The sequence below is a fragment of the Chionomys nivalis genome, chromosome 21 (assembly GCF_950005125.1).
Source record: "Chionomys nivalis chromosome 21, mChiNiv1.1, whole genome shotgun sequence".
Taxonomy (NCBI): Eukaryota; Metazoa; Chordata; class Mammalia; order Rodentia; family Cricetidae; genus Chionomys; species Chionomys nivalis.
In genome coordinates, this window is record NC_080106.1 from 31,952,489 (window position 1) to 32,221,420 (window position 268,932).

The 268,932-nt window shown below is 45.9% G+C and overlaps 5 protein-coding genes and 1 pseudogene across 12 annotated transcripts; all 6 read right to left on the reverse strand.

Moving 5' to 3' along the window:
* Positions 1-16,395: 16,395 nt before the first annotated feature.
* On the reverse strand, positions 16,396-51,198 carry Slc12a3 (solute carrier family 12 member 3). 6 transcript variants are annotated; one of them, XM_057753636.1, is made up of 26 exons: positions 50,923-51,198; positions 49,947-50,090; positions 48,560-48,635; positions 46,834-46,929; positions 46,462-46,601; positions 46,034-46,144; positions 45,061-45,172; positions 44,728-44,858; positions 41,161-41,245; positions 40,381-40,535; positions 40,044-40,151; positions 39,597-39,720; positions 37,875-37,976; positions 36,849-37,004; positions 36,165-36,264; positions 35,220-35,331; positions 34,667-34,807; positions 32,545-32,651; positions 31,327-31,439; positions 30,287-30,314; positions 29,482-29,600; positions 27,899-28,010; positions 24,491-24,577; positions 23,764-23,899; positions 22,591-22,658; positions 16,396-16,581 (listed from the first exon to the last, which is right to left on the reverse strand). In XM_057753636.1, the coding sequence occupies exons 1-26, from the start codon at positions 51,196-51,198 to the stop codon at positions 16,440-16,442; spliced, it is 3,081 nt and encodes a 1,026-aa protein (XP_057609619.1). In that variant the 3' UTR covers positions 16,396-16,439. The 6 variants fall into 6 exon arrangements, with proteins under 6 accessions (XP_057609619.1, XP_057609617.1, XP_057609618.1 ...); XM_057753634.1 differs by having other exon boundaries at positions 29,482-29,583; positions 30,243-30,314; XM_057753635.1 differs by having other exon boundaries at positions 49,947-50,093.
* Positions 51,199-63,882: 12,684 nt separating this feature from the next.
* Nup93 (nucleoporin 93) lies at positions 63,883-163,262 on the reverse strand. Of its 3 annotated transcripts, XM_057753919.1 has the most exons (23): positions 163,128-163,262; positions 153,726-153,918; positions 144,478-144,595; positions 103,409-103,471; positions 95,245-95,373; positions 86,778-86,852; positions 84,409-84,498; positions 83,022-83,161; positions 79,765-79,897; positions 78,813-78,970; positions 77,326-77,491; positions 76,839-76,932; positions 75,219-75,410; positions 74,497-74,623; positions 74,304-74,376; positions 74,009-74,053; positions 72,631-72,747; positions 71,684-71,802; positions 70,954-71,071; positions 70,506-70,589; positions 66,114-66,242; positions 65,584-65,679; positions 63,883-64,133 (listed from the first exon to the last, which is right to left on the reverse strand). In XM_057753919.1, exons 2-23 carry the CDS (start codon positions 153,902-153,904, stop codon positions 64,128-64,130), a joined length of 2,451 nt encoding a protein of 816 aa, XP_057609902.1. In that variant the 5' UTR covers positions 153,905-153,918; positions 163,128-163,262; the 3' UTR covers positions 63,883-64,127. The 3 variants fall into 3 exon arrangements, with proteins under 3 accessions (XP_057609902.1, XP_057609901.1, XP_057609903.1); XM_057753918.1 differs by lacking the exon at positions 63,883-64,133 and having other exon boundaries at positions 65,420-65,679; XM_057753920.1 differs by lacking the exons at positions 63,883-64,133; positions 144,478-144,595; positions 153,726-153,918; positions 163,128-163,262 and adding an exon at positions 120,612-120,826 and having other exon boundaries at positions 65,420-65,679.
* Positions 163,263-190,760: 27,498 nt separating this feature from the next.
* On the reverse strand, positions 190,761-192,100 carry LOC130863976 (tubulin beta-2A chain-like; annotated as a pseudogene).
* Positions 192,101-203,899: 11,799 nt separating this feature from the next.
* Positions 203,900-205,101, reverse strand: LOC130863517 (metallothionein-1). The gene is made up of 3 exons (XM_057753564.1): positions 204,939-205,101; positions 204,365-204,430; positions 203,900-204,125 (listed from the first exon to the last, which is right to left on the reverse strand). Exons 1-3 carry the CDS (start codon positions 204,964-204,966, stop codon positions 204,034-204,036), a joined length of 186 nt encoding a protein of 61 aa, XP_057609547.1. The 5' UTR covers positions 204,967-205,101; the 3' UTR covers positions 203,900-204,033.
* An 8,383-nt stretch (positions 205,102-213,484) lies between these two features.
* Positions 213,485-214,277, reverse strand: LOC130863684 (metallothionein-2). The gene is made up of 3 exons (XM_057753882.1): positions 214,119-214,277; positions 213,825-213,890; positions 213,485-213,706 (listed from the first exon to the last, which is right to left on the reverse strand). The coding sequence occupies exons 1-3, from the start codon at positions 214,144-214,146 to the stop codon at positions 213,615-213,617; spliced, it is 186 nt and encodes a 61-aa protein (XP_057609865.1). The 5' UTR covers positions 214,147-214,277; the 3' UTR covers positions 213,485-213,614.
* Positions 214,278-236,804: 22,527 nt separating this feature from the next.
* LOC130863782 (metallothionein-4) lies at positions 236,805-238,745 on the reverse strand. The gene is made up of 3 exons (XM_057754064.1): positions 238,715-238,745; positions 237,410-237,475; positions 236,805-236,896 (listed from the first exon to the last, which is right to left on the reverse strand). The coding sequence occupies exons 1-3, from the start codon at positions 238,743-238,745 to the stop codon at positions 236,805-236,807; spliced, it is 189 nt and encodes a 62-aa protein (XP_057610047.1).
* Between the last annotated feature and the right edge of the window lie 30,187 nt (positions 238,746-268,932).

Genomic DNA, 268,932 nt, shown 5'->3' on the forward strand with positions numbered 1-268,932 from the left:
CCGTTTTTAGGCTAAGGATCGAGGTCAGGTGTGGTAGGGCCACATTAATCCCAGCACTCTAGAGGACAGCCTGTTCTACAGGGTGAGATACAGGACAGCCAGGGCTACACAACAGTGAAGCCCTGTCTCAAAAAACCAAAACAGAAAAGAAAGGGAGGAAGGAAGAAAGGAAAGAAGAATCTTTGAGGTCAATGGTGGTACAATGTTAATCCCAGCCCTCTGGAGACAGAAGCAGGCAGATCTTCAGAAACTGGAGGACAGCTGGGAGGGTTTTGTCTTCTTTAAAGACTGCAGCCAAGAGAGCATGTGATCTCTGCCACTGTGTGCCTCACAAAAGACTTAACACCCTCTTGTTTCTTAGAATTATTTTTTAAAGCTTTATTTCGGGCATGCATGTATCTGTGCATGTGTGTAACTGTGACTGCAGAGACCAGAAGAGTGTCACAGGGTCTCCTCTGTTACTCCCCACCTTTTCCTTTGAGACAGGGTCTCTCCCTGAACATGAGGCTCGTGTTTTCTCAGCAAGGCTGGAATCCAGCAAGCATCAGCAACCCTTGTGTCTCTCCACTGCTCAGAGTTGGAGTTCTGGACCTTTGCAAGGGACACTCATCTTGTGTGGGTGCTGGGATCTGAACTCTGATCCTTGTGATTTTGAAGAAGTTATCTTAATCTCTGAGCCATCTCTCCAGGCTCACCCTCTTAGGCTTCTTCATAAGCATTATAGTTTTATTCTGCACTGAGCCCCACAAATTATGTGCTTTTCCTACCTCTTCTGGATGGGAAAACATAACTGATTATGAGGCAGCAGGCTTGCTAGCTAGAAACTACCAGTGAGGTAAGAGCAGATAAGACAAGCAGATACCTTGGGGAGACAGATAACCAGACAAGAGATAAGGGGCTCTCACTGGCAAATGAAGACTGTCTTCTCGCCTTCAGGGACAAACCTTGGGGTCCCTAAGACATCTTGTCCATTTTCATTCAATACTACATGAGGAAAGGGTGGGCTGGGCATGCCCCTTTGATGATAACATGCTTGCCTAAAATGCATGAGGTTCTTGGTTTGATCGTAGGTGGTGGTGGGGGGCGGGGGTATGTGTATTGTTGACTTTGCCTTCCACTCTCCAAGGAGAAAAACACAGCCAATTTGTTTGTCTTGAATTATCTTTCTATGAAATAGCCCCCATTGAAGGACTTTGGTGATTTTGCTTATGTTTAGAAAAACACTGAATTTAGCTCAACAAATTGTCAAGGATAGGAAGATAAACACAATGTGACCCTGCTCTTCCCAGCCCCACAAATCTAAAGGGCAGCAGCAGTGGGGCAGTGATAACAAAAGGGAATGCAAACACCGCATACTTTTTGTTTTGAATGCAGGACTTGCCATGTAGTCCAGGCTGGCCTTGAACTTGTGATCCTTGAGTCTCAGCTTCTTAAGGTTTAAAAGTATGTGCCACCATCATTACCAGTGTATGCGTGCATGTGTGTGTTTTGCTTTTTTGGCTTTTTGAGGGGCCCACAACCCAGCTCCCAAATAAATCACGCACTGAGGTTTATTCTTGGTAATGAATGCCGAAACTTAGCTTGGCTTGTTTCTTGCCAGCTTTTCTTATGTTAACCTGTCTACCTTTATCTTCTGGGCTTTGATCTTTATTTCTGTATACCTTTACTTATTTCTCCATGGCTTGCTGTGTAGCTGGGTGGTTGGCCCCTGATGTCCTCCTTTCCTTGTTCTGTTCCTCTTTCTTTCTTTCCTTCCAGATTTCTCCTTCTATTTACTCTCTGCCTGCCAGTCCCACCTATCCTTGCTCCCGCCTTGCTATTGGCTGTTCATCTCTTTATTAGACCCTCAGTTGTTTTAGACAGGCAAAGAATCACAGCTTCTCAGAGTTAAACAAATGCAGCAGAAACAAAAGTCACACACCTTAAAATCATATTCCCTAACATTTCCCTTCTTTTTCTTTCTAAACAAAGTGAAGTTTTAGCTTTAACATAGTAAGACTGTACACAATAAGAACAATTATCAAGTAAAGATAGATCACAGTGTACTGAATTTCAGTTAATTTGTGTCTGTAAATTTAAGGAAATGACTCTATAATCTATCTTAGTAAATCCAAAATTTTATACCTAACTTACTTTCTGTCATATCTAAGGAAAACTGCAACTATAACTATCTAGTCTTCAACTCCATCAAAGAAGGATAGAAAAGTATTTAAATAAACAAAAAGTGCATTACAAACAACTTCCAAGACAACTTCCAAAAAACTCTAGAATTGACAGAGACATCTGACGACTTAAACAGTCACCCAGAGTTCCTTTGCAACATTGGGGCATCCATCTTCAGCCTACAGGCCCATAGTATCTGGCAAACTTTTCAATGAAACAGGAAATTTGAAAGATTGTCCCACCTATATTGGCAGTTTGTCAGTCACTTTCCTCTGTGTCCTGAAAAATGTCTGGTAGTTTCTTTTGTGAAGCAGAAACCCTGAAGGACCAACCTGTCTTGTTTTGGGCAAAGATTGCAGCAGTCACTTTCCTGTGGTTTCTGCCATGTCCAGTCTGCAGAGTACATAGTCATCAGTCAAAGGCTCAGTTTCTTTGCTCAGTGGCTAACCTTGCCACAAAGAAAACAAACTCCATAAGGAGTTTCTTCAAACCCTATCTTCTCTGAAAGTAAATTGGTGCTGCCAGAAGCAGATGTGTCTCACTGTCATGAAAAACTTTAAATTAACAAAACATTTTAAATACCATATCCTATAGGTCTTTGAAGGATTTCAAGACCATCCTATCTACCTAAAATCTATCTCTGTATGATCTAGAAAACATACCTAGCATAGCTAAAAATTTGATTGTTATAGATTGCTAACTGCTGACCTGTGTTTCTTGATTATCCTAAATAATTCTTAATAATAGTTTTCAAAAACTAGAATTTTACCATACTTTTTAAATGAACTGCATAGGTACAATACCTTAAACAAGAGAACATATATACAATATGTTGTAACAAAAATAACCTTAAATTGGTATCAATATACAAAATCCTTTAAACAAGAGTAAAAACATATATACAGTGTAACAAAATTGACTTTGAATTTGTACCTTATACCAAAATCCATGCCAATGTAAAATGTCTGAGGTTAATAGTTGTCTTTTTATCCTATATTCCCCTAAATATAACAAACCTCCATGACCCACAAAATAGTCAAAGACCACCTACACCCCCTATTCATTTGGGAAGGTAGATGTTGTCTTCTCTAGACTGCTTCCTGCTGAATGTGGGTGAAGTATTTTTAGGGTGCCAGAGAGGAAAATTTGAGATAATGGCCAAGTCCTGGGGAGACCTTTGTTGATAGATACCACCTGTCAAGTTTCAGGAGATCTCCCCTGATCAAACCAGAGCCATATCAAACTGGAATGACTCCACAGCCTCTTGTTTCCTGTGGAAACAAAAGCAAAACCTTCTCCAAAGTGTTTTTAACTTCTATTTAACAAATACATCTTTTAACTTTTTTAAACTTACGGCATTCTTAAAATACCTAGGCTGGTTTATTTCAACAATTCCGCTTCCAGTTCCAGGTCTCTTAGCAGCTGTCCTTTGCTTTTCAGCAACAAAAAATTCAAAATCGGCACAGGATCCAGACTCCCTGTGCTTCCCATCTTTACGTGACTTTTTTCTTTTACATTACTTTTACTGTCTCTTTAAAGAATTTACTTATTATTTTTAATCTATTTATTTCTATTTCTGCCTGTACCCATTTTCTTTCTTTCTTAAGCCTACATACACTGTAAAAACACACTGGAACCTGTTTAGAGGTTTGTTTTTTTTTTTTTCATCTGGACCTCTTTTACTGCATATCTTTTAACCTTTTTTGACCTCACCAGCTAACTTCAGACTGTTAAGCTACACCTGGATCCTCCTTGTGCTCTAGCAGCTGGCTCCGCCTACTCTCAGGTCAGGTCCTGAAAGCCAGACCCAAAGCTTGCAGGGAGGGAGGTTTGAGACCAGGAACTCTAGAATGCTGATGCTTGTGCTATGGCAGGCATTTTTACTTCATTTTTTGTTCCTACTTAACAAACTGGCTGCTCAAGGGCTCACCAGCAGGCACAAACTCTTAAAGGAGTCATATTCTTTTTTTCCAGCTTTCTCAGGCTCTAGATGGATATTCAAGCCTCACGTTGGAACACCAAAATATTGAGTGTTGTTTTTGTTCTTTTGGCTTTTTAAGGGACCCACCACCCAGCTCCCAAATAAATCACACACAGAGATTTATTCTTAGTTATGAATGCCCAGCCTTAGCTTGGCTTGTTTCTTGACAACTTTTCTTATGTTAACCTGTCTACCTTTGGCCTATCTTTCTCTATTTCTATATACCTTTCTTTACTTCTTTCTCTGTGGCTAGCCGAGTGGCTGGCCTCTGATGTCCTCTTCTTCTTGTTCTGTTGTTGTTTGCTATTCTTCTTTCTTCTTTCCATCCCAATGTCTCCTATTTATACTCTCTGCTCTGCCTGCTAGCCCTGCCTATCATTGTCCCTGCTGTTCAGTTCTTTATTAGACCATCAGGTGTTTTAGACAGGCAAAGAATCACAGCTTCACAGAGTTAAACAAATGCAGCATAAACAAAAATCATACACTTTAAAATATTCTACAACACCTCAGCTCATTTTGGAGGGGGTATGAGTTCACTGAGATGAGATAAAGAAGAGTGTGTCTGAATGAAAAGAATTTCTGCTGGATTTGGAAAACCTGGGAGTAAGGTTGTAACAACAAGCCTGCGTCAGAAAGGATGTGCTATGAGATTCACTTTATAGACATCCGCTTTGCACAGACTTATTCCACTTTCCCATTTCTGCTGTAGAGGAACACATAAATTTTATTAAAGAAAAAATTGTGTATTTTACTGCATTTATATGCAACTTCGGTTTAAAAGTGTACAGATTTTGCAAAGGACAGAGGAGTTAGGCATAGTGGCAACACTGAACTCAGGGGGCCTACACAGGATGCTAAGTGTAGGTCAGCCTGGGCTACATCATGAGACCCTGCGTGCTGCCCCCTACAGGGCAAGTATTTGTGAAACATCTAAGACCTACCAAGTAGGGCCTGATATATTCAACTGTATAGACATTCAAAGGCTCCACTGGCCAAGTGTGACAAACACAGGGTCTATTTTTAGATAGTAATAACAGCCATGCTACTATCAGTGAGAACAGGGATGGAACGGCGTCTCGGGACCAGCTCAGCAAAGACTTTGGTCCTCCTAGGACGTGTGAGCAGTTGGAAGTTTGGGGTACTAGGGATCAAAGCCATTACAGAGGGGGGCAGACTTGAGGGTGGAGCACCGTCCTTGTCAATGGAAGAAGAGAGTAACACCATAGGGGGAGGGGAGACCCTGCAAAAACAGAGGTAGGAGGAACAAGGCTTGACAGTTGAAGCCTGCCTTTCTCAGAAAAATTGTAAAGATAACCGCTGCGGTGCACAAGGGTTGGCAACACAGCACAGCCTCAGGACCACGCACGACCTCAGCATTCAGTCTCCCACCACCGCCTTAGGGAATATGGTGTTAGCATTCCCACCCTACAGCTAGGCAGACTGAAGCACTGAGAACGCCAGCAGCTCTTCTAAACTCGGGATTTCGCTAGGTCCGAGGTGTGACTGACATACACTGTGGCAAGTACATTTGCCTTTGTAACTCGTAGTCTCTGGTAACACAGAACATTCCGACCACACCCAAACTCCCCATTGTCCCTTCCCAGTCGACCTCTGGGTTCCTGCCACCTCTCCTATCAGTCACTATTGGTTGGTCTCTGGCTACTCCAGTTGATTATGTACCAATGAAATCATGCAGTCAGTGTTCCTCTGACTCGCCCCCCCACCCCGCCCCAGATGGCAGTTCAACTGGATCAAGGAAGAAAGTCAGAGAGCTGAGGAGAAACCCTTGTTTTTTGATGGTATCTATGCAAAGGAAAGGGCTGCGACCAGTTAGAATTCCACCACGGGGCTCTGCTATGATGTTCTCTCTGTGCTGAGACCATGGGGCTCTGCTATGACACTTGCTCTCTTTGGGCTGAGACCTAATTCTGGTTTATATTCTGAATATACATGAAAAGCACCAAGGAACCTAGAGCTGTCTCACTCACAGTCAGGTCAGAGACCGAGACGAGATCGTCACAAAACGAGAGCTGGAAGAAAATGACTGAGCATGCGCGTGCTTTATTTCAAACCATCTGGCGTCACAGGTTTGGTTGAACTTCTGCATTTCATTTTTGGAACTCTTGTTTTTATTTGGCTTCTAGAAATCCCCCAATTAATCCAACACCAAGATCTTTGCCTTTTACGGCCATTTCAGAGGCCAGCAGAGTCATATGCAAAAGCCATTTTCGTAGCCCAGGAAGAGGGTGTCAGGTTCCCTACTCTTGAAATCCATCTGTCCCGAGCCCTCCTGCCCACGCATAACTAGAGCATGTTTTTTGTCTCACCAGAAACTGCCCTTAACTTAACTGTGGCCAGTGCTAAGTAACTGTTCCACTTGAGAGAGAGGAAGTATGGCTCAGTGGTTAAAGGGCGTTTGCTGCTCCATCATGAGGACCAGGGTTCAAATCCCAGGACCCACATGAGGCAACTCACAAATGCCTGTAAAATAAGTATTAAGCCCCACCTACCTACCTTTGCACTGAGAGGTAGTTCAGACAGCAAAGGGCTAGCTAAGCAAGCATGAAGACCTGCATTGCTTCCCTAGCATCCATATCGCTAGCTAGGCATGGGGGCACACATAGAGTCCCAGCAGGGAAGCAGACACAGGCAGCTCCCTGGGTCTCGGTGGTCAGCCAGCATAACCTGATTGGAGAGTCCCAGACCCCAACAAGAGACCTTGCCTCAAAAAAATCAAGGTATGCAGCTCTTGAGGAATGATTCTGATGTTGGCCTCTGGCCTACACACACACACACACACACACACACACACACACACACACATGTCCCTAGACATAAATGAATACACACATGCTAAGCGGCCCCCAAAAGAACCCTCCACCCTTACATTATTTAAAAAGGTACCAAGTATTCCCTTAAAGTCAAACATAACATTGCCATCTGACCTAACAAATTTCACTCTTAGATTTACATCCAAAAAACTCAGAACAGTTTAGTTAAAGAAAAAAACAGGCTAATGAATATTCATGACAGCATGATTTCCAATAGCTCCCAAAGTGGAAACAACTTTTGTATCTGTCAGCTGCAGAGTGGGTGAAATGGGATCGGTCCACACAAGGCAACGCTAACCAGCCATCAGCGGGAGTGAACACCTGCTGTGACATGGGTGACCCTGGGGAACCGTGGAGTAAGACACAAAAAGGCACATGTCACATCTACTGATGGTGAAATATTCAGAATAGGCCAATCCCTAGACAGAGAGCAGATTGGTGGTTGCCAGGGAGTGGCGAGGGCCTCACCCTTCCAGGAATCCTTTTTAAGGATGATGAACCCCTTGAGCCCACTGGGAAGTAGTGGAAATGGGGAATTTTTCTTTTTCTTTTTTTTACCACAGTGGAAAAACAAGACGAAACTCCTCGGACTGTTCTGATGAACTTGAGTCCCCAACCGTTCCAGCGGAGGGAGGAAGACAGATTAAACAACAGCGGCCACCTAGCAGATGCCTATGGATTCCCCCTGCAGAGGACTGGATCACAGGGACTGGGGGCGGGGGCACAGTCTGCCTGATCAGACTGTCTGTCCCTCAGAGCAGCCACTGGCCCAGCTCAGGCTGCAGGAATGTCCAGGTCCAGGTTTATGGTTCTCCCTAGCTGCGTTCGTTTGGCTCCAGGACACATAAGCATCATGTGGACACTGCCTTCCAGCCAGTATCCAGGGAAGACGGTGAGCACCAACCCCAGGTAACCACAGAGTTGACTTTTCACCCTATCACACCGCCCATCCATCCCTTGTCTAAATATTTGGTTGCTGTTCAGCATTTTACTTTACATAGACAGAAAGTGCTGTGTGTCTTTTCCAGGGCCGCCTTTTCTGTACCCTATTGGAAGTTCGCACATTGGTCTCCTTCTCCCAACCCAGCAGAATCCTGTTTCCAGCTAGGACTGGAGCCCACTGATAGAACGTACGCTTTAGCGTGTGTGGTATGCACATACACAAGGAAGATACCTTACCTTCCTGAAGTGAGTTTCACACTAGACCCAGCACTTCAGCAAAGACTAGCTGGCCAGAAATAGCTCACACAGCCACCACTCTTGTTGAAATGGTAGGACCTCTCAGGCCGGGACTCCCCTCTTGCCATCGCAGCCCCAGCAAAGGCCTCTGCCTGCTTTTTCACTGCTGGTCTGGTCAGGGCAAGTTCTTTTTCTTTTCAGATCCTCGGGAATTATCCCTGGGTCTGGCTCTTCGTGAACAGGCTCAGCTTCCCTTCCTCTGTACCTTGCTGTTATGGTTTGGGTCATAAATGTCCCTCAAAGGGCTTATATAAAAAACTCGGTCATGTGCCATTCTGGGTGGTGCATCCTTTAGGATGTGGGGCCTAGTGAGAGGAAGTGGGGTCACTGGAGGTGTGACCCCCCTACTCAGTCTTCTTGGCTTCCCAGCTCTGCTGCACCACACTCCCCTCCACGTTTCTACCTCTCCGTAGGCCCAGAAGCAATGGGACCAAGTGACCATGGACTCAGATCTCTAAAACCGTGAGTCAAAACAAAACTTTCTCCTTTCTAAGTTCATTGTCTCAGGTGTTTTGTCGGTGATGAATGCTGACTGGGACATTTGAGCTCTTACCCTAAACCTCTCCACCTGAGCCAATCATGCTTTCCTTCAAGAAAAGACCCTTGAGCATTCGGCACTAAAGGAGGCACCACACACCTACACACCCTCCCTGTGGCCACCTCTCAGCTGGTGCTGTGTATCTTCCCCTGAAGGTTTACCTTCTACAGGTTTGCTCTATTAACCTCCAAGACCCTTTTCTAGGGACCCACTCATTTTCTCCCACAATGCGCTGCTCCGTTAGCATCTGCCCCCACCCCGACAAGTGAAATCCACTCATTGTTTATTTCCTCATTCACTGATTCACTGCACGAATATTTATTGAAAGTCTACCTGTGTGGGGGAAGTGAACGTGTGGAGACAAAAAGAAAAACAGAAGATACGGGTCAACTTCATATTCAAGTAAGCCAGCAATGGAGAGATTGGGGAAACTGAGGTAAAAACTCAAAAGAGCTTCTCCCTTCCCAGGGAACTGTCTGGGTTGCTGCTGTCTTAAGGAGTATATTAGTTAGGATGATGGTGGGCTCTGCTGCAGTAACAAACAGCCCACCAAGTGTTTGCGGTCTGTACAACATTGATTTCTCTTTTCCAAGTATTCTTACATTGATCAGGCAGCTCTCCAGGCCCCTTCAGGCTCCATGATCGAAGCAGCTCTCATCTTGTAGGTCCAGCTTAACCAGCAGCTTCCTGCTCACTGGAAAAGGTGAGGGCCAGAGAGCTGTGTGCTCTTGGTGTCCGATGCTGCGGTCCGGCAGTGGTGTGCTTTTTCTCAAAGTCCATTAACCGAGTAGGCCATGTGGCCCCACCCAACTGCCGCGGGACTGGAACAGTCTGGGGGAGCAAATAAATAGCCATTAAACTGTTGGTCTCTGTCCCAGAGTGGAACTGAGTTGTTGAAATCAGAATGGAGGGAGTCGAGATACAAGGGTGCAACAGAGGTGCTAAGAGGCTGGATCCCAGAAGATAAGGGGACTGGAGAGCCAAAAAGATGACTTTGGGAAAGGCAGAGGTGATGTGTGTAGTTCAAAGTCACAAAGCATCCAGGTCAGTCTTGAGGGACCTACCTGGTAGGGTTCCTGAATACCGCATAAGAAGGCAAATGTGAGGGCCACAATGATACACTCTCCAGCCACTCAACTGGCAAAGCGGGCATGGAAGACAGGCATTTCCATTCCTCAGTCCCCGCAGACCCGCCACCTCGCCAAACCATTCTCTGTAGGGCACCAAGGGAGCCCAGGCGAGCAGCACTATCTGTGCCTTCAGCAGGCAGCTGTGCTGTGGGCCTCCCCTGCCCTTCTTCTCCTTCTTTGAAGCCTCCTGAAGCAACTGGCTTCCTTGTCCTACCAGAACTCTTTGGGTTTTTGTTTTTAAAATTTACTAACCATTTACAAAATTTTAAGTATGTAGGACTGCCTGTGTGTGTGTGTGTGTGTGTGTGTATCATGGCATGCCTTGGGTGTCAAATCTCCTGAAACTGGAGTTATAGGCGGTTGTGTGAGTCCTGTGGAAGAGCAGCAAGCGCTCTTAACCACCGAGGCAATTCTCCAGCCTCTCTAAGGCTCTTCTTAAGGCTCCGGCGACTGCTGCCTCCCTTTCCCCTGCCTGCTGAATGGAGCCCTTTCCAGGGTCTGGCCTCTGCTCTCTGTTCCCCCATGTTCTCTCCTAATCTCATTTAAGATGTGACTTACCTGCCTGACCATGCTTTCGGAATCCTAAGCATGAGTGTATCTCTCGAGTCTGTTTCTGTTGACTGTTGTCAAGAGCTTCCAGCCAGTGGCGAAATGCCCTAAGCTTCCTCCAGAGCTCTTGGGTTATAGTTCTGACGGATCTGTTTGTGCTCACACATAAAATAGCTGGAATGGCTTCTCTTAACCGTCCATCTGATGCGATTAAGAATTACCTAAGAGACAAAGCTCTGGGCAGGTTCGAGGGTTTTCCAGAGATTTTTAACTGAAGCAGGAAGACCCACTAGGTGTGTGGGCAGCTCTCTTCCGTGGGTGGGCTAGGCTCCCAGATTAAGAATAAAGCAAGCCCCGGCATTTATCTCTCTGCTTCCTGACAAGGCTCCTGCTAACACAGCCTCCTGGCCACGATGGACTATACACTCAGATGGAGAGCCGAAATAAACATTGCCTTTCTTAGTTGTTTTTATCAGACATTTTGTCACATTGCTGAGAGAAGCAACCAATGCAAGAGCCCAGCCAAATCTGTGCAGTGCCCTGCCCCCATGCTCTATTCACGCCTGCATCCAGGCAATCCCCACTTCCACTTCTTCCTCCTGTGATCTGTGTCCTTCCTCTTCTCTCTTCCACCGGCCTTGCTTAGAAGTTAATTCCCCTCAGGTTCCCCAGGATCCTCCTGGATTTTCTCCCCACCTTCACCATGATCTGAAGATTGGCTTTACCCCTAGTGAGTTCCTCTGGGTTATCTGGAAGCTCACCCTTCCTCACTTTGCAAAGTTTAAGACAGGGTCTTTTCCGTATCATAGGCTGGTCTTGAACTCACAATCCTGCCACAGCCTCTGTTGGTATTACAGGCATACACTGTCAACCGAGTGACAGCGTTATACCTGGGGCCTGTACATGCTGGCCTTCTTATTCTCCCATGTGTACATTTCTCCTGCCCTAGGAAAACCGGTTAATTCTGGCTCTCCCAGTATGTCTAGAGTTGTTCTTTTGCTGGCCCTTGATCAAGTGTTTTTCTCCTGCTAGCACGCTCTTCCCAACCCCAGCTCCTTCTGTTGAATCCTACCCATCTTTCAAGACTTTGGGAGTAGGGGTTGAGACCAGGTCTCCTTCTATAGTCCTGGTTGGCTTTAAACTCTCGGCAATTCTCCTGCCTCAACCTCCCAAGAGCTGGGATTGCAACATGGGCTAACACACTCAGTTCTCCAAGGCTCTTTATGGTGTCATGTCCTCCACAGGGATTTGCTTGGCTTTGTTAGCAAAACGCTCCTGTATCTTTTGCTACCACAACATTTTCTTGGCAACTCTCAGAAGCACTTGCTTTTTATTTAACCCCTCAACACTGTCCTTTACCCAGAGGACTTCCATTGGCAGGCCTCCCAGCCAGTGGCTTTCTTTGTGTTTTCAGGAAGTGAATTGCTATGGTGTGTTTCAGGAAGCAGGGCCCTTCCTTGGCACACATGCCTTCAGTCACAAGATTAGACTCCCCGCAAGTTGGGTTATTAGCAGTCGGGCCAGTGTCTAGGCTTCCTCGCTTCCTTGCTCTGTGAACACTGCAGAAGCGCTCCTTGCTGCCTGCCTGAGTTGTGTGAGGTCAATCTGACTGCTTTGCATCTGCTGTAGGGGCTTCCCAGCCAGGTGGTGCTTCTGGAACATTCCACCAGTTCTCATTTCTGTGAAACCCATGTCAGCTTGACCACACTGGAGCAGTCAAGCAGGTGCCAGAACCAGAATGGGAATTTAGTTCTTAATGGGACTCTCCACGGGCTGATGAGGCCCAAAGCCTCGTACCAGGGAAGTGGCAGGTTTACAGGGTGGAGAGTGGACTGTACTTACTTCAAAGTCACAAGAAATCTGTCGGGGAGCTGAAGGAAGGTGCCACTAACTTGTCAAGGGGGAATTGAGAGCTACTTAGTGGAGCAGTGAACTAGGGGGAGGGGGAGGGGGAGCGGTCCGGGAAGCGGGGTAGTGAAAGCTCCTGCACCCGTGGCTAGAGCTGGAGTCGCCCTGAGCATCACCTCCCTATGGGAGCATCAAAACAAAAGCATCAACAAAAGCATTGATCAGGGACAATACCTCCTGGCTCTAAAATGAGGTAACTAGGGCTGGTGGGACGGCTCCATAGTTAAGAGCATGTATCGCTCTTCCAGAGGACCCAAGTTTGGTCCCCAACAGTCTTTATCAGGCAGCTAGTTTAAACTGTAACTCCAGTTTCCAGAGGACCCAAGTTTGGTCCCCAAGAGTCTTTATCAGGCAGCTAGTTTAAACTGTGACTCCAGTTCCGGGGATTCCACTCTAGCTTCTGATGATAACTGCACTCCTATGCAAATGCACACAGCACACAGCCATATACATTTGTTCACATAGTTAAAAATAACAATTAAAGTCTTTTTTAAAAATGTAATAATGTGAAGCATTTTGTTACCCAAAGGCAGAAAGAGTAATGTAGAAGGCACTGAACTCCCTTCTGCTGCAGCGTAACAGGGCACTGGGATGCTTTGGAGATCTGACCCAAAGCTCCAGAGCAGGGGAACGGGAAGAGGTGGGTGTGCAGGGGAGGTGGGGACTAAAGAATGTCTACCTATCCTCCACCTGCCCATCTCTGCTACCGCCATAGAAACTATGTGGTCAGCCATGCTGGGCCAGATCACATTCAGGTCAACTGTCTGGGGACACCTACTGTGGCCCAGTTCTCCCACTTTGTAAACAGGGGCCCAGAGAGGTGAAAGGTGCGCATTTGAGGTCACACAATGGAGACAATCAGAGACTCAGCTCCCAGCTCCCGGGTGGCCACTGCATCATGGATCCTTGTACCCAACCTCCCTTTCAGTTGAGGCAAGATCCCAAATGTTAGATAGTGTCCAAAGGCTGAGGCCTATGCGTTCCCCCATGGACTGAGTGCAAACAGATGTGGAAGAAGAAAGGAAAAGGAAACAGCTGTAAATGTTCGTACACAAACTGACCATCTGACCTCAAGGACCAAGACACAAGACAGGGTGAGAAGAAAACAAAACAAAAGCAAAACAAAACAATGCCTAATTTTCTTTTTCAAATCATTTCTCATAGTTGAAAAGCAGTAAGTTCCCAAACAAATAAGTTCTTAGTCATGGTTTTGGGCCTTGATGTTAAGGCAAACAAATCTTTTGGTGGGAGGGTGGCACACACCTGTAATTCCAGTATTCAGGAAGCTGAGACAGAAGGGAAGTCTCAAGCCCAGTCTGACGTATATAGTAAAACCTTGCCAAGAAAGAAAGAAAGAAAGAAAGATCCCATTCTTTCTAAAAATAGAACTTTTATTATTGTTAAACATTGTCTTAGGGTTTCTACAGCTGAGATAAAACACCATGACCAAAAAGCAAGCTGGGGAGGAAAGGTGTTATCCTTCATGGCGTGGGTGACTGGAGGCCTCGGTGGGTAGGAGACAGACAGGGGAACACAGAAAGAGGAAAGAGAGAGGGGAGACGTAGAGACTGCCTCTTCAGAAGAACAGACAGAGAGGAGAGAAAGCATGAGATCAGCTTGCCTAGGCAGGAAGGTGACAGGGAGATTGGGGGTGGGCGGAGCTTGTATCCTAATGGGACCGGTACCCAGATGACAGGGAAGGTCAGCAGAATAACAAAGGGCTCATTTAGCTTGTACTTCCATATTGTAGTCCATCTCTGAAGGAAGTCAGGACAGGAACTACACAGGACAACAACCTGGAGGCAGGAGCTGATGCAGAGACCATGGAGGCATGCTGCTTACTGGCTTGCTCAACCTGCTTTCTTATAGAACCCAGGACCACCAACCCAGGGATGGCACCTCCCACAACAAGGTGAGCCCTCCCCTATCCACCACTAATTAAGAAAATGCCCTACAGCAGGATCTTATGGAGGCATTTTCTCAGCTGAGGCTCCTCCTTTCAGATGTCTGAAGGGGGACACCATTTGTCAGAAACTTGTTTATCATGTAGTTCTAGAAAAGCCAACATGGCCTAGTGGTGCAGGGCTTTCTATTGAGCTGGGAATTGGTGTAGGGTCCATAGACAGCAGAACAGTGACATCCGCTAAGCCCTGCAGCCCCCATCTTGCTCAGCAAGCCCCTGACAACAGTGCTAACCTGAGAACAGTGGGGGTTTGTGAGAGCCTCAGACCGAAGTCCTTGCTTTTGAGTGAGAAGACCTCAAGGGGTTAGCTTTTGTGACCAAATGGCCTCCAATGACCTTGGAGGAAAATAGCCAAACCTGAGGATGTTCTACCCTGGTGCCTTCCTCAGTATTAGAGAAGCAGGTCCAGCCACATCCCCCAAACAACTCAACTTTCTGCCTCTGCCTGGCAAGAGCTCAAAGCCCACCGCATTACTTGGTGTCTCAACACGTGCTCCCGTGCCCTGCTCTCAACGTGTTCATGTTTGCCCCACTCTTAGACCACCGCTGCGACCACCGTTCTTCAGCTGCTGCTGCACACTCCATGGAGCTAAGTGTAAGCTCCCACCATTACCCTACCTCACCTTGACAACCTCCTCTCTCTCATCTGGGCGGTGGACCTCTCTGGCTCTGGGCTGGGTACCATCTCTTTCTTCCTTTCCTCCTCATCTTGCCATCTCTACGTCCCCTCTGCTTCCCCTTTTAGAACCTGTGCTCCCCACCCTGCCACTCCCACAGTACAACAGTCTTTCGCCAGGTTCCTTGTCTGTCTTTTTCAACACTCCTGGCACCCGGGGCAGGGACATATGCCGCATCCAGGCTCAGTCAGGGTCTCTACTACTGTGATAAACATCATAGCCAAAAGCAATTTAGGGAGAAAAGGTTTATTTCATCTTCCAGCTTACAGTTCATCGTGAAGTGAAATTAGGGCAGGAACTAAGGCAGATGCCATGGAGGAACATTTGACTTGCTCCCCGTGGCTTGCTCCGTTTACTTTCTTATACAACCCAGGTCCACTTCCTCAGTGATGGCAAGGCAACAGGGAGAGCTAGACCCTCCCACATCAATTGCTTCAAGGCCAAGCAGAGGGAGGCCTTTTGTCAATTGCAGTTTCTTCTTAGATGACCCTAGCTTGTGTCAAGTTGACAAAGCAAAATCCCAAACAACAGAGAAACTATCCAGCACGGGTCCTACGCACAACCTATGGAAAGTAAACCCATTTTCAAATCCTCGATCGCTGCCCATTTAGTGGGTACAAAAATCATCTGGTAGATTGCAACCAACCTCTAAAAGAAGCAGAATAGAGACCGGGTGGGGCAGCATAGTTGGTAGAGTACTTGCCTGGTATCCATAGGTTTGGTCCCTAGCACCACATAAAGCTCCAGGCATGTGCCTGGAATCTCAGCACTCTGGAGTAGTGGCAGGAGGATCAGAAGTTTGAATCTGTTCTTGGTTACGGGAGCAGGTTCAAGGCCAGCCTGGACTACCTGAGACTGTCAGAAGGAAGAAAGATTGGGGCAGAATACTGGAGGGCGCACCCTAGATTCAGAATACTGCTTTGCGATGCTTTAGGACAGTTGTTGGGAGTCTCCAGGAAAACCATAGAATGTACAATCAAAGAACCTTAATGACCCGGGGTTAAATAACCAGTGAGAACATCTAGGCGCTCTCAGTGAAAGGCATCAGAGTGAGGGCTGAAGAATTGTGCATTTCTGTGCAGGCTTTGTGCACAGGACCCTGTAGTCCCCGGAGCTCTGCACAGGTCCTCAGGGAAGGAGACAAGTTTGGGGACAGTCACTGGGTGGTCTGGAGAGACTGCCAAGAGCCAGTGCCGGGACTCAGTTTGCATACAAATCAAAGACAGCAATTCACTACTTGGTCAGCAAGAAAAAGCTTTTTAAAAAGAGAGAGAATCTTCTATAGACTTCCACAAAGCTTCAAGTCCCAGAAGGTGTGTCTGTCAGGACTCAGCCAGTTTGGAAACACAGCATCTTCTACAGAGGGACCAGCAGATGTGAGGACTCCGTAGGAAGCAGAACATGGAGCTAGCTTGTCTCCAGCTGGAGAGTTCTGACTCCACCCACACCCTCAGCTTTAGTCACTGGCAGTAGAAGGTGAGCACGTTTTCCTGGTTGCCTCGGATAAGGACGACCGGAGGTCTGAGGTCCTGGGACAGGGTCTCCAGCCAGGCCATGTACAGCGAACTGGGGCACTTCCCCTTCCTTCCGATGGGCAAGGTGCTGTAGGAGGAAGGGTGACAACAGAGGAATTACCCAGGGCTTCCCCGCCCACGCACTCCAGCCCATGGCTTATTTTCTGAATGGTTCATCAGCTTGCTGCTCCTTCATTGTTCCTTCCCACTCACATTAAGGCCCCCTGCTGTCCTTCACAGTGGCCCTCAGAATACCTGGAGCCACAAAGCATTCCTAAGCAGACCCATGGCCTGCACTTTCCCTATAACCACCCATCCAGTCCCCTCCAGCCCTTCCAACCTCAGACACAGTGATAAGCACCAAGCTTGCTCCTGCTTCAGGACCTTTGCACTGGACGCTCTAGACACTTGGTAAACATGCCAGCATGCCCAACTCTGGGTGGCTCCCTTGAATCATCCAGGTTTCTGCTTGAGGGCAGCTCCTCTGACTGACCACGCCTTTCCTGCCAATCCCCCATTTGACTGCTTTCATAGCCCTTCACGATCTTAAAGGCATCTCTAGTGGTGTTTCTTTGCTGTCTGTCTCCCCCGCTGGACCTGCAGGCAGGGTCCACCTGACCTCTTCCCTCTGTGCCTGGAATATTCCCTGAGACAGCCAGGTTCAGCAGGGTGTTTGCCGAGTGACAGAGGCCAGCCCACCGGGTCCTGAGCACCATGCCAGGCTGGCCTTTCCAGCCACACACCTTCCCAGAGCCATAGCGTGATGTGTTCATGTGCCGTGGCTGCACGTCCTGGCCCCACCCCCTGTCCCATGGAGGCTGTCAGGGCAACCATAACACAGCCTCACGCGACCCCTGATTGCACAACACCGTGCAAATAACAAGATGTCCTAGAAAGCTGTGCAGTCGTGTTTGGCTGTTTACACCAGAAAGTGACTTTTCTACCATCTTAATGATTCTAAAGATGCGCTGGGACTAAGTCCCAGTGCCTCCGGTTCAGCTTCTGGGAAATACAGGATCCCACAGAACCAGCTGTAGTGCATGAAGCTGGGACACCAGTGTTTTCATGGGACTTGGCAATCTGACAGCCCCTCCACAGGCACGATTTCACCCGAGCTTTAGCATAGCCTGCCAGTGGACAGGGCCCCGGCAGTACCCCAGGCCAGCTGGAGCAGCCAGCCAGGCAGATTTGCACTGGGGTTCAGAGTTCAGAATCTGACCCTCTAAAAGCTGCTTGAGCATTGGCTTTGCCGTGTCCTCGGCCACGTGGCTTTGGCAAAGTGCTCGACTGGCCTGAGCCTCAGAGTTCTCTAAAGTGACAGGTACTCCGCTTGTAGGCTGTTGGTGGGCATACACAGGGTGCAGGTGGTAGAGATGATCCTCCAGCCACGTCCCTAGATCTTTCTACCAGCTGCGCCTGCTTGCTACAACACTAAAAGCCTGTGACCATGAACTAAAATTCAGGGCCGAAACAACGGCAGGACAAGCTCTGCCCTATTTTAAAAAGCCAGGTCCTGAGGAGCGGGGAAGGGGCAAGCACATCATCTGTCCTACAAAGCCGCTGTCGTCTTCATTCGAGAGCATTTGTGATAGACAGTCCATGGAAAAGGCATAGAAGAGAAGAAAGGCAAAGTTTAGATGTCACAGGCACTCCTGAGGCCGAAGACACTGCCATCTGGGAAAGGCAGTATCATTTTTGGGAACCTAATTCACCAACTTTAAAGGCCACAGGGCACAGGTGCCTGCCAGTTCAGAGCCAGGAAACACTCGTAGTTCCTACAGTAAGCAAGAAGTTCCGTCCCTCAGTGGAGCCTGTGGCCCTGTCCCAGGGACAGCACCTTTAACTCACTCCAGCACCGGCATGCCACGCTGACTCTCGCCAGCAGGATATGCTCTCCCGAAACTGCTTATCTTTAGAGCAAAACTGGGAACAAAACAACTTCTGTTCAAAATTGCAGGGCAATGTTGGGTCAGCGCTAGAGTCAGAAGTGAAATCCACGAACAGAGCCACAGGAACAGGCTCTTAACCCAGCCGGAGGCTGTGGGGCTGGTGACTGTGCTGGCCAATGCCTGTGCCCGTGTAGCTATGCTCACGTGGGTGGAGCTGTGGGGGTGCTTTGTCAGACTGCCAGGCTCTGCCTCCAACCAGCGCTAGATTAGATGGCCAGTGCACCTGGTCCCAGAGAGGGACGTTGCTTGCTTGTTGTCCTTTGAATATCTGGTGACAGGGATCCTGAGCCCCTTCCCAGACCCCTTCTGGGAGAGACTGTACAATTGGAATTTCTAGGGTTCCCAGGTCTAATGAGGTCGACCTGACGTCAACTATACCTTGAGAAATCCAGGCTGGTCTCCAGCTTGGAGGGTTGTAACACATACCCACCCACACACAGCTTTTCTGTGCTCCCCAACGAGTGGGGCCCTGTGGGGTGACAGCTGCAGTTGCTGGCTAGGGTGGGGTGTGCGCAGGCGTCAAATCCAGGGTGACTGGACACACCATTGCTGCTCTAGGCTAATCCTGCCTGCCAAGCCTAGCTGGAGAGAGTTTGACTTCTCCTGAAGTTTGGGGGTAGAAAGGAATGGAAAGAAGAGGTGCTACTCAGGAAAATTTCTCATCATGGGGCCCCTGAGAGATACGTTCATTTTGCAGTCTTTTGTTGGGGGGGTGAGGTGAGGCGGGTTTTGAGACAGAGTTTCTCTGTGAAACAGTCCTGATTGTCCTGGAACTCACTCTGTAGACCAGGCTAGCCTTAAACTCACAGAAATCCGCCTGCCTCTGCCTCCAGAATGCTGGGATCAGAAGCGTGTGCCATCACCTCCCACTTAGATTCGTTTTAATAGCAAATAAACGTGGGGTCACAGCATGGTGAAAGAGAATCCTGAACCCTGCTTCAGAGGTCATTAGGGAAACCAAGGCTAGAGAGACACGGGCCTTCTTACCGAGGTTACACAGTGACTTAACAGTGGGTCGTAATTGCAAGCTTGTTTCTTTAAAGAGACTGCATTAGGGAAGCTGCAGTGTGTCCCACCCTTGCACCCAGGAGAGGCCACACCCCTGGTCCCCCACCTGGTTAGATGTCTTCGAGCCCGGGATAAAGCCACCTTCACCGCCTTGCCCTCTGACTCAAGCCACACCCTAGGCCCAACACTGCCTGGGAAACCTTCTCTGAGAGGTTCTGGTGATGAAGCAAGCCCCTTTCCTCAGCACTTTCTCAGCAGGAAAACATGATCTCCTGCAGGCCCTGGGAGGTGCTCAGACACAGTGGGTGTCACCAGACCACCGAAGTGTAGTCACACAGGGCCCTATGCTCAGAGGGCATGCACTTAGCTTAAGGCCTTGGTATCTCAGTCTTGACCCCTTTTCAATGTTGTAAGCCACACAGAAGGGCACTTTAAGATAGAGTTTAACTTGGTAACTTCCTGTGTTACCCCACTCATTGGCTAGCTGAGAGCTGAATACAGGGAGCCAGTCCTTGAGGAAAAGCTTGTGACACCCTAGTGTCCTCTGGGGTGGCCCAGGGAAGGACTGGCAACTTCTTGAGGTCTGATCTCTGTGCCTTGGTGCTAACTGTCTGAGATCTTGGCCACCACTCTACACAGAACAGCATGAATCACTAGGGACTCTGAATATCTTTCTGTCCTCGGACACATATGAAGTGACTCGCAGGAACAAAGTCAGCAAACCATTTGCTGTGATCTGAGTAGACAGAATCAGCTAAAATTCAACCTGTTGAAATGCTTCCTTCTGCCCTTAGAGGATGCTGGGCAAGAGGTTTAGGAGCTAGGGGTTTAGGGAGGTGATCAGGCCAAGAGGTTAGCACCTGCTTTAAAAAACAGCTCTAGAGAGTTCCGACAACGTGCAGACCCAGTGACAAGGGGTCTCGCAGTGACATGTGAGTCTATGACCAGAAGGCTGGCTGTACCAAATACCAAATTTGCTAGCACTTTGAGATTAGCCCTTCCATCCTCCGGAACTATAAGAAATGAACTCCTGTTGCTTGTAAGAGACCCGGATTGTAGAATTTGGTTACAGTTCTGAGTGAATGAAAGACATGATTCCTAAACCTTGGGTCAGTGAGTGTCTGGAACTACAGCTGGAATACTGTCCAAGAGACACACCCCTTGTCCCCACAGCCTGGCCTGGGACATACTCCAGTAGATTTCCCATTGCTCTAACCATTAGCTGCTGGCCAAACCCTGTGGTAGAAATAAAACACCATTGCTTTCCACACTGAGTAACCGGCTGGTGCCATCTGACCCCTACGGGCCTGCAGACAAGACTGAAGGGCCAGACCCTCCAGAAACGGGGTTCTGATGTCACGCTTATCATGACCCCACAGTGTTTGTCCTCAGCGTTCACCTGCCACCTTCTTGTTTATCTGCCAGAAGGCCTTGGCATTTTAGGTCTTTACCCATTTGCTATATTGAGCTTCTCAAAGGGGCACTTACATGGCCAAGGGGAACATTGCTGGTGTCTCCTGAAAAGGAAGCACTTCTCACTGAAGTAGAGACCCCATTTTCTCTTGTCACCCTAAGGGACCCCTTGGTACAGTCTCTTCCTGTGAATCCAATGTCAGATATAGATATGACCTATGAAATCTAGCGGGCAACCAGGTTGGGAATGCACCATTCTTAAGTCTCGGGCATTCTAAACCCAATATGGTGCTGAGTTTGAGGCCTCTCTGTAGTAGGTAAACAATCCTTGCTACAGCCTTACTGCTTGTCCTGGTTAGTTTTTGGTCAACTTGACACAAAGTAGAGTCAGTTTTTTGAGATCAGTGCAACTGAGAAAATGTCCTCAGCAGTGACATGTTTCATATGTTCATGGCCTGTGAAGTGTTTTCTTGATTAATAATTCATATGGGAGAACCTAGGCCTTGTGAGCAGTACCATCCCTGGGTGCTGTAAGAAAGGAGAGTGAGCAAGCAGTGAAGAGCAAGCCAGTAAGCAGCACTCCTCCATGGCCTCTGCTTCAGCTCCTGCCTCTAGGTTCCTGCTTTGAGTTCCTGTCTTGACATCCCTGGATGACAGCCTATAAACTGTAGGTTGAAATACACGTGTTCCCCCTCAACTTGCTTTTGGTCGTGGTGTTTATCACAGCAATAGAGGCGCGACTGTACTGTTCACGTCAGCAGATACAGGCTCGCTCTCTAGAGCAGATAACACTTGGCAGGTCTGCCAGGATGTTTAGACTCAGGTGCACCGAGAAGGATGCTGCTGAGAGCGCATGCGCCCATCACCTGTCCATAACAGTAGCCGTCTCATTATCAAGGAAGACTGACACTGGCCTTCCTCCTTGACACTCCTGCGGATAGTAAGGATAAGATCCCACGTGGCTCATATCAGAACATTCCTTGAAAAGAAGGCCACCTCTTGACATGTTCATTGTTGCTGACTGCCAGAGAGGCAGAGGTAGAACGATCCCTGGTCTGTGTTCCATCTGCATTTCAAAGCAAGTTCCATATGTTTGGCTAGGGACTTTATGCTCTTGTGTGGTAGAAGCCCCTGCAAATGACAGGTCCCATCCGAGCAGAGAGAGGACTTGGCCCCCAGCAAGCATAGGAAAAGCCTTAATAGAATCCACGTTACCCTAAGCTACAGGTACAGATGTCTTGGCTGGCCATGTTCTTGGAGAGATCAGAGTCACATGGAGGCCCCTCCTTGCCACTGTCCCCGTTCACTGGATCTGCCCTGGCTAACATTGGAGGGCAACGTGGACTGGGTTTGGGTCTGGGGGAACAGTGCTGCTGGAGCGGCCTCTGTTCCTGCTGTCCAGAAAGGACACTCAAATCATTGAGGAATGTCAAATAGCCAACGAGGGCAATTTCCAAACTAAGAGACACACTGGCTTCTGGGAGGAGCTGCCTCCATTTGCCAAGCCTGTCTGGCACAAAAAAGAGTAAACAAGGGACAGCAAGGAAGATCCACAATGCCTGGGACACGTGAGACCTGTGACCTGCCAGCTGACACTCAGACCAGCGCCAAGAGGCAGACATCGGACTGGCCATGTTTTCTGAGCACCCACCAAGTTGAATCTCCAGCATCCTGAGTCCCTTGGAGCTGCAGCCCACATCCCAACAGGCAAGCCAGATGTGACTTACAGGAGGATCAGCGCAGCATCCCGAGAGTAGTCCAGCAGAATCTCATTCAGCCTCACCTGCCGAAGGGACTGGAGCCAAGGAAACCAAGGTCACTTCCTACCTCCTCAACAGCACCCCACCCCCAGCTTGCCTGGAGGCAGAATTATGCCCTTAGACAATTCCTGACTCCTCAGTCCAGGAGAGCCTCCCTGAGCTTCAGAGTGCCCCTCTACGAAATAGGTGTGATCTTATCCTCCTCAGGGGATATAGACAAGATCAGATGAGCTAACTCTTGGCTCAGTGCTGGGCACACAGAAGACTAACTGGATGGCTTTTTTGGAGCAGGGGCAGGCTCCCAAGTGGCAGACTTTGAGAAGGCTTTCTTTAGACACTTTGCTTGTTCAGTACTTTGTAAAGAGCCAGCTGATTCCAGGCTGGGAACATCTCCAAAGTCCCCAGGTGTGGGGTGCTGGCTGGGGGACACACCTTAACCTATGGCCGTCTCAAGTCCCTCAGAAATGAAGTCAACTCCTGGGACCTAAAAGTAGATGGATACTCAGTGTGGGGAAAGGACCCAAGGCAAGTAAGCTAGCCAAGTCTGGGACTCTCATCATCTCACTGTGGACATCACGGATGCCCAGTTTTTTGTTGTGAGGGCTGCCCTGTGTGTTGTAGGGCATTTATCAGTTCCCCTGGTGTCTATGTAATATGTAATATCTGCCACACACATCCCTTGAGATGTGACTTTGAAAACTATCTCTAGATGGTTGACAAATGTCCCTACCTGGGGAAGAGTGGCAAATGGCCCCAGTTCAGGGCCCCTGACTTGAACTACTGAGAGACTAAGTAAGGTCTGCCCCTGGGTGCCTGGTCCTCCCATTTATTCATTCGACCTAAAAATGTCACTGTAGCCAATGTCAAAACAGCCTCCTCTCCGCTGTACACACAGTTCTGGAAGAAGGACCCCAATCCGCCAGTGGCCAGCACCGTTTACATAGCAGGAGGGCCAGTTTACCCCACCAAAAACAACATGGGGCTCCACAATGTCATGGCTCATTCCTGTCATGTGACCCAAGGACATTTCAGACATTGGGAAGGGAAAGCAGGGCAGGGCCTCGTGGGAAATCCAAAGCTCAGGACAGGGACACACAGCTGGGACCCCAGGCCCTGGTGAGTCCCTTCCTTGTCTTGCACCTTAATTCTGTTCTTGTTAATCTCCTCATCTGAGATCTTCCAGGGACAGTCCCTCCTCATCTCGGCGACAGTGGCCTCATCCTTGAAACCATCATTCAGGCGGAAGGGTGCAATCATGTCCTCGAACCTCTTGGTGCTGGGAAAGAAAGTGCAGGTAAGGCTGTGTGGCATGGCCTTGTTTCCAGGGGACAGGAACTTGGAGGAAGCGTAAGGTAGGGATACCACCCACAGGACATACTCCTCAGACCAAACCTACGCAACTCTGTCATTTTTATTAAATGACTTACATGTGGCCTCAACTCTTGACAGTTAGGTCTGACATTTGTCAAATTTTCGTATGTCCTCCACTGACCTGGTCCCTCCCCAAGTACTGCTAGCTACCCCACTGTCAACAAGAAAGACTGGACCCCATCCTCATTGAATTTCTGATCAGCTGAGCGATAATGAGCAAATAAACACAAATAAGCAGGTATCTGAGGAAGATAAGCCCCGAGTCCTCCGATAGGGAATAGCAGGCCTCTCTGCTAGCTGAAGGAAATGGGTCCTTCTGAAGCCAGCTGTGTATACAAGGCAGAAGGTGCTGGGTGGAGAAACAGTTGAATGTGCAAAGGTCCTTCCTGAGTCACAGTGTGAAAAGCGGCACAGGAGCCAGGGGGCTGGAAGAAGGGAGGAGCAAGCGGAGGGATCTACAGGGCCCGTGCTGGCCTTTCTGTCATACGGAACTCACTGCTCAGCCCGAGGCTTCTGATTGATGTCTGGAAGGATGTGAACTTCATGAAATCCCAGTCTGAACTTGCTCAAAAGAGAAATGATTCTGGAAGAGAGACGCAGAACTTAAAAACCGGTATCCATCCATTCTGATGTTTCTCACGCACCTGACGACGGGTAGCGCCGAACAGAACAGATGTGGCTAGCACAGGAGGCAAGGCGGCCAGGGAGCGAGAACCATGCATGGAGAAAGCCAGAGAGTGGCAAGCACTGTGGAAAAACATTTGACCAGAATTCTCTGAGGGTCTGCTGGTCAGGAAGAGTCTGGGATGCTGCTAGGTCTGGGCTCACACTTGGAGAAGTGAAGGTCAAACGAGGGGAAGATAGAGAGAGAAGCAGATGAGAGGTGGAAGACAAAGACAGCAACACACAAGAGTTAGGAAGAAAAACAGAAAGCTGCATGCTAGATGGCACCAAATCACCATCTAAAGGAGAAGCCCACTGTGGTCTATGCAGTCGGGAAAGACTTCACATCTGGTTGTCTGCTACATGGTTGGGAAGGTTGCTATAGGCCCAAGGAGCTGGAACAGGGCAACGTCCACATTGGAATCACCTGAGGATCTTACAGAACATACCTACGGGTCCCCAGCCCAGTGCTGGGTCAAAGCCCCTAAACAAAGCATGGGTGATGCCCCCAGGATGGGATGTGCCCGCTGAGCTGAGGCCTGCTGGACTCACCGGAGGAGGAAGTCAGTGAGCAAAGGTGGAAGATGAAATGACGGGGAATGCACAGAGCATCCTAGGAAGTAGGAGCTGAATGGTACAGGCTTGGGCCCCTGTGCCAAGACCCCTGATGGCTCTTGAACTTAGGAGTGAGACAAAATTGTTTTCTAAGATTAATTTTTTATTTATATGTATGTGTGTGTGTGTTTCTGTATGTGTATGCCAAGTGTGTAAGAATGTCCAAGAAGACCAGAAGATGTCACATCCCCTGGAGCTAAACTTATAGGGCAGTGTGAGTTGCCCATGTGGGTACTGGACTCCGACTTTGGTACTGTACAAAGTCAGGAAGTACTATAAATGGCTGAACCATCTCTCTAGCCCCCTTTTTCATTTGTTTGTTTGGTTGGTTTGAATTGTTTTTGTTTTTGTTTGTTTGGTTTGTTTTTTGAGACAGGGTTGTTTTGCTAGCCCTGGCTGTCCTAGAACCGGCTATGTAGACCAGGTTAGCTTCAAACCCAGAGATCCACCTGTCTCTGCCTCCCAAGTGCTGGAATTAAAGGCGTACTCAATTTGGTTTGCTTTTTTGAAACCAAGTCTCCTGTCGGTCAACCTGGCCTCCAACTCACTATATAGCTAAGGGAGACCTTGAACTTCTGACTCCCTGCCTCTGCCTCCCCAGCACTGACGATCACACTCTATGTATGCAGTATTGAGTATTACACTCAGGGCTTCACGCACACTCGGCAGACATAACCAGCCATGCCACATTCCCAGAAGTAGGGTTTGAAAAGCAGAGCTGTGGTAGCCTCATCCTGGAACACGTCAGGGGCCCAGGCCTGGGCATAGAGACAGCAGATACCTAGGCCCACTAAGTGGCAGTTGGGACAGAAGGGATTTTTTTTTTTTATAACTGCTGTAAGAGCCACAGGCTGTTACCTGAGGGAACCACCCTGAGCTGAGCCAACCTCACATTACCCAGCTGCCACCTAGAGCTGGGACAGGAAGCAAAGGCTTCTAGTCTGTTTATTCTTGAAGCATTCTGAAAGCCAGGTGCTGCTGTCCTCACCACTGCCCTTGGTCTTGCCAAAGAAAGATCTTTTGTTGGTAAAGTTCTCACTGCGTGTAGGGGGAGGAGGAGGGTGTGGCAGGGACAATACTGCTGGGTCTCCCAAACTCAGAGGGTGACTGGAAGAAAGGAGAAAGATGGAGCCCTGGAGTAGTAGAAGAAGCGATGCAGGTCAGGGGCCGCCTCCCGTCCTGTCCTCAGGGCAGCACTGTCCTGGCCTAGAGCCTGCACCAGGCTCTTTTATTGGGGCAAATTGCCCCGATTTGTCTGAGCTGGTCCCATTTTTGACCTTTAATCTTAATTTCCCTTGTTGGAAAGTCACCGTTGCCCAACTCCTCCCCTACAACTCCTGCCAACTGGACACCTCCACCTCCGCGACCACGCCCCCACGACCACGCCTCTGGGACCACGCCTCTCTGTGTACTTCTGTGTCTATTTCAGGCAAGTCACCTTCTGCCTGAATGCTGTGATTTGCATACCGTTTACCCCATGAACTCAGGTTAAAATTTAATCCTTGGGGGGGGGTGTGTGTGTGTGTGTGTGACCATGGAAACAGAATCAAGTTCTGGTGTTTATGGGCAGAACCTTTGGGACATGTTTAGGACTGGACCCGGTCATTGGTTGCATCTTATGATTGAACTGTGCTTTGGTGGCTTCATGAGAAAGAGGGAAACACACACACACACTGCCTGTATCTTGGTAATGTCCTATGTCACCATAACCTCAGGTCTCTGCCAGTAAGAAGGCCATCACAAGATGCAGGCCTTAAACAGAACCTCTGGGACCATGAGCAAAAGGAAACCTCTTTTCCTCAAGAGACAGAGGGCCACAGGAGCTGTGTGACAGCCATCTAAAAAGGGCTAAATAAGACACGCTTCAGAAGCAAACTCTATCTTCTAATTAGACAGAAGACAGCACTTGTTGCCAGGAAGAGGTAACAATGAAAACCCATATAAACGCATCAGAGTCACCAAATTCTGCCATTCTTGGCATGGTCTGCCAAGCCAGTGAGCTAGGCCTGCTCTGTTTGCTTAGACAGGACAAATGAGTTCAAGAATAAGCCAGCTTTACACCAAGATCTCTGGCCAAATCAGCCAGAGACCTGAGAGGGAATTAAAATCACTTCTCACCAAGAGCTTTGGTGGGGTTTTTGTTGTTAGTGTTGTTTTGTTTTTCTGATCATTTGCAACTGCTCCTGGCCTCTTAGGTTACCTCGTGTCTCTCTGGGAACCTGCATCCCTGTTTGGGGGACTGTGTCAGAAAGGTTCGAAATACATAAATAAAAAATAAAATTAAAAAGAAAGGTCGTAGTCTCGCTTCACTTACCTCCATCCTGCCTCTCACATGACTCTGTCCTCGGAGAGCCTCGTGATTCCAGCACTTACCACCTGTTCCTATCATAGCGAACACCAGGGCACCTGGGTCATCTTAGGGGGAGACAGGAAGCCAGCACTTTGGAAATGGAGAGAGCTCCTGCCTGAGCCCCGGGCACCATTGCTATGGGCTGGAGAGAGCTGACCTGGGCTTTGGGACAATCTCAGGGCCACCCAGGGACACAGGTGGGTACAGGGACAGGGAGTCAGGCAGCTTCAGGGAGTCAAGATGGCAGATCTGTTCAGCCCCATGGTCCCCACTTACGCCTTTCTCTCTTCGTCCATCCTGTTGATCTGGCCACCAACAAACACCCGGATCTTGCATTTGCCCCATCTCCTCTTGCGGTGCAGGAGATAGGGGATAAGGAGGGTGAGGCCTGGCAGGGACAATCCCAGGAGGCAAGAGGGACTGACTCAGGACACAGCCCTCTGTGTGTTTCCACTCCACACTACCACGGCAAAACCCTCCCTCTGGACCTTAGTTGTGAAGAAACTCACAGACTAAACTGGCTTTGGTGCTCAGTGGGCTGTGGTTTATTTGGCTAATTGGCTAATGCAGGAGTTTGGGCTTTTTCTTTGCTTTTTTTCCCCGCTATGTAGCCTTGGCTGTCCTGGAACTCATTCTGTAGACCAGGCTGGCCTTGAACTCAAATCTGCCTGCCTCTGTCTCCCAGTCATTTGGCCTTTTTGAGACAAGGTATTATTATGTAGCTGAGGCCAACTTTGAACTCTTGATCCTCCTGCCTCTACCTCCCCAGTGCTTGGATTGTAGGTATGTGACACCATGCCCCCAGCCAATGAGGTGGTTTTAAACAAGCAAACTGGCACTGAGCACTTGGCATGTGAGGTAGGGGTGGGGAGGTTGCACGTGACCATCAAGATGGTCCTCACTTATTTCCTGAAAACTGAACAGCTGACCAAAGTGTACGAGCCATCCGCCCCTGTCATTCCTCCACACCCAGTCAAGGCCCTCCACCGTGCATCAGCGTATGCTCCTCTGTGCCTCTGTTTCCTTTTTCAGAGAGAAAGACTGCATTGGGCTAGCCCACAAGAGCACTTGCTGCCAGGCACGGATTCACACAGCCCAGCTTGCGTAGGTATCAGGGAGCTACACAGTTACTCCTGGATATCCACAGGGGATTTGGCTCCAGGACATTCCTTCAGATGCCCATACCTGCAGGGGCCACACTACTTCTCCAGTAAGGTGTGGGATCTGTGTGGAGCCTACACATGGCCTTGCATTTCCCTTAGGTCATTTCCTGTCACACCTACCACAGGGCATGTACCATGGAAATTGCTCCTGGGTTTTATTGTGGAGGAAATGGTGCCAGGAAAATTAGTTTGTATATGATTGACACAGACTGTTTTTTCTTCAGTATTTTGATCTACAACAGGACGGGACTGATGTGGAACCCACAAACACAGATGGCTGATATATTCAGTTAGGGCATGGCTGTGGTCTCTTCCTGACTCTATCAAAGGTAGAATCATTAAAGTGTGGAATTTGTGTTTTAAGATCAGGACAGGGCCGGGAGGTGGTGGCGCACTCCTTTAATCCCAGCACTTGGGAGGCAGAGGCAGGCAGATCTCTGTGAGTTCGAGGCCAGCCTGGTCTACAAGAGCTATTTCCAGGACAGGCACCAAAGCTACAGAGAAACCCTGTCTCAAAACATCGGGAAAAAAAAAAAAAAAAAAGATCAGGACAGCTATGACCTATGTCCACTTTTCTGGCTTCTGGGTCCCACCAGAGACCTCAGCAAACACAGCCTAGAAGGGCAGGTCAGAAGACCCAGAGACCTGGAGGACAGAGAGTCCCAGAGGACAGGGATAAGTCTGAGAGGACCTGACCTCCATCATCAAACAGCCAGTAGATGTCGATGGTCTTCTTGCCTTGCTCCGACTGGAAGATGGTGCTTGTCTGCTCCTCCTGTACCAATGCCTCTGGGGCTGCTGAAGAAGGGGCGGGTCTGAGAAGAGTCCACAGGCTCACTGCCAGGACCTGCCTGAAAACAGCCAGCTTTCCCAATGAGGTGGGCTGGCCATTGTCACCAAGGTGGGTGTGCAGTGGCCGAGACATCCTGCAGGACTGGCCAGACATCACTAATGTCCTTTCCCATGCTTCTTAGAGTGAGCCCCTTCCAGGCTCCCAGCTCCACTCTCCTGGACCCTGAGGACGCAGGGTGACTGTTATTTAGGAGCATGCAATCTTCTCTGCAGCAACCCTGTTCAGACGGAGCCTGCCCTTTTTTGTGCTCCTCTTCTCCCCCTCACAAAGGCAGGACCCCCCTGCACCTACTGCCAGTTCCCCCCATCCCAGGTGTCCCTGAAAGAAGGGAACAGCATGCTACTCCTCTCTGTGTATGGCATTTAAACATGACTGGGCAGAGGGGACTTTGCAAGAGGTGAAACTTCAGCCCACAGCCCCGGAGCCATGACTGGGTTGGTCATCTTCAACAGGAACCCAAAACCCACAGCAACCCGACCTCAGTTTTTAGGACACCACTGTCACGAGAGACGGCCATTTACTTTTGGCCCAGTTCCCAGATGACCTGACACGAGCAACCCCAAAGTCCAAGAGTACCCCGATCTTCTGAGTGGGGGGAGCTGACCCGTGCCAGACACAGAGAGATGGCCTAGTGCCGCTGCCACTGACTCCCTGCCTTCCTCTGCTGGGTCAAACACTTTTAACCGCAAAAATGGGGACAGCTGAGAAGGCGCTTCTGCCTGGGGATGCTGGGGTCCTCACCCCATGGAGCTCCCCAAACACTAAAGAAAGTCCCTCCATCCCTCCCCAGGGTAACTGGCTGCTGCCTGCTTCCCTTTGTCCTGAATCCCGCCCTGCCTGCCCCCAGGCCTGCTGTTTTGACTTCCTCTTGCTCCTCCACAAGACAGACCACTGGCTGGTGGAGGGTGCCCCCCCTGTGAGTCACTCTTCCCTCAGCTCCACTCTCCTCAGCAACAGGCAGGCCAGTCCTCAGACAGGCCTCTGAGCAACCAGCATCCATTTCCTCAGGATACTTTTACATCCACCATGATAAGCATCTGCTTTGTCCCCAGAGGCAGCACCCTGGGTGGGGAGGGGCTTTGTGTGTCCCCTGCCTACAGTAGTCACAGCATCTTGGTTGCTGACTTTGTCACAGTGGCTGCATAAATATTTATTGTTTAGAGGCTATGGGCAGGCATGTCCTTGGCCCCTGGTGACAATGCCCTGCCTGCAAAGAACAGAGTCCTGCTGGTGTGTCTGCCAGGCCTCACCTCTCTTGGTCTTCCCCACATCTAACCATCACTGATTCAGACTCTCCACATCAGGGACAACTTCCAGATACATTCCTATTCAGAGCCCCAAGGACAGACTTGAGATCTTGAGATGGTCCAGTGCCCATGGCCTTTAAGTATTTTCCTTGTGGTGTTTCTATGTGGGCAGGCGCTTCCTCTTTGCCTTTTTCTCTCTCCGATCCTATTTACCCACGTGGTTATCTGAGCCTCACTGCACGCAGGAAGTTCTAGTTTCCCCGTCTGCGCCTAACTGGAAGCATGACCTTGACCTGGTCACTTCCCCATTCTGGGCCTCAGTTCCCTTTGGAAACCTCAGGCTCCAAAGCACCATTAAGGACTGGCTATCTACAAGTCAGTGGTCTCACTAATTCTTCCCTTTCTTCCTCGCACGGCTTAGAAGGGTCGTCAGGTTTTGACAGGGGCTGATGGGATGTAGTGAGTACTCACTGTGCATCTGCATCACCTCGGAGACGTTGAGCCCCTCACGCATCCTCAGGACACACACGCCGTAGTTGAAGTCAAAGGCATCGCTGGAAAAGAGATGTGGGGTCAAGCCGCTGGCCCTGTGACATGGCTCCCCATGTCTAGTGTTGGTCTGTGGGCCTCAGTTTCCCTGTGTGTATAGTATACAGGCAGAACTGGAGAGTCATCTGTGACACTCCTGGGGAAACCGAGTTGGGCCCTGCTTCATGTCACGCCCGTTCCTTTCCACCAGTTGATTTTGTAAACTTCTCTGCCACAGTAGTGGGGCTTGGGGACTCTAACCTCCACTTCACACAGAAAAACCTGTCCTGTGTCAGATGGTAAGCAACCAAGTAGCTAGCACTAGGACTATATGGCCGGGACTATAAGCCAATGGATAGGTGTGCCCATAGGAATGGCCTCTCTCACGTGACAATACCAAGGCCTCCCTGAGAGTCTGGCCCACCCAGCTAAGCTCCCTCATTAGACTCCTTCAGTTGCACATCTCTGGACACTGGAGCAGCAAGGAGCCTGGGGACCAGATTTTCTACCCTGTGTCATAATTGGGTCAAGGAGTTGGACTGACAGCTGAGTCACATAGTGGGTTAGCAGCACCCCGGATGTAGGTTCCAGGGCCTTAAGGCTCAGCCTTGTGTTTGTTTGGATGGTACTCTCCCTCTGTGTGGTACAGTGCTGGAAAGGCATTCCTCACACCTGCAAAGGAAAGAGCTGGCGGGGCTGCGGCTTAGAGTCAATCCTGAAACTTCGGGCACTGTCCTTGGGCCTAGTTCCTCACCTCAGCTACCAGCCCACCTGAGAGCAACTGTGAGCCTTCAAGGATGTTTGCTTAACAACCACCCTTTGCAGCTACCCTGGGAAGCTGAGCATCCCAGCAACCCTGGGCCTGAATTCTGAGGGGTACAACTGTCCAGAGCTTTCTCCAGCTTGTCCCAGTCCCCACTGCTCCCCAGAGTCCCACACCCGGTCCACCCAACTCTTCGTGTTGCCTGCTGACTTCAGTGTCTGTGAAGGCCAAGGGTAGACACTGGTTCCACCTCAGCCTTCATCAAGTGACGCGGGTGTCTATACAGCCACTACTCTGCTTCCCCAGGCCCAGGGAGCCCCAGGGGCCCGAGGCAACAGCTCCCAGACTGCACCTTCGAGCTCACTCACTGCAGGATGCCAATGTAGTCCTCTATGGTGGCTGGGTGAGCAGACTGCCAATTTTTCTTGAATCCAAGCACCAGAATGTTGGGCTTCATTCTTCCCAGCCCTGAGGCCTGTCGGGTAGGGGTGGAGAGTCAATCAGAAGATGGAATGGTATTCAAGCCTTGGGATCAGTAGGGGCTCTGTGCTGTGGCAAATGACCAGGGTGGGGCTCATGCTCATCCCAGCCACCCCTGCCGCCCATGCTTCAGGGGCTCAGGGTTTAGTCCATCCAGAAAGTGTGCCAAGTTAGAGGACTCTCAGGCTACCTGATCTATATATCCTCTCTCTCCCCTCCCTCTCTCTTTTCCTCCCTCCCCCTATCCAGTCTCTGTCTCAGTGTGTGAGGATTATAGGAGTTCACATCCTAACAGGCTCTTTCTCCCCCTCCCACCCCACCCCCCATCCCACCCAGATTCTTTAAAACATTTGGAGTGAAATCAATACAACAAATTGACCATTTTAGAGTAGGCTATGGTGGCTCATGCCTTTAACACCCAACACTAGAGAGGCAGAGACAGATAGATCTCTATGAGTTTGAGGCTCGCCTGGAGGTCTACATAGACAGTTCCAGTTAGCCAGGGCTACACGGTGAGACCCTGTCTCCAAAAGAAATTTATCATTTAAAATTATACAATTCAAAACAAATAAATGCAAATCCATATATCTATATATAGATATCAAGCTGGGCATGGTATACAAGCCTCTAGTCCCAGCTACCAGGAGGCTGAGGCAGACAAGGGTTTGCTCAGTGGTAGAGCACTTGTTTAGCACTGTACCTGGTTCCCCAAGTACCACTACCCTATCACCCCCACTCCCAACCCCCAAAAGCTAAGGCAGGAGGACCTTTGCCTTTGCGTGAGCCTGAGGAAACAGGTTCATCAGGAATGTGGGTCAGAAGTTTGTGTGCTCTGCATAGCAATTATTTGTCTCAAACTAAACAGAAACCCACAGAACCGAATAAGGAGGAGGAGGAAGAAGGAAGAGGAGGAGGAGGAAGAAGGAAGAGGAGGAGGAGGAAGAGGAAGAGGAAGAGGAAGAGGAAGAAGAAGAAGAAGAAGAAGAAGAAGAAGAAGAAGAAGAAGAAGAAGAAGAAGAAGAAGAAGAAGGGCAAGTGTGCACTTCACTATGTCATTGTCTCTATCTACTTCTAAAATCTAAAGTGTTCTCTGAACCTGTCCTCAAAAGAGACCTCACACATTTTTGTGTGTGTTTTTTTTTCATGTTGAGAGACAGTTAACACCATTGAAAAGGATGCTCAGATGCTCCACACAGAAATGTGGAGCAGTAAACCCATTGCCCGGTGGAACATTAATCTGAGAGATGGTTACACACCGCTGTGTGTGTCCACATGCACACACATGACACTTTATGGTTATACACTGGTGTGAGTCCACATACACAAACATGTCCCTTTATGGTTACACACTGCTGTGTGTGTCCACATACACAAACGTGTCCCTTTACGGTTGCACACCACTGTGTAGATCCATATATACACACATGACACTTTATGGTTACACACCACTGTGTGGGTCCACATACACAAACGTGTCCCTTTATGGTTTTCAATTATACTAAATGTAAGTTATATCTGACAAATTAAAGGGAGGAAGGGTTCAAGTCACATGGGCCTGTACTTCTAGCTACCTAGGAGGGTGAAACAGCAAGATTGCAAGCCCCAACCAGCTTGGGCTGCAGAGTGAGTTCAAGACCAGCCTGGACAGTTTAGTGAGCCTCAGTCTCAAACACTATCTTTTAAGCAAAAAGGGCTCTGGGGATAGAGTTCAATGGTAGAGCTACTACCTAATATGCATTGAGACCCTGGACCCAATCCCAGTACTGCAAAAAACTAAAACTAAACTAAATTTAACTAAAATGAAATAAAACAAAACAGAAACCAGATCTGGGTAAAGCCACAGAGTCCCCACAGGTTCCCAGGGGTCCTGGGCATTCTTGAACCAGCAGAGCTTGAGACAAGCAAGTGGGGGACTCCGGCTGCAGCCATTGAAGCTTAAACTAGACTCGAACGTCCTGCCTTGCCAGCTGCCTCTCTAAATAAGTCCTGTAGGAAGCCTGGCCAGGGCACCTGCATAAGAGCCTGGACCCCACTTCGGAGGTCCTCAGCAATGACATCGGAGTAGAAGGCTTTGATCTTCCTCTTGTTCAGCCACTTGGTGTGCCCACTGGCCATGTGCTGCAGCTCGGGCACTCTCTGCTTTCGGGGTCCCTGTGGGTGAGGGACAGGTGGTATCAGGGCCTGACTCAGGCTTTCTCCTGTCCTAGAGGCTCCCCTGAGACTCAGAAGCGCCTAGAGGTGTTCTTGGTTAGAGTAGGGGGCGGGGAAGGAAAAGAGGAAGGGAAACTAGAGGAAGTGACTCTTGGGTAAAGGTAAAGCCAGCCTCAGCTACACAGTGAACTTGAACCAGCCTGGGCTTCACAAGACTATGTCCTGAAAGAGGGGCCTGGCCAGACTTGCTGGCTCCACTTGCCCTGCCCCTCCTGTCCCTTGGCAGACATTAATCCAGGTCCAGTCCCCTGTCCCCTGTCTCCCCCATCCCCGTCTCACTCCCAACTCTAAACCAGGGTACCAATGTCCCTCCCAACCCTCACCACCCCTCACCCCCACCCCAAACACTCACAATGAGCACATGGCCACAGATCATCAGACTTAGGTTCTGGGTAAATGTGCTCACAAAGTCCACCAGCGCCGGGCGGAAGTTGGGGGGTCCCGTGAGCACCAGGCACTGGGGGCTAGGAAAAGAGGGGACATGGCATGAGGCATCAGGAGAGAGCCCTTAGGGCTTTCATGCTAAAGGTAGGTGCCCCTGCACTCCTGAATCCTGATGGCCCAGGGTGAGACTGTGTGCACCGGGAACACATTTTTCCCAGCTGTGACTCAAGGGGTCTTTCAGGTGTTTTTGACGTCATGAGACTAAGTCTCCTTGTCCTTCTTGCTCAGGCCATCAGACTCGGCAACCATCAGACTTCCTTTGCCCTGCTAAGCCCAGCGTGGCAAAAGCAGAGTAGAGATGAGTCACAAGGAAGCCATTGTTGACAAACTCACTGTACCTTGGCCAGAAGCCTGAACCTTTGTGTTGAGAGGCAACACAGGCCTGCCATTAAGCAGCCCTGCCAATCACAGCCAGACTCGATGGTTCATTTACCAGCTGGGCAAACAGGGATAGTTAACATCTCCAAACCTCGTTTGTCCTTGCCTGTGTCTAAGGTCTCCAAGGTTTGTCATGAGTGTCTGGGTCACAGGAGGTACGGCATGAATAAATAGGATTATAGTACGGTCAAGTGGGAGGAAGATGAACAACCCCCGTCGCCATTGGATAACCAGGCTGATCACTGCTGGCATCCCAGGATTGTGTCATGGGAATTGCACCAAGTGACCCTGACGGCAGAGCGGCTTCCACTGTGGAAACAGAGACACGAGGACCTCTTCCTTTCTTTGTCCCTATCAGGTAGTGCCAAGCCTAGCTGTCCAGTGGTCATCTCGGGGCTCCTACCATCCTGGATCTACCAGAGCAGAGGAACACAGCTAGCTCCCGCCTCCCAGGAGGCCCAGAAGCCTTGCTCACCGGTAGTTTTTGATGTGGTCTTCCACCTCATTGAGGCCCATGTTGTAGCTCAGGGCGAGGTTGTAGGAGTGAGCCTGCACCGAGGAGCCCCAGTTCACCTCTGAGGGCAGAAAGGAGACAGCAAGACTCAAAACTGCAGGAAGCAACCAGCCAGATGGGGGACAAGGGAATGTCTACCTTTCTTAGGCCCAGAGCATGTTAGGAGCAAGGCCACAGACAGATGGACAGCTGGCAGCTCTATCTATTACATGCAGGTCTAGAGTCAAGTGCCTCATGTGGTCCCCTGGTTCAAGGTTGTAGCAAAGTCTTAAACTCCCACTCAAAAATGGTCCTCCAAGAGGACCCAAAAGGCCAGGCTCAGATGTAGAGTTCCAGGGTTATCTCCCTCAGACCGAAGTCAGCTACATGCAGGTAGACCATCTTTCTCAGTGCCCACCCTCACACAGCCCCCCTTGGCCACCCTGGCCTGGATGGACATACTAGCAGGTAAGCCCCTCTAGGAATCTGACAGGGGTCTGGCCTCTAGTGGGCATGTTCCTTTGAGCCCCTGGCTCAGGAAGGCTCAGGTGGAGGCCAGCCCAAGTCCCATTTAAGGGCAAGGCTCCAGCTGGGATGAGGGACCGGCCTGGCTGCACGGCTGCCCAGGTAGGGAGCTGAGCCCCCCGGGGAACCACGGCCACACACCTGGCTTCTTGTAGATCACATAGAGCAGGAGAAAGAGGACGACGCCGATGGCAATGAGAGCCGCCCACCAGGTAAGCAGGAACATGATGACCACTGAGATCACTGCCCCGAACAGCGCTGCCCACTTGCTGTAGTATTGGAAGGAGGGTCTCCATCCTGGGCAGGGGTAAGGTCAGTGCATCTGCCGTGCTCAGGGCCTTCTCCTTCCCAGAGCTGCAGCCACGCCCATGCTGCCGTCCTGGCCTGTACCCACTAGCCGGGAATTCCTAGAGCCCCCACCAGTCTTGACTCCAGGGGTGGGCTGGGGAGGCTCCAGAGTGAACCACAGTCTGGCCTGCAGGGCATTTGTTTCACCATGGTGGCAAGCTATACCAGGAAGGGAACAACTGGCCCTGGCCAAACATAGCCCCAACATCAGCAACAGTACCAGCTCCCAAAGGTTCTGTGGAGCCCAGGGAATTAAGAAGATGGAGGGAGGCTTGAGTCTGGCTGACTTTGTGCCAGGTTAGGGCTACCGCTAGTGAGCATTATACCATGGCACATGTCTGAGTGTGCCGGGCACATTGCGGTCTGTATGGGAAGTGTTGGATTAACAGGCCCGTTGAAGATCTGGGAGTCACTAGCCAAACTCTTCCTCTATGCTCTTTACTGCCATTTGCTAGACGGCTTTAGTAACAGCCCAGAAATCTGTGAAATTTAATGGCTACAGTCTGAACAGCGCCCCCTAGAGGTGAGCCGTGAACAAATGCCTGCACCTTCTGGGACTGGGAAATTCATCCCTTTCTGGGGAATCAGGCTTCTGACTTGGAAGAAACTGGCGAAGAGTGGAACTAAAAAAATTTCCGTGGCCTGTAAAGGATGCACTGTGTTTGGCAAAGGATGGCTGGCTTTGTTGGGGGTACAGACATTTCCTTCATGTAGTTTTAAATTAAGGTTGCTTTGGTCAGCTCACCTGCATCCCCTACCCTCCCGTCCCCCCCCCCGCCCCTCTGCACCTCTTTCTGTGGTGGGGGAGAGTCTGCTTACCTGGTGAGTTGGTGATGGAGGCGTGGAAGCAGCTGAAGTTGATGAGGGCATAGGAGCAGAGGAAGAAGTTGGATATGATGGGGGCAATGGTGTTGAGCTCAGCTTCAAAAACCCAGGGAGAGAGGGGCAGCATGTTGGGCTCCACCACAGGAGCTGACTGGCACCTAAGCCCGTAGGGTAGCCCCTGGCACAGCCAGGCCTTGCTACTCAGTCAGCTCAACTTTCTCATCTGGGCAGCGAGTCCTTTCCCCATGAAGTTTAAAGGGTCAGCGTCTTAGGGAACCGAGGGAACTGGCAAGATCACTCAGCTGGTAAAGATCCTTGCCGCCAAGCTGGCCTGAGTTAGAGCTTTGGAACCCATGGGGTGGAAGGAGGGAACCCCTGTAAGTCGTCTACTGACCCTCACATATGCCCCCTCCCAAGATAGCAGATGTAATAAAAAATCTTTAGAAGAAGGAAGAAGGCAGTGGGGACAGACTCTGCCAGGCTACTGACCAAGGGCAGTGACTATGATACTTTTGGACCACAAATTAATATAAGGAATACATTTGTCAAGGTGAGCCAGGACCCCTGAGAGTGGTCTCAGCCTTCCTAATGCTGCAACCCTTTAAGACAGTTCCTCATGCTGTGGGGACTGCCAGCAGAACATTCTTTCATCGCTACTTCGTAACTCTGATTTTGCTACAGCCAGTGGCTACTTTGTAACTCTGATTTTGCTACAGCCAGTTGACTAGACTTCTCTGTCCCCTGGGAGAGAAACCTCTTCATACATGCGGGATCTAGTGTCTAGAATCTTCCCTTGGGTGGCAGCAACCAGACTATTAGGGCAAATCTTATGGGTGGGTGCCTGATGGAGCCAGCCTGAGCAGCAGGGATCTGGCTGTAGTAGGAAGGTGTCTTTGAGTGGGGCCTCCACAGCCTCTATGCCCCCACTTCTGCATAGGGAGTGGGGCAGCGGATGGCATGTCGTGGTGTCGTCACTTTTCCCCCTTCAACGAATTGTTTCCTTGGCTGAGTTAGCCAGGCTATGTTGGGTATGTGTATCTGTGGGAGTTGTGCTGCCACACACAGGCTGGCTTTCTGCGCATCTGTGGCTCACGAGCTATGCACTCTTGCCCCCTACTCTACAGATGAGCAAACTGTGACTCAGAGAAATGACTTATCCACAGCCACACAGCAGGTACGGGGCAAAGCCAGCGGACGCCAGTCAACCTAACTGTTATCTGGGCACTTTCTCCTGGGGTGAGTCCTGAGGCTGGGTGAGAGGCTGGCTGGCTTTGTCTAATTTATGCATCTGCAAAGGTTTGGTTGAACTAGCCAGTTATATCCGCTTGGCTCATCTCCACAGCTATCCTGGGGGTGGGATGATGTCCCAGCTGTCAGGACACTGGAATGCAGAGGCAAGAAAGGCAGAGAAGGTCCCCTCTAACTGTATAATGGCCCACTACCTGGAGTAGCTTCATGGCCACCCTCTCTGGAGGTGGGAAAGGATCACAAGGCTTTTCCAAAGGCCCTCCAGGCAGGCCTTTCACCCACTCAAGAGTTACTCAGTGGAGCTGGGATGTGCCTTGGTGGTAAAGCAAGCGTTCAGTATGTGCATGGCCCTAGTTAGTTCCATTCCCACCACCAATCAAGTGCTATTCACAGAGTGCCCAGTGACACCAAGGTTAATAGGAGCGAATCCTAGAACCTTCACAGAAGCCTGGGGAAGGAGCCTCTTACCAATGATTATGAAGGCCACCGCGATGATGTACGCCAGCAGGTAGCCACGCACAGGCTCCTTGTTCTTGCCATAGCCTTTGCCAAAGAAGCCAATCAGTGGGTACAGCTGGTCTTGGCAAAGGCACTGTGGACAGTATATCACACTCAAGCCCTGGCTGGGACCTGTCCCGTTCCCCTTCCCTGGGCCACCTGCGCTCCTGACGTGGTGTGGCCCACTCTCTGACCTCTGCAGGTTTCTATTGGTGGGAACCGGGAAAAACCCAGCCGTCTCCTCACCTGGAGACAGGGCTGTTTCCTTTAAGAGTTTGCTAGCCTGTCCCTTTCCCTCTACCCAGATCTATATCACATGACACCCTGAGGCTTCACAGCAGCCTAGGAATCTGTCTACTCGGTGTTCGCCAGTCGTCCTAACCCGCTACTCCCAGGGGCCTCTTTCTGTAGCCTTACCTGGAAGACTTTGGCAGCAGAGACAAGACATGCCAAGGCAGAGGACAGGGTGGCCCCAAAGATACCGGCTGTGATCAGGGGTGCGAAGGCGGACACCATGCTCATGGTCTGTGGGAATGGTAGGAGGCTGACCTAGAAACCCTACTGTGTACCCCTTCCCCGCAGCAGGCTGTGGTCCTGACATCGAACACCCAGCAGGGACCCGAGACCTACTCATAGGCAGGAGGTAGGGACGAGAGCCCTACCTGGGCAGGAAGCCCTTCCCCAAGACTGGGCAATAACTTCCCGCAGTCTCCTCTAGCCTCGAGTGTCCTTCAGCCAGGCCCACCACTTGTACCTGGTAGTAGTTAATGAGGCCATAGCGGCAGCTGTGCCGCTGGGCGCAGTCGGTGAAGTTCCAGCCGTAGCCGCAGGCCAGCCCTTCGCAGGTGCCTGGGCCTGGAGTCACTGTGTCATTCAGGTCCCCAGAGGCATCTCTCACCACACAGGAGCCTGAGAGGAAAAAGGTGTGGGTTGAGGGGTGTGTGTGTGTGTGTGTGTGCTTGTGTGTGCATGTGTGTCTTTTCTTCCCTTCTGTCCTTTGCTTTACCCTCCTCTTTCATCCCCCAAGGCCAGCCACCTCTGCCAAGGAGGAGACACTGTGAACAGGCCAGCTCCTACTTTATCCCGTGACAGTATTAATGGCAGCGGCAAGCATGGATGTCTTTTGTTGTACCTGACAATCTGAGCAAGGCAGTTCTCTTGTTGTTGTTGCCCCCTCTAAACCCAGGTAGGGACGTGCCCAATGTCCTTAAAGCAGAGACCTGGCTCTTGAGCCCCTGGTGCCTATAGAAAAGACCAAGTCCCCTGGCCACCTGTGCAGCTTGCCTCAGAGGTGAGTGCTGGAAGCAAGAGCACCTCACGACTCAAGGAGGTTGTTTCCCTGGTCTGGCTTCCCTCACCATGAAGGCGCTCTGTCACTGTAGAGGGGACAGAAGCCCCAGGACCAGGGCTCAAGGGCCTCGCTGCCTAGCTCCCTCTGTTAGAAGCCAGCCCCACACAGCAGCCCCCTTCAGCCTTACTACAGAGCAGGTCCTCTTTTCTCTTTCCCACCATCCGTGCTCTGCTGGCTACTCACCAATGGTAGCCGAGATGGCAAGGTAGGAGATGGTGGTCCAGAAAATGGCCATGAGTGTTCCCTTGGGGATGGCTACAGCCGGGTCCTGTGGGAAGGCATGGTATTGTCAGTCATCCTGGGGCATTCCTTTGGGCCTCGGTGCCTTGGCAGAAGCCAGGGTGGGCAACAGAACCTAAGCTTGGGCCCTTAGAACCTGTCGAGTCCTGGAAGAAGAGGGCCCATGACTGAGGACCAACAAGACAGCCATCACCCCGTGGCCCCAGGGTTGAAACGGATAAAGACGTGAAACCTCATCGGCTCAATATCCAACCCGCAGGGGACCCTTGGCAAGGTTCACTGTGGGTCCGGGAGGAGCAGGGAGACCTGTGCCTGGTTCTCCACCTCAGGCTCATCTGTGAGCAGCGGCAGGAGTCAGCTACAGCTGGAAATTGATGAATCATTCAGCCAGCCCTGGACCGTGTTCACCTCACTGAGTCATGGGAAATCACCACTAGCTGATTAATGTGTCTGGCTCTCCAGCAATAAGGAGACAGAAGACATGCTCCAAACATTCTCCTGCTCCAAGAAAGAGACTTTTCCCAGTAATAATGACACTTCTTACCCCCCACCCCTACACCATCCACCCCCACACAGGTCATAGCCTCCTCCTAGGCACTTTCTCCAACTGAACGTCTTTTGAGACGGCCTATGCAATCCCACCCAGCTAGTGAGGAAGCACGGGGAGCAGGGTGTGAGGAGGGCACAACCTCTGGAGCCCGCCCTCACTGCTGACCCACACTCCCACAGCCTGACTCCAGGAGCTGGAACCTGAGCGGTGGCACAGGCTACTTTTCTACAGTAGTCTGTGGAGAGGCAATAACTGCTCCCCCCCCCGGGAGACACAGACCCCACCCACGGGGAAGGTCACGTCTGCCACGAACTAATTGTCTGCAAACCTCCCCAATAGATAGGTCGCTATGTGGGGTGGGTGGGGAGGCAGGCGAGCTGGCGAGAACGAGAGCAGAGGCCCAGAGTGGAAGGAAGCTGCAGTGTGCAGAGATTTGAATTGGTTGGGGTCTCTGTCAGGGGATCCTATGATCCTTACTAGTAGAAGGTACCCTCCGCTGGAGACCCCACCAGACCCCGGCTTGCCTGTACATGTGTCCTTATCTGTCCTTTCTTCATTCCCTCCCTGCCCCTAGTCATGGTATCAGGAGCCAAGCAGAGCTGGTCCTGGTACAAGCTGGGTTAGAGTGAGCCGCAAGTGATGACTGGTGTCGTATTAGAAGAGGAAGGGACAGAGATGTCACCCATCACTAGACTGACGCAGACTAAAATGGCAAGCTCTGGTTCAGGGTGGCCTTGTCAGGATCCCACAGCTAGGACCAAGCTAGGAAGGACTCATCCTCAGACCTTTAGAGGGTATAGTCATGTCGTCAGTACCTTCACTGAGGTTTCCAGTCTTCTGTGCTGGGAGAGGGCCCTGGTTTGTGGGACTTCGTAGCCATAGGAGGAGCACCTAGCCCTCAGCCTCCACTTGCCATCCCTGTCTTGGTCAGACATCCGGAGGCTGGCTCACAAGTCAGGCCCACCCCTTCCTAGCTGTGGGCTCTGGGAGAGACCCTTCAACACCTTGGAGACTCAGTTTCCCCATCTATGTAGCAAGGGCTCATAAACGGAAAGCATAGATGGGGAGCATGTCCTGCAAACCACATGCCTGGCCAGCGCAGCCATGTGGTACAGGCACGAGCACACAAGCTCAGATCTCCACACAGAGCTTGGTACAGCAGCGCTCATCTGTGATCCTAGGACTCCCAAGGCCAGATAGGAGGTAGGGCCAGGAGAATCTCCAGCTCCTGAGCCAGCTAGCCTTGTGTGTGCAAGGGTGGGCAGCTAGCCCTGCGTGTGCAAGGGTGGGCAGCTAGCCCCACGTGTGCAAGGGTGGGCAATGAATAAACCCTGTCTCCAGCAGGTTGGAGAGAAAGAGCAACACTCAAGGGCATGCTCTGAATACATTACATGCACCTTGTATGTGCACGTTTAAGCTTACACATGTGAGTGCATGCACACACACACATGCACACACTTCATATACATATAAGATACGTGAAGGTTCATAAAATGGGGTCACCGGTACAGCTCAGTGGTAGAAGTGCTTGTACAGACCTAATGATATGAGTTGGAGTCCCAGACCTCATGATGGAGAAGGAGAACAAATCCTCGCAAGTTATCCCCTGACCTCTGCATGTGTGCTGTGGCATGTACACACTTGCACTCATGTGTGCACACCTCCCACATACGAACATACACACAGTGATAATTTTAAGCATAAATAGCTGTTTAATCAATAGCTCTCAAGTCTACAAGCTTCTATTGCAAGGCTCCTCGCAGTTGTGAGGCGATGGCCAGCCCCTGACCTCTCTATGCTTGGCGTGCTGAGACGATGGCCAGCTCCCCACGTGAGCAGTCCCTGTTCTAAGCCAGCTCTCTGCATCTACCCCTGATCTACTAGTCTAACAGCTGGGGAAACTGAGGCTTACAAAGACTCCCCGGAGTCTCATGGGGGAGCTCTGCTGCTGAGTTCAAACCCACAGGAAGGGCAGAGCCGTGTTCAAAGGTCAACTTAAGGCCTAAGGACAGAGGACAGAACAAAGGTGCCACCCCATCCTGATCTGAGAGACATGCTGGCTCTGATACTGAATAAATGGGGACGCAGGTTTGGTGACAGTGACAGTTAATGGGGCTTTAGAGGATTCAGGCTGTCTAAACACAGACCAGGCCTAAGGATGACCTGCGGGTAGGCACCCCTGAGGAGGGTAGGTACTTCCAAGGGTAGGCACCCCAGGCATCTTGCAGCCGCTCTCGTGAGGACAGTGGGATAAGCAAGCATTCTGGTCCCCTGGCCTCACTGGGAGATCCAGGCCTAGCCAGCTGGGCAGGCTGCTTTCTCTGTTGTCTTCAAGAACAACTGTGCTTACTTGCTCTTGGTTTTGGTTTGGTTTTTGGTCAGACTGGCTCTGAATTCATTGTGTAGGCAAGAATAATCTTCAATTTTCCTGATCCTCCTGCCTCAGCTTTAGGAAGGCTGGGATTCTGGGCCTGAGTCACCATGCCTCACTTGCCCAGTTCTTAATTCTGTGAGAAGCATGACTTGGGGAATACCTCCAAGGAGAAGGAGACCAAGGTCAGAGTCAGCTCTGAGTTGCAAAAGCCCTCCCATTGTCTCAATGCACAGCTCTTTGCTCTGCCGCTTTAAGTTCACTTTGCCGTCATTCAGTCAACAAACACACTGAATGCCTAGCTTGTGTCTGACTCTAAGCAGGAAATGGAGACAGACACTGGCTGACACCTTACACTGGGAACACACCGTGCAGGATGGAAGACCTGGGAAAGCTGTTGCAGGAGAGATTTGCAAGGGGCACAGAACTTTGCAGAGTAACAAGAACAGGACATACTAGGTCTCTTAGTTAAAGGCCTGTCATGAGTAAATTAGTCTTCAGGGCAGAGCTGGGGTCCTGGGAATGATGGCAGGGTTCAGGGATGCATGTCCTCTGTGGTACCGGACAGTAAGGATGGGGCTCCGCTCACCTTTAGGTCCCCGGAGATATTGGCTCCTGCCAGAATGCCCGTGGCCGAAGGGAAGAAGATGGAGAACATCCCAAAGAAGCTGCCATCAATGCCTCTCCAGTCAGGCACTAAGTTCTGAACAAAAATGTCCCCTGGAAAACCAATGCCCAAGTCAGAGCCACCCAGAGGGTTTGGTCACCTAGCTGGGCCCCGTCGAACCAGCAATCGGCTCCCCAAAGACTCTGGCCCTGGGAGAAGAAGATCCCAGCCCCTTGCGTCCATTTAATGAGTCAGATGCACAGACCAACTGTCCCCATCCACAGAACCACTGTCAGGGCTCCTGACCTCACATACCGTGGTAGCTGTAGAAGCCTTTGGAGGCCTTGTCTTCAGATGCTGGGATCAGTGTCCCCACCAGATAGTTGGCAAAGGAGACCATGATGACAAGAAAGAATAGCACCTGGGCCTGGAGAAAAGGACACTGAAGGTCAGATGCTCCGGCCTTCAGGGGCCTGCCACGGCCCCTCATTCTAATCACAAAACTATTTCTTCATCTCAGTCAGACAGTGAAGCGTCAGGGACATGGCAGTGAGCAGGATAGTCTGAGATTAGAAACAGGCTATGGTGGGATCAGGCTAGGGGGCCTGGAGCAGCATCTCCCAGCTGCAGACACTCAGAAGGGTGAGTTAACCACAGAACAACCTGAGCCAGGAGGCCAGTAAGCAACACGGAGAAGAGAAACATCAGGCTCACACCCCTCCCAGACTGAAGGCTCCCTTCTGGTCCATCCTGCTGGCTGTAACCCAGCAATTCTTCTCATGTATGAAACTGCTGACGTTTGGCTGGATACATGGACACAGGAGTTAGCAGGATCGAAGAGCACATTTTCCTGCCTCCCTTGCAGCTACGTACAGCTACAAGGCCAGGTTCTGGCCAATGGGTGTGAGCAGGAGTGATATGTTCAACTTCTGGCTTGAGCCTAAAAGTATGGGGCAGGGAGTTCCTTCCTTTTCCTTTTGCCCTTCCCCTTCCCTCTGCCTGGATCACAGACAGGATGGTGGTAGCCAGCGTGGACCAGACAACTAAGGGCCACACTCAGGGATGGAGAGGTCACAGGATGGAAGGAATCTGCATGCCTCTCCCCACCGCTGTGGAAACCAGCAGGCTGGCCCTACGCCACACTCTTTGGATGGTTACAGGAGACAGAACGAGGTCTGTCTCGGGGTCTATTTGTCCTAGCAGCAACACTGCAGTCCTAGCTGATACACTAAGAAGGGGCAAAGCCAGACCCAGACCCATCCTCTCATGCCCATCACATCCTCCTCACCTTGGACTCCCACTCCATTCCAGCCAGCGAGATGGCCAGCAGCACGGTGACAGTGACCACGCCGATGATACGGATGTCGTTGATGGGGTCTACAATGGGTGTGCCATACTCCTGGGGGGAGCAGGCGAGTGTCTGTCCTGTCTTCACCGGTACTCCTCCAGACCCCCCCCCCCCGCCCGACTTTACTTAGAGCATACCATTAGATGATGTTCCCTACCCCAAGGGCTACTGCATGGGCCTGGACAACATGAATCCTAAAAGGGGTCTTATGGGCATGGTCTGTAGTTAATGAGAATTTTATTGTCACCCAAAGTGATCAGACATAACTTTGGTCAATGGTAGGTAGGATTAGGCAGGAGAAGGAAGACCTGGTCCACTGTGAGAAGCAGTATGGGGAAGCTCCCTCTGCCCCAGGCCTGGCCCCTCACCTGAAGCAGATCCCGGACGGTCTCCGCAAAGCCCACAGTGTGCATGGCCGTACCCACAGCATTGGCAAAGGCGAAGATGAGGCCAATGGAGCCCCCCAGCTCTGGGCCCAGACTCCGGGAGATAAGGAAGTAGGTGCCACCTAGCAGGGTCAGAGCAGGGAGCCAGAGAAAGAACAGTGTGCTGCAAGGGGCAGGCAGGACCAAGGGCCACAGGGCAGGCAACTGAGACCATCTTGAGAAGGAGAAAGCTCCCACAAGGTCCCATCTGGAGCCATGTGGGCATTATGGGGTACACCCGGGGTGAGGTGGCAGCTCAGAGATCCAGAGCAAAAGCAGAGAGTCCAAGTGAAGATTACTCCAGAGAGAACGCACCTGACTTGACCTTGCCATTCGTGGAGATGGCCGAGATGGAAAGGCCTGTGATGGATGTCACCATGACCGACAGCAGGATGATGAGCCAGGTGAGCACTGTGTGGGGGAGAATGCGAACACCCCAAAACTCAATGAACACATTTCTCAGGTGAGACTCCCTGGAGAAACCCGAGTCAGCCCCCCAGGTTCCCATGTGACCCGAGTCCCTTTCCTTCTGAGCCTGAGAAAACAATGGGTCTCAGCCAAAGGCTGAGGTGCAGCCTTGTCACCCCAGCATTTGGAGGTGGAGAGTTCAAAACCAGCCTGGGCAATACAGAGAAAGACCCTGTGTCAAAACAGAAACAAGGAGCTGCGCCTGGCAATACATCTTTAATCCCAGTACTCAGGAGGCAGAAGCAGGCAGTTCTCTAGGAAATCTAAGTCAGCCTGGTCTATAGAGAGAGTTCTAGAACAACCAAGTTTACATAGAAAGACCCTGCTTCAAACAACAACCCCCTTACAAAAACCCCCAAATCAAAAACAGTAGTAACACCTGGGTGTGGTGGCGCACACCTTTAATCCCAGCTCTCAGGAGGCAGAGGCAGGCGGATCTCTGTGAATTTGAGGCCAGCCTGGTCTACTGAGCAAGTTCTAGGACAGCTAGGGGTACACAGAGAAACCTTGTCTCAGAAAACAACAAACAAACAAACAAAATAGTAATAAGGACTGGGATGTAGCTAGGTTGGGAGTCCTGGGTTCAAGTCCTAGCGCCACGTAACCCAGGTCTGATGGCACACACTTTTAATCCTAGCACTTGGGATGTGGCAGCTAGAAATCTAAGGTTCTCCTTAGTTATGTTCTGAGTTTGAGACCTGGGATATACATGACTTCTGTCTCAAAATGAAAACCAAGAGCTACGGCAGCTGGGAGGTGGTAGCTAAGCACTCAGTAAGCACAAACCCTCCACAACCCAGACAAAAATCCTAGGTATGGTGGCATGCATCTGTGAGCGCAGTATTGGGAGGGATCCTGGGCTTGCCGACCAGCCTACCTAATGAGTGGGATCCGCACCAACGAAAGACCCGTCCCAAAGGAGGGGGGTGGTTCCTGAGGTGGACGCCTGAGGTTATTCTCTGGCATCTGCACATTCAAATACAAACATGTGTGTGTGTGCGCGTGCACATGCGTGCGCGTGCCTGCGCACTTCCCCAGATGAAGTTAAAGCGGGTCTATCTACCTCCTGAGCTAAGTGGGAAGTTCATGCACCAATGTGTGAATAATGTCCAGGCATGGAAGGGAAGGTATCCACCTTTGTCAACAAAAATCAAAGCAAAATAGTTGCCAGCATCTTTAGGTAGCAAAGGCCGTTCTCCTGAGCCTTGTACACTCAATGGCTCTATAAGGCAGGTACAATTATCCGACCCACTTTTCTCAGGAGAGTGTTAGGAACCTCCACAAGGCTACCTAGCTTGTACCAGCATCTGAACCCGGGTCTTCTAGAATCCCAGTTCCGAGCACAAATACTCTGAGACAGGCGTTGGCTCAGTGGGATCGAGAGACACACCAAGGAGCCCTGAAACTGGTGACTCTACAGTCAATGGTCTCTCCAGCCCCACCCTCCCCTGTGGCTGCTGCCATCTGAGAGTGTGCTGGGAAGGAGAAGGCCTAGCCCGCTGTCTCTACAACCCCAGGGGCCTTGCCCAGGAACTCAAGTGCTTTTCTTTCTCCTCCAGGACGCGGCACTCACCAATGCCCGCCTGCGCCGTGATCCAGGGGAGCCGCAGGTAGAGGATCACACCCCAGATGTTGAGCATGCATCGGATCTGGGAGGGAGGTGGGGTGACAAGTTTCCTGAGATGCCTAAGGTCAAAACCTCAAGGGCTTGTTCCCAGGCCCCGGGGACACCTGATACATCTGTTGCTTTCCATACCATAGGATGAGGCTGCCTGGCTTGGGAGCCGGAGGGGAGGACCAGTTTACATCCCACCTCCTCCCCCCTGCCATGGAGGCCTTGAATGGGCTTCAGCCTTCCCATCATTCACCCTGTTCCAAGCCCAAGACCCTATGTCTGCCAGGTCCTAGCCATTGCCTTGGGCAGCTATCGGGCCAGGGCATGGTATACTGGAAGTGTTGGCAACGACCCACATGGAGTAGAAGTCAAAGCCCAGATTGTTCCCATATAGAAGACATAGCCCCAGGCCATCACTGGGGCTGAAATTCTGAGTTGGAGGGCCTGCTGCGGACTTTGGCTCTGCCAAGTACTAGGGCCAGGTAGGGGCATGTTTCCTTCACACATGAGGTTTCTGGGGTTCTTGTCTGATGAGATGAAAACCAGGACGTGCCTGGTTCAACCCTGGCTGTGAACCCCCACGGGTGAACGAAAGCTCTGGTTCTGAGGGAGAAACGATCACAGTGGGTTTGCGGATTTAGGATCAGAAGTTTGCCTCCTGCCTCCCAGGGCAGGGTTGAAGCTCTCTCCGACGGTTCATCCCATCCCCTTCATAGAACGCTGTAGAGTCTTTCAAAGTCAAGGTCACCTGATTCTTTACCGTCTGCAAACACGCCTCCGTTAGGATGCACCCTGGGTTGTGTCCCGGGCATGGTCGTGAGTTGTGGAGGGGAGTGTAGATGTGTGTGTTCGTGCTGCCCTCTGGTGGCCCCATGGGGGAATTTCTTCTAATAACTCCCTAGCAGGCGTTGATCCAAGAATTTTCACAGCTATAAACTAATTTAATGCTCAATTTTACAGGTGAGGAAACTGAGACAGGGAGTGGCTAAGAAGCCTTTCTAAGGCTACGAGATTAGTGAGTATCTAAGCAGAGATCTTCCTAGGGTTGGATCTTGGCCAAGAGCACACAAGAAGTTTGGGAAGCCTTCACCAAGCACAACTGTGAGGTCACTGTGTTTCTTCTCTCAGTCCCTAGTCCTGGCAGTGTCCTCCTAAACAGACTGTGGGTGCTTCCTCTTCTCACTTTTGCTCCTGGAATGCCGTCACCACCATCACCATGGGGAAACAGAGGCCCAAACTGAGCCCACCTAACCTGCCCACCAGGATCTGAGAGTCAAAGCTGGGGCTGAATGGGGCTCTACCCCCACCCTTTCTTGGCATCAAGTTCCAGTCCACACCCACTCACCATCACCCCCTTGACCCAGCCGAAGCGCACAGGCTCCCCAGAGCTTTTCTCATTGTTGGTGCCGGCTTCATCCTCCACAAGTCCATCAGTCAGCTCCCGGCCTGGCCGTCCATCAAAGGCCAGAGCATGCAGGTGGCTGCCCTCCTGCTAGGGAAGACCAGCAGAAGTCAGGAAATGGGAGTTGGGGGCTGGGTGTCTGTGTTCAGCCCTGCCCCACTTTGCCACACAGGAAGTCCCTGGACAGCGTCCTAGACACAATGTTGCTTGAAGCTAGGAAAGACACCAAAGAGGGCTAGCTGAGCCTTCAGAGGGCTCCTCCCCCTCTAGGGCCAAGGGCTGGGAACTGACAAGTTCTCAGTCTGAGAAGGGAGACAGATTATTTGACCCTTGGGAGGTGAAGCGGTTTGACTCAGGTCACACCCTGGGTCTCTGGTACAGATGGACTTGAACCCAGGCCGCTACCCCAGCATGACAGGTCTGGTTTGTACCCCTGGGGCTGCAGCCCACACTGGGGCCTTCTGCCCTTTCTTCCCGGCGCCTCATCTCAGCATCCCTGCTTCAATGGGGGGTCTTGTTCGGCCCCTCCAGAGGGCTGTTCTGAGGCAGAGAGTTAAGCGAGTCACTGTCAATGAGGAAGTGAGGTCACAGGGTTTTGGGTTGAGCAGCTTCCCAGAGAGCAGAGCCAGCAGGCTGACATCTGAGCGGGCCTACCATGCTCCCCTCTCACCGTCTCTCCCAGGGGCGTGCAACTGCATTTGCATGAGCAGTCACGCTATCTTTGGGTCACCAGTGCCTGGGCCATGAGGATTACGTGTGCTCTGAGCTTCATGACACTGCCGTCCCCTAGTTCATTTGAATATCTTGATCCTGGAGGAAGATTCCTAGCCATCTTCCCAACACAGATGACAGAACGTGTTGGGTAATCAGAACAGAGTCACACAGCTGGGAAGCGGCCAGTCTCCCAACTGGTACTTACCTTGAGGAACGAATGCAGGTCAGCCAGGGTGGGCCGCACCTTCCGGGGCTCGCCCGGCAGAGCACTGTTAGCGTAGTGTTCATAGGCAGGCACCACGTCGATAGTGTTGTAACCGAAGGTGCGCATGTACAAGGTGCTGCCGTGTGTCAGGTGGCTGGGGTGGCTGCTGTCACCGGCGGCCGGTGGGGGCTCGTCGCCCCCCAGCAGGGTGCTGATGGTGAAGCGCCCGCTACACAGAGCATCTCCTGGCATCTCTGTGGCAGGTAGCTCCGCCATGACGACTCTGGGTATCAAGGGTGGGCAAGGACACCAAGGGTGGCTTTATAGGCTGGGCAGAAGGCGGGAGCTTGTCCCAGACTGCCCATGGCTGGTGAGCAGGGTCTCTGCCAGGGGTGGGAGGCGGAGCAGAGCCAACTGCTGTCCTGCCCCCATTTATTTGATCATTGACACGGGGGAGGGGTACTTAGGAGTAGGAGGGCTGGGCTAGCTGCGTTCAGAGGCAGCTCTTCTGAGTCTAGGGTAATAGAGGGTCTGCAGCTAGGCCCCAGGAAGCAGCAGTCAGGAGAAAGGACCCGGAGAAGGCCTGCTACAAGTGCCCGCATTACAGCCCTCTCACGGGGCCACAGCGTATCTCTTCCTTTTTATTTACTAGTTTGAGTGAATGTCATTTCACTCAAATTTAATAATGCATATTAAAAGGAAGTCTATCTTCTGATCTCTGTCTCTCAGTGTCTTTCCTGATACATCTCAATATATACAAGCCATTATGATTATGGCTTACAGGAGTGTATGAGTGGCCTCAGACCAGACCTGCAGTCACTTCTTGGCTGACAAACCCTGAGGGCTTGGTGCTAGCCACCAGCCTCCAGGGCAGACAGTGTCACGCCTGAGCTACACATCCACAGGCTTGGCCTGTGAGTTGTGGTTCACAGAGCCCAACTGAGCCTTCCCTCCCTGGAGCCACGGAGCACTCCCATGGAGCAGGCGGCTGGTCACTGAAGGGACACTGGGTTTTGAAACATGAATTAGTGGACACTTGATGTGTTCTACAGAAACAATGGCCATGCGGCTGCGAGGGCTCTCAGAGTTGGTTCCTACGCTGACGGCCCCACCTATGTTGTCTTTTCCCCCAAGAGGCTGGGTGTTTAAGGACCGACGGATATGAGGCATAAAAGCCTGGCATCCTGCCCTGCCTCAGGGTTTCCCTGGATCATCTGAGGCTTAGGGTCTACACCACAGCCTGCTTCCCTCTGCCCTCCCAGACAGGCCCTGAACGCTCACTTCGCAGTCTGTTTCTGTGGTAAGGCAACCCAGCCCCTTTCAAGAACCCAAGAAGACCGTGCATGTTTACTGCCGCTTTATTCACAATAGCAAAGAATTGAAATAAATACATGAATAACACAAATTATATATATATACATATATATGCACAAATTGTGGGTGTGCACGTGTGCGCACGCATGCTACTCAGCTCTAAAGAAAAAGATGAAGTTAAAAGTTTTCCAGGAAAAGGGATGGTCTTAGAATGAATATTAGGTGAGATCCACAAGCTCAGAAAGAAACAACTCATTTCCCACGTGGCATCTAGACAAAAATAAATGTCCGTGTATAGACAGAAGTGTTTGTGGGTACAGTATAGCAGGAAGAAAGAACAAGAAAAGCTACATATTGATGAGGAAGGACTGAATGCAAGTAATGACACGAGATATGATATGGGGGGAAGCTAATGTTTTTCTCCTTCTAACCCTGCCACAGAGGTTTTTGGTTTGGGTGGAGAATAAGTGCAAAAAATATACTCGATACTAAAGGTGTAAATGCAATATGAAGTTTCCCAGCTTCCGTTTCTAACTGTGTAGTTCATTACGCTGTATCAACTTCTGGTATGGTTAATTTTGGTGTGTCATGTTTTTTTTTTATTTATTTGCAAGAATTTATTTTGGTTTTGGGGGACAGGGTTTCACTGGGTAGCCCTGGAACTCACTCTGTAGACCAGGCTGGCCCTGAACTCAGAGATCTGCCTGCCTCTGCCTCCCAAGTGCTGGGATTAGAGGTTTGCACCTCCACCATTTGGTTGCAAGATTTTTTTTTATAATAAAGTTTATAAAATAAAACATTAAAACTAAGATTGGAGACCTCTTGTCACCGTCCAACAGGCCTTTGCCAGTGCCACCCCCACTGTGTGTGGTGGTGGGAGCCAGGGACTTGGAGAAGCCATGCGTCTGCTCATAGCAGGGCAGGGTTCGCTGAAAGTGACACCTAGAAACAGCCCAGCCCATCTATGAGGTGAGCTGACCGCTATAGGAGTGGCCCCTGGAGAAGGGACAAGGTGTGGACAGCTGGGGAGGGCTCCTTGGAGGAGGCCTTTTAACTGCCTTGTTCCTCCTGAAGGCCTGGGATGAGCTGAAGGCCAGAAGGCTGCTGTCTACTCACACACTGGGGCTCCGCTTAGGCCCAGCTCGGGCTCCAGTATCTTCCAGAGGAAACTGGAGGGAGGGAGGAAGGGAGGCATTCCCACTCCCTCCCACGGGGCCCTGCCTCTCAGAGCCTACCCATGGCCCCTAGAGGACCTGCCCAAGGCATCCAGATCCTGGGACCTCCAAGAGGAAGTGAGCACTAGCTGGTGGATGCTTTCAGGAGGCCCCGCTGGCCCCTGCCAGAGGGACCAGAGGGACCAGGACAGGCATGTCCAGCTGGAGGGCCAGTAGAGACTGCTGAGGCCAGTTAGAGCCCAAACTATCACAGAGTCACCCAATGAGCTTGGAAAGGTTTTCAGACCTCAGTCCTCTTATTTGTGGACGGGCATGTCTTGGAATGGAAGTCACAAAGCGACCTTGCCCTATTGTTCAGAGACAACCTCAGGCAACTGGAGTAGTGGACAGGTGCCCAATAAATGCCTGTTGGTTGTACAGTCCATGAACGAAGGTGACTAGAACCAAGGAGGGCTAACCCAGGAGGGCAAATCCTGACTGGAAGGATTACCCTTGAGAGGGGCATACAAGGGCGCTTTGGGAGTTCCCACAGCACAGATCATGCCTCTACTGGGCATTAGCAGTGAGGAGAGGAAAACATACAAAGGTGGACATATGTGTCCTTTTTCCCTGCCGGCTCCCAGCAGGGTTGAAGGTTTGAAGTAAGGATTCAGGCCAAGGCCCCCTCCAGGTTCATTTTCTACCTTCTTGGCAGGGAGGTGAGATTGTGAAGCCTCCCCCACCTTCTCCCAACAGGTCCACTGCCCTTGGGGCAGATCTTATCCTCTGTTTTTAAACTTCCAGCTACCTGGCAAAAATCACAGCCACCCAACATCCCCACATCTTTCTAACACTGCGTGCCCTGGCAGCTGTGGAAAATATCTGATAAAGATCTTGGGGCAGAAAGGGCCAGGACTAGTTTCCAGCCAGGGGTAAGAGGCTGTGAAATTGCTGAGTGACCTTGGCTTATCCTTTCTTCCTTTCTCCAAAGCACCTGTATCAGCTGGAAGGGGTGTGAGGCTGTTTCCAGAACCTTCTGCCCCAGCGTTCTTTCTGGAGTAGGCAAGGCTTGTGGCAGCTGGGTTGCAGTCCATCTGATAAACCTGGGAGGGGTTCCTCCTGATAGGGAGATAGCACTGGGCCACATGGTCTCTCCCTTCCTGCATTCTGCTTCTGAGAGGACATAGGACCCCCTACTCTGAGCACAGATCTGGGATTGGGCCTTAAGGAGTTTCCATTCTGTTTGCTTTTGGGGTGCTTTTAAGCAAGTTTCCCCACTGGGTGAGCCTCAGCTACTACAGCTCCAAGGTACCTGTTCCAGGGTCAGCCAGATCCCTCCTGCCTAGCCTCAGCCTGGCTCTCAGGGGGAATGGGGGCAGCCAAGGAGCAGAGAGACTCAAGGAATCAGAAAAAAAATCCTCACTGCAGGGGCTGAACCACGAGGACAGGAGGGCAGACCCCCAACTCAGGCCTGTTATCTCCAGGGCCACAGAGGGCCACCAGCAGAAGAGGGGATCCCACAGGAGATGGGAGCAGAGAGGAATAGTGGGTAGGAAAGGGGAAGGAGGTTGATGGGTTGGACGAACAGGCAAGCAATGGTGGGAATCCAGACTGCAAGGGATGTTTCTCCATTCCACCACATTTATTAGATAACTACCAAATACTATTTTCTGGGCTGAGCAAGCTCCCCTTCCCCAAACAAGACACAGCCCTGCCCGCTGGGGGCTCACATTCTAGAGAGGGAGAGACAGATAATAAACACATGAACAATTGTCAGAATACACCTGAAGAATGTGCTATGCAGAAAATAAAGCTTTTTCTTAGGTCTCTGAGGATGAAACCCTCGACCACCCATACGTGAGCAGGATCTGCAAGAGGTGGGGAGTTGGGCAGGAAGAGAACAGAGGCCCCAGAACAAAGCGCAAAGTGCAGCTTGGGCTTCCAACAGAGCAGGGAGGTCTGGGTGTTAGGACTAAGCAGACAAGGTGTGTCCCTGGAAGAGGGAACTCGGGCCTCAAAGACCATCTTACAAGTTATAACTTATTATATGATGATGGTCAGATTTGGACTTGCCATAGATCACATTGGTGGTTGTGAAGAATGGACTAAGGGAGACCAGACAGGGGTTTCTTCAATATGCAGGGGTTGGTGGCCAGGCCTGGAAGGAACTTTAGGGTGGTAAGAAGATAGGTGTCCTGCAGACAGAGATGGCAGCATTAGCATCTCTGTGGAGTTGTACGAGGCCAGGTTTGGTTTTTTTTTTTTTTGGGGGGGGGGCAGGCAGTGACAGGAGAGCTCCATGGGAGAATATGTTCCTGGGTAGGATGCCAGGATAAGGAGCTGATTTTGTTCTGGGTGTCTTGGTGCCAGGAGCAGTGATATGGTGCACATCAAATCTAAAGGAGGGAGCCTGGGAAGGGCAAGCGGGTGCCTTGGCATGGTTAGACAAGAACGGGGGAGCAGCTCAATTCTGAGCCACAGGCCCACCTGGTTCCCTCCTGCTGCCCGTGGATTAGAGCCGCTCGGGAATGCTGAGGTCACACTCAGAGCCTCCGTGGGCTTGGCAGAGTAGGGAGAGGGCAGACATTGGCATTTGTCTAAAGCTGCTCAGGTGACGATGAGGAGCTGTATGACCGAGATGCTATGGACTGTTGAACATCACCTTTCACAGTCAGTTACCACAAGCTACCCTGTCCCCAAGTTCCTGTGTCCTGTGGTCCCGCGAGGCTTTCCTGGAGAGGATGGATAGGATGCAACCCTGGTGTCGTGAAATAGCCGGGTAAGAGGATGCGCTGCTCGTCGGCCTGATTCACAACACCAGCTGCAGCAACCTACCAGAACCGGGAGGCTTCCTTCTGAGGGCGTGGCTTCCTCCTGGGGCCGTGGCTCCTCCCATTCAGAGACTGTAGAAAACCCACGCAAACATCATCCCTGGCCAGGAGTTGCCCTGGGCCAGGACCAAGTAGAAGCCTAGGGCTGCCAAACATGAAGCTGGATCCCTGCCCACTAGGGGCTCACAGACTCGATGACTCCACTGAAGGGAGACAGATCCAAATCCTACCCAGTATAGGAGCAGGGAAGGCACAGCGGTACCAGGACCATGGCAGCCCTGGGAAGTCAGAAACAGGGCTGAGCCAGTGGCATTCCCTTGGAGCCTTGCACAGCACATGGCCATGCCTGCTGTATCCTGGTCCTAGACAGCATTAGCACAGCCGGGCACTAACATACCTTGAAGCTATGGCCAGCTGATGCAAAAGGGAAATGTGTAGACCCTAAGACATCTGCATGCTTAAAGAAAGGACTCCAGATTATTTCTTGGCCTTTTGGCTAAGACCAAGGGTAGGAAGGACCCCTGGCTGTTTGGCCACCATTCACCCCACAGGTCTCCACAGGTCTAGGCAATGCACGAGACTTAATGCAGGACAAAGTATGGCTAGTGTCCTCAGACGGGTGATGTTCAGGATCCAAAGTTGTGAGTTACAATTTAGACATAAAAGCATAAATTCTTGGATAAAATATTACATGGGTTCAGAAAATGGGGGGCTTCCTCTGGTTGGGGCAAGGATGCTATAAGGTGTTTGTAATATCTCAAACAAAGAAAAGAGAGATAATCATTTAAGCTTGGTGCTTTGTGGCAGCCAAGGCAAAAAGTTGACTCCTGAATAGAGATGGCTATCTGGTGAGACCGAGATTTCATTTTTCTATTTCCTGCTTCACAAAACACTAAGTCCCCACCAACCCTTTAACCTTCCATTCAGGTTTAGCTGCACTTTTCAATGCAGGACTGGTCTGAGCTCAGTCCTGCTGCAGCTACACAAACTGAAGGAGCAATCCTTCTAAGAATTCAGGTTTCCAGTAACAGGTAAATTCCTCCAACCCACTGACTGCCAGGAAACCAATGAATCAGCCACTGTTTGCTTCCCTTACATCTAAACTTTCATTTTAAAAACATCTTTGACCTTCTAACTTTCTGGGAACCCCACTCCCAGCCCTGGAGGGGAGGCATGGTCATTCTGTCTCAATCTGAATCCAACCGTACATTTACGCAACAGTTTTTGTTGTTTTGTTAACACGGTTTCAAACTGGGTATGGGGCCCATGCCTATAATTCAGACTCTGGGAGGTAGAAGCCAGAGGATCAGGAGCTCAAGGCTAAACTTAGCTACTCAGGGAGTTCAGGCCAGCCTAGACCACCTCCCCCCAAAACAAACAAACAAACAGACAAAAAAAAACCACAGGGTTTTACTGTGTAGCTCATGATGGCCTTTTTTGTTTTATTTATTAGGGCAGTATTGAACTCGTGGTCCTCCCGCCTCCATCTTCTAAGTGCTAGATTTACAGGTGTGTATCGCCAGGTTCAATTTAATTACTTTTTTCCTTATTTTTGGGACAGTCTTGCAATATAACCATTGCTAGCCTGGTAACTGCTATGTAGCCCAAGTTAGTCTCAAACTTGCAGCAATTCTCCTGCCTCAAGCTCCCAAGTACTGGGATTATAGGCATGTGTCACTATACCTAGCTTAATGGTCTCGAGATTTTGGGATCTAGACACCTATGACCTGCTACTGCAACAGGGACCATGCAAACAACCTCAGAGCATCTTTTAAAAGCCCAGTTCCTCTTTAGCTGTAAGCTATGCCGGTCCTGGAGCCACAGAGGGAATAGAAGGATGAGAGAAGCAAGCCTGGTCCATGCCACATATACATACTTTTGAGACTTGGGTGTCTGACTGACAGACACAGAGAACCTTCCATCTGTGAGCTGACCATCAGAGCAGGGCTTTAGAAGACATTCACAGAGCTCTGCAAACAGAGTTTTGTGTTTTTCTAGATTCAGTTCTTCAGTTATTATGTAAAACAGGTGTGAGAAAACCAGCTCCTTGGCTAATCTGATTAGTTAAAGGTATGCTTTCTGGGGAGCAGCTACTTCGATGGTTGGCTGTGGGCAAATGCAGGAAAAGGTGTTTGAGACTCCGAGTAGAGGCCAGAGTTGGCTGTGTTTGCTCACAGGTGAGAGGCTGGATGTAAAAACAGAAAACACTCAAGAGAATTCTAGGAGTGCCATGCGTGGTGTTCACATGACACCGAAGTGCCCTGCCCATCTCCTAGAGCTCTCCTACTGGTGGCCTCCGGCACCAGGGGACCTGCTGAGGACACCTGAGACCAGGCTGCAGAGCTGGGTGCTGGACCCACACTGGTCCCCTCAGCGTTTGGATTTCCAGCAGGACGCTGTTTAAGACTGCCTGGAACAAGCCTGGGCTCTTACCCCAGAGAGCTTGGACTTCATATGGCAGGCACTGAAATGGGCATTGAAGGGTCCCAGCCAAGGCTCAAAAAGGCAGGAGCAGGTGGACATCACCAAGGGGTACCTTGGGTTTGGGGCTAGGGATTCAGCCCAAATTGTCAGATGTCCTTCATCTGCGATATCCTGAAAATGTGACTTCAACTCCTCCACTCCCCACATGGCTCTTCCCATCTGATGCCATTTGAAAAACTATGTGGATGGACTGCCTTGACCATGGCGGGGACACCATGCAAAGTGACCAAATGGGCCTAGGCATGGTGTATTTTTCCTAGTCAGGCTGAATTTTCACTTCTTTGTTACAGCTCAGAGGTTCTTTGAACAAACTGCGCCCTGGAGCTTAAGGGGCTTCTTTACCACGCCCTGCTGTCAGTCAGAATGGTGCTTCCTGATCCTGCAGAGGAAAATCAACCGAGGAACAGCTGAAAACTAGCAGTCAGTGTCTAGCCCCTCCGGGCCACTGGAGCAGATTGCAGCAGTTCAGTTCTGCAGGTCAGGTGTCAGCAGGGCTGGGGGCTGCTGGGCAGGAGGTGTGGCCTTGCAGCCCAGAAACTGGTTCTTCCTGCTAAAGGAATGCTGATTTATAAGTTTTTGAAAATATCCTTTATGCTGTAGGTGGCTTTTAAAGATGTCTTCTCTTCTGGTTAGATACTGAAGATACACACTGGCCACTAGGTCTCTGCCTAGACACACTGCCTCAGCAGTTGTGTGGTCTCTTTACTCTCTGCCTCATGGGCCACCATCCAGGTCCCCACATACCCCTTAAACAAGACAGGAACCCTGTGACCTCTGGCAGGTTCTCCACTCACCTTAGTCCCTTGGCTGCTGCTGCTTCAAGCACAGGAAACATGACCACGTGGATGGCAACACTGGACCATGAGAAGAGGGAGCAGGCCAACAGAGCCCTGGTGCTGCCTAAGCTGGCCAGAAGGGCACTCATCTTGTTTGCCTCTGTGGGTCACATACAGAGAGCTCCTCCATCCCCAGTTTCTGGGAGACCTGCCTTCCATCTTCCTCTTTTGGAGGACAATCCTGGGACTGAACCTATGGCCTTGTGGGTAGCAGGCAGGCACTTACCACCATGATACCCAACTCAGTCCTTTTCTGTTTTGAGACAGGGTTTCAGGACTTAATTGCCCAGGATAGCCTTCAGCCTGCAATCCTCCTGCCTGAGTATCTGAGATTATAGGTATGCAGCCCCATGCCCATCTTCATCCTTTTGTGTATCTTCTCTTGTGGCATTTCTTGGCCTATTTCATTAGTGTTTGGATGTATACATTCAGTTCCCCAGAAACCAGGGCTGTTTTCACAAACTGAGAGACTCATCAATCAGGAGACTCACCTGCAGGAGACCTCTCACTGCTCTTAACCCCTAAGAGGGCAGTGACTCTGGTTTAGAACCATGTCCCAGGAAAGGGGACACAGTGTAAGCTGAGTCAATTGTCTGGCCTTAGGCAGGCCCTCAAACATTTGCGAATTACATTATCCAATTAGCAGCCACTGAAAACAAACAGGAACCACCAGCTGAAGTTATCAGTAACTGTCCTCCAAGAGCAAAACTGATTAGCTTTGACCTAATTTTGTGTCTTGGAATAGAAGAAACAGAAGAAAAGGCAACCCTGATGTGGGCTACTTACTCTACCTGAACCCTTATGAAACCTTGTTGTGAAGGGCTAACTAAACCACACAGGGAAACCCCTATCACCTTTGCGAGCCACCTACATGGAGCAGGAAGAGGGACCCTAGCTGACTTTTACCTGATTAGGGTCTCCTGAGTGACAGTTCCAGGTAGCTGAGTCACTTGAGTTAACTGATACTTCCTAGTATCTGAGGGCAAGGGAGCTGGTACCTCTGCCCTCCCCGGAGCAAGCTGTCTCACAGGGAGTGATTCCCAAGTAGAGAGGAACTTCACCCAGCTTCCAGCTCTTCCGAGAGAGTTCTGCTGCTCTCCCACACAGCAGCTTTGGCATGTCCAAGTCTAGGGATCTGCTCTCTAGAGTGCCTCACCCAACTCCAGCAAGAAGTCTCAAATCCCTCATGGGAAGTCTATGCTTTCAAATGTGAATGGCTGCAGTTGCTACCAAAGGGCCACACATCACACACCCATTCTTAGAAAGTTTTTGGTTTGCTTTAAAGTTTTCTAAAAAACCCAGTGAGCCCAATTGCATGAGAGCTCATGGAAGGATCCCATTCCAAGTGAGGGAGGGACAGAGATGGTGAGGAGGATGTCCCAGGCTGGCATGGCTGGAGAAAGGGACCTGTGGGGAACTGAGAGGAGCTTCCAGACAATCTCCAGGGCAATGGGGACAGTTTTCAATCATGCTGCTACAAAGCTTCCTAGGCTCTGGGCCTTTCTTTCCAGCACCAGTCGATGTGTTTCCAAGGGTTTCTATTGCTGAAACCTGGCCATTTCCAGGGAACAGCTGTGGTGACATTCATATTTTTACTTATTTATTTTTTAATAAAAACAAGGTCTTAATTAGTTGGCCTAGAACTGAATTCAAGTAATCCTCCTGTGTCTGCTTTCCAAGTCTCCATGAAAAAGCTATCAAGAGATAGCTCCAGTAGCAGTTCTGACTCTACCCACCTCACCAAGGTCCCTTCGAAGGCCACAGCCTTGCCAGCCTGGTTCCAGGAGGTGCTCTGAGCTCAGAGGACATCAGGAAACCTTTACAAGGGGTGTGAGAGCACTGGTCCAGGGAACGACTCCGGGATCAACAGTCTGCCTCCAAGGGCCCCAGCAAAGAACAGGTTGAAACTTCTGGGGAACCCTCAGGCTGAGCTCAGGTCATCTCATTTGGGCCCCAAAGAAAGACATGACCACCCTGTACTGCTGGCCATTTGCACATCTCCAGGACGAATACCAGAGCCCAGATCTTGACAGCATCCTTCCTGGTTAGAAGCATAGCAGGTACTGGCAAGAAACACCTGTCCCCTGGTCAGGCCCAGCCTTTCCTGCTATCAGCTGAGATAAAGGCAGCCCTCACTATTGCCTCCCCAGTGCTTTTCAATGACGGTCCCAAACAAAGGCTCCCAGATCCTGAAAGCCACGTGATGGCCTTGTACCAAAATGCTGTTTACTGCCTACCACACCTCAGTCTGAATCTGATCTTCCCCATTAATGACTTCGGATCCTATACTTACAGAAGGAGGTTGCTGTGCCTTGAAGAGACCCAGAGATTAAGAACCAGGTAGGCCTTGGGAGCCTTCCACACCAGGAGTACAGAAGGAACTCCCTTACCTGTCACCTTCTGAGGAGCCCCAGCTAAGGAGCTCCCACTCCACTGAAGAACTGAACAAAGGGAGCCCATGGCACACTGGGAGAACATTTACTGGATGGACACAGGGGTGGAGGTGAAGGAAGCATCCTGAACAGAGCAAACACAGAAGTTACTGCATGGAAAGGAACACATGACACATGCACTGACTCTCCCATCATTCCCTCTCCCCACAAACCACAAGAGTGACCTCAGAAAAGCTAAGAAGAAAGAAAGGAAGGAAACCAGTTATGCCACCGACTGACGCAGAGAATCTGCCCACCGCATTCCCAACATAAGCTACTCATCAGTGAGAAGTAACTGTAGTTTGCCTCTTCCCCCTTCTAGCATACACAGCATTCGAAGCCCCGATGGAAAACACCTGGGAGGCGACAGGAGGCCACCAACTGTCCCATTTGGCCAGCCTGCCTGAACTCCGGCTACTGCCTCCTCATCTTGTTGCCGTTTCTGCTACTGCAGAAGCGCAAGTCATCCAAGTGGCTGCGGAGCTCCTGGCCTGCGCCAGGCACTCTGCCTCCAACAGTGAGCGCCAGCAGATTGCCAAGCCAAAGGCACTGCAGACACTCAACTGACCCTATAATTTGCTCATTGTTTATCTTCAACCCAGAAGTGACTCAGTGTTCACTTGCTAAATCTGTTCCCAATGAAGGGGGTCACGCAACCTTTTACCACTAAAAGCCTGGCTATGCTAGGTCTTCCGGGGCCAGCAGAGGGCTACAATACAATCACACTGAGGCCAGATGCCCCATCTAGAGTTGTGACAACCCCCTTCCGGCTGCAACAAGTCAATGAAAATCAGAAGCAAATGTTTTTACCTGCCTCACACCCGAGAAACCCGTGTTCAAGGGCAAAGGCAGTCAGAAACAAAGCATGCCAGAGCAATGCTAGGTCTCTCTGCCCACACCACCCCTAAGTGTGCAACAGTCCTCCCTAGCAGAGGCTCAGTCCACCCTGTAGCCAGTCGGTTGGCAGGCTCAGGCGACATGCCAGTCTGGAGGCTATTTCTAGCACAGTATTCAGCAAGCTCCAAGCATAAATGGCAAGGATAGAATGGACTCATGGGAATTTGGCAAGTGACATGAAATACCCAACGAACTAAACTAGATACAAAGGCTCTGACGCCCAAGGAAAAAGACGGGTGTGGAGATCTAGCCTAGGGCGGCAGAAGTTGGCACAACCAGCTAAATCAGCCTTGGGAGTTTGAACCAGGAACTATAACAGGCAAGGCTGAAACCCAAAGCAAGAACAGACCCAGCTTTGTTATTCTAATCAGCCAATGCTGGGCACTGTGGAAGGACCCTTAATTCTTTACTTAAAATATCCTCAACCCTAGGGCTTAAAGTGACAGGGCAAAAGCATCACGGCAGCACAGATCTTTCCAGCTCGAGTCTGAGTTTACACGCGGCAAAAGTGGGGTCTGCCTTCTGCCTCCAGTGAAATGACACTTCCGGCCCTCCAGTGGACACCCCTCTCCCCAGCTCAGAAGTCACAAAATCAGAAGACATGCTCAAAGAGGGGTCCTCAATTCCATGTCATTGTCCCATTGAAGTCACCTAACTACTTTGGAGGAGGGGGAGAAAAAAAAACAAAGGAAAAGAACAGGGAAAATCAAATCTCCAGGCCCTGAAAAGGTGCTGAGCAGTCAGTACCTCCCTGTGAGGCTCCAGGAGTTAGTTATGAGATACTGAAACAGCCTCTACAAAGCACCCTTGCTTTTGTTCAAGATTGGAGTTTCAGCCCTGAAAGACGAGACTCCAAGAGCCATTTTCTCCTAATTTCTCTAGGTAAACTATGAAAGCACAGACCACGCACCAGGAAAGGGTTTATTCTCTGAACCAACGAGTGCAGGGCTGTCACCCAGTCATGAAGCATTAGACATGTATGACTCCTGGACACAGGGTAATGCCATGCCTTGCAAACTCAGGGTGTTCTTAGTTCCACACAGGCCCAGCATGCCACATGCAGTCATGGAATCACTTTACAGAGCAAGCACTGGGATTTGCTTGTAGGAGGCTTAACCCTTCTGGTACAGTTGTCTCGTTCTTCCACAAAGGTCTCCCCATACTACGCCACTACCTGAGCTGCTGTTTTTCCTTCCTGTTGGCTTTAGGCCTCATCTGGTTTCTGACAGGGCATGTGTGCTGTTCTCCTACATGCAGTCAGCACTGCATAAAACAAGGACAAATTCAGTTAACTCAGATGGGGTAAAGAAGAGACAAGCAACAGAGGTCACAATCAACTCCAGTTTTCTCAAATTATGGAGAAGGAACCAATTTAAGAAATAAAGACAAGATGTGCTATCAAAGTCTAGAGAGCTCCCATCACAGCACTGTGAAAACAAACCATGTCAAATCTTGGTGTGCATGAGCAAGACGGATCTTGCTTAGCTAAACCTCCTACGGGCGGGCTTGCCTTCTCAGACTTCAAAGGAAAGGTCAGTTTTGGGTCCCACCTACAAGATGAGACCAGGGAAGGAAGACAGAATATGACCAGAGGGCCCTTTATGCATCATGAAATCCATGTCCTTTCCCAAAGGAGAAGATGTGGGAGTGACTCTCCGTTCATAAGAGATTTTCCCCTAGGAGCCCGTGGGAAAGGGTTCAAGAGTGTTCAACATCCTGAAGAGCAGACCCTGCCCAACTGGCTCACTCAGGAGCAAATGCTCATTTTGATCTTTCTAGTTTAGGGCTCTGGGTGTGGAGAGAGAAGCAGGGTCAGCAACAGATGACAACTATTGTTCAGGGACCAAATACCCAGACTGCAGATGCCAAAATATTTCTGAATGTCAGACATGCAGAAGGAGCCCATGAGCTTGCCTTCATGAGTGCTGAAGCGGATCCCCAAGTAGAACTGCCTGGCAAGGGAGAGCGGCTTAAACATTCTCTGAGAAGGGACTGAAGTCATCCATCAGCTCTCTGCAGAGCAGAGCAGTGGATAGGCTCCCCTAGTCTCCCCTTGAGCTGGGTACTCACACTGTTTCTATTCAGCGGTACCAAGCCCACGCTTTGAACCCTCTGGGATCTGTGGAACAGCAGACCCATCAGCTGGAATTCTGGCTGAAAAACGAGGGGTTGTCTGGGGACACCTGACCTCAAAGGCTACTCAGCAGGACAGCAGCACAGCACTCCACCCACAGACTGTCTATGACCCAAGGCTGATGTCACACTCAGCTAGCCTTGGGAAAATGCATTGTGACTCTGCTTCTATGGACTACAGTATCTGAGTGAATGCGACTCCAAAGGCTTTGATTCCTTGCTCACGATGAATAATTTTTTTAATCATTTAAAGTCATATTAGCCAAATTACAGACACCTATGTTACTTCTCCTTCTCTGGGTCAAAACTATTGCCAACATTTCCCGAATAAACACACACACACACACCCCAAAACAAAACAAAAAATCCAAAATTTTAAAAGAAAAAAAAGGAAAGAAAAAAATGTTTAAAAGAAATACAAATCAAAGAAATTTATTGGTACTGACAAAAATACATAATACAAAAAACAAAACACAATACAACAGAAACAAAACTGGGAAGCCCACCCCAGTGACTAATATACTGATAGTGTACAGGCAGCCCCAGACCCCATCCAACACAGCACTTAATTCATGAGGACCTCCATCTGCACCAGCCTGGCATTGGTGTCCCCAGATGTCCGATAGGGTATCATTCCAGCAAAGGTAATCAGAGCTCTGGCTTGACTTCGGAGTTGCTGAGAGAAAAGATCAAGACAAGAAAGCTGGTTAACTGTCAATCCAGAGTGATGCACTGAGAACCACCATAGCCTCTTCTACGCTGTATACGCAGTGTCAGGAATGCCTTAGCCTTCACTGTCACATTCCACAGGGTGTCAGAGCTCTCAACTGAGCAAAGGCTACTTGCTCTGTCAGAGAGCTGTCTCAGCCCAACACACTGTAAGGAACCAATCACAAATTATCATTTTGTTTGACTTCCAGCCCACTCCTCCCCCTAGTTTGAGAAAAGCAGTGATCCCACCACTTGAAGCTTTCTCCAAGAGCTTCCTGTATAAGATTTATACTAGTGCTAGGTCCCAAAGGAAGAAGGGTTGGGATCATGTGGTCTAAGGGGGGTAGGCAATTGCAAACCAGCAAAATGATTCTCAGCAATGTTTCTCAGGGATCTTACAGAGTCACGGTCTTCGATGACTCGCTGGGGCCTGGATGCTGAAGATGGACTTGTTCCCTTGAGCCTCTTAAACTGTGTGAACAGGATGTTCATGGTGGCGAGAAGTACTTCTGAGAGGTTGTGCCGGATCTACAGAGAGAAAAACACCTGGAATAAGTGAAAGGGACCAGTCCCCAGAGGGAGCAGTAAGTGGAGGGACCATAGCCTCTGCCTGGTCATGCTACGTCCGATAGCTGCGGATGAACAACTACAGCCACCAAAAGGGAGCTAGCAGCACTGTGATGTCAAGAGTGGCATCAAATTCTTGGAGTTGCTACTCACTGGCCACTGACCCTTTAAAACGCAGCTTTCTGGGCCATTCCGCCAGCGTGAACTCTGGCTATGGAGCATTTCAGGGCCCGGGAGTTTGTGTGCCCACTCGGGGTGGGGAGGAAAAGTTGCTGAGACCATGCCCACGGCTCAGCGCTCCCTGCCTAGGCAGGCAGCAGGATCAGATCTACTAGGCATGCACAAGTAGGAGAGCATGGCAAATTCCTGCCACCATACACAGAGATATTTCCAGGCCGCGCAGTGCACTGCATGGTGGATTTAGCTTTTACTATAAGAAAAAAAAAAAAAAGGTTTAAATGCTGCATGGTGCTACCCAGAGTTTAAGTGGTGAGGACGGCTCCCACCTGGCAGTCCTAGAGCTGAGGTGAACTACCTCCACCATATTTAAAGCCTGAGAGAGGCGGAGCCAGCACCCAGGGCCACTGAGACCAAGCTGCTTAGCATTTTAAGAAACGCTTCTGATCAGTACATAATTACAGATAACACAATAAGGACAGATTCAGACATAAAAGAACTCTAAATGGGTCACAGTGTTAGATAAATGTACGCAGGCTTGGGAGAGAGAAGAAAAAGTACATAGAGTTGGAAAAGAAGTAGTTTTTTAAAAAAAGTCTTTAAAGAGACAGAGTACAGATAATCATAGATTAAAGGGAGTAAAGAAAAATGAGCCATGTAAGATGAAAAATTCACAGACAGTCTGGATTATGTGTATATTATTGTGTTTTCTTTGACTTTTTTGACTGTGAAGGAGCTAAGTACAGAGAGACATTTCACTGTATGGGCTGCTAAGCTAAACCAGCATGTATATTATAAAAGTATCTTGACTTCAGAATTTGGGTCTAAGAACAAGTTGCTTGGGAAAAGCAACTTTTGTTTTCACAGAAGATGAGAACCTGAGGATTGCTTCCAGGCAAATATAAGGTTTCATGGACCAAGGCCTCCTGAAAGGTCGCCGTGAACACCCTCAAAAAATTACTTCGCCCAGCTGCTGACTGAGATGAACTTAGCACACAGGATACACCATAAAAGACCCGATTAACAGCACCCCCAATCAGCAGGAAGCTGATTTGAATAAATCTACACCCATATTCCCAAATATTGCTTATAATTGTTTACATTTAAAGGGGGATATGCTATAGAAATGTATCATTTGCTTTGGTATGGATCTTGGTTTACTGATACAAATTTAAGGTCAATTTTGTTGTATGTGTATTTCTGATCTTGATTAAGATATTGTGATTGTGTAGCTCATTTAAAAATGTAATGTATAATTAAGAAATATAGGTTAATAGTCATCTATAATAGTCAAGCTTGTAGTCATGTTAGATTTTCTAGATATACAGACATATATTTCAGTTAGATAGAAATTCTTCAAATTTTTCAAAGACTACAAAATATGGCATTTAAAATGTTTTAAGAACTTAGGACTTTTCATGACGGTGAGACATGTCTGCTCCTGGCAGCACCAATTACTTCAAGAGGAAGATGGGCATCGAAGAAGCTCCTTAGCCATTTGGGCAAAAAACTGCTCTTGCCTGGGCTGCTTCACCAGACATGCAGTATCCACAGAGAAATGACTGCTGAACTTGCCTAAAAGTCCTTTGGGGTTCATAGAAGAGTATGCGAGACATTCTGCAGGACACAGAAGTGACTAAACTGTCTTTGAAATTTCCTGCTTCATGGAGAAGTCTGCTGGATACTATGGGCCTGTAGGCTGAAGATGGATGCCCCAACGATACAGAAGAACTTTGGGTGACTGTCTAGGCAGTGAGATATCTGTCTAGTTTTGGAAGTTGTTTAAAATGCACTTCCTGTACTTAGGTAATATTATATCCTTCTGGAGTCTTTGATGGAGTTGAAGAATTTATAGTTATAGTTTTCCTTCATTATGATAAAAGATAAAATAAATAGAAATATTGTAACTGTAACTCTTGCTTGATACCTGTTAAATGTAAATTTACTATGTTAAAGTTAAAACCTTCCTTTTTATTTAAACAGAAAAGGGGAGGGAGGTGATGTGGGAGTCCCGTGTGTTGCCTGTATTGGTTAATGAATAAAGAAACTGCCTTGGCCTGATAGGGCAGAACTTAGGTAGGCGGAGAAGACAGAACTGAATTCTGGGAGGAAGAAAGCAGAGTCAGAGAGAAGCTATGGATCTTCTGCCTGAGACAGATGGGCCAGTAAGCCACTGCCATGTGGTGATACACAGATTAATAGAAATGGGTTAAATTAAGATGTAAGAATTAGCCAATAAGAAACTACAGCTAGTTGGGCGGTGGTGGCGTACGCCTTTAATCCCAGCACTCGGGAGGCAGAGGTAGGCGGATCTCTGTGAGTTCGAGACCAGCCTGGTCTACAAGAGCTAGTTCCAGGACAGGCTCCAAAACCACAGAGAAACCCTGTCTCGAAAAACCAAAAAAAAAGAAACTACAGCTAATGGGCCAAGCAGTAATTTAATTAATACAGTTTCTGTGTGGTTATTTCGGGGCTAAGCTAGCCGGGTGGCCAGGACGACAAGCGGCCCTCTTCTCCAACAGACCCTACTCCCTTACGATACACGATACCTTTAGTGGGGCAGCATGCCCAAAGCTCAGGCACCAACTCCAAGCATGGTGGCTCTGCTGGTCAGCATAACAAGATTGAAAGTATCTGTATCTAGTATTAGAGGGTAAGGGATGCATATGGTTCCCCAGTTCCTCACAACTCCCCATTGCTTCAGGTCTGTCTCCATTGGTCCTTCCTTGGGAAGCCTAACAGGACAGAGCTTAGTATTGACTTTAACTCATGAAGCAACAAACCTTGTATATAGGAGGGTAAGAAATAACAAAGGAAGGATGGCTAATAGCAGAACCCTCCCTGTGTGAAGTGAAAGATGACAGAGGACGATTTCTGAGCTTATGTGTCATGGTCCCAACAGTCACGTCTTCCTCATGTGGAGAAGGTAGCCCAGGCAGCCGTGTCCAGAGTACAGTATCTATGTTCTAAAGAAAATTCTTACCTGAGTGTACATGGAATGCTCAGGGGAAGACCATGCTATAGCCCCAGCAGGGTAAATAGAACCTTGTGGGGCATGGCCTGGATGCTCAGAGATTTAAAGCTCTCTCAGTGGTTCCATACGTAGCCCAGCAGAGCACCTTGAGCTAGATGGTAACAAACTTGAAGCCCTGGAGAGGCAGTGACCTAGGGTTTCTGGGGTGATAACAGTCCATGGTCATTTGCTTCTTTAGAAAAAATTACATACTGTATTTACACGCGTGTGGGTATACATGCTTGTGTATGTAGTGTGTATGTGTTGAAACTGGAGGTTAACATTAGTTTTTTTTTTTACCTTTTGAGAAAGTATCTCTCAGGAAACCTGAAGCCCAGCATTTTGGCCAGCAACCTGACTCCCACCCCCAGTGCTAGGGTTATAGATACATGCTGCTATGGCTAACTTTTGCATACTCTACTGTTAGGTAGGTACTGGTCATCCAAGCTCAGGTCCTCACACTTGTACATCAAACACTTTATCTACCGAGCCATTCGCCCCCAACCTCCAGCTTTTTGTTTTAATGAACCTAATAACTCTGAGAGTTCTAGTTATGATAGCCATCTAGACTAGATTTTTCTAGAACGGGTTCAATTTCAGCTCTCTGGTGTTCTATGAGTTCATACAATGTGTTCTTCGAGAAACAGGGTTCTGGTTGACCTGTGAGTCTGGATGAATTCTCCTACTGTCTGTGTACGTGAGATGACATTTTAATACTTAAGTATATCCACAGGGTGCATGACGTATACCCCATGTCTCCCAGGTCTGTCTCAGTATGAGATGACATTTTAATACTGAAGTATATCCACAGGGTGCATGACGTATACCTCATGTCCCCCAGGTCTGTCTCAGTATATAAAGTGTAGGGCAACTGAAGAAGACACCTATCATCATCTGAGGGTCTCCACACGCACCCACATATGTGCCCATATACATGGGAACATACAAAAACACACATCACACACACAATTAAAAAAATTGAGCTTTCAGTTTTGGAAGGGAGGGAAACAATTCTGTAATGAATAAAGACTCACTTCATCACTGAAGTTTCTGAAGGCAGCCACCCTTTCTTCTACACTTTCCTGGTTCAGAGGCACCAGTTTCAAGCGGTCAATGATCTGTTTAAAAGAAAACATCACCAAGCCCATATGACACAGCATCAGAGTCGTATCATCCCCCAAAGGTAACAGTCAGCTGGTGCAAAAAAGGCTTTTAACAGAAAATGCACTCTTCATGTACAGAAAAGTTTTGGCCCTAACTTACTAACTGAATTTTTGTTGTCATTTTCAGACCCAATTCTAAAATTCAGAAACCCCCACTTCTTTCAGAAGCCCGTGTCTAGATTAGAGGGGAGAGGAAAGAAGCAAAGCGAGTGGGGCATCTGGGCACAGCATCTTCACATCCTGGGCTCACACTTGTCCTCCGCACGTGACAGGCACGGTGGTGATACCCTGCACTTCAAAGCTCCTTGCAGAAACTCACGTCAAAAGCTCTGTCAACATGACCACTGTGATACTCGTCAAAAAACGTTATCAAGTCCAAGAGGAGGTAGAATGTAGAGTCCACAAACTTATTTGCACTTATTCCCTGAGCCCTGTACCTGAAAGACAAAAAAGAGGGTCGCTGAGGGAAGCAGTGGTGGAGCATGGATGGCCACAGAATCCTAACCTCGGGACAGCATTTCAAACGCATCAACCTCCTAAGCTCTCTGGATGACGGGCACTAGGGAGAGGTGAACAGTGTTCACTTCTGACGTTGTAAAGGGCTGAGTAATGTAGATTTGGCAATACTCTAACTCACATTCTGAGTGAAGCATGCTTCTCTAGTGTCTACCAGTAACTCTGCAGCCAAGTCTTTAGGAAGGAGATGAGGACTCCATGTGTTAAGTTAAGCGAAGACCAATGCTGGGAATTACTGCCTAAGTGGAGAGGCCTCACTTGCCAAAGGTTTGTATACGCGTGTGTTGCTGCAGGAAAGCATCTCAAATCAAGTCTCCTCTGGAGTTAAGCTGGTTACAGTCTGAGAACTCAGTGACTGGGGAGGAAAGTGGATTCTCCAACAGTGCTCACAAAACCCCTAAGATCACAGGGTGTTGTAGAAGAAGGTGCATTAGGTTAACCTCTGTGAAGCTGTCTGCCAGTACCTAGTGAAGCTGAACATGCAGCAGCGTGGCACAGTGACCTGTGACCAGGCCCACTGGCCCTGGCCTTACCGCTCAGCAATGGAGAGGGCCATGTTCTTCAGTCTTTCCTTGTTGGACTGTGGGGCACTGATCTGTGGAACCACAGGGCTCAGGAGTTTGTTCATCAGCTCCAACACCTTGTCAGCGTTCTGTTTGAGTTTTTAAGATTAAGAAAACAATCAACAAAAGAACAAATTAAATAAGCAAAATAAAAACAGCAACTTTCTGGGGTGATAAATGGATCTGCTCTATGTACTGAGACTGGAGACAGCCAAGGACAGTCCATCTAATGGACTCCACCTGCATATTCTCCTATTATAATTGGGTCCTAATTATACCCCAATCACAGCATTTTTAAATTAGAAAAATCTTCCTTTACTTAAAGAAGATTTATTTTTATGTGTGTGTGTCTTGTCTACACATATGTATATGCACCATGTTGCATATGCCTGTTGCCTACAGAGGCCAGAAAGGGCATCAGATTATCTGCAACTGGTAGTTTATGGATGGTTGTGAGCCACCAAGTGGATTCTGGGACCCAACCTGGATTTTCAAGAAGAGTAACACGTGCTTTTAACCAGTGAGCGACTGCTCCAGTCCTAGGAAACCTGCCTTTTTAGGTCACCTAAATTATCAGCAGTCATCACATATTCTTAGGAAATGCTTTTAACCCAGGCTCTTGGACTACACACTGTTGGCTACTGTAGAAGGCTACTACAGGAAACCACGGTGGCTTTGACAATGTCTGTAGGAAAGCCTTTCAGTATGTTATCTTCTTTGGTCAGAGATACCTTTGGGGCAATAAAACGTCTGTAAAAAGGGAATTTTACCCCAACTGAACCATTAACACGCTAGAAACAGTACTCCAGCAGGGACAGTGATAAACAAGATAGCGCTGAAGCTTGAGCATTAATGCTAAGAGGCCGGCGGAGCTATCAGCACAGAGAAGAGAAGACGCATGAAAGGGGCATGTTTACCTTGGCAAGGTCATAAAGCTTGGCTGCTTCTTCAAATAGTCCTTTATTTTCTGCCACAGAAGCAACTTTGTTGATAATTGGCTTTGTGTCATTGGTAAACTTATCAATGACTCCAGGCTGAGAAGACAAATTATCAAGGGGGAGGAAGAGACTCATCACCCAACAACAACTGTGACAAAGAAGCACTTGAACTGGAAGTGCTTGCCCTACTCAACACGTTTTCATCTGCCAGACTCAGGCTCTCCTGAAGACAAACCCCAACCAAGACCATGGAAAGAAAGATGGGGCACATTTAATGGAAGCACTGTGGAGCTGGCTATGGCATATTTGTGGCTTCTGAAAGACTTTCTAAAATGTCTGAGAGTAGGTAAAATTATTAGTGATTCTTAATCAGGAAGTTATGAGAAAGTTATTTTCAAGACTTTCAATTTGCTTTCTAAGATAGATACTAAAGCAGACACGAAGAGGTGGTGAATACTTTGAAAAAAAGTCTCCATCACCATCCAACAGCAGGCATGTGATCAGGAGAGTCTGAGGCCCCAGGATAGGGAGGGGCTATGGACTACTCAACACCTGTGCTTATCCAGGCTAATGCTCCACTGGGGCTGGACCAAGTTGGGGTGATTTGCCCTGGATCAATAAAATATATATGTTCAGATTCCAGTTGTGTGGTACTGAAGAAAACAATTAATTAACCTTTTATTTCTGCTTTCTCACTTGGGAAACAGAAGATACTGGTCCTCACTTTGTTGATGATTGTCGTAACCGAGTAAGAGAGTGCCCACAAAACACTTGGCACAATGCCCAAGAAGATGGACTACCATCATCGGGACCATCAGGCCTCTCACGTGGGCTGCAGGCCCAACCATGCAATCTTACAAAGAGAAGTGAGTGCCTGCGGGGCACAAAGGGAAAGCCAGGTGAGGCCTGAGCTCTGACACGGGCTTCTGCCCTTCTGTTACGGTACCCAAGGCATGGCAAGTCCCTGAGAACTGTTTAGGACCCTGGGAAACGGCATTTCCAGGGTTGGCAGGGAGTTCTGAGTCCTTAGGAATTGGTCTTGAGAGAGGTGAGTGCATTTCTAACTTTTCCATCTGGAGAGAGCAGGCATAGCAATCAACCTACTTTTCTTCATGTTTTCTGAGTCAAAAATGGCAAAAATTTAGCCATTTCAGCTTTTAAAAAATGGCAGGCATGCTTTGAACATATGAAAAAGCTAATCACTAATCACAAATTTATAAACTTTAAAGCAAAGAAAAATGTGTATAAAGCCAAGTCTGTTGGCTGGGCTGTAATTTCATCTTTGTTAAAATGACTGTGTCCAATGTGAATCCTACAGTGTAAATCGTCCTCTGTAGTTAGGGGCACATTAACCCACCTTTCTGCTTCCGTCGTTCTCTAGTTTCCCAAGGATCATATCAAACTATGGAGGAAAAGATTTATTTAGCTTACTGATCAAGGAAATAAACATAACACACAATTCCTTAGGGAAAAACATGGAGGACAAGGGGCACAAACTAGACCACAGTGAGACTGGGATCAGTACTGTCACTGTTAGAAACCAAGGAAAGCTCCACCCACCTCTAACTCTAGGCCATGCACAACATACTCAAGAAGCACCGCATGAGAACACATTGAAAACTCCCGCCAGAGCGAGCAGAAAGCTGACCTACCTCTCGACTTTCTATCACAAGCTCACTCACACAGCGCAGAAACATGTTTTCTCCTTGACTGTCTTTCTCGTCCCTACAAAAGCACAGGGACAGCTTGGGTGGGTTGTGGTATGGACTCAAAGAGTCTCTTAGAGTCGTTCTCAGAATGGAGAAATAAAAGGGAGCCAAGTAAAAAGGCAGAAGCAGGTTTCACCTGAGGAAGTAAAAGTACTGGAGCGCTTCCCTTGGATCCGTGGACTCAAACTTGCGGGTGTAGAGCATGAGCAGACGCACGAAGTTCAGCCGTCGCATGCAGGGAGGGTCACCAGGCTCGTGGCTGACTGCACATGAGAACAGAAGGGCTCACATTCCTACAGCTCCTCTGAGCCCCAGAACCCACGGAAGCTGGATGTGCAGGGCTAGAAGTGTGCATTTCTGCAGCCCACTCACTCCACATTTCCCAATGGGAACTCACCACTGTCATTCACTTTCCTCTGTACAGACAGTAGAGGAAAATGTCTCCCATGATGAATGATGGCCTTTACAGGAAATGTCTTAGTACCTGACCATCATGGTTCATATACTGACCCACTAAGGACCCACTCACTCACATCTGCCTGACTCTCTACCTGCCTCTCCCACCTGGGTAGGCTAGCTAGAGTTTCCAAAGTCTTTAAAATCAAATCCCAAGTGGGCATGATATTCGTGACTCTTGGAAGACTTTGTCTGGCACAAACCTAGTGCCTGGCATCACCCTTTAACATTCCAGGAAATGCTGAGGGGTTAAAAACAAGCACTTGTAACACTAATATAAAAGCTCAATGGCTACAATGCTCTAAAATGACCCAATCCTGAGGGTTTGCCGTTCCACAGCCACTATGACCAATGGGAAGATGTGCTCTGCACACCACTACCAGCTAAGAACTAAATACTCACGGAGCTGAGCACTCTGCCCTGAGGATTTTAAAAGCAGCTTTAGCTCAAACAGCACCAGGGCAACATGGACAGCATGGCAGCGCAGCCGCTCCATACGGAAGAGAAAGGCAATGGCAGCCTCAAACTGCGCAGTCAGGAACAGCACTTGGAAGTAGAGGAAGGGCTGCTGGTTCACTGTGAAGTGGGACTCACCTGGAGGAGAGGAGATGAAATCAACTCAGAAGGAAGCTGCCACCAGTGATGAAACCCTGGGTATCTACTGGTCTTATTGGGTGGGAAGAAAATACCAACATGGTCTTAAACTAGCTGAAGCAACTCCGGACACAGTAAACTACATGAAATATGACTGGAACCAGGCAAGGTGGCACATGTCTCTAATATTTTAAGTGATAGCAATAGAAAGGTGAATCTCTCTGAGTTTAAGATCAGTTTGGTCTACAAAATGAGTTCTAGGACAGCCAAAGGGATACCTTGACTTAAACAAAATAAAAAAAAAAAGACCCAGTTCCTCTACTTTCTCTAGGCCTCACTACATGACTGGCAAGCAGCAGTCCTGTTGTAAGATTTAAGCTGTTTGCACTGAAGGCGTTTGAATTCTCCAAAGTGAGTTTGTCTTCAGTATGAACAGACATGGAAACCAGACACTGAATGAAGTGTACTTGATTCACAGAACTCTGAACTCAGCAGCACTAGCTGTAGCTGCTGATCCTTTACTTCCCAGAGCTGCTCACCAATGAGGTCAAAGGGAAAAGCTACAGGTCTCTCCTTTGTAGCCAGATATGACCACTAGGCAAGACCTAAGGGAGCAACGACTAAGGCCTCATTCACATCCCTCCCAAGCAAGAACTAGAAAAAGTTTATAGTCGCCGGGCGATGGTGGCGCACACCTTTAATCCCAGCACTTGGGAGGCAGAGGTAGGCGGATCTCTGTGAGTTCGAGACCAGCCTGGTCTACAAGAGCTAGTTCCAGGACAGGCTCCAAAGCCACAGAGAAATCCTGTCTCGAAAAACCAAAAAAAGAAAAAAAAAAAGAAAGAAAAAAGAAAAAGTTTATAGTCTATGACCATGGAAGCCATAGATTTTTTTTCCCCTATTTTTTCTTTTGGTGGTGCCAGAGATGGATCAATCTGAAGGCTTCTGGAATATCAGTAAGTACTTCACTAAGGAGCTACAGTCCCAGACCTTTTAATTCTTATTCTGAGACAAAAATCTCTCTAAATTGCTTCACTCTGAAGCCCACGCTGGCCTTGAACTCATGATCTTTCTGCCTCAGTCTCCCAAGTATTGTATACAGGTGATACATATTTTTTCTTTTCTTTTCTTTTTTTTTTCCTCGAGACAGGGTTTCTCTGTAGTTTTGAAGAGCCTGTCCTGGAATGAGCTTTTGTAAACCAGTAGACCAGGCTGGCCTTGAACTCACAGAGATTCGCCTGCCTCTGCCTCCTGAGTGCTCGGATTAAAGGTGTGCACCACTGCCCAACTAATACATATTTCTTAATGCATAAGTCTCTGTTTGATTGAAAATGGTCAAACTCAATGGAGGAGTTTATGTGTGAAGGACTTCCCCACAGGTGAGCCATGTGTCCAATAAGGAGAGAAGGTGACTGTCCAGGATCTTACCATAGTCTTCTAGCAGCTGTTTCTGGAATTGTGAGAGAGTGAGTCTGTCTTGTGGCGAGCTGGTGCCGTCATCATCAAAACACACCTGGTTCAACTAGATCCCCAAAGGAAACACACACACATTGGTACAAACTACATCTGCAGCCATATGTCCAGCTGTGACTGTCCAGCAGCCATGCTCCGTATGAGGTGGAGGTTGCATGAGACCCTGGGGCTGGGTTGTAGCTCCATGGTAGAGCATGCCTGAGGCCTGTATTCTATCCCTAACAATGCATAAGGGAAGGGGAAAGGGGGAAGGAGAAAGGGGGAAGAGGAGAGGGAAGGAAAGAAGAAAGCTAACTGTGTAGACAATAATGGGAATTGTACAATAGAAAGCAGGCTGACAGACAGAAATTCCATGGTCCTGTCCTGATAGGCACACAAACATCATGCATTAAGCAGGTAAAGAGACTGAAGAACGTGAGTTAGCAAGTGAAGCTGTGCCTACTTTTAACCATAGGTAGTCCTCAGTCTTGTCTGCTACTTCGCTCTGATTGTCGGTGATGTCGCATCTGCCAATGATACAGTACACAGCACGCTTATAGGGGTCTGTGTTGTTCCTGAGGGCTCTGCGGTAGTGAAGCCGGAGCTTGTTTTCAGTAGCTGGAGACAATCTGAAGACACAGAGACACAGACTCAGCAAACATCCTCAAAGGCCAAGTAAAAGCATCCATGTAACAGGAAGCTCTCCATCAATGACCACAGGTCCTGTATGCCTCTATCACCTGACTTGTAACTACCAGCACCATGTTCTTTGGCCCATCAGCTTTTCTCCAGTCCTAAGACTTCCGGAGGAAGGTCAGAAATGCTAGAGATCATTATTCCACTAGAGCATCCCTCAAGTAGTGACAGAGTGGGTTCTTCCCTTAATTGTACTGTTGTCAAATGTATGTCTGAATGCACATCTGTGTACAGTAGACTGTAGAGGCCAGACTCAACCTTTCATGCCATTCTTTAGGTGGTGTCTTTTATATAGTATCTCTCAATGGTCTGGACCTTGCCAATTAGTCTACGATGACTGGTCACAGTCCCAGAAATCCTTAACCCTTCTTTCTTCGCCTTCCCAGTGCTGGGATCACAAGCATGTGCTATCATGCCTAACAAGGGTTCTGGGAATTAAACTCAGGCTTGCACAGCAAGCACTTAACCTACTAAAATAGCTCACCAACCTCTTCCTCCAACTGTCTTCATCCCTTGGCCTCCACATTCCCTTATTCACATGGGCTACTTGCACCAAAATCTTTGGCTCAGGATCTTCTGCTGAGCTGGATGTGGTGACCAAACATGAGGCTCTATACACACTCTGCAGCAAATGCTCTCCTTCTGAGTGGAGACAACCTTCTAACACGGCAGTATTAGCACTTGAATATTTGCTTTCCACAGGTGCCACTGGAGCACTGTATTTCTTCCATGCTTGTGCATAAATACAAACTGGATTTGAATGGAACGTGTGTCAATTCTCAAAATCTCAAGATCTCAATTCTCAAAATCTCAAGAAAACTGCTGTTCAGCTGCTCCTTAGTTCAGGAGAGCATTTCAAAACCTCAACAAACACTATATGCTGACTTCAAGATAATCAAATTCTAGCTCTAACTTTTGAGTTATGAAGTGTATAGCATATAATTCCACAAGGACTGAACAAAGAACATTGTGTTTAACAAAGTGACTATAACACAAAAAGGCTCATTTTATTTCAGTTATTTGTATTAACTTTGGTTTTTGGAGATAAGGGTTCACAATGTAGTCTAGGCTGACTTTGAACTCAACCTGATGCTTCAGTCTCCTGAGTACTAGAATTATAAGTACATGCCAACCCTCTCAGCTAAAATGTTCTATTTTATAAAGCAACCTTAACTTAGAGTATATCCTAAGCACAGTCCTCCACGGACAGGAAATTTCCTGAATATACCCTGCAGGCAGAGCATAGCAGTGTACCTTCTATCCTTGCTATTCATGTACTCCTGGAACCAGGTTTTAAATTCCCCCAGCTGGTGCTGGGCTCGACTGACAACTTGTGATGCAGCAAGCAGGTCTCCACAGCGCATGCAGTAATAAATTAACGCCCAGACAGGATGGCCTTCTACCTCTCCATCCTAAAAGACAAAAAACCAGTCAGTCAAATAAATGCTAATCAACCACATTTGATGTGCTGATGATAAACTAAAGCACTTAATTCTCACCATAACCCATGAGTTAAGAGCCACGGACAACATCCTACTCCCTGTATTTTGCAAACACTAATTTGTCCAAAGAAATCTGGAAGAGCAATGTAGTGCGTATCTGGAGTTAATCTGAAGTGAACAGAGCCCATCTGACCCACAACACCCACGCTTTCTGACAGATCCCTTGCTTTGTCTCTCATACCCACATGTAAGTTTCTAAGAGTTCTTAGAGCTCAACTTTTAAAACTCACCTAGGACCTGACACTGCTTCCCTTTCCTGCCTTTTTACTCAGGATTCCTGCATGACTAGTTTTCAATGGGTCCCTGGGTAACAGCCCCACCTGCTCATCTCTGGCCTCTTTACCATGCAGAATCCTCCCCTCACCCCGCTATCTATCTATCTATCTATCTATCTATCTATCTATCTATCTATCTATCTATCTATCTATCTATCTCTATCTATCTATCTATCTATCTATCTATCTATCTATCTATCTATCTATCTATTGACAGGGTTTCTCTGTGTAGCTTTGGAGCCTGTCCTGGACCTAACTGTAGACCAGGCTGACCTCAAACTCACAGAGATCTGCCTGCCTCTGCCTCCCAAGTACTGGTATTAAAGGTGTGAGTTCCCACTGCCCGGCTCTGAACCCCCTTTTAACTCAGAACACCTGAGAACAACTGACAGTTTCAGAATTTGTTTACCCATAAGATGCTTCTGGTACCTGAAGTCCTGGGGAGGGAGCTGGCAGTTTAATGTTTAGGAAACTTCGAACCAGCTGATAAGTCCCCGGCACACCGCCCAGTTGGGCCTGATGCAGATTTCCAAACACAGTCACAAGGGTATAATTTTTATAACTGAAAAATTTAAAAAAAAAATGGTGAGGGTTGGCAACATGTATTTCACACATCTATGTCCACATCCAGAATGCTCAACTATGAACTCTATGGTCAAGGCCTGGATTTTAAGTCTCATACAGAAGAGCAAACAGTACATGCTTAATGAAGCAAATTCCATTCTTATTACTGTACAGATTTATACTACGGTTAGCCCAAAGAATTCTGAGGGGACTACAACCGAGGCTTCAAATACGTTAAGGGTAGAGCCCTCATGTTCTAATGGGTTTGCTAGAAAAAAAAACAAAACAACAAACAACAACAAAAAACAACAAACTTTTAAAGAATCTGAAATAAATTCCATGAAGTCAAAACAGTCCAGTGAATAGCTACACATCCTTTACCTTGATGACCAGTATTGACATTTGTATGTGTTTCCTATCTCTACATGTCCTACCTGACACCCAAATGCACATAGGAACACGATTTTGTTTATTCCCAGAAGCATTTAAAAATATGCTACAAAAATCATGGCTGCCTAACCTACGATCATTTCAGCCGTGTACCTAAGACTCAGGAATGAACCTAAAGGCCAATTACAGAGAACAAATTGTGTAATCTGATGCAGCTAATAAAAATGATGTTAAAGAATTCGAAGTTGAGCTATGTAAAACTACTATTATAGGCCGGGCAGTAGTGGTGCATGCCTTTAATCCGAGCACTCGGGGAGGCCGAGACAGGGGGATCTCTGTGAGTTCAAGGCCAGCCTGGCCTACAGAGGAAGTTCCAGGACAGACTCCAAAACTATAGAGAAACCTTGTCTTGAAAAACCAAAAAATAAACAAACAAAGCTACATATTACACACACTCACACACCTGGACCATAACTGTAGAAAACTAAACTAAACTAAATACTCATGGCAAAAGAGGGTGGAAACTACAACGAAGCAACAGGAGCCTCTGGGTGTGAGGAATGGCACCCCCTCTTTCTTGCAGCTCTTCTCAGCACCTTCCTAAATCCCTATAAAAGTATACATTGTTCTACAATGGAAAAGAAGCGTAAGGTAATTAACCAATGCATTCTCTTCGCCACTACACACATTTAAAAGCACAAGATGAGAGAACAGAGTTCCCTATAGTAACCAGGACAAACAGATGCCCACTACCACCTCCTCCAACTTGCAATAAGACAACTTATGTGCTGGCAAGATCCTAAATCAAAGAAGCCCAAACTCCTTGAGAACCAAGACAAATATATCCCACTGCAAGCTTTGGAACATGGAAGGGACAGACCAAGCCTATATTTTCAACATTTTTGGCCTTATATCAAAAAACATATTTGGAACTACGTCTCTTTTACCATCTGGTAGATTATGTAATTTGAAACATGTTATACTGTCAGCAGAATAGCAGAAATACTGTAACATGGAGTACAGATATTCAAACAGGTGATAAGGAAGCTTTCAAAAAATGTTGCCAGAGAGAGATACTGCTCCAAAGATGAAGATAGGCTTTGTTAGCTAGGTAAGAGCTTCAAAGAGCTAGAGAATGGGCAAAGAAAAGAATCATTAAATTAGGGTCTGGAGAGATGACTCAGCAGTTAAGAGAACCTGGGTTTGATTCCCAGTACCTACAAGGAGGCTTACAACCATCTGTCAGCCCAATTCCAGGAGATCCAGTTCCCTTTTCTGACTCACTGACACCAGGCACACACATGGTTCACACATGTACTTGGAGGAAAAACACTCATACCAATAAAATACATCTAAAAAAATTAAAAACATTTAAAAAAACTAATGGCAACAAATAATAAAATGGGATACACATTTAGAAACGTAGTCTTGTGGCTGAAGCACCAGTTTAAAGATTAAGTTTATCAGAAAAAGCATTTTAAAAATTTATTTTTCTTTTTTTAAAATTTCTTAAGATTTTTATATGGGGTAAGAAAATTTGCCTCATAGTTTGCCAGCTAAAATGAATAAATGTTGCTACATTAGATTCTTTATGGTTGACGATCAATCCAACAAACCTCCATCTCAAAAGGTTTAGCCAAAGGGACTGGAGAGATGCCTTATCAGCTGAGAGTACTGGCCGCTCTTTCAGAGACCTGGAATTCCAGATTCACATGATGGCCCACAACCATCTGTAACTTCAGTCCCAGTTATCCAACACCCTCTCCTGATCCCCATGGACACTATACAGACATACATGCAGGCAAAAAAACCACACAAATAAAAGTATAAACTGAAGTGGAAAAAAAAGTTTAGCTAAAGTGTGAAGAATTACTTTATAAAACCTTCACATACACATAATCTACAGAAATTAAAAACACAGAACCCAAAACCTTTTTAAGTTCCAGATTTCTTGTAAACAAAGGAATGGAAGTTAATGAGTATACATCAGAGGGTACTCATTTTATGTAGCTAAGGTGCAATTAGCATAGTATTTGATATGAAGACCAGTCTCCTACAGCATCAAGTCTGAATTTCCTCAAGAAACTTCCTAACCAAGTATTATTTTGTTGACAAAGCTCTTCTCAAGTCAGTAGGCTGATGCCCAGTGCCCTGTCCCTAAAATAGAGTCTGCTGCACAGTCCTGACCATTCCTGCTAGGATTCCACAGAGTTCCACAAAGAGGGACTAACGGCACACACCCTAATAATGAAACAGACATAGGGTTTGAGGATACAACCACAAACCCTTCAGCAACCAAGCCCAGATACAAAGCACTGGCCTCAGCAGCTATGCAGAGCCCTGACTCAATGATTAACTGGGTAGAGCCAGGAGGGTAAAACTAGAGCAGGTCTTCTTGAGGTTTCAAATTGCAAGGGTGAGTTAAAATGCTGTAAGGAAATGAAGGAACCTGGGGAACAAATGATATTAGGAAAACAGATTACGACCCAAGTCATTATCTAAGCAATATGTCTTTACATTAAATGATGACAAGCAGAGAAATAAAAGAGATGCCGACAGTGCTCCCCTTTACCACCATTCCCATGTACAATTTTATCAGCTGCAGATACAGTCCTGGTAGGTAAGTGTTCTGACAACAGAACTAACTCAGCTCCAGTCAGTCTATAGGACTCCAGGTATAGCACCAGCCCCAGAAACACACACACACAGAGACTGACTTACAGCTGCCTTACCTCTGCTCAAGGTATCCCAAGGCCTGCCTGACAAACTCCATGCGCACTTCTACACTGCTTCGGCTCTTCAGGGCATCAGTTGCTGGTGTCAATACCACATCTGTCATTTGTTTGACCATGGCCCACATGTCAGAAATGCTCTGCATGTAAATGAGATTGCATGTGACAAAGCTGTAAGGGTGGAGAAGTTATGTGGCTATAACTGCAATGGCAGGCAGAATGAGGAGGGACTGAGGCTTTCCGTCTGAGACCATCCTGGCTTGAACTCAGTGCAGAAGATGGGCCTCTGCCTTGCCAAACACCTGAGCTATGACCACTGATGAGCACCCCTTCCTTCCTTGGAGTTGGTCTTCAAATCAATTACCATGCCAGGCCTGACAGAACCAGCTCCATCACTGCAGGAACGGGAGTGTAACAAGAGCTGAATCTCAGCAGGTCATCCCTTAAGAGTGTCTGAGTGCATTTCTAATCAACCAGCACTAGGAGTTTAAACACAAGTTCTTACAAGGTTAAGTTTTTAAGTCTTAAAATAAGAGTTTAACCTAAATAATAAACGTTCTGTCTTCCCAGAGGCGATCTGGGCTTATGAATAGATGCCGCAGCCTCCCGCAGAGGAGCCTCCGGGAAAGAGGCTTTTCTTTGTGTCGCCCTGCCCAGTGGGCCTCCTCCCCAGGCTGTGAAATCCTCCTTCAAAATGTGTTTCCGGCACTCTAAAGACAGAACCAGAGAAATGCAACACAGTGGAGAGAAGTTGGTTCTTATGGTGCCCTCAAAAGGGAGAGCTGTAAAAAAAACAAAAAAAACAAACAAACAAAACAAAAAAAAAAAGGAGAGCTGTAAACACCAGGCAGACGTGAGGAGTGAATTCTCACTTTTGTCTTTAAAGCTACTTACATTGCCTTATATTTTACTTCTGGAAAAACCCCACATTTTTGAAAAACAAATCAGTGTATAGCTGCTTCTGCTGCAGTAGCAGCTTTGGCTTCTTTTAGCCTCTGCTCTCACCTTCTGATTCTGTCCCACCCATCACTGCTGCCCCTTCCTAAAGGAGAAAGCAGGCCAGGAATTAAGAGTGTGGACATAATAAAAATTGGGAGAAGGGATTCCAGAAGGAAAGTTAAGTCCAAGGAGGTCACACATACGGTGTCCTCGGCTGAGACCTGAGGAGAACCTCTCACCACTAGCTAATCCCAGTCCGGCCTTTTGACGATGTATTTTTAAAAAGCCACCATGAAAACAATCACTCCAAATATATATAAAACACTAGAAAAAAGAATGTTATTTCATAAAACATTCTTTCTTACTATACTGAAGCCAAGTCAGTAAGCTGCTGACCCCAGATGAACACTGAACTTGTGTTTCTACCCAGGTTGGCGCTGGGCACTACCTTGTCATCCAGCTCTGCGACAGATGAACACAGGTCCACCAGGTTGGGCTGTAGGTGTCCACTCACAATCTTCTCATTGTAGATATAAATCTGAAATAAAGGGAACGAAGTGGCATGATCTATTTCACTTCCTTTTACGATCTGAAGTCGTTATGAAGCCGGCAAGTGGCCAATAGAGGCTGATGCTCACCTTCCCTTCCCCAAAGTACCTAATCATTAACAAGACCAGATCTCCAGCTGTGGCTAACACCTTAAAGCTAATCACTAGCCCAGTCTTACAAACACCCATCAAACAAGGGACCAAGGTAGCTCAAGGAGAAAGTTTAGGACCAAAAATGAAGATGGGACTGAGGAACCATAGTCTGGCTAAAATCCATGTCAAAGTCTGCTAAAATTCAGGTCAGAGGACTGAATGGTCGTGGGGCCAGGGTTCATGGACTGGGGTAGGTTTGTCAGAACAGTGTCTGCTACACATCTGGAATACCTACTTCTAGAAAGCATCTCTAGGCCAAGTAGTGTTTGCTGCCAGGCTGGACAAGCTGAATTAAATCTCTGAGATTACCTAAATGGTAGAAGGAGCGCTGATTGCTACTTGTTGTTCTGACCACTGCCCCCACAACAAACCAACAAATAAGTAAATAAATAGATGTAGTAATAAATAATCTCTGCGCTTCAGGTAAAATCTCTCTCAAAACAAACAAACAAATGCAACCAAACAACAACAACAACAACAACAACAAAACAACCCCACAACTATGATTTGATGCAATGCTTATTAAGGTTTAAGAGAATACACTTTACTTCAGATTTGGTCTAAAAATATTAAAATCATGGTTACAAACTAAGTTCTACTCCTGTGTGTAAGGTTTTCTTTTACAATTTGAAGTCCTTGTTCTACAGAGGACTGAGCTAATAACAATTCATGGACCCATGGAACCTTTGCTTCTTCTATTTTAAATGGAGGATGCTGACATCATATAGCTTCCAGGGTCGTCACAAAGATTTAACAGGTTCTTAACCATAAGTAGTACTTGGGCACTCAGTAAGCATGTCCGAGAGCCAAGGCTATATTCCACACAGCACACAAGCATTCACTTTCTGTGGGCGAGCCGAGTAAACAGACAGCTAGCATTGGATCCTAAGTGCTGCGGGAGTCAAGTTCTACAGAGTTTAGCTTTTCAGACGAAGAAGCTACATTGTTTCTTCATTGTTTCTTCATTCATTTGTAATTTTGTTGGGTCTGAGATGATGGTGGCCATAGCAACAGAGGGAACCAGCCAATGGTAACTTAAAGGATAAGGGTGTAAAATGAATGTAGGAAGAAGAGGGAGAGTGATCTAAAAAGCAGAGAAAGAAGGAGGATGGACGTAGGCTTCAGCTGCCTGGAGTTTGAAGCAGCACTGTATGAAGAACTCTGCTCCCAACCTGCGGAGTACATTCTCTGCTTTTACTCTTACTTAAAACAAATCTACATTTACACAAAAGAAATAGCTAGGATATTTCTCTCCACAAAGTGTTAACTAAGATTTCTAGTGATACATGAATCAGTCAATGTAGAATTCCATTAATTAATTAACTGGTAACTGAAGAAGGAGTCCTCTATTGGGTCTAATAGTTCTTTCTTCCGTTTATGTAGCTGTCATCTGTTTCTTACCCAAACCCAGTTCCAAGGTGACAGGAGGGGAGTAGGAAATGTATCAGTGTGTCCTCCCAAGGTCACGGCTAAGTGATGCAGGGCATAACATCTTGGAACTTTGTGGAGGAAAGTGACAATTACTTTGAAATGCAGGCTTGACTCGCATTGTTTTATTCCAAGAGTCAACCGCAGGTAAGTCCTGCACACAGGTGCATATGAACCATCTTGATCCGTGCTTACTGATGCAAGTTCATGATCAGCAACCAGGAGCATGGTCCCCAAAACACCAGGAGCATCCTTATCTCCACTGCAGCGCTAACAGGATCAGCACACTGTGCTTATCAAGGCAGAAAGCATTTTAAAAATCCCACTCAGCAAGGGTAAAAGAATCTAACATATCATTCATTAGCCAGCCAAGTAATTCAGTTAATACACAATTCCATTTGCCATGCATTATAGTTACTCAAGGAAGCTATTGCCAACAGAGCAAAAGGAAACACTTGGTCAGTAGAGAGGGTAGATTTCAATTTCGCTTCATTATCTGAGTCATTTGATTACCCTATTTAACCAAATGGAGAACAGCGGCATTCATGGTGAAATATTAACTAATCCTGTGAGCAAGAAGCCCACTTGCTTTCAGGGTTGACTTTCATGTGAGGTCACTGTTCCCTCTGACTCTCCTGAGGATCACAGCACTTCTCCAGGATTATCTCTTCCTAAAAACCATACTCACCTGCCGGGCATAGGCCATCTCAATGCTATCCAGAGAACTTCGACCAGGAGGACCCACATCACTGATGTAACTTGGCTATAGAGAAAGAAACACCCAGGACTGGTTAAGAACAGTACTCACCCAAGGCATAAAACCCACAAACTCACCCCTGTCTGCATAGTGTTAAGTGGGGGAACCTAGTGTGGGGAATGAGGGAAAAGAAAGGAGAACAGCAGCAAGGCTCTGCTACAAGGACACGGGCTCAGCTATCCTTTAATAGCCTCAGGAAACAGTTTCCAGTACTAAAACCCTAATTTTAAAAATTATCTATTTAAAGAGTAGTTGATTGCAACCTCTGAATTTCCATTTAAATGACTTTTGCCTAATGCTCTTGTTTTCAAAAGCACTTCTCCTTCAGTTGCCCTTGGCCAAGCCATTATTTTACCACATATAAAGTCAATTATCCATCAACAGGGTGTGTGCACTGTGATTCCTGAATAGAAGTGGCTGGCAAATACTCAACTGGAATTCCACAGGCAGGGCTGTGTAAGAACATAGATGCTGGCATAAGGATGGGAGAATGCTCCCTCTACCTCCTACGTCCAATCAGGTCCCTCTGCACTGGGAAAATGTAGTCAATATACTAAGCCACACTGGGTATGACAGGACAGGACACAATACAGAAGTGGATAACAGGGGCAGCGAACACCAGAGATCAGAAAGGCAAGGCAGCCAGACTAATGGGGTCAGGGAAGAGTGCGGCTCCCCAGGGGTCTGGAGGTATGTAGGGAGAGAGCAGGCATCGCTTACACACAAGACTGGGAATGGGCTTCTCAGAGCAGAGAGCATTCAGAAAACAGACATTCTGGGACAGAAAAGAACGTAGCAGAAGGGAGCTGCAAACTCTTAGCACCCATGACTGTGCAAAGTGTACCCCGAGGTGTGTAAAACTCTTTCTCAAGGAGGGTTCACTCCAGACAGGAAGAAGGAAATACTGTGACAACACTCACACAAAACAAGCCTAGGGTGAGAAAATCCAGTGATACCACACACGGAGATATAGATGGTCTTACCTTCATGAACACAAAGAGAAATCAAACCAATCAATTTACAATATTTGGTAATAAAAGCCACTACTGTTTGGAAAAAAAACAACAAAAACAAAAAGCAAACATAAGCCAGGACCAGCACAGCAGAGCTCTAAATGCAACTTCGCTGTGTAGAACTGTATGTATAAAACAAGCAGAGCTGGGCGGTGGTGGCGCACGTCTTTATCCCAGCACTTGGATCTCTGTGGGTTTGAGACGAGCATGGTCCTACAGAGTGAGTTCCAGAACAGGCTGTAAAGCTACACAGAGAAACCCTGTCTCGAAAAAACAAAAAACAAGCAAACAGAAACTTGAGCAGAATACTTGAGCCATTCCTACGAAAGCATGTTATTACAGCCACCAAAAAACAACATAGGCCTACATAAAACAACTCTAAAGTGAGTAAACATAAGGCAAAGCCAAATTGTAGAACCTCAAATACACAGTTTAGAGTTGACAAGAAAATGATATGGCATACACATAGAATATTCCTAAGAAAAGTACACTGACAGAAGTTCTGTCTGCGCAGGGTAAGAACAGCCACCATGAGAGGAGCTCTTTGTGGTACATCACAGCAGTAAAATGAAGGACCTGGTGAACGGAGAGATTCGAACAATTTCTGCAAAGAGTAGTGGAGCACTTTCTGTGCTTGGAATCCTACTCAAATCCTGACATATGAACTAGGCCCATCCCTTAGGAATCTGCCAGGCAGCACAACATACAACTTAGTGTGAGGCTGTCAAATTCAAACTGTCAGTCACTCATTTAAGACATGTCATACATGCCACACATGTTGGAAAGAAAAAAAATGCTGCCAAACTACACTAAATAAGGTATTGTGATTTCAGAGGTATTAAAATATAGGAAAGCTATATGATTGACATTTGAAATAAGGTCTTAAGTCTCTTATCAAAATTAGTGGCTGCTCAATATTTGTTGAGTTTTACGTACCAAGTGAAGAGCAGCAGCCGCCTCATCTGCAATGAAGCTTCAGCTCGGCCTCTGCGGGAGCCTGCTGCTTGCCAAGTCACTTTCCAGACACCTCATCCAGGGATCTGCCCACTGACCACGGTCAACACATCCAACCCACCTAAGTTAAATCCACCTTTAAATACTGCTTTTTAAAAAGTGTCTCAGAGACAGAGAGGGAGAGAATATGCATGCATAGATAGGTCGACGCTCCTCTTCCACCTTTACATGGGCTCTGGGGACCAAATTCAGGCCAGCAGGCTTGCCTGGCAAGTGCTTTTACCCACTGAGCTCACTCACCGGCTCCAAAATACAGTTTTAAATGTCGGCTAAGCTACATCTAGGAATTCCCACACTGTCAACTCCATCTTGTCATGTGAACAGATGTAAGAACTGTGACAGAGGATGCATATCAGGGCGAACAACAAGAGACTCTCAGTGAAGCACATTATTTTTACCCAGGAAATACTTGAAAAGTTAACAATCCGTCAATTCCTGCCTTCCTTTAAAAAGCTGTATCTCTTTCTTCAATGACATCCTAAGGACATTAATTTTCCAAATAACTGCATGCTATTAAAGTGTCACTTCCTTTATTAAAACTTGCCAGGCATAGATATTAACATTATGTTTTTGCTCTTCTGTTATTGAAAGGCTTCAGGGGACAACAAACGTTCTAGGGACTACCATATTTCAGTTCATTTCTGCCTTAAAAAATATTTTCTCCGAAAGCCTCAGGCTCAGCTTTATATTAAATTATCCAAATCTGAACATTTTCCTTCAAATGTCAACTCAACATGATCCGAGGCCTCCTCTCTAATGACTCTTTGAATTCCGCAATTCTTGACAATAAGGTGTCCAGAAAAGAATGCTATAGCCACCAAGTCATACTTCAACTGACCTTAATAATGTGCAGTTTACCAAATGCTGACAGAACCATAACACTGTTGGTACGGGAGAACTGTCTGTATTCTGTCAAGGGAAGGAGGAAGCCCATTCCTCCCATTCCATCCCAGACCACCGAGAAGCAAGATGTAACCTGTCCGGCTGAAAGGTACCAAGCCACGTGGCTAGCATAGATAAGAATAATGGGTTAATATAAGCTACAAGAGCTAATAAGAAGACTGAGCTAATGGGCTAATCAGTTTTATAACTTATGGAGATCTCTGTGTGATTTTCTCTGGGACTAAAGGGCTGGGGGACCGGGCGGGACAGAAACCCCAACGAGCCCAGCCCTCATGTTATAAATGGTGCTCAACGTGGATAACTACACCCACAGAAAGCCTGAGAAAGCTTGGGAAAGAATAGAGTAAAGCATGTTTTCTTGGTGGCAGCAATTTCTCGGGTCTGCTCTGCTTGCTAGAGGCAAGCAAGCGCTCTCATTTAAGAGAGGCTTCCTGACTCAGCTTTAGCTGTAAAACCTTGCAGCTCTTTTAAAAGGTCCTGCCACAAAACACATAGTGTTGATAAAAAGCTGACTGCATGTTTTTTGGTTTTCAGCTGTAGTAGGTAAAAAAGCTGTGCCATTTTAAAATGCCAGCTTTCTGGGCCGTCCTGCCAGGGCAAACTGTGACCCTTTCAAGCAGGCAGTTCCAACTACGGAGCTTTTTTTTTTGTTTTTCGAGACAGGGTTTCTCTGTAGCTTTGGAGCCTGTCCTGGAACTAGCTCTGTAGACCAGGTTGGTCTTGAACTCACAGAGATCCGCCTGCCTCTGCCTCCTGAGTGCTGAGATTAAAGGCATGTGCCATCATCGCCCGGCCTACTACGGAGCTTTTGAGTGTTGTTTATGGGGGGTGGAGAGATGGCTCAGAGGTTAAGAGCACTGACTGCTCTTCCAGAGGTCCTGAGTTCAATTCCCAGCAACTACATGGTGGCTCACAGCCATCTATGAGAAATTCAAAGAGGAGGAAAACCTCTAAATGGCTTAAGTGTGTTAAAAATATATGCAGGCTTAAAAGAAAAAAAAAGGTTAATTTTTTTTTTTTTTCATTTTTTTGAGACAGGGTTTCTCTGTGGTTTTGGAGCCTGTCCTGGAACTAGCTCTTGTAGACCAGGCTGGTCTCGAACTCACAGAGATCCACCTGCCTCTGCCTCCCAAGTGCTAGGATTAAAGGCATTGGCCACCACCGCGGGCCAAGGTTAAAATTCTTAAAAAAGAAAGAAAGAGTAGTTGGGTGTGGTGGAACACACCTTTAATCCCAGCACTGGGGGAGGCAGAGGTAGATTGACCTCTGTGACTTCAAGGTGTGGTAGCACATGCCTTTAATCCCAATACCTGGGAGGCAGGGACAGACAGATCTCTGTGAGTTCATGGCATGGTAGCACACACCTTTAATCCCAGCACTGGGGGAGGCAGAGACAGGCGGATCTCTGTGAGTTCAAAGACAGCCTGGTTTACAAAGAGAGTTCCAGGACAGACAAAGATATACGAGAACCTATCTCAAAAAGTAAAAGTGAAAATAAAACAAATAGAGGTTAAAATAAAGCCGCATAAAGATGGAAAATACACAGAAAATCTTGATACTGTATGCTATTATGCTCTCTTTGAATTGTTTGAATGCTGAGGAAGTAGCAATAGCTGCTAAAAGATATTTGCTTATAAATGCTGCTGAATTAATCCAAGATAGGTATTTTGAAAATACCTTGGCTTCAAAATTGAAGTTAAAAGGTATATTACTTTGGAGAAGAGATTTTGCTTTTGTCTCCACAGAAAATGAGAGGCTGTGGATTCATTCTGAGTTAAGAAAAATCCAGTTTGATCAAGGAAGACCACCTGAGAAATCTCCGGTAGGAAAAGATGGCCCGGATGTCTTGAGTTCTACATCCAGAACAGATTCAAGACTGTTGCCTGAGATGATCAAGACTCATAGGATACTCCAGTCAGGACTTGATTATAAATCTAAATTTTATTTAGGTCCTTATAAGATCATCAGCAGGAAGTAGCCTGGAATACTATGCCCACATTCCCCAAAAAAATGGACCATGAATATTTTCCTTTGTTTAAAAAAAAAAAAAAAAGGAAGTGGTGCAGGAGAATTGTCTGTATTCTGTCAATCATGTTTTAAATAAATGCTGATTGGCCAGGCAGGAAGTATAGGTGGGTCAACCAGACAGGAAGTAGAGGCGGGGCGATGAGAACAGAATTCTGGGAAGGAGGAAGCCCATTCCAGCTCAGACCACAGAGAAGCAAGAAGTAACCTGAAAAGTACGGAGCCATGTGGCTAGCATAGATAAGAATAATGGGCTAATACAAGCTACAAGAGCTAATAAGAAGACTGAGCTAATGGGCCAATCAGTTTTACAACTTATGGAGATCTCTGTGTGATTTTCTTTGGGCTTGCTGGCTGTGAGGAACTGGGCAGGACATAAACCCCAACAAGCAGACCCCCTCCTGTTACACACTGTACAGACCTGGAGCATGCACCCCATGTCAGGCACTGGACTGAGCTTTGTACCTGCTCTCAGTACTTACAACAGAAAAAAGGTATTTCAGATAGAAAACCAGGCTCAACCTTAATTCTGAGGCCTGTCCTCTGTCCTTCAAACTATATAGTCTCCTCTACAGAAGAATAAAGTGGAGATAATGCACTTTTCCACCATTTTGAAGAAAATTATATGCAAAGAGTCTGTGAAAACACATACCACAAGAATGACTAAATGCTGAAAGATAAAACCATGTGTGACACAGATACGAGACAAATGGAATTACCACTGCTATGGAGGATATACTGTTGACATTTAGGGGCAGTATTTTTAAAGCTGAACTTTCACAATATGTGGTGGTTCATCTCCTAATCCCAACCCCTGCCCAGAGACTAAGACAAGAGGATCACGGTGGGTTTGAGGCCAGCAGGGGCTACACAGTGAGTTTTGGGCCAGACTAGACTATAGAGTAAGACTTTATCTCAAAAAACAAAACAAAACAAATAAAAACAATAAAAATGCTGAACTTTTCTTTTTCCGGGGAGGGTGTGTGTATGCTAGAGATTGAATCCAGGTACAAGCCAAAGTGCTCTTCCAGTGAACCCCAACTCTAGCACCAAAGCAGAACATATACATGTACTCTGACCTAGCAACTTCCTTTTAGGAGTACCCAAAAGAGATATAAATATATATTCTTATCAAAAGATAAAGAAATGCTCACAATAGTATTGTTTATAAAAGCCCCAAACTGGAAACTGTCCAAATATCATCAGCACTATCTATCAACATCAGAATGGGCAAACAAAATTACTGATACAGTTCAGCCATTAAATGAAAGGCTTACCACTACAAATAACATTTATGAGTAGACAGCTACAAATAAGCACATTTTATGGCTCAGGTTATACACAGTTCACAGAGACCTTTAGGAGTGTGGCAGAGGTGGAAGGCTACCGCTGAGGAGCTGGGGGTGTTTCAGTACTTCATTTTTAATAATCCACTGAATCATATGCTTAAGACTTTTATCCTTTTCTGTATAAACCTTACACTTTAAGTAAAAAGTTAAAAATAACAAAAGCTAAAGATTCATATGTAAGCTCAGGCCTATAATTCTAACACTATGGAGAATGAGACAAAAGAATCACCATGAATGAGGTCAGGCAACACAGTGAATACCAGACTAGTCAGGGCTATATTTTAAAACCCTAATCCTATCTCAAATCAAAACAAAGAAACAAAAACCTCCCAGGAGTTTTCAGAAAATGGCAATTCTCTGGATAAACGGAGTGGACTGTGTGTAACACCTGAGGCCCTCCACAGCAGCATCACTGCCCCACCAAAGCTCCCAACAGAGAACAGCACAAGCATGGCAACTCTTCAGGGGCCCGAGGTCACGGAACAAGAGCCCACTGAACACACTGGTCTATTTTTGAGAGAAGAGCAATTAAGGAAGAATATTTCATTTACAATTTATAATTACTTTCAAATCCCTACACAGAGCACAACCTATTAACACCATTTTTAAAAATAAAGTTTATAAAACCAGGCGTTGTTCTAATTATTTGCTCAGTCTCAGAAAGAAGTGAAGGAAAACCCTAGATTAGCCAAGGGTCTGGAGTGTTAGTTTTTTCTCCGCAAAGACGTTTCCACCTGAAGTCTCTGAGTCTAAGAAATATAGGACAGGGTCCTTGAGGAACGGTTTCCCAAAATAATCAGACATTAGCAGCTATTTATTTGGAGACTAATTGACTAGAAAGACTAGTCCTTAAATCAAGAGCATGTGCAGGTACAAAGCATCAGAAGTCACCTTGCCGGTCCCACAGACTGAAATCCACCCAATTCTTGGCCCACACTTCAGTATAGCCAAGACACAGAAGGCAACAGTTCTATATTTTGCCATCTAGGTTTTTACAGCTCTGAGTCTGACCTATTCCCTCTACAGCAGGAGCATAGGTACCTGCACTGGATGCGGGGCGTATACCTGTTAATTCAGTACTTGGGAGGACAGGTGGTGCTACATAGTGAAGTCTTGTCAAAAAAAAAGTGCTAAGTACTCATCAAACAAGTTCTAGGAAAAAGGAAAAAAGCTGAACACAAAGCACTGGTAAAATTACCACTTACTCTTAAAACATTAAAATTTGAAATATCTACTTCTAAATTACCTGAAATTAGTTTTAGAAATTTAAAAAGGAGAGAGGCTGACCTCAACTGTGAACTTCTAATCTTTCTCCTCCTTAGTACTGTGGATTGAACAGAGCTTTGTGCATGTTATACTAATTGAGCTACATTCCCAACTCTGAATTGGTTTAGAAAAGACAACACAGCACATGCCTTTAATCCTAGCACGCAAAAGGCAAAGACAGGCAGATACCTGAGTTCCAGGCTAGCCAGGGTTTAAAAAAGAAGAAAAAGTAGTAAGGAAGAAGCAGTCAGTGTGAGTCAGATTCTCTATGATCACGAATCTGCGCAACAATGCTACTTCACCAGACCCTGAAGGTCGTCTGAGGGTCAAACAGCTCGTACAAGGCCTCACTGGATTCTATGACTCAGGATCTCAGGTCCAGGGTTGCTCCACCCCTCCTCAATGGTGAACACATGGCAGGCACAAAGGCAGACAGGTCTGTTAGACCTAGATGCATCCTCCCAAAGTTCCTTGCAGGAAAGATCTCCAACATGCAGCGAGACAAAGAAGAAGGATGCAGAAGAGAACACAGCTAATTTTGTGTAAAGCACACAAAATTAAAATATACATCAGACACATACATTTGTATAAAGAAAGGCTAGAAATATGTATGGAAGTAGTAACAGTGACGACTTAGGGAGGCTGGACAGGGGTATCTGCAGATAGGGTGTTTTAATTTTGGAACCACATTCCTACACTGTTTTTATTTTTTAAATTAAATTTTTAAAAGAGAAGAAAAATTGCAACTTAGTACAACTACTAATCAACAGTGTTAAGACAAACCCTGGGACTTCATATTTTAACTAATGTTTATCTGGTTCAACCTACCTCACTTTCTTGGGTGAAGTCAAGGGCGTCCTCTCCTGATGCCAGCAGTGTGTGCAGGATTCTTTGTTTCACTTGTTCCCACTCGACCAGCATTGACTCTCGATGATACTCTTCAGCCATACCAAAGGTCTGTCAGAGAGGGACGGAGAGTGCAGGCCCAGTGAGGAAATGCGGACTGGTTCCCTTTAAAACCAGGTGGAACTATAGAACAGGGGCCCCCACCCATCAACCACTTTCCTACAATCAGATCCAGAAAAAACAAATCTATTTTAAAATTTATCATTTAAAAATTTTGCTAACAACTGTCTCTAACATACTTCATATCTCACCGATTTGGAGACATTTTTTAAAACTCTTATTAAATTGTGAGAAAATATACATAAGATTTGCTGTTTAAAATTATTTTACTATTTTATGTATATAGCTGTTTTGCCTGCATGCATGTCCACACACCACATGCACATCCGGTGCTCATGGAGGCCAGAAGGGGATATCGGATCCTTGGGGCAGAGTTACAGATGGTAGTGAGCCACAACGTGGGTGCTGGGAATCAAACCCAAGTCCTCTGGAAGAGCCAGTGCTCTTAACTACTGAGCCATCTCCAACTCGAGGTTTACCATTCTTTAAGTGGACAGTTCAGTGGCATAAAGTACAGGTGTAATGGCCATCACCTTCCATCCTTATAATCTAATGCAAAACTGAAGCTCTGCAGCTGTTCACCAATAACAGGCCATTCCTTTCTCTCCCCAGACCCTGGCCACCATCAGCCTGCTTTGTCCCTGAGAGCAGTCACTGTAGTTATTGCACAGAAGTAGAACCATACACTGTGTATTTTATTAATAAATTAGTTTATTTAGCAGTTCTTAAGGTCCATCATATTAAAGAATGTGCCAAAATTTCTTTCCATTTGTGTACAACACTGGTAAACACATGGGTATACAGATCTCCTCAAATCCCAGCCTTCAATTTGGGGACAGACTCAGACGCAGTTTTGCTGGCATCACATTAGTGATCTCTTTACTTTTCTGAGGCTACATACTTTACATCACCACTGATAGTGAATCAGGGTTACCATTTCTATAAATATCACCAACACTTACTATTTGTTGTTGTTTTTAATAAGAGTAGCTCATTTAGATTTGTTTTCCTAATGATTAGTAATGATAAAGATTTCTGTGCTTTACTAGATTTTTGGAATTAAGCTACCTATTACAAACTACAGTAGTTCCTTTTTTTTTGTAGGACATAAATTTAACAAAGACCAAAAGAAAAAAAAACCCACGGATTCTCCTTATTTGTTTAAGTATTTTAAAACATTGATTTTTTTTTTTTTTGTAATAGGAAGAAAGTACTAAAATAAAAAATAGCCTTCTGGTATTGATTTCCTAACAGTCTACTCAACATCACAAAAATTCTGGTGACTGCTGTCAACTGACAGAGACAAGACAAGACAGGAAGCTACTTGAACAAAGACACTGAAAGAGGAGAGAGAAAGAGAGAGAGAGAGAGAGAGAGAGAGAGAGAGAGAGAGAGAGAGAGAGAAGGCTGTTCTCAGCCTGTAACTATTTAACTGGTAGGGCACATTTCCCTCAGCTAAAGCCCACTTTCAAAAGGCCATCTCACCTACAGTGAGACTGGCATCTAATTAAGGAGCATTGAGAGCATATTAGCAAGGCCTGTTTTATTTTAGGCAATGTAGATAATTTATAATGGTAATAGTTAAGCACATAAACTGTGGAAAACTATTAGAAAAATAAATATATTCTTAAATATACTCTTTCTACAAATGTACTGAGTTTATTTGTTAAAATATAAGCTAAAAGAACAAAGGATACAATACACATGCAAACAGAAAATGACTAGGAAGAAGGGCAGCACATTTTGTACCCTTTCTACAGTGTACTCTGGAGACATGGGAGAAATAAACACTAAACAGTCTTCCCCCTGCTTTGTTCTTTGTACTGAGAATCAGACAACATGAGTGTTGGGTATGGAGTAGACCAGCCAGTTTGCCAGAGTTGAAATATACACAGGGAAAACCTCTGTCTCCTGTACATATATGTAAACATAAACATGGTGGCTGTACATTCTGACTGATGTGGGATTTCCTTCTGTATGTGTTCCTTTTACTGGTTGACAAATAAAGCTACTTTAGCCAATGGTTTGGCAGAGTACAGGCAAGCGGGAAATTGAACAGAGAGAGTAAGCAGAGTCAAAGAGATGCCATGTGGCTGCCGAAAGAGAAGGACGCCAGAACTTTACCAGCAAACCACAAGCCTCATGGTAAAATATAATAGAAATGGGTTAATTTAAGATGTAAGAGCTAGCTAGAAATATACCTGAGTCATTGGCCAAATAGTATTGTAATTAATATAGTTTCTGTGTGATTATTTGGGTCTGGGCAGCCAGTCTCCATTTACATTCTGACTAGAGAAATGTGATGAATCAGGAAGGTGGAGTCAAAATGGGGAAAGAAGCTATCACTAGATGTGACCCTCTAGAATGTGCACACACTAACTGCCTCTTTAACCCTGAGACTCTCCTAGCACAGCAAAGTACAGGGTACAAGCGGCAGGAGGACCAGGGCAGGTGGAATAGAGTTTGCAAGAGCAAATAAGACAGAGGCAAAGCTGTGGCACTGGCCCTGGACACAGCGTCAGCAGGTTTCTCTCGGCTAATAACCAACAGCAAAGCCTTAGAGGCAGCTCAGCTGATGGGGACAGTGGGGTCAGAATTCCAGGATCAGGTAAGGGTTGAAGTGACAACAGCGGGGATTAACTGATGGAGGAAGGTCATTTGTCAATAAACAAACTGCCTTGGCCCATTTGATAGGCTACCCCTTAGGTGGGTGGAGTAAACAGAATAGAATGCTGGGAGGAAGAGGAAGTGAGCTCAGATGCAAGGCAGCTCCTCTGAGAGACAGACGCCATGCTCTCCTCTCCAGAGCAGATGAGATGAAGCTCTGACCCAGGATGGACGTAGGCTAGAATCTTCCTGGTAAGCGCATCTTGGGGTGCTACATACATGAACAGAAATGGGCCAAGCAGTGTTTAAAATAATAGAGTTTGTGTGTCGTTATTTTGGGGCATAAGCTAGCCAGGCAAGCATGAGCCGGGCTGTGGGAAGAGGCCCGCAGCCCCTACTACAGATGGCGCCCAGACATGGGGCATTGAATCTACAGAAAGTCTGAGAAAGCTTGGGAAAGAATAGAGTAAAGCATGTTTTCTTGGTAGCAACAATTTCTCGGGTCTGCTCTGCTTGCTAGGGGCAAGCAAGTGCTCTCATCTAAGAGAGGCTTCCTGACTCAGCTTCAGCTATGAAACCTTGCAGCTCATTTAAGAGGTCCTGCCACGAAACACTTAAAACGGTGTTGGTGAAAAGCTGAAGGCATGCTTTTCGGTTTTCAGCCGTAGCAGGAAAAAAGTTGTGCTGTTTTAAAATGCCAGCTTTGTGGGCCATCCTGCCAGGGCAAACTCTGACTCTTTGAGGCAGGAGGTCAGCTACAGAGAGAGCATTTGAGTGTTGTAGCTTGTTTGCTGACAAGGACCTTGAAACGCCACAGAGTTGTGGTGATAAACATGGCTACAACCAGTACCTCAGCCATGAGGCTGGAAAGCTAAGAAATGGGCTGAATCCAGCCATCAAAGCCACGGCTTTCGTCCTACTGATATTGCTTGGTAAATTAAAGATTCATGTGGTCAGAAAAAGAGAGATATACAGTAAAGAGAGATTCAAAGACAAAGAAAACTTTAAATGATTTACAGTGTGTTTAAAAATATATACAGGCTGAAAATTAAAGTTCTTAAAAGTAAAATAAGGAAGAAAGAGAGTAGTTGGGTGTGGTAGTGCACACCTTTAATCCCAACACTTTGGAGGCAGAGGGAGATTGACCTCTGTGACTTCAAGGTGTGGTAGCACACACCTTTAATCCCACTGCTTGGGAGGCAGAGACAGACAGATCTCTGTGAGTTCAAGGACAGCTTGGTCTAAAGAGTTATTCCAGGACGAAGATATAGAGAAAATATAAAATAAAAGTAAAAGTAAACGAAATAGAGGTTAAAATAAAGCTGCACAAAGATGGAAAATACACAGATAATCTTGATACTGTATGCTATTATGCTCTCTTTGAATTGTTTGAATGCTGAGGAAAGAGCAACAGATGCTAAAAGATACTTGTTTATAAATGCTGCTGAACTAATCCAAGATAGATATTTTCAAAATACCTTGACTTCAGAATTTCGATCTAAGGATATGATACTTTGGAAAAGAGTTTCCTCTTTTGTTTTCACAGAGGATGAGACACTGTGGATTGCTTCTTCGATCCCAATATGGTATGATAGACGACGCCCTCCTGAAGGGTTGCTGTGAACACCCTTAAAAAATTGCTTCGCTCAACTGCCAACTGAGATGAACCTAGCAGACAGGTTATCCCATTAAAGACCCGAATAACAGCGCCCCCATTCAGCAGGAAGCAGTTTGGAGAGAAAAAACTGCGCCCATGTTCCCATATATTGTTTATAAATGTTCTTTTACATTTAAAGGGGGATATGATATAGGTATGAATAATTTGCATTGATATGGATTTTGCTTTAGTGATTTAAATTTAAGGTCAATTTTGTTATATGTATATGTATTTCTGATATTAAGGTATTGTGATTGTGTAGCTCATGTAAAAATGTTATGTATATAAGTTGTTAATGGATAATTATCAATAATAGTCAAGTTTGTAGTCATGTTAGTTAGATTTTCTAGATGTGCATGCATATATTTCAGATAGGCATTCATCATATCTTTCATAGGCTAGAGAATATGGTATTTTAAATGTTTTAATAACTTAGGGTTTTTCATGACAATGAGACACTCTGCTCCTGGCAGCACCAATCTGCTTCAAGAAGAAGATGGGCATCGAAGAGGCACCTTATGGAGTTTGATAGCCATTTGGGCAAGAAACTGCTCTTGCCTGGACTGTTGCATAAACTGGACACAGAGAACCCACAGAGAGAGGACTACTGAACTTGCCTAAGGTGAGATGATCTTTTGGGGTTCCTGATTCATGAAAGAGTCTGCAAGACATTCTGCAGGATACAGCAGATAGTGACTGAACTGCCTTTGAAATTTCCTGCTTCATGGAAATGTCTGCTGGACACTATGGACCTGTAAGCAGAAGATGGATGCCCCAACGGTACAGAGGAACTTTGGGTGGCTGTCCAGGCAGCAAGATGTCTCTGTCATTTCTAGAGTTTGAAAGTTGCTTATTTCTTGTTTGCTTAGGTAATATTATATCCTTCTGGAGTCTTTGAGGGAGTTAAAGAATATATAGATAGTTATTGTTTTCCTTAGTTATGATAAAGATAAAATAGATGTAAATATTGTAATTTTTACTTGATAACTGTTTTGTTATATGTAATTTTGCTATGTTAAAGTTAAAGCCTTCCTTTTTTTTTTTGTTTAAACAGAAAAAAGGGAAATGATGGAGGAAGGTCATTTGTCAATAAACAAACTGCCTTGGCCCATTTGATAGGCTACCCCTTAGGTGGGTGGAGTAAACAGAATAGAATGCTGGGAGGAAGAGGAAGTGAGCTCAGATGCAAGGCAGCTCCTCTGAGAGACAGACGCCATGCTCTCCTCTCCAGAGCAGATGAGATGAAGCTCTGACCCAGGATGGACGTAGGCTAGAATCTTCCTGGTAAGCGCATCTTGGGGTGCTACATACATGAACAGAAATGGGCCAAGCAGTGTTTAAAATAATAGAGTTTGTGTGTCGTTATTTTGGGGCATAAGCTAGCCAGGCAAGCATGAGCCGGGCTGTGGGAAGAGGCCCGCAGCCCCTACTACAATTAACTACACCCACTCCCACCCTTCAGCTATCCTGGTACTTCTAGAAATACCAAACAGCTTTGAAAACTGGACATTCTAGGGACTCAAGTGCTCATATGTCTGAAGAAGGATGCCAGGCTACTTATTTACAAACAGCCAGCAGCCTAAACACTGTCAGTCTATTCATCGTTGGTGTGATATAGAGCATAAAATAAAAACAAAGTCCCAACATTAAAATTCTCTTCTCTTAACCACACCACCCCAGCTAATCTTAATTACACCCGAGATAATGAAAGATCTAATCTGTGCGCCAATCAGGGATGGATAGCCACCTACGGTCCACCAGTGGCCTACTGGGTTTATAGCAGAGTCCAAACTAATGAACTAGATTTAAAAAAAAAGAATGTTGACCAAAAAGAAATCAACAGAGAAATAAAAACCTTGAGAAAAGCGTAGCGAGGGCCTGAGGCAAGGTAAGAAGTAGACAGAAAAGAGTATGGGGTAAATTGAAAGAGAATGTGAAGACCTGAAAATCAAAAGGAAGGCAAGACCAATCACAGGGAAAAAATAATAATAATAAAGCAGTGGAGGAAACTATTCAAATTAATTTTGAATCATTATTATTGTTATGTGTGTAAAGCATTACCTGTAGAACGCAGTAAAGATAAGAAGGCAGGGATCAAACTGGATGACTGAATTAAGAAGAGGCTGGGAGCTCCTCACCTATTTTACTAAAAGGAAGGGCGCAATAGCTTTGGCTTCATATCTGATTATTACTGAGCTGTTGCAGCTTTTAGAAACACTGCATGTGCTCTGAGAGTGTCATTTTGGCTCGCTAAGATGCACCAAACAGGAGTAACAAGGACATATTTGTGGTTTTCTAGCCTGTTTTCCTGGCATTTCAGTGGGACATTGGCAAGTTATTCAGATATAAAACTGCCACCAAAATGCCAAGAAGCTGCTGATTTTTTAAATCATTTTTTATTGAAAATGATTTTTGCTCAGTAACAACCTTCTAGGGTCCAGCCAAGTCAGAGGTGTCCTCGCAGGCTGGCTCCCAACACTGGAATGTCTCCCTCATAAAAACATATGCACACATTTTGCGCTGTGGCATGTCACCTAAATGTTTTGGCTGGCTGCACATTTAGTCTCAGTATGGCACAATATTTAGAGACTGCCAATTTCAGAAACACATTCTCAGGGTAAATGGATTAATATGGTTTGGAGGCATTCAAGAATCCTAATTTAATTTCATTGGTCTTTTATAGCAGGACAATCAATTTTGGTGAGAAATTCAAAAGTGTGAACATTTTTAAATGTCTTCAAATATAAATCAAATAAATTTCCCTATTTCCAAGACTAAGTATTGTCTCCAACAATGTAATTAATGAAATTTAGAATTTTCTTATTGGTCACTTGCCACCTTTGGAACATTTCTTGCACACTAGAGGAGGCAAGACTCCTGTGAGCCTGTTGAGGATGCTTAGCTTTGGAGAGGGCTCTAACATAGCACACTGAGTAGGAGCATGTCTTACTTTTTGGTTTTCAGATGACACAAATAATACACAAACACATTCACTTGACATCCGAGCTAAATAAACACTGAGACAGAGAATAGGTGCTCCTCATCTGATTCCCTTAGCAGAGAGGTACAACAGGCAGACTGACAGGTGCTTCCAAGAAAAGCCACCTTCTCAGAGTCAGGTCAAACTTGACAGCTAACCTGTTTTCCTTCCTCCCTAAAGACCTCTCAGGAGTTTCAAAACTGAACTGGGATGCTCCTGAAGGGCTGTGATCCTTGTCAGAGACAAAGGAGGTAACTCTCGTTAGTAAAGGAGATGGCACCATGCAGGAAGGCTTTTGCAAAATATGCACATTTATCCATCCTACTGTATCTCGGGAGTCTCAGCTAACAATTATTATATGCTCCCAGAATGAAAGCATCCAGAAACACCCACTGAGAGCATTTTGCAGAGGTGGAGGTAGGCAAAAATGTACAATGGCTACTCTGGCTGATATATTTGCCATCATTTAGAGTACCAAATATATTTTAAAAGCATTTGAGAAAATGTTAGCATGGTGTTATTGGGCTAGCAAGATAGCTCAATGGGTAAAGGTACTTGCTGCCAACCTGGAAACCCAAGTTTGACCCCTAAACCCACACGGTAAAAGGAAATAATCGACCTGCAAAAGTTGTCTTTTGACTTCTACATGTCCCCACAACTAAAAAGAAATGACAGCATAAAACAAAATAAAAATAAAAAAAGATGTTGCCATCATGCTGTGACAAAGAAAGCATGGACCTGCACTCCACTGGTGAGCACTGCACTTTTAGTTGTTTTCTTACCCTCTTCCGGGACTCTTCAATGGCAGATAACAGGGCATTATCTTTCTCATTCTTCAGGAAGCCCTAGGAAAGGAGGTAAAATGACACAACCAAGGTTACCTTCAAATAGCAGAAGTACACTGCAGAACAAAGATCATCAGAAGAATCTGACGCGCACGGCTATAATTTCTACCTCCAAGGAGGCAGGGAAAGGAGTATCAGTTCAAGGGCATTCTCAGCAACACAGGAAGTTCTAGGTCAAACTGGAGGACTAGGAACCATGTCCTCCCCGCCCTCACTGTCCCTGCCAAAGCCGAGCGCCTCCATTAACTATCATTTACTAATTTAGCGAAACTTAAATCTCAGTTGACTTATGTATAATAATGAGATAACATAATCAAGTTTTTGGCCTCAAGGCTCGATACACAGCTCTATCATTAATACTGATTAAGTCTAGATATGTTGGTGGCATTAAGAAAAGGTAGCCAGGAAGTCTTCCTTGTTCTTGCTCTGTCCTTATTTGCCTGAGATGAGGCCAGGTGAGGGAGGCAACAAGAGATTGCAACAATAGCCACAAATGCATGCAGGCAGACTCAAGGTCAATGCCCCACCTTCCACACAAATGGAAAACTTCTTTTCCAAGGCTTGGAGCTCAGGGACCAAATATGAACACAAAAAACTAATATTAGTATTACATATTCTGGTGTTGAGATCAAAGTTTTAGCTGTAATATGGAAGACTCCAAGTTAAGATCCACCCCAATTCCACCTACAATGTAAGACACTGTAAATGTATGGCAAAGTCCACTATGCATGCATTTGTACGTTTCTAAAATGATCTGCTTTTTCCTTGTAATGCTTCTGTTATGCTTTATTTAAAAAGGAATTTGAGGAACTGTACTAGAAAGAATTATGCTAAAGGTTTTAAATGACAAGCTCAATTTAAAGGTATTTGATAATTTTCCACACGTTAGTTTTGATTACTTACATTTTAACAACTGTAGTTTTATTACACTCTCTCCAAATAGTCCTGGTTCTTAAGCTTCTGGTTAACAAATGTGGATGGAAGGCAATATAGGACTATAATTTGGGTAAGATATTATTAATGTTCACAGATTTCCAAGATTTCTATCTATTGGCCTATGATTCCCCTATACCTGTGCTCACACTCCAAACTGCAGGATGCACTGGGATGGGCGAAGAGCAACCAGCACCCAGCAAACAGTCCTTCAGAAAGACCACCCCAGGGCAGCTCTTAGGACTCAATGCAGACTCTATCTATACTGATAACAGGACTGTGGGTAAGGGTAGGGAGAGGCTTCAGTCCCCTTTTTAAAATGTAATGGACTCCATGTATAAGAAAGGGGGGTAAAAGACATAGTTATAATATATACATACATTGTCCATGGGGGAAAAGTCAGTAAACTTTTATTATGAATTCTCTGTTTTTGAGTCAGAGTCCCACTGAGTTGGGACCACTCACTATCTTTCTTTTAAGGGCTTTAATAGCCAAAGCTAAATTAAAGGTACACAGTGTCACCATTCATAAACAAAACTATACATCTATTACCGTGGATTGATATTACAAACAATAGGTAGGCAGGGACCATGTTCTGCTACAACAGAAAGCTGATTGAACAAAGCAGGGTGGGAGGAGAAGCTGCTATTTGTCAAGGCTTAGCTTAATTTTTAATTTTAATTTAATTTTGTTTTAGCTGAGGCAGAGAGCAATATGTGTGTTGAGTCTGATATTTTGTCTCTGCTTCTCTGATCAGCACTTAACTGCTTGTAACTGTGCCTACACTCAGACTTCTCTTACATACATACGTACTAACAAATGCAAAGCAAAATACTTCTCAGCGTGAAACAGAGCCCTCAATTTCTAAGAATGAAATTTGAAGAAGACATCCCTCTCTGTCTCTCTTTTTCTCTCTCTCTCTCACACACACATACATACCCCAGCAATAACAGGAAGAAGAAAAAAGGGGCTAGGAATTTAAGAAAAATTAGGGATGGAGCTTTTACATAGGAGAGGCTGGAGGGAGGAAAAGGGAAGGGGGTAAATGATCCAATCACATCATAATTTCAAAGATAAAATATTATAGAAAAAAGAAAATAGACATCATTTGGGGTCAGAGCAAGCTATTTGTCTTTTAAAAGCTATGTTTTTAAATATCAACAAATTAACTAAAGTATTTGTGCATGAGACTCAGATTTCAGATATGACCCACATATGAACAAAGACCACACCTTTATGTACCTCAAAAGCTGCCTGTTCTCTGTGATGCACACAGCTCACAGCACAACCATCCCTCAGAATGCTAGAAGACTGGTTCCAGACCCCTTCCCAAGATACCACAGTATTCACATGTAACCTATGCACAATTTAAAGCATAGGTTATTCACACAACATAAATGCTGTATGAATAGTTTATATACCATATTATTTAAGCAAAAATGACAAGAAAATATGTATATATTCAATCTCTACCCCCGACAGGTCCATCCACTTCTCCCTCCCAGGCTGCCCTAAACTTCCAGTTTTCCTGCTTCAGCCTGCCAAGCTAGGGCCAAAAGTATTACAAGTCTGAACCACCGTATTGTGCAAGTCAGACAAAATGCTTATTCTAGAAAGCTTGTTTGGGTTATATATATGGCCAATTATATTTATTCTGATCTTTGATTTTTACCCTTTATTCCTTTCTAAAAGGAAACATTAGAATGGGTTATACATACTATATTTTTTAAAAGTATACATTAGCAGCCTATCTTGAAAAGAATCTTAAAAAAATTAACAAGTACAAAGTAGTGAGGGGGTCTTGTGCCATCTAGTGGTGATTAATTTCTATTAAAGAACACATCTCTTAAGGAAAAAAAATAATGAAAAATGAAAAAAACGTTCTAAAGACACAGTTTCTCTCCCTTTGGCTAACAAACTATTAGACAATAGACTCTCCCAACCCACCCTCACAAGAGATTCAAATTTCCCCAGCTATCTCATGATGGGAGAAAATGGGCTGAAGCCTAGTACCAGTCAAAGGGGCAACCTGTCCCCAAGACACAGACTTTCCACAGGTCCAACAACTTCTCAGACCAGCTTGCAGAAGAGACTGGAGCCTAGACAGTGATGGGAAGGGCACACCTGGACTAGCACTGCTTAGCTATGCACACATCTTGCTCTCTATTTAAACCTAAACCTCATGTCAGGACCTTGAAGATGGATTTGCTCCTCTTTGTTCCTCCCCCAGTGTGGCCAGATACTGAATAAATGTTTTTCTGCTCTTCATGCCTGTTTTGTTAACTAGCCTATAGAGGATGGGTAGCCCAAACTAGGCACTGACTCTTAACAACTCTGGTAACAGTAACAAAATCACTAAATTACAGATGGAGACAATAATGTATTTTATCACGTAAATAAAATAATGAAGCAAAAATAAACATCAAAGTGGGAAAAAGACTCTTGGTCTTCCTCCTCTTCCTTCTCAGAAGCTGGACAGGGCCAGATATGGTAGCTCACCACCGTAATCCAGCACTTGGGAGGATTGCTGCAAATTCAAAGCCAATCTGGGCCTCAGAGTGAGACACTGTCTCAAAGCAACAAAACCCAAAACATAACAGGAAAAAAAATAGCTGGACAGAAACATGATCTGCCTCTGCCCAGGTTATCCAACTTTCTTGACTCGTGATAACTAAAGTTACGTTTTAAGTATAAATTACTATGCTTAAGGGATCTATAAAACAAAAATACCTCTAACCTGTAAGCCCCACTTGCCCAAGGGCTTCCTGGAATGCTAGGAACCACTGCTCATGTAAGATAATAAACTACATGTTTTTGCTTCTGTAAACAAGCTTGGTTGCCCCAACTGCACAGGAAGTGCTTGTCACATGTAGGCAGGAGGTACATGGGCAGGAAGTAGGTCAAGATGTAAGCTTGCTTCTGACTGGATAAAGATGGTTAATATACAGACTTGTGGGTCTTTATAAACCCCCGCCTAATGTAATTCATTGCTATATCTGGGAATCCCGGGCATGGATCTGGCCAGTGTCCACCATTCTGACCAGTATTTAATAAAGCTTGTTTCAAATTTTTGATAGTGTTACTATTCTTGCCTGGTGGGTTAGCCACTTTGTCTATGTGCTTCTTTTCTTTCTGGATTCTGTGAGGCTCTCCTCAACACCACTGTCCTCATCCTGGAGAAGTGCTTTTCTCATCTAAAAGTGGGCCTCTAGAGAACCAAGGGGAAGGCCTCTGAACAGAGAAGGCACATCAGCGCCCCTCCCACTCAGAGTAATATGCCTACTCCTAACTTTTCCATTTGCTCCTCCTTCCCAGAAACAGACACTGTACTGGCTTTTGGAATGGGTTTTGGTTTCCAGTTTTCTTTTTTTCTTTTTTGGATTTTTCGAGACAGGGTTTCTCTGTAGCTTTTGGTTCCTGTCCTGGAGCTAGCTCTTGTAGACCAGGCTGGACTCGAACTCACAGAGATCCGCCTGCCTCTGCCTCCCGAGTGCTGGGATTAAAGGCATGCGCCACCACCGCCAGGCTGGTTTCCAGTTTTCTGTAACACAGAATAGTCTCATTCAGAAAGGACTTAAGCCATCCAAAGATGGGGCCAATTCTTTAAAAAGAAGCCAAATACCACCACTCCACCCCTAGACTCCTCCCACCCTATTTACAGCTAAGAAACTGAAATTTCAACATTTACCTCAGCAAGAATCCCCAATTAGGAAGAAGCGCAGGAAAAATTCAGTCTGAGTTCTGGCTCTCCCAATGAAAATTAAAATCTCATTCCCTCTTTAAAAGGGTGGAGCCCCAAAGAAGGCAAAAATATTCTTAATACATCTGTCCTTTCCTGTTGGGGGCTGCAGACCTCTGGCCCCTTGACTTTCTATACCTGCCTCAGACCCTAGAGTGAACTGAGCAAAACAACTTGTTGCTGCTCTGAGCATGAGACCCTGAGGGCAGGGGAGTGGGTTCTGGTGAGGCCTGAAGCTGAAAGATCCCAAGAGCTAGGGCATGGCTATCAGTTAAGGATCCCTATATAAGGTTCCTTGGAGCACAATAAACTTGCCCTTCTTGTATCAAGGATGACCGGTGTCCCCGTGTCTGTCTGTGTGTGTGTGTGTTTTCAAGTCTCCAGCTTAGTCCCAGATCGTGTACAGTCCTGTAGTGCAGGCGCTACACTTTCCCATGTGTTGGGGCCCAGAGAGTCCTACTCTGTAAGACAGTTTTACAAAATAACGTGGCCAGCAGAGTCCAGCTCCACTGACTTCCTGCCAAGGTTCAGGTCAGATGCCTCGGTGCAGTGAAAAGACGTAGAAAATGACTAGCCTAAGAAGTATGGAACGAGTCCAGATATGTGCTGCTCAGATCATGCTCTTTATTCTTCTTTCCCCGTTCTTTTCTCATTCTGCAAAGTTTTCAGTTTATATACACACACACAAAACAAAGGCAGTTTCTCTCGGGGTCATAAGGGGGATGAGCACTGTCCTGGGTGATGCAGTCGGCAGTTTACGGTTCCGGGGAGGCCTGGCTAGGAAGCCGCGGGAACAGCACTAGGAGGCAGAAAGGTTTATTTATAGGTTCTAAATTCTAAAGGGGGTTTGTACAAAATACCACACTTCTAGGTATATTTGATTAACTAGGGGTTAGTGAAAAATAAATGTAAAAGGAAAAATGGGTAGGTGTAGAGGGTTAATTGCTGAGGCCAGCACTTTCCTAAGTCCGCTATAGGAGAATTAGGGCACTCAATCTCAAATGAGCTTTATCTTTGAAGGTCCCAAATGTGGTCTATATGAAAGACTCCTCTTTCCTGACTGCATGTCCTGCCAAATGGAAGATAGTGGAGATTAGGCTGTGTGAACCAAGGTTTCTGGCTACTTGACTAAATTCTCTCACTGGAGGTTTCATGAGGTGGGGGAAGCCATTCAGTAAGTAAAAGAACAAGGCAGGTTTTTAAATGTTCACAGTCCTTGGTGGGACAAATAGATTCAGTTATGAAGCATGCAATATATATACACACACACATACTATATATCAAAACTATATAGCTTAAATAAAAATCATCTTCCTGATTATCCACAGATATATGTGCCCGTAAGATTGAGATGCAATCATGAGATTACACACTACAATGCAAATACTGGGAAGACACCAAGCTGCTTTAGCAAAAGTGAGTAACAGTTTCCAGAGTCGATGGTCCTGCAGACCTTGTATGGACAGGATTAATCCTCCATCAGATAACCATGACTCTGCTGGGTTGACATCTGAACATTAGCTGCCAACTGCTGGAACTCTCATGGCCCCTGACAACAAACTAGTGTACATGTATTCTGGCCTTATTCCATGAGGTCAGGTACAAAGTTTTCTACTTGTGGTAAGCTTAATGTCAAAAACATTTCAGATTTCTAAGCAGTGTGAATTCAGGTGTTTGGTTAGGAACAGTGAACTTGTACTAAAAATAACATTTACAGGGTGACTACTTTATTACAGGCATGTATTACATATGCCCAAATCTGGCTCTCACTTTTACCCAATGTTAAACTGTCTCTCTCTAATACTTATCTATTTCATACTTTAATATACATACTTTGAAGATATAGCTCAGTGGTAGAACTGCTTGCTAAGCACAAAAGTCAGTGTTCAATCCTCAGTATGTATAAATAAATAAACAAAGGGAGGCTGGAGAGATGGCTCAAGGGTTAAGAGCACTGGCTGCTCTTTCAGGGGACAGGGGTTCAATTCCAGCATCCAAACAAGCAGTTCACAACTGTCTGTAGCTCCAGTTCCAGGGGATCTGACACTCTCATACAGATATATATGCAGGTAAAATCCAATTTATTAATCAATCAATCAATTCATAAATCTTTAAAAAAGAGATAAATAAAAGTTTATTTATATAAATAAAGATAAATAAGGGGGGTTTTGTTTGTTCAGTTTTTATTTTGTTTTGTTTTTTCGAGACGGTGTTTCTCTGTGTAGTTTTGAGTCTGTCCTGGAACTAGTTCTTGTAGACCAGGCTGGCCTCGAACTCACAGAGATCCGCCTGTCTCTGTCTCCCAAGTGCTGGGATTAAAGATGTGCATACGCCATCACTGCCTGGCTCCACATAAAGGTTTAAAAGTCAAGTAGTCACATATTTTTCTCGTTCCTATCCACTTAGAAGCGACAGTAGCTCCACATAAGAAGACCTAGTTCACCATGTGTGGTGGCACACACCTTTAATTTCAGCAATCAGAAAGCACGGTTAAGTGAATTTTTTTTGAGTTTAAGGCTAGCCAATAGTTAAGATACAGGCTTCGAAGTGAAACCTTGTCTCAAAAACAAACAAAAATGTGGTTGGGGGCCACAGACCTAGTTTACAATAGCAAAGTTCAGACTTATAACTCACATTTTCTGGCTGCTTTCTGAATGGAAAATGAGGACATGACTACTCCAATGTATAGTTGAGAATGCGGATGGCAGTCATGAGGGAGAAAACAGTCACATCTGGAACAGTTCAGGCTAAAATATGGCCAGCAGACTCTACCAGGCCATGAGAGAGGGGAGAAGGTGGAGAGTGAGAGAGGAGAAGGGGGGCAAAGCAACCCACAGAGATGCAGGAGTGTAGACAGCAAGGAGCCCAGAGACCACGTGTCCAACGTGGCTGAGTTCCACAGGGACCAGTCGCTGGGGGAAGGGAAGCAAAGTCCAGGCCCTGGGAGGGAGGGGTTCAGGGTAGGGGAAGGGTAAGAAGTGCTAGGAGGAACACAGGTATGGAGGGAGACTTGGGTGGTTTGTTTGTTTCTCTGTTTATTGGCTTTTTTAAAGGATTCTTTTACACCTAACACTATTTCATTATCTCTCAACAAATCAAATCAAGGTGAGAGAAGCAGTCTTACGCTTGCTTACCTCACAGAGGAGGGATGGCAATAAACGCTGATGTCTGGCATACCTTTAAGACAATAGCTTTAGAGACATAGGTCAGAACCTATAATTAAGAATTTTTTAAGCCGGGCGATGGTGGCGCACGCCTTTAATCCCAGTACTCGGGAGGCAGAGGCAGGCGGATCTCTGTGAGTTCGAGACCAGCCTGGTCTACGGAGCTAGTTCCAGGACAGGCTCCAAAGCCACAGAGAAACCCTGTCTCGAAAAACCAAAAAAAAAAAAGAATTTTTTAAAATTTATTTTTAGAAAAATTGTGTTAAGTAACCCAGTGGCCTTAAACTCAAGATCCTCCTGGCTCTGCTGGGATTAGAGGTATGTGCTATCACACCTGGCTCTCAAACAGCATTTTAAATTAAACAAAATGCAACAGAAATTGTTAGATGGTCTGGATGGACACTGTTTTGTGAAACTTTTGTTCCAACTATGTATATTTATGCCACAAGTGAGGCTCTGAGCTTGATCTCCAGGGGCAGGAAAAAAAAGGTGTTACTTTTAACTATATCCATTTACTAGCTGTCCTGGCTAGTTTTATGTCAACTCAGCACAAGCTAAAGTCATCTGAAAAGAGGGAACCACAATTAAGAAAACGTCTCCAACATACCCAGAACTTGCAATGGCAGTTCTCCTGTGACCAGGCAACACTTCCAGTGAAGGGACTGGAACACCAATGCAGCCACATAACCTTTGAGCTATAGTCAGTCTGTCCTCCTATGGGATCTGCTAGGGTAAGGGTGGCACAGAGTTTGTGGGAATGGCCAGACCCTGCCATGAGAGTGAGTCCACCCCTGACACTGCCTGGAGTGTCACTACCAGGACCCAGAGAATGGATGGCCCAGAGACCAAGGATAGCACCAAACGCTATTGGAGAAAAAAAAAAAAAAAAAGCCAATGCAATGATGCCTAAGGATATTCTACTATACTGAGTATCGGGTACCTATCCTGATTGTCATCAGAGGCTTCATCCAGTGACTGATGGAAACAGATGCAGAGACCCACAGGCGAACAGAGAGGCTAAGCTCAGAGAGAGGGAGGAATAATTGTAGGAGCCAGAGGAGTCAAGGACATCACAAGAAAACCCACAGAATCAATTAACTATGCTCACAGGGGCTCACAGAGACTGAACTTTTTAAAAAAGAATCTCTAATGAGAAAAATTTCCATGTTCAGTTTAGTCAGAAAAGAAAAACGGCATTAAAAACAAAGAAAGAAAAAATAAAAAGGTGGGCAGTGATGGCACACACCTTTAATCCCAGCACACGGGAGGCAGAGGCAGGTGGATCTCTGTGAGTTCGAGGCCAGTCTGGTCTACAGAGCAAGTTCTAGAACAGCTAAGGCTACATAAAGAAACCACATCTTGAAAAACTAAACCAACCCCCCCCACCAAAACTGCACTGCTTCTTTTAGAGTTTTTACTCATATCTACACTAACAAATGATCTGTTGGCCACTGCTGTACGTACATATGCACACACACAGCCAGAGGCTGACTGAACGAAGCAATAGCCATATTTTATACGGCCCTCAAAAGACAAAACACTCTTCCCTATCTTTCTCCTTCAACACACTAACCAGCAACCCATACTGTCAAAACCGAGAATGAGGCACTGTAGCAGGTGGGACACTTATGAAAAGGTATCAGACACAATGCAAAAATGTGGGTACTACAAAAATCTGTATGTTTCCTCTCATTTAATATGTATGATATATACAAATTAATAGGAAATCTGTAATCAATATTCAAAGTCAAAATACTTAAAGTCCTCATTTCACATTTATTTATTTGGGGCAGGGCACATGTAGAGGTCAGAGGGCAATCTGTGGAGCTGGTCCTCTCCTTCCACCACATAGGTTCCAGAGACTAAGCTCAAGTCATTAAACTTGGCAACAAATGCTTTTACCCGCTGAGTCATCTTACCAGCCCCAAATCAAAATATTAACACAAAGTCAACAGTGGTATTAGGAATGAATGTTGTGACTGAATGAACTGCCGAGACAGAAACAAAGGTGTAAAGACAAAATAAGCAACGAGGCTGGGCATGGTTGTGTCCATCTTTAATCCCAACACTTAGGAGGCAGTTTGAGGCCAGCCTGACCTACACAGACAGTCAGGGCTGCATACTGAGATCCTGTCTTTAAGGTGGTAGGAGACAGGGAATATAAATAAATTTTTAAAAATAGAATAATTCTTCTTTCAAGATAAAACAAGAAATATAGTGAGCATGGCTAAAGACTCTAGAACTTTGGTTAGTGCTACAGAAACATCTGGATTCAACAAAAACCATGAGACATTTTTCCCATTTATTTGGAAGACAATGACTGCTCAGAGAGGGAGAATCAGTCTTGTCCAGAGATTAGCCCCCTGGGATTTTTTTTTTTTTGGATTCAAAAACCATAATTCAAACTGGTTTATAAGACAGTCTTCTAATTTTCACAGGAAAAATAACTCAATGTCATAAGGAGGCTCTAATAAATGGAAGAATGCTCAGCACTGGGCAGTTCTTCTCCCAGACCAGCAAAGGGGCACAGAGGCAACATTTGGCCATAGTGTGCTGACCTGCCTGGTCTCTTCAAAAACCTGTCAGTATTAGTCCATCTGTACCACTGCCTTCTAAGAATGCCCACAGTAAGAGGCGCATTACTGAAAGCCCTTACACTTTGTGCATATTTCCTCCCTACTACCCATTTGTATGCCCCCCAAAGAAAAAAAAAAAAAAAAAACCCCAGAACAAAAACCCATCTTGTAAGACTTCAGAGGCAGAGGTAAGCAGATCTCAGGGAGTTCGAAGTCAGCTTGGTCTACAAAGTGAGTTCCAGGACAGTTAAGGTTACACAGAGAAACCCTGTATCGAATGCACTCCACCCTGCAAAAACAAAACAAAACAAACAAACAAAAAAAAAAACACAAGAAAGACTTCAGAGGAGAGTAAAGCTGTGAGCAAAACAGCAGCACGGTGGTGTGGTATAGGCTACAGAGATACCAAAAAACAATGTGGGCACAAAGCCGAGCGGTGGTGGTGGTGCATGTATTTAATCCAGTACTTGGGAGGCAGAGGCAGGTGAACTCTGTGAGTTCAAGGCCAGTCTGGTCTACAAAAGCTAGTTCCAGGATGGGTACCACAGCTACAGAGAAACCCTGTCTCCAAAAAAAAAAAAAAAAAGAAAGAAAAGTGGGCATAAAGTACTGGGTGCCTCTTCCCAGTACTACACCTAGGTGTCAGACTGAGGATGGTTAGCACATCGAGTTGCTACCTTGAGGAATACCATGACAGGGACTGCAACCCAGTGAGGGCTACTTAAATCATATGCTACTGGTGTTATAATAAAGCCAGTTCTGCCCCTTTTAAGGGTACTGGGCATTCTTATTGCCTGCCTACCAGCCATGTCTAGATATTCAAGAAAGAGAAACAGTTCACACATCTCAGCTATTGAAAGGCTTTGGAGCTGTCATACAGAGGGTACAAGGATGACATCATATAAATGAGTACAATACTTAACAATTATCTTGACATTGGTGGCAATAAAATAATAATAATAATGATGATGATGATGATGATGATGATGATGATGATGCTTTTCTGGAGATTCCTCTTTCCTCCAAATCCCAAAGTTCTGCCATCCCCTTCAGGTCTGTGTAAGGGGCTGGAGAGAGAAACAACCTCATCAGTACTGCTACCACACTTAAAAACTATGCCCAAGCCTGCGCCCAGTTGAGAGGGGCCATGATGTACACGGGTGCCTAACTGTGGTAGCAGAGCCTCTGCTGGCCATCCTGTCTCCCCTTTTGCTGGGAGAAATGAGGATACCACACTGGAAGACATCAGGCAAGGAAGGGGGCCGGCCAGCTGCTCCAACACTGAGGTAGCACCAAAGAGAAAATACAATTGTGAGCACTTCCTCTCCTTCATCCAATTGCCCCCTAAATCAGAACATTGCTGGGCTAAACTGTGGAGACACAAGAAAGTGAAACATTCTGCATTTTCAATCTAGCTTTGCAAATGGAATGAATATTAATAGTTCACTGTATGCCTGGCTTCAAAGAACAGCAGCAGAGCCCTCAGCCAAAGACATGAATAGATCTAAAAACTGAACCCACGGTCACTCTAGGGGAAGAATAAGGTGGGTGCATTAGGGGATAAAAAAACATTTCAAGTCCATCTTGGACTTCAGATTCTAAACCTGTCCTTACATCAACAATGGCCTCACTTATAAGCATGTCTTCTTTCCGTGGCCCTCAAAACCCTCTGAAAGAACCTACAGAAGTAATCTCTACCAGTAACAAGAAACAGGGCTAGGAGTAGATTTCTGAGCTTTATCTGATCTTGTGCTTTCTACTCTTCTGGAGGTGGAGGGGAAGCAGGTGTTAGACACTGAGCCAGGGGTTGAGGGTAGGGGTTTAGAATAGGGTATATCTCAGTCAGCCAAGTGAGAGCCAGCAACTTGTTTTCCACAGGATTGAGTGTGAGCTCTTAGCAAGCAAAAGGAATGCTGTTAGGACAAAGTTTACATGCCACACTTATATTAATTCCCTGTCATTAATTCCCAGTCATTAATTAATGACTGACACAGTGTCAGTCATTCACACCACAGTCAAGAATCTTAGGTTCTTCTGCTCTGCAGCAGTGCTTATGCTAATGGCATCTGAGCATCAGCCAGGATGACTGTCACAGAAAAGAGGCCTAATTTCACTGCAGCTCCTTCTTGAAGCTCAAAAATTCATTTTTTTAAACATGTGGAAACAACCATCAGAAGAGAGTTTCTCTGATTTCCAATTGTTTTAAGTGTAATTTGGTCAAGGCATTCCATTGTTAAGAGTGCTTGGAGCTTCGCTCTCTCCTAAACCTGTTTTAAGGCTGGAAACCTTTTGACTTTACTGTTAGAGCAGAGGAATACTGCAGAAAGCACCACTTAGTACTGTCATAGATACAGTCAGCAGGACTGAAAAATATAAGCAATGGAGAACATGGGGCAAGGCTATTTTTTCAAGCACAACTGCCCCAAATGAAAGGCAGCTAAATGCCTTTTACTAATTCCCTTCTCCGGCAGAAGTGGCAGCCCTGAACAGTCTCTCATAGCTGGAGTAGAGGAGTTAGCTGCTGGGGATGCCTTCAGAGAGTACAGGTCTATCCTAGCTCTGAGTGCCTTACTCTTCATGTTCAACCATCACTATGAGCCTAAGATCTCTACTTGCGGGAAAGATCATATTTTTAAATGTGTGTTTACGAAAGACAAACTGATAAGTGTATATCAACTTCAACACAAACCCAGAAAGACTGCAAGCACAGCTCAGGAAGTCATTTCTGAAAACAGACACCTCTGTGAGTCAGGATGCTCCAGCACAGACAGATTGACTTTGCTGGAAGCTCAATTGACCAGCCAGTCAACAAAGAGAAAATAAAAATGGAATCTGATGCAGACAGCACGCAGGTCAGGTGTTGGGTGCTGTGGATGGAGAACAGTATCAGCTGCTTCCCAGAGATCCACCCTCTGGTTCCCTGACCTTGAGAAGTTATTTACTGCAGTAAACCTTACTTTTACTTAACTTGGATGAGCTGACTACGCTAGATAAACTTCATGGTCAGCTCCAAAATTCCCAAACCTGTAAGAGACGGGCATGGAAAAAGCAGCATTGTCATCGCCACTCTGACCACACTTCCCCTGCAGAATACGCTAGATCGGGAGTCACAGAAGAAACACTGTAAGCTTTGTTCTGAAAGCACTGGCGTATTTCATATGTAAAATAACAAAAGTCCATGAAAAACTAGAATAAGACAAAAAAATTCTCACAAGAATGATACGTACGGTTCTACATTTTCTAAAAATGTATCCATATAACAAGCAAGTTTATACACTTAAAAAATACACATCAGAGGTCATTCCAAAGTGTTAATACAATTTCTTAAAGGTGGTATGTGAAGTCTAGATAGATACAAGCGCTAACAAGCCTTTAGGAAAATCTCCGAATTTCTCTCTCCTGGTAATAATAAGCATCTGTGAGCGAGAAGCAGCGCTCCTAAGGATGTCTCCAGGACTAAGAAAATAACCGCAGTCCAGCTCTCTTCACAGTGCTCGGGGTGACGCCATTTTACTCCTTCCTCACTGCCATCTTAGTGCCACCAAATGCTTCCTAGCAGGCTGGCTGGCATGTCTGCTTGTCTGCACTACAGTACTGCCAGAGCAGTCAAAGGTGTGATAGGAATGTATTTGCTGTCATGGAAAGAACCAACCCGATTCTTAACTGTAAGAAAAGGCTAAAATTTTGTGTGAAAAACCAAAAAGCTTCGAAACTGCAGAGAATCACAAATGCCCTACAAGTATCAAGAAGAGCCTCTTCCAGCAGCCAAACTTGAGTAGAGCAGGATGGAAGAAAGAAAATACAATGCACTAGACCTCTGCCACCTCCCATCTGATCTTAAAGGGCATTTGGCATAGAGCTTTTAATAAAGTCTATAACAGGAAAAAAGAGGGGAGGACCCACAGAATCTTCAACCAAATAGTACTTAAAAATTTTCAAAGAAAGGCTTTGAAAAGCTCCTTAAACCACCTACGCCACACATTCTATGTAAGTAAGGCTGCAGTTCTAATTCACTGCCCAAAGATACTTTCATTTCAACGTATAATCCTTGTGGATATCAAAGGGAAAGGGCCCTTTGCTTTCTAGTATATATATGAACAATTAATTAATGCATTCAATGCAGGCTCCTTAGGATTGAAAAAAAAAAAAACCACACTGATAGCCAGGCTTTCCTATGAGTTTTACAAGCACTGGGGACTTGAGAAAATCTCTCTAGGGGTCAGGGCTTACTGACTCTTCTATGTCAATGTAAAGTTGCTGTGAAGGAGACTGCTCTCTCCTGAGTCTCCAACAACTATTAAACAGATATGGTACGCAGTGACCAGGACGAACGGCAGCCCCAACAATCTACAGGAGGCAGCTTTCTAAGCATGCTACAAGCCAGAAGAATTCTGTGAAGGATGAACTGAAACGGCCACACAGCCTGGTGACTCACTCTTCAAGTATAATTCAGGGCCAGACCTACTATACAGTCTTCAGGTTTAAAGACAGAAATATTCTTCAGCCTTTAAAAATAAACACACAAGTCAAAGTTAAAATCCACACATCCCTCTCAGCAGCAGCATAACAAAACAAAGGTCTGAATCAAGTCAAATCCAACTACATTTAAGAATCAAGGTTTATAAAGCTTAGAGCTGCAAAACTGAGGTTTATATGAGTAGTTTTTAAGCCACAATTATTAACTAAGCAAAAGCACTAGAATGGTCCCTATGGTCCCCATGAGTGAGATGGAAAGCCTCAATCTATTATTTTTTTGAGAACAAAATCTTGTTTTGTTAAAAACACTTTTTTTTATAACTTTTAATCATGCATTTTTAAGTCATTATATTTTTAATAAAAAGCTCTAAAATTTAACCATCCTTTTCAGAAATAGAAAACGTTCTTTTAAAGACAATAAAAGAAACTCTGAAAGTTACTGCTCTTTGCTTTTTTCCCTCAAGAATCATTTCCATCTGTGATCAGTGATAAATTCACATTTACAATAATTAATAACTACTTAAAGTCATTTGCTAAAATTGCTCAGGAATCTCGCATTTTAAGATTGCTCATCTGATTTTTGACCCAGGATCTCTGTTACACTCTTCACACTGGCAGCATTAGCTTGAAAGTATATTTTGCCCGTTCAACCAAAGACAAATTTTCAACCTTTTACAGCTACATGAGAAATACCTACTATAGACAAAAGGATTCCATTTTCTTTCTGGAATATTCTCCCTTTCCTAAAAACAACTCTTCTCTACGGAATATGTTGTTGACATTCTTTGCAGTAACAAAGGTCCTGGGCCACAGCAGCTAATGCAAATGGAATGGCCCCGCAGTTGTCTTCAGAATCCATCCAGCGTGCCTCGCCCATGGTATAGCTAATTGTTAAAAATGGTGGATGAGACATTTTCCATACATTACATTAAGGAGCTCCGATGAAGGCACTGGCATCCACCCACTTCAAACAAAGGGAATATGTGCAACTGTACCAAGGCACAGCTAACCGAATCATCTCCCTGAACAGGGTCAGTCTTAGAGGTTTCCTCCATCTTTTACAAAATGCAAACCACCACGGCTATTGTCTCATCTCAGAAATCAATTCTGTGCAGCGCTGCACCAGGTCAGAGTTTTAAAGGAATCTTAGATGGTAACCAGACCCCCCAGGGCTGAGTGAAGCCAAATTCTGACAGCTCCCCTCCCTGAGCAGGTCTCTCCATTTCCCACTGGACAGCTTCCCCAGCTCCTATTGTTAGTAAAGGAAAGTCCCACCTCTGAAGGGGCCAAAGCCCTCTACCAGGTGAGCAATTTCCAAGTCCGAGCTTCAAAAGGGGCTCTAGCCCCTACCGCTCCCACAATATAATAGTTTTGAGATAGATAAGGCATATATATCATCTTTTTTGTTTTGCTGGTTTTTAAGGTGTGAAAATGAACTGATTAAATGTTGAATTAAAAACAATTTACTTCTGATATAAATCAAGCTATTAAATATTACCTATAGAAACATTATTATCTCATTTTTCTCCAAGACAATGTTCATATAACTAGGAAATTTTCATTTTACTTCTCTCTAAAGAAACTGAAATATATGCACAATATATGTAAAAAACCCATATTCTTCTCAGTTGAAGTCTAAGAAATTAAAAACAGCTTTCTTAATCTAAATTGCCAATAACTGATGATTAAGATTTATATATTAGAAGCTAATATTTAATTTTCTCATTTAAAATCTTATGCTAAAACATTCCCTGTGAGACAATTCCAAATATCTTTGACAGTAATTTTTTCTTAGACAGAAATCATAAGTTACAGGATTCTTTAACACACACACACGTTCCTCAATTCTAAAGGAACTGGTTTTATCAAAGAAAAGAAATTTTATCTTCATATTTTACATCATACAAGAACTCTGTACTTCACCTGTCTCTTTTTAAAATCTTGTAGAAAGTCCACACTACTTGCTACTTAAAGATGAAATCCACAAATAAATAAGCCAACTCTTTGAATCTTTAAGTGAACCTCTGCCCCACCCAATTTTTTTAAAGAAAAATATTAAAATGACAAGGCACAAATCTGAGAGATTCTCAGAAGAATCAAACACTTTTTCTATCAAATGACTTAACTGCTACCAAATTTATCTCAAAATTTCACACAAACCAGATCTTATCTTTCAAAGACACTGCAACATGCTACCACTCTGTTAACAGGGCACATTTATCTTAATATCTTTATGAAACAAGAAATCCTACCTTCCGCTCTCAAAAATGTAAGGAGTTGCAGCCCAGCTGATGCTGCCAGTCACTGCAGCTCTTCCATACCCTTCTAGTGAAGTGAACGCGGCCGGCACCAGTGCTTAAGGTTTCCCACCCTAAATTGCCTCAATTGAAGAGTCCGGTGGGAGGAGGAAAGAGAGAGGAAAGAAGAAGGGGAAAAACCCAACCTCTCTGCAAGTGCTAATATGACTGGAGCTCTAGAGTCCAATTAGACAATGAGACTGTAGCACCCCCTTAACAGGAGGGGCATGGCAGACCCCCTGAGCAGAGCATCACCATCAGAAGTGTTCCACACGGATTCAGAGAAGTCAGCTATCAGTTTGCAAGCATAAACTGATGGGAGAACAGTTTATAGGTTACAGAAGGGTATTTTATTGTTAACGGACTGTACCAAGTTAAGATTAAAGAGGGGGAGAGACAACATGTAGGCAAGGAATGCTATGATACTTTTTTCCTCCAACCCAAGCCACCACAATTCCTCTGATGTGAATTTTTGATGACTTCCGACATCTTGCATGGTTAATAATCACTTCTCTGTCATGTTCAGTTCAGGTGGAAAATACATTTGCTGCATCGTGATGCAGTGCTGTGGCCACAGACTGCAACACCAGTTGTGCAAAGCTGGTCCCTTAACTGAGCAGCAGGAATCTGCACATGTCATGATGCTAAAATAAATGGTAGTTAAAAGACTTTATACAGCAGCAGGCAGATTCTGCCATTTTAGTCTACGGAATATGTGGCTTCAACATGCAGGAATATCTCAGCTCACTGTGCCCTTGTCAACTGCACTGCCCTTCAGAGAGAACAGTAAATTCACCGTCTTAAACGCTTGGTCTCTTAGTAGTTAAAAGATTATACTAAATAACTATTCGGGTTAATTATATCTTTGAAAAGAACAGAGGTTATTTGCATTTCAGGAATATGCAGCCAATGAAACTGTCAGTGACACAGGAAATGCAGGCCTTTTATTAACATATGTTCAGCTCAACTGTCACTTCTTAGCACAACATTTAGGGGAAAACATACGATGTGTATGTAATGAATGTTTCCATTATACTGTAATGATTTTTAAGGTGCTTGTCAGAAAGGGGTATTTTTTTCCTCCATATGTTTAACATATAACTTGAAAATTAAAGATCAAAATACTAACGTTTCCCTTTCTAACAAAAGGAAATTCAATGCAGCAAATAAGTATGCAACCGCAGAAACGTTTTTTGTGTAAGAGCAAAGATGAAATTGCCCAAGACCTCTGCCCAGATGGTTAAAGTCAGGTCAGTAAGGGAGAGGGCCATCAGTTAGGGAACTAAAAGACCACTCCCTCTCCAACGGTACATCACAGAGCCTAAGAGTGCAATCTGTTGGCTGAAAACCCGACACCTATACTTGCAGAACCTGAGTGATATAGGACATTTGCCAATGTCATAATGTACCTTTACATAAATATTGATCTGGCTTTTTAGTATTCAGAGTTTGGCTACTTAAGGTTGTTTAATCTACCACCATCATTTATCTTTTAAGAAACAGAACCAGGTTACAGACTTTGGTGCTTTAAAGAAAAGCAATCTAATTAACATTTCTTACATCAAAACTTCTGTCAAATACCCAAAATTGAGATGCTTCCGACATTTCTGTCTCATAAAAACAAATCAAAGCCCTCAACAACAAGAATAAACACAGGATCACACTACACACCGGTATTTGAACACTGAGTCCAACAATGAGAGAACCTACATTACTGACACAGAAAACCCACGTTTGCCCATTTTTCTCTGCGACAGCAGCAAATTCCTAACTTGGAGATGTATATTGCTAACAAGCCTATAAAGCTGAAGAGCTTTTCAGTCTTCTTACCCTAACTTAAAATGAACTGCACTCACAGTGCTATTCAGTGGCACAGCAGAGGTCACAATGGTTGCTTCTAACATTCAACATTCAAGTTTTTGTTCCATACCCAATACAAGGTATCACCAAAAGCTCAGCACTGCATAGGGAGGACAGTGGGAGCATGTGTTGAGGGTAGCTTTGAAATTAACCAGGCTCAGCTTATGTTCCAATTACTGGACAAAAGACAATCCTGGGGGACCTCTCTCTGGACCAGTACAAGAAGCAAACTCGTTTATTTTTGATCAAATAAATACTGTATTGAGCATAGCAGACATGCAGCAATAAGAATTCTGTCTGAGATTGGAGGTGCAAGAAAAAAAAAATAAAAGAACAAGACCCAAGTGTGGTAAAAGTCAAAATACCTCACTGATGTAGAATCTGAGGGTCATACACAGGGGACTGAGAAAACCCTCTTTGTTTATGTAAAAGCAAATTCTCACTGCACTGAGTCTGTAAGACTTTTTTTTTATTCTTTACTAACCCAAAATATAAATTAAGTGGATATTTCTTTGTGTCAGAGAAAATTCTAAAAGCAGCTCAGAGTCCTTTCCCCCCAGCTCAATGACCATTTTTAAGGAAACCATGTAAGAAGTTTGGCTCCGAGTTGCAGAACACTCTGGCAGAAAAGGCAGAGAACACAGAGGTGGTAGCTAATTTTCCTTCACCTAGCGCCTGGATGTAGAGGTTAGAAAAACACTAGGAAGGTGCACTTACAAAAGGGGTGTTTCTACTTGTATCACTAGCCAAACACAAACCCACCCTCTCTTAAATGTCTTAAATGGCAATCCATTTTCCAATTTAGCCCTAGACACTAAAAACAGGCAAAACTGGGAATGTCGGTTCATATTTGTAATCTCAGTACTGGGGAAGCAGAAGGATTTCAAATTCAAAAGACAGTCTGGGCTATATAGTGGGCTCAAAGTCAGTTTAGGCTATATAGTAGGACCCCAGCTTGGAGGCTGGAAAGATGACTCAGTGGTTAAGAGCCCTTAATGCACTTAGAGGACCCAGGTTCACTTCCCAGCACCCACATCAGGCAACTCACAACTGTAACTCCAGTTTCAGGGGATCAGACACCCTCTAACCTCCATGTGTACCTGCACTCATGTGGTAGGGATAAATTCATGCAGGCACACACACATATACACAAATAAAAATCAATAAACAAATCTTTTTTAAAAGATTATCTCAAGTAAATTAAAGAGGAAAACCTTACATGTCTAGTTATTAAAATGAAATAATATAAATGTAAGTTTATAGAACAGAAAAAGAAGGCCACTGAAATTCTATAGTTCAAACAGAATTATAGCTATTGTCAGATAAAATCATACTCATGTAAGCAACTGTACAGTTCTATAAGTAAAATGATCACACATAGGAGACTAAGAAATCAATCTATGGGTGGGCTCTGTTTTGCCAGGTTCCCTGGGCTGCTGAGAAAATCAAGTAGTATTATTAGTGTGTTCATTCTATTGTGTTTTTTTAATGGCAGGGTCTCACTCATCATGAAGGCTAAGCTGACTACAAACACTATTTTCCTCCCTCAACTTTTCTAGATAGCTGAGATCATAAGAGTATAGCCCTCCTTCCTTTCTTCTGAATATGTAACTGCTCTCAAACTTGCAAGAGCACCTGCTGCCCACGCTCCACTGCTGGCAGTCATTTTGCCCACAACACATCATGCCCTCATGTGCAGGCTGAAAGAATCACTTTCTAGCATATCACTTCCACGTACCGTCCTGGTTTTGGTCAGGTTGTGACCTCATATCCTCCTCTTTCACTTTCTGCAAGCTAAACCCATTTCATCTCTCAAGGTCTGGTCAGGTCCCGACTCTCTAAGGCGTCTTCTCCAGCCTCCTCAGAACTCATCACTGCCTCAGTACTCAGGGCATCCCCACTCAGCTGGTCAGTTTGGTCCTGTTGTAGGACCATTAGCCTTGACTTTCTAGATGAAGACAGGGAGGTGGTTCTGGAAGGCAGTGCCTAGAACTTAGACTAATTCTAATTATCTTTGGTGGCTACCAAATGATTTTTATAAGTACTCAACAAAACCACTCCAGTCCACTATGCCTCACCCAAGTAGAAGATGCAGACAGATGACTGCTGAAAAGGGAAGCAGATAGTATTTTTGGTTGTTGTTGGTTCTTTCAAATTTCTTCAGCTTCCTGAGATAATTCCAGCCTTAGGTGATGAGGCTGATGCTGAGGTGGTTCTCAGTCAACATGCAGAAAGGCACCAGCCAAACTTCCTGTGACTAAGCATCGTTATCAACAGCACTCACTTCTCAGAGTCAGCTGCCTTCTCACAGCCAAGGAGGATGGAGGAAGAGGAGGCTCTCAACCAATGTCAGTGAGAAGGCACTCACGGCTCATCTATCCTTACAATTCAGCTGAAAACCAACAGGAATCCTCAGTCACAACATACATTTTATCCAGAATACTGTATGAGGAACACTACTGTATTGAATTAGTCAATTAAAAAGATGACTCGGTTATATCTCTATTGTGTAGTAAAACAAGTCAAGGTTCATTATCTCTTGTTCATATTCTAGCCAGTTGGCCCAAGGGCCAAGAAATATTGAAAGGAAAGATGAGCACTCCCTGCCGGGGTGTTTCTGCCACCTGGAGGCAAGGCTCTTTCTGTCTTCTTCTCCTTTGAGTGGGGAGGGGATTAACAGTGAGCTAGGATAGGATATGATATAATATGATATAATATATTCAAACCCCAAGGAATTTGAGAGGAAAACTGCAGCAGCTCCCTGGCAAAGGCAGTAACCAATGAGTTCAAATAGGATGAAGAAATATCCTCCACAAACATTCCATCAGGTAACCCACTATAGTTTGTGACAGATTCATTATGTAGTCCAGACTGGCCCCAAACTAGCACTGGTGACCCTCCTGCTTCTGCCTTCTGGGTGCTCGGATTACAGACATTTACTATAGCTTGAAGGAGTCTCCAGGGTTTGAGAAACTCAAAATAATAGCTCCTTTCTTATCAGCCAACTGTCTTATCTCTCTTTTTGTCTGTCTCTGTCTCTCTCTGTCTCTCTGCTCTCACATTAACAGACATCAGTATTGAGAGACATGGGACAAGTCAGGCAGAGGTGGCACACTCTTTAATCCCAGCACTATGGAGGCAGAGACAAGCAATCTCTGAATTCAAGGCCAGCCTGGTCTACAGAACAAGTCCCAGGACAGCCAAGGTTGCACAGAGAAACCCTGTCTGGAAAAAACAAACAAATGAGGGGGTGAGGGGGGCAAAAAAAATATAATAAAAGTACACAAAGACTCACAAAATTCATAGCTATAAAAGTACTAAGAAAACTCATTTCCTTTGTAGGAGAAGTTAAGGAAATGAGGTACAGGAAACCGAGGTTCTGGCCAGGGTCCTACAGTCCCAACCTGGCCTGGGTTCTTACTTCCGTCCAGGACTTGATGCTATTGCTCCCTGCTGAGCTCACTGTCTAGTGACAGTGCACTGAGAGAAACAGCCAGGCACAGGCCTGAGCCCCAGACTTGTGGGAATCTGACATTACGATATGGAGGACAATTGTGGTTTCAAAAGAAGGGCCTTTAGCTTGCTAACTCTTGTTGCCAGTGTTCTTTACACAACAGATGTGCTTCTGCCAGGTTGACTGCAAACAGAATCCTCTTAAAATCTATTTTACATTTAGTAGATAAGCTGCTATGTGAAGAAATACTAAAATTAAATATCCCAAGATCTGTCTTATAAATCCACATATGCAGAGCGTGGATTTATTAATGTAAGACAGAGTATGTTATTACTATTATCTTAGAAGGGAGATAGATCTTGATTCCCATGCAAGCTTTTGCTGCACATCTTTATTCTTTCTACTTTTAGGTTACTAGTTAAAAACAAAAGACTATTTGATAGGGCGTGGTGGCACACACCTTTAGTACCAGCAACTGGGAGGCAGAAGTAGGTGAGCTCTATGAGTCTGAGTTCCAAGCCACCCAAATCTACATAGTGAGATTCTATCTGAAAAATTGTAGATAAAAACAAAGGGCTCTTTAATAAAAGAAAAGGATTACTAAATTTACCCAGTCCTCAACAATTTAAATATGGGACAAAACTAAGTCATTCTGGGGTCATAATTTCACATTCCTGCATACAAAATATACATTCTTAATTTTTTTTCTTGACCAGTGAGATGGCTGTAGTGGAGCGGCAGGCTGCATCCCTCCACCCGGCTAGCTTTACACCCGAAATAATTACACGGAAACTGTATTCTTTTAAACACTGCTTGGCCCATTAGTTCCAGTCTCTTATTGGCTAGCTCTTACATATTGATCTAACCAATTTCTAATATTCTGTATAGCACCACGAGCTGGCTTACCAGGAAAGATCTTAACCTGCGTCTGTCTGGAGTGGGAGAATCATGGCGACTCACTGAATCTGCTTCTTTCTCCCAGCATTCTGTTCTGTTTACTCCACCCATCTAAGGGTTGGCCTATCAAATGGGCCTAGGCAGTTTCTTTATTAATTAACCAATGAAAGCAACAGATTAGAAAGAAATCACTCCCACATCATTTCCCCTTTTTCTGTTTAAACAAAAAAGAAGGCTTTCATTTTAACATAGTAAAATTGCCGCTCTTATTACAACAGATGGCTCAGGGGGCAAAGGCACTTGTTGCCAAGATTGATGACCTAAGTCCCATCCCCAGAACCTACAAGGTAGAAAAGAAAGAACAACTCTGCAAGCTGTCTTGTGACCTACACATGTGCACTGTGGCACACACACATGTGTACATATAGTTGTAAAGGTTACTCTATGAAGGAGACTTATACATGGGACTTTTATTTTTCATGCCTACTATAAAATTAATATCATTCCTTAAGTATTTAGTACCAAATATACTAAAATTATGCTCAAGGATCTAAGTCTTAAGAAAATAATCAGAGGCTGGGCATGGTATGCCTTTGGTCCCAGCACTCAGAAGGCAGAGGCAGGTGGATCTCTGAGTGAGGCCAGCCTGGTCTACAGAGTGAGATCAAAAATATTCAGGGCTACACAGAGAAACCCCATCTCAAAAAACCAAAAAGAAAAAGAAGAAAAAGAAAATAATCAGAGTAAAAACTGATGACCCAAGGGAGAGTGGCTCTAGATGACACCCCTGGCCTGTCCTCACTTGCCACTTCAGAGCACCTGTTTAGTCCTACATGCTTTATGCTACCCTATAAAACACTGTCAGGTTCTCACCTCTAAATTAGGGACACTGGAATCTGCAATTTTAAATCTTTTTTTTTTAAATAGGATGATTTGGAAGTCTGTTTTCCCTGCACTGTTCTCTCCACCAGCCAAAGGCCATGATGCACATGATTCTAAAAACAAGTGTCTTGCTTTATCATCTTGCTTCTTCACACCAGTCCAGAGCAAACAACCAAGGAGACGAAACACCTCTCACGCACCTTCTCACTGTTGGGCATTTCAAACAGCCAAATCCTGTCACAAACCTTAAAACACTGACAATGTAACGCACAGGGACTCGACATCCACTTCACAAAGCATCCTTCTCAGGATGTGTACTTAAGTAAGTCCCTGTATGGCAAGTTGTGGAAAGCTGTTATCTGGAAGTTCTGAAGAAGTAGGACACTATAGCTGTGAACACCACACTGTATACTCATAGTCTCTCAGACTACCATGCACTTTGGCAAATTATTAAAACCGAAGTACCTCATTAGAGTACTCACATACAAAGTCTGAAATTAAGCAATAGAGACATCTCATGAAACACATACTGAAGGTGAAGTTAGTTCCAAAGCAAACAGGGTCTAGGTAACTACACACAAGTCATTTGCTCTATGCCCAGGTCCTTGTCTGTAAAATGGGAACCTTCCCCCAGACCTATAGGACATAACAGGATTATTCCTCAAAGTAAAGTGAAGTCATTTTAAATGATTCCTAAAACATGGGCTGCACACTTAATACATTTTTCAAGTATGCAGACTGATTTAGACATTTCCAAGGAGATATTTTATTCTGCTCCTTTGCTTTCTCTCATGGCATCTGTTGTTAGTTGCAGTTAAGGAAAAGCAAAATCTAATGACATTAACAGTAAACCCAAGATCTCCAGCATTCAGCTAATTGCAGTGGGGGTGCAAAGGCAAACAGAATGCGGAAAGGAGGCTAGGAGAAATGCAAGTGAATCAAGTTAATGAATAAAAACAAGTCCATCTTTCATCTCTTCTGGCTCCTACTGATGGCAGACGATCTATTTAATCTGCTGAGAGACCAGATTTAAGGCTTTCTTTGGCATTGTCCACCCATGAATTATTAATGCTCGCAGAAGCAATTGAACATCCGCTCACAGCATCAGAGGACAGTAATGATGAACAAAATGGGATTATTAATCCCACACTCTTTCCTATGACTCCCTCTCCTTTTCATTTTCCTCTACATGACTAGAGTGTAAATTCTGAGCTACAGCCTCAATTTTATATTCAATATTCCCATAATGAAAAAAATTATAATTGACAAATCTTAAGTCATAACAGGCATATCAAGCATACATTTTCTTGACCACTGTGTCCTTGACGACACAGAGCTAAAAACAAGGATGGTTCTAAAAAAGACGTATTGGCTACACCTATAATCTCAGCACTTGGGTGGTAGAGGCAAGAGGATCAAGAGTTCTAGGTCAGCCTTGGTAACATAGTAAGTTTGACACTAGCATGGGCTACTTGAGGTCCTGTCTCAAAAAATAGAAACCAACCAACCAAAATCCATTGCAAATGGTTAGGTATCTTTTAGGGACTCAAGCACTTTTAAAGATAAACTGCTCCATAGGTTGGTGCTAAAATTTATTTAATAAAAGTATTTTCTGGGGTTATTTACAGGTAGAGTAATCCAGAAACCATGAGAACATCTAGAAAACTGACTTGTGTTCACATAATCCAGTTGGTCTCATATAAGATCCACTTATTAAGGCATACAAGATAGAGACTTCATCCTAGGGCTAATCACTCTGTGAGGGCTGAGCATACCTATGTCTAAGAAATCCAAAGGTGACGTAAATGCTACTGGTCTGGGCGCCACACTTTAACCACTAACCAAAAGTCTGCTTCTAGCTATAAAAAGTGCAGAAAGCATGAGAGTTGTACGGAAGGAAACTAAAGTCAACATCAGGCAGAATGCTAATACAAAAGACAGAATTGAAGCGTGTGGCCCCAGACCTCTCTGGCAGGCTCTGCAACACATGTGCTGCTCTGGTAAACCTCCCATAGAAACATAAAAAGACACAGGAGCTTGCAAAGCTAAGAACTGGCGTGCATGAAGCCAAACGGTAGATTAACTTCCAACTTCATTCCTGAAGTGCGAGGGGAATGTCTTGTTCTCACTGCTCTCTCCCACCCTCTTACTTAGTCTGCTATTCCGTGCAATTCTCCTTAAAGAACGAATAGTTCTAACAATCTCACTCCAACCTCTACAGATAACAAAAAATTTTTACACATCTTCAACACCAAGCTGAAGCCAAAAGTAGAAAATTAGCAGAGAATTTAAGCAATGATCTAAAAGTAAAGAAATAATTTTCAGGATACTTATTAAAAGAACAGAATAAATCTGTAATCCCAGCACTTGGGAGGCTGTGACATTAGGTTCCTGAGTTCAAGGCCAGCTTGAGCTATATAGTAAGACCTTGTCTCAGAAAACAAGAGAAAAGGATAAGATATGAGCAATTAGCTGAATGTTGCCTAAAATACAGTTCAATTTTTTATGAGAATGCAAACAGAAAATAAGAACTGGTATTGAGAGAATACACATGGCAGCAGGCTAACTAGAAGGGGAAGCAAGGTCAGACTTCAAGGGGCACTTGCCAGTTACAAGGCCCAGCTCATTCCACCCCTGCTGTGTCTGTCAGCTGTGGCCAGTGCCTACAGTGAGGCTACAACAGAAGCCTTGGGAACAGCAGACCTTTCCCAGCAGGCAGGACAGAGGGATGGGCTAACCCTGAAAATATCCTCCACCTCACTATGGTCCGGGCACTCAGATCTGGTTTGGTCCATTTTCATTATTGGTGTCAGCATCTGCTGTCAGCTTGTCTGCAAAGGCTCAGGCAAATGGAGTAGGCCGTAGGGAGGATACAGAGGAGAGGTGGAGAGCAAGAATGAAAGGGAGGGAAGTGAGAGAACGATCAAGTATAAAACAATCGGATTCTTCTGGTCTACTCTAAACCCTGACATTCTGGTCCACCCACACATCCAAAGTTGTTCTCATACGCCACTTTGCATTTACTTGGCGTCGAGAACTTATTCATGCAGCCTTAATGTGGCGGATGGGCTCTAGTATGACAAGACTTAAAACATGTCAAGTAAGTCCTTCACACAACAGTGATGTGTTAACAGCAACAGCAAACATCTGTGTGACTTTTTGTTCCAAAGTATTTCTTCAGGAGGAAAAAGTGAGGCTTGCCATTATTTATCATAAAGCTCACAGGAGCTATGAGTACAAACTGTTTTCCTAAGTAGCACCTTATACATCCTTATAAGCCAGATGGTTGACCCCCGAAGTGTTTCAGTTTTTTTTAAAGGATTTTCTTTTTTATTTATTATGTATAGAGTGTTCTGCCTGTATGTCTGCCTGCAGGCCAGAAGAGGACACTACATCTCCTTACAAATGGTTGAATGGTTGTGAGCCACCATATGGTTGCTGGGAATGAACTCAGGCAGGACCTCTGGAAGAGCAGCCAATGCTCTTAACTGCTGAGCTACCTCACCAGCCCCCCTAGGAAGAAATAGATAGAAGCATCTGTTTCAAATAAAACAGACAAGAAGCTATTCCAGAGCAAACACAAGGGCAAAACACGAATAAAGCCACCAGTGAAAGAACCAGTGCAGCATGCTGACCTATACCTGTGAGCTCAGCATTCAGAGCCTAAAACAGGAGGATTGTGAATCTGGGGCAGCCTGGGCTAGAAAGCAAGACCCTGCCTCAAAACAACAACAAAACAAACAAACGACCACGCACACATATGTGCCCACAAAGACAACAAAATCAAGTCAGACATGGTGGCCCACAGTTGTAATCCCAGCATAGGAAGAAGAGCAAAAGGTTATCGTCAGCTATCTAGATAAGTTGGAAAGCAGACTGGGCTACATGAGACCATCTTTTTAAAGCAACAAAGCCCACCAAAAAGCAGCAAGAACTGGCTTAGAGTGTCTGAAGAACACAACTGCACGAAAGGCACTCTCCCAGACAGACTACTACTTGATGCTCTCTTCAGCAAAAGCAAGCTACGCTGTCATCTGGATGCACATCTCACACTTGACAGTAACTAATCTCTTCTGATGTCAATTTCTTCTACTTCTGTCTTAGTGTCTTCTGGTTTTGCTGTAATAAAATATTCTGACAAAAATAACTTGAGAAAGAAAGGGTTTATCTTAGCTCACAGCTCAAGTTACATGTGGTGGTTTCAGTGAGAAAGGCTTGACAGGTGCATAGATTCGAATACTTGGTCACCAGAGAGTGGCAATATTTGAAAAGATTAGGAGGTGTGGACTTGGGAAAAATGTGTCAATGGGAGTGGGCTTTGAGGTTTCAGAAAGCTCATTCCAAGCCCAGAATCTCTCTCTTCCTGCTGCCTGCAGATCTGGATATAGAACTCTCAGCAACTTCTCCAGCACCATGTCAGCCTGTGTGCTGCCATATTCCCTGTCATGACGACAATGGACTAAACCTCTGAACTGTAAGCCAGCCCAATTAAATGCTTTCCTCTATAAGAGTTGCTGTGGTCATGGTGTCTCTTCACAGCAATAGAAGACTCACTAAGACAGTACAGTTCATCACGGCAGAGGCGACAGGGCAGCAGAAGCTTGAAATAGCTGATCCTATTTCATCACAATCAGAAAACAGAAGGATGAATGCGCACATGCGAGAATGTCTCTGCCCACAGTTAAGATAGGTCTTCCACATCCACTAACATGATCAAGACAATCCCCTACAGGTGTGCCCAGAGGCCTATTCCCCTGGTGTCTCTAGATCCTGTCAAGCTGACAATTAACATTAACCATCATAATTTCTAAATAAAGATGAGTGAGGCCTACATCACTGGACCATCTCAAGTACTACAGTAAAAGTGAGTGAGTAATGGACAAGTATTACACAGATAGCAGGAGTGTTCTGATATACCACTAATAGTTCAGATAAGATTCTGGCTAATTTCTTTCCCCAAAATCTTCCAAACTAGGGCAAAGGTGCAGATTTTTGGAATAGCATTCCGAATGGTCTGAGGAGGATAGCAAAAATGATTCAATGAAATCAATGTGTTTTGGGTCCTTTTTCACATAATGGAATGCTTCTCAATTATAGAACGAAATAAAACACCACATATCGTTTTATAGGCACTTAATTATTCTGAGTAGTCATAGTTATTTCTGATAATCTCTAATTATGTGTCACATACTAATTCCTCACTTCATTTACAAATATGCCACTGGGTGGTGGTGGCGAATGTCTTTAATCCCAGCACTTGGGAGGCAGAGGCAGGCCTGGTCTACAGAGCAAGTTCTAGGACAGCTAGGTCTGTTACACAGAGAAACCCTGTATTGAAAAACAAAACAAACAGATGCCAATCTCCCCCCCCCCACCGACTGGGTTTCATATAGCCCAGCTGAGCCTCAACTTCAGTATGTAGCAGAGGATGATCTTGAACTTCTGATCCTCATACCTCTACCTCTTGAGTGCTGTGATTATAGGTGTGCACCACCACATCCAGTTGTGGTACTGGGGATCAAACCCAGAGCCTCACACATGGAAGGCAAACATTCTACTGATTTAGTAGTCTTCTTTTGTCATTTCAAACAGAACATCCCACAGTCCTAAGATCTGGTATATTGTCCAGATAAATACTTTCAAAATGGTGGCTGTTCCAACCACTTTATGAGGTAGCATGTCAGTCAAGACCGTTGCTGTGGAGCCATTTCCCAGGCTTACTGTGATAGCTAAAGTAAACTGTCAACTTGATACCATGTGAGATCACCTGGGGAAGGAAACTCAATGAGAAACTAGATTATGATCGTCTGCAGACATGTCTGGGACTGCTACCTTGACTGCATTAACTGATCTGGAAAAGTGTGCCCACCGTTGTGCACTGTCTCCTAGGAAGGAGGTTACACTATTTAAGAACAGAGGAGCATGCTAAGCATTCGCATACATGCATCAATTCTCTGCTCTCAGGTCCTGACTATGGATATAATGCGACCAGTTCTCCCAAGCTCCTGCTGATTTAAATTCCCTGCCAGGATGGTCTGTAACTTGGAATTGTGAGCTAAATAAATTCTTTTTCTCTTGTTTTTGTCACAGTGTTTAACTGTGAACATTCCGTGTGCACTGGTCACCACCCTTTCAGTTCTGTTTAGTGTTTTCTTCATGATTCAGTGGAATTAGTTTCTATTTACTGTAAGGACAGTTAGTCCACAGAATGATGACATGCATGATGTCAGGCATTACTATTCTGCTGAATGTCAACTTCTGTCTGCTAGAAGTGAACAATCTTGCTGTAGATAAATTTTTCCTATATTCTAGAATAAATGCAAATTTGAGAGCTCTGTCTGTGTCTTTAAAATTCAAACACACGTAATACCCTTAGGCAGTCAAACTGTATTATACGATACAAGATTTCAACATTCCGGCACACTGCCAGAGCTTAATGGCCAGTCAGACACAAAGTGAGGAAATGGGTCTGCATTAAACCTACAAATAAGTCAACAATCAATAATCTGGTATTACAGGAAAAATATGATGTGCCCTTTAAATTGCTTCTAGCATCATCCTTCTCACTCAAGCTCTGCTTCAGAAACAAAGGAAGATGGTCAAACAAGAAGTTGTACTCAACCTATTCTGCACAAGTGCAAACTTGTCATTTTGAACTAAAAGCTGCTCCTGGTTCACACACAAATCTAACTGTGCACCTATAGGGCAGCAATCTGGGAAATAATAGGCTGTGCTTTGCACAATAAATTAAACTGACAGCTCAGCAAGCAGAAAAAAACACCAAGGAGGCAGCACCTGGAGTATAACTCTGCCCAAATCCAGCAGGGCTTTGCATCATGGTTTGTTTGTCCAGCTTTTTACTCAGGCAACATTATTTTACAGTTTAGTTCTTGGGGGAAAAAAAAAGCAGGACCTAACAGTGCTTGCTGTGCAAGCTTGAGGACCTAAATTCAGATCCCCAGGACCCACACAAAAATCTGGTTTTAGCCATGAACACACCTGTAAGCCCGCCCCACCACTGTTAGGACAAAGACAAGTGGATCCCGGGGGCTTACTGGCCAACACCCGGGCCCCAGTTCAGTGAGATCCTGTGTCAGGGGAGTAAGGCTGAAGGTAATAGGGGAGGACATCAAGGTCCTCTGGCTCATGCCTGTACAGATGTATATGCCTAAATACACATACAGTTTTAAAAAAGAAAATAAGATGGTATATCTTTCTCAAAATATTTAAGGTGTGAAAACAGTTCACTAAGAAAGGAAAGAATGGAGATAAGTCAGTGAGCAAAGGCAAGTGCACACGCCTAGTTTTTCCTCCTTCAAACACACCTTGAATATCTACTTCTTTAATTATCCTAGTCTATAAAGGAAATCCAAAACCTAGGGGGCTAAGACCATAGTACAGTCAACAGACTGGAGTGAAAATCTAGCCTCTGAAGACTTTAGGTTCCTATCTGGAGAATGGAGTTGACAGCAAACATCCATCTGCCTCAGTGGGTGGGTAGGAAGATTAAGGGAGAAAGCCCAGAAAGTGCTGCCATGAGGACAAAATAAATGATCGCTAAATAAATGACCAACTTTGCTACTCTGACATTAGCTACAGTAAAACAACACAGGAATTTAAACTTGCCTTTGACCTGCACTTTCCTATACAGGAAGGAGGGCAAGAGAGAGGTAGGCAGAACATTACTCAAAGTACAAGCAAAGGAGTATTTCTCTGCTAATGTCTTACTCCTAGTCTGTAGAAGGTAAGTGCAAAACCTGAGAATAGAGGCTGAAAAACTGGCTCAGCAGTTAAAAGCAGTGGCTACTCTGGCAGAAGACCTGGTTTCCAACACATGGCAGTTCACAACTGTCTCTAACTTCTGTTTCAGGGAATTAAAAGTCCTCTTCTGGCCTCCACGGGTACCAGGCATACATGTGGTGCACAGACATAAACCAAGGAAAACATTCCTATATGTAAAATAAAATAAATAAACCATGAATACAGTTAGAAACTTTTATAGTATCTAACATAAATTTTATCACTACTGAACCTAATGTTTTAAAGCAGAGCTTGTATTTTGTATGTCTTTATTTTTTCTAATAATTCATTTTTATTGTGTTTTATAAAAGTATCAGCTGAGTGTGGTGGTACTTTAATCCCAGCACTTAGGAGGTAAGACAGGTAAATCTGTATGAGTTCAAGGGTAGCCTGTAGAGAGTTACAGATCAGCAGGGGCTTCACAGTAAGATCCTGTCTCAGAACAAACAAACAAACAAATTTCTAGATCTGAGATGAATCAGGAGTGTGGGGAAGGGATGATCCGCAGCTTTGAATGACTAATGGCCACCACATTTCTTCAACGCTAAGACATCTAGGATAGGGGCCTCATCCTAGATTATAAATAGATCCATTATAAATGATCATAAACCTTCAAGGTCCACCAGGCCCTGCTCATTTAGAGGCCAGGCCTGCTGAGACAGCTTGACAGACACTGAGTATGGGAGTGTCCAACAGAGGAGAGTGCTCAGAGAATAGCACAGCCATGTACTCTGCTTCCTGAGGAAATTAAGTATATCATAAGCATATGGTAGTCTGCCTGCTTTAAGATAACAACTGCATTTTTAGAAGCAATAGAGGAACACATCCCTCATATCCTTCTGCTCATGCCATTCTAACTAATAAGTCAAATTATACAATAATAATAAAACTTAGTTAGCAAATCCACAGTCCATTTTAGAGTCTGTTGACCTGAACACCACCCCTCGTTTTAGATATTAAACAAACAGTCCAGTTCTGATTGTAAAAATGTTTTAGGAGACAAGGATTCTTTTTGTGAAATGTCTTGGTAGCTGCCGCATTGCATTAAGTGCCCCAGGTTTCTGAAAAGCACCGGCAGGCTTTTCTGTCTCACAATCACTCAGGTCTGGCCCTTCTGTCCTCTAAGATAAACAAAGTGGCTTGTGGGCCTGTGCCTATCTTGTCAAGGATGACAGCAGCAACTTGCCCTTAAACAATGTTGAGATTCTCCACACTTAAGCCCAGAATGGAAGCTGGGCATCTGTGAAGCAGAGAAACGCTTTAAGCAACAGCAAAGCACCTGCTTCTGTGTCAGAGCATGCTGCCCTTCCACTCTCAGCTTCAGCTTCACACCAAACTAACAAGAAGGAAAAGCCTCTGCAGTCGGAGCTCCTCTCCACTCTTCACACGGTAGGCAGGTGGGGACACCAGCAAGCTAGGCCCCAAGGTCTGTAATTACAGAGCCATACTTTGCAACTGCTGTCAGCCAAACAAAGGCACCACATCAGGCTACAACCTGAAAAGCTGTGAATCGAACATCCCCAAATGGAAATAAGATCGATCACAGAGCACAGTGGTAGACCAATGTGGTACACAGAGTCAAGGGCTGCCATCTGAGAAGGGCTGCCAATGCTTGAAAAGGTTTTAATTCAAATCATATCCACTCTAGTGTCAAGTAGTTGAGAAGATAAAAGGACATGCTCATTTCTGATTTCTGAACCAAGCCATTTTAAGATTCTAGGCCAAAGACGACAACCTATGCTCCCCAGCTCCCGGAAGCTGACACAGCAAGGGATATCGGCAGGTTAAGAGGGCTAATGAAGGAGGATGGGATGCTTCAGTGCCAGTTCAAAGGTGCAGCCTAGCCAGTATCTGCCCTGCTCTATTCAGATGCCAGATAAATATTTTAGCTGTGGGCTTGTTCCAAGATATTCTTACAGAACTATTCCAACTTCGTTCTTCTTTAAGGTGGTAATTGATATTCTCCTGCTCACTACAGGATATAAGAAAACCCTGTGAAGACAAAACAGCCTGTCATTTCCTGCTTATTCAGAACACATTCAGCAGCCATTTGCTTGCTTGTTCTGAAAGCCTAGCATTCAGAAGCTACTGTGAATGGATAAATAAAAGGACTGAAATTTTATACTCCTGGCTTACAGAAAAGCAGTTTTCACATTTTCCACAAACCCAATTTGACTCCAAAAGTTACAGTCTTTAATTCCATTCACTGAATAATGTAATTGTACTCTGCCACCAAACCACAATGGCTGTCATTTCTCTGATCACAAGCGGGCAGAACGACATAATCATTTCAGTTCTCTACCGGCTAGTATTAATACACTCCACTATAACACAAAACAGGATGGACTCTAGCCTGCCTCTGTGAAGACACTTTATTTTTATAGTTTACTGGGTTTTGCTAACTGTGAAATTGACACTAGGTCAAGGTTTGGTGTCAAGGACAGCAAATATTATTGAACGTGTATTATTCCATGTGAGCTTGGAAGCCACTATGTTCACACAAGGAACAAAGCCTTGCCTAACTTCTGTCCCTGAAGCGGAGCTAGGATAGGAAGAGATGTAAGCTTGGCTAAAAGCAGCTCAAATGCCATGCTCACATCTTGGTCTAAAATGTACCTGGTATTCCAGAAAAGAGTTTCTCTCCAACAAATAAACCCTGGATACTGCTACACTCAGACTCATCTGCTAGTGAGCCTAAAAGCACTAACCACAGGCTACATCAGGAGCAGGAGAGGCAGCTGCTTTAAGCTAGGCAAAGACAAGGTTCAAATGTTCACTAAAGTCCTCTATGATCAGAGCTGGGAGGTGGCTCAGTGGTTAAGAGCACTGACTGCTCTTGCAGAGGATCAGTGGTCAGTTCCCAGCACCCACGTGGCAGCTCACAACCATCCTTAACCCCTATTCCAAGCGACCTGATGTACTCTTTTGGCTCTGTGTACATGATGCACAAACATACATACAGGCAAAATACTCATATATAACATTTAAAAAAAAATCGTTTTTAAACCTCTACAACCTTAAAAGAAAGGTTACCATGAACTTTCCATAGACGCCTTAGAGTTGGGAGAAATACAGTAAAAAAGATTAATAAACACAAATGCTTACCTAAAAACGTTCAACCACAGAGTACATGAAATAGTCTTATGTTTTCCTATTACATGAAAATATGTAGAGAACAAAAAAGTCCTATTTCTTCAGTCCACAGTCCTTCAATTCAAATTTTCCAAACAGTTAGTCCAGCTTATATTACCATTTGGTGCAGAAAAACCTGTTGTTCAAGCATATGAAGCACGGTAGAGCGAGACAGAAGTCAGGTGTGTTTTGTCTACTCAAACCATCCCTCAGAATTGTAGAACAAATGGTCAGAATACAAATAGATGTAAATCTTTTTTTTTTTTTTTTTTTTTTTAAATATTTACAATATTCTGCTTGGGTGTATGTCTGCAGGTCAGAAGAGGGCACCAGACCTCATTATGAGCCACCATGTGGTTGCTGGGAATTGAACTCAGGACCTTTGGAAGAGCAGGCAATGCTCTTAACCACTGAGCCATTCTCTCCAGCCCCCTAGATGTAAATCTTATGAATGAACCTCACCTGTCTGTAAACTTCCTACTGCAACTCTGCTAGACCTCAGCTTCTAGATACAGATGAAAAGCAAAGAAACTCATTTCTTTAAAAATAGTTCTAGAACTGGGTGTGGTGACACATGCCTTAAACCCAGCACTGAGAGGCAGAGGCCGGCCTGTTGTACACAGTAAGCTCCAGGCCAGCCAATGCTATACACAGTTGAGACTTTCACAAAAAACCAAGAATCCTAGAGCCTGGCAACTTAGCTCCAACCCACGGAAAACAGAGGAAGGAGGATCGTAAGGCCAGCCTGGAGCACAGAGCAGGTATGTACCTACAAACAATAGCAACCACACACTCGCACGCACACACACACACACAAAAGTCAGTCCTAGTGCTAAGACATGGCTTGCCCACTCTGACTGTACTTCCTCTTAACTAATTCAGACTAGAGGAGTTTCCAGATGTACTTCTTTTGCAGAATTAATATTTACCCTGTAATGTTCCCAAAGAGCTGCTACTCATGATGCCAATCACTCTGGCAAATCCAACACTTTCTCCAGCAAACTGCACAGAATCTCGGCAACCTGTTCCAAATACACAATTAGTGAGCACCACAGCTTCTTTCCTCTGTCATGTTTATATAGCTGTGTTTAAATGGTAATTAATGTCTCTTTCTTAAGACAGGAAGTCAAAAGACAAACTGAAAACAACAATTTGGATGATAAGGGGTTACAGCACTGATTCATTTTTAAACTCACAAAGACATTTAGTTTTTCTTCTCACTGTTTAAAAAATAAACTGAGTGGTCTGAGCACACTCTACATTTCCAAGAACAGAAAAAAGAAAGAAAACAGTGAATATTTTATCATAAATACAGTGTGGTAAGCAAATGGCTTAACAAGCATCTCTACACCAATGCTGTACATGTGACATATTAGCTTTCCTGATTTAATTTTCTCATGATAATGTATCCTTTATTGAATACTTGCTTTTCTCTTTACTCTTATAAAACATAACCTGCTAATTAAGGCGGATTATGAAGTTGGAGGCCAGCATGGACTACATAGTAGTACCAGGAGACCAAAGGCTACCCTGCAAACCCCTACAAAATAAAGAAATGGGGAACGCTTTCTGGGTTTCATGCTTTATAAGCAGCAGACTATTAGCAACTGAAAAGGTCTGGGCTGAAGGCTTTCCAACACATAATTGTTTGCTGACCCGTTTGGACAGAAGGCATGGCACTGAACTCAGGAACCGAGATGTGTGTGTAGTCTCACTTCCTAAAGCCCCAAGAGAAAACTGAAGATGTGCTGGCCTTGTTGGCCCAGTCACGAGGACAGCTCGCACTAAATTGCCCAACTCCAGTACTCTCCATGGAGGTCAGCGGAAGTGAAAGGTTCAGCCTTTCTGGCACTATAAGTGTACTGAGGTGAAGAGTGCTCCCCAAAAAGAAATGTTCAAATCCTAACCCTATGAACTTGTAACCATCATCTTCCTTGAAACAGGGTCTTTGTAGATGTGACTAAACTACGGATCTCAGGATGAAGTCATCCAATGAATGCACCCGCCTTTCCTGTTTTCAACAAGGCTTTAAGATAGGTCTTATGAACTGACATGGTAATTTCACTGACAAGAGAAAGGAAAGGTAGACTGGACACCAGGAAGAATATGAAGACAGAGTGTGAGAAAGAGACACTGCCACAAACCAAGAATGAGAACCCACCAAAACCTGGAGGAGATTCTCCCCTAGAGTTGAGGAGGGCACACAATGGTGCCAATAATTTGATTTCAAATTTCAGAACTCAAAAATGTCAAAGAATAAATCCCCATTGTTTTAGGGTATCTATTAATACTAGTTTCTGGTAATTAGGTGCAAATATTGAAATGTTGATCTAATGCCATTTAGAAATAATGCAATTCCCATTTTTATGGCCTAAACAGACTATCTCTGTATAGCCTTATTCAAATATACATGCAATATAGTGAAAAGCCCAGAACACAACTGGAACCATAGTGTGTTATTACATAATTCATGAGATCTGTTCAGATCATGGTGAAGACATGCAATCTGCCCTTAATGGTTTTTTGTTTGTTTGTTTTTTCTCTCTTTCTTTCTCTGGTCAAGACTGAACCAAGCAATGGGTCTCTGTAAACCTTGCGCCCATGTACTACATAGTTACTTTGATTAGTTGGTACAGTCAATTCAGCAGTATGTCCTATTACATTATTGCTCTCACACAAATTTGTAGGCCTTCTTTATGATTGTTTCCAAAAAATAAAATCAATAAACATCTTCAAAAATTCTATTAAGTATCATTCATATGTATATTTTAAGTGGTTTCCAAGACATATTACCATTGCTGGCCACAGCAACTTTTTAAAAATGTATTCTCAATGCATGCCAGCATCACTGATTAGAACAAACAAAACAGTAAAAACAAAACCCATATTAATTTCAAGCTCCATTAGAAACAGAGGAAATGTAATCAATGTTTACCAAATAAAAAGAGAAAGTATGCCCACAGAAAAATGCCTTGAGAGCTTATAAGCTCATAGCTTATAAAGCTATGAGCAGCGAGGTCCTGACCAGCATCTGTCAAGACAGTGTGCCAGCCTTTCCTTTCATGACAGTGTGTTCAGGATCTTATAAACAGACATGACAGTTCTACTATAATACCTGGCATGCAGGGTTATGGTACAGTACATTCATGTCTAAAAAAATTCACTATTTTAAAAACAAAAGTTCATATACAATACAAAAGTCAATCAAGCAGGATGTAGTGACTCACTTGTAATTCTACCAGGTGTATATGAACAAGAGACCACCAGCTATACTTGACTTCTTTCCAAGCAACTGAAGATGTCCAATTTTACTGTTATCCCCACCAGAAGAGAAAGGACGAGCCCTCAGTGCTAAGAGTGGCACTACATTAATCAGGCTCCAACATGATACTGCTAGACTAACATAACAAGTGAGCATGAATCAGTGGCCTCAACTTTCCTAACGCTACAATCGTTTAGTACAGTTCCTCATGTTGTGGTAACCCCCAAACATACAATTATTTTTTTTCTACGTCATAACTATAAGTTTGCTACTGTTATGAATCATAATGTAAATATCTGATATGCAAGATATCTGACATGGGACCCCTGTGAAAGAGTCATTTGACAACCCCCCAAAGGGGTGCAACCCACAGGTTGAGAACCATTGGCATAGATCAACTGAGCCACATATTGTAATTAAAGCCATCAACTTACTACTGATAAACTTGAGTCAGAAGCCCAGTTCAAAATCTTCTCAGGCCAAAGCTATATCTTTCTTCTTTCTTGGCAAGAAGATGAAGTTTACAGTAGCTTAATACTACCAAGTCTAGGCTTTTTTTTAGGTCTAATTGATGAATTCCCAGTTATTTTTAGGGTGGAGGGTGAGACGAAAACCCAGTCAGTGAAGCACCTGCCTTGCAAACACAAGGACCTGAATTCATATCTCCATGACCCACATAAAAAGTTGCAAAGGTGAGTATGCCCATACTCAGCAATGGGAGAGTATAGACATATAATCAGGGAGGCAAAGAAAGGCGGGTCCCCAGAAGCTCACAGGCCAGACAGTCTGTTTTATGTGGTCAATGTCCAGGCCAACGATAGATTCTCAAACAAAAGATAAAAAGTGCCTTAAAAAATACCTAAGGCTGTCCTCAGTCTTCACATATCTGTAACTTCCAAAATCACATACATGTGGGCAAACACACTGGAACATGCACATAATTGTACTGGATTAAATATTTTGCATTATTTATTTATTATGTATACAATGTTCTGCCTGCTTGTATGCCTGCAGACCAGAAGAGGGCACCAGATCTTATTACAGATGTGAGCCAACTTGTGGTTGCTGGGAATTGAACTCAGGACATCTGGAAGAGCAGCCAGTGCTCTTAACCTCTGAGCCATCTCTCCAGCCCAACATTTTACATTTTTAAAACTATTCTGGCAAAATCCAAGTAAGAGAGAAAATCTAAAAACTAAAGCAACTTTAGTTTTAAAGTTCAAAGATTTCCCTACATAAGACTAAAATTCACAGCAATAATCATTTCAAATGAAGAAATTGTTTCTGATGTGACTGAGCATACACTGCTGGGAAACCACCTAACAGTGCTGAAGGAGGATGTTTTTACATTAAGCAAATGACTAGATATGTTGATTATTCACAGTATTTGAGTTCTATCCCATTCATGCCATATCATCAGTATTAAAGTATTATCATAGATAGAGCACTAGCAGTTGCACTTCAGATTAGGTAATGTTTATTATAAAAGCAAAATAAAAATAAAAACTTCTGGATGTTTGTGTTTTGGGAACATATCAATAATCAAAGAAATCATGAACATTAGTAATTTCTAGTCTCCCCTCAAAAGAATAGGTTTCCAAATTAGAACAATTCTGAAATGTAGTCACCAGATGCACTATCATGGGTCTTAAAAAGATTTTGGAATACAGTATCAATTTAGGCCCAGCTCATAGAGAACACAATTATCACCCATTTCTTTCTGAACTTGCCTTTTTATTTCAAAGGAAATCTTTCTTATTTCAAAGGAAATCAAGGCAGGTGGTGGCATAAAATTCCCACTACTCAAGAACTGGAGGACCATGATCACCTGAAGTCAGACCCTACAAGAGTGGACCCCATCTCAAGCAAACAAACAAAAACAGAACAGGTAAACCAATGCAAGCAGTACAGCATGCACTCCATGGAGTGCTTTCATTCCTACACAAAACAATCAAATCACGAGGTTTCGCCTTAACAAGCTTACAGCAGTTTCTGATTAGATAAAATAGCAATCAGCAGCTAGGGGCAGTCAGGCTGGATGAGACTGGGGTGCTCTATTAGGCCATTTCCTGGTATCACTAATGCAGCCAAATACTTCCTGGAAATCACTGAGCTGATTTCAGTAAATAGTACTTTAAGCTTCAATACAAGCAAGATGTAAAAAGAAATGTGAATAACAAATAGTAAAATTATCTGAATCTAGTAAACCAAGCAAGAGAAACTTAATGACTCCTGTCTCTGCACCTTGGATTAAGCCCAAGTAAGGCAGTAAAATCTGTTTTCAAACCAGAATTATCTAAAAAGTACAGGATGGAATTGCTTTCTTAAATTTACCCACAAAGAGCACTCTGAAAACAACCCAATGATTCCCCCTTTGTATCTCCAAACCTGAATCTCCTGTTCTTTTAGTATCTGAGTAAGAAGAAAACTGATAAAGAAAGTGGCAGTCTTGATTCAGTGGTGAAGAAAGGGCCAAGGCCTATGGCCTGGGTACATACATGCTCCAGTCTGCTCATGCAGCTGGCAGCTCTTACCTGAATGTCTGTGTCCTTCACAGGCTCAAGAGGTTCAAAAGTGGTTGCTGCACTCAGACTCTCCAATCTCTGGGAGATGTGGGATATGTCAAGTCCCCGTGACCCAAGAAGAACTGATCTATATGGGGATGTAGGACAGAAAGACAAAGAGGGGAAGTAGTATTAGGGTATGTAATACATGCCATAAAATACTAGAGCTGTTTTCATTCAAAACCTCTTATCCTGGAGTAGGAGGAAGAGGCCAGAGCAAATGGTAGAGCACCTAACTAGAACACTTCCATCTTCTGGGCGGGTCCTATTGTAAGGCTGATTTCTTACCTGCCCATAAAGGTCTAGGAACTGAAACAGCAGACACACACTGCATTTGGGAGTAAGATATCCAAGTTCTAGTAATGACTGAATTAGAGGGAGAACCTCATTACTGAATGGGATAATACCAATACCAAAGTCAGCTCCAAACACTTTTAGAAACCCCTTGAGATAAATGCAATTATTCAGCCCTAGATCTAGAATACAAACCCTTCATCGCCTCTCTATGTTTAACAGCTTCGGAAGAGAAAGTCAGTAAAGCACAATTTTAACTTCAGGAGTAGCAGGTCCAAACGCTCATTGAGGAAACTAACTGTCTGGAGTAGCAGATAACTTACTCAGGGGCAGTCAAAACAGAATCAAAGGCTAGTTCTGCATGGCTTGTCTTCAAAATCCAGGTACCATGCCGTTGCACCTTCAAATCCCCTCTCTTTTGCTTAGCCAAGAATACAGCTTTTTTCTGAACAATAAAAGCTTCTGAAGAGAAATGAGAATATAGTCAACTCCATTTCTCCTCTCTAGGCAACAAAACAATGAACAAATTTAAAATATAAAATAAACCAGGAAACTGTACATCAGCTAGAAAGGCTAAAGCAGAGGACTGTAAACTCGAGGCTAATCTGGGCTATAAAAAGAGCCCTTCTCTCTAAAATCAAAACAAAAAACCAACAGATCTTCCCTAATATCTAAAGCTCTTTGAAAGAAAGAAACTTGGGCAAGTTAGGTCAGCTTTTCTAAGATTTATTTTTATTTTTATTCACTGATGTGTGCACAAATGCCACGTATACACCAGTGCTCAGGAAGGTCGCTGGATCTCCTGGAGCTGGATTCACAGGCCACTTGACGTGGCTGCTGGGAAGCAAACCCAGGTCCTCTAGAGGAGCAACCATGCTTTTAACCTCTAAGCCATCTCTCCAGCCCGTTGTGGAATAATCATTCTGTATTCTGTGAACGTGTACTACTCTCATTATTAACAACAACAACAACAACAAAAACTGGCTGATAGCTGGGCAGGAAGAAATTGGGTGAGATGGCCTGACATGGAGAGAATGCTGAGAGGAAAAAGGACAGAGTCTGAGGAGTCGCCAGCAGAAGCAGGGAGAAGCAAGATGAGCATGCCACACTGAGCAAAGGTACCAAGCCACGTGGCAAAGCATAGATAAAAAATATGGGTTAATTTAAATGTAAGGGTTAGCTAGTGACAATCCTGAGCTGTTGACTGAGCATGTATAATAATATTAAGTCTTCATGTCAGTTATTTGGGAGAGGCTCCCAGGACAAGAAAACTTCGCCTGCATCAGGTGTATGTTTTTGTTTTTGGAAGTCTTGCTTTTGTGCCTTTCAATTCAAGAAACAGAAGATGTGCTTCCATGCCTACGTTTATCAGATTACCATTTTTGTACTGTGATTTGGTACCCCAAAATGTCACCAATGAAGTATGTTTTTACCTTGAGTAAGAAGTTAGAAAGTCAGAGCAAATGAGACCCAAGATGATGATGATGGGGATGAAAGAGGAAGAAGGGAGGCTGCTGCTGCTAAGGGAGCTGAGCCCACACATAATACCTATGAGTGTAAGTCAGGATTTTCAATCACAATCTAATAGTTTTCTCAGAGAAGAAAAAGGGGTTCCCTATGCCTAACTGTATTCTGGCAAAAATGATAGAATAAATTATGCTAATTCAGACAATTCTTCCCTGTAGACTATTAATTCCTTCGGGTCAACTAGGACACCATCCCTGAGGCTTCCCTTCCAAGCGACATATCTGACATCTCTCTCCTAACAGTCCTTAATAGTCACCTTCCTTCTACAGTGCTTCTCACCTGGGGGCACATCAGGATCACCTACAAAGACTTCTTCCCAAAGACCTAATTTGATTACTCCTGGGCAAAGGAAAACATTAGTATAACACTCTCCCTCCTTTTGCACCAGTTCTACTGTTACGAATGTGCTTACCACAAAAATCATCAGTTACAGTTTATGTACAATTTAGTAATTTAAATATCTTCGTATAGACCATCACCATCAGCACTTTTAGAATATTTTCATCATCCCCAAACGAAAGCCCTATCATGAGAAATGCTTCCCTTTTCACCTGTGAGACCTTGACAACACATGTAAATGGAAAAATACTATAGTCTTTTATGACCGGTGTCTTTCTCTTAATGAAATGCTTTTGAGGGTCATCTACCCGGGGTGTATATTAAGAATTCATTGTATTTTATATTATACCGCATTTTATGTATCCATTTATCCAATCAGTGGGCATTTGGGCTGCTTCTAAGGTTCTCACTCTTGTGAAAAATGTGGCCCAGAACACCTACACACACGTTTTGCCTGAATGTTTATATTTCTCTTAGATATAGACCTTGGAACAGAGCTGCTGGATTAAATAAGAATTTTGTGAGGACCATTTTCAAAAGTAGCTTCACCATTTTGTATCCCTACCAGGAATACACAATTTCCACATCCTCACCAACACTTCCTTTAAGACTATATTATCCTAGTCAGTCTCTCTTTTCTGGCTGTTTTTTTTTAAGTGATTAGAACACAAAATTAAAATATTGAATTTCTTTGTACCTATCACTCAGCTTCAACAATCCACAGATATGATCAATCCTATCCCACTTGTTCTACCTATGCTCCTCTACCACTCAGATTATTGTGAAATAGATTATGGTAGATTGAAGATACTTTCCAATTGCTTCATAATTTGAAAATCTGTGTTCATCTGAAAGAGTGCCAAATAAGACCTTGTAGATGACTGGGATGCTTTCTAAATCTTTTTTTCTTTATAGGTTTTCCCCTCTATCTCATTTTTTTCCCTTCTAATTTCTTTGTGGAAGAGTCTGGATATGCCCTGTAAAACAATGTAACTCAGATTTAATTATACATATGAATCACCCGATTTGTTAAAATGCTGCTTTTGAATCAACAGCTCTGGGATAGAGTCTGATGATAATCACTTCAAAAAATCTTGTGGTTGTCACTTACAATTACTGACATAAAGATAAACTCAAAGCAAGTGCTAGAGGTCTGATCAGATGCAGGAGCCACTATTTTGTCTACCACTCTGAGAGTAACTTGAGCAAATGAGACCCCAGAATCTACCCCAACAGTCACACACTTCTTCCAACAAGGGCACACCTACTTCAACAAAGCCACACCTCCTAATAGTGCCACTCCCTGTGGGGGCCTGTTTCTTTAAAACCACCACAAAGTTACTCAGCGTAATAGAAAATGTTTTCCCCTAAAACATATTTCTTTCTTGACAGTTGCATTTGAAGCACAAATGTTTCATTTTGATAAAGTTGAACTGATCTTTTTTTTCTGATATATCCTATTGGCCTAATATCCTAGATGGCTCTGCCAAATCTAAGGCCAAGAATATTTGTTGGTTTGCTTTTGAAGCCCAGGTAGCCCTGACTGATCTTGAACTTGTGCAGACAAGGATGACCTTGAATTTGACTCTCATGCCTCCACCTCTAGAGTGCTAGTATTATAGGCATGTCTTAGTCATAACTAAGTTCTACTGCTGTGAAGAGGCGCCATGACCAGGCAACTTATAAAAGGAAGCATTTAACTGGGGGCTTTCTTAGTTTCAGGTCAGTCCATGGCCATCATGGTGAAGAGCATAGCAGCAGACATGAAGACTGAAGCAACAGTGGAGAGCTTACATCCAGATCTGTAGGCAGCAGACAATGGGAGACTGGACGTGGTGTGAGTCCACCCCCAGTGACACCTCCTAATCCTTCCTAAACAGTCCAACTGAGAACTATGCATTCAAATATGTGAGCTTATGGGGGCCGTTCTCATTCAAGTCACCATGGCCACAACATTTAAGTGAGCAAGGAACTGAATCCAGGGCCTTGTGCACGCTAGGCAAACACTCTACCCAGTGAGCTACATACGTATCTCTTGAGGCCAGGAAAACTTATACCACATTTTCTTCTAAGAATTTTATAATTTTAGTTCTTATATTTACACCTACAGTCCGGCTAGAATTAGTGCTTGTGTGTAGAATGAGATAAGGGCCAACTTTATTCCTTTACATATAGACATCCAGTTACCCCAACCTCATTTGTTGAAAAAGACCACTCTTCTTGTTCAACAGTATGAACACCTTTATTGGGGGGAAAATCATACATAATCAAATAAATTTTAGACATGCAATTCTAGAATTATAGCTGTTATGTTTTAATAAGAGTAAAGGAAAAACCCAAAATTCTTAAGAGCTGTTTTAAGATTATAGATGCTATATACTACTGACATTTTTAGATTTATTTTATGTTTATAAGGGTTTTGTGTGCTTGTATGTATGTGCGTCACATGAGTGCCTGGTGCATGTAAAGGCCAAATTAGGGTTGGAGATCCCTGGACCTGGAGTTACAGACAATTATGAGTCACCATGTGGGTACTAGGAACTGAACCCAAGTCCCCAGGAAGAACACAACCACTATATTTCAACAATCTATTTATCCATCCTCATGTCACATAATCTTGATTAGTGTGGTTTTTGTTTATAAACACATGGTCATATTACAAATCCCAGGTTGGTCTTGGAACTCACTATGTAAGGCAGGAAGACCATGAACTCACTATCCTGCCTTAGGCGCCTCAGTGCTGAGATTATAGATATGGATGACCACACCTGGCAATTTATTGTGGCTTTCTATTAAGTTTTGAAATTTAAGCATCAGTCTTTTTTTTTTTTTTTTTTGTCTTTTTGGGGGCTGGAGAGATGGCTCTGTGGGTAAGAGCTCATTCTTCTAGAGTGGGAGCCAAGAGCCTCAGTTTCTTCACTTGTAATTTAGGAGTGGTAAAGATTATGTAGTTGGCTGGGCGGTGGTAGTGCACACCTTTAATCCCAGCACTCGGGAGGCAGAGGCGGGTGGATCTCTGAGTTGAGGCCAGCCTGGTCTTTAGAGTGAGTTCTAGGACAGTCAGAGAAACCCTGTCTCAAAAAACCAAAACCAAACCAAACCAAACCAAAACTTTTTTAAAAATTAAAAATCAAAGAAAAGCCAACTTTTGAGACAGATGTGGCAGCTCATACTTTTAATTTCAGGACTGTAGAAGTAAGATAGGGGACCAAGAATTCCTGGCCAATTTGAATTGCTTATATAGCTCCAGGAGAGCCTGAACAACATAAAAGGAACTGAAGAGAATGGTCATCTAAGTGGTACCTACAAGAACTATGCATCATATAGCTTATGCTCTGTTTATGCAGAAATGTTGATAAGGGAGGAGGCAGAAGTGGGGACTTAGGTAGGGATGGTTATACCAGCAACTTTTTGTATGATAGAGCTCTACCACTAAGCTATAACTCTAGCCCAACATTTGGCTCTTAAGGGTAGAAAAATCCCAAAGTCCCCTGCCTCTGACTGGCCCCAATCATAAAAGTCAGGACAGCTCTACACAATCAGAAACTCACAGAAGATGGATTCACACTCCAGAGTCTCAAAAGAGAAGAAACAAAAGCTGTTCCCAGTACATACAAAGAACAAAGAGAAAAAGAAGTGGGGGGCAGGGTATCAAACCTTACCTACAATTTACTCACTGAAAAATCTTAAATATATTTATTTCTAACCATGAACATAATCCCTATCTCTCCTACTTTTCAAACGTTGCTAATAAAGACAGGAGAGTAATGACATCAATTCTCTGGGAACAGAAAGTACCTTATAGCAAATGCCAAAAGGGATTTCTACTGATCAAGCTAAATTTGAATCCTGTTGTCCACTTACTATCTGACTTTCCTTACTTAAGAGAATAGAGATGGCACTGTTTTCACTGGGTTGACTTCCTGTTAAATGATGACACTGTACCTAATAAACACAAAGTGGCCAAAAAGAAGTTTCATGGAATTATCACAAGAAAATTTTTATTTACTATGCAGCTTTGGCCAAACTATGTTAGCATATACTTTGCATGATACGGAGAACATTATAAAAGATTAGGCAAATTATTAACTTGGAGGATAAGGTTAGGGGAAAAGAGTGATCAACATTTTTTTCTCTGTACATCTCTAGGTTGTTTGGCTTCAGTTTTAATGGAAAAATCCATTGGTCTATGATGGAGGAGGGTCGTCTGTCTATGTGTTACTCTCATTGGTTAATAAAGAAACTGCCTTGGCTTTTTGATAGGGCAGGATTTAGATAGGTGGAGTAGACAGAACAGAATGCTGGGAGAAAGAAAGCATAGTAGGTCAGACGCCATGGAGCCAGCCGCCAGGTCAGACATGCTGAATCTTTCCCGGTAAGCCACCAGCTCATGGTGCTACACAGATTAGAAATGGGTTAATCAAGATGTGAGAATTAGCCGATAAAAGGCTAGAACAGGCCAGGCAGTGTTTAAAAGAATACAGTTTGTGTGTTGTTATTTCGGGGCATAAGCTACCAGGGTCCAGGCAGGAACGCAGCCTGTCGCCTCCTCATTGCAGGTCTACTTCTGCTGAGAAACGTGGGGAGACAAGTGATGAAGGACACTCACTGACACTGATAATATTCTGTATTTTAATGGAAATATACACGTGGGTGTTCATTTACTCGATTACTCTCACGTGGAGTTAGTAAGATTATATTGTAAGAAACAGACAGCAAACATTTCAGTTTGCAGACCATTTAATCTATTGTAATCACTCAGCTCTGCTATGCAAAAAAATCACACAGTCAATATATAAAACAAGCAAGGCCATGTTCCAGTAAGATGTAACAGGTAGCAGGCTCGTGGGCCACAGTCTGCAAACCCTGCTTTATATCCACCAGGCATACCCTCTATGTGTGGTGAAAAAAATCTGTAATTTTAAAAGATCAAGAACACACATACAAAAATGGCACCAAATCTGTTCCTTAGAGCTGGAAGTACTGGCACACACCTGTAATCCCAGCTACTCAGAAGGCCAAGGCAGGAGAGTAGTGTGTTTTAGGCCAGTTGGAAATTGTAAGATTTCATTTAGTTAAAAAAAAAAATGTCTGTTCCTTTAAAAATAAAAATGCATGTGGTGCAGGCAAAACACCCATACACATAGAATAATTTTTTAAAAATTAAAAAAAAAAATCACAGAACTCAGGTCAGACTTAAATCTACAATCCAAACTAAGACCTTAAAGACAGAATTTTCTTTCAAAGCTTAATTCATGTAACAACAACAACAACAAAAATCCTACTCAGTTCTCTGTTCTGCCCTCATCCAGCAGGCACTAAAATATTCACATCATACTTTGTGTCCCTGCCTATCAAGAAGATGGAAAAATACAGTCATCAGCCCTCTGGTTTCTTTTTAAGCTCCGGCCCCACCCTATATCCATTCTTTCAATGTTCCAACTCCCTCCTCCCAAAAATAATGGATTTGAGGTAGAAGAGACAAGGAAGAATGGAAATTTACAAGAAAGAGAATATAAGTGATAATTGTTACCAAGAAAACATTTTCCCTTTTTGCTCTTAATGGGCTGTAAGGATGATGCAATTAAATTATAACTATAGCAACTCAGCAGGTATCCATGGGCTTTTGCTCCTGTAGCATCTTTGCACAAGCAGAGGCTGCCTGCTTAAATTAGGGGAACTGCAAGCAGTCAGGAACAGAAGTTTGGAGCCTACCAGGAAGGCAAGTTATCTACAGGCTGGTTGGTTGCTGGGAGTTCAGGGTAGGTTAGCTATGGGCAGCATTTTGCTACAAGGCTAGACAGTTCAAAAAACAACAAACAAACACAAATACAAAAAACTTGCCACAGTTCATCTGACTTGTCTTTATTAATGTCAACAGAATCAAGTTCAAAAAACAAACAAACAAACACAAACAAAAAAAACTGCCACAGTTCATCTGACTTGTCTTTATTAATGTCAACAGAATCAAAACTAGTATTTAAAAAAATAATACTCTAGAGAAGGCTACAGAATGTACACAGCATACTATTGATTCCAAAGAGCAACCAGACGCTCAGTTCTCAGATCAGTTAGGAAAGGAACGCAGCCTTCCATTTACTAAATACCTAAGACAATGCCTCTCTTTAGCACCAGTCTTTCTCAACTTCACAGAATGAGAACTAAACCGACATTTTCCTGAATTATACATAATCTTTGCGACTTTCTGAACCTCCCAAAAGCTCACTACAAGCACCCTCTTCAACCTTCTCTCTCCAAGCCCCTTTCAGAAATACAGAAATTCTGGACTCAGTCTCACTGGGTTTGAATCTTAGCTCACCACTCACCTGCTGTGTAACCTAAGCAAGTTACCAGCCCTCTCTGAACCTTTGCTGTTCAACTATAATATAGGGATCAGTCTTGATGCAAAGACTTAATGTGTAAGGAAGTTTCTAAAACACAATAAATAACCATTAAATCACATTTCTCAAAGAAAGCGTTTGGTTTTGAATTTTCGTTGGGTTTTTGTTTTGCCCAACCAGGACCCTCTGCACACTCCATTATCCTGCTATGCTGTATGACCCCGCCAGTCAGCATTTTCCCTCCAACTTCTGTTCTCCTGGGGCTTACCCACCTTCCTGCTGTACAATCAGCTGAAGGCCTTTCAGAGGCAGCCTCTGGGGTCACTGGCAACGAGCAGACAGAATCACTCCTCACTTGATGGCTTCTCCTCACTGACCATTCATCAATTTTTCTGTGCACGGCCCATATCTAACACACTCGAAGAGGCTATTTATGGCTCAAAAGCCATGGACCCAAGCAGGAACTATGAGAGCATTTTATACAGAAAACTCTTCCAGCCACTTCACCTTCACACCTCTGCAGATGATATAGGCTCTCATGCAGTTTTGTGGCTAGAACTCTAAAACCCGAGAGAGGCAAGGAAACAAAGCAAGGTTTGATAACCTGCTATAAACTCTCTGAGTTCCTGACTCAGAGAGTCAGTTGTGACTGCCATAGAAGAAACTGTTCCTGCCCCCAAACTACCCAGCCAACAGCACCTCCCCACCAATACTCACGCCTTGACATCTGCTGTCTCCTGGGATGTGCGTGTGAGGGTACGGGAACGCAGGCGCTCACCCGCTTGCTGGATCTCCTGTAAATTCCGTTCCACGTGTGGAAGCTCAGAGATACCTTCGGTCTCAGCAGCAAGCTGTTCAGCCTGCTGAAGGAGCTCACCAAACCCTTCAGTATCCATTGGAGATGCAGGTGCTACATGAAAGGAAAAAGAGCTATGTCAAGGAGGAGAGAGGTTTCCATCGCTGCTTCAAACTGTTACAAGATTAATAAACCTCCAGGACTTTTTGTAAACTGAAAGGGACACAGTTCATCAACAACAGGAGGTGTTCCTGAATACAGCCCAAGAACAGGCCTGACAGAAAATGAGTCAGACTGCGAACAGATCATTTCTATGCATACTGATTTCACCAGCAGGACAAAGACAAGCCATATTAAGCCACAGGCCAGAGTTCCTAACTCCTCCTGCAAATCCAAAGCAGGTAAGGAAACGAGTATCATTGCAGCAAGTTCCAGAAAGCCTAAAGAACAATCCCTCTATACTTTCAATCTCTCCATTTATCTTGAGGGAAGAAGGCCTCATTAAGAAGGAATTGCTACAGCCTACGGCCTTATGTCATAGGATTTTCATGGTAAGTCCAAACCATGGAAACTCAGATATAAACCCAGCACACACTCTGCAATGATTTGGCTGACCTAAGACCAGAGGAATGCCATGTATCTTCTAACTCAGCCTCACTTTATTCTGACACAATCATGTCTTCACTAACACACAAAATATTCTTTTATTATTCATGCCTGGTCTTCATTTAAACAACCTCACAAGGTGACTGAAGGCCTCATTCCGTAGGACATCTTACTTGTTACTGCAGCTACTAACAGTAATTACATTTATAATGGCACCTAACTTTAGAGTAAGCATAAATGACAAAGCCACCTGCTTCTCTAACAACCAACGGAAAGTGCTGTCAAGAGTGTTGCTCCATGGCTTCAGAAGATGGCTGAACAGGTGGGGTGCATTTGCTATTGTGATCAGCTTTCAATTCCTGAGACCCACATGGTGGAAAGAGGGAACTGACTCCAAAAACAACCCCTGCAAGTTTTCCTCTGCCCTCCACACATGGTGTGTTATAACTCCACACATACATACAAACACACATACACATACTGTTTATTTATTTATTTATTTATTTTAAAAAGATCAGCAGCTGGCCGGGCGGTGGTGGCGCACGCCTTTAATCCCAGCACTTGGGAGGCAGAGGCAAGCGGATCTCTGTGAGTTCGAGACCAGCCTGGTCTAAAGAGCTAGTTCCAGGACAGGCTCCAAAACCACAGAGAAACCCTGTCTCGAAAAACAAAAAAAAAAAAAAAAAAAAAAAGATCAGCAGCTGGTTAAGAACACTGGCTGCCCAGGACGCACATGTCAGCTCTAAACCAACTCTAACTCCAGTTCCAGGGGACCCGAGACCCTCTTCTGGCCTGAGGGCACTGCATGCATATAGTACACAGACATGCATGCAGGCAAAACAAACATACACATAAAAAAAATCATTTAAGAAAGTGCTGCTATTTGCCATGCATGGTGCCCACCTTTAATCCCAGCACTCAGAAGGTAGAGGCAGGTGGATCTCTGAATTCAAGGTCAGTCTGGTCTACAAAGTGAGTTTCAATACAGCCAGGGCTGTTAACACAGAGAAATCCTGTCTTGAAAAAACAAACAATGACTTATTTTGACGTGTGTGTTTGTGTATCTATGTGTTTACCATGTGGGTATGGGTGCCCACAGAGGCTAGATGAGGACTTTGGATCCCCTGGGGATTGAGTTACAGGGGTTGTGAGACGCATGCTGAGATTTTTCAAACTTGATTCTCAGGTAAAGCAGTTTTTGAGACGAGCATTAAAGGACATTAAATTTAAAGGCAGGTTGCAAGGTTAAAACAAAAATAGTGCCAATCGGTGGCGAGAAGAGACTGTGAAACTTTTAGTTCTGCCATCTTCATTCTCCCACAAGCAGTGATAGTCAGGTACAGTGAACTGTACTGTGTGTGTGTGTGTGTGTGTGTGTGCATAATTTTCTAGGAAGTTTAAAGACTTTCTAGGAAGTTTAAATGATTTTTGTTAAAGATTAAAGTCAACTTAGAACTTCATGAAGAAAACCAAAATGTTTTCAATATGATACTCTGAAAGAAACTATTTTGTATTTTGGGTTCATTTTTGGTTTTTTGTTTTGTTTTGTTTTTCAAGACAGGGTTTCTTTGTGCAGCCATGTCTTTCCTAGAACTCACTCTGTAGACCAGACTGGCTTCAAACTCAGAGATCTGCCAGTCTCTGCCTCCTGAGTGCTGAGATTAAAGGTGTGCACCACAATGCCAGCACACAATATCCACTGGAAGTCTTAAACCAAACACACACATAAATTTAAAAATAAATAATTCTTTTTTTAATATTTATTTATTTATTATGTATATAATACTCTGTCTGTGTGTATGTCTGCAGGTCAGAAGAGGGCACCAGACCCCATTACAATGGTTGTGAGCCACCATGTGGTTGCTGGGAATTGAACTCAGGACCTTTGGAAGATCAAGCAATGCTCAACCTCTGAGCCATCTCCAGCTCCCTAAATAATTCTTTAAAAACACTAAAACTAGCCAGGCAGTAGTGGCACACACCTTTAATTTTAAATTAATCTTTAAAAAAACAGGAACATAAAGGAAATGCCTGGCATGTCCACATTATCTCTGTGAGAAAGGCAAAGGCCTGGGAGGATTGTTCTTGGGTCTTTTCACATAACCGAAGATGTTAAGACACAACACCAGGTACATTCCCCCATGGTACTGTATTTGCATAAGCTAACTGTAAACATCACCTCATGCTGTGCTTGCTTTAATAATAAAAATAAGAAGTGCTTTGTTTGCACTACTCCAGGCTCAAAGGTCTGGGGTCTCCTGGTACCCCACTCAGATCCCTCAAACCTCAAGACTTAGTCTTGTTGACCACAGCGTGGGGCAACAGATGCTGAGAAAATAACTGAAGTTCATACTTTCTCATGCTGGTTTGCATTGCATTCACCTGCCATTCAATGTCTAAATAACGTATGCACCATGGGGCACATCAACATTCTTAAAAGAGGCGGATGCAAGTACATGTGGTTTGAATGTGAAATGCTCCCAACAGAGATGTGTCTTGAACATTTGGTCACGGGTGGTGGTGCTTGTTAGAGCACATTGTGGCACTTCAGCAGGTAAAGACCTTCACTGAGGGCCAAGCCTGAGGTTTTATAACCCAGCCTCAGTCTATTCACTCAAGCCCTGGCTTGTAACTGCAAAGTTCCTGATAGCATGCCTTCCCTGGCATGATGGGATGCAGCTCTCCGCCAATGTCTCAGTTAGGGCTTCTACTGCAGAGACGAAGCACCACGACCAAAGCAAGTTGGGGAGGAAAGGGTTTATTTGGCTTACACTTCCACATCACTGTTCATCATTAAAGGAAGCCAGGATAGGAACCCAAACAGGTCAGGAACCTGGAGGCAGGAGCTGATGCAGAGGCTGTGGAAGGGTGCTACTTACTGGCTTGCTCTCTCTGGCTTGCTTATCCTGCATAAACCTCCAATTTCCAAAGCGAAAGATAAACCCTTTCAGAAGGGTAAACTGTGTTTGGTCTTTTCTATTTGTACACTGTGCTTTGTTTTGTTCTGACAAGATCTTGTCGTGTAGCTAAACTGGCCTAGAAAACAGAATCCTACCTCTGCCTCCAGAATGCTGGGTTACAAAAAACCAAGTCCAGTTGAAATTTCTGGTTAAGCACCCAACCTTTACCTTTACCTGCTGATCTATCTTATCAGCCTCAAAGAAACTTTCTGAAAGAAACAGGTAGGTATTAGACATTAATGCTAATGCTAACGCCTAGTAAAAACTTTGAAACCAAATTCTATTCTCCTCCTACCAAAACAGACCAAAAGGGACATTCAGATTCTTACAAGATCTTCCAACTGCAGTTGCTGGCTTCTCACTCTCTCACAAGGCCTGGCTGTCATTCCTTAAGCTCAAGCCCTTGTGTGACACTAGGCACTACCTCCTGTCAACCTACTGTTTTTCTGACATCACTTTTCTTATAATGCTCTTGCTCAGGAGCCCTCTTGGGCCCCACTCACAGGGATGCATTCCAGTGAGACTGCTTTGGACTTCGACATCCGATCACCAGATTTACTGTCCATGAACATCCCTTTACTTGCCCTGCCCTGGCTTCTATTCATGCTTTTACCAAACAAAAACAATTACTCAAGCTCCAAACAGCTAGTTCATTCTTATATTTTGAAACTCTGGGCAAGGGAATCACCCCCTCTGTGACTCATCCTTAAAACTCACTCCCTCCCCTGCCACATAATAACCATTCAATAAATAAACATTAGTAAGGTCAATTCAAGTCTCAACCTAATACTATGGTTTAGATAGATGTGTGTTATGGTCAAAGTGTGCTAAGATCAACAGGCTAAGAGCTTGGTCCCAGTGTGGCAATGTTTAGAGTGATGGAACCTGTAGAAGGTTGGGCCCAGTGGGAAAACTCTCCCTGTTCCCTGGCTTCCTGTCTTACCATGTGACCCCCCCCATGTGTGTCATGATGGTACCTACCATGAGTCCATTTATTCTTAACACACACAAACACATATGAGTCCACTTCTGTTTATTCCACCACTACCATTCTACTCCACTTGCACACGTCACATCCAGGTGACATAGTAGCCTCCAGGGTTGGTTTCCCTGTTCCTAACATTGACACCTTCGCTACTCAGTATATTTTCTGCCTAGCACGCTCACGGCCCTAGTTTCAAATTTCAGAACTACAAAAAAAATGTGGGGCTTTTTTTTGGGGGGGAAGGGCTAAACCTTCACTAACTCCCATCATCTGTGAACTACAGTCCAGCCAGATGTGATGGTGCCTGCCTGTAATTCCAGCTACCCAGAAGGCTGAGGTAGGTGGTACTCAGCAATAGGGCTTGTTTAGCACGCATGAGATCTGAGTGTGCCGTGAGATTCCACCATCTGTCTCTGTACCGACCCCTGCCCTCCTGCTACACTTTTTCCCATGACTATGTGCTTTGGCTCCATGACCTCCTGTTGGTTCTTGAAATACACTAAACTCATGGCGTCACTGCATCTACAGTCACCACTTCGTCTGCATCTACAGTGCATTCGTCCCTAAACGTCAATGAGGCTTACCCATTATTCCATTCAGTCTCTGAGCATGGGTCTTCTTTATGAAGAAGCTAAGACACTCCAGCTAAATCAGTCCCACACTTCTATACTCTACCCTTAAAGAAGCTAATCAATACCAGGCATATGGCTACTTGTTTGGTAATCCAACATCTACGTCCTAGTAGGATCCTGGAGTCTGGTGTACTTGTCCTGCTTGTTTTCACAACACCAATTTCTAGTGCCATGAACTCATACACCAAAGACACTCCAAAATTACTGTTAGAAGAGGGGACCTTTAGTGGACCTTACAGACCAACACAGGGATTTAGGAAAGAAATTTCTGGTAGTGTCTGAGATTTTTCTGGTAGTCTGGGGGATTAGGCTACAATTTGAGCGCACTGGTGGAGTACGTGTGCAGTGGCCTGAGGTGGCTGACTGGGGAAAGCGTGTGAGACACAAGTATGAGGATCTGAGTCTGCATCCTCGCAGTCACATATAAAGCTGGGTGGTGGTACCAGTCTGACCCCAGCACTGAGGGAGGTGGACACTGACTGGTAGATCCTGCTGATCCATTGGACAACCAGTCTGGCCAATCGGTAGGCTCCAGCGCCACTATCTCAAAAACTGCAGTGGAATGATAGAGAAAAACACCCAACAGCTACTTAAAGCACCCTGACCTCTGACATTCACAAGTACACACACATGCATGCCTCAACCACAAGCAAAGTGTGAGGCTACTAATATTTCAAGCTTCAGGTTATTTGAGACAGAAGAGATACAGCTATGGAAAGACCATGAAGGCAAAACAAAGAAGACTCCTGCATCTCTAAGTTCTGATTCTTTCTCCAAAGCAATTATTTCTAATTGTCTACCTGATACTGGTACCTGCCTGATCTATGGGGGCCAGCAACAATTCCAGCTCTTCACCTTGGGTTCCTGTAACAGCCAATTTAGCCAGAAACCATCTGCTCCCTCTCACCTGAGCCCATACTGTCTCCAAGTTTACTTCTCATACTGTTCTGACCTTGTGCCTTCCTCCTGATTATCTCAGCAACCTCCCATTTCTTCTAACTCATTCTCTCCATGGCCAAAGAGGCTGTTCCAGAAAACCTCCCACCTTAGACTCATCAGGGGCACCATCAACCCCTACATAAGTGTTCAGGCTTTGACACAGCTGCAACCTTCAACTTCTCCCAGCCATACCTTGGAAGTTCTCCGCTCCTGGGGCACCTTATGCAGTTCTCCCCTTCGCTCTCCAGTACTTGTCAGGACACACATCCCCACCCCAGACACAGTGAGCTCCTATGCCTACTTCCAAGTCACAGGGCAGGTCTTCCGCCCCAAAGGCCCTCCCCGATTACTCTGAACCTTCTATTTGCTCCTCCCCAGTTGAGTCACTGTGACCAACTTTTTCCAGAAATGTCTTCCTGTAGAAGGTTCACAGGTACTTAACTCTGAACCCCAAGAAGCAAAGTCTGCTAATTAAAATGACCTGTAATCTTAACAGACCTGGGTCCTCTCACTTCCTAATCTTTGCTCTGACACCTCCTCACCGCCTCGATACAGCTACCTTGTAGAGAGATGGCTCAGCAGTTAGGAGGTTTACTGTTCTTTAGAGAATCCTAATTCAGTTCCCAGCACCCACACCAAAGATTTACAACTGTCTGAAACTCTAGCTCCAGGGAATATGACACTCTCTTCTGCCCTCCATGGAAACATCCACATATAGAATACACACAGCAACACATGGGGGTTGGGGTTCAAGCTCACCACAGCTCCAACTGTTCCCGTTTCATGGTTTTTACACTTGCTGCTCCCACTGCCAGAAAATTTCTTGCTATTCTCATGGTTTACTTTTGTTTCATTAAGGTCTCTCTTTCAATATCCCTGTCCCTTCCTCCAATACAAGGGATCAAACCCAGAGCCTTGCTCATGGTAGGCATGTGCTCCTTACAGTTCTAGACCTTTAAAACTAGTCCTGAACTACATTTTATATTTACGTGTTTATTGTTTATTTATGTGATACCTTCAAAGGAATAGCAAGCCTGTCTCATTCACATCTTCAAGCCTATTATATCAAAAACATTCGTTTATTTTATATTTATTGAGCACCTATCTACTCTACTCTGTGCCAGACCAAGGGACTAGCCACTCATGTTCTACAGGGAGAAGACAAACAATACATGGAACACGTAAAAGCTAACTGCTAAGAACAATTAAAGCAGTGAAGACAGGAGTCTTACACCCTACATGCCCCTCTAATAAAAATTCCAAGTAAGAAGACAGGCAAAGCAGACATCCAACTGCAAGAGCAAAGCCCTGAAGTCAAAACATGACCAGCAGCTGTACAGGAGGGTAGCAGACAAAAAAGAGAGCATGGGTCAGATTATTTGAAAGGCTTACAGCTTACTGAAGCACAATCAATAAAAACTCAGAGAGAGAAATAGGGGTTCAACCTCAAGATCCAAAAAGCAAAGCAGCCAGCCACTGGCTCTTACCTCAACCTCAGTTCAAAATGGCGATCCTGCCTCCAGGATCTCTGCCTTTGAGATCTTCAGGTTGAACCTCAATTTCTCTCTCTGAGTTTTTATTAACTGTGCTTCAGCTCACTACAGGGAGCTTATTTTTACCATTATTACTATTAGTATGAGAAGACTTACTGGAGAGTTGGGGAAAATGAGGATTCTTCAGACAGAATCTCACTTGTAGTCCAGGCTGACCTCAAACTTGAAATCCTCCTGCCTCAAATTCCTAAGCACTAGGATGACAAGCATGCACCAGCACATTCAGCTTGGGAGTGGGGGTATAATCTGGTGAGCTCTTTAGCTGCTGGTGAAAAAGCAAGGCAAAAGCAGGAAGCCCAGATGAAAAACTAGTTCAACAATGCAACTGAGAAGTGATGGTGACTTGTGTCTTGGTGACAAACACTGAATATGGACTGGCAGGAAGAGAGGGAGCAACCAATGAAGACTCAAAGATTGCTGGTCAGACCCTTTTTATATCACTAAATGAGAGAAAATGGAAGGAGGGACTAGGGGTGTAGCTCAATGGTACAGTACTTGCCTAACAAAGCCTTGGAATCTCTCCCAAATACGAGAAAAGGAGGAAGGGGAGGGAAAGGGAGGAAAAGGACAGCAGCAGGCAAATACTGCTGGACTTCACACGAACGTCACCCCACCACAGAGGAAACTAAGATGGGAGGATCAAAGTTTAAGGCAGGCCTGGGATGCACAGCAGAAAACCTACCCCCCCCCCAAGTAAAATATTTAAATCAATCAATCAATAGGCTGAGGAGCCGTTTGGCGGAGGAAAACAGAAGGGAGTTTGCTATCTTTATGCTCTGTTTCAGCAGGTGATCAGACAATCTGAAGATGTATAAGGGTCAAGGAGGAGCCTAGGCTGAAAATATAAACACAGGTTCTTAGCCTAATGCACAGGAATTTAAAGCTAGAAGAGCTCAGTATAAATTAAAAAAATAAAAATAAAAATGCCCAAACACACGGACAGTGGCTAAATGTGGAGAAAAGATGCTTGGGTATTTTTAAGAAATAAACGAATGTTCCTAATACGGTTACAGGTTTGGGGTACAGACACAACACAAAATGTGTCCCCAAACGGAATTCCAGCGCTGACCTCTGCTTGTGTTGAAAGCCATCTATGGAGGGCAGGACTGGGACAGGGTCTAACACAGACCATGCTGTCTTCAAACTCCCTTTGACAAGCGACAGCAAGCCCAACACGCTGTGATGTTCTTTCAAAAGGAACCCAATATACTTCGGGATCCCTTACATAAGAAGGGTGCAGGGTACCCAGAGACAGGTGAGCCAGCCGGAGTGGCAACCATTAGCATCCTGTTGGATTATCAGTAGAGGGGAGAAGAGTTGACAGGGCTTCGCCGGGTCGTCTCCCTTTACTCGGAAGAGCCATTCTCTGGAAAGACGACCCCAGCCCCCCAAGAGCGCAGCCAGGCCCTGCGACGCCTGGCAGTCGTGAGCGCGGGTGGGCGTGGCGATAGCGCCCCAGTCGGGAGGACCACGCTCGGAAGAGCCTAGTCACAGCACTCGGTGAGGTGTCGCCGGCCGGCGTTCCCAGCTGACTCAAGACAGGAAGCGCGAGCCTCGTGGCTACGAACTCGGGACGGGGTTCCGGCCAGCCTCGGGGCCAGGCCAAGAACCCGGGGCCACGTGACCACCCGCGGCTCGCACTCCTTACCTGGCTCTGCCGCCGCTCTGCCGTCTGCTCCCGGCTGCTGCACTACGCCGCCGCCGCTTCTCGCGCCGCTCGCCCGCGCTTCCTGATTGGCCGAGGCGGTCCGCTCCCAGAAGCCCCTGAGCGTTGGGCCGCCAAATAAACTTTATGGACACCCGCGAGAGCGGACACGGACATGGGCGGGGCTGGGGCGGAGCCTGAGGCGGAGCTGTCGTTGCAAGTTAGTCAAGGGAGCTCCGCCCTCCTCCCCGCCCACGTGGTTGGAGTTGACGGGACTAGAAGAAGCATTTCCGCAGTCCCCCTAGCTGGACAAATCTAGAGAGATCTGCCATCCTCTGTAGAGTTCCAGCCAAGTGCCAGGGTTTATTCTAGACGGTCAGGACATGGTGACTTCCACCGCCAAGATCCTTGGCTTCAAGCAGTTCTCAGCCTGGTCAGGGAAATAAAACATAAGTGACTGCAGGAGTTACTAGGAGAGCTAGGAACTGAAATGCAAACCAATTGAAGAAAATGGTTGAATACCAGGGAAGGCTTCTCCTAGGTGACATTCCGACTAAAAGGTGGAAAATGAAAGCATGTTTCAGGGTTTCTAGGAGAAAAGCCTGTGGTTTGGCAGCCTGAACAAGATAGCCTGGGCTGCCCACCCCTATTATAGGCCCGTTAGAGAAAACAGCAATGGGGAAATGCAGAGAAAAGAGATTGCTTCAGTGTGGCCACTACAGGAACAGGAACAAAATGTGTCACTGGGATATACAAGGACACTAATGGAGATTCTGAGTCTGGTAGGCAGAATAAATTCAAAAGCAGACTCAGAAGGAAACTAAAGGGAAATTTTGTTGGGAATTTGAGAGATAAATTACAGGGCAGGCAAGCTATAAATCTCAGCAATTGCTGAGAGGAGAGACCTGAATAAGAGGATGTTTTAAGTTAGAATTAGAATTCAAAAGAGGTCGGGCAGTGATGGCGCATGCCCTTAATCCCAGCACTTGGGAGGTAGAAACAGGCGGAACTCTGAGGCCAGCCTGGTCTTTAGAATGAGTTCCAGAACAGTCAGGGCTACACAGAGAAACCCTGTCTCGAAAAAACAAACAAACCAACCAACAAACAAAACAGACAAAAGAGTAGATAGAATTCAAAAGGGGAACAGGCTTGACTCTGAGGATCTGTAAGTGACTATATCAACCAACAATATGACTTCTGGTGTATTTATACCTCCTATCCTCTTAACATCACGGTGTGCATGTGTGTGTTTGCGCGTGCGTGTGTGCGTGCATGCGTGTGTGTGTGTGTGTTCTGGTGCCCAAGGTCAAAAGAGGTCATCATACCCCCTGGCGCTGAAGTTACAAGTGGTTGTGAGACACGGATGCTGGGTACCAAACCCAACAAGAGCAGTATGTTGAGCCATTGCTTCAGCTCCCATACTACCTGAGGCATTTTCCGGAGTACACAATATTAGGCGCGTCTAGTCTTTCAGTGAAGGTCACAGTCATGATATAGTAATGAGGAACATGTAAGCACAGGCCTAGACAAAGTTGTCACCAGTTAATAATTCTAGTTTGCAAGATACCTACGTGGTAAAGGGTTATCTTAAACTTTGCTTTATATACTTAGGGAACATAAATACAGTTAACATACAAAGAAACCGACACTAATTAGCATTATAGCTGCACAGAAATTCTTTCTGCGTGCGCGTGTATGTTCGTGGTATAAATTTGCATATGTCCAGGAGTGTGTAAGCGGGTAAGTGCACATGTTTGGAGGTCAGAGGGTGGTGTAGGATGTCTTTATCACTCTCCACCTTATTTTAAAACAGTGTCTCTCACTGGTGAGCTCTAGGGTCCACCTATCTCTGCCTCCCTCCCCTTAGCACTAGGGTTAGAGAAGCTTGCCACCACGTGGGGCTTTTACTTGGGCACTGAGGAGCAGAACTTAGATTCTCATGTATATGTGGTTGTTTTTACTCTACTCTTTTGGGGGCCCACCACACAGCTCCCAAATAATCACACAGAGACTTGTTATTACTTCTAAATGCTTTGCCTTAGCTTGAATTGTCACTAGGAAGTTTTTAAGTTATCCCATCTACCTTTCACATCTGGGCTTCTACCTTTTTCTTTCCTATATTCCTTTCTTTCTTTCTTACTGTGTGGCTGGTGGTGTGGCCAGGTGGCTGTCTCCTGTCGTCCTCCTCTCCTGCTTTTCTGATTTTCCCCTTTTCTTCTCTCCTATTTATTCTTTCTGCCTGGCAGACCCGCCCCTCCCTCTCCTATCTAGCAATTGGCCATTCAGCTCTTTATTAGACCAATCAAGTATTTTGGGCGGGTAAGGTAACACAGCTTCACAGAGTTAAACAAATGCAACATAAAAGAATGTAACACATTCTTGCATCATTAAACAAATATTCCACATCATAAATTGAATGTAACACAGCCAACTAATATTCCACATCACTCATATTTGGGCAATAGGTACTTCACCAATTAAGTATTCTTGCTAGCCCAAAAGTTTTCATCAATTTTTATTACATTAATTAATGTGCCATGTGTGTGCACATGCACACGCAGGTCTTCGGCTTGGCAATAGTGTTTTTATCTGTTGAACCATCTTGTTAGCCCCAGAAATTGCTTTGTTTTAATTTTATGGAAATGAGTGTTTTGTATGCCTGTATGTATGTGTTCCAAATGTGCGCCAGATGCCCACAGAGGTCAGAAGAGGGTGTTGGATGCCCTGAGACTAGAATTACAGGTAGTTGTTGCCAACATGTAGGGGCTTGGTCTAGAACCTGGGTCTTCTACAAGAGCAACAAGGACACTTTACCACTGAGTCAACTCTATCTTTGTGCCCCACCAATAAGTTATTTATAAATTACCTTAGCTTCTATTTTTTCAAGCAAAATTTAGAACCCCTGGCTCTATAAGATGTCTATAGAAATGACAAAATCAACACTTCAGACCTCTTGCCTGTGTAGGGAGTGGAAGTAGCGACCACCATAGTCATTTCCTAGTTCCAACTGTGTCTCATGTGTACAATAGCAAAACACTGATTTAGTCAAGGCAGATAGATATTGTCCAGTTTTAAACGGAGGATTGCCAAAATGGCAACGTTTCCTCTGAATGGTACTGATCACAGATGATATGAATGTCCCGTTTTTATTCATTATTTAATATATTGTAAGTCCTGGTGCAGTGCATATTGTATAAGAAAACATTTTGTATGCATTAAACTTGCATGCTATTAAGTGTAAACTTTTGCCTAACATTTAAATAAAGTTCAGATACATGGCTCTACATATTTATTTCTAGTCATGGATACATAGTGTGTTAAAAAGCACTAAAATTGCCTTAAACTAAATGCTTATAAAGTGGTTATCAAAAAACGAGCATAAAGCTGCTTGGAGTAACCCATACTTTTAATCCCGGTGAAGCTTTGAGAATCCCAGGCCAGCTGATCTACACAGTGAAACCCTGTCTCCAAAAACGAAAACAAAATGAATATAGTTACTTAAGTGACCCTACATCCTGTTAAGACTGTTTCCTAATTAGCCAAAAACACCTAAGAAAATAAACAGGATCAGTGTTTTCTTGATGAAAATATTTTCCTTGAAGCCAGCTTTTGCAAATGTTTCTAAGAGTAGGAATTTTTTTTTATTGTTTTAGATGTGGTCTCACTATATAGTCCTGGCTGGCCTGAAACTTGCTAAGCACACCAGACTAACCTCCAGCCTCTGCCTGCACCGCCTCTGCCGGGATTAAAGGTGTACATTACCACACCCAGCCTGTAGCAGAATATTTTTAAGAAAACATGTTCCTATAAACACAGACTTTGGTTCTGTTTGGTTGGGGGTTTCGCCCCAGCTCCTGGAATCCATTTTGGAATGTTGGGTGGAAAGTTCCTTTTCAGAGCTCCCCAGTGAGTTCTTAGTCCAAACTCCACCTCCGAGAAAGTCCACCAAATGGTGACCCCTCCCCCGGGAGGGTCAAGACCACTCCCATAGGCTATTTAAACTGTCTCCCAGAGAACAAACGCATGGTCTCCCCGGTTCTCCTTCCCCCCTCTCTGTGTTTTCTCAGACTTCTACCCAGGAGCACTGGCATCCATTAAACCTGGGCTTCTTCTAATTTGGTTTAATTTGGTCTGATTTGGATTATTGCATCTGCAGAGAGGCTTATCGGGTCAGAAAAACTTAACAAGTTCTGCTACCTCAGCACATTAGATTTTTACTTTGTAAATTTTCTTCAGATAAATTTATATTTTGAACTATTTTATAAATCTTCTGCATTTAGACATGATTATTTCTTAATAAAATATTTTTATAGCTTTTCATTAAACCAGCCTAAAATTTTTAAGTTTACTTCTTAATTATGTGTATATATGGGTGACTTTGTAGTACAGGTGCCTGTGAACGGCCAGGCATGGGTGCTAGGAACCAAACTCAGGTCCTCTGCAAAGAGTGTAGTTGCTTCTTCTTCTTCTTCTTCTTCTTATTATTATTATTATTATTATTATTATTTCTCTGTAGCTTTGGAGCCTATCCTGGAGCTAGCTTTTTTAGACCAGGCTGGCCTTAAACTCACAGCGATCCACCTGCTTCTGCCTCTAGAATGCTGGAATTAATTAATCACGGAGTCAGTTCCTTACATTTTTAAAAAGTATTTTCTGTATTATAGAATTGTATATGTTAATTTTAGTTTCAACTCTAGGGTTGGGGGTATAGCTCCATTTGTAGAGTACTTGCCTACCAGGCGTAAAGATGTGGATTGACCCCCAGCAGTTATCAGAGTTTTTAGGATAAAAGCTTGGGCACAGGCACAGTGGGAAGGAAATTCTTTCTACATCCATTTTTGGCTCAGTTGATGAAGCATAAAAGACATGGGAAATTAAAGCTTTTGGCAAAGGAAAGGAGCCCTCAGACTGGAATCTGGAGCCTCTCACCAGCTGAAAAGCAAGAACTCCGGTGCAGTTAGAAGCATGGAGGTATCTCTGCAGGAAAAGCCACCCAATAACCCAAGTTTGTTTCCTGGAAACCACGGGACTGAAGGAGAGAACATACTACCACAGGTTGTCCTCTGACTTTGGCAAGCACACCATGGTGCATACACCCATGTATACGCATACACACGCACACACACACACAGAGGGGGGTAATTAGCATTTTAAAAGAATTCCAATACAGTCAAACATTTGCTATGAAGGCTGATAGCATAAAAATAATATTCTTAGGCTGCATATAGCTCAATTAGTAGTAGTGTGTTTTGCTTGCATGTATGAAGTTCTGATAATTTGAGTTCAATCTCTCGGCCTGCTTGGTAGAAGAAAAATGACTCTGACCTCGACATATCCACCATGGTATAAGTCCCTTCAACACACACACAAAGAGAAACAGAAAGAAAGAAAGAAAGAAAGAAAGAAAGAAAGAAAGAAAGAGAGAGAGAGAGAGAGAGAGAGAGAGAGAGAGAAAGAAAGAAAGACAGATTTAAAAACAAACAACTCACACACACACACACACACACACACGCACACAACTATTGACTCTAAGACCGGCCACTGAATGAAATTTGCCATACGTGTTTCTAAATAAGGTTTATATCCAAAATACATAAAGAGCTTCTATAGTCATAAAGTTAACTCTATCAGGAATAAACAAAAGACCGGGACTTGGAGAGAGCTCAGTTAGTAAAATGCTTGTCCTTGAAATCCCAAAAGAAAAGAAGAAAGGCAGGTGTAGTTGTTAACCCCAGTGCAGCCGAGGCGGGGACAGGTAGGACCCCGGGACTCATCAGACAGTCAACCTAGGCTCAGTGGGGGACTCCAAGCCAGGGAGAGACCCGTTTGTACAGAACAAAGTGGAGGACTCACAGGCATTGACATCCAGGACCTATGACCTCCACAGGCACACGGGCATGTACAGCTGTGCAGAAGAACTCGCACACAAAGCCTGTGCACACCGAGACAAAGAGAATTAACTACAACCGCAAACAACTTGCATGAGTCTCATAAAAGGAGCAGTAGAAGAATGTAGACCCAAAAGGAAGATTCTGTTAACATGGAGTTCAGATCAGGCAAAGCAAATTGCTAATCTGTGGTGATGGATGTCAGAAGAGTGTCTATTTTGGAGGGGAAAGGGGGTGTTGGCTGGGAAAGAAGGCCTCTTCTCAGATCTGAAAATGTTCTGTTTCCTAATCTGGCTGCTGAGTGCATGGGTGTATTCACTCTTTAAAAATTTATTAAGCTGCACATTTAAGATCTGTGCACTTTGCTACACATATATTATTCATTATACTACAATAAAAATAGTTGCGGAATTCGAAATCGTTTTGTGACCCAGAATTGATAGCATGTCCCCTCCCCCAACTGTTTGCAGTCTGGAATTCTGATTTACCGTTCTGCTATTCCCCGCAAGTACTGCACCCCTTCCGGAGTACAAAGCAAGAAATATTTTGCAAAGGACAGACCGACGCCTCCCCCACTGCACTGATTGCTCTCCTGTCTTGAGCTGCTGCTGCCGGAGATGATTTCGTAGTGGGTGGCCGCTAATTATATAAAGCTTTGTGATCTGTGGCTGAGTGATCAGCAGTATTCTCCAGGAGACATTAAAAGCTTAACAGGAACGGCTCTAACTTTGCCCTCTGCACGAGTTTAATTTCAACTGCACAAAAGGTGATTCGACATTATTAAGGATGGCAAATTGGCTTCTGCCGAAACAGCGGCTCCTGGCAATGCAGCAGGCATGCCTGGAAGCTGGTGTGAAGGATGCCAAGAGCAAGGCCAGGCTCAATGGAGGCGCGCTAAGGGCGCGGCCAGGTTGCTCGGGATGCTGGAGCTGCTGGTAGCAGTTGAAACAATTAGGCATCTTGCTTGCTCACCTCATTAGAAGTCCAGCAGGGAGGTGAGTGTCTGGGTGACGGACTCAGGCCTTTCCATCTCTGTGCTTTGCCCCCCGTAGTGTGGACTTATCTCAAAGAAGGAAGACTGCTTCTGCTTGAAGAATGTTGACAGTTCCGCCCCTGTAAAGCGAACGACTCTGGATTCTGTCAGCTTTGCTGATGGATAAGAAATACATAGAGCTGTTCTCTCCAACTGGGATCTGTTAAAGAACAGACCCCCAAAGACTCCGCGGCTCCAGAAAACGAGCACTTTCTAAGAAGGTTAAACACACCACCCAAGACCCAGCCGTTCTGCCCCTACATACTTACCTAAGAGACATATTTACACAGAAGTGATTCTGCAAAAATGTTTATAGCAGCTTTATTCATAGCAACACCAAACTGGAAACAGCTAGTTTCCCGTTGTCCATCAACAAGGAATAAATGCGGTGTGAAGCGTGGCATGGCGGTGCAATGGACGGCTCCTTCGCACTGAGCAAACCGCTACCTGCTGCTGCGTCTGTGTAAGTGGGTCTCATAAACTGCTGTCAGAATAAGTAGTTGGTGATCCCAATTCCAGCACGCTCAAGAACACACCACGCCAATCCACAGTGAAGGAGCTGAGACTGTTCTTTCTCGGACGTGCTGATGTGATGAGTGTGGTCTTGTGCTGAGTAGGCACACAGAAGTACACACATGCAAAACCTTACTGAGCTGTGGGTTAGGACTTGGGCATTTTGTGACAGGAAATTATTTCTCAGTAAAATATGGATCCGCTGGGGCCATAACTCCATGGTAGTATGCTTCCCCAGCATACCCAAGGTCCTGGTGCTGTGCTCTGGCGCTGCAAAAGTAATCAAATAATGGGCTGGAGAGATGGCTCAGATATTAAGAGCACTGGCTGCTCTTCCAGAGGTCCTGAGTTCAATTCCCAGCAACCACATGGGTGGCTCACAACCATCCGTTATGAGATCTGGTGCCCTCTTCTGGCCTGCAAATATACGTGCAAGCAGAACACTGTATATGTAATAAATAAATAAATCTTTTTAAAATATTATTAAATAAGGCAATACAATGAGAGGAAAAGTGATTTGCTTGTATTCTTCTATTCCCTGCAACAATCTTGTAACCACCCCAGGAAGACAACAAAGGTTTCTTAGCATCCTGAACTCTGTGGGGGAGCCGAAGCTCCAGAGTTACATAGGCTGCGATGGCAGACCTGAGGAGCACTCTGGACTCCTGTGATGGAGGCCAGTACTCTTCTGCGCCAGCCAAGCGTCATGGGTGAGCTTGGCACCTTCGGTCCCACTGCGACTGAAACGGAAGGAAAGCCCACATGCTCGTTAGTCATCGGCAGCTGACGATCAGACAGCTTTGTGAAGGTGGTAGGGCTTTTCAAATATCTAGCTGTTTTATTTGTTATTAAATATATTGACTGCTGGGTGAGAAAAGAAAGAACGAAACCCAACCATCCCACACATTTCTCCGTTGCTGCTGTTTAGAGACAGATTTGCTGATGGCTATCAACTTTGTTTATGTCAGATTGGGCAATTTGTCGCGGATGCTGAAACTGTCAAAAGAAACATGGATTTGATTGACAAGGCCCTGAGGCTCCTCTTTCTTCCTTTCAAAATTCCAGATGTTATCTTTAAAAAAGAAGTTTTCTCCACCCTCAGGAAGGCTCTTCTGTGGGTGAAACGCGTATCAGGGGAGCTTGGGGGATGTGGTTTTGGCTTTTGTGGAAACTTTATCTCCGGGGGATCCTGTCTTCTTGATTGGCTCAAATTACTCTCCACTTTCAACTGATGTCTTTCAATGGAACCATCTGTTTTGAGGGCCATCTGTCAAGGGCTCTCTTGTGGTTGGTTGTCTGTTAAATATATTTGCAGCTAATGTTTCAAGGGGGAAAAAGACAAAAGAAAAGCATCCCAAAGAATGAAAGGAGAAAACAGAAATAGATTTGTAGTATGAGTGTGCTCAGGAAGCAGTGAACTTGATTCTGTAATTCCAACATTTAAGAGGCTGAGGCAGGAGGATTGCCATGAGTTCAGGGCCAGCATGGACTACATGTGAATTCCAGGCCTGTAATATTAGACACTGCCTTGAAGGAGGAGGAGGAAGAGAAAGAGAAGAAAGCTTCTGCTAGGCACAGTTGCATAAGCCTTTAATCCTAGCACTCGTGACAGAGGCAAGGGATCTAGCCTAGTTTATATAGCGAGGTCCGTGCCAGCTAGAGCTACATAGAGAAACTCTGCCTCAAAGTCAAGTCAAAACAAACAAACTGTATTAGGCAGGTTTCTCTAGTAACAGAATATATGGAATGAATCTATGGGGTTTATTGGAATGCCTTCAAGGTTGCAGTCCAGCTAATCCTACAATGACTGGCTGTGAATGAAAAGTCCAAGAATCCAGTAGTTGCTCAGTCTGCAAGGCTGGATGTCTCAAGCTGGTCTTCAGTGTCTGCTGAAATGCCAGTGAAGTAAGAGTGGAGGTGCTAGCAAGGCGAAGGCAAGCAGACAAAGAGCAAAGGCTTCCTTCTTCTGTATCCTTATACAGACTTGCAGCAGGAAGTGTGGGCCTTATTAAAGGTGTATCTTCCTGCCACAGAGTCCGAATCAAAGGTGTGTTCAATGTTATTTTCTCAAACCTACCTCAGGGGTCCAGACTAGAAATAGATTCACCAACTTCAAACCAAGCAGAAAATCTTTCACACGTGTACCCTCCTCTTCTGGATTGTAGTTCATTCCAGCTATAGTCAAGTTGGCAATGGAGAATAGCCATCACACAAGCAAACACGCTTCTTTCTCTAGAAACCCGAAAGGGCAAATAAGGAGAGAGGGCCCTGGTGAACGTGACAGCTCCCAGGTGTCTCATCTTTTACTCTCCTTTCCTTAGGGCCTTTGTTTGTGTTGTTTATATACAGTGTTTAAAAAATTATTTTATTTTAAATTTTCTCTGTGTGTGTGCTTATGTATGTCAGTATAGGTGTCCATGGAAGCTGGAAGAGGGCTTTGGATCTCTTGGAGTTGGACTTACAGGTAGTTGTAAACTGCCTGACATGGGTGCTAGGAATCAAACTTGGGTTAAAAACGAGCAAGTATTCCATTGATCCTGTTAATCCCACCAAACGAGAGTAAGAGCATTACCCAAATTCTTTGGTCAAATTAAGAAAGCTTTATTTTCTGTCTAAATTTATTTTATTTCTAAAGTGGGGTTTGAGAAAATAACATTGAACATAGTAAAAAGTGGGGTTTATATAGTACCCCAAAACTGCAAGGGTAGGGGGTTTCCAAGGGTTTTGGTTATGCAAGAACTTGGTGGAGCATCTCAAAATCATGCTTTTTTTGTTGTTGTTGATTTTTGTTTTGTGTTTGAAATAGAGTGAGCTATGCAGTCTAAGCTGCCCCTGAACCTTTGATCCTCCCGCCTCTGACTCCGAGTATTGGGATTACAGGTGTACACCGTCATGCCTAACAGAAAGATGTATTTGTGCTTGCAGTTCTGAAGTTTCCAGCCCTGTTCTCCGCCTTGTTGAGTCTGGGTCCATGGTGAGAGAGCATTGTGGCAGCAGGAGCATGTGGTAGAGGCTGCTCACCTCCTGCTGGACAGGAAGCAGAGAGAATACAGATCTAGGGTTGAGGGATAACCTTCAAAGAGACCCCTTCTTCTAGCTAGACCCCACTTCCTATAGTATTTGCCACCTCCGAAATGATGCCACTAGCCGAAGATGGAGCCTTCAGAACATGAGCCTGTGGGGGTATCTCACATCCAAACCATCACAGCACCCAAGAACACCACCTGCTTACTGTGGATGGATCACCTCTTTATTTCTTTTAGAAAGTGTATTTATTTGTGTCTGTGTATGTAGATGTGTGTATTTGTATGTGGATGTGTGATCAGCGGTCAGAAGAGGGAGCTAGTTGTCCTATTCTGTTACTCTCTTCCCGAGCCTGGTACTTGCATTTCCTCACTAGACTGGAAGCCAGGGAGCCCCAGGAATCCTTCTGTCTCTCTTCCTCAGAGCATCCCATGGTCCCCCCGGATGTGGTGGTTTAAATAGGAATGGCCCCCATAGGTTCATGTATTTGAATGCTTAATCGCCAAGGAGTGGTGCTCATAGAGAAAATTAGAAGGATTAAGGGGTGCGCCTTTATTTGGGCTAGGTGTGGTGGTGCACACCTTTAATCCCAGCATTCAGGAGGTAGAGGCTGGTGGATTTCTGAATTTGAGGCCAGCCTGGTCTACAGAGCAAGTTTGAGGACAGCCAGGGCTACACAGAGAAATGTATGGGGAGGGGAGAGAAGAGGTGTGGCCTTGCTGGAGGAAGTGTGTCACTTGGGGGTGAGCTTTGAGGTTTTAAAAGCCCATGTCAAGTCCATAGTCTCTCTCTCTTGCTTGTGGATTAAGATAGAGTTCTCGACTACTGCTCCAATGCCTGCATGCATGCTGCCACACTCCTGCCATGATGAGAGTGGACTAAACCTCAGAAACTGTAAACAGGCCCTCGATTAAATGCTTTCTCTTATATTAGTTGCCTTGGTCATGGTGTTTTTTCATGGCAATAGAACAGTGACTAAGACACCCGGCTTGTTACATGCGTAGATGCTGGAATCTGAACTCCAGTCCCTACGATCACACAGCAAACACTCTTAATCTCTATACTGTCTCTCCTGCCCTTCTTTGCTTTGTTTTCCTTTCCTTTTCTTTTTTTTTCCTTCCTCTCTCCCTCCCTCCCTTTCTTCTTTTCCTCCTCCTTCTAATGTTGACATCCTGGTTTGGTGATACGGAATCCTTCTAAGGTGGTGTTTTGGTGGTGGTTTAGGTTTGGTTTGGTTTTTCTTTTGGGACAGTTTTTTACTATGGAACCCCATCTGGTCTTGCACTCAATCCTCCTGCCTCAGCCTCCTGAGTGCTGGGATCAGAGCCACGTAGCAATGTGTTCCTTCTTTGTCTCTTTTGATTGGTTTTAGTTTGAAGTCTATTTTGTTAGCTATTAGGTTAGCTACACCAGCTTGTTTCTTAGGTCCATTTGATTGGAATTTTCCCCCAACCCTTTATTCTGAGGCTATGTCTGTCTTTGAAGCTGAGGTGTGTCTCTTGTATGCAGCAGAAGGATGGATTCTGTTTCGTATCCAATCTGTTAGCCTGTGTCTTTTTATGTGTAAGTTGAGTCCATTTATATTAAGGGATATTAATGAATAGTGATTGTCATCTCCTGTTAATTTAGTTTTTATTGTTGGTGATGTTAATTTGTATGTTTCCCCCTTCTTTGGGATTTTTTGCTGTGAGATCATCAATTTTCTGTGTTTTTGTTGATATAGTCAACTTCCTTGTGTTGGAGTTTTCCTTCTAGTACTTTGTATAGGGCTGGGTTTGTGGATAGTATTGGTTAAATCTGGTTTTGTGATGGAATATCTTATTTTGTCCTTCTATGGTGATTGAAAGTTTTGCTGGGCATAGTAGTCTGGGCTGGCATCTGTGGTCTCTTAATGTTTGCATAATGCTTGACAGGACCTTCTGGCTTTCATTGTCTCCATTGAGAAGTCAGGTGTAATTCTGATAGGACTGCCTTTATATGTTACTTGTCCATTTTCCTTTGCAGCTCTTAATAGTCTTTCTTTATTCTGTATGTTTAGTGTTTTGATTATTAAGTGTCAAGGAGACTTTTTTTTTTTGAACCAGTCTATTTGGTGTTCTGTAAGCTTCTTGTTTCTTCATAGGCATATCTTTCTTTAGGTTGGGAAATTTTCCTTCTGTGATTTTTGTTAAATATATTTTCTGGGGGGCTGGAGAGGTGGCTCAGAGGTTAAGAGCACTGACTGTTCTTTCAGAGGTCCTGAATTCAATTCCCAGCAACCACATGGGGGCTCACAACCATTTGTAATGAGATCTAGTGCTCTCTACTGGCCTACAAGATATATGTAGGCAGAGTACTATATACATAATAAATAAGTCTTATTTTAAAAAAATATTTTTTTCTGTGCTTTTGAGTTGAACTTCTTCTTCTATACCTTTTATTCTTTTTTTAAAATAGAGCCCCAGAGCTCAGTAGCCAGCCAGTCTAGTCTATCAGTGAGCTCCATGTTCATGAGAGACCCCCCACCTCAAAAAATAAGGTAGCAAGCCATCGAGGAAGACACACGCTGTCCACCGCTGGCCTCCATGCACATGTACACACATATGAACATACACAAATTAAAAAATTAAGCCAGGTTATCAAAGAATTAATAAAAAAAATTGTTTAAAGAAATTAAGCCAGACATGTTGGCTCACGCATATAACCTCAGACTTTGGAGGCTGAACTGAATGGATTGTTTTGAGCTCACTGCCAGCCTGGACTACCTTACTCAGAAAACAAAACAAGGCTAGCAAGACGGCTCAGTAGGTAAAGGTGCTTGCTGCCAAGCCTGATGATCTAAGTTTGATCCCCAGGACCCCACATGGTGGAAGGAGAGAACCAAATCCTGAAAGTTGTCCTCTGACATCCATATATGTTCCATGGTATTCATGCACCCATACACAAACTCATAAATAAATACATACACAAATGTTTAAAAAAGAAAGCCATGTAAAATACTATATTTTTTCATAGGTATACCCAGATTCAAACAGAAAAAGTATTTGCCAGTGAGATGGAAAAAAAATATGGACACAAAGTTGGATTTGTTATATATAGTGTTCCATTCAAGAGGCCCTGAGAATCCCCAGCACTTCATACAAAGAAGGAAGAAAGAACGAAAAGTTTTCGACAGTTCTAAGCATGTTTCTAAGTGGTTATCTGGCAAAGGGCTGGAAGAGGGGAGTCAGGGTAGAGCTGACTGCCTAGGAGAAGCAGAGATCTATCTGGACCGTTTTAATTTTTCACAAGAATGTATTCATATATTCTGTGTAATTAAAAATTAATAAGCCCCAAAATACTCTCTGTGAGTACACCCCGATGCTAGCAAGGAATCTCCATAGACCTGAGATGGTCTTAGTTCTTTTCTATTATTTATGAGCCTCCTGCTATGAGCACTGATGACTTCAGCTATCAACACTGAGGGAGGAAGGAGGGGAGATGAGCAAACAGGCTGTGGTTTCAGTTGGTTGTGGAGCGTTTACTGACCATGCTACTGTGGGTGGGCCTCTAGGTTGGAGCCCAGCACCATAACATAAATAAATAAAAATAAAAAATATAAATACAATTAAGCTGGACATGATCATGCATACTTTTAATCCCAGTACTTGGAGGCAGAGGCAGGCAGATCTCTGTGACTTTGAAGCTAACTTGCCTGGTTTACAAGTAAGTTATACAGGCCAGCTAGGGCTCCATAGTGAGACCTGTCTCAAATAAATAAATAAATAAATACATAAATTTAAAAAAAGAGGAATAAGGGCAGGAGAGATGGCTCAGCGGTTAAGAGCATTGCCTGCTCTTCCAAAGGTCCTGAGTCCAATTCCCGGCAACCACATGATGGCTCACAACCATCTGTAATGAGGTCTGGTGCCCTCTTCTGGCCTGCAGACATACACACAGACAGAATATTGTATACATAATAAATAAATAAATATTTTAAAAATAAAATAAAATAGGATTTTTTTTTTTTAAAAAAAAGAGGAATGAAACTCTCCCACTCTCGTCACATGGGATCCATGGAGCCCACTCTTCCAGGCCCCGCTCAGTGTTCCCTGATCCTCAGCTCTCCTCCACAGACAGTGGTTTCCTTCTCCGTGTTCTTTAAGCTCAGGAAAAGCCGATAGTGGGTTTGGATGTTGGCCCCCAGGAGTGGAGTATAGGCATCCTTGCCCTGTGCTTGTCAATCACTTTCCTTGCTGAGCTGGCCCCTGGAAGTCCTCCTACTCTTCCATGGGTATTAAGAATCCTTGATAGAATTTACACTGTGCTGAGTCCTTTAGAAAAGAAGAGGAAGGGGGCTGGAGAGATGGCTCAGAGGTTAAGAGCACTGGCTGCTCTTCCAGAGGTTCTGAGTTCAATTCCCAGCAACCACATGGTGGTTCACAACCATCTGTAATGAAATCTGGCGCCCTCTTCTGGCGTGCAAGCATACATGGAGGTAGAATGTTGTATACTTAAGAAATAAATAAATCAGCTGGGCGGTGGTGGCGCACGCCTTTAATCTCAGCACTTGGGAGGCAGAGGCAGGCAGATCTCTGGGAGTTCGAGGCCAGCCTGGTCTACAAGAGCTAGTTCCAGGACAGGCTCCAAAGCTACAGAGAAACCCTGTCTCGAAAAATAAAACAAAAAATAAAAATAAATAAATAAATAAATAAGTAAATAAATCTTTAAAAAGAAAGAAAGAAAAGAAGAGGAAGCCAGGCCTGGTAGCACAGGCCTGACATCTCAGCTACTCAGGAGGCTGAGGCAGGAAGATCACAAGTTCAAGGCCATCCTGGACCACAAAGTCAGTTCAAAGCAATTTTGGGAAATTTAATGAGACCTGGTGGCTTTCCTAGCATGTTTGAGGTCTTGGGTTCCATCACCAGTGCTGAAAATTTAAATAAATAAATAAATTTAAAAAAAGAATACATCTTTTCTTCCCCACTTGGGGTCTCCCAACATGCCTCCCACCCCACACCCCCGAGCTCTACCACCAATGCTTGTTCTATTGGAGCCGTATTTAGTAAGCTGGCGCTGTGTGTCTAGTGTTGTTTTAGGCAAGGAGGGGCATGCCTAGCGAGTGACAGTGACAGGCCTGGACCCCAGGCCCGTAGGTGCTGCACCTGGCAGAAGGTCCAGAGCTACAAGGGGTTAACTCCTGTCTGATCGGAGCCTCAACAGCCATCATGTCAGACCTGACATCCTGCAATTTCCAAATGCCCTTTAGTGACCTTGCTTCCTGGCCGATTTGAAGGGGAAAAGCAAGGGCAATAGAAACCAAACTATTCCTGGCCCTAAGAAACCAAGCTAGGAAGTTATTACATTGTTTTACATGCTAACTCAAAAAGAATGAACATATTCGTGAAGTTACAAAGCATCTTTTGCTACAACTAGACAACGCCTTTTAAATACTGTGCTTGTTTGCTTTCTAGAGCTGTGATAAACACCACTACTAAAGCAATTTGGGGAGGAAAAGGTATATTTCGTCTTGAGGAAGCCAAGGCAGAAACCTGGAGTTAGGAGCTGAAGCAGAGGTCATAAAGGAACACTGACTTCTCCGGGTTCACATTCAGCTACTTTTTTTTTTCGAGACAGGGTTTCTCTGTGGTTTTGGAGCCTGTCCTGGAACTAGCTCTTGTAGACCAGGCTGGTCTCGAACTCACAGAGATCCGCCTGCTTCTGCCTCCCAAGTGCTGGGATTAAAGGCGTGCGCCACCACCGCCCGGCTCAGGTACTTTTTTATACAATTGCCCAGGACCACCTGCCCCCCCGACATAAATTAAGTTCATCTGATAGAGGCATTTTTTTTTTTTTAGGTTGTGGGGGATTTGAGACCTGGTCTCTCTGTGTAGCCCTGGCTGTCCTGGAACTTGCTATGTAGACCAGGTTGTCCTTGAACTCAGAGATCTGAGTGCTGGGATTAAAGGTGCCTGCCACCGTTGCTGCCACCAATTCAATGGAAGCATTTTCTTTCTTCCTTCCTTCCTTCCTTCCTTTTTTTTTTTTTTTTGTTTGTTTTCTCAGTGTAACCCTGGAACTCGATTTGTAGACCAGGCTGGCCTTGAACTCACAGAGATCCTCTTGCCTCAGCCTCCCAAGTGCTAGGATTAATGACATACGTCACCATACCAGCAGGAGGCATTTACTTCATTGAGGCTTCTTTTTCCAGATAACTCTAGTTTGTGTCAAGCTGACAAAAGACTGCCCAGGACAAATGGTTTCCTTCAAAGAATATCTCTATTTCCAGAGAGACAGAGCCAGACCTTTAATGTGTAAGCTTGTCTTGTCTGACTCCTTAAGTCCATACCTTGCAATTTAATATTTAGAGTAAAGACTTCTTCATTAAAAAAAAATTCTGGCTGGAAAAATGGCTCGGTGGGTGCAGGTGCTTGCTTCACCAGCCTGGTAACTTGAGTTGGCTTCCGGAAGCTCATGTAAAGGTGGAAGGAGAGCACCGACTCCCCAGAGCAGTCCTCTGCCTCTGCATGCACTCTACTGCATATGACTACCCTCCCTATCTCCCTCAGTGGTCAAGAGCCTGGACAGATGGCTCAGCAGTTATGAGCACTGAAGGCCCTTCCAGAGAGAGGGCTTGGGTTCAAGTCCCAGCACCCACGTGACAGCCCACAACTGTTTGTAACTCAAGGTTCCAGGGGGATCTGACATCCTCACACAGACATACACACAGGCAAAACACCAATGCACATGAAATATAATTTTAAAAAGATATATGCTCAAAGCACCAGATGATAATATACAAGGTTAGGCTAGGTTTTTAAGGCCAGCCTGGGCTACATAGACAGATGCTGCTACCAAAAGGTAAAAGTTAACTAAACAACCAAACAAAACGTGGCTTTATATAAAATATCTTCCGATTTAAAGCAGCCTAAATGTGTCAAATCCTGTCCAAATGGGAAGGAAATTCTAAAATACATGCTCACAATCAGGAATTAGAATCGTTTTCTGATCTTTGAAGGAAGGAAAGACAGGTGCCCTTCAGCAGAGATATGTGCTAGGGAAATTGGCAGCTGATGCCCCAAACTCGAAAGCCTCTTCCCGGGGCACTATGTGCCATGTTGTCCAAACTTGGGAGCTTCTGCGCAGGATCCGAGAAGAGCCTTTTAGGAGGCTGGTTGGTTAACTGCTGCTGTCTCTATATTTGAATTTTCCCAGCTTGCAGTTAAAAGAATCAACCACAAGGTGGCAGCAAATGCCCAGCAAGTGACGTCAATCCCGCTTCAAAATTCAAGATGCGCAAACCTGTGTGGTTCTGCAGGATAACCAGGGCTAAATTACGCAGCTGAAATTTCCTTTTGAGACGAAATCGCATGTATCCCACCCAGGCTGACCTCACACTTGCTAAACGGCTGAGGATCACCTTCAACTTGTGATTCTCCGGCCCCCACCTCGCGAGGGCTGGGATTACAGGCCTGCGCTTCCGTACCAGTGTGCTGGCATAGTCTACAGAACTGTTTGACGGGAAAACGATATAGCAGTGTGCTATTTTACATCTCTCTCCATCTATGTTCGGTAACATCACATTGGTAGTGTGAAACTGGGCGGTGCTGTTTAGGAGCTGCGTGATGGAGCGTTTGGGTTCCATCCCCAGCCCTGGAGAAAAAAAAAAAGTAAGTAAGTAAACAAACAAACAAATAAGATAGCAATTGTGCCACATAAACTGGCAAACCTAAAAACCAGACTTGCTGGGCGATAGTGGTGCACACGTTTAATCCCAGCACTCGGGAGGCAGAGGCAGGCGGATCTCTGTGAGTTCGAGGACAGCCTGGTCTACAGAGGGAATTCCAGGACTGGCTCCATAGCTACTGGAAAACCCTGTCTCGAAAAACAAAAACAAAAACAAAACAAAATTGAGCTGGAGTAGAGTCCGTGGTATGGTTTGGTGGTAAAATGGTTGCACACAGCATGCAGAAGGCTGTGGGCTCCATCTCTAGTACCATAGGAAAAATGGAACAATGCTGACGATTGTTTTGGGATATTTGTACACCCTGTGAAGACGTATTTGCTGTGACTGGTGTAATAAAAAGCTGAATGGCCAATAGCGAGGCAGGAGAGCTAGGTGGGACTTCCCAGGAGGGAAAGGAAGAGAAGGAGGAATTGAAGTGCAGGGAAGAGATCAATGAGGCATGGAGTGAGGAGCCAGACATTCAGAATGAAAAAGGGTAAAAAACAACATGGCAAAATGTAGATTAACAAAAGCGGGTAATTTAAGTTATAAAAGCAGGAGAGACAAGCCTAAGCTATAGGCCAAGCTTTCATAATCAATAAATCTCCCTGTCATTATTTGAGGTCTGGCGGTTTCAGTGAGAAAGTACTGCTACAGATGATAGGTATCAAACCAAAAATACGTAACCATCGCAGTATGAATGGTACAAACACAGGGAGATACTGTGGCACTCGGGTTTGTTTTATCTTGAGATGTCAGACTGGTTGGGTTTTGTCAACTTGACACGTTAAACCTGAGAATCAAGAGGAGAAAAGACCAAATCCACGACTGTCCAGTTAAAGCAAGCTATATTTTAGGGTGCTCTCTCAGGACTGGAGAGAGTAGCTCCTGCTCGCCTCTTGAGGTTCTTTGTACAGGACAAAGTGTTCCCAGTGGCAAGAGAGTCAGCTGTTAGACACTGAGAGATACAATGAAAGGGAAGGAACGGGGTAAGAGATACAGCATGTGACTTGGGTCGTAGGTTTAGTGTAGGTTGAAAAGCATATTTTGCAGTTTATATCAGATCTAAGAAATGGGAACTTATTCTATTTATTTATTTATTTATTTATTATGTATACAATATTATTTCTGCATGTATGCCTGAAGGCCAGAAGAGGGCGCCAGACCTCATTACAAATGGTTGTGAGTCACCATGTGGTTGCTGGGAATTGAACTCAGGACCTTTGGAAGAGCAGGGAATGCTCTTAACCGCTGAGCCATCTCTCCAGCCCTGGGAACTTATTCTTAGTTACAAATAGAAGCCTTAATTTTCAAGGACTTAAACAGGACAAATAGGAACTTATTCTTTTACTGCAAACCAAAACTTGTGCAGGACAAACAGGAGCTTGTTCTCCACTGATCTGCAAAGAGAACCCTTAGTCTATTTTGGCCTTCCATTAACTATATATATTAAATACACACACACACACACACACACAAAATTAAAGTATATTGTTCTTGTTTCAGTCTTACACACTACCTAGACATATCTGGGAAGAGGAGACAGGGCTACACTATGTACGGCTGGCTGGCCTGGAATTTACTAGACACACTAGGCTGGCCTTGAACTCGTAGATCACCTGTGTCTGCCTCCAGAGTCCTGGCACTAATTGAAGGCATATACCACCACACCTGGCAAAGAAGAGGGACTTGTTTTTGTTTTGTTTTCAAAAGAGACTTTCTCTGTGTAGCTTTGGAGCCTGACCTGGACCTCTGTAAACCAGAGCTAGCCTCAAACTCACAGAGATCCGCCCGCCTCTACCTCCTGAGTGCTGGGATTAAAGGCGTGTGCCACCACCGCCTAGCAAAGAGGGACTCTTAATTGAGAAAATGCCTCCATCAGATTGGGCTGTAAGCAAGCCTGTGGAATGTTTTCTGGATTAATGATTGATGTGGGAGGGTCCAGCCCATTGTGAGCAGTGCTATCCCTGGGCAGGTGGTCCTGGGTTCAGTAAGAAAACAAGCTGAGCAAACCGCAAGAGTAAGTCAGTAAACAGCACCCTCCATGAACTCTGCTTCAGCTCCTCTTCTAGGTTGCTACCTTGCGTTCCTTCCCCGAGTTCACCCAGTGATGGAACATGACCTGAGAAATATCAGATGAAATCAACCCTTTCCTGCCCAAGTAGCCTTCGGTCATGGTGCTTTATCACAGCGTTGGAAACCCCGATCAAGACAGATGATGCTATACCTAGGCTGAGCACATAAGTCCTAGGCTCCGGGAATCTGCCTCCACCTCACAAATGGCTGGGACTACAGGCTGGTGCCATTGTTTATCTTTGTTTGATTATTTGTCAACTATTATTCAATCCATTAAAGAAATGACTCATCTCCAGGAGGTGGTGGTGTGTGTCTTTAATCCAGCACTTGGGAAGCAGAAACTCTATGAGTTTGAGGCCAGCCTGGTCTACAGACAGTACCAGGACAGTTAAGGCTGTTACACAGAGAAACCCTGTTTGAAAAACAAAACAAAACAAAACAAAAAAGCCAAAAAACAGAAAAAAGAAAAATCAAAGAAAGAAATGACTCATCATTAGTGAGAAGGTTCTAGTCTACATTTCATTGCTTTGTCTTTATTTTTCTCATTGATATAAATGAAAATATGAAGCAAGATTCACCCTGGAGCTACATCCATCGACTGTAGACCACAAGTTAGCTACAGACAGACATGCCCTGAAGGTGGTTGGTAACTTTTAGGGAAAGCAATCGGCCATGAGGACTGCATAACAATTAGTATTACATACTTTGCTTTTTATAAATTGTATTTAAAAATGTCTTTTATATCATTAACATTTATGGTAAGCAAATGCACTGACATTTATTAATCATCCTCCAGAACAATTTATTAAGCATTTAATAGTATTCCCCTACTGGTATTTCTTTTTCTTTTCTTCTTTTATGTTGTGAAAACATATGTGAGTGTTTTGTCTGAATGCATGTCTGTATACATGTGTGCCTGGTGCCTGAGGAGGCCAAAACTGGAGTTACAGACAGCTGTGAGCTGTCAAATGGGTGTTTTGTGACTCAACCGAGGTCCTCTGGAAGAACAATTAGTACTCTTAACCGCTGAACCATCTCTTTGTCTCCTCTTTTAAGCACAGGTCTTGATCTGCATGTACCCAAGTGGTCCTTACAAGCGCTAAACAAGTATTAGTTTATATATGTATATATTATATATAATGGAGAAATTTAATGTTCTATGCATGTCTTACTTGTCTGCCTCCCTTCATGGTAGCAGTGATTTCAAGGCTTTAAAATGGATTTCTTTTTATGATAGGGTTCTAAAGTTTCTATGGGAGAGCAGATGCTACTAACAGTCACAAAGTTTCTGGAGCATAGCAGGGCTTTAGGAGCGGGGAGTTTATCACTGTTGGTGTCTGGGCTACAGCATCAGCTGGGTCCCACCTGGTTTATTGGTCTGTGCTTAGAGGAAAGCATGAGGATTAAGAAAAGACAGGTAGGTAGGAAAAACAAGGATACAAAAGAAAAGACAGAGACACAGGATAAAATTGGGAGGGCATCCAGGAAGTACTGAGATTTGCCCTGTATTTATTTCTTAAAAACTTTAAATACCCCAACCTAAAGAAGAGGGGAGACAAAAGACTTCTTTTGTTTGTTTGTTTGTTTTGTTTTTTGAGTTAGGGTTTCACTGTAGCTTTGGAGCTTGCCAGGAGGATCTCTGTGAGTTCCAGGCCAGTATTGTAATGGTCTGTCCAGTCCCTTTAAGAGACAAGCCCCCTACTCCCCCCCACCCCGTCCCCTGAGGCAAGAAGATCTTCCTTCTGCTTCCAACCTGAGTTCCTTCCTTTCCATCTCTCTCCCCAAGAGGCAGCTTCTGTCTCTCCCTTTTTTCCCTTCTCCCCTTTCCCCTCTTCCCTGCCTCTGTTTCTCTTTCTCTTTTCCTCTCTGCCTCTCTCCCTTTTTTCCCTTCTCCCCTTTCCCCTTCTCCCCTGCCTCTGTTTCTCTTTCTCTGCCTCTCTCTCTGTTCTTCCCCCTTCTCCCCTTTCCCCCTTTTCTTTTCCCCTCCATAACCCACTAAATAAATACTCACTTTCCCTTCATAGCATGCCTAATAGGTCTCTATCTCTCATCCCAGCTCCCTGGCTAGGACCAGCTGCCTTCATGGCCTGCTGTGGTCTCTTGGCCAGCTGCTCACTGCAGCCACTCGGGGAATGGTGCTGTTTTATTTTTACCATAACTTTGGTGCCTGTGACTTGGCCAGGCTCTCTCCATGTTTCCTCCAGCCTGTGCATGGGCCAGTTGAGGAAATGTGGAACCTTGGACTCCGGAACCAGGTTTCTTTACAACAGCTCTGCATTCTATCTGCCTAAACACCAACCTCTATGCACACCAGTGGCTTTGGTGGTGAGTTTTCCCCTTCCAGCCCCATCCTTTAATAGGGCAGTTCCCAACCTTCCTAATGCCGTGACCCTTTAATACAGCAGTTCTCAACCTTCCTAATGCTGTGACCCTTTAATACAGTTCCTCGTGTCATGTGACCTCAACCATAACATTATTTATTTTTATTGCTACTTCATAACTGCAACACTGCTACTGTTATGAATCGTAATATAAATATTTGATACACAGGATATCTGACATGGGATCCCAAAATGGGTCACAACCCACAGGTTAAGATCTACTGTAGGAAACAGAGACTTGGAGATTTCTAATAAGGACTTTGGGTTGTGTTTATATTTCCTCTCCTCTTGGAAGCTAAGCAGGGTTGGACCTGTCTAGTATCTGTATGAGAGACTGTCCAATAAGCCTTGTTGGATTAATTTAAAGAGCATTTAAGTTAATTTAAGATAATTATGGATTATCCATGGGTAGCTGAGAGGAAAACTGTCTTGATACGTGCCAGGGACTGTCCTAGGCACATTCAGGCTCACAGCAGCCCTATGGAAGAGACACAGTCACTGTTCCTTTTTTTTTACAGATGAGACGTGAGGTACAATCGGCCAGTTGACATCCTAAGTGTAGGAGAGGGTCAGGCAGGGCAGACTGGCTCCATGGCCAATGTTCCGAGCAACTTCACCAGGCTGTTTTATGATGGTATAGTTGGCACTGACATTTGTGGAAGTAAGTAAGCCATTCCAATAATGTCCACATCAAAACGTTTAATTTGCTATAATCACATCTCACCAACAGAGGTCGACAGTCGCCCCTGTTCTGCACAACCCCAAGGGTGAGAACGCTCAAGAACAGTGCAGGGGTGACTGAGGATGCCATTTCACACATGACTTGAAAAATAGAAAGCTACAAATTAAAGGATTGTTTGTCAGACCAAGTGAAGACACTGTGTTCCTGTTCCCTTAGCGGCTTGGCAGCTGGACTCCAGAAACAGAGGTATAAAAGAGCAGTGGCTGGGTACTTACGAAACATTGGCACCATGGCTTCTAGACCAGGACTGAAAACATCACAGCCTTGGCCATGCTCCACAAGGCTTACCCCAGATTCTGTGGAGAGGAAATGACAGCGGGAACAACATGCCAGCATGTTGTGCCATGCTGTGCCAGTAGGAGGGTAGATCTGCCTGAGCTGGTTTCCATGAGAACAGTGCACCTTCATGGCACTCCATATCAGGGACTTGGGTACCTCCACCAAACACCGCCAGGTTCCTTCTGTCACCAGTACAGGCAGTCATATGGATGCGGGGTAGTTCCAGTTACCGGTTGGGGTAGAAAAACTAGTGGAGGCATAGAGGAAGGGCGAGAATAAGAGAGAGACAGAATGAACTAGAACAAAGCACAATGAGACATAGATGTGAAAATACCATAAGGTAAGTAAGTATTACTTCTTGTATGTGTTTTTACTTATTCTTTGAGAATTTCATACAATGTATTTTGATTATATTCCTTCCCCTATGCCCAAACCTCCTAGATCATCCCCTACAACTGACCCAACTTCATGCTATTTCTCTTTTAAAAATCTAAACAAGCAAACAAACAAAACCCAGAAAAAAGCATGGAGTCTATTTTGTATTGGCAAACTCCTGGGCCTGCGGCATGTCATGTGATATGCCACTGGAGAAAACTGATCTTCCCTCTCCCAGCAGCTATCAGCTGCAAATAGTTTCTGGGTTAGGGTGGGACTTCGTGACCATGATGGTTAATTTCAATTGTGAACTTACTATAATCTAGAATCAAGAGTCTCTGAGAAAAAAAAAAAAGAGTCTCTGAGAAGCATTGTCTGGGTTGGCCTGTGGATGAGGCTGTGGGAGATCATCTTGATTACAGTGATCGATGTGAGAAGACCTAATTAAAAGTGTGGGGGTGCTATTTTCCTGGATTGGGTTTTGAACTATGTTTGAATTTGTTTTTCTTGTTGTGTAAGACTTTAAGACAATTCTGAAGCCATTTTGACAATTCTGAATCCTCTCAGCCTCCATGCCATAGTGCTTCCCCTCCTCCCCTGGGAACCAAGGACCTAACAGCTACACTCGCACGTACTCAGTTCCTGAACAATTACCCATATACGTATGTTTTGATTCAGTCCCCTGGGAAGCGGGGTCAAAATGACCTCTTACCTCATCTGATCTGACAACACCTCTCCAGTCAATTATTGGTAATAGCCCTTTTGAATAAGCCAATCAGAATAGTCAAAGAACAACCCCCCCCTTGCTTCTGTGGCCCCTTTAAAAGTAGACTGTACCAGCTATTTAGGGTCCCTCGGCTTCCCGAATGCTGGGGGACCCTGTCATGACAGAATTAATAAAATCCTCATGCTTTTGCATCGGCTGTGGTGTACGAGATGGTCTCTGGGGGCGACTCCTCCTCCTCGGTGTTTGGACACTAGAGTCCAACAGTTGCTGTTGTTGTTTTGAGACAGGGTTTGTCTGTGTGATAGTCCTGTCTGTCTTAGAACTTGCTTTGTCGACCAGGTTGGCTTCCAACCCACAGAGATCTGTCTGCCTCTGCTGCTGGATAAAGGTGTGTGCCCCCATGCTCGGCCCATATTAAAATTTTTAAATAGGAGAAAGTAGGCTGAGCACTGACAAACATGAGCGAGTGCATTTGTTACCCCCTACCGCCAAGTACGGACATACTACAAGCAGCTCCCCAGGCTTCTGTAGCAGTAACACCCACTGTGATGAGCTGGTACTGCAAGCTGAAATACATCCTTTCTCCCCAATGCTGGTTCTGTCAGGCAATCTATCGCTGCAACCAGGAAGGAAATCGGCAAGCAAATAGGTGAGGGCTGTGTGAAAACCAAATCAGGCTTGTAGATGTCATGATGTCTAGCACTACCCCATATCACACGCAGCAGTAGCATTTGCTTAAAGTCCCTTTGCAGACACAGCCCTGGAGAGCAGGCTCTGGGGCAGCTCTGTTTCCCACCCCACAGGATCCATTCTGGAAGCCACGCTCCCTCAGCAGACCTTTGGGGGAATTGCACTAGGGAAAGAAAAGCTGATGAGCCCCCACCTAAGTGCCTTGGCTGAGTGCCTGAAGTCAGCAGCAGGGAAAATGGGGACAAATGACCCCCAGATCTGGGCACTTATGAAAGTCTTCCAGCATCAGGTGTGAGCTCTCTGGCACACCCCCAGGCCTCAGTGTCCCAGGTCTAAGGGGCACTTCCTGCTCTGGTCCTTAGCCAGCTGCTGAGGGAAGATGATAGGAATAGGAAGTGGGTCACATACTGATGCTTGCCTGATGCTTTTCGGGTCCCCTGCTCTGACTCAGCCCTTATCCAGTCCTACTCATGGTTTTGTCCTGTGCAACCGAGGGAAAAAGATAGGTGAGAGCTGGAAACACCAGGCCATACCAGGATACCTCGTATAGCAGGGCCAGCTCTGAGAGTTCCTGCCTGATAAGGAGGTGAGAAAGGGACCCATTCTTTTTTTTTTTTCTTTCTTTCTTTCTTTTTTTGTGTGTGGGGGTAGTTCTAGACAGGGTTTCTATTTGTGTATTCCTGGCTGTCCTGGAACTCTCTCTCTGTAGACCACACTGGTCTAGAATTCATAGAGACCTGCCTGATTCTGCCTCTCAAGAACTGGGATTAAAGGCATGGGCCACCATCACCCGGCAAGAGGCCCATTTTTATGTCCCCTCATTTGAGAAGGGCAAGTGCCCTTCAGGTTTACCATACAAAGGAAAAGTCCCAGATGCGAGAGCTAGCTCATGCTGACAGTAACTGAGGTCAGAACCTGAGGTCCTCAATTCAAAAAGGCACTTTCTTTGCCTTCCACCTACACCGAGACTCCAGACCTGCACAGAGACCTGAGTCCAGGGAGAAGCCCCCAACCAGCTGAGTGATGTGGGGTGGGGTAACCTGGGTCTCAAGTCAGAAGTGTGACAGGGAGGAACATTCAAGGTGAGCATGCTCTCAGGAACCGGGCTAGAAAGAAATCAGTGGACAGAGCTCACTGAACTCAGAACCCAAGATGACCCTCCTCATACCCAGGCACACTCACTGCTGCTGCTGGGAAGTGGGAATCCTAAGGCCCATTCCAGGGCTCACATCCCAGGGGTTCAGGGGCTCTATATCCAGACCATTGAACATGGCATTCCAAGGAAGAGGGGGTCAGGTGACCAACAGAGGGCAGGTGAGAGCCTGGAGCGGGGCTGCTCCCTGGAAGTATCAAGGCTTCTGCACCCAGCACTTATGTCCTCCTGAGCTAAGTCATCCTCACCTGGTCCTGGGTAGCGCAGAGTGCACAGGAGCAGAGCTCAGGACCTGTGCACACGCACATAGGTAAACCCCCTTCCCAGCCCTGTGCAGGCTTTATCACCTGCAGCTGTTTGATTGTCCCATGGCCTCCTTGCCTCCAGGAAGTCCCATTCCGGTTCCTTTAAGTTTTCCGGGTCTCACCCTAACCAGCATTTCATGAAACTAATCCTGCCAGCCTTCCCGCCCTTATACCATGATGGATGTCACCTTACCCTGGCTGGGAGTACATGCTCCCTAATTGCTGAGTTCAGATGAGTGTGAGGGGTTGGTCTCTGGTGTCACCTTTGGCTCCTCCTGCATTGTCTCTCTCCCACACCAGCCATACCTCACATTTGGCCCTGTTTCTCTTTTGAACAACAAAAGGCAGGTGTGGGGATCTGTTCTATGTTCTGGAGACAGCCAACGGTGGAGGGACCTATGGGCACAGAAGTTGGTACTTGTTCATGTGGAACTTTCCTGGGGCTCCCCAGGCTTGCAGGCTTCACCGCATTCCAAGACACCTTGACATGCAGTACCTCCTCTGGAGCCAAGGGCCACATTCACAGCCTCCAACAAAAGAATGTTGTCTCCAAGTCTTAGAACATTCTGGCCAAGGGCTATAATCTGTTTTTGCTTTTTTAAAAATATATACACATGCTTTTTATTAGTATAGATATCTTAGACAATACTGTAATCTTGAAAGGAGGTCCACACTATTATATCAACAGTGAATTTCTGACAGAGGCAAACTGAGAGCACCATAATTTACAAACAGAAAGCCCATGCTGGAGGACAGCAGAAGTTAGCTAAGGGTGCACAATGTATCTGAGAAGTTCTTCAGCCTTATCCTCTCCCTCCTCCTCCTCTAACTTCTCCTGCTCATCAGCGGTGGTATCCTGGTACTGCTGGTATCCAGACACCAGGTCGTTCATCTTGCTCTCTGCCTCCGTGAACTCCATCTCGTCCATGCCTTCACCCGTGTACCAGTCCAAGAATGCCTTGCATGAACATGGCTGTGAACTGCTCCGAGATGTGCTTGAACAGCTCCTGGATGGCAGTGATGTTGCCAATGAAGGTGGCAGACATCTTGAGGCCCCCGGGAGGGATGTCACACACGGCCATCTTGACGTTGTTGGGGATCCACTCCACGAAGTAGCTGCTGTTCTTGTTCTGCACATTGAGCATCTGCTCGTCCACCTTCTTCATGGACATGCGGCCATGGAAGATGGCAGCCACGGTCAGGTAGCGGCTATGGTGCAGGTCACAGGCAGTTGAACATCTGCTGAGTGAGCTCAGGCACTGTCAGGACTCAGTACTGCGGCTGCCCCTGCTGGTCAGGGGTGCGAAGCCTGGCATGAAGAAATGCCAGGCATGGCAAGGGCACCATGTTCAGGGCCAGCTTGAGCAGATCTGCATTCAGCCTGCTTAGGAAGCGCAGGCCAGCTCATGGTGGCTGACACCAGGTGGTTGAGGTAACCATATGTGGGTGTGGTCAGCTTGAGGGTGCAGAAGCAGATGTTACACAGGGCCTCGTTGTCAATGGAATAGGTTTCATCTGTGTTCTCCACCAGCTAGTGCATGGAGAGGGTGGCATTATAGGGCTCCACCACAGTGTCAGAGACCTTGGTGAGGGCACGACACTGAAGGTGTTCATGATGAGGACTGGGTACTCCTCTCGGATCTTGCTGATGAACAGGGTCCCCATGCCTGAGCCTGTGCCTCCCCCCAGTGAGTGGGTCAGCTGGAAGCCTTGGAGACAGTCACAGCTACAGACTCCTTCCTTACTACTACATCCAGGATGGAGTCCACCAGCTCAGCACCCTCTGTATAGCGGCCCCTTTGCCCAGTTATTTCCTCCACCACTCTGGCCACACTCAAAGTTGTCTGGCCTGAAGATCTGGCCAAAGGGTCCTGACCTCACTGAGTCCATGGTGCCTGGCTCCGGGTCCACCAGGATGGTCTGAGGTACATACTTGTGGCCAGCAGCTTCATTGTAGTACATATTGATTCTCTCCAGCTGCAAGTCACTGTCACCATGGTAACTGCCAATGGGGTCGATGCCACCCTCATCGCTTATCATCTCCCAAAACTTAGCGCCAATCTGGTTGCTGCACTGGCCTGCCTGAATACGCACTGTCTCAGTCATGGTGCTGGCTGCAGAAGGGGTGGAGGCGTTTTGACCCTCAGAGCAGTGGTGGATCGAGGGCTAAGGAGCGACAAGACCTCAAGGGCCGGAATCTGAAGGCTCAGATTCATCCTGAATGGAGGTGGGGGTGATGTGGGGGGCCTGAGATGTGTGTGGGTGTGCGTGGGAGGGGGATGTGAGGAGGGATGATGACTTATGCAGATGAGGATCTTAGTCGTGACCTGGAGCCCACACTGGTTTTCTAGTGTCCTTTTAGGATTCTGGGACCCTGAGGTCTCCTTGTGGGGTGTCTCCGCTAGCACTGTTCACAGTGTGTGGTTCTCCCAAGGGGAAATCTTCAGCCTCTGTCTGCAATTCACACCCTCAGGGAACGTTGTTCTAACCACAGTGCATACAGCTGGAGCTCCAACTTGGTGAGCCTGAGCCAAAATTCTTGCAGGGAAGTAGAGACCAGGCTGAGCTGCAGAGCAAGGCTCTAGTGGAAGATGAAAGGGTATGAATATCTTGACTTTCTCTATTCCCGTCCATTGGTTGGGAAAGTTTCCTGTTGATCCAAATACAGGGGTTTGCACCTTGGCTTAATTATCTCTGTAATTAGCATCATTTCAGCTACGAAGGCTTAGGTGTTGAAAGGGATTAAGATCAAAGTCTCCTCCATCTATGGAGTCTGAGAAGCCCCAAGTAGAACTGGAAAAACCCCAGAGAGTTGGATTTTCCACCCCAAAGTCTCCTCCAAGTCAGCCCTCCTGAGGAACTAAAGCAGGCCCGGTCGGAGAGGCAGAGAAGGAAAGCAGAAGATGGAGAAGGCTCTGCATTGTGCATGTGCTCCGTGATGGACAAAAGAGCTCTGCCTCCCTCTAACAGCTGCTTCCCCTTCCTCGTGCCTTACCTGTGTTGTTCACATATGGTGGGAGTCTAACATTTGAGAAAGAAGAGTAAGGGAGAAGGGAGGCAATGCTTACCCCTCTAGGAAGTATTTGTTCTTTGTTTATTAATTTATGAACAGGGTCTGACATAGCCTATTTCGGACAAATACTCATGATCCTCCTGCCTCAACCTCCCAGGTAGGGATATGAATGCCATGCTGTAGCACCATGCTGCAATGAGGAGACATTTTAATGAAGACCTGGGCTCTGACTCCCCTGAGAGTCCAGATGTGGTCTCTAGGGTTTGCATCCCAGTGGAGAAAGACTGCTTGGTTTTGGGCCTAAAGGCAGTGCAGAAATCTAGAGTGGGAACAGAATGGTCTTCAAGGATTAAAGGACAGTCAGTGTCCCAACTCAGAACAGCAGTGGATTCCCTGCCAATCTGGTCCTTAGACCCAGATCCCTAAACCAGGCCCCACTCCCTCTGTCTGCAGGAGGTAGCCTTTAGTCTTTGAAGCTGCAGGTGCCTGAGCAGCTGCAGGGACCGCCTGTGGGGTAGAGAAAGAAGCAGTGAGATAGAGACACTGGCAGGAGCCAGGAAACAACCCCTGAGGCCCAGGCAGGAGCCAGAAAACAAGCCCCGAGGCCAGCACTCACAGCTGTGCCTGTCTGGGCTTTGCTCTTCCTGTTCCAGACTGAACACACAGAGGCATGCCACTGGGCCCCCGCCCCTTGCTTGCTGGGAAGCACAGTCATTCTCAGGTGGTTTTCCTGCTGGGAAAGAACACAAAGTGCTCCAGCCACTCAGGTGGGTGCAGACAGGTGGTGATGGACAGATGAGAATCCACTCTTTCCTCCCCAGAAATGAGAGCCTTGAGAGAAGAAAGGGGATAGGAAAGTTGATAAGCTCCAAAGTTTGGTGAAGCTGATGAGAGACAAAAGAGAGAGAAAGACAGAGAGACAGAGAGACAGAGAGAGAGAGAGAGAGAGAGAGAGAGAGAGAGAGAGAACTAGCAAGACATAGTAAGAAGTCTACTTTATTCAGATATGAAAATGTGTCCACTGAAGTCACTTACTAGAGTGGCACTGGAACAGTTGGGTTCATTTCCAATGAAACTGAGTTGAGATCCTGTCCAAGGAGGAACTTGGAAGCCCAGGAACCTGCCTGCTCACTTTATACACAAGGCCACCATGGATGTGCAAAAGTCCTGCCCTGACCTTGCCCCCACATCTCAGCTGGCCTGTAGCTCAGCTGTCTCTGAAGGCACAGTGAGGACCCACTCTTCTACTCCCTCGTTGCAGAAGGGCACACCAACTCTCGTATTAATCCACAAAGGAAAAGTCACACCTGCAAGAGCCAGCCCAGCATGACAGCGATTTAGGATATGACCCGAGGTCTTCATACTCCCAAAGGCACATCCTCAACCTTCTATCCACTCCAGGTCTGCACCAACCTCTGGGTGCAGCCAGCAGCACCTGGCCAGTTCAGTGATGTCCTTGAAAGGAGAAGGGGCGTCGGGTGGCGGGGGAGATATGAACTCTGGACCCCAATCCCTGAATTTTAATAAGGCTAGACGGGCAAAGTGGCCCTGCCTTCAAGAGATTTACCAGAAAGCAAGCAGTGGACAAAATGAGTCCACTCAGTTCAGGACATAAGATGTGACCTCCTCTGGCTCAGTCACGTGGAAGCTGGGAACTTAGCATCCTAAGACCCATGCCAGGTACCTTACACCATGCTGGAAGTCCTAAGCAACCATTTGAGGAGGCTGAGGCCCCACTGGGCGGTGAGTTAGGACAGAATAAGACTGGAAGCTTCCAAATTTGCACTGGGCCCATTGAAATGCACAGCACTCTTTGCAGAGCAGGTGAACTGTGACCTTCATCACACAGCTAGTTGAAGCTGAGCTGAGAGCGAGCTTCCCCCCAGCTGCAGTCTCTACTTGCAGAGTGCACCTGGCCAGGATGTTCCTTCTGAGGTGGCCCCTGGGCAGCTGGCAGGAGGCAGGGTTTTGAACTCAGCTCTGTGTGCAGTCATTCAGCTTCTTTTTGTGGTTCTAGCAAATTCCGTAGTGGAGGTGGTGGGGGTGTTTACTGATGTCACCTTGGCTTCTAATGCATTGCCTGTCTTTGTCCCCGCCTCTGTCTTTGGTCTCTTTTCTATTGTATCCAGTATATTGTATCCAATAAGAGAAGACACAGTCCTTTGTCTCTTCCATGCAGTAGATAGACAAGCACAGCTTCTTGGCCTAAAACTATAGCAATGAGCCCTTCCCGGTCCATAGACAGGTTTTTTGTTTTTTTTTTTTTTTTTTTATGCAAAGCACTTCATTTAGAGTCAGAAGATTATATACTTGGGCAGCTGCCTTCAATCCCTGATCATGCTGCTGAGATTTGAAAGAGAAAATTTATCCTGACTTTGCAACAAATTTACACATAAATCGCAGCAAAGGAGGCCACCCAGGTCTAGTGCTGCTGGGCTCCATCCCTGAGCTCCTTCCTGATCTCTGGGCAGTGCAGCTCCAGATGTATGCACACAGTCACTCCATGAGCAGCAGTGAGGACTGGTTACATTAGATTCTCTGCATCTTCATATGTTTATTGTTTTCCTATGGAATCTTCAACATCTGGTTTTCAAACTCTTAGAATTCTTTTTTTTTTTTTTTTAACCAATAGTATCATTTGAGAAACATCAGGTTTGAGGTGCATAGAAAATAATAACTGTAGGGGTTAGGTATGTGGCTCAATGAGTAAAGTGCTTGCTGCTCAATCTTGAGGACCTGAGTTTGAATCCCCAACTCCTGCATGAAAAGCCACGAGTGGTGGGTGGAGTGAGCTGGGTACCCAGAATAGCTGGACACCCAGTCTGGCAGATATAAAAGAAGTTCTAAATTCAACAGATGATCTTATCTCAAAAAGAGGGGGACACTGGGGAGTTGGTGACAGAGGCCTTTAATCCTGGCACTAAGGAAGCAGAAGCTAGTTGATCTCTATGAGATTGAGGCCAGCCTGGTCTACAGAGTGAGTTTCTACACTGGGTCCTATGCTACACAGCAAAACCCTGTCTTGATAAAAAAAAAAAAAGAAAGAAAGAAAGAAAGAAAGAAAGAAAGAAAGAAAGAAAAAAAGAAAGAAAGGTGTAGAGTGCTCTCTGGTCTCTGGCCTCCACATTCACCAAAAGCCCATGTGTGTGTACATCCACACAAATACCCAAGCACATGTATGTGCACACACAGCAAATGTGCATCTACAATCAAACACACACAAGCACATGTGTGTGCATAAACACACACACACCTAAAGTGAAAACAAACTATTAAGAACCTCTAAGGATGAGATATCTGTGTGGTTGGTGTCCCAATTTGTGAGCACCTTTATTTTGAGATAGAGTCACACGTAGCTCAGCCTCTTTTGTACGCGGACCATCCTGCTCTTGCTTCTTAATGCTGGGATTACAGGTTGAGCCACACCTGATTCTACATCACATTTAAGTGGCCTGGGAGCACAGTTAGTCCTGTAATATAAGGTCCTTGGGAAACTGAGGCAGGAGAATCAAAACTTCAAGGCCAGACTGGGCTGTAAATTCTAGACGAACCTAAGAAACTTGTTGAGATCTGGTGTCAATGCCAACATCAAAGACCGTCTAACATCTGTCCACCAAGAGAAAAAAAAAAGTTCAGTGTGAAGATCCAGTGTTTCTCTCAGAACTCTCCATCCCTATATAACCCACAGTGTGAGCTTAAACTGGATTAGAAAGAAAATGTGAATAAAGGATTGAGCCATTGCTGTGCCGGGATGGTGGGATTCTATGTATCTACACACATACACACAGAGACATAGACATAACCCGAGACACAGCTGCTGTCTTCCTTTGAGAGGAAGCTCATGACATAATTAGACTTTACTCTAGCACACTTCCCCTTCCTTTGGGGCTGGGGTTGAAGAGGTTAAGGGACAAGAACCAGATCCCTGTCCTATCAAGTTCATCTGTCACCCAGTTCCTTATTTCTAAGTCACACACACAAAAAAAAATCAGAGTTAAAATCAAATTGACTGTTTATTCACATATTTCATAAAAAAAGGAAGTTTAGTTGACAGGGTGGAGCTGTCTGAGAAATCCGGGTTGGTCCACACTGTTTGCACGTGGGAGCTGCGCTGCACTCCCATCAGGCACAGCACGTGCATTTGTCAGAGGCCCCTTTGCAGACACAGCCCTGGGCACACTTAGAGCAGCCCACGGGGCAGCAGGAGCAGCAGCCTGGAAACAAAGGAGAGGAAGAGGTCAGAGCTGGTGTCCTGGGACCCCTGTCATACAGACCCTGCTGAAGACCTGCTTCCTGTCCAACAAGATGGGGGAGGGGTTGTCTTAGAAGAGGGCATAGTGCTTGGAGAAAGAGTTGAACTGCCCTGGGCAGCAAAGGACATTTCTCAGAGCCAGCTCTCTGTGGGTTCCCGCTGAACTGTAGCCCCCACCCCAGCTATCTTTCCCCACTCACTCTTCTTGCAGGAGGTGCACTTGCAGTCTTTACAGCCACAGGAGCTGGAGCAGGTGCAGGAGTTGCCTGTGGAGGAGAAAAAAGACAGCAGTGAGTAGAGAGAAATGCAGGATCTGAGCCGGGGCCAGCACCATGTGCCCAGCTCAGTTAACTAAATCCACTCAGGATACCAGGAAGCCTAGCTCCCCCTCTTACAAGGTAGAGTCGGACTTGAGTCTTTGAGCCCTGAGTCTCAAAGATCCCTCACCTCTCTCCTTGTCTAGACAATTCATAATATGCTTAATAATGCCTGAGGCTCACCCAGATGCCCCCCACTACCTGGGTGATCAGGAGCCAGACATTTGTGCGACTAAATACTGCCTGCAGCCCTGACAAAGCAGCCATTCTGACAATATTCATAGTCCAAGGGTAGATGAAGGTTCCTGCAAAGGGGAACACTAAAATGAACTACTATGAATCTACAATTAGAGCTGCTATTCCCACCAGTACTCTGAACTTCACCCTCCACTACTACAGGAATCCTGTCTGAGGTCCTTACTGGCAATTTAAACAGCAAGAACTGGGTGTCTCTTACCAGTGAAGCAGGCACAGCTGGGGTCCATTCCAAGATCTGGTGAAGGTGGAGCTACAGAGCAAGGAACTAGGAGGCAATCAGGCTGCTGGAAGTCATGGTGCTCCCTAGCAGGCAGCTGCTTTCTTATAGTCCTGGGACCGGTCCGGGTGCAGAGTTTGCACCCAGCAATCAGTTGCACTTACCTTTGCTGAGTCACACGAAGTCACGCACCCTAACTGCTGAGCTCTGATGAGCATGGTTGCTGCTATCACCTGCATTGAGTCCTTCTGCATTTTCTGTCTCTCCCAAGCCAGCCCTACAGCACATTTGGCCATGTTTCTCTTTTGTACCACCTAAGGCAGGTGTGGGGATCTGTTCATGATCCTCCTGCATCGACCTCCCAGGTAGGAATATGAATGATGTGCCTACAGTACCATGCTGCAATGAGGGGGCATTTTAATGAAGACCTGGGCACTGACTGCCCTGAAAGCCCAGATATGAACTTTAGGGTTTGCATCCCAATTGACCTGTCTAGTTTGGTACCTAAGAATAGTGCAGAAATGTTGGAGTGGGAACAGAATGGTATTCAGTGTTGTCAGCCAATGTCAACCGATGTCAACACAATGGAATTGACAGTCAATGTCAGCAACCAGTTTCAGCTGAATGGAAGCTTGATAAGATTCAAAGTGAGATGAAGCTAATGAGAGAGAGAGAGAGAGAGAGAGAGAGAGAGAGAGAGAGAGAGAGAGAGAGAGCATGAACCAGCAATTGGCTTCTGAGAGAGAGAGAACCAGCAACCCATGGCAAGGAGCCCACTTTATTCAGAAATGGAAATGTGTCCACTGAAGACCTTTACCAGTGTGGCGCTGGAGCAGTTGGGTCCTTTTCCAATGAAAATGAGTTGGGATCTAATGGAACCAGCACAAAGTCAGGCTTTAGGAGGCACATGGAAGCCCGGGAATCTGCCTGCTCACTTTATACTTAAGGCCACCATGTGTGTGCATATATTGTGTGCAGACGTTGCCCCCACATCTCAGCTGGCCTGTAGCTGTCTGTGCTGTGCAGAACGCACAGTGAGTACCCACTCTTCTGCTCCCTCGTTGCAGAAGGGCACACCAACTCTCGTCTTAACCCACAAAGGAAAAGTCACACCTGCAAGAGCCAGTTCAGCATGACAGCGATTTAGGATATGACCCGAGGTTTTCATTTGCCAAAAGGTTCCTCCTCAGCCTTCTACCTACCCTAGAGCCACCCCAGGTATGCACAGACCTCTGGATACAGCCAGCAGCACCTGACCAATGTTGTCCTGGAAGGGAGAAGGTTAGTGTGTGTGTGTGGGGGGGATATGAACTCTATACCTCAGTCCTTGAACTTTAACAAAGCTAGATAGCCTTCAGTAGCTCAACCAGAAAGCAACAGAAAACAAAGTGAATTCACTCAGTTCAAAACCCAAGATGTGACCTCTTTGGCCTCAGGCCCGGTCTGTACTGAGAATTCTAAGGCCCATCCCAGGTATCAAACCCCAGGCTGAAAACCTAAGCAACATTTAGAAGAGGTTGAGCCCCCCCCCCCCCCCCCCCGTGGCCTTATGAAAGAAGAAGCCTGGCAGCTTCCAGGTCTGCACTGGGTCAGGTGCAACGGCCCCGCCTCCTGGCAGCAGCAGTGACCTGGTGCCCACAGTCACACTAAGGGGTGTGTCTGAGCTGAGTGCAATCTTCCAGATGAGCGCAGTCTCTGAGTGCAGAGTGCACAAGGAGCAGATGTTCCTTGTGGGGACTTCCTCAAACAGCCCACAGGAGGTGGAGTTTTGCACTCAGCTCTAAGCTGTGTGCAGTCATTCCAGCGTCTGTTGGCCTGTTTTAGCAAATTCTCTGGGCATCCCCTCCCTCTTAGATTTCCAAGAACCTAGTCAGGAACAATTCTCACACTCAGCCGTGCACTATGGAGGTCACTTTGGTTATCCCAAAGTCTCTTTACCTTATCTGGAGATGCAAATGTGAGTTGGAGAAATGTTTATTGATTTCACCCTTGTTTCTACCACATGGCCTGTCTTTGTCCCCGCCCCGTCTTTGGTTTCATTTCCCTTGTACCCAGTAAGAGGACAGACACAGGACTTTGTCTCTCCCTGTCTTCCATTTTCCGTGCAACAGATAAACAAAATGTGTTCCTGACTAAACAATAGCCAATGAGCCCTCCGCAGTCCATGCTAAGCACTTCATTTAGAGTCAGGTGATTCCATGCGTGCGCAACTTCCTCCAATCCCTGGTCATGCCGCTGGAATGTTTTTTTTTTTTTGATTTTCGAGACAGGGTTTCTCCGTAGCTTTTGGTTCCTGTCCTGGAACTAGCTTTTCTAGACCAGGCTGGCCTCAAACTCACAGATCTCTGCCTCCCGAGTGCTGGGATTAAAGGCATGTGCCACCACCGCCCAGCGTCACACCACTGGAATTTGAAAGTGGAAACTCATCCTGACTTTGCAAGGAATATGCACCCAAGTCCGAGCAATGGAGCCCTCCCAGGGGGCAGTCTAGTGCTGCTGGGCTCCATCCCTGGGCTCCTTCCTAATCTCTGGGCAGTGCAGCTCCAGATGTATGCACACAGTCACTCCATGAGCAGCAGTGAGGACTGTACGTTAGATTCTCTGCGTCTTCATATGTTTATTGTTTTACTGTGGAATCTTTAAAATCTGGGTTTCATGCTCTTGGAATTTAATTATTTTACTAATAATACCATTTGTGAAACTTCAGGCTTGACTTGCATAGAAAATAATAACTGTAGGGGATAGGTGTGTGGCTCAATGAGTAAAGAGCTTGCTGCTCAATCTTAAGGACCTGAGTTTGAATCCCCAGCTCCTGTATGAAAAGCCAGGAGTGGTGGTACAAGTCTGTCACCCCAATGTTGAGCTTAGGGTTTGTGGAGAGTGGTGGGTAACCAAAATAGCTGGCCATCCACCCAGAAGAAATAAAGCAAGTCCTAAATTCAGCAGAAGATCTTGTCTCAAACAGTAAGGTCGAAGCTGAGGCAGGGGTGACACAGCCCTTTAATTCCAGCACTAGGGAAGCAGAAGCTGGTGGATCTCTGTGAGTTCACAAACAGCCTGGTCTACAGAGTGAGTCCAGGACAGTCTCCTATGTTACACAGAGAAACCCAGTCTTGATTTAAAACAAAAGTAAATAAAGTAAGTTGTAAAGTGATTGAGGAAGATTCCCTATGTCAACCCCAGGCTTGCACATTCACCACAAGCCCATGAATATGTACATACACACAAATACCCAAGCACATGTATGTGCACACACACACGTGTGTGCACAAACACACATACACAAGCACATGTATGTGCATACACACACATACACACAAACATGCAAAGTAAAAACAAACTATTAAGAATCTCTGGCTGGGTCATGTGTCAACTGGGAACTTAGCATCCTAAGGCCCATGCCAGGTACCTTACACCATGCTGGAAGTCCTAAGTAACAATTTGAGGAGGCTCAGGTCCCACTGGGCAGTGAGTTAGGACAGAATCAGACTGGCAGCTAACAAATTTGCACTGGGCCCATTGAAATCCACAGCACTCTTTGCAGAGCAGGTGAACTGTGACCTTCATCACACTACTGGGTGTGGCTGAGCTGAGTGCAGGCTTCCCCAGGGTGTGATCTCTGCTTGCAGAGTGCACCTGGCCTTCTGAGCAGGCCCCTGGGTGGCTCGCAGGAGGCAGGGCTTTGCACTCAGCTCTAATCTGTGTGCAGTCATTCAGCTTCTCTTTTCTGGTCCTAGAAAATTCAGTGGAGGTGGTGGTGTTTGCTGATGTCACCTTTGCTTCTTACACATTGCCTGTCTTTGTCTCCCCTCCCTCCCCCAGCCCTCTGCCTTTGGCCTCAAGAGGAGAGACACAGTCCTTTGTCTCTGTCCTATACTGTCCATGCTCCCGATAGACAAGCTATAGCCAGTGAGCCCTTCCCAGTCCATGGACGGTTTTGATGCAAAGCACTTCATTTAGAGTCAGGTGATTACATGTGTGGGCAACTGCCTCCAATCGCTGGTCACAGGCTGGAATTTGAAAGTGGAAACTCATCCTGACTTTGCAAGGAATATGCACCCAAGTCCCAGCAATGGAGCCCTCCCAGGGGGTGTTCCAGTGCTGCTGGGCTCCATCCCTGAGCTCCTTCCTGATCTCTGGGCAGTGCAGCTCCAGATGTATGCACACAGTCACTCCATGAGCAGCAGTGAGGACTGGTTACAGTAGATTCCCTGCGTCTTCATATATTTATGTTTTCCTGTGGAATCTTCAATATCTGGTTTTTAAACTCTTAGAATTCATTTTTTTTAACCAATAGTATCATTTGAGAAACATCAGGTTTGAGGTGCATAGAAAATAATAACTGTAGGGGTTAGGTATGTGGTTCAATGAGTAAAGTGCTTACTGCTCAATCTTGAGGACCTGAGTTTGAATCCCCAGCTCCTGCATGAAAAGCCAGGAGTGATGGTAAAAGTCTGTCACCCCAGTGTTGAACTGAGGGTGTATGGGTTTGCTGGCCATGCATCCTGGCAGAAATAAAGCAAGGTCTAAAATTCAGCTGAAGATCTTGTCTCAAAAATATCAGGTGGAGGCTGGGCCTTTAATCCCAGCACCAGGGAAGAAGAAGCCAGTGCATCTCTGTGAGTTCGAGGCCAGCCTGGTCTATGGAGTGAGTTCAAGGTTCAAGGACAGCCAGGGTTACACAGAGAAACCCTGTCTCAAGAAGAAGAAGAAGAAGAAGAAGAAGAAGAAGAAGAAGAAGAAGAAGAAGAAGAAGAAGAAGAAGAAGAAGAAGAGGAGGAGGAGGAGGAGGAGGAGGAGGAGGAGGAGGAGGAGGAGGAGGAGGAGGAAGAGGAGGAGGAGGAGGAGGAGGAGGGGAGGAAGAGGAGGGGAGGAGGAGGAGGAGGAGGAGGAGGAGAAGAAGAAGAAGAAGAAGAAGAAGAAGAAGAAGAAGAAGAAGAAGAAGAAGAAGAAGAAGAAGGCTGTAATGTGATAGAGAAAGATTTCCTATGTCAATCTCAGGCCTCCATGTTCACCAGAATCACATGTGTGTACACATATGCACTCATACAGAAGCACATGTGCATGCACACACATACACAACCTCATGTGCATGCACACACACACACACAAGCACATGTATGTGATTACAGACACACACCCAAAGAGAAAAGGACAATTGAGAACCTCTGAGGATCCAACAGGGTTGTCCCACTATGTGAGCCCTTTTATTTTGAAATAGGGTTCCATGTAGCTCAGGCTGTCTAGTACCCAGACCATCCTGCTTTTACTTACAGGCACAAGCCACACCTGATTCTACATAACATTTATATGGCCTTGTGCACAGTCTAAAGCCCTTGGGAAACTGAGGCAGGGAAATTAAAAATTCAAGGCCAGACTAGGTTGCAAAATTCTAGGCCAACCTAAGAAACTTGTTGAGATCTTGTGTCAAAGCAGTCATCAAAGACCCTCTAACATCTCTCCAGCAGAATACATAAAGAGGCTCAGTGTTAAGAACCCCTGACTAGCATGCCAGACAGCCTGTGTTCCTCTCAGTACCGCCTCATCTACCCCACAATGTGAGGCGCTAACACTGGAACAGAGAGAGAAGGTGGAGAGATAGGGACTTTTCTGTGCTGTGAGGGTGGGATACTGAGCATCAACACCTGCACTCTCCTAACCCGGCACATAGCTGCTGTCTTCCTTTGAGAGGAAGCTCATGGCATAATTCGGCTTTATCCTAAGACACTTCCCCCCTCCTTTGGAGCAGGAGGTGAAGAGGTAAAGGGACCAGAACCAGATCCCTGTAAATCAAGTTCATCGGTCATCCCAGTTCCTTATTTCAAAGTCACACAAAGAAAACCAGAGGTCGAAACAAATTGGCTTTTTATTCACATATTTCATAGAAAAAGCAGATTTATAAACGCGGTAAAGCTGTATGAAAAACTTCGGGTTGGTCCACACTATTTACACCTCGGAGCTGTGCTGTCCTCTGTCCTCCCATCAGGCACAGCACGTGCATTTGTCAGAAGCCCCTTTGCAGACACAGCCCTGGGCACACTTGGAGCAGCCCACGGGACAGCAGGAGCAGCAGCCTGGAAACAAAGGAGAGGAAGAGGTCAGAGCTGGTGTCCTAGGACCCCCTGTCATACAGACCCTACTGAAGACCTGCTTCCTGTCCAACAAGATGGGGGAGGGGTTGTCTTAGAAGAGGGCATAGTGCTTGGAGAAAGAGTTGAACTGCCCTGGGCAGCAAAGGACATTTCTCAGAGCCAGCTCTCTGTGGGTTCCCGCTGAACTGTAGCCCCCACCCCAGCTATCTTTCCCCACTCACTCTTCTTGCAGGAGGTGCACTTGCAGTCTTTGCAGCCACAGGAGCTGGAGCAGGTGCAGGAGTTGCCTGTGGAGGAGAAAAAAGACAGCAATGAGTAGAGAGAAATGCAGGATCTTAGCCGGGGCCAACACTATGTGCCCAGCTCAGTTCATTAAATCCAACTCAGGACTCCAGGAAGTCTAGCTTCATCTCTCAAGGGGTAGCGTAGGGCTTGTGTCTTCCATTCCTAGACACAAAGGACCCTCACCTCTCTCCTAGTTAAGGCAATTCATAATACCGTTAATAATGTCTGGGGCTCTATCCAGATGCCCCCCGCTACCTGGGTGATCAGGAGCCAGACATTTGTGCGCCTAAATACTGCCTCCAACCTCGACAAAGGAGCCGTTCGGACAATATTCATACTCCAAGGATAGAGGAAGGTGCTTGTAAAATGGGACGTTAAAATAAACTAGAATGAATCTCCAGCTAAAGGCGCTATTCCCGCCAATACTCTTCTACATCCTCCACGACTGCAGGAATCCGGTCTGCGATCCTAACTGGCAATTCTAAAGACGAAGAACTGGGCGTCTCTTACCTGTGGAGCAGGAGCAGTTGGGGTCCATTCTGAGATCTGGTGAAGCTGGAGCTGTGGAGCAAATGACTAGGAGGCAGTCAGGCTGCTGGAAGTCGTGCTGACGCCTAGCGGGCGGCCTGCTTTCTTTATAGTCGTGGGACCGGTCCGTGCGCAGAGTTTGCACACAGCAAGCGGTTGAACTGACCTTCGCTGAGTCACGCGCCCCGCGTCCTTGGCAGAGCCGAGTGCACTCTTCGGGCGGGGTGCAGAGCTCCCTAGGGCGCTGGCGTGCACAGCGGGTCCGCTGTGTGATGTGTGCTACATCATGTCCCTGTAGTGTTTTTACCGAGATTACAGTTGATCTCTTCTAGCGAAAACTCACCCCGGAGCCCCGCGACTCTCTCCCTAAACTCATAGGAGGAGCTATGTTCTCAGTTTCTCTTTTCCGGGAGTTCCTGGGCAGCTCCGAGCCCGGTCATCATTTCTCTGAATCGAAAGCAGCAGAAGTCCAAGAGACAGTTATGTAAAAAAGATTAGCCTTGACTATGAACTTTCCCGGTCCTCATTGTCCCTCTGTGCCCTATCACAGTCGTTGGGACACAGCAACAGGGCCAACACATCTCATCTTAACACATCCAGTCTCCGTTCCTGAAGTCTAGGTACGTTGTGTGGGGCTGGCGGCCGGCACACCTCAACCTATCGGCTCTACTCCAGGACATTGTGGAAAATAGGGGATTCCCTCTCTCCAGTGGGATCATTTTAGGTGGTATCCAGGGACCGCATTAGACACAAAGCAAAAGAAGTGGCGATTTATTTTTATTTTTTTCATTGTGCCTGACTGTTCTGCTGTCAGGCCCTGTTTAATTGCGTTCAAGCCACTTGCTCAGTATCTCAGACCTGGGTGGCTGTGCAGGGTTTGAAATCCCATTGGCTCCTTTTGCTCTTGATGGACCTCCCCTTTAACGGGTGTTCTTGATAGAGACCCCCTTGCGTCTGTTAGGACAGAAACATTTCTACAGCCGGACTCCTCTCCAGCTCGACTAAGGGCCGGGACAAAAGCAATATTTTGTGGCTGTTTTCATATAATCCAAATTTGTTTTAAACTACAGATCCTCCTGCCTCCCGAGGGCTAAGACTACAGGAATATATTATCATGCGTCGCTGACAGGCACAGTTTATGAGTGAAATACATGTATGTCTATGTGGGTGTATCTTTACACACATCCATTTTTTCTTTAGCTTTCTTCTGTATCTGAAATAACACTGATGCTTGTGTTTAGTAAAAATTTGCTTAAATGTATGTAAGCATAACTAATAAACACACCTAAATATATTTAAGAAAATCTGGATTGATGCTTTGTACCACATGGTACTGTGACTACAGAAATGGCAGGCATGGTTCTGCATGTTTAATGACGTTTGCCCATGGTTTTATATCCCACCCTAGCATGGGTGGGCCACAGAATATTTTGGCAGGGGTGAATGACTCTTTGGAGCATAAGTCACACGGTCATGTATGTGGTAGATGAACATGACACAGACAGATACCCAGCTAAGCATAACAGGTCTGGCATCTATCATTTGCAAATGCATCAACAAATATCCCATCTGCTGTGTGTAATTATGAAAGGGCCATAGCTGTTATTATGAACCACGCATCTCTGTAAGTAGGGTCTCAACAGACAGCCTAGGAGACCAACTGGAGTGTCATGCCCTCCCCTGTTACCTGTACCATTTTGTTTGAAATCTAATTCTGGCATAAAAGCTGTAATGGGAGAGGCACTGGGTCATTAACCGGCTCCCTCCACACAATTTTCCACCTCTCTAGCGAAGAGGAAAATTGGTTGGGTCCTGAAAGCCTGTCCAGCTGGCCACCCACCCAGGCAGACAGGGTCTAGAGTGGAGTGACATCATGCTCTGTCAGAGAGAGGGTGAGAGGACCGTTATGGCTTTAGCTCCTGTACACCGTGACTTCTGAGCCAAATGACCATGGGCAGCTGCTTAACTGCTCTAGAGCCACCGGCCCCTCTGCAAGTCCATTGTTTGTATGAGAAACAAACTGTATCAAAAACAAAAAGCCATGGGGGCTGGAGAGATGGCTCAGAGGTTAAGAGCACTGGCTGCTCTTCCAGAGGTCCTGAGTTCAATTCCCAGCAACCACATGGTGGCTCACAACCATCTGTACTGAGATCTGGCGCCCTCCTCTGGTGTGCGGACATACACGGAGGCAGAATGTTGTATACATAATAAACAAATCTTAAAAAAAAAAAACAAAACCAAAAAGCTGTTCATTTCTGAGGAAGCAGTGGGGCAAGGTTTTGTGTTCGAGGATACCACCAAGTCCTGCACAGATTAGTGAGGCTTTGCTGATCTTTGTTTTGTGACAGAGTCTTGCTATGCCACCCAGGCTGAACCTGCCTCGATTTCTTGAGTGTTGGAATTTCAGGTGTGTGCTGTAACACTCTGGCCATGAGTGTGATATGGTTATGATGCCAGAACCAGAAGAAAAACCAATTTCTCATTTAATGCCTATTTAGAGAGGCAAATTCTGTTTACACACAAGGAGGGGGGCTTCAGAAAGGTTGGGTGGCTTGCTCAGGCCAAACAGCCAGTCAATGGAGCATGGGGCTGTGAACCAGTACTGCCTGACACTAATATTCATGTTCAAGTCACAAGTTCTCTGACACTGGCCTTTTATACACAGGTTCATGCATAGGCACAGAAGATGCTGAGAAGGCCACAAGACTCTTCTTCCTCTAATGGTTTAGACTCAGCGTCCTTCCATTAGCAAAGAGCCAAGAGACTGACTACCCACTGGTTACTCACCACTCAGCATTGCTACTTCTTCATGACACTTCCTAGGAAATGACACAGTAATGTCCTCTGTGTGGGAAGATCCAAAGAACTTCATTTGGGACAGAAATTTTTGTCTATTATAGAGTTCTTGGCTGAGGTTGAGTCTTTAATCTCAGCTCCTAAGAGGCAAAGGCCGATGCTCCCTATGAGTTCAAGGCCAGTCTGGGCCACACAAATGAGATCCATTCCAAAACTAAATAATTAATTAATTAAAGATGAAAATTAAAAATAGAATTCTTGTCTGGACAGTGTCGGAAGATTCTTTCCTCTCCAAATTCCATGGTTTTACTGGTTTTAAGTAGGCAAGAAGTAGACTTGAACAGGGCAGTGGATTTTAGCCTGGATTAGGGACAAATTCTAAGGACTCAAGCAGCAAGCAGAAACATCAGTGGTCCTTTACTGGCGAGAACCGCGGGTTCCTAGTGTGGAAGTCAGGCTGAGGCATGCCCTAGCACAAGGGTATCGTGGTTGTAACTCCTTTATTTTTCTGTCTTTTGGTCATTGTATTCTGGATGCATGCTGAGATATTTCTGCTGGACCAGATGAAATTCGTATTGTACTTGATGCTTTCACTTGTTTCACTATTTTATTTCATTTTATTTATTTTATCATCTGTTACCAAAGCTAGGGTCTATAACAAATTCTTGGGCCCTTAGATCTCTTGTATGGTATTATTTCCCCCTTTTTATAGAGAGGATTGACCCCAAGACCTTCTGATTACTAGGCAAGCACTCTACCTAAGCCTTATTCCCAGCCTTTTAAATTCTTTTTGTTTTGAAACAGGCTCTAAGTTGTCCAGGCTGGCATTGACCTTGCTATCTAGCTAGACTTTGAGCTGGAAATCCTCCTTTCTGCCTCAGTCTTCAGAGTAGCTAGGATAATGGACTTGGGCCACCAGGCCCAGCTCTTCCTCCTCTTCTCTCTCCTCTCCTTCCTCCTCTCCTTTTCAGCCTTTGAAGCAGGGTCTCTCTCTCTGTAACTCAGAATGGCCTGTAACTTGCTATATAGCCCAGGTTGGCCTTGAACTTGAGACAATCCTCCTGCTTCAGTTCTCCAAGTGTTAAGATACAGATATGTGTGTGTCTCACCATACCTGTTGGTGCTTGGGGCAGGCAAATGAGGTGGGTGTATAGGACCCTTTGTTGTTTAGTTCCTGAATGCCTTAGACCAAGTGAACAACAAGCTGAACCTTCAATTAAAAATGGAACATATTGCTGCTGGAGAGATGGTGCAGTGGTTAAAAATGGAACACACTGGCTGGGAAGGGGGATAGCGGTGGGAAGCTTATCTAACGTGTGTGAGACTCTGGGGTTCATCCCCGGAATCATTAAAAAAGAAAAGGGTCTGGAAGTGTGTAGAAATTAGCTCTATTTGGGAAATAACCAGGCTAGCTAAAAGATAAAACAATTATTTATTATAAGGGGAAGACTCACGAAACAGGAACAAGAAGTCCAAGCTCAGCTGTGCTGCGAGGGAACCACAGAGAGAGACCCTGGGCCGTCTCCAGGTCCCAGAAAGCCACACCCTAACTTGGTCCCACCTATGAAAGATAATTGGTTGGCAAAGATTCCCCATCAGGAGTGTAGCTCAGGGTAGAGTACTCACCTAGCATGCACAAATCCCTGGGTTCAGTTCCCAGCATGGCATAAACTAGGTTAGGTGGTACATGTCTGTAATTCCAACACACTGGGATTGGAGTTAGGAGGATTAAAGTTTAAGATTAATAGCAAGTTTGAGGCCAGCCTAGTCTTCATGAAACCCTGTCTCCCAAAAGAAAACACACCTGACCCCACTTGGCCCACAGGAGTCTTTATTAGGACATCCATCCATCCATCTACATCCACCCATCCATCCATCCATCCATCCATCCACCCATCCAACCATCCATTCATCTATCCATCTATATCCATCCATCCACCTATATCCATCCATCCATCCATCCATCCATCCATCCATCCATCCATCCATCCACTCTGTCAGGATACACTGAGGAAAATCTCTGAGGTTACATTCTTACTAACCTGATCAGCACCACCTAAATCCAGAACAAGGCTGAAAGACTAGAGTCAGGAAGGACATACAGAAACAAAGGAGGTCAGATTCCCAAATTGTGCACTCAAGGAAGGAATGTTCTAAAGCATCAGGTCTGTACTCTTTGAGACTCAGTTTCCCATTACCTGTGCACGGGGCGCTTCCTGCTTCCTGATCAACCCTCGGTTTCCTGAAGGAGAAGCACCCACGCAGGAGCAGGAGCTGCCCATGAGGAGGAGAAAGCCAGCTGAGAGCTGAAGTCAGAGGCAAGAAATGCAGCAAGTGGTGGAGGGCCAGGGCTAGGCCAGGCCCACTCAGGGCTCAGTGACTCGGGACTCCAATTCTCTTCACACATGCCAGTATTTGCCTTGGGTCCTTGATCTCAAAGAGGCATTGTCCCCTGCTTCCACTTCCATCCAGGCAAAAGGAAATAAGGGTATGAACGATTATTCTCTGAGGATGTGCATGCTTGTTATGGTTTCTGACGAGAGCTTGACCCTAAAATGGAATGTTGAGGGTGAAGAGCCCCAAATTATCTTGGGCTATCTTAGGCTCTTTAATGTTTTGATTTATTGGGAAACTGAGTCTTGTGATCCAACTGTCTCGGCCTCCCATGTGCTGGAATTACAGGCCTTATCTTAGCTTTTGTGTCAGACTTGATATCTTCACAACTGTTAGACGAAACTGTTGGCACTAAGCTTAGATGACATCTCGCCTCCAGCAACTCTGAAGCTAAAATGCTGTAGGTGACAGAGATTTCCCTGCTCTGCTGTGTCCCACCTGCCTGAGGCCACTAATGCAACCCCAAATAAATTGACACGACCTTCTTTTCTTCTCCATCTAAAAAAGTTCCTGCAGCCTCTCCCACAACGAACTTCACCATTCCAGACAATGCTCCCTCACTGAGCATATTTGGCTCAGGAAAAAAAAAAAGGTATTTTTTTTTTTTAAAGCAGTGTCTTCTGTGTTTGTTTGAGACAGAGTCTCACTTTTCAGGCTAGTGAAATTGCCCTGGACTTCTGCTCCATCTCCTGAGTGCAGAGCTCAGAGTGCTTCTCTTACTCAGACAGTGGACGGAGGAAGGGTGGGTGGGAGGGGGTAGGCAGGATATGGAAACAGAGCAGACTCTTTAGCAGAACACATAGGTTTGCCTTTCCCTCCATTTTCAGGACTTGAGGGCATGTGTAATCAAATTATGTGTCCTATGCATAAAATTCTGGATGCCCACAGGCTGGTCTGCCTCACTCACTGCATGATCACAGATCTGAAATTGGGGCTGCCTCCACCCCAGGAAGAATCAATTTAGGTGATATGTTCAAATAAAGAGATAAGAAAATTTTAACCACCCCGAACATGCAATATACCACAGTCCCACACAGCTTAAGTCCACTCACATTTGCTCCGTCACTAGGCTAAGAGAAGATCAAAGCACACGAGAAGTTAGCAAGGCTTTGGTGTCTGTCAGGAGGCCGGGGCAGCATCCTGATCACAGGGGCTTTGTACTCATCATCCACGTTTACCTGGTCCACAGTCAGCGAGGCTCTCTCCCCAGCCTCCATGCCACAGTGTTCTCCCACACAGTTCTGTGCCCACTCTGGAGCTGGCCAACGTGGGACTCTCTCTCCAGACAGTCCGCATGGATAGAATGCTCCCACTTGCCTGATGTATGAAGCCTCAGCCAGGAGTCAGCTCCTTCCTCATTAATCTCTAGTTAGAATATTTTCTCCTTTCTGTGAAAGAGGACTCATAACCGAATCTGCGGGTTTTCCACCATCATCAGCGAATCGTCAAAGTGTAAGGGGCAGGCAGTGAATGAGCAGGGGAGCTCTTGCTCTCAAGCCCTCTTGGTCAATGATAGCGTTAAGAGTTCTGGGTTTTACTAGGACGTGGGCATACATATAATAGTGTTTTAATTATTATGAGTCACGTGCGAGGCGCTTGACATTAGAGCACTAAATGGGAAGGAGAGGTTTCCAGGGGCAAAGGTATCTCTTTCTTCCCTAACGTGGGTATATTTTAATCCGGCGTGGCACCTGCCCCTATCCTTTTTTCTCATTGTAATAAGCTTCTAATGAGCCCGAAGCCATTTTGGGTGTCGATGTGTCTGGACCAGCAGAATCTGGTCTGGAGCCTCCCTCCACGGTTGGGAATGTGCGACAGATGACCGGCAGCTGGGAGCACGTGGTTGTCAGCATCTAGGTTTTTACCGAGTGCCATGGCAACGGGGTACCAGCATCTGAGGGGTTCGGTCTGGGGACATAACCATAGGTTCTCTCAGATGTTCACTGACTTGCCCAGCTTACACGACCAGTAAGTGGGGAAGCTGGCTGCCAACTAGAACTTCCTGGCAGCCAGAAATACAGCCAGCCTTGTAAACTTACTCTTCACACAAGTTTGGTCCTGACTCCTGGCCAAGAAACTCATCTTTCCCTTTGATTGGACACCAAATTGCATTAGTTCAACAAATAACCAGGGGCATTAACCGTTGGTTTTAATTGAGTCATTCAGGTCCTTACAGCTTCCTAAAAGAGTACCACCCATCCTCCAAACTGTAGACTCCACCTAGATGCCTTGCTCCTGGGAAGATGTTGGGCGCCTTCTACTTTGCTTTTCTAAGGTGTCAGGGGTTAGGATGAGTGAGGGGTAGTTTCTTCCTGATCCTGAGGGGAACTTCCAGAGACTGACAGCCAACTCAGGTCACTGTGCTCTCTGAAATCGGGGGTGATGGGAATGACCCTGTCGGTGTCCCTGTGCACCAGACGGGCAGGTCCTCATGGGAGGTCCAGGTTGGACACGTTGTGCCATTTAGTTTTCCGTCTGCAAGGCACACCCCTTGGATACATAGTACTTGCAATTTCAAGATTTTGTTCATGTTACTGAATTTTTAAAAACAGATTTTGAGCCCAGCCTGTATTTCCAGCACTTAGGAGTCTAGACTGGAGGATCACAAGTTTAAGTATAGTTTGGGCTACACAGTAAGATCTTGTCTCAAAATCAAAGGTTACCAAATTTTGAGACTAAAATTGAATTCCAAATTTCAATGATCCTTCTGCTTCCCAAGTGCTAGAATTATAATTTTTTTTTTTTTTTTTGAGACAGGGTTTCTCTATGTAGCCCTGGCTGTCCCAGAACTCGCTCTATAGACCAGGCTGGCCTCCCAACTCAAGGAGATTCACCCGCCTCAGTCTAAGGGCTGGGATTATAAATGGGATTCACCACACGACTCCCTGATGGCCAGTTCAGAACTCGCTCTGTAGACTAGGCTAGCCTCCAAACTCTGCCTCCCACCGAGTGCTGGGGTTAAAGGCGTGCACCACCACTCGGCTCCTCTGATTCTTTGTAGCTTTTTATTTACCAGAGTCTGGGTACTTAAGTCACTTTTAAGCCTAAAAATCCAACTGAATTAGGGGAGAGAAACCAGAATAAACATCTAGGGGGTTGGGGTATGGCTCATTAGAGCATCTGGTTTTAGTACGCCTAAACCTAACAGACAAGAGCTAGCACAGAGGGACTAAGTGCATCCCGCTGCTCATCACTTCCAGGATAAACGCCGGAGAGGCAACCTGACCAGTCCAAGCCACAGGCTAACATCTGAGCCCAGAGCCCAAGCCTTAGCAGTTCCGTTTCAATCTCTCTGCCAGTCCCTTAGTTCCAATGCACACAAAGACAACCATAGTTAATCAAGTCAACGCTTTTTATTATCTGTTACATGTTTTATAGAAAGAGGTGTGGAAAACAGACCAGGGTTGTAAAAAAAAGTTACTTTCTACACATTGTTCTATTTACACGCAGATGAAGGGAAATCCCACTTCAGGCACAGCAGCTGCACTTGTCTGAAGCTTCTTTGCAGACGCAGCCCTGGGAGCACTTCGCACAGCCCACGGGGCAACAGGAGCAGCAGCCTGGGGGAAAAAAAGAGTCGACCGTGAGAGGCACACCACCTGGACGCTACCGGGATGGGAGGGCGGGCTAGGGACCAATGGGGAGCGGAGAGTAAACGGTAGAGAGGATCCAACTTACTTTTCTTGCAGGTGGTGCATTTGCACTGTTTGCATTTGCAAGACCCGGCGCAGGAGCAGGATCCATCTGCAGGAACAAGGGAGTGAGCAGTGAGCGTGACCCAGCGCACCTAGACGCAGGAGTTCCCCAAGGAACTCAGGTGCAAATCCTTGCTCCAGCTTGGGTGAGCCACTGTATCTCAAGGGCTTGTTAAAAGAGGGGGTTCTCCAGAATTTGTTGGGAAGGGGCCCAAAATAGCCTATCTGGCCCTCCCAGAAACTCGGGTTGCAGAGCCCAATCAGCAGTCCCCCTTACCTGTGGCACAGGAGCAGTTGGGGTCCATGATGAGTAGAGGCGGCGGCTGAAAATCGTACAAGAACAAAGTTGGAGAGCTAGGAGAAGGGGTGATGTAAAGAAGCGTGTGGACCGGGGACTTTATAGAGGAAAGAAGTTGGGGCGAGTGCAAAAGCTCCGCCCAGGTGGAGCACCACCTGCCCGCCCCCGCCCCTGCCTCCTGCACACGCCCCGCAGGCTGCGCACGCCCCGCAGTCTGCAAGCATCCCTCTTCCTGCACGTGGAACACGGCCTGCACACGCCCCCGCGCTGAGTCACGCCCCTCTTCGCACGGCGCGCGGACTGAGCGCACCGGGCTGAGCGCAAAGGGTCTGCGCCCGGGTCGGGGCCTGTTCCGGGAAGCTTGCCCACAAGTGACTTGCCGCGCGCCCGAGGGAGCTAGGGGTCGGGTGCAGAGGAGCTACCCAGCTCCCCCAACGCGGGTCCCGCGCTTATCGTGTGCGCTAACCTGGGTGAAAGCGGGGCTAGGAGACCCTGCTTACAGGAAAATCAAGTTAGAAGTGTTAACATGTTTCAAAAACCAGTCCTAGTCCAGACTTAGTCGCTGCTGGTGAGGTCCCCACCGCGTTTCCCGTGCTGCGGGGCGTTGTGTTAGAACTTTCATTTTTCCTTACAATTCATTATTCTCACAGTAGAAGGTGGAAGCGGAGGCGCAGTCACATAGTCGCTTGCCCAACATGTGTAAGGTTCGAATTCGCTGAGGTGCCAGCACGTCGCCAGAGACTTGCTACCGGGAAGACACAATCCTTGTGCCAAGGACACTTATTTTAGGGGGCAGCTAGAGTGAACAGGGCAGTTTTGAAGGTCTGTTGGAGGTGGAATTCAAGGGCAGGGGAGCAGTGCAGTCTGCGAGGATATAGACCAGTGTTTGCCAAGCAGGATGGGCCAGATGGTAGTGTTCTGGACCGTGTGGCAGGAAGGCCCCCCATAAGCTTCCCCCACTCCCAGCCCATGGGTGGATGCTGAGGGGAAGAGTGGAGGTGGCAGCCAGATTTCTCTCCCTGGAGGCACATGGTGTTTCCCCGCTTGCTCAAGCCTGCTGAAATCATACTTGAAGTCATAAGTAGGAAGGTCTGTGTCATCTGAGGAGCCGGGAAACAGTTACTGGAAGCTTCCTGGCAGGCTCGGGTAGACACTCAGGGAAGCAGTGTGTGTGTGTGTGTTGGGGGGTTGTGTGCCACAGGACAGGCTGTCCTTGCAGCTCTTTCTGTAAACTGGGGAAATGCCTTCTTGGCTCAGTGATCACTTTCTCCAGGATATCTTCCGGACCCGATGCCCATGGCTGCCAGTGGCATGTGTAGTTAACATCCTGTCCTTTCCCTTCCCGGCACTTTCCATGGCTGCGCTGTGTTTGAACCTTAGCCTGATTGATTTCTGTGCTCCTGTACTCCTTCCCAGACTGAACTCAGAGTAGTCCTTGCCCCCGTTGGACTGTTTCCAGCCTCAGCCTCGAGCCAGGATAAAGCTGGCGGTCACCACTTGCTAAATCTGGTAAATTCATGGAGGTTACCCCGGCGCTATGACTCCTGCCTGGTTTCTGCTTCCCAGGACTCTGATTTAGAAAATGAAAGTAGGCTGGATGTAGTGGGCAATGCCTTTAATCCCAGCATTCAGGAGGCAGAGGCGAGTAGATTTCTGTGAGTTCAAAGCTAGCCTACTCAGTGAGTTCCAGTCTAGCCTTGAGTTAGTTACTTAATGAGATTCTATCTCAACAACAACAACAACAACAAAAAATACAATAATGGAAAAAAAAAAGCAACAATGAAAAAGTCAAATTTGGCCTGTGTGGCCCAGGCTTCTAACCCTAGCACTCTGGAAGCCCAGGCGAGATTGTAAAAAATGAGGCTAGCCTGGGCTACATACTTAGAATGTCTCAAAAGATAAAATGAGGGCTAGGAATGTAGCTTAGTGGTAGAGTGCTTGCTTAGAATATGTGGGACCCTAGGTTTTATCCCCAACATGGCAAATTTTGTGTGTGTGCGTGTTTGCATGTGTACAGAAGCTCAAAAAAGTCACCACCCTGATATCTGTCACTCACTGAAGTGAAAATATCACGAAGGGTGGGGAGAGGTGAGCTGTCTGATGGAGTGTGGCCCCCCATTTGCCCTGGGGGTGCACTCTCCTCCTTTACCTCCCCATACCTTCCACCCCTCTGTCTATCCCAGACACCGAGCCACATTTGTAAACTCTTTACCTCCCAGCTACACCTCCAGACTTCTGTGTGGTTCCACACCCCAGTTTGCTCATTTGTCAAATAATCAGATGATACTAAAACTCAATGGTCACCTCCAGACATCCTCGGATTTGATTACGTTATTATTTTTTTTTCTCCATGTTGCTGTGTGTGGGTCTATGCATGGCTTGCATGTGTGCTTTCCATGAGCACGCTCGTGTCCCTGTATGTGGAGGTCCCAGGCTAATATCAGGAATTATCCTTCATTTTGCCTATGTGGTGGTTTGAGTGCCAATGGTCTCTATGTGCTCATCTGTTTGAATGTTTGGTTCTCAGTTGGTGGACTGTTTAGGAAGAATGAGTATAGGTGTGGCCTTGTTGGAGAAGGAGTGTGTTGTGGAATATTAATTTTAGATGCGTTCCATTCGTTTATGTTGTGGAATATTTAATGATGCAAAGATGCGTGCATTACATTTGTTTGGGTAAAGAAGATTAACCTGGGCTCAGGAGGCCGAGTCAGCAACTAGCTGCAGGAAGTGGTAGGGAGGAACCATGTGTAGCTAAGGTTCTTAAGTGGGGGTTAAGCAGAAGGGCGAGCTGTTTTGGGGGAGTCACGAGTTGGAGAGGAGGTTAGCTACTTGCTAATCGGTCTCTCTGAGCGAGCAGAATTTCACCTCAACCTTCGAATCCTGAGTTCTGTAGAGGGATAAAGATCTAGGTAAAGCCCTTTAGCTGCAGTGACTGAGCCGGTCTGTGAGGGAACAGAATCTCCACTGACTACAGCTGCTCAAAGGCTACCTGTAGCTGTGGTAGCTGCCGGGCTGTAATTGCAGATTAGGATAGCACTTGCTTAAGGGGCAGCTACTGAATGTAATGAAAAACAACAGGAGTGGGCTTTGAGGAGGGCCACACCATTCCACTCGGTGTTCTTCTGTCTGCTGTGGCGTCTCAGGTGTGAGCTCTCAGCTACTGCTACAGCTGGGGCCTGCCTGCCTGCTGGGCGTCAATGTTCCCTGTCACTGTGGTCTGGGGCTTACCCTCTGAAACTGTAACCAAGTCCAACTAAATGCTTTCTTTTATAAGTTGCCTTTGTCGCAGTGTCTCTTCTTAACATGGTGGGGAGCACGGCTGTTCCAAGGTGGCCTGGTACTCATGGTGCCATGCCTCAGCCACCTAAGTGCTGGAATTATAGGGGTGTACTACCACGTGTGGCACGTCTGATTTTAGGGCCATGATTACAGAAACCCCAGCGGAATCCCACTGTCTGGCAGCCCTAGCTGGGCACTGACCAGCTTTTTGTTGTTCTTGTCGTCTATATTATGCATCCATTCTACACCAAGTGGCTGGCACTCAATAACTCAGTTACAATCCACCCACAGGAAGTCTCCACCTCAATGCAGAGGGCACAGGGTTTGCTTTGCTGGCGCCACAGCGACGGTGCCCCCTGTGCCGCAGAAGATCGTGAAAGAATTCCAGACAGTAGAAGTTGAGTTATTGGAGTTTGGTTTTGATGATTTGATTGTGACTATGCCCTGGTTGAAGTAAGCAAGTATTTAATTTTTTTTAAAGATTTTTTTTTTATAGGAGCCCACAGCTGAGAGACTTAGGATTTGTAAAGACTTTGAATTTTAAAAGAGATTGGCTGTTTGGGTTTTGTTGTTGTTCTGGTTCTTGGAAATGGTCTTTTTTTCAAACCTCTGGCTGTTCTGGAACTCACAGATGTCTGCTTGCCTCTGCCTCCAGAGTGCTGGGATTAGAGGCGTGCGCCACCATATCCAGCTGAGAGTGGCTGTTTTAAAGAGACTGAACTTTTAATGTGTTTGAACTTATAAACACATTAATTTTAGGGCTTCTTTATAAAGATATATATATATTGGTTTTTCGAGACAGGGTTTCTCTGTAGCTTTGGTGCCTGTCCCAGAACTAGCTCTTGTAGACCAGGCTGGCCTCGAACTCCCAGAGATCTGCCTGCCTCTGCCTCCCGAGTGCTGGGATTAAAGGCGTGTGCCACCACTGCCCGGCAGCTATTTATATTTATGTGAGATCTTAGTGATGAATGAGAAAGGAAAGACTGTGCCTTACAGTGATGTGTTTTTGCGTCAGGTTGGTAAGGGGTCAGTTGTACTGGTTAGTTTTGTAGCAACTTGTCACAAGCTAGTCATCGGTGAGAAGGGAGCCTCAATTTATAAAATGCTACCAGAAGACCCAGCTGTGGGAGAGTCTGTACAGCATTTTCTTAATTAGTGATAGGAAGGGGAAGGGTTAGGTCCATGTTGGATGGTTCCACCCTTGGACTGGTGGTCCTGGGTTCTATAAGAAAGCAGGCTGAGCAAACCACGGGGAGCGAGTCAGTAAGCAGCACCCTCCATGGCCTCTGCATCAGCTCCTGCCTCCAGGATCCTGTCCTGATTTCCTTTGGTGAACTGTGATGTTGAAGCACAGACGGAATAACCCCTTTTCCTCCCCAAGTTGCTTTGGTCATAATGTTTCATCACAATAGTCGCCCTAACTCAGCCCCCTTTAAAACAAACAAACAAGGTCTCGTTCTGTAGCCCAGGCTGCCCTCATTCTTGATCTTCTTTCCCCAACCTCTGCAGTGTTGGAAATGGAAGTTAGACCTTTGTTGAATTAGCGCTGTTGGAAAGTTTAAGAGACACGTTGGGAGGTCGGTCCCAGTTCAGATAGCTTTGGAAACAGGCTGTCTCTCATCTGCGTGCGAGCCAGGTAGCAGAGTGTGTGCAAAGGTCTGGGTCCGTCTCTAGCACCGTATAAACTGAGTCTGCTGGTACATGCCTGCAATCCCAGCATTTGGGAGATACAGGAGGTAGGATCCGCATGTTCAAGCTATGTGGCAATCTGGAGGCAGGGAGGAATAGTAAGACCCTGGAGGAGTGTGGGGGGGTGGGGGTGGGGCTACAAATGCCAGCATTCGTTAAGAAATAGGATGTGGTTAGGCCCCTTGTCTTCCTTGGGTGATCCTGTGTTCCCTGCTTCCCATCACAAATACAATCTGTCTGGTCCTGGTTCCTTCTTACTGACCCTGCCTTCATTTTATAGTTACACGATTTTTCTATCTCTGCATAATAAATTGACCCACAGATTTACAGATAATGAGAACACATCTATACGACACATTCACGCAGTTTTTGTGGGGGCAGAAATTAGGCAGAGTTTATCCGGGCTCTCTGCTCAGAGTGTTTTTGCAGATTGCAAATCCAGTTTCCTGTCCAGCTGATAGTCATCCCAAGGGTTACTTGCAACAAGAGCTGCACCCAAGCTCCCTCTTGTGGTCGTAGGCAGTACTTCACCCTTGCCAGGACCTCCTGAGCTGATAGCTGGGGGCTTCCTGGGCTTCCTTGCTGCGTGTGTTTCTGTTCAGAGCATCTTACAACAGATAATGAGTGGGTGGGAGGGCTCAGGAGGGTGCCTGTCAAAAAAAAAAAAAACAAAAAGAAGCAACAGCCTGTCAGTCATTCGTCCTTAGTAACCATCCTGCCTTTGTTCAAGAGATGCCCAGCCACACCGGTTGGCACAGGCTTGCAATCTCAGCTATTCAGGACAAGTTCAAAGCCTCCCTGGATTATAGAATGAGTTCAAGGTCAGCTTGGGCAACGTAGGGAGACTCTGTTTCAAAGCAAAAAGTAAACTAAGGGGACCAGAGAGATAACTCAGACGTTAAGAGCACTGGCTGTTCTTCAGAGGTCCGAGTTCAATTCTCAGCATGGTGGATCACAACTGTCTATAATGAAATCTGGTGCTGCCTTCTGGCAGGTAGGTATATATGCAGGCACAACATTATACATATTTTTTTAACGTAAGCTAAGTAATTAAGTAAATGTATGATGGGGGCAGGCTGGTTATATAGCTCTGTGGTAGTGCATTTGCTAGCATGCATTGATCCATTAATACTGGAAAAAATAATTTTAAAAAGATATCTGCATATATGATCTCAACTGCATAGATCCAACATAAGATTGCAAACCACAGCAGGGCACGTTGCCCCCCCCCTCCCCTCTACCGTAAGAGCACAATAGTGGAGAGGAAGCCTTTCATTTTCAAACATTAGACAAATGAGCCAGCCCCGAGGCTGTGAGCATGAGAGAGCTGTCTCCCTTACTCATCCGTCACATAGCAGCACGGGCAGAGAAGAGACACCCTCCTCCCCCATCCATGCCTGAGGCAGGTGGGAGAGCTGTTCCTGGCCCCCACCAGCTGCAGCACTCTGGAGAGTGGTCCCTGCACCTCACTGGACAACAAAGCAGAGCTGGCCCCGAAGGCATGGGTGTGGGAGAACCGACCCTGAGGAGTGAAAGTGGCAGAAATGGCCCCACCTCTTGCTGATAGCTGCAAGCGGTGAACTAGCCAGGGCAATGCAGGAGAGCTCCCCCTGGTGGTGAAGATAGGGAAGAGCTGGCGGACTGACCAACCCCGCATCTACCCAGGCCCAGAACCAGGCTTACATGTTGGCCCACATCCACCCCATCTGTGATCTACTGGAGCACGAGGTTGTGTGTGTGTGTGTGTGTGTGTGTGTGTGTGTGTGAGTCTTTTGGACCCAGAGCTGCAGGATCTCCATGACTCCATGACACAGGCCAGCAATGGGATGTCCAGGAAGAATCCCAGTGAGGGTCCAGCAGCGATGGTGTACACAGAGCAGGGGCCTCGAACCAGACCAGTGATTCTTTGGGATGAATGCCCACATGTAGAAATCTATGGATAAAGGGTTTACTGCGTGACTCACTGTATCACACTGCCGCTCCCATGACGAGATTCTCTCTTTCTTCCTTTTCCCCCCCTTTTCAAATTTTATTTGGGGGGGGAGGGGGAGATGGGTGAGATTGGGAGACATGGTATGAAAGACACAAAGAATAAATAAAAAGAAACTTTAAAAAATAGAAAACAGCGAAAACAAATGTTCTCAGGCAGCCTCCTCTTTAGCAGGTTATAAAACCTGGGTCATGTACCACTCTCTCCTCCAACCTTCTTTTCTGAAATAGACCAGAAAGGCTCAATCTGGAGACTCCCTTCCCATTCATATTTCTAAGTACTCAGGACCAGTGGATATACCTAAACAAGACATTAGATGCCCAGGGATTTTCCCACTGGATCACCGTTTGTCCTCTGATCAGAGTTCTTACAATTATACTCTCTTTGCCAAGCCTAAGCGTGCAGATATGCAGATGTCCTTGTCTCTTTGGGCCTTCACTCCATCAGACCCCTCTGTCCCATGTATTTAGCCAGAACTGAACAGAGGGCAGCATACTCAAGCAGAGAATCTTCAAGTGGTAGGTAGCAAAAATGAGATTTGTATGTGTCAACTAAAAATATTTTTCATTCATAACACATTAAATGATTTTTATGATTTCCTTTTATTAATTTGGTTTTGCTAAAATAAGCTCTAGCCATTAAACTAATGGTAAGAAAACATTTTTCTTTATAATAAAATGCACAAATATTAAAACATCAGACAAGGACATACCATTGGGAATCTACGCCAACCAGATAAAGGCTTAGCTCCGGAAGGATTGTGTCTTACTAGGTACAGTGGCACATGCCTGTGAGCCCAACATTGGAAAGTAGGGGCAGGAGGACCACAAGTTCTGGGTGATCTTCAGCTACATCGCAAGTTCAAGGCCGCCCCAAACATGAGACTCTCTCCAAAAAAGTTCATTTGTGAGTGGGGCATGGTGGTACACACCTATATATAATCTTAGCACTCAGGAGGGCAAAGCAAGAGAATCTCAAATTCAAGGCCAGCTTGGGTTAAAGTACCTACTGTGACCTTGAAATCAGCTAATTATGGAGGTGACACCGCATCACTTTTGGAGTGTTCATTATGAGCAAGTCGTCGCAATGGCTTGCCCTTTGATTCCAGGCTCTGCCCCCTTTTTCTCCCTGTGTCTAGAATACTCTTTCTGTTTGTCCACCTGTTGGGTCTCAGTCTAAAGGCCATATCCTGCCACTGGTGATGGTACATCCTTGTATACCCAGCACCAAGGAGGCTGAGGCAGGAGAACTGTGTGGGTAAGTAATCCTATGTTGGGGACTGTGGACCCCCAGACCCTGAAACAAGTTGAAAACAACTTGTTTTCCTGTGCTTGCAGCTGCTCTGAGCACGAGACAGGGGAGTGGTTTTTGGTGGGCTTGCAGCTGAGAGTTAGGGTGTGGCCATTGGTCAAGGAGACCCTATATAAATTGCCCTGGAACACAATAAAGTTGGCATTCTTGGCATTCTTGTGTGTGTCAGTCTCCAGCCCCTTGCCCAGCTCGCAAACCATACTGTAGCACATTGCACAGAGCAAGAGTTGTATTACAATCGTGGGCTATTTACTGGACCCCGTCTCCAAAACAGCACAAACACATTGGCCCAGGTGGCTCATACCTGTAATCTCAGCACTTAGGGAGTAGATACAGGAGACAGAAGTTCAAAGTCGTCTTTGGCTACACAGTGAGTTTGAGGTCAGCCTTGTGTACACAAGTCAGTCTCAAAACATCGACCCATCAATAAATCAGTGAAGACCATTCCTCAAAAAGGCTTCTTGTACTCTTTAAGTTGCTGAGTCTTTCTGTTCCCACTGTACCACTTCACACAGTCACAGCCACTGGTCATACCACGGTATGCATAGTCCACACCTCAAGCTTGGTACTCAGTGCTGTGCTTACGCGAATTTAGTCCTCCAGCAACACTGTAGAAGAAGGATCACTATTATCAGCAGTTTGTTTTATTTTTGATTTCTTTGAGATAAGGTCTCTCTGTGTAGCCCTGTTTGTCCAGGAACTCACAGTCTGAGATTTGTTTATTGGCGATACATGAAGGGTGGCCTGTTTATTTGTCCTAACTAGTGAACGTGTCTTTCCCTACTGAACTTCGACTTCTGACTGCACAGGGGTCTGGTTTCGCATTCTCTCTCTCTCTCTCTCTCTCTCTCTCTCTCTCTCTCTCTCTCTCTCTCTGTGTGTGTGTGTGTGTGTGTGTGTGTGTGTGGACAGGTTAGAGGACAACCTTTGGAAGATGATTCTCTTTCCATCATGTGGGTTCTGGGAACTGAACTCAGGCCACCGCTTGGTGACAGGTGCCTTCACACTGAACCACCCCAATCAGCCCAAGGGTCTGCTTTTGGACTTTCTGTGTCTGGCTGATCTACTTGGGAGCCAATACCATCACTTCCCACAGCTTTGGAACCAGAAGGCAGCAGGTTGGGCCAAGCATCTTTGAAAATGGACCCGGCTGTTCTTTAAACAGCCTATTAGAGTAAAAACAATAGCTGTGGTGTGCTTTTGAATGGAATGTCCCGAAAAACTGAGCTGGAGGAAGACTGGTGTATTTCCAGTACTGTATCCCCTTACAGGGCCGCTTCTACCACCCCACTGTCTATGTCTCCTGTTTCAGGCATTCCAGGTGGGGCTGAGAGTTCCCTTTCATTGAGGACTGGGCATCTGGGACTTAGGATGCAAGCTCTTATTACCAGACTCTTCCTTGAAAAGGGAGGGGAGGATGGGGAGTTATAGACAAACAGCGAAACCAAATGAGGTTTGAAAAGGGCTGAGCAATCTGGACTGCGGGAGACAGGCTGGCTATTGAAGGGTGACCTTGGAAGCACAGTTGACGATCTGCCAAGATGAAGTCCAGGGCCACCCCGGATTCTCCTCTAATATCTGAAAGCTGGCGGTTTTGTAGGAACAACTAGAAAATTCCAGAAATCACAAGTGTTTGGTGCCAGAGGCTTGTTTTAATTAATTTCCTGTAGCCCCACCATTCAGTGAGGTTAGAACGGTGGAGAGATAAACCTCTATGGGCGTGGCCTGCCACCTTTTCCCAGAACTAATATGGATTTCAAAGGACCAAGTGCCACTTGACAGTGTCTCTGTGTGTGCACACACCTGTGTGTGTTTGTGTGTGTGTGTGTGCATATGTGTACTGTCTCCAGGGCTCTATTCTAGTCTCTAACAGACGGAAGTCTCAATCTTAGGCTTCTGCTTTTTGCTGAATGGGTTCCATGGAGTGGGCTCCCCCACCCTTCCCACTTGAAAAAGAGGCCAGTCTTTGGTTCCTGCTGGGCATAGGATTTATTCACATTCCCAAGCAAGCAGCCAGGGAAGGGGACAATAGCCATGCCCCACCATGGATACCCAGCGCTATTTCCAGAGTCTGTGCGGGAGGGGCTCCGTCCTCACTGGCAGCAGCTGCACTTCTCCGCCTCTGCCTTGGCCCCCTCTTCCCCTTGGCACACACAGTCCTTGGCACACTTTTCACATCCTGCAGGGCAGCAGGAGCAGCAGCCTGTGGATAAAACGGGGTGGGGGAGGGAAGTGTGTGTGCCCAGTTTGATGCCCTTATCTGTCACCATCAAAGTGGGGAGAAAGGAGTATGGGAAATGGGGGAACCATTAGGTTTTGGCCAGGACAGGTTACTGTCCCTTTCATAAGGTCATATGAAGTGTGATGGCCTCTGTGGTGCTGCCCTTGCGGCTGGGCTTCTATAGAGTCCTGGCCCCTTGGGTAGGTGCTAGGGAATCCTCTGGGAATGCTGGGTTCAGGTCTGGACTGAGGGAGAGTAAGGTCTTAAGGAGAAGGCATGACAATGTGAAAGGTATTGAGAGGGGACTTGCCCCCATAAGTCTGGCGGGGCACGGATGGTGCTGAGGCCAGAAAATCCACGGGATCCATACCCAGACACACCCAAGAGAAGGGAGCATTGCTCCCATCTCTACCCCTCCCCCCCAAGCATATTCCATTTCTGTGAGCTGGAGAGAGCATATTGAGGAGGCTCACAAGGCCTGAGAGCTCCCCAGGCACTGGAAAAATTGAAGAGGGGGGCTTAGCTCTTGTCAGCTACCTTCGGATATCTTGCAGAAATTCATTAAAATATCCCCTCCCACACACTCCTGCCTACTGTGTTAACCTCGGTTGATACAGCCTCCGCATCTGAAGGTCTGCAGCAAGAAGCTTTGCTACACAATGTCTGGGGTGTGGGTGGATGCCGCAGGGTTAGGGTGGGCAAAGGGGGGGGGCGTACTCACTCTTCTTGCAGTTGGTGCATTTGCAGCCCTTGCACTTGCATTTGTCCGAGCAGGTGCAGGAGCCACCTAAGAGGCCACAGGAAGGGTTGAATGGTTAAAGTAGGAAAACCTGGGGTTCTCTCCCCCGCCCCCCACCCCGCACACCTAAAAGTAGACGAGTAGCCAGCTCCCGTTATCTCCATCACAGGGTTAAAGGTGGGCAACAAGGGACTCCTCCCCCAAATGTCCTTACGTAAAGACGCGGGAGTGTGGTTCTTTGCCAGTAAAAGGCAAAGTGCTACAGGAGGGGATGGGGGCTCACCAGTAGGACATGGGCAGGTCTCAGGGTCCATATCCAGGCCAGCAGCCGCCGAGACACCGTAGCTTGGTTCCCTCTAGGCAAAGTGACGCTGTGTAGCTAGGACAGAGGGTGGCAAGACTTTTATAGCCCCGGGCGGGGGCGCGCAAGCAGCGGCTTGGTGGCGCCCGCCTCTGCGCACAGCGCCTGCTCTGTGTGTGTGTGTGCGCGCGCGCGTGTGCACTGCGGCAGCTGTCCCCGAGTCCCCATCAAGTGTAGTCCAAGGTAGTCCAGCCTGGCCCACTGTCCACTCCCCGCCGCTGCTGCAGTCTCCCTGAGGGTGCCTGCGCGTGCCATCTTTGCAAGTGGAGGGAGACAAATTCATTTTGCCCTTTCCCATTGCTTCCCCTCCCCCTTATCCTAGAATTCTCGAGCAGTTTGGTCCTAATGGGATGCTCAGCGGGGAGCCTGCTGTTGATCATGGCAACGGCAGCAAAGGGGCTCCCAAGATCTCTGAAGGATGAAAAACAGAGGCCTGCAGCTTGGTGGGAAGGCACCTACCTTTCCTGACACAGCATTTCTTACAAAGCCTTCCCACAGGACCCTGAACACCTCCTTAGACCAGACTAATTTTACAGAGACACCCCCTAGGGACCACGGCTTCTTTGGAGGTGGTTGGACACTGCTTTTCTTTGTTGTTAAACAGAGTCTTAGCCCAGTCTAGTCCTGAACTTGTTATGCAATTGAGGAAGAGCTTAAACTGGTAATCTTTCTGCATCAACCTTCTAAAAGCTGGGATCAAAGGCAAGCAACCACCAACCCTGGCTTTAGTTTTAGGTTTTTTGTTTGTTTGTTTGTTTGTTTGTTTGTTAGTTTTTGAGACATTGAATGTGCTGTGTAGGAAGACCTTGAACTCTTCATTCTCTCATAGCCCAGGCTGGCCACCTTGAACTCAGGATTCTCCTGCTTCAATCTCTTGAGTGCTGGGATAATGAGCATGCAACAGTACGTTTGGCCTCAGATTTCAGTTTTGATGACAGGTGTGTGTGTGTGTGTGTGTGTGAGAGAGAGAGAGAGAGAGAGAGAGAGAGAGAGAGAGAGAGAGAGAGAGACCCAGCCCTGCTCTAATTGTCCATCAGACAATACTGAGCCTCTACTCCAAATCCAAGTTGGACAGTGGCCTTCAAATGGCTTGACCAAGGATGGGCGTGTGCTGGACTATGTGCCTGTATGCATGCACACATAGACCAGAGGAGAACATTGGTGCCCTCTATCACTTTTTCCCTTACTGCCTAGGGATGGAGTCTCTCACTAAACTGAAAGCTTGCCAGTACAATAGGCAGGCAGGGTGGGAGTTCCCAAGATTCACCTGTCTCTGCCTCCCAGAGCTGGGGTAATCACCACGACCGTCATACCTGACTTTGACTTGGAGGCCAGAGATTGGAACTCGGGTCCTTGTGCTTACACAGCAAGTGCATATACCAGCTGGGCTGTTTCCCCAGCAGTCTAGGGTCTTCTTTTGTAGGACCAATATGTGTTGGTCCTTGAGGATTGGTTTCAGTGGCGTTACAAAAGAAGGAAGATAAGAAAAAGGAGGCGAGGATGAGAAGGATCTAGAGAAGAGATGGTGTCTCTTCCTGGGCTTCTGAGCTTGAAGCTGGAACTGGCTGTCAGGGTGCTGAGGGAGTTCAGATCTCAGGCCCAGCAGCTCTAGCACTGGGTGTGAGTTTGTTTCTATTTTGCCTGCACGTGCTCCAGCTGCACACATTTTTGCCTTAGGTCTTGAACCTCCAGGGTCTCTACAGGGGGCCTCCCTCCACTTCCCTCCAGTCCTTTAAGGTTTTCTGAACATTGACTCTTGAGCTGGAATGGCATTTTCCCTCGTTATATTTAGACCCCCACGTGGTGATATTTTTGTTTGGGCTTTAACAAATAAAGCTTGCCTAAAGATTAGCATGGGGAGCTAAGTCACTAGATAGTCATAGAGGTCAGGCAGTAGCAGCACACACCTTTGATCCCAGCACTAGGGAGGTGGAGACAGGTGTTGGAGGGAGAGAGGCTGCTTATTGGTTCCCAGTCGCCCGGCTAGCTTAGACCCGAAATAATCACACTGACACTGTATTAATTAAATCACTGCTTGGCCCATTAGCTCTAGCGTTTTATTGGCTAACTCTTACACATTAATTTAACCCATCTCCATTAATCTGTGTATCGCCACGTGGCAGTGGCTTACTGGCAAAGTCTTGACATGTCTGACTCTGGTGGTGGCTCCATGGCATCTCTCTGATTTCGCCCTTCTTTTTCCCATCATTCAGCCTAGCTTTCTCTACCTACCTAAGTTCTGCCTTGCTATAGGTACAAAGCAGTTTTTTTTTATTCAATAATTGTAATCACAGCACACAAAGGGGTCTCCCACATCACCTCCTCTTTTCTATTTAAATAAAAAGTTTTAACTTTAACATAGTAAAATTACATATAACAAAACAGGTATCAAGCAAGAATTATAGTTATGATATTTATATTTACTTTATTTTTTATCATAACTAAGGAAAACTATAACTATAAATTGTTTAATACCATCAGAGACTCCAGAAAGATATAACATTACCTAAGTAAACAGGAAGTACATTGTAAGTAACTTTTAAAACTCTAGAATTGACAGAGCCATCTCACAGCCTGGACAGTTACCCCAAGTTTTTTTTATATCACTGGGGCCTCCATCTTTAGCCTACAGGCCCATAGTATTTAGCAGACTTTTCCATGAAGCAAGAAATTTCAGAGACAGTTCTGCCTATATTGGCAGTTTTTCAGTCATTTTTTTAATGAGTGTGTCCTGCAGAATGTCTATCAGACTCTTTTATGAAGCCTTCTCATCTTTAGGCAAGTTTGGCAGTCATTTCTCTGTGGGTCCTCAACATTAAAGTGATGGTTAAGTTTCAAAATTACTGTCTAGTATAGTTGCAAACGATTTCTGAGCAGTCGATAGGGGTTTTTCCAAAGTTCTTATTGGGAGTTCTGGCCAGAACATCATGAGAAGGTACACCATTTCAGCAGCTGGTACCCCCCCCCCAAAAAAAACGGTCTTATAGTAGAGCTAACGGCATCATGATGTCTTCTCAACCAGATGGAGTTGTTGCTGATAGCAGTAATCACAGCCCACAGAAGGGACTCCCACATCAGACAGGAGTGGTATGGCTGAATGGAGAGAGAAATATTAGATGGGAGGAGACTGGAGCTCAGGGCTTTCAGATTGATGATTCATAGGGACAGGATCGCCCATTCATTCTGAGGATTTGGCGGAGGTAAGAATTAGTGACTGACTGCTCTGCTTCTCTGATCTTTCATCATTAACCCCTATATCTGACTCTGGGTTTTTATTGCTAAGATCAGTTAGAATTCGCACAACACCCACATTCTGCAGTTCTCAGTTGAAGAAACAATTCTTGCAGCCATGTTGCTCCAGGGACCTCCCTCAGATCCATCCATCTCTATCCTCTCTCATCCAATCCTGACACTGAAATGATAGTATGTGCCTATGTTCCCTTTGCCTGTGATCACTGCCCTGCCCCTCCCCACCCCCCAGATCTCCCCCGTATCTCTTACTCTCTCACTGAACCTGGAGCTGGTTGATTCAGCAAGACTTGCTGGCTAAGAAGCCACATCCTCAATGCTGAAATGACAGGGGTATAATATCACCTTTAGGTTTTTAATATGGGTATTTCGGATTGAACACAGGTTCTTATGTTTGTGCGGAAAACACTTTCCCAACTGAGTCATCCCCCCAACCCTAAGCTTCTTTTGTTTTGGATTTTTTTTTTCCAGTGCTGGGATTTATACCCAGGGCGTCATACCAAGTGAGCTCTGTACCACTGAGCTATACCCCCAACTCCAGCCTGTTTAGGACTAGAATATACATCATCACCCCCAATACTCCTAACTTCCTGCTTTGCTCTCCTCATAGCATTTAACACCTTCTAACAAATATTTTGCTCACTTGTGAGTAATGTTTCAGGTTCTCTGCTCTTCCTGCCATAACCCTGACTTCAGCAGGTAAGAGCAGCCATCTTTGTTTGTCCATTGATGTGTCAAATTAAGTTTCCATCCACCGTGTACACCTGCGCCTGGTACACAGTCCCATCCAGAACACAGCTAATAAGGGGGTGAATGGATGAAACCTTGCTGACTGGGTTCATTTTGTTCCATGACTTTACTACTCACTAGGTGTCGGTGGAGGCTGTTCGTTCATTCCCCGACCACCCAGAACCGAAATAATCACTCGGAAACTATATTATTTGCAATACTGTTTGGCCAATAGCTTAAGCATATTTCTAGCTTGCTAACCCGTCTCCATTAATCTGTGCATCACCACAAGGTCATGGCCTACCAGCAAAGTTTCAGCAGGCTCCAGAGGAGGCGTCTGTCCCCAGCAGCAGCTACGTGACTTCTCACTGACTCTGCCTACTCTCTCTCTGTATCTCTTTCAGCCTGTCTTTAATCTGTTAAGCCATTGGCTGAAAGCAGCTTTCGTTATTAACCAATGGCAATAAAACATATTCACAGCATGCATTCCCTCCCACATCAACTAGGCGTATCAGTAGCTTGTGTTGCTCAGGGGAGGGTAGTAATAATATTTGTCAATGCTTCGTAAATTCTTCAGTACTCTAAATGGGGTGGCACATGGAAAACACTCAGAGCAGAGCCCCAGCCACGCTGGTTATGATCACTTAGAAACAAGAGTGTCCTATGTCGTAGGTGAGGCTGCTTGTTTGTTCCCAGCCACCCAGACCTGAAATAATTACAGAGAAGCTATATTAATTAAAACAATGCTTGGCCAATATCTTAAATTAATCCATTACTATTATTTTGTATTTTACCACAAGGCTCATGGTTTACTGGTAAGGTTTTGGCAGCATCTGTCTCCTTCAGCTGTTACATGGTTACATGGCATCTAGAGAGACTCTGTCTTCTTTTCTCCTCTATCTTTGCTTGAAATTCCCGTCTTTCTCTATTCTGCGCTGCAATAGGCCCAAGCAGCTTCTTTATTAACCAATGGTAATAAAACATATTCATCACATACAAAAGGGAATCCCACATCACTTCCCCTTTTCTATGTAAATAAAAAGGAAGGCTTTAACTTTAACATAATAAAATTATATATAACAAAACAGGTATCAAACAAAAATTACAGTTACGATATTTATATCTATGTTATCTTTTATCCTAACTAAGGACAACTATAATTATAACTATTCTTCAACACCATCAAACACCCAGAAGGATATTATATTACCTAAGTTAACAGGAAGTGCATTGTAAGCAACTTTCGAGATTGACAGAGACATCTTGCTGCCTGGACAGTCACCCTAAGTTCTTCTGTAATATTGGGTTATCCATCTTCATCCTATAGGCCCATAGTATCCAGCAGACTTTTCCATGATGCAGTAAATTTCAAAGACAGTTCTGCCTGTATTGGCAGCTTGTCAGTCACTTTCTTCTGTGTCATGTAGAATGTCTAGCAGACTCTTTCATGAAGCAAGAACCCTGAGGGACTGTCTCACCTTCTTTAGGTAACTTCAACGGTCATTTTTCTGTGGGTCCTGCATGTCCAGTTTGTACAGCATACCTAATCAAGCAGTAAAGGCAAGAGCAGTTTTTTTTTGCCCAAATGACTAAGCAACTCCATAAGGAGCCTCTTCAATGCCCATCTTCCTCTTGAAGTAGATTGGTGCTGTTAGGAGCAGATGTGTCTCATTGCCATAAAAAGTCCTAAGTTCTTTTTTTTTTTTTTTTTTTTTTTTGGTTTTTCGAGACAGGGTTTCTCTGTGGCTTTGGAGCCTGTCCTGGAACTAGCTCTGTAGACCAGGCTGGTCTCGAACTCACAGAGATCCGCCTGCCTCTGCCTCCCAAGTGCTGGGATTAAAGGCGTGCGCCACCACCGCCCGGCAAGTCCTAAGTTCTTAAAACATTTTAAATGCTGTTTAGTCTTTGAAAGATTTGAAGAACTCCTATCCACCTGAAATATATCTCTGTACATCTAGAAAATCTAACTAACATGACTACAAGCTTGGCTATTATAGATGACTATCTATTAACCTGTATTTCTTAATTATACATTACATTCTTAAATGAGCTGCACAAACACAACACCTTAAACAAGAGTAGAAATACATATACACAATGTAACAAAATCAACCTTAAATTTGTATAAATAGACCAAGATTCATACAAATGCAAAGTATTCATCTCTATATCATATCCCCCTTTTAATGTAAACAAACATTTATAAAAAGTATTTGGGAATTTAAACATAGTTCTCTCCAAACTGCTTTCTGCTTTTTGTTGGATGAAGTAATTTTCGGGGTTTACAGAGACCTTTCAGCAGTGGGTCTTGTTCCATGGAACCACATTAGTCTGGAGGAATTCATAGGTTCTCATCCTCTGTGGAAACAAAAGCAGAACTTCTTTTCCAAAGTAACATATCCTCAGACCCAAATTTTGCAGTCAAGATACCTTTAACATATATATTGGTTTAGCTTAACACAGCCAAAAAATTCAAAGAAAACACAATAAAATACATAATGCAGACTCTCTGTGTATATCCCATCTTTACGTGGCTTATTTGTCTTACTTTATTACTTTTTCTACAAGTTTAATATTTATTTTATTATCTTTATTCCTTTAAGCTATGATTAAACTATAACTGTACTCTTTAATATTATAACTATCTATACTCCCTTTCCTCTTTCTCTCAAGCTACCTACATTTATCTAACACTGTAACCCATTTAGAGATCTTTTCCATCTGAATTTGTCTTTATTATGTGTAATATTTATGTGTGATATCTGTAATTATTTTTTGACCAAGAGCATTTTTTAAAAAAAAAAATGCTAAGTGGTTATGGCTAGGAACAACCCTTTGACTCTGCCTGTTGGCTCTACCCAGTCTAACATGGCGGAAACGTGTTCACTGCCTCTGGCTCCAGGGTCACAGTGGGTCTGTGTCACCATTAAGCAATTTGTAACACACTGCTTACAAACCCCATCTAAGTGCTCAGCCTCCCAAAAGAGCCAGAGCTGTTTGTGCTACTAGCACAAACCAGGAAACCCTCCCCTAAAGAAGCCGTGCAGCCTTTGCTGCTAATGTTGAGTCAGGAAGACCTCCCTTAAAGGAGCCAGGGCTCTACTTCTTGCTGCTAGCAAAGAGAGCCCATGGGGACAGGGAATGTGGCTATCAAGAAGCTGCATTAAACTCTGTTCTTTTGTGTGTGTGTCTAGAATTCCTTTTTAATGCTCTCTTAGGTTTTATGTGGATGTAGTCATCCCACGTTGGTGCACCAATTTATTGGTGGAGGTTGCTTGTTTGTTTCTAGCATCCCAGACTCGAAATAATCACACAGAAACTATATTAATTACAATGCTGCTTGGACTGTTAGCTCAGGCTTCTTATTAACTAACTCTTACATCTTGAATTAACCCATTTCTATTATTTTATATTTTACTATGAGGCATGTGGGTCATCTGTCTCCTTCAGTAGCTACATGGTTTCTCTTTGACTCTGCCTACTCTCTCTCTACATCTGGGGGGGGGGGTGCTAGGATTTTCCATCTGGCTTTACTCTGTTAAGCCATTGGCTGAAAGCAGCTTCTTTATTAACCAATGCAATAAAACATATTCACAACATACAGAGGGGAATCCCACATCACTATGTGACCCCCACTGCACAGTCAGTCTAAGCTCTGTGCTTCTGGAATGGGGTCTGCAGGTATGAGCTTTGTGTGTTCTTGGGGTCACCCACAGCAGGCTTCATGACAGACCCTCCAGCAGTCTGGAGTAAGGGAGTTTATGGAAATCTACCTTTTCAGGTAGATTGATTCTGACATGCAGGGACAGGTAGGCTGAGGGGTGGAGAAGAGTCGGGGTCACACCTACCAAGAGATGGAAAATTCCCAGATGATCTCACACAAACACAGGAGCGGGGCATTCCCACACCCTGATCAAAGCTGATCCAGTGCTGGATTAAGATGTCTTTATTTTCAGAGTTTCCCAGTTTTCTATTCTTGACTAAGTTTTGTTTTCTAGGCATTTCCTTTCCCAATGCCCCAGTGTTAGACCATATGTAACAAGCTTCCTTGTCGCATGCCTTCAGTCCCTCTACTCTCAGGGTCTTCAGGTTTCTCCATCAGCTAAGTCTTGACTATATTTGGAAAACTCCTGTAAAGAGAAGTTCATGTGCATCTGTTTAAGAGGTATCAAGAATTTATTAAGATATAAGAGGGGAGAAATACACTCAGAAGCACAGACTATAGTAAATCCAGTTGCAGAGTCCTTGGAAAGATGGAGACCAATCACATGCTGCTTTACATTGCCTGACTTGGTCTTTGCCACCCAAGAGATCTCGACCACCCTCCCCACTTCCTTAGTCACATAGGCAGACAAGAAGCATCGCCTCTATTGCCTCTATCGGGCCAGATAGCCCAAGGTCATAGGCAGAGCAAATACCCACTACAGACCTCTTCACTTCTCTGAGTCTATTTCCTGTGGGATAGAGACAACCCCGATCTTATAGGGTGTGGCACTGGTGAACACTATTCCCACCTAAATCTTAGCCCCTACTTTGACTAAGATAGTAGCAGAGAGCCCATGCATCCTGAACATCCCATTCACAGAGACTGAGGGAGGACAAAGAGCAGCCTGGTTGGGAGGATGTGAACAGAGCACGGACTTTTGAGTGTTTCTGAAATGCCAAAATAGGTCGGAATACATTTACGAGTAAATAGGAAGCAGGGGAAGTCACAGTTCAAATGGAGCCAGCAGAAGAATCTACGGAGGATTTCTAGGTGTTCTGGGTCTGTTTGGAGCAGTTAAGGGTCAGGGGGGAGAGGCAGAAACTGGAAGGATAACGGGTGCATCTTGCTGTAGACCTGCCGTGTGGGCAGCACACGTAAGGAGAATGATCATATACAAATAAGGGAGAGAGGCCTTCGCCAGACACTATGTCAGCACCTTGGTCTCAGGTTCTGCAGGTTATTTAATTTTATAATTTTTTCTATTGATTTTGGAAACTTTTAGTCCCTACTACCCATTTTTTTTTCTTTATAGACAGGCACTGATCTCATCACGATGGCCCCCATGCGGCCTCATCACCTCTTGAACTCCTGACGTCCCTACGTCTAAGTACCATCGACTTGGGGACTTGGGACTCAATATGTTAATTCTGTATTGTGTGTGTGTGTGTGTGTCATAGCATGGCATGTGTGCATGGCTGTGGCACATGTGTTGGAGGTCTGTGGAGTCAGCTGTCTCATGTGGCAAGTGCTTTACCCACTGAGTCGTGGCACTGGTCCAGATGCTTAATGCTACCTCTGAGGCAGGTACTCAAGTAGCCATGATTGTCGGGTTCTAAAATGTTCCTGGTTGCAGAAAGTCTGTAAGTGATGGACACGTTACATGTTCAGTACACGTAAGCGGCCACACTACCCACAGGTGTTACTATTGTCAAAATGAGAATCGGAGGGCTGATCATCCCCTTCAGAGGTGTGTTAGAAATAGAAGAGATGGCTATGGCTACCCCGTTGGCCTTTGGACAAGGTGAGGAGACCATGGCAGCACAAAGAACAGGCAGCCTACTTGCCAGAGACGCCTACTTTGCCCCTTGAAGGGTGTAACTACCAACATCCTGTCCTTGACAGGCACTGTGGAGCGTTCTCCTTGCAGAGTGACTAGTCAGGGACTTTCTCAGAGATTAATAAACAGAAACCAAAAGAAGTCGTGTCCACAGAGAAAACCCTGTTTACAGATAACCTACTAAGTGCACGGACATTCTCCAACAGTCTCTGTGTATCCCCAAGAGGGGACTTGCCAGGGGACAGAGGAGGAGATTGAACCTGGGAAGGGTGAATGACTTGGTTAAGGCCTTGCAGACAGAAACAGCTATCTGGTGCCAAAGGTCAAGGCTCTTCCATTGTTCTGAGATGCTGATTCAGCAGTGTGACTCCCTCTTGGGTGGAGCCTGAAAGCCTTCCCAGGAGACTCCCAGTGATTTCTAAACAGCCAGGTTTGCAGGAGGATTAAGACAGTGTTCAGCTCCAGGGAATTTGAAGTTTATTCTGCCCCTCCTTGCTGGGACCCTTGGGCAAGGTTCCATTCTCACGGCCCTGTGCCCAGTGACTGTGGAGAAGAAGGTCTTAGCTTTGGCTCTAGGCGGAGTTAATGCAAGGCCTCTTGGGACTGGACTGCCTGGTGCTGTGCTGAGCGCTGCATTGTAAAGGACAGACAGAGGCATTCTGTCCCCAGGGACATCTGCAGGTAGTTCAGCCTTCTCAGCCATCCATCTAAAAAGCTAAGTCTTAAGTCTCTGAGGGACATTGTTTTCCTCTGCACCAGTTTCTCCTTGCCAGTGTGTGTGTCTGTCACCCTAACCTGGTGTTGGCCCAAATAATTTTTGTTGTTGTTGTGTTGGTGCTGGGGCTGGTTTTTAGACACAGGTTCTATTCCTGAGCTCAGGACCAGTAGCTTTTTGCCCAGTGAATGAGTTCACCTAATCATGGGTAGGCCGGGACAGTCAGGCTAAGACCGACTTGCACCAAGAAAGACCCTTCACTCAACGGGTTTCGTTGGGTGGGAATCCCAGCAAGCCCTGGCTGGGAGTGGGACGTGGGGCAAGGAGGAGAAGCCTACATAGTTTAGTGCGTGTGTAAACTATAAGCTACCGGAGCTCAGCACCACAGCAGACTTCTGGAAGACAGTGTATTCGTCTACCAGCTTTGGGTTCTGCTTGGCATTGGTTAGGCACTTTTCCCAGGGCCCTGAACTCTCCTGTTCTCATGGCTGCTGTATGTTTGTAAAGGGGGAGGAAGCCTCAGGTTCTGGCAGCACCTTGAAGCAAGCAGCGTGAGCAGACACCTGCCGATGGGGTTCCGGTTGGTCAGCAGCTCGAGGGTTTGTAATAGAGCCAGCTCTTCTTGGTCCTTCTGGGTTAGGGTTAGGGTTAAACAATGCTCTGAGCCACTGGATAGCCATGAAAACTTTATTGCTTCAAGACCTTTACATGAACATCACTGGCACCGCATTTAGGCACATATATATAAAAGGGACAACTTATTATACAAATTCAATCCTTTGACGCAGGCACTGTACAGCCACTTCCCAGGATCTCTCTCCCAGCGCCGTGGGTGGATTTCAGGGGCAACAGCTGCACTTGTCTGAGCCCCCTTTGCAGATGCAGCCCCGGGCACACTTGGCACAGCCTGGAGGGCAGCAGGGACAGCAGCCTGGAAAGGTTAGGAGATGGACAGGTGAGCCATGCTCTTCACTTCCCTGTCTCTCCTACCCCTTAGAAGACGTAGGAAATGAGACACCTGTAGCAAGGAAACCCTGGGCAGGGAGATGGGAGACTGTGCGATTTGAGAGCAGAAGGAACCTCAGAGGTCCTCCAGGGCCATCAGAGCCCCAGACAAGGTATGGGAGTTTCAAAGGGCACAGCCACAATAGAAATATGATTAGAAGTCAAGGCTCATGGCGCCAGGCCAAGGCTTTTCCTTCTTCCTCGCTGGACTGGACAGAACCTATCCCTAATCCCCTTGCTGCTCCAAATACCATGGATATCCTTACTGCCCGGTGGGTTGCAGCCCAGGGTAGCTGTGCCCCAGGTGTCTCCTCAGATTCCCTCCCGATGAGGAAAAGGTCCCCAGAATGCCTCCACTGCGGGCTTCGGGTAGACAGGGAGCACGAAGGATGAGGCTATTCCCACTCCCACCTGGCGGTGTCCTGGCGCCCATACTCACTTTTGCGGCAGGTTTTACACTTGCAGGTTGTACATTTGCAATTGTCCCCGCAGATGCAGATCCCTCCTAGAAGACAGGGCAGAGACGGGGTGAACACCAGGCTATTGATCTCGGGGAGTGGTGGGACAAGAAGGTAACCCCAGTGCTGTGGATGGTTCTAGAGACAGACCATGGATAGGGACTGGAGTGGCAGCATCAGCTCAACCCGGGTTACTTGTGGAAATGCCCCTTCCTGACCACAACCCTTGCAACAGATCCCTTTGTAACTCTGTGTAGGTTACAAATCAGTAGCTTAAAAACACAACACATCAGGTCCTGATGTCCAATCAGGCTTGAGGACTAACAGACCAAGGCCATCCTCAGCAAGGCCAAGGTGCCTGTGACAACCATCAAGGGCTTTCAGAGCCTCGTCTTGACAAAGCCAGCCAGAAACCCTGGATGAAAGCAGAAAGGAGTACAGGATGGGGTAGGAGGAGACAATACCTTGCCTTTATTTAATAAAAATGACTCGTACTTTTGTGTCTTTCTAAACTCATCCCATCCATCAGGTTCAGGTTCAGAACACTAGAACTGTCTGCATCTTTTCCAGGTTTGGGGGACAGACCTGTGCTGTTAAGGGTGAAGGACGCTTTCAAATATTTTACCTGCCACTTTTCAAGGCTGAGAAAGCCCAGGATGGTTTTGAAGCCTGATCTTCTGGCCAACATAGTTCCTGGCACGAAGCAACCTAGATTGGCTTTGAAATCGGGATTTCCCCCCCCACCTCACACACACACACCTTAGCCTGCTGAGTTCTAGAATCACAGGTGAGTACCACAACTGGATTTTACTGACTTGAGGTCCCAGCTAAGCCTTTAAGCCCTGGTGTATGCAAGTGCTTGGTCATTTTAGCCTTTCCATAGATTCCCTAGTAGGCAAGCAACCCTGAATAAGTAACCTCAGTTTGCAAATGTGGAAACTGAAGCCCATAAATCAAATGTGTTAGTAAATGAATGGCGGCAGAGGACCAAAATCAAGCGTCCAGGTTCTGGGCTATAGCTCCATTCCCTACTCTGGTGGCTGCCAACTAGGGATATACAGCTAGAAAGACTGTTTACAAGTTCTTCCCTTGCTATTCCCTGGACCACTGTATCAGTTTCAGCAGATCTGGCTGGAAGCCAACAGAGTGGGAGCTGCCCAAAGGTTGCAGATCCAGGACAAACCTCATCCATGGCGCCTAAGTGAAAAGGTTTTCAATAGTCCCACATCCTGCCTGCAGAACACAGAGGCAAAGTTGTAGGACCCCCAGTGGGCCTCCTTACTCACCAGACATGCATGTGCATTCCCCAGGGTCCATGGTCCAGGTGTGTGTGGCTGAGACAGGGAGGCTGAGGCAGCAGCAGCTGGAGGCTCCCTCTTTATAGTTGCGTAGGTGTGGACTGCAGCTCACCCCACCTCTCCCTGGGGCCAGACGCCCTGCACACGGCCCAGAAAAATGCTCGGGGCTAGGAGGTGGGGAAGGCAGGTGGCAGAGAGCACAGGGCAGGTCAAGCCCTTTGTGAAAGCCCTGCCTGCTTACCTGCCAGCATGTCGAGGAAGCAGTGTGAGGTTCCAGTGGCTCTCAGTGCTCAGGTTCTTAGCCACACACATTCCACTACACAGAGATACCTGCAGCTCTGTTCCCCCCTCTATGGGGACACTCCTGCCCAGGCTCAGATCTTCATTCTCTTGCATGGCTGCTCTTCAAAGCCTTGCCATGGATGAGAAGGTGGAAAATCAGGGGAATGTGCCCACCCAGACTTGGAACCTTTCCTTTTAGACCAACATGGAGTGGAAGAAGCAAGAGAAGACCTGGCGGGGGCACTTAACCAGCCCCAACTTTCATCCCAACCCCGTTCTTTGATAAGACAGCCACCTACCTTTCAGGGGGATGCAGAATTCCACATAGATGATAGAGTGCCCCATAGCTGCAGTGAGGTCTCTCTCTCTCTCTCTCTCTCTCTCTCTCTGTGTGTGTGTGTGTGTGTGTGTGTGTGTATGCTCATGTGTGTCCCTTGGTAAGATGTGTGCACGCATCCCATGCAACTCTCTCTGCTGTACGGTTATTCATGTGCTAAAGCATCTCCATACCTGCTCAGTGTCTTGTACAAGGGTTTGTGGATGTTGAATGCACGAAGGAATGAATGGATGGATAAGTCCAAAGAAATAACAAATGACTGCAGACATGAACTAGAAAGTGTACAAATGAATGCCGGAATAGTGTTTGAGTCCCCTTCTTGTGACTGTAGCATTCAGTAAAGAGACAGCAAGCATCCTGGCTCCAACTTCCTCCTGGTTCTCAGCTTGTCTCCATCAGTTGAGCCCCATCCTGACTCAGGATGCTTGAACTGAGAATATCTAGTAGAGAGAAGGAGACTTGACATCATGGGCATCAGAAGGGCTCCATGGCGGGTACCAAGGGAGAAGAAGTAGTGATAATGATGTGGTGATGCAGAGGTGGTCCCTGAAGACATCCGTAGCCCAGTAGTGTGCTTTCCAAGAGCCTGCACTGTGCGGGTGAGTGTCGGGAGAGCAGCTCAGAGCACGCCTGCTTGTGGCTGCTCACAGTCTTCCTGGGCCTGCACTGATCCCAGTCCATGACACCCTGTTCCCCACCACTAGCAGGTATCAAGGCTGCCAAGGGCCTGGCCCATGGAACAAGCCCAGAAATGGGAAAGCATGCTCTTCCAAGCCGTCTCTTTTAGCTCTCCACCACCTGTGCCAGCAACTGTTTCCTCTTCGGATGAATGACAGTGTTGCTCAAGGCCAATTGAATGACAATGTTAAAACCTAATCCCTTCATATTTCAATATTTCCCAATTTCTGGGCTGTGCAGGTTGGAACAATATACAACACTTGCTGGCCTAGCCCAGGCTAAACAGTGTCCAAACTGATCCAGGGCCCGAGAGAGATTATACCAGGATTGTTCACTTCTCTGCCCTTTCTCTGGCTCTCAGCTCCTGGTGGAGGGTAGTGATAGAAAACAAATCCACCCCGAGGTGATTTTATTAAATCATATTAAATGACTAGAAGCATAGCTTTAATCCCTGCACAGAATTACAGGTCAGGCTGGCAAGATGGTGCTTGCTGCCGAGCCTGAGGATCTGAGTTTGAGCCTTGGATCCCATGGAAATAGACACCTGACTCCTGCGGGCCTCCACATCTGGGCCATGGTACATATTTCTGACACACACACACACACACACACACACACACACAAATGAATAAATGTAAAATTTTTTAAAAGAAATAAACATGTATTTGGAGAAGTGAAGCTTTAACCATATGAGATTCCTGGAGCTTCTGAAATCTGAAGATTAAGTTCTAGACTTTCTCATAGGGTGGGAAGTCCATGTAACTATACAACATTTCGCCACAGGCTCTGCAATGGCCCTGACTATCTATCCTCAAACCCTGTATCCACCTGCCCCAAAATGCCGGGGTTGCAGATGTGTGCAGCTATGCCCAGTAGCTCTTCTTGTACACAGCGGTTTGACTCCTTTGAGCCACCAAGTCCTAAATACCTCTGTCCCCAGAAGTGACTGCTTCTTCATCCACACAGTTCTCTGCCAACAATGAAAAGGAGTGTTTAGAAGGAGTGTCTGGTGCCACCTCTTACACGCCACGAGGTGACTAGGTTCTCACTTCCTTACCCATGCAGGTAAAAGTAAACCATATACTGTCTGTAGCAAAAAAATGCTACAGGAGTGTCTGGCCTAGGCTGGGGGTTCCTTCATGCCATTATAGCATGGAAAGGCTTAATATCTTGACATTAGTCCATCCCTGTGTTTGCCCTTCCTGGTTCTCTATGAAAGACCTGTTTATCTTTCCCTCCCTCACCCTCCTTCCTTCCTTCTTTTTCTTCTGTTTTTGTTATTTATCTTAATTTTTAAATTTTCAAGATGATAATATAGTTACAGCATTTCTCCCTTATGTTTCTTCCCTCCAAACCCTCACATACCCACCCCCACTTGCCCTTAAATCCATGGCCTCTTTTTTCACTAGCTGTTATTGCATACGTCGCTGTATATGCACATTCATATATATTCCTAAGTATAGCCTGTTCAGTCTGTATAATGTTACTGGCATGCATGTTTTCAGAGCTGAGCATTTGGCATTGGACAACCTACTGGTGTGCTCTTCCCTGGGAAAGATCATCTCTTCTGCTCCCAGCTTTCCCCAGTCTCCTACAGAAGCCTCATGGGCGTTTCCCCGTCTAGTTTGCCGTATCTATTGTGACCATCCTTGTTCAGTTCATGTTCATAAGGCTTAATGTGTATAGCTTCCGATGTTGCTAGAAGACACAATCTCTTTCCAGATTCTCTGATCGAGCTGGAGAGATAGCTCGGTGGTTAAAAACATTGGCTGCCCTTCCAGATTCTCTGATCCCCTGGCTCTTCCAACCTTTATGCCTCTTCTTCCAGGATCCCCGAGCCTTAGGTTCTGGAGTGTTTTGTGGATACATCCACTGGGACCGGGCTCCACAACTCTACCTTTTTATTAGTTTCAGTTTTCTGTAGTGGTCTCTGTCTATTGCAAAGAGAAGTTTCCTTGAGGGGTGAAGATGACACTTATCTGTAGTGTAAGGACACACATTTATAGGTTGTTGATAGGGACTGTGCTGATTTAATAAATTAGTGGATGTAGATTCTCCTCCAATAACCATGATTTCACTAGCATTGAGCAGTTAGCTAGGTTCCAGAACCAGGCCTGGTTTCCCTTTGGTTGAACAGTTCTTAAGTCTGATTAGAGAGCTGTTGGGTACCACTAAGATACGCGTGCGGCTCCTGCACCAGTGGAGGTATCGTTGGTGTGGCTCATGGGTACCATAGGGTAGGACTGCTGGGTGCCTCCTTCCTTTGGAAGCTTACATTGTGCCTTTTGCTAGTCTTCATGGAGGGAACATTCAGGTCAGTTTTAGTTCAGGGGTCTCTGGGTTGTCTTTCTGAAGTGCATGGTGTCTTCAGCAATAAGGATTTACCTTCCATGTCTTGGGGGTAGCCAAGGGCAACAGCAATTGGCTTTCATGGATAGCCCTGGCCAACAACTCAAAAGAGGCCTTCTCGTATCTTGTTAGGTGGTGTTTGGCTCTTAGATGGAGTGCTGTCAGTCCAGATGAGAAAAGTTCATTTGAATTATATACGTATGTTTTATATACAGAATTGTGTGTATTATAGGGTTTTTTTTTTAGGGTAAATAATAGTATGATTCCTTGTGGCTTTGTCAGACTTGTCCTTGTGACTATTGTTTTACCTACTCCTTCCTTCTTCTGCGTTTGTCTCCCTGCCCCTTGCCTAAAGAACCCCCCTTCCCATTTCCCTATCAGATCATTTGTATTCTGTTATTCCCTTTTACCTCCTCCCACCTCCTGTACTTACTTCCCTCTGCCCCCATAAAACGCACCCCCCCCTTTGCCATTTCTTCTAACAGATCACTTGCATCCGACTTTTTCTCTATTGCTCCCCAAGCCCCTATCCTGGCAACGGTCCCAGTGTGCTTCCCTGGTTTCTGTAGTTCCTACATTTAATTGTATGTGTACATGCATGCATACATATATGTGGAGGTCAGAGGACAACTTCCGGGAGTTGGTTCTCTCCTTCTATCCTGTGGGAACTGGGTATTGAACTCAGATCACCGGGCTTGACTGCAGGCTTATTTACCCACTGAACTATCTTTCTGTTTCTCTCCCCACTTTTATTTCCTCTTTCTTTTCTCCTTCCTTCAGATAGGGTCTTGCTATGTAGCCTTATTGACCTGGTACTTGCTCTGCATTGCAGCCTGGCCTCAGACTCACAGGAATCTTTCTGCCTCAAGCTTCCTGCGAGCTGGAGTTATAGACATGGGACACCATATATGATTCTCTTTTATTGTTTGAACATTTGTGTTGTAGATGTAATCTCCCAATGCTCACTAGGCTGACATGGAACCTGCGATCTCCAAAGTCCTGACATCACAGGCCTGAGCCACCCCACCTGGCTTGCTGGCCCCTCTTGATGTGCCTCTTCCCAGGAGCAGGCTGGAGCCAGCAGTTTTATTATGCTGCAGGTAAACTGGCTTCTCTAGACCACAAGCTAGCTTCTTAGGGCAGAGGCTGTGGTTTCTTAAACTTCCTGTTGCCATGCCCAGGCACACTGAGTACTTCTGCACAGTAGCTACTTAATAAATATTCATGGGTCGATGATGACTAAATGGCCCAACAAATAGAATTGCCTCCAAGTGGTCTTCTCTTGCTTTTGTTCAGAGATTCATAGAGCAACTCTGCTCACCAGGAAGAGCTTGAGAGCAGAGTCCCACTGCAAGGGTTCAAATCCCAGCTTTGCTCCTTCTTTGCTACATGATTTAGGGCATGACATCTCTGAGCCTCGGTTTCCCAATGGATGTCTGACTCATGCAAATGCTAACCCTATAACTTCCGTCATGAAGGTTAAATGAGAGAACAGGAAGTAGCCTACCAAGCGCTCTGTTCAGAACTTGACACAAAACTACACATTAACATAATGACCATTAGTACTGTCATTACTGCCTGCTTATATGAGTTGGCAGTTGGTCCAGCCACCCGTGGAGTGTGTGTGTGTGTGTGTGTATGTGTGTGTGTGTGTGAAAGAGAGAGAGAGAGACGCTGAGGATGGAACTCAAGGCCTTGGGCACGCTAGGTAAGTACTCAACCACTGAGCCACACTCCCAGCCTTTCCCCACATGCTTGTATGTTTCAGGCTCACACCATTGGCCTTATGTTCTGGATACCATATCAATTTATCTCATGGAGTTTGAGTCTCTTCGATGCCTGCTTTTAAGCTAGGCCTAGTCTGAGGACCCTAGTTTGGAGACCATGGAGTGCAGTTCTTTCCAACTCTCCTGACTACAATTCCTTTTATTTTTCCCTCCCTCCCTCCCTCCCTCCCTCCCTCCCTCCCTCCCTCCCTCCCTCCCTCCCTCCCTCCCTCCTTCCCTCCCTCCCTTCCGTTGTTTAGGATGTTGTGTGAAGTACATGCATATGAGTATGTGAAGCTGTGTGCCTGTGAGCTTGCATGTGGAGCCACTGGGAAGCTTCCTCTGTTGCTTCCCACTCTGTTGCCTCAGGACAGGGTCTCTATGAATAGATAACTCACCTTTCTTGCTTGGCTGGTTCATCAGAGAGCTCTGGGATCTGCCTATCTCTGCCCCATAGTGTTGGGGTTCCAGGTATATATAGTCCAGCTTCTCATTATTCTTGTTTTGAGACAGGGTCTCTCTATGTAGCTCTGGCTGTCCTGGGGCTTGCTATGTAGACCAGGCTGGCCTTAAACTCACAGAGATCCTCCTGTCTCTGCATCCCTAATGCTGGGGTTAAGGTGTTCACCGCTGTGCCCAGCCCTATAGCCCAGCTTTTTATGTGGGTGCTGAGGATTTGAACTTGTGTCCTCACACTTACACAGCAAGCACTCTTGCCACCAGACCATCCCCTTAATCCTTGCCTCTTTTTTCCTTTTTTATATAACCCAAGATGACCTCAATCTTGTGATCTCCTGCCTCAGCTTCCTGAATGCTGGGGCTACAGGTATATGATACCATACCTGGCCCTCCTAATTGTAGTTTCTATGTTTCGGGAGGCCGAGTTTGCCTTCTGCAGAGAGCCCTGCTAGTGGGTATGTCTGACTTTCTGTGTAGGACGAGGCATGGGCTGTAGGGGATACAGTCAGAACAAGCAGGGGCTGTGTGCCTACCACCTGATCTTACACATCCAGCTCTAGAGGAGCCCCTGGAAAGCAGGGACCAGCTGCTAGTTGCCAAATGAGGACATGGAAGCCGAAAGAGACCAGCTGACCCAGTCGCTAGCCTGGGCTGGTAGGAGGAGGCATCTGCACTTGGCTCCCAGAACTCACTGCCAGCATCCACACTTTGGTACTTATGATAGGGTACTTTAGCAATCTGGAACAGCATGACATTACAGAGCGTTTATTAATTCATTTTTATTAGAGAAAAGTTCACACACACTTAAAAAGCAAAAGGGACAGCATTTCCAGCACAGTCACAGCTACCACCCAGAATGAGCAAGACGCCGACGCTGTCCTCTTGGCTTCAGATCCTTTCATTGGAAGGGACGAAGTGCCACAGTTCATGTCTGTAAATAGCAGGGATGTGCTGGTGACTCCCACGGTGTCCTTACAGCCAGAGCTACTCACCTGGACTCCAGTGAGTGTTTGGCGGCCACTCAGTAAGCTGGCCCGCGGAGCTCCTGCCCACCCATCCTCCCACAGGATTCGGGGGCACCTGGCTTGAGCCACTGCCATCTCCTGCCTAGATTCTGGGCTTGGTTCGCGTGCCTCTCTGTTTGTTGCTGTCTTCTTGGCCTGTGTCACCGGCTCTTAGTGCTGCACAGCCCTTCAGTGAGCCTGCTGAGAGCACATCATGCCATTGTCCTGCTCAAAGTCCTTTAGACACAACACAGTTCTTGGTTCCCCATGCCAGCCTTTGCTGTCTCTCCTTTGTTTACCATAGGTCTTTACAGTGCCCTCCACCCACCCACCGTGTGTGTGTGCTTTCTTTTTATTTGTTTTGTTTTTTCAAGATAGGGTTTCTCTGTAGCTTTGGAGCCTATCCTTGGAGCTTGCTTGCTCTTGTAGACTAGGCTGGCCTCAAACTCATAGAGATCCACCTGTCTCTGCCTCCCGAGTGCTGGGATTAAAGAAGTGTGCCACCATGCCTGGCTATTATTTTTTTAAGATTTTTTTTTAAAAAATGTACATTGGGTTCTGCCTGTATGAGTGTCTGTCTGACGGTGCTAGATACCCTGGAACTGGAGCTACAGACAATTGAGAACTGCCACGTGGGTGCTGGTAATTGAACCCAGGTCCTTTAGAAGGGTGACCAGAGCTCTTAACCGCTGAGCCATCTCTCTAGCCCCATGTGTGTGTGTTTTCTTGCAGGGCTAGGGACAGATGCCAGACTCAGGGAAGCATTCTACCAGTGAGCCCTCCCAACAACCCTGCTTCCTGTTTCTTTCTTGGTGTGGCTTGCCATTAAATATTCTGTGTATTTCGCTTATTTGTCTTGTCGTCTGCTGTCTCACTCCTGTCCAGAATGAAGCCATGTTACAGGGATTTATTCCCTCCTGCATGTCTTGGAAAGTAGGGTGGGGTACAAAAAAGACGCTCAGCTCTTTCACCAACCTTTTATGAGTACACAGCAAGTATCCATGAGAATGAGTTTTGTTATGACATTTGCATACATGTATATAATGCATTTTGATCATATCCACCCTATGACTCTCTCCTGTCCCTTCCTGTTCCCTCCTCTTCAAAGCCAGTCATCCTTCTATTTTCATATCTTTTTCGTCAACCCAGTGAGTTCAATTAGGGCTGCTAACAAGAGCTTGGGTGAAGGGTTATTGACAGGAGTATGGGCAGCTACTAGTGGCTATAACACTGAAGAAAAGTCTCTATCTCTCTCTCTTTCTCTCTCTGTCTCTCTCTCTGTCTCTCTCTCTCTCACACACACACACAGATACACACACACACACACACACAGTAACCATTAACCTGCCTAAGATTCTCAGGGAGGGGTGGAGTCTCATAAGCATCTCACTTCAGCGTCTTGAATAAGAGGTATATACCATCACATCTGGCCCCATCTAGGTTTTATAATCTTAAAATTGATTTATTTAGTTTGTGTGTGTGTGTGTGTGTGTGTATGTGTGTGGTTATAAAGTTATGTAGTTACATGGTTATATTCACACATGCATATGTGCCATGGGACACGTGTAAAGGTCAGAGAACAACTTTACAGGAACTGGTTCTCTCCTTCCACCATGTGAGTCCCAGCGACTGAGCTAAGGTGGCAGGCTAAGACTTGGTGGCAAGGACCTTTATCTGTTGAGCTTTCTCATGGCCCCTATTCAGTTTTCATACTTTTTTCCTACATATGCGAGCATACATAATATGCACACATATTGTTTTATATATTTTTTAAATTACCTAAGTATAAGCCAGGCATGGTGATGCAACCTATAATCCCAGCACTCAAAGGCAGAAGCAGGGTGATTAAGAATTTGGGCCAGCCTGGCTCCCTAGAGACGCTATCTTAAAAGAGAAAAAAGTGCAGAGTGGTATTGCCAATGAGGATCTGGTCCTCCACCGTTTTCCTCTGCTGCCAGGTGAGGCCCATCAGTGACGATGCATAGTATGTGTCTATAGCCGGATGTGACAGACAGAGATGGAGCCAGAGCTGGAGAAAACAGTGTCCCTTTGAGAGTGAAGCTGGTTTCTCCTCCCAAAGTATGTGCATACTCAAATGTGCCCACAATGCGGCTTCTCTGGTCCCAGGTTCTTTTCAATGATCCCTGGCAAGGAACCCCACAGCCAGCACACAGGCAGCCCCCAAGGAGGAAGACGGCCCAGTGCCGGGAATGGGGAAACCAGGCCAAGGGTAATTAGCAGGCACCCCTTTCGTGCCCTGTGCACCTGTGCACTCTGTGAGCTTCACAGGGTCCCCAGGGCGCCTTGCTCCGGTTAATTACACGGAGCCCAGCTCCAGAGCTATAATTCAGTACCCGCTGGGCAGGTGAAACCCTCCACTTTGCACACAGCCCTGAGAAAGGGTGAGTAAGTCTGAAGCTGACAATTACCCACACTCATTGCCCATAGCAGTAAAATGGCCGGTCCAGCTTGGCTGTAAGCCCAGACCAGAGCTCATGAGTGGAAAGAGTCTCCTTCCCTCTTTCCCTCCTTCTTCCTCCCTCTCGTTTCTTGTTCTTCTTTCCTTCCACCGTTCTTTAGTCAATCGTTACAAAGACGTTTAGGGTGTAGTCTGTGCCAGGCTTTAGAGTAACCCTCTGGACTGGGCATGTAACCCAGGCATAGATCCATGGTCTTATGTAGGATCAGAACCATGTTTTCCAGCCATCAGAGAATGGGAAGGGCAGCCACGTACAGGGCACAGGAGGCCAGGGTGCCCTTGAACAACCAGAGGGCAAACGCCTCGTTCAATACTATGCTTCACCCTAGTGTTGCCCCTTCATTTGTCCATCCGGATAATTTCTGGCTTCCTTGTGGAATGTGGGAGATGGACCAGGGGGTTTTCAGATTGTAAATGCTCAGCACTCTGGGGGCTTTCGGGGGTACAGAACAGGAGCTGCTGGAGTGGATAGTGCTCTTATTAGGCCCATACTTTCCCTCTAAAAACTCCATTTTATGGAAAAAAGAAAGTATATTTATGGTGCTGGCGTATCTGGATATCAACAAGTAGGAAAATAAAAATAGATCCATATCTATTACCACGCACAAAACTCAAGTCCAAATGGATCAAAAACCTCAACATAAAGCCAGTCGCACTGAACTTCATAGAAGAGAAAGTGGGATGTACACTTGAACGCATCGATGCAGGAGACCACTTCCAAAATATAACCCCAGTAGCACAGACACTGAGAGAAACAATTAATAAATGGGACCTCCTGAAACTTAAAAGCTTCTGTAAAGCAAAGGACACAGTCAACAAGACAAAATGACAGCCTACAAAATGGGAAAAGATCTTCACCAACCCCGCATCGGACAGAGGTCTGATCTCCAAAATATACAAAGAACTCAAGGAACTGGTCATCAAAAGAACAAATAATCCAATAAAAAATGGAGTACAGACCTAAACAGAGAACTCTCTCAACAGAGGAATCTAAAATGGCTGAAAGACACTTAAGAAAATGCTAAACATCCTTAGCCATCAGAGAAATGCAAATCCAAACAACTCTGAGATTCCATCTCACACCTGTAAGAATGGCCAAGATCAAAAACACTGATGACAACTTATGCTGGAGATGTTGTGGAGTAAAGGGAACATTCCTGCATTGCTGGTGGGAGTGCAATCTGGTACAGCCTCTTTGGATATCAGTATGGCAATTTCTCAGAAAATTAGGAAACAATCTTTCTTAAGACCCAGCAATACCACTTTTGGGTATATATACAAAGGTTGCTCAATCGTACCACATGGACATGTGCTCAACTATGTTCATAGCAGCATTGTTTGTCATAGCCAGAACCTGGAAGCAACCTAAATGCCCCTTGACTGAAGAATGGATAAGGAAAATGTGGTACATTTACACAATGGAGTACTACACAGCAGAAAAAAATAATGACATCTTGAAATTTGCAGGCAAATGGATGGAGCTAGAAACATCATTTTGAATGAGGTAACTCAGGCCCAGAAAGACAAATATCATATGTACTCACTTACAAGTGGCTTTTAGACACAAAGCAGAGAAAGCCAGCCTACAAATCACAATTCCAGAGAACCTAGACAACAATTAGGACCCTAAGAGAGACCTAGATAAATTTAATCTACATGGGAAATAGAAAAAGACAAGATCTCCTGAGTAAATTGGAAGTATGGGGACCATGGGAGGGGGTTGAAGGGGAGGCGAGAGGAAAGGAGGGGAGCAGAGAAAATGTAGAGTTCAATAAAAACAATTTTAAAAACCCTCCATTTTAAATGGTATGTTTCATCATTGCCTTCTCACACATGGTGGGAGATTTTATTGTTGTTTGATTTCTTTGAGATAGTCTCTTTTTATGTAGCCAGGTTTGCCTCAAATTTATAAACTTTCTATTTTAGCCTCTAGAGTGCTGGGATTACAGGTGTGTACCATGTCTGGCTCGTAACACTTATTTATAGATGGATGGGTAGATAGGTAAACAGACAGACAGGCAGACAGATAGAATCTTGCTAGGTCAGAAGAGGGCACTGTAATCCTCATGCCTATGCCTTCTGAGATTACAAGTGTGCACTATTCCTGCAAGCTCACACTATCATTCTTGCTCTCTAGAAGAGGGGAAGTAGCTAGTGGGAAGCTGCCTAACAAGGCCATTGCCTTGTTCAACATCCCCTAGGGCACCTGTGGCCGACGTGCACCTGCTGTGCCAAGTAGATGGAACATGTAGACATGTACTGTTCTGGGTTCTCTTAGTTTTGAAAATTACTTTTAAAATGATGACTTTTTTTAAACAGAAGAATAGAGTTAGACACAGATTCTCCCAGTGCTATTGAGTGTTCGCACCTTGTTTCAGTCATTTCTGTGCTTCAGAGGAACAAAGAAGAGGATGAGAACCCTGTATGATCACCTCTGGTCTTGTTCCAAGCCAGGGGCCAATTGCACAAGTTAAATGTTGTCTTGGTTACCTACCTTTTCTTACCGTTAGCACATACGTGCACACCTGTAAAAATGACATGCTTGGCAAGCTTACCGGTCTCTAAAGTTTACATGAAACGACATCATTCTCTGTTTGGCTTTTTATTATTTTTGTTGCTTTTTATTTTTATTCTTTTGTTCAGCATTTTGAAGCTTCATGCTTTGAGTTGCTTTCATGGGTATATCATTTGACCGTTTCCAGGTTTATCTTCACCCCATCGGGGAACATTTAGCTGTTTCCGCTGTCCACCTTGGTAAACACTGCTGCAGTGAGCATCCATGCAAGCATATTTCCATGAGTGAACTATGTTGGGGTCTCTCTGTGTCTACAAGTGGACTTACAGCTTTGAAGGGAACGTGCTGACCTGACTAGATGTCCAGGTTGTTTACTGTGTCCATGAGCAATGGATGCAAGAATCCATTTTCACTGGAATATCTGCTGCATTGGAGTATCCATTGCATTGGAGTATGCATGTGCCTGGGAGCACATGGGATTGTCAGACATATATGTGTGTGTGCGTGTGTGTGTGTGTGTGTGTGTATGTATGTATGTGTATATATATATATAGTGTGTGTGTGTGTGTGTGTGTGTGTGTGTGTGTGTAGATCAGAGGACAGCTTACAAGAGTCAGTTCTTCCACCCTGTGGGACCTGGGGATTCAACTCAGGTTGTCAGACTTGATGGCAGGTGCCTTTGCCCCCTGAGCCATCTCGCTGGCCACGACTTTTACACTGTTGTCAACTAAATTGTGTGTGAGACTGTGGAAGGAACATATATGACAGACATTAAATGTATCCCTTTGGCCGTTCATTTGCTGATGACTGTCAAACCTGTATCTACAAGATTGGGGCCCATTCAAGCTCTACTCAGTGATCCTTCGTTCTGTACTCTATTTTTGTTGTCTGGGACATAGCTCTAACTGGGAGCACTTTATATCATTTCTCAGATACTATACATTTTTTAAATAATATTTTTAAATAAAAATATTTTTTTAAAAAATAAATGTTTCAAATATGTGAGTGTTTCACCTATGTGTATGTACATACAGAACATGTGTACCTGATGCCTCTAGAGGTCAGAAGAGGGCACTGGATCCTCAGGAACTGGAGTTATGCATGGTTGTGAGCTACCATGTGGGTGCTGGGATCAGAACCTGGGTCCTCTGCAAGAGCCACAGGTGTTCTTAATTGAGCCATCTCTCCAGCCCTGACACATTCTGGTTTCTGATATCTTACACATTTAGGAGACTCAGAACTGACCTTGAGAGATGAGGGAGATGGGCTTCTTGGTGCTCTCCAGAAGGTCAGTTGAGGAGGTCATGGAGAGATGGTCAGCATCCTCAGCCATCGAGTCTTGTGCAAGTAGTCACTGAGCCAAGGAGTCAGCAGGCAGAGTGCATCTTAGACCTACTTGGTCTCATTCACATAAGGTCATTAATTCATTACAGAAAGGGTTTTTTCTCTTGGTTTTTCGAGACAAGATTTCTCTGTGTCACTCTATAGACCAGGCTGGCCTCAGACTCACAGAGATCCACCTGCCTCTGCCTCCTGAGTGCTGGGATTAAAGGTATACATCACTACTTCCTGGCACTTTTGTTTGTTTTTCAACACTGGAAATTGAACCTACGGCCTTGCACAAGCTGGGCAAGAGGCTCCATCACTGAGCTACATTTCCAGCTCTTTAATTTTTATTTTTTGTCAATGTCTTACTAAGTTGCCCAGGCTGGCCTTGAACTTTTGTTTTTTCTCCTTCCTGAGTAGCTGGGACTAAAGGTCTGTGTCATTAGGCTCAGCTCGCTGTAGGAAGACCTTGCTTTCATAATGCCTCTCGCTTGAGGAGGACTGGCAGGTACAGACTAGCTTTTCAAAGTAAGATCGTTCTAGAACTCCCGAGTTCCAAGGGTGGTGATGTTCCCCAGACCTTCTCCTTCCAACTCTGTGTAGAGATGGGGTGCCTGAGGCCTGGAGATGGGAAGCACCTGCGCTCTAATCCACCTGTGGCCTTTGCCAATTGGGGTGATGGTTTAGGGAGGAAAAGGGCCCAGAACCTTGAAACCTCTTGGGTATCTCTGTGTGTGGCCATTTAAGACTCATCTACTGAGATTATGCAACTCTAGGGAGGGGGGACCCCACAGGGTACAAAAAAGAGAGTTTTATGGTGTAATTGGGGAACCGAGGCACCATTGGTCAGCATCACAGAACTAACTGTGAAATAAATCAGGATCCTACCACACAGTCAGTCTTCTTCCTCCTACCTCTCCCCCTCCCTCTCCCCCTCCCTCTCCCCCTCCCTCTTTCCCTTCCTCTCCCTCTCTCCATCCCTCTCCCCCCTCCCTCTCTCCTTTCTCCCCCTCCCTCTTCCCTTCTCTCTCCCTCTCCTCTCCCCCACCCCTCTTCCCCTATTCCCTTCTCTTCCTCTTCCTTCCTTTCTCCTTTCTCATGCCTCTCCCTGCCTCCCTTGGAATTTTACACTCATTTCTTTTTTTTTTCTTTCCTAAACCAGAAACCTCACCCCAGGACCCAGAGCATAGGAGCTCCCTATATGCCATCACTCACACCCAACTTCACTTCCCTGCCTCGGTTTCCCATCAACAAGCAGAGACACAGATGTCTGGAGGATGCCCTTAAGAATCTCGCATTTGTCTGCAGTAAGGCGACCAAAGCCACTTTTGAAGGAACCCTCACTAACTGTTAATGGTATATAGGAGACTCTTTTTGCCTGCTTTTTTCTCCACCAGGGAAGTGGAGAGTGGGCCGGGCAGCTTAGGTTCAGCAGACCTAGCAGCATGCTCGCCAGATTGCCAGAGTACCAGCCCTGTTTCTGAAACCAGGATGTGTAGATTTTAATTGGTCTGCAGAGGACAAGGCTCAAACCATGAAGCCCTTACCCACTGTTTGGGGCTGGCACTGGTGGCTTGGACCTTTCTGTACTCGTTGTTGATTTACCCCATATAAATAGAAAATTATCAGATCATCTTCAACTATTGTTAGGAAGGAAAATAAAAATCCAGAGACAATCTGATGGTTACAAAAGAGGATGATATTAATTAACGTCTGCGTTCACTTCCTGTCCTGGAAAGGGTTGACGACAGAGCTCACTGCATCTCTCAATACCCAAAGGGTTAATGACCCTGGAAGCTCAGCATGAGAACTGGGAAGGGTGGCCAGGACAGTCCAGTCCACTCCCATTCCACAGGTAAGCCACTTGACCTCAGTTTCCCTGCTAATAAACTCAGCTAATCACATACCTGTCTACGGGCATCTCTTATGGATAATTAGCCAGTTTTGACAGTGCACTTTGAAGAAAATTGCCAAGAGGGTGCCCTGCTGGCCTGGAATTTTCCTTGGTGCACATATCAAACAGAAGAGGATGGCAATGCTCCGGTGCTGGCCCCAGAAGTCCAGCCCTACCTGCTAGTTGAGTTGGAAGAGCGGAGGGGGAGGGGCTGCTAGCCGGGCCTGGGCCTGTCCCGATAATGAAAGGCACGGCCCTGCCTTTGATGCCTGCCTGCAACGCTAGTTAATTTTAATGGAAGTGAGCAGAGGGCTCTGCTTGGCAAAAGAAGACAGGTGGAACCTGAAGAGAGTCGGTGCCAGTTCAGTTTGGATCTCCTTTGACTTTGAAGTCCTTGGCTCGATGCTGGAGTTACAAGCTGACTCCTGGCTGTGGGCCGGGTGGGCTGGGGGCAGTTTAGGAACCTGAAGGACCCTCGCTTTGCAACTCAGCCAGAAACAGTCAACCCCGGTCCCACTTCAGAAGTCACCTTAGAACAGTCTCCTGAGCCGGACACTCTCTGGGGACAGTTTCTGGGGACACTCTCAATGGAACTGTGAAGCCAGAGTGAACGCGGGGTAGGTAATTAACGTAGAGAAGGAGGCGGAGCAGAGACCGGAAGTGTAGCTCTGTAGGAGCTTGGGCAAGGCGGGGGTGGGGGGTGGTGTGGGGGGGAGTGCGGGAGCGTTGTCAATCTCCAGCTTGAAAAAAGGAAATGACTATAAAGACAGACGGCCGGATCTGGGGAGCATAACTAAGCCCCCACTGGGGATTGGGCTGTGAGGGTCCGTGCTGCCAGCTCTGCTAATTTTACAGAGCAATCAGTGGGGTGTTTGGACTTTGTATGGGATAAAGAAATTCCAATTTGAAACACTGATGTAAGTTATTTATTTATACATTATTCAAGGAAATAGGGTCTTGCTATGTAACTCAGGCTGATCCCAATCCTCCTGCCTCAGCCTCCTAAGTGCTAGAATAACAGATGCCCACCCAGCTATTACTTATTATATTTTAATACTTGCCACCCGAGCAAGCGCATGCCCAGGCCACCACTGCTCACAGTGTCCTATTTTATGAGTACTGCCTGAGAAGTGTAGGTTTGAAATGTTTCGTTTCAGTTTCTGCTCTCAGACTATGATAACACCACTAAGCTGAAAAACAACACCGAGAGATCGGCTTTGTACTGCAAATTGCTCAGGACAATTTCGAGGTGGTTAGCTGAGATGATCCAGCCTCACAGGCAACTCTACCCAGGATTCGAGACAAGCCCTGCACTTTCCCATTACACAGAGACTGGGCAACAAATGATACAGCTACCTCTCCCAGGACTTGAAAATTAACCCAAATTTTTCCTTTCAGGGTCCCCTAAAGATGCCATCTCCCCCAGACAGCAGGAAGTAAATTTAAGAATACGACACCCACATTCCTAAGAGGTGGGATGGGTGGTTTTGGTCGTTCATTGGGTTACGGGTATTTGTTTTTGTTTAGGGGGTTGGTTACAAGTTGTTATTGGCAATGGTCAGGAAAAAAGCTAAACAAAGAAGTTTAGATTTAGGATTCTTATTTTGAAAAGAAAAAAGAGAATATAGATATAATAGGATATAAGGGTAGATAATTGAATCTACTCTGAAGAGAAAAAGGGGAAGATATAGAAATGGCATAAGAAGGTAGATTAGTGAATCTATTTTTAAACCAAAAATAGCAACCACTGGTTTTAAATATTTTACATTGATGTAGATTTTTGTATATTGATACAAATTTAAAATTATTTTTGTTAGACAGGCGGTGGTGGCGGATGCCTTTAATCCTAGCATTCAGGAGGCAGAGGCAGAGGCAGGTGGATCTCTGTGAGTTTGAAGCCAGTCTGGTCTACAGAACAAGTTTCAAGACTGGCTCCATAGCTACTGGGAAACCTGTTAGGAAAAACAAATGAACGAACAAACAAACAAAAAGATTATTTTTGTTAGAACATATTGTATATACATTTCTAATCTTATTCAAGGCATTATACCTATATAACTCATTTAACAATGTATTGCAAGCTCCTTATCTTTGAAAGTTATTATTATTATTTAGGATAATAAGGAAATGCAGGCTAGTAATCAGTCACCTATTATAGTTGAACTTGTGGTCATGTTAGGTATATTTTCAAGGTCAGACAGATTAGTTTAGATAAACAGATCATCTTCAAACACTTTAGAGATATACAGAATATAACATTTAAGATGTTTTAATAACATAGATTTTTTTATGACAATGAAACATGTCTGTTCCTGGTAGTCTATTTCAGAGAAGATGATGGGCATCGAAGAAACTACACATGGAGTTTACTTTCCTTGTGGCAAAAGAAAGCCACTGGGCAGGAGAGTGCCCTTGTCTTGACTGCTGACAGTATGCTGTCCAAACTGAACAAGTAAGACACAAAAGAGAATGACTGCCAAACCTTGCCCCATTTGCTTTGGAATTTTATAGATTTTAGGTCAAGCCAGGCCTCCATTATCCACGTAGAGAAGGCCTCAATTCATGGTTCTGCCTCTCACCTCCCTTTGACCTCTGTGGCCATCTATGGTTGTCTGGTACGTGTTCCATGTGTGAATGCCAATGCAGTTACTCGCCATCCAGAGTTGTCTGGCCCATGTTCCATGTGTGAATGTGTAGTCACTCTGTTCCCCTTCACCTCAGGACATCTGACAGAAGGGTGTTGGCATTTGCTTTCCAAACTCATGAGGCAGAGGGAAGAGCACGTGCAAGGGCCCTGAGACTGGGAAGAGAGTAGCCGCTCCTGAAAACCCAAGAGGGGCCTTGTAACTGGAGGTAGAAACTCAAGGGGAAGAGCTACATCCTCAGCCTCGAATACCTTGAGATGGCTAGACTTGAAGGTGCATGCAACCTTTTGATATCACAGGATACTGCCATGTACAAACTTCATGCTCGAGAACTTTGCTACTGAACTGAAAAAAAAAAAAAAACCCCTCAATGTTTTAAGTAAGTTAATGGGACCATATTCATATGGCCTGGGGTGCATATGGTCTGTGGGCCCGAGTTTGGACACTCATGGGAGGGTTTATTATGGTTCATAAGTTTGTGAAGGAAGCCAGGCCAGAGACAAAAGGGAGCAGTGGCAAGCCAGATAAACATGCCCCATGTGGGCTGGGGATGAAGCTTAATTGGTAGGGTATTTGCCTAGCATGGGGTACTGGTTTAAATCCCCAGCCCTACATAAACCAGGCATGGTATTGCATGTCTATAATTCTAGCGAGGAAGATCAGAAATTCAAGGTCATCCTCAGATGCCCAGCTAGGATGCATAAGGCCGTGTTTCAAAGCAAAACAATGGTGGGTGAAGGAGTCAGGTCCACTCCAGCTGGTACTGCGTGTGTGCAAGCAAACCTGTGTCCCCAACATTGACAGAATGCCCTGAGTTTTCAAGAGAATTCAAAAACCTATGTTGTAGTCTATGTTAAATTCAAATCTATAAAAGAAAGAAAAGGAAGGAAGAAGGAAGCCTGGCTTGTTCTTGAGATGTCTTGGGGCCCACACCCTACACATCTGCTGCTCCCTTTATGTGCACACTTCAGCCAATAGTAAGGCTTTTTCTGAATAGACTCCAACTTTGCTGGTGTGGGCAGTAGTGGGGGGAAGGAGACCAGGGAGACGGCCCTGAGTAAAGAGTTTGCAGAATAAGCACGAGGACTTGAATTGGAATCCTCAGCTCTCATGGAAAAAAAAAAAAAAAAATCAGGCATGGTGTGTGTTTGTAGTCCCAGTGCCCGGAGGCAAAGATGGGAGGATCCCCGGGACCTGCTAGCCATCCAGTCTAGTGACAGATTCTATCCCCAAAAATAAGGTAGAAAAGTGATTGAGGAAGACACTTCACATTAACCTGCGACCTCCGATGGCACACACATAGGTACTTACGTACACAGACACCCCACACATCCACAAAACAACAAGACTAGGAACAGCCTCCCCACTCCTATCTTCACAACACCTCTGTGGTGGCCTGGATACTGCCTCTTGTTGCCCAAGTTGGGCAACCCCACAGCAGATGGGGGGGCCCTTTCTTCATGGGTAGACCAAAGCCCAAGGCATTCTCAGCTTAACGGCCTTTGCTCCTCCCACTGGGTTTGGAAGGAAAAAGGACCTTTCAGGCTGGTGTTCTCATGATACCCACTTCAACTTCAGCTGCGGATGCTTCCTGTTCTACAAGAGGAAGTTTCAGAACCAAGTGTAGCAGCCGCTGGGGATACAGTGTGGGGAGTCGTGAGGACTGAAAATCACTGTGAAGCTCTCCACCCTGGGACCCTGCAGGAGAGGGGTAGTCAGAGGGGTTGGAGGACCCCAGGGGACAAGGACCATTGAATTAACTAAGTTCAGATAGGCTTGCAGAGACTGAAGCCACAAGCCCTGGGCCTGCATGGGTCCTCTGCACATATGTATATGGTATGTCTGTTAGCTCGGTGCTTTCATGGGACTCCTTTTGTTGCTGCTGTTTGTTGTTTGGTTGGATGTTTTTCCTGAGACAGTAAGTATCTCTGTGTGGCCCTGGTCTTGGAACTCACTCTGAAGACACCTGGCTGCTCACACTCGGAGATCAGCCTGCCTCTGCTTCTTAATTGCTGATGTCAGCTGAAGGATCCCTCACCTGGAAGAGCAAAGGCCTCTTAAATCCACGCATAGGACCCCGTTAGTCTGTAACACTGTATGTATAGACCGGACGGATGGCTCAATGGTTAAGAGCACTGGCTGTTCTTTCAGAGGAGCCGGGCTCAATTTTCATCAACCACATGGTAACTCTCAAATACCCATAACTCCAAATTAAAACAAAAAGCAGCTTTTTAAAAAAGCCATGCCCAGTTATTTTCTTGGTCTTCTGCCCTTCGAGGAGAAGCCTGGCCAGTGACTCCCTTCTCATTCTGGTCCCAGTGTCACATCTGCAAAGTGTTCGACCCCAGCAAACGCAGGCATTGTGCATGTCCATACTTGGGATGGGAATACGAGTGTGAAGAGATCATCCATCTGCAGAATGGTGTTTAAACCCCCATTATCTGGGTCCAAAGCCTGAGCTTTGTGTATGATTTAAGATCAAGGTAATGACTGACAGCTAAGAAGTAACCTATTTCAGTCACATACGGGGGAGTCTATGGAGCTTTCCTCATGCATACTAGAGGAGAAAAACAAAATCCCATCTCTGCAATGCATATGGGCATCACAGCCAACAGGGTGGGAGCTGCCGAAGTTGGCTTTGCGTGTGGCTAGCCTACTAATGGGCCGAGAGCGCCTGCAGCTCATTAATCAGGGTTCTTCGGATGCCAGCATCCTGAGACTCTTTTTCTTTCAGAGAACATTGAACAGGATCCTGGGACGGATGGAGCACAAAAGGGCTTTTCAGGGCCTGCTGGTGAATGAACTGTTCTGTTCCCGACAAAAAGAGCAATGCAGAACCACCAGGAAGTTCTGTTTCTCGAGAGTGGGCAGACAGGCATGCTGCAGAGTCTTAGGACAGGCATGGGATCGGACAGGCTGGCGGGAGGTACGGGGACTCTTGGATGCCACAACCGGGGTTAATGATCACCGTTGGCTGTATAGCTAGAGGAACTGGAAGAAGACCTGAGCTGGGCTGGGGAGGTAGCTCAGTGGTAGAGCACTTGCTTAAAATGTGGGGGTCCAGGGTTCACAGCACTGCAAAATAAAACTGTAATTTAGGGGGCATGATAATGGCAGTCTTGATACAGCAGAGGTGCAGACCTAGAAAGGGCTCAGCTGGGGACAAGGGACAGAAGGTTTCCCCAGGGGAAGTGTGGGTACTGTGCAAGAAAGTCATGGAGGAAAAATAATGCAAATGTCAGTTAGAATAAGGGAGATACTCATCTACATTCATGCTAATAAAAATGCAAATTAAAATGGCAGCCAGATACTATTTCGATAGCCTGTGTGATAAGCAGAGATCCAAAAATTCAAAGCACGCTCATGGGGAGACTTCAGGGAAGTGGATGTGTTTAGACACAGGTTCCCCCAAACATGAGCCACACCAGGTCATTCACAGAGCTACTGTCTTTATTGACACATCCGTACAAGGAAGTGGGTGTCACTCAATGCCATCTTACTTTTAAGAAATTAGGAAAAGCTTAAATGTCCATGACAATGGGAATGGGGTTCAATGAGTTAAGTCAATGCAATGGAATTAGTTCTTAGATACACAAGGTTGCATTGTAGCAGGCCCTGCGGACCTGCAGGGAGGAATATCAGCTGTGGAAAGCACACACTGGTGAGGTCTTCATGAGCAAAAGGGATGAGAATCTCTGCTCTTGTAGAATTTACATTCCGACGGAGGGCAGGGGGGAGCAATCAATCACCAAACTGACCATACAGTTTGTCAGAAGGTGATACACACTATGGAGACAAGAACATAGAGAAAGAGGACTCGGAAGTTGCTGGGGAGGCAATATGGTGGTGAATGTCTGTAATCCCAGCAATCTGGAGACTGGGGCAAGAGGACTGTTCCAAATTCAAAGGCTAGTCTGGGATACACAGAGAATTCAAGGCAATCCTGAACCACACAGCAAGATCCTGTCCAAACAAACAAGCAAGAGTTCTGGGGGTGGGATCATGTGTTGTATACAATGCAGGGGAGTCAGAACAGGCGCCACAGAGAAGACTCAAAACCCTTCGTCAGCACTGTGAAGAAGACTCTATTCACAGGCAGTGTGAAGGAGGCAGAGGTGGGCTAAGGAACTTGCCATGGTGCAGGGGCGTGCAGGGGCAGCACCGTCATTCAGGCTTGGGCCAGCTTTTCTCTGGTGAAATGAGTAAGAGCTGCAAGGAACACTGTGGTAGGGAAACCGAGGCCCAGAGAGTCACCCAAGCACACAGAGCAAGAAGGGAAGGTGCATTCCAGCATCCTCCTCTCACCAAAGGAAGAGATTTTTAGATTTCAGAAAACAAAGTCTTTCATGGTCTTAGTTTTTAAAATTATTCTAAGTGCATTTGAGAAGGAAAAGCAAGAACTTATCACACGCATGTCACAAAGGTTAGCGCTTAGGATGAATGGTTTTGGTGAATGGCCAGTGTTTTGCCTGGGTGAATGTGCACTGTGTGTTTGCAGCGCCTACGGAGGCCAGAAGAGGTTGCCTGGAATTGGTTTTTCAGATGGCTGTGAGCAGTCATGTGGGTGCTGGGAGCTAAACCCAGCTTCTTTTTTAAAGCAGCAAGTACTCTTAACGGCTGCCCTGCCTCTCCTACCCCAGTTTGTTACATTTGTGTGTGTGTGTGTGTGTGTGTGTGTGTGTGTGCATGCCGTGGTGCACACGTGGAGGTCAGAGGACAACTTTGGGAAGTTAGTTCTCTCCATCTCAGGGGCTGAACTCAGGTTGCCAGCCTTATCAGCAAGTGCTTTTGTCCACTAAGGCATTTCCAGCAGCCCTGGAGGAATAATTATTTTTTATCCACATTCAACTTTATTATTATTATTATTATTTACATTGTTTCTTTTATTCAGAATGGATTCTAATGGAGAGACAGAAAGGATCCTGCGGAGGAGGGGCAGGAACGGGGAGGAGGAGAGGGAGGGGAAACTATAATCAGGATAAACTGTATGAGAAAAGAATTGATTTTCAGTGAATGAATGCTTTGAAAAGTGAGTCAGCTTCATGGAGAAACTATGCACACGAGCCCACAACTGTGGGGTAGTTCCAGCATCGTTCAGGGGAGGGTGACTGATGGTGAACTTGTAAAGTTTTGTCTTGAAGTTGACTCTTCTGGGACCAGAGAAGGAGGCTTTTGGAGGAGCTGGGAGCCCAACCCCTGTCCTTAGGATACCTGCTCAGGAATTCCACCCACTTCTACGGTGTAGGATCTACGCCATCATCGGCACAGCCCTCCCCCAGGCTGTCCCTGCCTCACTGCTGGCAACTGTGGGAACCAGACCTTTTTATGGACAATTTCATCTTCAAAGTGCTTTGGGCTTATTAATTGGCTTGGGCAGCCCTGCCAAGAACCGCGCTTCCCACCCAACCAACTAGAGTCCAAACATTCTTGATGGGGATGGCTGATGACAATGGTACCAGGAAGACCCATCTGCTAGATTCCTGGCTGGACCTCACTTTAGTGAGGCCCAGCTCTGAGTTAGGGCCAAGAGTCCCAGTCCCATTACTTTAATGAATCTTGGGAAGCCTCAGTTCATTTTGTCCATCTATGAGATGGGGTTGGGAGAAAACGGGGCCCTTGGAAGGTCTAAGCAAGTCAAGTCGCTGGTGATGGATGGATAGATGAGTGTAATGGTCTCCTACATACTTGAATACTTGAAACTGCCTCCCTGTGGCAGTTCAGCACGTGGTACCTTAACACTGATAACTACTCTGAATTAAGGGAAGTCAGAATCCTATTATAGCCGCAGACTTCATGGGGCTGGAGCTTGTGTCTATGACATTGTTATATTCCTCTATGTAGGAAGCCAGTGCCTGGTATGAACTTCAGTAGACAGTTGTGTGCCCTGGAGGCAAGTAAATAAGGAAGGCAGAGTGAACAGGAGCAAGTACTCCAGAGCCTCACTGTGTTATGTGGGTTTAAGCTCACTAGATCTTAGGTAAGGCACATAGTCTCTTTGTGCCCAGGGGCTGTGGCCTGTAAAATGGGGGCAATTAATAACTGCACCTCCCTCATCATGTGGTTGTGAAGATTAAATCAGTTAATATGCCAACATGCTAGGACACTAGCTGCCTGGGAAGAAGAGCTGTTGGCTGTTGTTTCACCAGCGTCTAGAAAAGGGCTCCCCCACTGCCTCTCTCTCTGACAGTATCTTGCTGGACATCCCAGGATGGCCTCAAATTTAGACTCTTCCTGAGTCAGCTTCCTGAATGCTGAGGTGACAGTTAGGGGTCAGTCAGGGTCCAGTGCAAAAGGCCTTCCCCAGATACAGCCTCCACAGATGTTGGTACTCCCGATGGAGTACACTGTTTCCATACCGCATCCTCTCCTTGGGCGAATACACATTTGGCAAGCTTCATTCTTTGGAGTTAAGACCCTACCATCCATTCAGATGCAAATGCTGTCATCTTCAAATGCTTACTTAACATTTTTTGGGTAGAAACCTCTGAACAAGAATCTCCCTTTGTAAGCATTGGGGATGCTGCCAGCCATGGGGGTTTACATCTGTAATCATAGCAGAGACAAGAGCAGTGTAAGGTCAAGGCCAGCTTGGGCTACATAATGAGACCCTGTCAACCCCTTCAATAAATCAAGAGAGAGAGAGAGAGAGAGAGAGAGAGAGAGAGAGAGAGAGAGAGAGAGAGAGAGAGAAGAAGGAGGAGGAGGAGGAGGAGGAGAGGAGAGGGGGAGGGGGAGGGAGAAAGAAAGAAAGAAAGAAAGAAAGAAAGAAAGAAAGAAAGAACAAGAAGACGAAGATGCTCTCCAAAGCCCTTCAAAGCACGTATTGAATGAAGAAGTTAAATCTAAAAACCGTGATTCTGTTTGCGAAGCACACGAAAACTGAGGTGGCTGTCCTGAAAGGGCACACTTACTCGTGCAGTCACCAGCCCTGTGTGGAAGGAGAGCCCAGAGCTGGTGCCAGTGGCACCCCGGGGTGGGAGTGATGACCCCAGGGACAGGAAAAGGACTCCTTTCATTGTTCGTGATTTTTCAGAAGATACACCTTTGTTTGTTTGTTTTGTTTTCCAAGACAGGTCTCTCTGTAGCCTTGACTGTTCTAGAACTCACTCTGTAGATCAGGCTGACCTCAAACTCCCAGAGATCTGCCTGCCTCTGCCTCCTGAGTGCTGGGATTAAAGGCATTAAAGGCAGGCGCCACCACTGCCTAGCTAGAAGATACGTTTTTTTAATTTAATTTAATTATGGTAAGCTATGCACAGCACACATTTTCCCCTTTTAACTATTTTACTCAATTCAATGACACTAGGTCATATTTTGGGTCACCATCCATCACTGCTGTCCTCAGCACTTTTTCATTGTCCCAAATAGACACTTCATACTCATCGCACATGAACTCCAAGCTCAGTAGTAGAGCGCTTGCTTAGCACACACAAGATCTTAGATTTGATCCCCAGCACCAGTAAGGAAAAGACAAACAAACCTAGCCAGGTATATGTATCAGAGGTCTGAGGCAGGAGGATTGCAATTTGAAGGCCAGCCTGGTCTATAAAATGCAATCCTATCTCCGAAAGCAAAGCAAGCAAACACTAACTTTCGAACCCTTAATTCCCTAGGTATTATTAACCTCCATTCTAATTTCTGTCTCCATGAATTTCATTATAACAGGTATCATAAATAAGAGGAAGTGTACCATAATTATCCTTTTTGTTCCTGGCTTATTTCATTTAGCACAGTGCCCTCAAGATTCATATAGATTGTAGCATATGCCAGGATGTCATTCCTTTTTGTGGCCGAGTAATATTCCACCGTGTGCTTCCACCACCTCTGTATTTCTCCATCTCCTGAAGGTCTTGGCTTGTCGCGCTGTGTGGCCATTGTGACTAATGCTGTTCCGAACACTGGTGTGTGCATCTGTGCCTCTGAGTTTGAGTCTTTGGGGTATCTATTTATTCATCTAGCTATCTAGGAGTAGAACTGTTGGATGACGTGGAGTCTGTTTAAAGTCGGAACAGGGCTCTACTGTTCCCTTCAAAAGTTAGATCATTTTACAGTCCTCTGGGCCGCACAAGGGTTCCAGTCTCCCTGCACGTTCATCTGTTCTGCCTTTGTACCTTCTCGTTTAACATACCGAAGAATCAACCATTCAAAGAGTAAGCAGAATATTTTCAGGAGGTTCCATGTCAGAGGGGTGGGTGTGGATGAGTGACAGGAGAAAGATAATGCCCAACACAAAGCAGCCAGATACCCACAAGCACCCCGAGTCAGGAGATTTGAGTCTTAGTGTCATTCTGTCGCAGCATTCTCTGGGACTGGGTTTCCCCAGGTGTCCAAGGGATGGTTGGATCGGGCGTTCCTCAGCTCCTTCCTGTTTTATCCCTTAGGGAACACCTCGTCCAGCTGTGGAGAAGATCTATGAATACAGCTCCATCCAGGGTGCCCTCATGAGGCCCCTGAGGTAGACTTCTTCCTTCTTTGCTTAGGCCTTGTCTGCCAGGACTAGCCCTAACAAGACACCACTTACTGAGAAGCTTCAAAAACACAGACTTGTGAGATTCACAAGATCAAAACGAAGGGTGGGTAGGGTCGCTTCCACCCAAGGGCTTGGAGAAAGAACCTATGCCAGGTCCCTCCCCAGCTTCCAGTGGCTCACTGGTCGTCTTGAGTTTCCTGTGGCTTGTAGCTGCATCACTAGGATCTGCCTTCATTTCCACATGCCATTCTTCCCATGTGTCTGTGCTTACATCCATGCTTCTCCCTTCTCTGAGGACACCAGTCATACCAGATTACGGATTTGTTCATGCCACCTTCTTTTCCACTGATCTCCACAGAGGCTTTGTCTCCAAGCAAACCATGCTCTGAGGAGAGGTTTGGGCTAAGCTTGAGCACACATTTTTTTGAGATATGGTGGAGACTACTCAGTTCATAGTAAGTGGTTACAACTTCTACTGTGGCTTCCTTCACCCTTATAGATCTCCCAAGTCTCAATGTGGCTGCTCCACGATCCCAGGTGATTGTGCCCAGCAGGAACCCATCAATTTTCAGAAGCTCTGCCAGTTGGCTTTCATTTATCTTTCAAAAAAGAGCACTGGGCTGGGGGGTATAGCTCGGTAATGGAGTATATACATAGTGTGCCTCAGGACTAGGCCAGCCTCAGTGCCAAAACACAAGACAGCATCCAGTGTTGTTCCTCGGTGTTCTGCTGGAGGATTCCACGACTCCTGCACACCCTTTTCACCTCATTGCACAGCTGCTCTCTCCTCTGGGTCACACCTGGAAAACTTGAGGCAGGAATAAGGACTTGGCGTGGTGGAGAGAGAGTCACAATATGTCCAGTCTGCTTAGACCTCTGTTCCTGTCAGTACCGAGTCCTGAAGAAAGATGGGATGTTGGAACTGGACTGACCCAAGGCTCCCCCTGCAGCCCTAATGCATGGAGAAGGAACGCAGTCTCTTCTTTAAATTAAGGAGCATGCTTGGCACGGCCAGTGATGGACTGGAGCCTTGGGGGAGCTGTGGCTTTGGATTCTGAGACCCCAACTATTCCTGCCCTATGAAGCTATGGCTATCAGCTCCAAGGCTGCTGCATGGTTGCTCAGTCTGTGACATACTTGAGAAACCACGTGTTCCCCTCAGACAACATTGCTTAGTTAGCTTCCTGCTAATGTCTTCCTCTTGTTTGATAACTTTCCGATTACTTAGTCCCACACATCCCTTAGCAATGCTGTACTTCTTAATACACTTGATTCTGCCAGAATTCCTCAGCCCATCTTTTCTATCTTCTTTATCTCTGACACCCTGGACCTTCCTTTCTCTTCAGGACCCTGCCACTGAAGAACAACCCACTGATCCAGGTCAGTGGGGGGGACTGAAGAGATAACTTAGTGGTAAAAAGCACTTGTTCTTGGAGGGGACCTCGGTGTCTTACAACCGTAACCCCAGTAGAGGACCTGACACCCTCTTCTGGCCTCTGCAGTCACCGGGCATCCATATTGTATGCAGACACACATTCAGACAAAACGCCCACACATATAAAATGAAATTTAAAAATGAAGAGGGAGAAAGGGGGGAAGAAAAAGGAGAAGGGGAAGAAAGAAGAAGATTGTGCCATCAAGGTGGCTCAGTAGGTCGAGGCATGTGTTGTCAGACAAGTCTGATAATTTAAGTTCAATCCCCGAGACTCATATGGTAGCATGAGAGAGTGGGCTCCTTCCTGCAAGCTGTGGTCCTCTAACAGCCACATGTGTGCCATGGCACATGTACACACAGATGCACATGCAAAATACATAAGAATGTAACTTTACAGTTTTAAAATTGGAGTTATGGTAACATCGGTAAAGTTTTAAAATTGGAATTATGGTAACTACCTTAATAAAGAAACGAGATGCATCTCCCTGGAGCCCTTGAAGGGGCCACTTGCTGGTGTTCGGGATGAGGGTACTCAAGGTGATGCATCTTCCAATACTGGAAGAGTTGACACGGAGCAGTGATGCAGCCAACCTGTCCATTTCTATGAAGAGATAGGTACGTGGTCATTGCAGGCAGAAGTTTTAAGAACCAGGTATAGGTTCAAAGGGTTCCCACAGGGGCTGGGTTTCAGTTCGTGCCCTAGGCAGGTGATCCTCCGGTCCCTTCTACATGGTGATAGTGTGCATATAGAAACGGAACTTGGGATTTCTTTTATCCTTCTGTGTCCCTCGAAGATATGACATTCAGATCTACATGAACCCAGATCAATGCAAAAGAACTTGGGGCTTCCTCAACAGGTGTCCACAGATTGGCTTCCCCTACCAAATGGGTAGTTACTAAAACTGAGTCAGCTCTTAGCCAGCGTCTGATGCTGGTCACACCCAGGGATGGCCCCAGGGGCTCCACAAGGAGCACACTCCTTGGAAAGTGGAGCAAATCTGAGCAGTCTACTTTGATCTGAACCTGCTGGGAGGGTGGGCCAGGAGCCGGTTCCTCTACCTCACGATGCTGGGGCTCACAGTATCCCACCTTGACCTTCTACAACTTCAAAATCACTCCACGCCCTTTAGCTTTCGGCGAAGCAGATTCGCCACTGTCAGCGCGGATGTGGCCGCACCTTCTTGTCAGTACCACTTACTACTGTGAGCTTGGCAGCTTTTCACTGACTAAACAAAAAGATTAAGGGGCCTAGGTTCACGGATCTTGAAAATAAGATCACCACTTATGTAAACTACATGCATTCAAAATCGGAAATTTATGCCAAAGCCAGAGACGCTCACAAGGAATAAAAACAATGGCAACAAAAAATTGACTCGGTACGGAGCCAGCGACGGCTCAACGATTAGAGCCCCGCTTGGCCAGTTGTAGCGTTCTGATCATGTCCTCAAAGTTCCTTCTGACAGCGGGCTGTAGTTCAGGGGAGGATGCCTGCCCAGCCAGTTTACAGCCTTTTGACCTCCAGCACGACAAGAACAGCGAAGAAAAGCTCAGACGACTTTGTGTCCGTCTACACCTGCTCTCCCTGCCATTACCACGCCCGCGCCTTCTAGCTGCAGCTTCCTGCGGACATCTCCCCCCCCTTCCTGGTGTTACCATGCTCCACACGGTCTCTTTGTTGGAACTCGGAAAGTAGCTCTGGAACTGATCAAACACTGAGCTCTACCAGATTTCCCAGTGAGAAACTGGCCTAACGCAGTCTTGTGCCCAGAACCACATCGGGTAATCAAGCTTCCTTGGTTTCCTTCCATCTGGGACAATTTCTCAGTCTTTCCTTTTTCTTTTGTTTTTGTGACTTTGGGGGCTTTGATGAGTACTGGTCAGGCATTTAGAAGTGAAGTCCATCTGCTGGGTTTATGTGATAAGATATTTTGGGGGGAGGGGATCTGATAAAAACAACAACAACAGAAACATGAAGTGCATTTCCCACCATGTGGCATCAGGTCTCCCATGGCCTCCCTTCACCATCTGACTCATCCTCCATGTCCAGGCAGGTTCTGTGGGAGTTGTGCTAGTGATCAGGACATTGGACACAACGTCGCCATGTCTTACCCCTGGGGATGTTAACTTTGATCACTTGGTTGAAATGATGTCTTGTCAGTTTTTTCCCTTCGAAAGTCTCTATTATCCATTGTGATATCCCTTGGAATCAAGCCACGAAATGCAGCTGCACAATAAAAAGTGAGAAAGCCAAGCTCTGCCTTCTAGGGCGCAGAGGGACTACATTTGGAATTATTTACGCTATTTGTATATTTATTTAATATATTTTGGGGGATGGGGCCGCTTGCCTCTGCCTCCTGAGTGCTGGTATTAAAGGCATGCACCATCACTGCCTGGCTCCCCCTTTTTTTTTTTTTTTTAAGGCTTAAACCTAAGCAAGTGCTCTAGCACTGAGCTATATCCGTATTTGTTTTTTCATTTTCAAAAATTAAATTTATTTTGAGTTAAGTATAGATTGTCCTAGTTCGCTTTTTCTGCTGCTGTGATAAACACCATGACCAAAAGTAACA

Bases quoted from the DNA above. Each gene is read 5' to 3' on its own strand.
- Slc12a3 (XM_057753633.1), bottom strand. From the start codon at position 51,198: ATGGCGGAGCTACCTGCCACAGAGATGCCAGGAGATGCTCTGTGTAGC. The intron at 34,808-35,219 runs GTGAGTGTTTGG...CCTCACCCACAG, and splicing joins TCTGTGGCCATGTGCTCATT to GGACCCCGAAAGCAGAGAGT. The intron at 31,440-32,544 runs GTGAGTGAGCTC...TCTCTTTTCCAG, and splicing joins GACTACATTGGCATCCTGCA to CGATGCCTTTGACTTCAACT.
- Nup93 (XM_057753918.1), bottom strand. From the start codon at position 153,904: ATGGATACTGAAGGGTTTGGTGAGCTCCTTCAGCAGGCTGAACAGCTT. The intron at 79,898-83,021 runs GTAAGGCAGCTG...TAAATTTTTCAG, and splicing joins TTGGGATACCTTGAGCAGAG to TTATAAAAATTATACCCTTG. The intron at 66,243-70,505 runs GTGAGTCTTTAT...TTCTCTCTGTAG, and splicing joins TCAGAAACTTCAGTGATGAA to ATCCGGCACAACCTCTCAGA.
- LOC130863517 (XM_057753564.1), bottom strand. From the start codon at position 204,966: ATGGACCCCAACTGCTCCTGCTCCACAG. The intron at 204,431-204,938 runs GTAAGAGACGCC...TCTCCTCCACAG, and splicing joins CAACTGCTCCTGCTCCACAG to GCAACTCCTGCACCTGCTCC. The intron at 204,126-204,364 runs GTGAGTGGGGAA...CTTTGTTTCCAG, and splicing joins GTGCACCTCCTGCAAGAAGA to GCTGCTGCTCCTGCTGTCCC.
- LOC130863684 (XM_057753882.1), bottom strand. From the start codon at position 214,146: ATGGACCCCAACTGCTCCTGTGCCACAG. The intron at 213,891-214,118 runs GTAAGGGGGACT...TTGTTCCTGCAG, and splicing joins CAACTGCTCCTGTGCCACAG to ATGGATCCTGCTCCTGCGCC. The intron at 213,707-213,824 runs GTAAGTTGGATC...TTTTTCCCCCAG, and splicing joins ATGCACCACCTGCAAGAAAA to GCTGCTGCTCCTGTTGCCCC.
- LOC130863782 (XM_057754064.1), bottom strand. From the start codon at position 238,745: ATGGACCCTGGGGAATGCACATGCATGTCTG. The intron at 237,476-238,714 runs GTGAGTAAGGAG...CCTGTCTTCTAG, and splicing joins GGAATGCACATGCATGTCTG to GAGGGATCTGCATCTGCGGG. The intron at 236,897-237,409 runs GTGAGTATGGGC...TAACCTTTCCAG, and splicing joins GTGTAAAACCTGCCGCAAAA to GCTGCTGTCCCTGCTGCCCT.